This window comes from Silene latifolia, chromosome 4, assembly GCF_048544455.1.
Source record: "Silene latifolia isolate original U9 population chromosome 4, ASM4854445v1, whole genome shotgun sequence".
NCBI lineage: Eukaryota > Viridiplantae > Streptophyta > Magnoliopsida > Caryophyllales > Caryophyllaceae > Silene > Silene latifolia.
In genome coordinates, this window is record NC_133529.1 from 4,177,280 (window position 1) to 4,465,637 (window position 288,358).

A 288,358-nucleotide genomic window follows, 5' to 3' on the forward strand; every position below is an offset into this window, starting at 1 on the left:
ATAACATTAAATACTATTTAAATCACAATAAATATTAGTATTTGTTTTTTATTTGTTAAGAAAAATTAAACTTTAATTTAAAGCCAATATATCTCATATTAAACACAAATATAATTCTCACCATAATCTTTCAAAATAGTGCTAACCATTCAATCTACCTTGAATTATTGTTCACAAATAAAAAATATAAAAAAATTATTTTGAATTTTTTTTAGGTTGAATTAATTACATAGCTAAATAAAATTGAAGACAATAACAATAATAACAATAATCGTGAGAAAACACTGATAAACGTAACAATATTCGTGGCAAAATATTAATAATCCACGGCAAACGTTTAGTAAATTGTAGAAAATATATATTGATAATATATTGACGATATATTATGTTAGTATAGGTATAGATTGATAAAAAAAATTCTTACGGGTCCTTTTTGTCAGTAGAGCTCAGTGCGACCGCAAATCCGGGATTGTATAACACCAGCAACGTGACAATACAGCTAACCCCGTGAATTTCACGGGTAATAGAACTAGTTATCAAGTAATATCTACCACCTTCTTTGAGAATTACTCTTTCTGTCTCGGTCATAAATTTACTTTTTTGTATTTATTTAATTGAAGGTGAGTAAAGTCCATACCGTTCATTCGTGTCCCGAGGCACACACTTAACCTTGAAGATCGACTCGACAAACTCGTTTATGATTTTCGTCATTCCTCCAATCCCCTCTTGTATAACTCTTGGTTAATTTCGTCTGGATTAACACCCGGACGGATTGGTCGGTCTTTCTCAAATTGTAAGACAATAATAAAACAATATTATAAAATTGATAAGGAAATTATAAGCTAAGTGAGTGGATTTATTTATTGTAAAACAAAAGGGTTAATCATAAGGAATTACCCTTGTCATTGTTAATTCTGTGTCATTAGTTTCCCTCTTGGTATTAACGTGAGCTCTTCACTAGCATCATCACCATAATCAGAAGTTCCGATTTCGTCAACCACAACCATGAGATCTTTACCACTATAATTGAAAGCTATTTTTTGACCTTGATATCTTTTTTTAATCTAATAATTAGGAATAATATCACAATTATTGGCCGTTTGTTCAAACAGAATTATTCAACAATACTCTCGTATCAACAACTCTAATAAACTATCTAGGAGTGGACTACTCAAGCTGACTCTGTTGACTTAGTAGCCTTAATTTCTTCAATCACGTTTGCAAAGTCTTCCATACTGACTTTAGGCAAGCTACCCTCTTCTTCCAAACGTGAAATTTCCTCGAAAGTAACACACTCAAGCACCTTTACCAGAGCTCCTGAAACCACGACTTCCAAATCTGCACCTGAAAATTCTTCCGTCAAATCAGCCAGCTTACCAACATCTACATCTTCGTCGATCAGGTTCTCTCTTGAATAAGGTTCGATTTTCAACTTGAGAATGTCAGCCCGTTCTTCCTCTGTAGGATATTTGACGTAAACTTTCTTCTCGATACGACCAGGCCTTTATAGAAAAACAAAACAGATTATGAATAAACTTAGAAAGCAAATTAAATTAAATTGTATGAGGCCGAGAAAGAGCATTTGATCTGTTTTCTATTGGGCCGCATTTTGCTAGTCATCTTGGCCGTTTCTATGCACAATTGGACTACTAGCTTAAAAACAAGACTTGGACAAATTGGGCTAAGATATTTAGTTGGTTTTTTCAAGGCTGAGGGTGAAAAAAGGCGCAGCTCCTTAGATTTTGGGGGGTGTTCGTTTTCGGAGCAGAGAAATGAAAACAGGAGCAGTAGAATAGTTTAGGACGGTTTTAATTTTGTTTTTCCAAAATATCAAACATTTACATTTTCTTGATTGTTTCTTAGTCTAGATTTAGATTATCGTCTTAATTCACAACATTTGAAGATCTACCTTTTTAATTCCTTTTTAATTCAAGTTGGTTTTATTTTCTCTCCTTTCTTGTCTTATTATTATTTAATTATTGTTATGTTTTTAATAAGTTAATTACTTTAATTAGTTAAAGTTTTAGTCTCTATTACTCTTGGTATGTTTAGTGTTAATTTATTTATGTTTAATTCTTAAATTAGTTAAAGTTTCAATCTTTATCACTTTATTTTGTTTAATACCATGTCTAGAGCAATTAATTATGTGTCTTTTGTTAGATTGGTATGATTAGTGAGTAGTATTTTTACTAAGATTTAATTAATCCCCGACATGTATAATTTACTTGATTAAAACCCTATTTAATTAGTTGTTAAGGGGTTAGTTAGGGTTAGTCAAAGGATTTGACTTGTTTAATGTTCTAATTGGGATTCTTGTTGGTTTTTGACCCTTGACCATCAATGAGAATTGATTAGGTTGGGAATCGACTACCCTATTTAGATTATTTGTCGACTTGAGTTGAAGCCGGGAGGCAGAACTCAAGGAGGGTACCTTTGATCAACGGTTTGAACTCTACCTTTGGGAAAAGGATTGAGATGACCGGGAAGTTATCGTGGGCTTAATAACCTTGACCAATACTTGGGTACCTCGGGAATGACGCGCGTTTTCGGGTATTAGGGTGTTGTATTAGGGAGTCCGACTTACGAACCCGGGAGGGAGGCAGGTCGTGGTGATCTATGTTGCTCAGAATCGTTTAGAAAGATCTGGCACGGGTGCGTGAAAAAGTGTTGGACTCGGCTATTTTTATGAAAAATATGCATATTTTGGTTTAAAACGAGGTGTCGAAGTGTCATAACCTTGTCCGAGTGTCGAGTGTCGGACACGGGTACGTGAGAGAATTAGAAGAGTCGGAGTAACATAGGGGGTGACTAGTATCCTATTCTGACCCCGGAAGGGAGTTAGTAGGCGAATTAGAGGCGTTTCCCCTTAACGCATCTCTTTGACAACTAATTGACGTATTATGATAGTAAATGAACATGTCGGTGGACAAAATCGGATCCTAGGCCTTTCTTTATTGCTTAAAGCACTATTTACAATATTTGTTTACTTAGTTACATCCTCTTAGTTTAATTTAATTATTAAGTTTCTTAGTTTAAAATTAATCAACTTCTTGATTCGCGTAACTAATTTATAATCTTAGACTGGAGTAAAACTACTAGGGACTCGAATTTGGACAAATAAAACTTGAAAACAGAATTTGAATTGGACGGAATTAGACTCAACAAATGGACTGATTTGGACTCTAACAAAGACTAACTAAATGGTTTAAGGATTAAGAAGATAAAAGACTCAAGTTTGCACGATTTAAGACTCAACTAAACTATATAAGGACAGATTTAGAAGCTAATAAACGATTCAACCAAAGCAAGGCACGAAACAACCTGTTTTGGAAGAATATAAGATCCTAATTAACTTGATCAACTTGAATGAAAGCAATGGAATTAAGATTGTAATTTAAATGCTTATGAACTAAACATTCAAATAAAAATTTCCACAATGACTTAAGGCAACAAAACAGAAACTTTGGGACTGTTTTGACACGAAAACAAGAACAAGTAACCGAGATATGACTTAAACTAGATCACGAAGCAGGTTTAAGCCTTAGAATTAAGCTCAATATCACGAAGCAAGAGCTAATTCCGCCTCAAACACTAAGTAATGAGGGATTTTCTGCACTAAGCAAGAAGAAAATTGATTGAAAACTTCAGTTTCAAACTCATATTTTAATTCACTCAAATCTGAAGTTCTCATGTGCCTAGCTTGGTTTATATAGACCAAGGCTTACAATCTTGACCCTTGATTACAAGTTACATCTAAGGGCTACAAAATGAGCATCAAAAGGACATAAAAAACGGCAGCCAAGGTACTTACACAATGCTGAAACAGAAAATGACATAAAGCAAAGAAAAGCTAAAGTAAACTAATAGTCCAATCTTCCTGGTTTGTTAGCTCAACTTCTTATTTATGATTATATGGACTGATTCGAGGCCTTGGAGAACCATGTATGGCTCTTTTGCAGCACCTAAAAGTCTCTTGAGCTTTGTTGGATCAAAAGAGGAAAGATTGATAGCGACATTTTGCTCATTGTTCAAAACCGGGTCCCCTTGTACCTTTGCTTTAATTCTTCAAATAATTTCTGAATGGTAACCCTTGGAGATAAAAGATCCTACACAAAAACTTCCTAAACTCACCAAACATGTGAAATAGGGCGGTTGGAGACATTACTTCTTAGACGGATTTCATGGTAGACCTCGATTTTGGAGAAGGACCAAAACCGGGTTGGAGAACAACTCAGGAATTTAGACACATCTTTTAGAAGCTATATCTCTTCGCTCAAGAAGAATATCAGGGCCCATGATAGCTCATTTGAAATCTAAGGGATTTAGGTTTCACCTCCAAAAAGAATCAACCTTAGACGTTGAGTAAATCTCGGGTTATTGAACTTTTAGTGCACGTAGGTCATAGGCTGTCTAGTAATGCGCAGTCTGTTCGCATCAGCCATATCTCAAGCGGTAGACCTGATATGGACGTGATTCAAAATCCATGGTTTGACTAAGATCCCAAGCTTTCCAATTTTATAAGAATCATCACATTTGCATAAGTAAAACTTGAGATATAGAGCTTGGAAGTTAGGCTTGCTGTAATGACACTTCAAAAAGCGATGAAATGCATTCAATTGTGAACCGTTCCTTGGACTGTTTCTTTTGGCTTAAAAATGAATCACAATGCAACAAATTTTGTTGCATAGACAAAACTAGTAATCAATTTTTGACCTCGACTACCCTACTACATTAGTTTAGTTGAGTTAAATTAGTTTGATTGGGGGAATGCGACAAACCCCCTTATCAATTCTCTTCTTCTCATTTCCCTTATCAAATCACATTGTTGTTTGAGTTATTAGCTTCATGGTTTGTGCAAAAAACGACTTGCAATATTGCCGTTTACTCATAATTTTGGTTTCGTTCCATGGTTTATTATACTTTGGAACATGATAATACGGAATATATTGATGATTAGCAGGAAAAACGAGTTCATACGACAAAATAGTTGAGGTATTAGATTTGCAATAACTGCAAATATTGCATACGATACATTAACATCATAACATAACGCAAGTAGCTAGTTCTTCTATTTTTGTATATTATTCTCATATTCACGATTTCATATACACGATCGGACAAAACAAGGACATGAATTGCCCAACTCTTAGTAACCATTTCGATGACGTTGGCCAATGAACTCGTAAGTATATACCAATATTAGGGTCGGCTGATTAGCTTCGTAAACCCGGCCCATATTATGTATAAATATGTTAAGCGTCTAATGAAATGATAACACAAAACCATTTACACAAATAATACTTCTTGACATGGTATCAGGATCAGGAAAACCCTATTCCTTTCACCCTATCTTTGCCGTCTAACACCACTCTCTGTTCTTCTCTCTTTGGACGACCATGGCGGGCACTGACGCCTCTTCATCTCCCCCTGTCACCAATAAACTCGATCCCCTATCACCTTTTTCTCTTGCTAGCCAAGAGGGGCCGGGGCAATCCATCTCTCACGTCACACTCCGAAGCGACAATTATGACGAATGGAGTCGTTCAATGCGCCGATCTCTGAAATCAAGACGCAAATTCGGTTTTTATGACGGGACGATTCCTACACCTACCGATGAATTTCTGCTTGGGCAGTGGGAAGTCGTTCACTGTACCGTTGTTCAGTGGATTCTTAATTCAATTGACCCTTCGATTCATGATAGTGTGTCGGATACGGAGGATGCTTATCAATTGTGGTCCGAATTGGCTGATCAATATGCTGTTGTGGATGGTGCGCGCATTCACAACCTCAAAACTCAGTTAAATGAGTGTCGACAAACGAAAGGTATGTCGGTTACTACTTATTTTGGTAATTTGAAAGTTTTATGGGATGCCCTAAATGCACACGAACCTCCTTTCTCTTGCAATACGGTGGGTTGTGATTGTGGGGTTACTAAGGCTGCTCTTGCTCGACAAGACTCGGAACGGCATCATCGTTTTCTTATGGGCTTAGATAAGTCTCTCTATGGACCTATCCGTAATCACCAATTGTCACTCGACCCTCTGCCGTCTCTCAGCCGTGTCTATCACGCGGCATTACAGGAGGAACGTCTTTTGGCTGGTCCCACTGAGCCACCTGAGGTCAGTGAAGTTATGGCTTTCGCCGTTCGTGGTTCTAGTGCGGCTGATGCCTCCTCGGGTTCGGCTAATTATTGGCGTGCTTTACGCGATGCTGAGCGCCAGGAACGTCAAAAATTGAAATGTAGTTTCTGTTCTTCTTCGGGTCATTTAGTCAGCCATTGTTTTATTAAAACTCAGAAATTTCCGGAATGGTGGGGTGATCGTCCCCGTACTCTCGAAGAACTAAAGGCGAAACGGGACCGTGCTGCTTCTCGGTCAGGTGCTCGAGTCAATTTTCTTGGTGGCTCGTATTCTATTCCGTCTTCCTCTCAGGATCGTCTTAGCGGTATGTCTCCTCATTGGATTATTGATACAAGGGCTTCTCATCATGTAACCGGTGATGATACTTGGCTAACCGACCCGCATACTATTCCTCCTTATCCGGTCACTTTACCTAATGGGCATAGTGTGTCGGCTACTTTGGCCGGGACGGTTCGCTTAAATGAATTTCTTGTTTTACACAATGTTCTATATATTCCTAGCCTTACTTGCAATTTATTATCTGTATCTCAATTGGTTGCTGCGACGGATTGCGTTATTAGTTTTACTAATTCTTCTTGTCACATTCAGGACCGCTCTTTGAGGACGAGGATTGGAGTCAGTGAGCAACGGGACGGACTATATCTGCTGCGCGCGGTGGTTAAACCAACAATACATCGGGTTAGCGTTGATTCTTTTGATTTGTGGCATCGGCGGCTTGGTCATCCCTCCAATAAAGTAGTTCAATTTTTGCCTTGTGTTAGTAGTTTGCGTTCCAATTCCGACATTATTTGTGATGTTTGCCATGAAGCCAAACATAGTCGTAGTAGCTTTGAATTGAACACTAATAAGGCTTCACAAATTTTTGAATTAATACATTGTGATTTATGGGGTCCCTATCGATCTCCGTCTTCATGTGGTGCCAAATATTTTTTGACGATTGTGGATGATTATTCTAGAACGGTTTGGGTTTATTTGCTCATTAATAAAACTGAGGTCACGGATATGTTTTTAAATTTTTTTGCTATGGTTAAAACTCAGTTTTCGGCCGTAGTAAAGCATGTGCAATCGGATAATGGAACGGAATTTTTTCACATGGCTGATTTTTTCCAAAAAAATGGGATTTTGTTTCGTACTTCGTGTATTGATACTCCCCAACATAATGGGCGGGTCGAAAGAAAACACCGTCACATTTTGAATGTTGCTAGAGCTCTAATGTTTTAAGCTTATTTACCGGTCTCTTTTTGGGGTGAATGTATTTTAACTGCGGCCTATTTAATTAATCGTGCTCCCTCCGCCTTGTTAAAAAATAAAACCCCATACGAGCTACTCTTTGGTTCAGTTCCGATTTATACCCACATTCGGACCTTTGGTTGTTTGTGTTTTGCTTATAATTTGCGTACAAAAGGTGATAAGTTTGCTAAGCGGAGTCGAAAATGCTTATTTCTTGGGTATCCTCACAATAAGAAGGGTTGGAAAGTTCTTGATTTAGCAACTCGAGAAATTTTTGTGAGTCGGGATGTGTATTTTTATGAGCAGAGCTTTCCTTATTTTCCGGATGCAACTTCTCCTTCGATTTCTAGCCCCGTCACTGAACCCATGGACCCCGTTTCTTCTCCTCCACCTGATGATAACACGGGCCCTATGCCTGATGAATTGGGTCTGGTCTCTCCTCCGGTTCATGGGCCTGATTCGGCCACTGTGGCCACTGGGCCTGTCGCGGACCAGGGTGCTGCTTCGGCCTCTGCTATGGGCGACCCACCTGACTCCGGGTCTCACTCGGCTTCGTCTGATCAGTCAGGGTCTGATCTGGGCCATGGCAAACGGACTAAGTTTCTCTCCTCTCGCCTTCAAGGTTATGTTGTTGGTACCACCGCTGATACGTCCTCTGATTCCGACTCTTCTTCCGACTCGCCTCGTTCCTCAGATACGCCTTATGCTCTAGCCAATTACTTATCCTCTCAGAAATTTTCTTTGCGCCACCGAGCTTTTATTGCAGCTATTACTTCGGGCATTGAGCCACCTAATTTTCGTGCTGCTCTCGCTAGTCCGGATTGGTGTAAAGCTATGCAAGATGAAATTACTGCTCTCGAAAATAATGCTACTTGGGAAATTTCTGATCTTCCGACTGGCAAAAAGGCTCTTGGCTGTCGTTGGGTTTACAAAATAAAATATAACTCGGATGGTAGCATCTAAAGATATAAAGCTCGCTTGGTCATATTTGGTAATCATCAGGTCGAAGGTATTGATTATGGTGAACCTTTCGCTCCTGTAATTAAAATGGTTACAGTGCGTTCTCTTTTAGCAGTTGCAGCTATAAAAAAATGGCAACTTCATCAAATGGACGTCCACAATGGTTTCTTACATGGTGACCTTGCCGAGGAAGTATACATGAAGCTACCTCCGGGCTTTGGGCAGGACCCTGAGGGTAAGGTGTGTCGTCTTAAAAAATCTCTCTATGGGCTTAAGCAGGCCCCTCGATGTTGGTTTGCAAAATTGGCCGCAGCTTTGCGCAAATATGGCTTCACTCAATCTTATTCCGATTACTCTCTTTTTAGCTATTCCCGTGATGAGGTATGTATTCATGTTTTGGTCTATGTCGATGATCTAGTCATTACGGGTAATAACTCACTTGCTATCTCACGATTTAAAAAATATCTTGGGGAATGCTTTCACATGAAAGATTTGGGCATATTGAAGTATTTCCTTGGCATTGAGGTGGCGCGTAGCTCTGAGGGTATTTTCTTAACTTAGCGGAAATACGCTCTTGACATTATTTCTGAGACTGGCTTATTGGGAGCTAAACCGGCACTCACTCCTCTTGAACAGAATCATTCTCTTGGAGATGCTAAATGGGATTTTTTGGTTGATGTTGAATCCTATCGCCGGCTTGTCGGGCGTTTGGTATATCTCACTGTTACACGTCCGGATCTTTCGTATTCTGTTCATGTTTTGTCGCGTTTCTTGAGCAAACCTCGCAAGGAACACTTGGATGCCGCTCTTCGTGTTGTCCGGTATTTAAAAGGTAGTCCGGGTCAAGGAATTTTGTTACGGGCTGATAGCAAGTTTGAAGTAACTGGTTAGTGCGACTCAGATTGGGGTGGCTGCTTGACCACAAGGAAATCCGTGTCCGGATGGGTTATTTTTCTTGGTCATACGCCTATTTCTTGGAAGACAAAGCAGCAACACACGGTCTCCCTCTCTTCCGCTGAAGCCGAATATCGTGCCATGGCTACTATCTTATGTGAATTGAAGTGGCTCCGTGGGTTATTCAAAAGTTTTGGCTTTGATCTTCCTGGACCTATTCCCGTTCACTCCGATAGTCAATCTGCCATCCAACTTGCTCGAACCGGTTTTTCATGAACGGACAAAGCACATCGAAATCGATTGTCATTTCATTCGCGACGCCATCATCGCCGGCCTTGTTATGCCCATTCATGTTTCCACTGACCATCAATTAGCTGACATTTTCACCAAAGCTTTAGCTTCTTCTCAATTTATGTTTCTCCTTCGCAAACTGGGCATTCTTGATCTTCATGCTCCAGTTTGAGGGGGGGGGGGGGGGGAGGGTATTAGGGCCGACTGATTAACTTCGTAAACCCGGCCCATATTATGTATAAATATGTTAAGCGTCTAATGAAATGATAACACAAAACCATTTACACAAATAATACTTCTTGACAACCAACAATCATCAATAATACTAATGCCATCAGATGAGTTGTTCTTTCAACACACGCCTTAGTTTCACACATTATTAGAAAAGGAGTATGATCTTTCAAAGTTAACCATAATTATAAATGAGAGATTTCGAGTTCAACATTATCAACATTTTTTATTTTGAATTAAGGTGAGTAAGCAAAGGTAATTACCTCAGAAGAGCTGGATCAATCGCATCCAGCCTATTCGTTGTGGCCAATACCAAAATGTTTGGCATTTCAGCAACTCCATCAAGCTGCAATTAAACGTTTGAATGAGAGGTAAAGAAAAATAAATAACATAATAAGTGGAAGATGAGGTAATTTATATCTATCTATATATATAATTATAACAGAAGAACCACTAAACATATCTAATACACGTGTCACTACCTCATTAATTTTTTTCTTGCTCAACATAACACATCCTGTAAAACCTATTATTCCTACCTTATTCATGGCTTTAATTCACAACCACTGTGCAAAAGAAATCTTCTATTATTCTCCTCCAAAATCCAAATCGTTAATTCATCTCGCTACCTCAGTAGATCAGGTTAGCCTATTTACATACTCTTTTTAATTACACGTCCATATTTTGTGAAAATCTTGATTGTTTGAATTTTATTGGGGACAAATTTTTTATGTTTTGTTATTGGGCTTAACATTACAAAATGGTGATGACTTGAGTACAATATTTGTAGGATTCCTCAAATTTTGTTCACTGTTTTAGATGAATTTCACGAAATTATACATTAATTTTAACCATTGTTATCTATTTATCGTTTTCTTTGCAAGTTCATATGTTATTTGTATTTTAGTAAATTTTCTACGCATTGGATTTGTTATTCAATTGCTTTCATATATATGCATGACAATTGTAAAATACTTTTTTTTGTTCCGACAAGTATTGAGATGAAACTTTATCAGTTACTAATGATGGTGTACTGGTTTTATTTATTGATTAGTGGAGCACTTGACTGCCCTTGGTTTCTTATTTTTCACTTTTAAAGAGTTTTTTTGTGATGGGTAAATTATATCCTACTCCCATGAGTATGGAGTATGATACTCTCATCATTTAGTTATTGGAAAATCATAAATTCAAAACTTAAAACCTTTAAAATTTAAATTTGATACATTTGAAAAATATAAAAATTTGTACCACAATTTATAATTTTCGTTCCTCTATAAATAGAGACCACTTTTGATATATTTTGGTGTTTATTTTGATTTTACTCACATATTCACATTACATAATTGACATATTCATAACAATGTGATATATTCACATCACGTAATTAACATACTCATCAGATATTCATATTACATAACTAGCATATTCACATAGATTAAAAATTATATTCACAAAGTAAAACTCACATACTCACACAACTAATATAGATATTCAAACAATATAACAGACATGTTCACAAATTACTTGTTCATAAGAACAACAAACATTTTATTGAGTTATTCACAGATATTCATTTAACAAAATATACATATTCACACAATTTAACATGTGAATATGTCACTTAAATTTTGTGAATATATATTTAATTATTATAAACGAGTTTCAAAATATAGCCAATATGATTTTTTTTATTGAGTAAAAAATATTATCAACATTAGTGATTTTTTGTTTTTAAAATTGGTTGTTAGATTAAAAATTAAGTCATTTTAAAATATATATGCGCCTTTTAATAACTACCCACTAACATTACAACAAAAAAAAATTGATTGGAGTACCATGCACCATACTCTTGGGTGCATGGTATAAGAATTGATCAGACCAAAATCCAGTCAGTGGGAGACACAAGTCAAGTATCATCAATTGTTTTATAGGTGAAAGCCGTAAGAAGGAAACAACCTATGATTTTATTTAGGAGCAAAACTAATCAGAGAACTCAAAGATTCAACAAAAGATCTTATATGATCCCAATTTCAATCCAAGCCAAGATGCAACTATCCTTATTATAAGCCACAAATTCTTATTTCAGACCGACGGACTGATTATAAGCTATAGTTTCATTTTGAACTATGACATCATATGAGTTGCGAAGGTCTATTTGTATCTGACAGCTTCGAGTATGATGTATGATACTTTATATTGTTCTTTATTTTGTATAGGTGCATGACATTAATTTTGGGTAGTGTCAATTTGTAACCCTTGTCCACCAACGAGAGTTGGTTAGGTTGTAAATTTGATACCTGGAAATTGGTCTTATCACTAACCTAGGTTGAGACCGAAAGAGAGAACCAAGGGAGGGTACCTCTAGGCTAGTGTTTGAAATCGACCTCCGAAAGGAGGAGTGGGATGACCCGGGATACGATGAGTGCTTAGTGACCTTGACCAATTACTTGACCACCTTGGGAAAATGCATGTTTTTGGGGTAGTTGGGTGTTGAGTTAGGAATTCCGACCTTCGAACCCGAGAGGGGGGTTGGTGAGTAGAGCTAGTGTCCTATTATGAGCCCGAGAGGAAGTTAGTAGGCGAATTAGAGCCATCTACCCCTTACCTTTCTACCCCTTAAGATTAGCCTAAGGAATTGCTATGTGGAATTACGAATAGTCGTGGGAGAACCGAGTTCTAACCTTTCCTATCATTTGATTAACTCTTAATCTCTTTTAGCTTTATTTTACTTGTCTTGTTTAATTGCCTCTTTATTTGATAGTTTAGTGTTAGATTACTACCATTACCCTATTATCGTTTGACTTAGTTAAACTAGGGAATTAGAACGATTAATAGTCTACCAACTCTTTGTGGGATCGACCCTCAAAAGTGTACAACGACAAATCGGTTTAATTTGATAACCATAAAAAAAAACTTATACTCCCTCCCCATTCGGTCATTTATTATCTTTTTCTATTCTGGGGTGTCTCAGTCATTTATTGTTCTTTCTATTTAAAGAATGAATTTGATGAGTAATTTAATCCTTCACTCTCAATTTAATCCACTTGTCATTAAGTAATTGGCCCCCTCGCTTTTCCTTGATCTTTGTGCCAAAACGAAAGGACAACAAATGACCGGGACGGAGGGAGTATTTTGTTGAAAACTACCCCCTCCATGACTTCATCACGTCAATTATTTAACATTTTATTTTGCAGTGTTTCAATTAATTATTTACATTTCTATTTTAGAAATAACTTAACAACTTTGAATATAATCCAACTGATTACTGTACCTGAACACAACCCCTTTTTTTCTTCACGAAACCTGAGATACCCCATGAACAACAAGTCAAAATCCGACCTCTTGGCTCAAGACAAACTACTCGTATAAGATACGCTATTGACCTTCAAAATTCTGAGATAAAAAAAACTTGCAATATATAAAAGTGATCGACCTACACAATTTTGAGATAAAAAAACTTATATTTTGTTGAAAAATACTCCATCCGTTCCAGTCACTTGTTTAACTGTTTCATTTAGTCAATTGTTTACATAACTTTGATGGATAACTTGATTCTCAACATTCAATTTGTTACACTTGTCATCCAATAATTGATCAACTTATATTTCCTTGGTTTTTATGCCAAAATCGAAGATAAATAAATGACTGAGATGGGGACTACAATTTTATCACATGAATTCTCAAATGGTTACCCTATAAATTTATTCACTAATTGTCATATGTGTAAGTACTACTGATCGAAAGTTTGTTTATGGACGCAATATTAAATATGTTAAATAAAACACATTTTTTAAAAGTCATAAATTGATTTGTACTTAATTGATAAAAGGTGTGTTTTATGACTTTATCGCATTAGGTTGACGTTAAATTATTCAATCCATACCCTTCTTCAATTTATTTGTAAATCGACTATTTCACTCCTACATATGTTACCTAAAAACTTCACCTTGGCTGTGTACTTGTGTATCGTGTCCAGCACGCAATGACAATTCAAGACTTCATTTTAGTAAAACAAACATTAAATTTCTCGGGAATTAACTAATAAAAAAACTCATATAATTTGGATGGTTAACTAAGATTTTAATCAAATACTGATATACGGAGTATTTCCTCCATTCCAAATTCCAATCATTTATTTACGTTTTTTTTTTACGTGTCTTATTCTTTATGAAGGGTATTTTAGTCAAATGATTTGGGACAAAGGGAGTAATGAGAGAAAAAGAATTATACATCGGATGTACTACATCATATTTAATGACTTTTTGAGTTTTTGTGTATTTTTTTCGAGTATTATAGAGTTTATAAATTACATTTTAATTTTCTGATGTCAAAAATCAAATCTTTTTGAGCTTACATGTAATTTTTTTGAGTTATAATGTAACTTTTTGAAATTAAAGTTTAAGTAAATAAACTCAAAAACTTTAATATAAAACTCAAAATTTTTAGATTAAAACTCAAAAACTTTATATTAATGCTCAAAAACTATAACATCTGATGTACTACATCAGATTTATAATCCACTTACTGGAGTAATGAGCAGACAATAGTATCAGAAAATGAAAGAAAAATAACATCTCTTCCTGCTTTAATGTTTTGTCTTATCTTACACCAAACTTGCCATGTTACAGTACATAACATTTTATCAACATATTTTGTTTTTTTGTTTTTTTGTTTTTTTGAACATATACAAGTGTTTTATCCAACAAATGCTAACATGACCAAATTTCTGGGTCTACATTTGAAATTGGAAAAAAGAAAAACAGACACAAATGCATAATCCAGTAAAATCAATGGTTTATTTTCGGCAATTCGATTTAACAGAAGCCTAAATAGATAAATCAACATGACATAAACTCTCCTGTTAATTTATTAAACGAATACGATTTTTATTCATTACCCTTTCTTTTCATTACCCAATAATTATCCTTCGGCCGAGATTTTACCCGAGGTCAGAACTACATTTTACACTTTTACAGAAATAATTTGCCTTGGCAAAACATGAGTTGCAATATGAGGATTTTTTTTTTTTTTTTTTTTTTTTTTTTTTTTTTTTGACAACAAGCGATGAATAACTTACATTATGAGGGGTTATCATATCGACCTTTACCTACATTCACAGTGCGCTCTATCGATCATGCAGTGATGCAATCGTTGGCGGTCAAACAGGAACCGGGTTTAAGCCAAAGGAAGGCTGCAAACTAGCGGCATAATCCCGGGCCCAAAGATCATAATGCACGATTTCTTCAAGGGTGGGTGATTTCACCAACTCGTTCCGATGTTTATCACAGGTTAATTCCACTATTTTGAAGATTTCTAGGTAGCTTATCCTGTCAATGCAACCATAAACTGAGTTATACTGAAATATTCGACAGAGGAGACGAGATGACAGACTGAATCTGAAATTAACTTACTTTTCGTCTATGAACATCTCGACTGCTTTCTCATTAGCTGCACTAAGAACGCCGGTCATAGTACCTCCGGCTCTCCCTGCGGCATAGGCTAGGTTCATAGATGGGTACTTCTCATTGTCTGGAGCTTTAAATGTCAATGACCCGAGCCTGCATTGCACTTCCAATATTTTAGTATAGTTTTCTTTGAAAAACAAAAAACAAAAAAACAAATGGAAAACTCTTCTGTTATCAGTAAACCTTGATAAAATCGTCACAGGAAATTGATATACTTTAATAAGCTATACAGTTCAGGCATTATCAAGAAGAGACGGGATCTTTACTTGCAGAGATCAAGGCGTGGCCAAGTTGTCTCGGAGCAGTATATTCTTTCAGGCCATGACATAGTGTATAATATAGGCAATCGCATATCAGGCCACCCCAATTGTGCAAGAACAGATGAGTCCTACCAAACCAAGGGTGAAATAAATCAAAGATATACGAACACGCTCCAATTACCATCTTCTCGAGATAAAATGCAAACATACATGTTCTATGTACAACCCTGCTGTACATGTATTACTGCTAGTCTTCATATTACCTTGTGACGGATATTACTTCTAACCAAAGTCTGAGAAACATTAAAACCCAGTTCTTGATTTTCACTTTTCAGCTTAAAAGTCTCTTTAATAGTTAATCACAGGCCTTGTTTACGCGGTTTGAAATTTAGGGTCATCTGAATACCATTAACAGTCCGAGCATGCACTACCTCAAAACACGCCTAATATGGAGTACATCATTTACACATATATTTCCACTTAATTCACTACTAGAGGGAAATAGGAAAATCATCATTTTCACTTTGTACGGTACTTTTCATGGAAATAAGGTTAGTCAGAACTCAGAACTCCCTTCGTTCATAGCCAGTCTTCAGCGGATAAAGGCAAACTGGTTGATGAAAAGGTATGGTACTAATGAGATAAGCGCGATAAAGATCATAACATACCTGTGTTTCAATCATTGAATGGATAATAGATTGTGGATGAATTACAATCTCAATGTCATCGTACTCGGCCCCAAATAAGTAATGAGCTTCAATAACTTCCAGACCCTGACAACATTATAACAAATAGAAACAGTGAACTATTAATAAAAATGTAGCCTCTTTCTTTCTATTTTTATATTTTTTCTGTATTTTGCAAAAGTCAAATAGAAAAAGCCAATGTACAAATGAAATCAAGTCCGACCTTGTTGAACAAGGTAGCCGAATCCACTGTAATTTTCTTCCCCATGTTCCAGTTGGGATGTTTTAACGCATCCGCTACTTTGACTTCTTGAAGTTTCTCAACTGGCAAATCCCTTTCAAAACATAGACGAAAAAAAGTAAAGCGAGAGTAAGTAACTTCCTGTGAGTTGCCCGAATGTCTCACGTTGGCCACGACATTCTGAAACTCAAAATCTTTTTTAAGAGCGCGAAATACAAGATGAAACTCAATCTGCGAATTTGTTACACTCGAACACTGCAAAAGTGGAAATTAAAAGAGAAGATACGAGAATGTTCTACTGGTGCGCAAATTCTCACAGGAGACGGGCTCATGATAAGCTCAGGATACACAATAGCAGATACAAACCTGAATGCACCTCCCGAGGCAGTCAAAATGATGCGTCTAAGAGCACCCTCCGGCAATCCTTGAATACACTGACAGGCAAAATTCATTAAATAAATGTCAACATTTGAATTAAAGCGATTTTTAGAAGCCATTCAAGATTACAACATAAACCAGACAGTAACACCGTATAACACATCCAAAACGGCTACCTACAACAATAAGGTAAGGGGGGTCTGATACTCTGATGTACGCTGAGCCAATCCCGTGTTAACAACATGGAAAGGCTGTTTTCGTATCATCCATTAAAAAGGGATCGGGTTATTTTGATGATTGTTACTTAACAATAAAAACAAGTGCAGCCAATTTCATGAAAATTTTTGCTTTATTATTTCATAATCCACAAATTAAAAGAAACTAACCTGGAATATAGCTGAATGTTCAGAATCAGCTGGAAGAATCTTAACATTATGCTTGTGTGCTAGGGGAAGGACGAAAGGGCCACCAGCGATGAGGGTCTCCTTATTGGCTAGTGCAATGTCTTTTCCAGCTTCAATGGCTGCCACTGTTGGCTAAGTAAACAGGAGAGAAAATTTCCGGATTCGTAAAAGCTGTATACCTCATTCAAAGAAAAGCATCCAGAAATATGATACTCCCTCCGTCCCGGTCAATTGTTGTCCTTTGGTTTTGACACAAAGACCAAGGAAAGAGGAGAGAGCCAATAACCAAATGACAAGTGGAACAAAGTGAATGAGAATGATCAAATTACTCATCAAATTCATTCCTAAAATAGAAAGGACAACAAATGACGGAGACACCCCAAAATGGAAAAGGACAACAAATGACCGGGACAAAGGGAGTAATAAACTTTTTTACATACCTTCAGCCCAGCACACCCGACTATTCCTGTAACTACACTAACGGCATCTGGATGGCGTGCAACCTGAAATTTTCACAGAAAAGGTCACAGTCAAAAAGGTTATTACAACACATTCACAAGCAGAGTAAATTACTCAATTATTACCTCGACAACACCTTCCTCTCCTGGAATAATTTCCACTTTGTGCTCATAATCAGCTAAAGCTTCTCTGAGCTCACCAAGTAAGGACTCGTTTCTGACAGCGACTAGTTCAGGTTTAAATCTCTTGACCTGAGCATAAAAAAGAACACCCAACATAATTTAATCGGATATCATCAACATGGGAATTTCAAGCTAAGGGAGTAATGGTAAAAGTTTGCAGATCACCTGATCTGCAAGAAGTGTCACATTGGAACCAGCAGCCAGAGCAACAACTCTAAACTTATCGGGATTCTCCTCAACAATATCTAGTGTCTGCAAAGCACCTGTTCTTGATTAGGAACAACCAACCAAGCGCAAACAAATCATACACTATGTTACTCAGACTCGATCAGATGCATCCGATACTGGTGCATGTGAAAGTCAGGGTAAGATAGAACATACACCCTAAACAAGGCTGATATAACGATAGTAAAGACTTCAGAACTTCGTCAAGTATTTGAATATAATAATTTGAAGAGGCAGAATTATATCAACTAATGCCACTACGAAAACATAACGTCACCTGAGTACCAATACTACCAGTAGATCCAACTATTGATATAGGCTTTGGACCAATCCAAGTCTTCCGACCAGACTCCTCAACTGCTCGTCCAGGCCAAGCTGGAGGTGGTGGCTGAGCTGAACAACAAATCCTTCCACTAAATGTCTGTATACTGTCCTTCCTCTTCCAAGAGAATCCCCCTAAGGTACATAGTGGTACATGAAAACCTCAATAACCCATATAAGAATGTCCGTAAAACACCTATATGACATCAACTGACAGCGTAATTATCTTTCGATGCTATAAAAAAAATTTTTTTGATGCTATAAAAAAAACACCAACTCCGCAGTAATCATGCGAATCACGATATATACCTTCCTTCTTCAACCTCAATTCAGTAAACTGATCATACAATAGCCTAAAGCAGCTAAATACAGGAACAAGGCTACTATGTACGGCAAACGAGGAAAGAGGGATTTTAATGCTTCTAGTCTAGTCCATTGTAATCCACAGTTGGTTCATTGAATATGCTTTCAGCCAGTACTAAAAATATGTTCGAATAAAGAATATCATGTGAACATCCCAGAATCATTTACAATTCCAAAGTAAAGATACACATTCCCACATCACATCAAAGAAGATATCCAAAATAAACAAAATGATCTCATGACTCTCATCTAATCCACAATAGTTGGTCTTGCTTCAGACGGGCCATTTTGGTCAGAAGTAATAAGATGAGATTTTGTAACCATTTTACAGTCAAATGTGACCACTATTGAAAAACAACTTACCATAAGCTGTAACACTAGCTGTACCATTGTAGTTACATTTAACCATAAAATGGTCACATATGGCCGTCTGAAATAAGAATTTGCGAATCCACAAATAAGGCGCTCTAACATGTTAACTCTTCTAGGGTCGAACCAATTTTTTTTAGGACCGGGTCAACCACCTTTATTACGAGGAAGCTCAGAATGCATAATCACATGTCATAAATAACCCCCCAAGACCCCAAGGGATTGCTCTTGGATGGGCTCGAAAGTGAGACCCTTGAAAATTTCACCCGAATTTTAACCGCTAGACTCCACCCTTTTTCGTTTTCTTTCCTGTGATAATTTTCTAAATATTCTTTAAGATCAAACATCTGATCTCCCCATTGAAAGAAAAAGGTCATTAACCAAGCATCTACTACAAGTCCAAAACACATTAAAGATTTCAAGATACAATTTGATCCTTCCAGAATATAATTCTTAGTATAAACATACTCACTAGTCTCTATAAGCCTATAGCTATCATTAAATATTTAAATGAACCAAAAAATACAAAAAGATGTCGTCTCAAACTTAAAACGGTCTTAAACAAGATTTTGTAGGGACTATAAAAGGTAATAGTGCTCATACCCACAACCCCCATCATGAATTTTAACATCGAAAAGAAGTCAATCACTTAATTGCTCTATTTCTCAAACACCACCACCATCATAACAACAACAATCACCAGTGTCGGAGACAGGATTTGAACTTAGCAGGTGCAAAATACCCGTATAAGTTAAACTTGAAAAAAGTTCAAAAAATCAACAATCATCCAAAAAAAGGGGGAAAAAAGGTGATACCTTTGAATTTAGGAAGGTTAATAGAATTAGAAGAATCCAAAAAGGAGAGAGCTTTAAACTCAGCTGTAGAAAGCAAGTTAACAGCCATGGTGATATTGAATTAAAAAAAAAAAAACAAAAAAAAAAAATTGTTTTTGTAAGGAAATTGTTTGGTAAGAAGGAAAAAAGATGAAAGTAAAAGAGGGGGTTGAGGGAGATTAATATAAGGAGGTGACATTTTGGACAAACATGGGAAGAAATCGTTAGAGAGTAGAGTTGGAGGAAGGATAAGACGAGTAACAAACTTGACTCTGTGGCCCCCGCACTGTGTAAACGAAATCACAAAAAATGAGACTAGTCTCCCTCGAGAGTCGATACGGAGGTAACCGTCTTAAATATTACACAAATTCTCATTGAAGACATGACATATCCGTCACAAGCTTGTGACGGATACCATTTTACCTCACAATATATCCACTTTTTCTCTCTCTGCAACACTATTCATGTGGTCCCCTTTCTCCACTAACCCATTTTGTTACCATTTTATCTCACAAAATATCCGCCACAAATGGTAACCCGTCACAAGGGAGACCAATTGTAAATATTAAGACAATATTAAATATCATCTCAATTGACTAAAATGAGTTTCTAGCTCTCCACTAAAATAAATAGAGCAAACTTTACCATTCTATTTCATTTGTTCTGATTTATGTTTGAGACGGATATGCTCACTTGAATAAGAATGTGAGATTTTGAAATTAAATTTTGTATTTAATTTATTTGGAGAGTAAGTAGAGTGTGATCAAACAGATTAACAGCAACTCTTCAATTTATCTCAATTTTATTGTTGGAAATATGGTGAAGTATAACTCTGCCTGTGAATCAAAGAGTGATATTATGGGTAAGTTACGAGTAATTATTTAAGCACAAAATTAGATGGTCAAATTTTTTTCTTACTGAATTTAAACGGGCACAATAATTTTGGGATAAATTTTGGTAAGAAAAAACAATAAATTTGGGAATGAAGACATAGCGATGGTACAAAATTATAGTACAAGAAACCACTCATAAATAGACCAACGAGACAGCCATTTACGGTCCTCTTTGAAACAAGGTGCATCCATTTCATCATAATTCAGCAGAGCATATAATCTCATTATTAAGTGCACCTTAAACTTGAGAATCAGGCAATACAGAAATGATCTTCAAGGAAATATTCTTTCGATTAAAAAATTGTACACCTGAGATAAAAATGTAGGCAATAAATGGACGTTCTTTAGAATAGTGGCTTGGTTTAGAAAGTCAAGACTCAAAGCAGCATAATGCCCACTCCTCGCGTAGAGGGATTACAAGCTAATGCAAAGCGCAACTTCAACTCACTGGGACCTCATTGTCCGCCAAGGTGATACGACATGACACAAGATTACAATGTACGGAACAAGGGAAGGGAACTAAGGATGCAATATTAAGCAAAAGGCATTCCACCAACAAATAGGAATCTCTAGGATGAGATAATGGGATGGGGGAAGGTTTGCAAACCTATCCGCTGGGGACTGCCATTATGCGCCTCTCTCCAGAATAAGCGGTACTATTATCAAAAGACGGGTTCTGCTACAGTCTGTTGAGTGAACTTGTTAAAGAGCAAAAACAAATTAAACTGCGCCATTCTCAGCTAATGATCATCTTGTTCAAGAATTCTGCTTCCTCTGGGAAAATCTCCAATACCTCGTCCTTGGTCAGCCAAACGTAATCATCACACCCAGCAATGTCGAAGTTGTTACATGCAACGACTTGGGATTTAAAGAAAAATCTCTGTTCAGAAAATAAGGCAAGAAAAGGGGCGTAAGAGAACATGTTAAGCCATGTCAACAATTTGTAACTTGTATGCTGGAATAAAATATCAGTCGGGCTGGCATCGTTTAAGCGACAATATAAAAGAGATGGAAGGAGTATATATAATTTGAGAAAAACACCTTCATCGGGTTTAAATCTGCCTTTTCTGAAGTGACAGGCATATGGCCCATGGGGGCATTTCCAACGAAGTATGTGTGTGTAAGATCACCTATTACAGATGTTAGAGCAGATTCTGCACACTGCAAACAAGCAAAATACTGTGAGAAATAAATTTACACAACAGTTTAGACAGAAGATCATTTTTTCTAAGATCACCTTTCGCAGTGTCTCTTCATCCTCATAACGCTTTTCAGGGAAATGCCAGACAGGCTTCTCACCATCAGACCCATAAGCAGGTCCATGAAGAAGGAGATATAGCCTTCGATCAAGTGCCCTGTTCAATGACCTTGCAGAGACGAAGGAAATGACTATGGTTATGATCTAAATGATCTAAATCAACTAAGGGAAGAAAAAAAAATTAAGCTATAATTTAAAGAAGCACATGCAGGACACCAACTTCATGCCAACAAAACATCAATGGAACACTCGTGTCTGGTCGTAGATTAGGGAGCAAAATATAGAGGACCAAGAGGTAAACCACTAACCTCCTGAATGAAAATTTGGAATATCTACCACTATGGAGTCAAGACTCGGAAGGGGGGGGGGAGGGGGGGGGGCGCGGGAGGGGGGGGCGTCAAGAGCTAGTCTATGTACTGAAACAAACTTGGACCAGCAAAGTCAGCAGGCATCGCTGCGCCGGTCCACTACCCATTACAATGAATATCCGTCATTGCTTGGGTCAAGATAGCGTAGTAGTTGGAACTTGGTGACTAATTAACGTGTTAAAAAGTGAGATCATGCTCATATAAAACAGTAGAGTTCCTTATAGTAAGCATATAAGCATCTTCACAACCAAACTCCTCAACGTCCTCCAGCATCTCTGTAAGGATCCAAAAGAAAACCTTTCCCCTAAACTACATAGCCAAGCCACCAATTTAAAATAATTTTCCTATATTTACCAAGTCAACACAAAATGGCATTAACACCACAATTAAAATTCCTCCACCTAGTTACAATTCTCAATTCCGCTTGATAATAAGCCACTGCATATGCCTACAGTAAGCATTTCTTATTTACATTTGTTAGTAATAACATTGCTTTGTTGGGACAGGTGGTAATAGCAATAAGAAAATTGAAGGAAATCCCGTGACAATCAGTTACCTCCATTCCTATTGGGACACGTCATACCAAATCAATTTTCATTCCCTTAATATCTTACCATGTACCAAACACACTGTAAGTATATAATTCATTGGCCAAGGTTTTGACCTTTTGAGTAGAATTTTTATTCATTTTATGTCTTCTATTTAAATCTATTTCTCACCAATGGGTCTATATTTTCAACTTTTTTCTGAGAGCTAAAGTAAACCACAACTTGAAGTTGTGGCTTTACCCCTTTAATTTTTGAGCAGAAGACTAGTGTCATGGAAGGAAAAATAGTGTAAGACCTGTAGGGTCCTTAATTTGTAATTTGTTGAAAGGGGCAAAGGCCGCTACTTCAAATAGCGCCTTTTCCTCGGCTTTAAAAATGAAAAGTTGATGAAGTGGACCATTGGCGAGAAATTGTTTGAAATGGACACTAATTTGATAAATACTTGACTAAAAACATTAAAATGAAAAAAAGTTCTGAGTATGTCTCAAACGTGTTACTTCTACATTCTTTGCTAGTTGGCCAGATATATAAGTAATGTAAAACTGCAGCATCCAGAAACAGATAAATACTACAACAGCAGGCCTCTTTCATTTCATGACCAAACCTCATCACTTCTTTTCAGTTAAAGCAGGAGATTACTGATGAAAGGCCAATTTTAGAACTGAGAAATGAATCAAACATTCTGGGCAAATGAATGTATATTGCTATAACTTAAAAGATAGCATGTGATGAACAAAGTATCAAATACCTTCTATCATTTGATTTGTCAGCTTCAGTGATCCGGGGAGCTGGTTCATAGTCAATCTGGTAGTCTCCCTTTCCCCTAGACACAAAACCATATTACACAGCTCCATAAGTCCATGGTTACCATGACAGATAAAATTCACAATGATAGGGGACGTTGATAATTGAGTTACAACATCATGGAACCGTAATAATTAAACCATACAAAACATAGTTGACATGGATTCGTAACATTAACTATCTACATGTTCTCCTCAAATATTGGTCGAACTTTTTTTATATTTGTATAAAATATAAGTGAAACAAATTTCCCCTCTCCATTTTCACTTGTTATGGCCCGCTTAGAATGACAGTTAGTTCTACTTTGCTCTTCCCCAAGAGCACATTTAGAGTTCCACACTTCCACCCCATTTATTTGGATGGAGACCACATAAAGATCAAAGGAGAACATCCTATTGCGAGGAAGAGAACACTTATCTTTCCTCTCAAACACTAAGGACCACCTAGGAGTGCGTAGCTCCGATTGTACATGCTTTAAAGAACTGAAGTAGTCAGGGAGATGTAAGCTACTATTTTTTGTTTATCTGGTTAAGATCAAAGATCCACATCGTTCCAATATTTTGCATCTCTAGGAGTAGAATGGGTGGGAGATAAACCTATAAGCATCTTCACTGGTAAACATCTTTTAAATATTGTTACTACAGTTCCCCTTTAGGCCTTTAGTCGTCTCATAGCAAGGAAGACCCTACCCTTCTAAAGCTCCTTATTAACAGTAATTCCAATATAACATAACAAAGGTTGACAAAAATTACAACAATTTCATGTTTTGCAAGATAAGATCAAGTAAGTACCTCGCCTCGTATTTTTTATAGAATTCCTCAGGATATTCTCGTCGATATAGCTGATTCCAGCGAAACCTACAAATGGTCAGAATATGTGAGAGAGAAACATAGGTAATCTCACAAACTTAACAGAACAAAGAACTGTCAGTTGGACAAAGTGATTACGACAAGAGTGGAGCCCAAAGATGCATAAAATTGACAGATGAAAAAGGAAGAACCACAAGAGGCCACCAGTCTAAAGGAAGCTCAAAATCATGTCAGGGAAAGGTTCAAATTTTAGAAGCTGATCGCCTGACGCAGAACAATAAAGATTTCAACCCCATTACAGTCGCTCTCGGGCCCTCGGCGCAAATATAACATTACAACAGGAAAAAGCAAGCATTCATATGGTCTGTCTATCAACATTCATCAGCTAAGGCAGCATAATCATCAGTTTGCAAGTCAAACAAAGTGACGTCAAGCACGGTAAAATTTAAAACCTTTTTGTTTACAGGATCTCTTAAAGAAGGAAAATTGAACATCTTACAAAAGGTCAGGCATAACACTCTATGATCTTCTGACAACATACAGAGCATGATACAAAAAGAGGGAATGACTTTTGATTTCAACATAGGTGTATGAAATGAGACAAAAGGAGTTGACATCTTGGAAGAAAAGCAAGAAAAAGAGGCATGATTTTGATTGTCACATAACTTGAGTACAACAATTTACTTGCCTACACCGATGAAAATTGCATATAACTCACCCGGTCACCCCCCTGTGACTTGGTCTAGTGAAGAACAAAACCTAATAATCTTGTTAGACACTCAAAGCGAGAACAAACTCAAAAACAACATCCTAAAAGTTTCTCAAAGGTCTCTTTTATTTGTTGAATACCTGAATCTTGTCCATTGGAAATGATTACTGCATTTCATTTCAAGTCTCACAAAGGCCTCATTCTTTTGTCAACTTAAATAACAACTAACAACTAAGTGTACACAGTGAATTTATATACATCTGCCTCCGCGCACTACTAATCAAAAGCAATTCCGCACCGATACAAACACCAGCAATTTCTCTAGATGCAAGTACAACCTTACAACGAGGAAAAAGCAACCAGTCATATGGTCAATCAAAGTTCAACAGCTCACGCAACATAATGGTCAGTTTTCAAGTCAAACAAAGGGAGGGAATGAATTCGGATCTCAACATAGGTCTATGACATGAGTCAAAGGGAGTCGACATCTTGGAAGAAGGCATGATGTTGTTTGTCACATAACTCGTGTCCAACTATTTATGTGCCTCCACTGATGAAATTTGCATATAACTCGCCCTTACTGGCATTATCTAGTGAATACCAAACCCTAAAAATCACGCCAGAGGCTGAAAGAGAACAAACATAAACCAACAAACACCGTGAATGTCTGAAAAGTCTCTTTTCTTTGTTGATACTTGAATTCGTCCATTGGAAACGATTACTCCATAACATTCCAAATCTCACAAACGCCTCATTCTCTTGTCCACTCAGGTAACAGCCAACAACAAAGTGTATACTCCCTCAGTCCCGGTCATTGGGGTGTCTCAATCATTTGTTGTTCTTTCTATTTTAAGAATAAATTTGATGAACAATTTAATCATTCACACACAATTTGATCCACTTGTCATTTATTAATTGGCCCCCTCCTCTTTCCTTGGTCTTTGTGCCAAAACCAAAGGACAACAATTGACGGGACGGAGGGAGTACATCGAATGCATATACACCTGCCTCAACGCAATACTAATCAAAGCATATCGACACCGATACAAACACCAGCAACTAAGCAGAAAATCACAATGACACAATACACCAGGAGAAAGCATCAAAAATACATAAATTCATAACCGCATCAAAACACGAACATTACTAGGAGCGATACTAAATTACATCATCACTTTCACCCTAAAGCATCAGATTTTCTTCTTATTAACAACAAGAAGCACATCATCAATCGTGTTCCAGTGAATTTAAACCCTAATTAATCCACAATTCATCAATTTCATCCACACGCAATCACATTTTCTCCATATAAACAACATTAAGCACCTCCTCAATCCCTAATTAATCCGTAATAGCGAAAAATCGAGCAATTGGATCGTAAAAACATCAATCAAATCCCTAATTTACGAACAAAAAATAACAATTCGATGAATCTAAAATAAAATAGAATTAAAAAAAAAAAAAAAAAAACATACGAGAATTCTTGGAAAGCGTAAACATTAGGATCGATTTTAGGGAGGACGACTGGAAGCCTTTCGAAGAGTACGGAAGCGATAATCTTGTCAGTTGTAGTTGGTGTTATTGTTATTGTTGTTGTTGTTGTTGAAGATTTGCTGCTGAAGTATCGCAGCGATTGATTAAACGGCGTCGTACGGAGTCGCTGCATTTTGTGACGGCGGAGATGACTGAATGTTCGATAGAGAACTACGGAGTAGTTACTAACAGTGTGAGGTTTAACCGTGTAAGTGAGGTTTTAGCCTTGTGGCTTGTGCTACTAGTTTGCGGCTAATCTCTCGAAATGTTTGCAACTTCAAGTAGCCAATACGATTCGACCCGAATTGTGAGCCCTAAAAGTCAAACTCGTGTGAACGAGTAATGATCTTCTCAGTTTTCTCAAAAAAAAAAAAATAGAGGTAAATGAATGAAAATGAGATATATATAATATAATATAATATGCGTGTGTTAGAGAGAAAATGGAGAGAAAGAAATAGAGATGACTCAAATTGCGTATGAACCGAGTAGTCCCTCGATCCATTTATATATTTATCTTTTTTTTTATTATTACTTGTGTTTTTTCTGGTGAAATTTTTTATTATAATATGTAAAAAATGTTTTTATTGTTTTAGTTGTTGGCACCACGATTGTACACAATAATTACTACAGTTAGTCTTGCTGAAGACGGGTCGGAGCAAGTGACGGGTAATGCCACTCACAAAACGGATAGGGGGGACAAGGTGGGGCCTGGGGGCACCCCCATGTGCTTCCATGTCTCCTCTATTTGGGTCATTTATGAGAGGAAATGGTATCCGTCACTCCAAAGTGATACGTACCGTCTTCAATGAGATTTTGTGTAATTACTATATGAAGTTAGGGGTAACGGGTTAAGGTTTTCAATGGCGACTTGTCATTAATAAGTTGTCTCATAATATGGGACAACCTCACAACCTTAGTTCATTGCTATTGAATGAATTTGTAATATTAATTTAGTATTGTAGTGACTATTAGTACTTTATCTATTCCATTTATATTGTGTTGCTTTTTTATTTTGGATAGATTTAAGAAAAGATGATAGAAAATGAAATTGATGAGTAATTTATTGTGTAAATACTAATCACACTTTTAGAAAAAGAACAATTAATTTAGAATAAACATTAAAAAGAAAAGAGGACAGTAAAAGTGCAATAGAAAAAAGTATAGTGCTTAGGTTGGATTTAATTGGGATTATTGATAGGATGGAGTGATTATTGCAAACCACCAATAAGATGGATTATTGTTATATATTTTTAAATTATTTTCCTTTTAAAACATGTTATCTATTTATCTTAGTAGGGATAATGCATTACTTGTTAATACTTGAAATTCATAGTAATATGAAATTGTCTTAATCTACTAATTTTAGATATGAATGCATCTAATTGAGGTAGATTCATTTTATTAAAAGGAGTATTTTTTAGGTGATGGAGCATCATCATAAATAAGTGTTCAAAAATTGCATATATACACCAACCTAGTGAAGTACTCCACTATTTAATTTCTTCATACACTGATCAAACCAACGTCACTCTCATATATCTTACATATAACTACATGGATTCCATTTCGAAGCCTGTTTCCGTCATCATCATTGGAGCGGGTATCTCAGGTAATAATAATTTTCATACGTTTGATTAAAATATAACTCACATATAACGTATTAAATTCATTTGAATTGAGTGAGTAAATAAACTGATTTATACTATACTGCGCATATTTATAATTATAGGTATTTCGGCGGCAAAAACACTTAATGATAATGGAATTAGAGATATATTAATTTTAGAAGGCACATCAAGAATTGGTGGTAGAATGAAGAAAGTTAATTTTGGTGGACAAGTAGTTGAATTGGGAGCAAATTGGCTACATGCTGGTGAAGGTTCCCATTGCAGTAGTCCTCTCCTTGAAGCTGCAAACAAAATTAAATTGAATACCATTTTATCAGATTACTCTCATCTTGCTTCACATGTTTATAAACAAGAGTACATAATCATATCCCATTTTAACATTTTTAATTCCCTTTAATTCCCTTTAATTACTTATTACTAGTATTCATCATATTTGTGAACATATATAAGTCGAGTAATTTCATTTTACATGCAAGTTAGAGTTTAGTGATTAAAACTTAGGTCGTCACATGTAGAGTGAGGCAAAAAACGTAGCCTCAGATTTAATTTTCATCAAGAGTAATCTTGTTAGGTTATATGACTTCAGACTATATATATTTCTAGAGTTTGAGCTTGTATTCATCATATTTGTGAACAAAGTCTCGTCATTTCATTTTGCTTACAGGGGTTACGCTAGAGTTTAGTGATTAAAATTTAATTAGGTCACGTGGTCTTAGCCTCAGGTTTAATTTTCATCAAAAGTAATCTTGTTGGGTTATATGACTTCAGGCTTTATTGTGGTTTACAAGTTATCACGTATATTTTGGAATTGTGCACCAAAAATAGCGTTGCGAGTTCCCTCATCATTCAAAAAAGAAAGTTGAGTTATTTTACTAAATTACGTTCTATCTTGTGTTGTTGTTGTCGTCGTGGTGATAATAATGCCATGTTTGGCTTAAATGAGATATGTATGTTAATTTTATGTTATTCCATATATGACCATATTGATTGATCGGTATGTACAAGATGTGAAGAGCATTCCATGTTACGCACCCAAAAAAAATAGAGCATTTCATGTCGACACCAATAAATAGTACGTAGTACGTATAACTAGGACCATAATAAAATAATGGGACTTCAATTGGTTGTCTGGCCTTTTAATTTGTTGAACTAGTACTCGCTCAGTCCCGGTCATTTGTTGATTTTTGATTAAAATATCCCTAAAAAGGAATAAAAAAAAGACAAATAAATGACTGAAACAGAGGGAGTAATATCGTTAAAATGTAAAAATAATATTATTAACATGATTATAACCGTAAATAGTTCATTAATGATTAACTAGGGGTGGATTATACGAGGAAAATGAAGTAGAGATGGCAATGGACAAGGCGTTAACAATACAAGAATTCGGTGCGAAGTTATCAGAAACCAACCAGGAAACTAATCAAGAGGATATGTCAATTCTTGATATGCAACGTTTGTATAATTGGTACTCTCTATTGTATTTATATTGTCTTCATTTGACTAAACCTCGTTTTACGTTTAATATTTTTGTTAAATGAAATTATGTAAATCTTGTAGGATGCCCACAAATCCATTGGAAAAGTTGATTGATTACTACTATTATGACTATGAGGATGGGGAGCCTCCTGAAGCTACTAGCTTGAAGCACACGTTACCTCGACGCGAGTTCAATGATTTTGGAGATGCTCAAAACTTTATTGTTGATCCTAGAGGTTTTGAGAGTTTAGTTCATCTTCTTGGAAAACAATTCTTGACTTATACTAATGAAGTTGTTAATGACAACAGAGTTAAACTTAATCAGGTAATAAATCTTAATAAATATCTGCTAATAAATTTATCAACAGATAGTCTCTTAGAAAACTTGCTCACGTGAATATATGTTTTCAGGTAGTCAGCGAAATATATTACACAGACAATGGGGTGACAATTAAGACAGAAGATGAATTAATATACGAGGCAAAAGTTTGTATAGTTTCGGTTAGCCTAGGCGTATTACAAAACAACTTAATTAAATTCAACCCTGAATTACCGGTAAATTTCAAATTTAATCTTAAGTTTACAAATTGTTTTATTAAACTCTAATTATCAAATTAATATCACCATAAACTTATTTGAATTATATGTGTGTGAAATAGGGATGGAAAAGGCGAGCAATATGCGAATTTAGCATCGCATCGTTTACCAAGATATTCCTCAAATTTCCTTACGCATTTTGGCCTACCGGTCCTGGTACCGAGTTTTTTCTTTACGCTCATGAAAGACGCGGATATTATCCTATTTGGAAGGTATTAATAAATATTTTACTCGCTACAGTACATTTTTTTAAAATTACGGATTATAGTATATATGTTTACGTTTCTTATTTGTATGGACGAATTGGCAGCATTACGAGAACGAGATGCCCGAATCAAACATTTTGATGGTGATGACATCGGGTGAAGAATCAATGAGAATAGAGCAACAATCCGACGAGGAAACGAAAATCGAAGCCATGGAGGTTCTTAGAAAAATATATGGCGACGGTGTACCAGAAGCAGAGGACATTTTTGTTTCAAGATGGAATTCTAACAAGTTTTACAAGGGTGCATTCTCTAATTGGCCTCCTAACTATACTACACAACAACATGCACAACTTCAAGTAAGTTGTACAACGCCTAACATGATAAACTACTCTCATTGTCTTTAACTCGATTTCATTAGGCTTAAACCGGTGAAAATTCACATCCTTACTTTCAAATATCGGTTTTTCTAACAATATTTTTCATGATTGAATTTTAAAAATATTTCTTTAAATGGTTTCTTATTGTGTGTCAGTAGGGCACACGTTAAAAAAACTGAATATAATATATAAGTATGGAGTGTATGATACTCCGTATATGATACTTCTATGATGGTGAACGTTTTCAGGCACCAATTGGTCCAGTCTACTTTACTGGGGAGCACACAAGTCTTGAGCATTTTGGTTGTGTAGAGGGTGCTTATTATGCAGGTATGTTAGCTCGATTACTCTCCGTGTTCCATTAAATAATTTACATTTATTTAATTTTGTGAGGGAGAAATAAAACAAATGTAAACTATTAACGGGACGAAGAGAGTATATTTTATCTACATAAATGCATTATATATGAGTAAAATTATTTCCTTTATTTAATTAAATTCATTTTATTTTATTAAATCGTCACATTCGAAATATATTGTCCATCCAAATTAATAAAGTGAGCATCATGTATTTTTGAATTCATGATGAAATGGTTTGTTTAGGTTATGGTAATATACTCATTTTTCAAAAATACAATTTTAAGTGGCGATTGTAGTGAACTTTGGGAAAGATTTAGGTGAATGTTAAAGTTTTATTTTATTTTACATAATTGCTGAAAATAAAAGGGATATATTTATCAAGGTTGTAAGAAATTGAGCAACATCTTTACTTTATTTCGTTACTTGTTAATTATTTCAATTTTCAATATTATAATTGTTGTTGGCAGGTTGCACCACAGGGAAAGAAGTAATCAAGTATCTACAACAAGGTGTATGAATTATGTATGATAATAGGGTTATTATCTCGGGACTTCATATTTATAATTTTATATGCATTATACAAAAGAGTACTTTGTATCTTTATCAATCTATCATCATAACTATCTATTATTGTATACTTTTTTTCAAACTACATTTATACTTTCATGCAATATATTTTGTACTAACCATGTCTTTTTATCCTATAACTTTGAATTCAATTTCACATGATTAGTTGGTGTTTGTATTTTCTGCTCAATATCTATTTCATTACTAAACCAGAATGCTTAATCGAAACTAGTAAATTAATGGAACCTAATACAATAAAGTCCGACACAATAAAGATAAACCACCGCGTATTTGTATCGATTTTGGTTTACTCGTTGCCACAAGTCAAGCGACTAATTTAATAGGTACAACTAGTTTTGAAACCCGTGAAAAATCACGGGTCCTATACAAATTTCCCTTTTCTGTTAATACTACTTGTATAAAACAGATTTTGATTTGGAAACATTGTATGCGATAAAATAGGATGGAAATTATGAGATTGAACATAATAACACGGTAATATAAACAACAACAACAACAACAACAACAACAACAACAACAACAACAACAACAACCACAACAACAACAACAACAACAATAATAATAATAATAATAATAATCTAGGCCCTGTCCGGCTTGCTCTCGGGTTTTTGCTGAGGATGTTTTTGGGGACCACGTTGTTTCTTGTCTTTGTCATTGTGGGCGTTAAACATCGGCATAACCTTGTCCGGGACACTCTTTTCGACGTCTGCTATAGATCTGGTATTACTGCGGGGAAGGAGGTTGATATCGGTTTGGTTGATGGACATGGTGGCTCTCTTCGTCCCGCGGATTTATTGCTTTATTCTTGGGACAGGGGGCGTGATGTGTGCGTCGACCTGACAGGTTTTTCACCCTTGACTCGGACTGGTTTGGCAGATTTTGGGTAGGGGCCGGGTTGTCACCGATCTTTGCTTTCGGCGAAAGTGTGCTAAGTATGGGGATTTGTGTGCGGTAGCGGGTTATGGTTTCTTACCCTTCTCTTTCTCTTCACTTGGGGAGCTGGGTTCGAATGCTGTTGCCTTGCTCAAGCGGATCCAGAAATTCTCGGTATCTCAGGATGCGGGAGCTCGGGTGGCCGCTTACATTTTTACTAGACTTAGCTTTGCTATTGCTAAGGGTGTGGGAGCTCAGATTGTATCTCGGCTCCCCACCAATTTCATGTAAATTTTTATTTTTATTTTAATGAAAGCTGCGCGCACCTCCCTATAAAATAATAATAATAATAATAATAATAATAATAAGAGATTAGTGGGGAATAGCCGAATAGAGGCATTGTATTTGTCGTTAAAATGTGGGTCTTTGTAAGAGATACAAAAAAAAAATCTAATCATGAATAACTCTTGTTCTCCCCTATTAACAACCTAGTAAATTAATGGGATTTAAGAATTTAATAGAGAGTTTTTTTGAATGTATATGGTGAACGGATGATGTTGCTCATTGCTCTGATGATTCATGATTTATGCTGACTCGTAAATTCAGTAATGATTTGTATTCTCAATTCAACATACTCAAACTAAATAGTCTAATTATATGTATATAGATATCATTTGTTTATATAGAAATCAATGATTAATACTTATACATGGGTTATGTATTATGTAACTTCAAGATATTGGTGCTCAGAAGATTGATGAGTTTCTTAACCGCCAATTTACCAAAGACGGTCAAGTTTTTCTCCTTCAATAGGTAAGAGAAAAATAGGCTAACAAAGTGAATGAGGTAAGACTAATATAGTAATTGAATACATTGAATACGTGTCTCTCCATTTCAAATTTAATTATCATTTGATGGTTTTGTTTTTCTTGTAAGATTTATCCATCAATGTTGTGTCGAAATTATTACTACAACTAAAAGGCCGAGAATAACTAATAGGCTAAAAATTTTAGCATAATTATTGGAACAAAAATAGATAGGCTAATTAAAATGATCAACGACATAAAAATACATCCTCAATATGGTGATTACTCCATTCAAGAGCTTCAGATTTGATCATCCATATGAACACATCCTCCAACATCAAATATCGTGATTTATCCATCAATGTTGTGTCGAAATTATTACTACAACTAAAAGGCCAAGAATAACTAATAGGCTAAAAACCTTAGCATAATTATTGAAACAAAAATACATAGGCTAATATCAATTAAAATGATCAACGACATAAAAATACATCCTCAATATTGTGATTACTCCATTCAAGGGCTTCAGATTTGATCATCCATATGAACACATCCTCCAACATCAAATATCGTGTTAAGCGATATTGAACTAATATCCGAAATAAAAAAATTGATAATTCTTAAATTGTGTTGTGTACTCACCGATTGTCATGTATTAATAATTAAAATAGGAAAATCTCCAAAAAAAAGAATTTCCAAGAAAAAATGAGAAACATCATGCTACCTCTTACAAAATCCACATACTTATCGATTGTTATTTGCACTTATTGATCTCCAAGTATGTCATGCTCCTGAAAAATTCAATCAATTGTACACGAAATGCAAAATTCCATAAGATATACCGAGTATATGTAAAATATTATCAAATGAGTTTTGTATTAATAATTAAAATAGAAAAATCTCCAAAAAAAAAAAAATTCAAGAAAAAAATGAGAAACATCATGCTACCTCTTAAAAAATCCACATACTTGTCGATTGTCATTTGCACGTATTGATCTCCAAGTATGTTATGCTCCTGAAAATTCAATCAATTGTACAAATTAGTATTATGCCAAAATTAATTGTACATGAACTACAATATTGCATAAGATATACCGAGTATATTTAAAATATTATCAAATGAGTTTGACCAATATAGTAAAATCTTATATTAGAGAACATGAGAAGAACGAATGAGTTGTAGGCTAATAAAAAATTATAATAAAAATGCATGCCTATTATTGTGCTCATGGAATAGACATTATCATCTCAAGAAAAAAAAGTAGTAATTAAGAAGTCATAATATCATCAAACGTTTCAAAGTAAATTTCTAAAAAAAAAAAATCAAGGTAAATTAAAAATATGAATCATTATAAAAGAACTTGAGATATGAGTTAGGAAGAAAGAAGATGAAAAGTATAGTTAAATGCTTGTGGTGAATTGAATAAAGTATTAAAGTGGAAGAAGATAAAAAGTTTATTGTCTTCTTTGATTTTTTCTAATATTGTAATTGTAAGAATAAATATTAGGGAACATAAAAGAAAATAATTATGATATGATGAGACTTGTAATATGGCTTCTTGAAATCATGTGGTTATATCATATGTCATTTAAAAATACACTCAATGTTAACCTTTTTATAATATTATGATTATATGGATTTTAAAGAAATAAATAAATGTATACTTTAATTTTATGATTTTGTGTTAATATGAATAAATTTAACCAATTCACTAACATATATGTTCTCTTCCAAAATTTCAATTAAAATGTGAAATATAATTGTAAATTATGAAACTTTAATGTTAATTTTGGTAAGTTACATATTTTTCTGGTTTTTTTAGCTCATCAAATCTTGAATATATACATTTTATTTAAGAATACTAATTATTAATTTTGATTTTCTTTATTTGTATGTTACACAATATGTAATGACATTTTTGTATGGACTTTTAGTAATCATTCATTTTAAAAAAAAAAATATATCAAATAATCAATAATCTAATAATAATTAATAAATAATTAAATAATCAATAAAAATTAATAGAAATTAATGGGGTATAAAATATTAAATGTTGATGCCATGTGAAATTAAATTAAATTATATAAATAACTTGTTAACTATATAGTATAGATAGATGTCTGCGTGGAGAATGATGGGGGTAGACGTGTGTCAATTTTAACCAACGTGGCAATGTGAATGTCTATGTGGCTTTTCCACATCCCATGTGGCTTTGTCTAGTTGGCCTTTTTAGGATGCCTTTTAATAGTATTTATAGATATCACTACGTAGAGCGAGAGCGTAAATTACAAATGTATTGATTAAACCAATGACCTATTTTCAGTCTTGAGAGGATCATTCAATTACTTTTTAGGGTTTTCTTGGAATGAGATTAATTATTAAGGGAGTAATGAGTAAAAGTGCTCATTGGGCTGGTGCTGGCCAAGGGCGGGTCGGGCTGAGGTAGAGCAGCACTAGCACGACACTATCATAGGACCGGACTGGGCTGGGCTGCTTTTGGACAGGCCCGGGCACAACACTATAGTGCCAGGCCGGGCCGGGCTGGTTACTTTCTTTTTTTTTAAAAAAAAAACGGGCTGAAAACCGAGCTGGGCTGAAAAAATCCAACACTAGCACAGCCCGTAATGCTGACCGGGCTGGGTCGAGCCATGTGCTGACTGGGCTGTTGAAATCTGACCCATGAGACCGGACTGGGCCGAGTTGTGCTGGGCTGGCCCGCCATGTTGTCCACCTCTAGAATTGAGAGCTAAAATAAGAAGAAATGAGAGGAGATTGGTGGTTAATGGTGTTTGTGGAGGGTGAAAACTGAAAAGAGAAGGTGAGGGAAGAATTATTACCTCGGAGGTAATGCATTACTTGAGGGGGGAGGGGGAGTAACAATTACTCCATTAATGGAGGGACTATTACACTATCCCCATTTTTATCCATTTTCATCTCCAACCTCTATCCCTTCCTTCCATTTTTTAGTTCATTTTAACTTTATTACTCCCTTAATTAAACTTGCTAAACACTCCCTTCATTCATCCAATTTTTATACATTTCTTTCGTGTAAACAGGGAAAATAGTAACTCCTTCGCTATAGCAGTATAACATATCAATGCTCTAAAAGAACAAAGCGTCGTGCTTGTGACAGACACTATCCGTCACAAGCTTGTGACAGATATTGACCCTCTCACAATAAGGCAAGTGGGAGGGCAAGTGAGGGGAAAATTGATCATCTCATGGATAGTGGCACTTGCATATTGTGAGAGGGGCACTATCTGTCTTCCGCTTGTGACGAATAATGTCCATCTTCAATGAGAATTTGTGCTAAAAGAAACAGAACAACGAACAAACAAGTTTCCTTGATCACGCTAAGAAAGATGGAATTTTTACAAAATTAACCATGTTCAAAGGACCCGACCCGAATAATCTTGATGAGACCCGAATTTAGGATCCAAGCATAACTTGTAAACCGAATTGACCCAAATCGATATAACCTGACCCGAATAATCCTGACACCCGAATTGAGGACCAGAGCATGACTTGTAACTGAATTGACCAGAACCAATACCTGACCCGAATAATCCTGACACTCGAATTGAGGATCTGAGCATGACTTATAAACCGAATTGACCTGAACCAATATGATCCGATTTGAATGTGTTATTGCTGTAAAATGACCATTATCCATAAAAAAATTGATAATAATAAACCTAAAAATGACCTGACTAGATGCGATTTGACCCAAATTCTTAACCTGAACAAGACCTGAGCTGAACTCAACACAATTGGTCCATAATTAGATGTGGATAGCTGACACACTACTCCTATGACCTATGAGTAATTGAGTAAGCTTGGTAAACAGGTCAATTGAGTTAGGTTCGACCGGAGTCAAATTTCGGATTTGCAGAGTTCGGGTCCGATTGGGTTGGATTATTTCGGGTTCAATCATTTTCAGGTTAATGATAAGTAGGATTTCAGTCGCGTTTTTGCCCCTCATTTATACCTTATTCCAACTCGTTTTTGCATTCTTAATCGATTAAATAGTTCATTTAATTACTAATTTATAATAATTAGTCGTGTTAGCTAGAATTAATAATTAGTCGAATTCTTATTTAACATTGGTATTAATATTACTTTATTATAATAATATGTAGGTACGAAGAAGATAAGAAGCGGGTTAAATAAAGTGAGTCAAGACGACGGATCAAGTTTGACCGTAATCAAATGAATAAGGGTCCAAAGCAAAAGTAATGAATTGGAGTTGACTTTTGTTTATTCCAAATTCCAAATCCCTTTTGTTGCTCGTCTTTCGTTGGAGTTCATCATCTTCAAACACCAATTTTCAATTCAACAACATAGCCCACCTGCTACATCACAAATTCCACCCCATCACCTCCTTCATCCCCGTCCCCTGCATCTTCATCATCAACCTCGCATCACCATTCTTTATCCTCCACCTTTCACATTCAAGCACAGCTCACCTCCGTCACCAATTAAACCAAATACTACTCACCACCATTACCGTCCCATCTCATTCCATTGCTACCATCTCCTTCAATCATAATGACCCTTCAATATTCACTCACCATCAAATCACCATGGATTCGCTATGGCTTGAGCAACGACTCCGTTTCCGCCTTGTGTTCACCATCACCACTACAATCAAGCCACCATATCAACCACCAACCCGTGCTCCTCTTCCCTGCATTAACCCAGAACCGATCTCAATTTAATTGAGCAGCCCAGAAATGATCCCAGATCGAGTCGCCATGACTCGATTGCGGCATCGAAACCCAAGTTGAATTGCAAGTCGATGCTTTAAGGAAGAAGGAAGAAGAAATCAAGTTGGGGATTTAATTGATTCTACCGGGTGAATCGTGCGGCCGAAGGAGTTAATTATACCCGGTCGGGTGAAGGTGATGCCCGGTCGGGTGTAATGTTACCCGGTCGGGTACAATCTTGGAGGAAGCTTTTTGCAGAAGAAGACAAAGAGAATTGAAAAGCTGGGGGTTACTTTGGGGGATTGTCGTGTGTCTTGGTTAAATGGTTAGGTGGAGAGTGATTATTATTATTATTATTATTATTATTATTAGTTTAGTAATTAGAAGACTATAAAAAATAACACATTACCTTACCTTAGAAAGGAGACTACCAATTAGATTAGAAATTTACTATCTTACTCTCTCAATATTTGTAACCCTAAATATTTTCTTTCAATATTTCTTCAATAAAATTTGTAATCATTACTTAATTAGTTTAATCAATCTCTTGTTTATAAAGCTTCTTCATTCCATCAATTCAAAGTTTATGTTATTGGTATAATTCTTTACTCTTATTTCTCTCTTTAATTTCATTTGTTTACATTTTGCTTTTCTCTTAATTCTTGTTTAATTGTTCATGTTAGACTTTTTTGTTTAATTGATGCTATTCTCTTTCTTGTTCATCTTTTCTTTGTTTTCCATTGTTGTTGCTCTCAAAGATTGAATCTTTGAATTTCTCATGTTAAAGATTGAGTCTTTGAGTTGCTTGTGTTAAAGATTGAGTCTTTGTGTTTATTGAGTTAAAGTTTGTGCCTTTAGTTTAATCTTCATTGTTTCTTGAATTAAATTGTCTTTCCTTATAATTTAAGTTGGATTGTTGCATGATTAGTAATAGAATTTGTACTTCCATCATGATTATGCATAAAGTTTCCATCTTTGTTGTTTCTCTTGCAATTAGGAACATGATTAGTGAGTAGTCTTCCACTAGGACTCGGTTTGACCCAATATGAGTAATTTCACTAATTGAATCTCATAAAGGCTAATTATTTGGGGAAATTGGTGAGGGTAGTTTAGAGGAATGACTTGACTTATGGACCGATTTTTGGGTAGAGTCGATTTATGACCCTTGTCCACCAACGAGAGTTGGTTAGGTTGTGATTTGGATACCCGGAATTCGACCCTATTGCTAACCTAGGTTGAGACCGAAAGGAGAACCAAGGGTAGGGCACCTCTAAATTAGCGTTTGAAATCGACCCTTGAGAGAGGGAGTGGGATGACCCGGAAAACGATGGGTACTTAATGACCTTGACCGATTTCTTGACCTCCTCGGAATTGTGCATGATTTTGGGGTTGTTGGGTGTTGAGTTAGGGATTCCTACCTTCGAACCCGAGAGGGGGGTTGGTGGGTAGTGCTAGTGTCCTACTTCGAACCCGAGAGGGGGGTCTTAGGCGAATTAGAGCCATCTCCTCCTTACTTGTCTACCCGAGTGATTAGCCTAGGGAATTAGTATGTGGAATTACGAATTGTTGTGGGAGAACCGAGTTCTAGGCCTTTTATTCATTTGATTTACAATTTTAATCCTCTCTTACTCATTTATCATCTTTTGTTAATTTGCATTTTATTTTATTTTATTTAGTTTAGTTGTTTAGTTTTAAACTCATCCAAATATTTCCGACTTAGCTAAGCATAAGAATATAGACAATTAGTAATCACCCATGCTCCCTGTGGATTCGACCTCGACTACCCTACTACATTAGTTGAGTTATTTGTTTGATCGGGGGAGTGCGACAAAACCTCGCTATCAAAATGGCGCCGTTGCCGGGGAGCATTGGCATGATATTAGTTGTCTTGTTCTAGTTTAGACTAAGTCTTAGTTGTTTTTGCACACCTTGGTGTGCCGTTTGTCTTGCTAACTCTCTCCTTCAAGTGTATAAGCTTTTTGCATTAGAAGATTGAGTTTGAAATCAACAAGTCCATGAAGTTTCCCTCTATGAGTGACTCTTGTTATAGAGCGGATGTGTTGGATGTTGATATGAAAGAAGATTTGAATGAAGATGATTTGAGGGAAAGTGAGTTTGAACCTCAAATTATGAAGGAAATTGAATTGTATTTGAACTCCCCAAAATCATTACTTGATGTTGGGTTTTGGTTAGATGACTCTTCAAATGATTCTTGGGAGGCTCAAATTGATGCCTTAGAGGTGGCTCTTAATGGAGGTGGAATGGAGTATACCAAGAGTTGTGAGGAAGATAAACATGGCCCTCCCATATGGGACACTTATGAAGACTCCTTGCACAATGATAAGTTTGGGGAGGGAAGTTATGAAGAGTTTGGTGCCCCTATTTGGGATGTTTATGATAATGAGGAAGACTCCCCATTACCACCTCCTACCGAAATCTTTGAAGAGGAAGTGATTGTCAATGACAAGTGTGGGGAAGAAGGAAAAAGTTGGGAAATGGAGGTTGATGAATTCGAACTTGCCATCTTGGGAGAGTTGAGGAGCCATGAGAAAAACTACGACCCTTGTAGTTTTGAGTCTAGCTTGGAAGAAATTGAAGCTCTCATCTTTGGTAGTGATTCGGTTCAATTGAAGAGTCAAGAGAATTTGGATAAAAATGATGATATTATGAACCTCAATGTTGAGATGTTGACTCCTCCACCTCTTATTCTTCACCACTCTCCTTGTCTTGATGACCATGAGGATGCTTCCTCATTCTATGAGGTCTATGAGATTCCGTCTCTCTCTCCTTCTAGCCACTACATTGAAATTGAGGATCCTATACACCAAGAGGATCCTAGAAACAATACCGAGAGGAGCAAGAGGAAGAATGGGAGGAAGCGTTGGAAGAGAGGTCGGGTGCGGTTTTCTATAGCTTGGCATTCCTTGTTTCTAGTTGAAGGTTTTGATAGAGCATTTGACCGTCTTCTCCGTGCCTTGAGTGACATGGATCATACTGAGTGGAGATTCAAGCAAGACAATTTTGCATGAGAGGTTTGGTGGAGTCCCTCAATAACCACTAAATTGTATTTATTCTCTTCCCTTACTTATACTTTACTTGCATTTTAATTTTATTATATAAAAACCATAAAAATTTGAAAAATTTGAAAAATTTGAAAAATCTCAAAAACATGTTATTTATTTTATTGTACCTTTCTTTCAAAAAATTCAAAAATTCAAAAAAATGAATATTTCAAAAATACAAAAACATGTTCTTAATTTGAAAAATTTGAAAAACACAAAATATGTTCTTTAATTTTCCATTCTCTCCCTATACTTTGTTCCATTGAGGACAATGTAAATTTCAAGTGTGGGGAGGGAAATATCCACTTTGTGCATATTGTTTATATTTGTATATATATTTGCTTGTTAATTTGATAAAATCACAAAAATGCCTAAAAATTGAAAAATTTTCAAAAATTTCAAAAATTCAAAAATATTGCATTGTTTATATTATATATATTGCATTTGTTCTAACCAATTTGATTGACAACACATGCAAGCATCAGAGAAGACGTTTGGTAAAATTCTTCCAATCCTTTCCCTTTTATCCTTCCTTTTCCTTTTGTATAAATAAGCATGGAGGAGGACGGGATATGTGATGTGGGTGTTCCCTTTGGGAATCGTTTTGGATATGATTGTGTTGTTGATGTGTTGTTAGGACTAGAACTTGTATGCATTTAGATTAGACATGTATATATGTGTTCACTCTTGCATTCACATAGCTTGTTCATATGTGTAGTTTGCATCCATACATGTTGCATTTCGTTTGTAAAAATTTGCTTTTAGGGAGTCTTAATGTGGAGGGCATATGTTGCCAATGATGATAATTTGTTTTGCCCGTGTCATTTCCCTCTTGATAGCTCGTGCCTTTTGATGATACATGTTAGGGTTTTTGTTTGCAAAAACCCGGAAGTCTAGCTTAACAACCAAGTTGCGACCACCTTGTGAGACCGTATTAGGCCCGAGACTTGACCTAGGTCCGATATAGCTACTAAAATGTGAGGATAGAGCCTCCTTATGGCCGGTCCATCAAACCGGTCCCGTTTAGGTCATGAGAGTAGTTCTCCTTACGTGGTATGTCATGTCAAAACGCATAAGTATGGTGCTCATTCCTTACCGTAGAAGTGTAGATGTGTATATTGAGACAATTTTGTTCAATAAAGTAACCTCACAATAGCCAAATAAGCTTTTGTTATGCCCTTGAGTCAATTATTTCCTTTTGTTAACCCATTTTGTGCCTAAGCCTTGTCATTTCAATTGCCAATAAAATAACTACATTCCATAAACATCTCACCTTGTTGAGTAGTTCGTCTTTGTAGTTGTTGGAGGAGTATATAATTGGGTAGGAAATTTGATTTTTATTGAGGTGAACGGTCCTAAATATCACAAAAGTGAAATGAAGCTTGATGGTTGGCCAATTTTTCAATTGTTGAGGAGGTTACAAGTGAAGGAAAAGAAAAAAAATGAAGAAGAAAAACAAATAGCAAAAGAGAAAAATGAAATGAAAAAGCAAAAAGAAAAGAATGTATATTATTGTCTCAAATAAAGGGGTGGTAATTTGCAAATTGAGTTTGTTTTGAAGAGGATTGAATAATTTTTGGAAATGACAATCTTGTCATATTTTGTGAAGGAATTCATTTGCATTATTGGTTGAGTTTAGTGAATTAGTTAGATGTGGCGACTACTCGATCTTTAGCCCCACATTTCCTAAAAACGGTGCTTGCACCAACCTCTTTTCACCGAACCCAAGCCCCATTACAACCCGGTTGTCTCTCTTGTATGTGCATCATTTGGCATTTCTCTTGCGGATATTGGATAGAGTACCATATTAGATTGCGGGCATGCTTCGCAAGTCGAGTTAGGAGAGTGATTTTGGCTACTTTTTGTCACAAAAATCACCCCGTTCTTTCATTTGAGTGACTAGTGAAACCCGTGAGAGTCGGGCTTTGGTCTCCTTTTGGTCAAAGGTTTGATATGGAGTCGAATCTTGCATGCGTGTGTCGTGTCATTCTTGGGAGTATAGCGAAGTACTTCCCCTTTCCCGCCTAGAATTTGTTTCTTAGGCACCCTGTGTTGTCAATTTTGGCTACTTGAGCTAGAATTAGGGAGTTGACACCTTGGTAAGACCCGGAGATGACATCCTCCACTAATGACTCTCTTTATTTAATTTTTGAAATCAAAACGACCGCTTAGATGAGGAAAGCGGTTTGACTTTTTGTTGATGCATCCATTGTGCTTAATGTTGGATGTGTCGTAATTTTCCGCAAGCCCCCACTTGCCTTGCAAGGGAGCACATACCTCATTGTGTTTCGTTGTGAGTTGAAGGGACGGAGAAGGCCCGTTAATTGCCTCTCATCGGATATTAGTAGTTTAGTTAGTCCTTTTATATTCAGGATCTTAGTTTATTTAATGAGCTTACTCGAGGACGAGTAAGGTTTAAGTGTGGGGAGATTTGATAAGTAGGATTTCAGTCGCGTTTTTGCCCCTCATTTATACCTTATTCCAACTCGTTTTTGCATTCTTAATCGATTAAATAGTTCATTTAATTACTAATTTATAATAATTAGTCGTGTTAGCTAGAATTAATAATTAGTCGAATTCTTATTTAACATTGGTATTAATATTACTTTATTATAATAATATGTAGGTACGAAGAAGATAAGAAGCGGGTTAAATAAAGTGAGTCAAGACGACGGATCAAGTTTGACCGTAATCAAATGAATAAGGGTCCAAAGCAAAAGTAATGAATTGGAGTTGACTTTTGTTTATTCCAAATTCCAAATCCCTTTTGTTGCTCGTCTTTCGTTGGAGTTCATCATCTTCAAACACCAATTTTCAATTCAACAACATAGCCCACCTGCTACATCACAAATTCCACCCCATCACCTCCTTCATCCCCGTCCCCTGCATCTTCATCATCAACCTCGCATCACCATTCTTTATCCTCCACCTTTCACATTCAAGCACAGCTCACCTCCGTCACCAATTAAACCAAATACTACTCACCACCATTACCGTCCCATCTCATTCCATTGCTACCATCTCCTTCAATCATAATGACCCTTCAATATTCACTCACCATCAAATCACCATGGATTCGCTATGGCTTGAGCAACGACTCCGTTTCCGCCTTGTGTTCACCATCACCACTACAATCAAGCCACCATATCAACCACCAACCCGTGCTCCTCTTCCCTGCATTAACCCAGAACCGATCTCAATTTAATTGAGCAGCCCAGAAATGATCCCAGATCGAGTCGCCATGACTCGATTGCGGCATCGAAACCCAAGTTGAATTGCAAGTCGATGCTTTAAGGAAGAAGGAAGAAGAAATCAAGTTGGGGATTTAATTGATTCTACCGGGTGAATCGTGCGGCCGAAGGAGTTAATTATACCCGGTCGGGTGAAGGTGATGCCCGGTCGGGTGTAATGTTACCCGGTCGGGTACAATCTTGGAGGAAGCTTTTTGCAGAAGAAGACAAAGAGAATTGAAAAGCTGGGGGTTACTTTGGGGGATTGTCGTGTGTCTTGGTTAAATGGTTAGGTGGAGAGTGATTATTATTATTATTATTATTATTATTATTAGTTTAGTAATTAGAAGACTATATAAATTAACACATTACCTTACCTTAGAAAGGAGACTACCAATTAGATTAGAAATTAGTCTATCTTACTCTCTCAATATTTGTAGAACCCTAAATATTTCTCTTTCAATATTTCTTCAATAAAATTTGTAATCATTACTTAATTAGTTTAATCAATCTCTTGTTTATCGAAGTTCTTCATTCCATCAATTCAAAGTTCCCATGTTATTGGTATAATTCTTTACTCTTATTTCTCTCTTTAATTTCATTTGTTTACATTTTGCTTTTCTCTTAATTCTTGTTTAATTGTTCATGTTAGACTTCTTGTTGTTTAATTGATGCTATTCTCTTTCTTGTTCATCTTTTCTTTGTTTTCCATTGTTGTTGCTCTCAAAGATTGAATCTTTGAATTTCTCATGTTAAAGATTGAGTCTTTGAGTTGCTTGTGTTAAAGATTGAGTCTTTGTGTTTATTGAGTTAAAGTTTGTGCCTTTAGTTTAATCTTCATTGTTTCTTGAATTAAATTGTCTTTCCTTATAATTTAAGTTGGATTGTTGCATGATTAGTAATAGAATTTGTACTTCCATCATGATTATGCATAAAGTTTCCATCTTTGTTGTTTCTCTTGCAATTAGGAACATGATTAGTGAGTAGTCTTCCACTAGGACTCGGTTTGACCCAATATGAGTAATTTCACTAATTGAATCTCATAAAGGCTAATTATTTGGGGAAATTGGTGAGGGTAGTTTAGAGGAATGACTTGACTTATGGACCGATTTTTGGGTAGAGTCGATTTATGACCCTTGTCCACCAACGAGAGTTGGTTAGGTTGTGATTTGGATACCCGGAATTCGACCCTATTGCTAACCTAGGTTGAGACCGAAAGGGAGAACCGGGTAGGGCACCTCTAAATTAGCGTTTGAAATCGACCCTTGAGAGAGGGAGTGGGATGACCCGGAAAACGATGGGTACTTAATGACCTTGACCGATTTCTTGACCTCCTCGGAATTGTGCATGATTTTGGGGTTGTTGGGTGTTGAGTTAGGGATTCCTACCTTCGAACCCGAGAGGGGGGTTGGTGGGTAGTGCTAGTGTCCTACTTCGAACCCGAGAGGGGGGTCTTAGGCGAATTAGAGCCATCTCCTCCTTACTTGTCTACCCGAGTGATTAGCCTAGGGAATTAGTATGTGGAATTACGAATTGTTGTGGGAGAACCGAGTTCTAGGCCTTTTATTCATTTGATTTACAATTTTAATCCTCTCTTACTCATTTATCATCTTTTGTTAATTTGCATTTTATTTTATTTTATTTAGTTTAGTTGTTTAGTTTTAAACTCATCCAAATATTTCCGACTTAGCTAAGCATAAGAATATAGACAATTAGTAATCACCCATGCTCCCTGTGGATTCGACCTCGACTACCCTACTACATTAGTTGAGTTATTTGTTTGATCGGGGGAGTGCGACAAAACCTCGCTATCAGTTAACTATTATTAAGTTATTTATGGATAATAATTAGGGTGCTGTGTGCAACAATAAAGCTGGGTCGGGTTATTATTAGATTCGTCAATTCGAATTCAAGTCAAGCTCAGATTTTGAGTGCGGGTCTCAAATCAGAACATTCGAGCAGAGTCGATTTTGTCATGTCTATAATTGAGTATACACATCATAACATAAATCTCAAGTCTCATATGTCAAACCATGACCACGATCCTTCATAAACTAGACATGACTCACACAATGACAAGTCACAAGAGCTTACAAATCACGCAATTGAAACAAGCAACATTACATCACACAACATGACTGATGTTTGACCTCTTCATTCTTTCCTCACTTCAACAAGTAAACCACAACCACCACCTCCAACTCACAAAACACATATTAATCCACATAAATAAACACACCATTAATAATTCCTTAAATCCTTAATTACTCAACTTTCCCAAAATTCCATCTTTTCTTTATTTCCCTTTTTAATTCAATCCCATTCCAAAAATTGCTTCCAACTCATTTTATATCCACTTAAACCGTATCAGATATTCAATTTTACTCACCCGATAAACAACCACCACCTTCCCCTCACAAAATACTACCCATTGATATTTGATCACATATCAAATCCTTAATTATACACAAATTCTCAACTTTCCCAAAAATTCCATCTTTTCTTGACTTCACTTTTCAACCCATCTCCTGCAAAAAAAAAAACAGGCCAAAATCTTACAGATTTTCTGACTCAGTTTATACCAACACCACACTCAACCAACCTACCTACTGTTACTACTCACACACACCCTTTTTTTATTATTATTCCTTTCAAATGTTCTACATTTCTCTCAATTTCTATATATTCTAGGGTTTTATACACTTTCCCCCAATTCTTGCTTTCATGGCTATCAGAGGGGTTGATTTCAAATGGTAATTTTTGATTTCACCCTTTTCTTTGATTATAAATTCTTGTTTAAACGGACATATTCGTTTTAAACTTAAACGGGTCAAATAAGATAGATAAGACAAAAGCAAAATGTATTATTCTTTGATTATTGAGTTGATTACCTTGATGGGTTTCTAATAATTTTGATGTTTTCTTTGTTTTTTGTAGGTATGATGGGTTCTTCTTGTCAATGCTTGCCACAAGTGTGTATCCTTTTATTTTGCTACATTTTTTTTTAATCTTTTGTGATTATTTTCTGTCCAATTTTTATCCTTTTTGGTGAAATTTGTGTGTTTTGTGTTGTGGGTTTGAGTCAAAATTTAGTCTTTGTTCATGATCTTTATGAAGAATTTCACCAATTTTTGTTTTGTTTTGAAATTAGGTTAGAATTTTGTTTAATCTTGTCATCTTTTTGGTTAAAAAATCGTTGAGTGTATTTAGGCTGAATTTTGTGTTGTGAAATTGGTCAAAAGGTATCATCTTGTGATGAAATTAATGTTGAATTCTGTTTGAATATTTGGATCCATGTCAGAAAGGTGTAAACTTGTAGTGTTGGTCAATGCTTCATTGAATTAGTGTTCCTTGACAAGAATGATATCAGAATTATAGTGGCGGTTAACTGGAAGCGGTATCATCTTTGCACATATCCTTTGCACATATGGATAGTGGTGGGTTTCCGACTCGTCGTTGTTTGATTTCAACTGGGTTGCTTCTGTATTAGTAATGTGATTAACCTAGTTTCATTGTACAGGCTGATTACACAGCGGTTTTCTTGTTTCGGCTTCTGATGTTTGTGGATAATGGACTAGCTGCTGGAATGGGATTGTAAGCACTTTTTTTTTGCTGTTTGTTAGCACGTTTCTGTTGAGAATATGTCAATATGGCAGATTGTTCTATGTTCTGTCTGTAAGTGAGCACTGATTGGTACACATGCACCCTATCATCGCAACTCTGCCCTAAGTTTTAGCCTGATATGCACCCTATCATCGCAACTCTGCCCTAAGTCTGGATCATTTGATGGACCAACCCCATTTCCCGGACAACTAGATAATTTGAAGGGATATTGCAAACAAGCTGAATGGTTTACCTTTCAACAATAAGTTCATTTGTCGTCACTAGAATTGACATTTTCCTTTCCGGACTTATTATAGGATAGTTGTATTTATGATGCTTGATATGTTGAAGTTGCCATGTTGGAATTTCTTTTTGAATAAATATGCTAAACTTTGTTTTAAAAGGGGCACGAGTTGCATAGAGGCGCAAAGATGCGCCTCTTATAGGCACAACTTGTAAACACGTATATGTTCTTAATATGTCAATATAGAGGGTAGTTGTATTTTTGATAGTTGATAGGTAGAAGTTGCCATGTTGGAATTTTTTTTAATTAAATATGGTAAACTTAGTTTTAAAAGGGGCATTAGTTGCATAGAATCGAGGAGTGCCCTAGGCAAAGACGGGCCTCTTATAGACCCAATATTGCAGTTCTTTTTGTGTTGCGTGTTTTAAGGGATTACTGAGTAATACACACACTATCATGGGAACTTTGCGTTAAATTCTAGCCTGATACGCGGAGATGTTTCCACTTATCTTCTGTAGTCCGATAGAAATCTAGAACACTTGACGGATTAAGCCCCTTTTCCCGACAATTTGATAAAATAAAGGGATACTGAAACAAGATGAATGGTTTACCATTTATCATTAAGTTTATTTGTCATAATTGGACTCAAAATTATCCTTTTGGACGTATTATAGGATGGTTGTCTCATTGGAATCGACATTATCCGCTTATATTTATGTAAGATTTCATGATCTCGAGTATTATGTCACTTGTTGAACCGACTTATGTCAAAAATGTAGTTTCAATCTGTTCAATTTGGCACCTTTTTCTCCTCAAGTCTTATGTTAAACTAGGCAACAGCAATACTTCCCTAATGCCTCAAATCCCCTTGCGTATGGCAGTGAAATCGGGTTAAATCTGTGCAACCTTATCTTATGATGAATACAATCAAATCGCTCCAGGATGACTCATAATTTTTTTTCTGAGATTCATGTAACTTTATTGTAAATGCATAGTACAAGAAGCACATACATTTAAATGAGCGATTGTGGTTCATTTTATCAAATTTTAAACAAAAAATTCTGAATCTTTGGCTCCATTAGAAATAGAAGTTCTCAATGACTAAGGAAGCCTGCCGCTTGGATAGTCAAGATGGGGCTATTTTGGATAGTAACTTTATTAGATTCATAACACGTAGAATGAGACGCTGAAGAATTCTCATGGACTGCTGATTGTAGGTGTGCTGAAAATGGGTACATAACCTGCAATGTTTGCATCTGTAAATATATGCATCCATGCATGAAATCTAAGGTTAATTTTAGCTCCCAAGAATATTTGTTTGGTTCTGAAATTTCGTTAATGCACTCCTCGAATTCATCAAATGGTGTTGAAAAAGGCATGCCCATTTTACTTAGTCACGTGCTTATTTATGGAACTTTCCCCTTTTGTCCTCTCTTCAATCTCGCCTACGATTCCCTTTTGTCACGTGCTTATTTATGGAACTTTCCCCTTTTGTCCTCTCTTCAATCTCGCCTACGATTGCCTTTTGTCTGATATTGCAGTTGGCTCAATCTGTCAGCAATTACATGGTTCAATCTGTCAGCAATTACATGGTGATTTTAGCGGATTTACCTCTTTATCCCCTGCCTGAAGTTCTTGTAATGTTTTGTTTCCCATTTTGTACGTTTCAGGGACTTTGGCAGGCAGCAGAGGTATGCTCGTTTTTGTGGTAGAGTAGCCGTGCTCTCAATCCTCTCTCTATTTCTCTATCCTTTTCTGTGGGGATGGACCGTCATTGGAACCCTGTGGTTCACCAGAGCTAAGGACTGCGTGAGTCACTTCATCTATTTGTTTGTATTACCCTTATATCGTCTGAATGTGTGTGATCAAGTAATGTGTTTGAAAATGTATTTTTTTTGGTGCAGTTACCTGAAGAAGGTCAGAAGTGGGGTTTCCTTATCTGGTTGCTCTTTAGTTATTCTGGACTTGGCTGCATTGCTTTCTTTTGTTTCGGGAAGGTCTGTCTCCAACCTTGGTGTCATTTATTTAGTCCATAGACGACATATTCTCAACATCTGAAATTGGTAAATAAGAAATGTACAGAATCGCGTAATATTTCCATATAAGAAACACGTAAAGAATTAGGTGAGAAGGCCGGAGTTTATCCTACTGTTTACAGTCGCGTAGTAGGAAAGATTCTTAATTCTAGTTTCTATTATAGTTTGTTTCATACTCATTCGGTCATTCGATTTTTATGTGGTCAGTGGCTGGCAAGAAGAAAAGCTCACATGGTACGAGTTCAGCAGGGAATTCCTATTTCGGAGTTTGGGGTAATCACTCTTCCTGTGCACTATTCTATGTCAAGTAGTTATCCTACGAATACGTTTTTTTTTGTCTACTGTCCTTGATATACAGTACTTACTGGGGTAAAGAGGCGATACCGTAGTTTGACATCTTTTGTAAATGATTCGGCATATATTAATCAATGTTTGGTTAAATGGGCGGTTTTCCCACCCGATATTTCTTCCTCCTTTATGCTTTGGTCTTTATGCGTTTCTTTTCCCCCCATATTCTGCTTCTTGTAGGAGAAGTTACTAATAATACGGTATTTTCAGGTTTTAGTCGACATGATTAGGGTACCTGATTGGGCTTTTGAAGCTGCTGGGCAGGAGATGAGAGGAATGGGCCAGGATGCTGCTGCATACCAACCTGGACTTTACTTGACTACAGCTCAGGTGCCCCCTTTTCTTCCCCTCTCGTCTTATTTCCTTTCCGATTTTTCTTTCAAGTTTTTAGAATCCTGAATAAGCATGTTTGTTTTGGTAATGCGAGCACCTGAGATTCTAAGAACATATTTTTTTCTGACAAGAATTTAAACCAACATTTTTTATTTATTAGTAGCGGTTTTTGTGATAGTCAAAGTTCGTTATTCTTTACATGCAGCGAGAAGCAGTGGAGGCTCTCATTCAAGAACTTCCAAAGTTTATGCTTAAGGCTGTTCCAACTGACTGCAGTGAATGTCCTATTTGCCTCGAGGAATTTCATGTCGGGAATGAGGTATTAATGTTGTTCATTAGTAGCTGATTTCCAATCAGACAGATGTAGAGACGTTTCCTAATGTTTCATTAAATTAGCTCGCTTACTATTGTTTGTTGTAAATTATAATTACCTGTTTTATGGGTTGACAGGTTCGAGGCCTGCCATGTGCTCACAACTTCCATGTAGAATGCATTGATCAGTGGCTCCGGTTAAACGTGAAATGTCCCCGGTGTCGGTGTTCCGTCTTCCCAAATCTGGACCTCAGCGCCTTATCCAACCTCCGACCTGACTCAGAAAGGGAACGACCCTCATCGACCGTGGTGACTGCAACCCAATCAGTCAGAGGCCAAACCCCGAGCCAAAGATATCGATTAAGGCTACAGGGTTTCTTGCAGCCTGTACGATCCGTGAATGGCCGATCTGAAGGTGCCCTTCAAGTTCCTGAGAATCCGGGACCTGAGCATATTGTTGATGTTCCCTCTTCAACCTCTCATTAGGGAAATTCGGGTTCGTGATATTTTTTGACAATACTAAACCTAAATTGCATATGAGAAGGAAAGATTAGAAATTTGCAGGGAGTCTGAAATTGACTTTTGTAGATGAAAAGGAACAAACATTCTAAATTCGAGCAATTAGCTGAAATATCGAACCGACTCTTAATCAAATTAAAATGTACATAGGATATCCTGGTTATGTTTTCGGGATTACAAAACCTTGTATGGAATTGTCGGTATACAGTCAAGCAATTTAATGCTGGTTTATGATCGTGAATTCGTGATCTAATGCTGGTTTTGTTAAACCATTGATTGGTTTATGTTTCTTATTTTGGCTGGCGCTATCTCATTTTCCCAAGTCCTTGTCAATACTGGAAATTTGATTTATTTTTTCCGCCTCTATAATATTGACTTTGATAGTATACACCAAAAAAAAGTTTTCGTAAATAAATTGTTCTGTAGGAGATCGCAAACTGGTAAAAATTTCAGGTGACTTCCGAAGAAAACCTATCTATTTCCGTTTTTTAACCTTGGAACAGGAGTCGGCCATGGGCTTGATATGAATGGCTCGACCGACTGCATATATGTACGCTTGTCGAAGTTACTTTGTTGATAAAAATGTTGGAAGGATTTATTTTCGACATCTAAGAGAATGATTGTTGCAGGGTAATCTAAGAAGTAAGCCTTATCTTTTGCAGCACCGTCGGCCCCGACAAAGGACTTAAACACCAGAAAGCGGTCTTGATCACCATAATAGCCAACATCGACATTTTTAACCCACACCTTATTGCCATAATCCACAAGATCCCACGCCACGAGTCTTTCGTATGTAATTGATTTCACTAATCTCAGACTCCCTTCAAATTCTTTCAACGTGAAGTAACCAGTGAGATGAATCTCGAGCGAATTCATTGCTGGGAACGGAATGAGATCACACTGCAGAGGTTTGCAGAAAGGGTCATATGCCGCAATGCAGTTTTCTCCAGACCAGTGAAACTTTCCGTTGGCAAACACGACCGTATCTGAATACGGTACACTAGTCCAACCAGGAGGAAAACTATATAATATTTACATTGAAGTCCCTTGTTCAGGTCCATTACACAGTGTTATAATTAAAACTATATAGTATAATTAATTTGTATAAATTTATTTAATTGCATTGAAGTCCCTTGGTTTCTGGGATTAATATATAGTATTGATTGATTGATAATAATTTCTCGGTATCTTATCAAATAAAAACCGGTTTTCAAATTGGCCTTGTAGTAAGACCAAGCCGCCGTAGGTGCCAACCAAGTGGATGCTCATCAAGAACCTGTCTGTGACTGTCTTCGGGTTAAGGGGTGGGATGAAATCAAAGGAGGAGGGTAAAGACGAAAGGTCGACGAGATAATCATGGAGGAGGGGAATGGCATAAACTTGCCCTATATTGGGTAAACATGGCATGCGATATTCAAGTTTGAAGAGTAGCATCTTGGTAGTTGGAATATCGGAAAGACGTATAAAGGAGCGGGCGAAAGACGAGGAAGAAATAAGAGAGAGCCAACGCTTTGAGACGGACTTGCAACGATGAAGAATTTTGACAGGAAGGTTAAGAAAGATCTCAATTAAGAGATCGTCTGTAAGATCATCAAAGCGTTTCGGTATCGAATCGTAGTACGGTTTTTTAGTTATACAAGCATGAATACTCTCGCTTGTACAATTACTTAATTTCTTCCTTTTTGCTGCTCTACATAATTTCTCCATTATCAATTTTTTTTTTTGTTATTAAGAAAAGGTTTGTAGATTTATATTTTTTTTGTATCGACAGTTAGGGCAATCTCCTTCGGGTACGGAAGACAATTGAATGAGTTGACCCCTACCTTTTTCATTCGCAAGAGTCAGGAATCGAACCCTGACCACTTATATTTATATACATAGTTTGTTATTCCTATTCTAAGTTGCTTACTAAACCTATTCCAAATCTATATTAATACTACTCGGTATATAGTATTAGGAAAGTAATTAGAAACGATAATTAAAATCTTTGAAAACTTGGAAAAAAAAGGAAAATTTACGTGACTTTCCGTGATTAAAAACGAAGATATAATTGTGATGTTAATATGATTTTTTTTTTTATTTGCGGGAATTTGTCAGAGGCCTTACTTTTTCACATACGGATTTTACTCTTTTACATACATTTTTTCATTAACTTTCCATATGATACCCTTTCTTCCAAAACCTAATCAAATTAGCTCTTATATACCCTTTCTTCCAAAACCTAATCAAATTAGCTCTTATATGTACCTTTTTTTCCCTAAAATCGAATCCAAATGCTCTAAAAACTTGACAATGGATCATAACTCTCCAATTAGTGAAGCAATTTATTTAATTATTAATTATTAATATGTTTTGTTGAAATTATTAGGATATCAATTAGAGAAATTAATATATTTAATTGTGTACCAATTGTTAACAATTAGGGTTGGTGAGATGTGAAAAGATAATTACAATGACCCAGAACTCCAGAAGGAAGACATTTTACTTGGAGCAGCAATTCACTACGACGGACTAACAAATGAGTCACAACTCACAACATTACTCATAGGAACTTTTATCTTCGTAAAATACTGTATAAAAACCTTAGCCCAATCTTATTCATCAGTCTTTATTGATTTATCAGAGGCTTTAAATATAATTCAAAACTAAGTACGCCAATCTTATACTCCTAATTAATGCATTGTTACGTTAATGCATTCGAGTTCGAGTAAGTCAGAATTGTAAAAGGGTGGTCTTCCTCCTAATTTGTTACTGCAACCAACCATAAATGCCGAAGAAATTCATGCATTGTTACGTGAATATCTACATATTTGAAATGTTTTCTTTGAGTATCTTGGGGACAGGGGATGCCAGAATAGGATAGCCGGAGAAGGAGATGGTGGTCGCGCCGGATGGTTTGCAGAGGGTGAGTTGCAGGAGGTGAAGGAAGGGAGTTCAAAAATAATCAGCAAAATGACAAGGGTAAATTCGTAAAAGACTTATGTGAAAGAGTAAAATGCGTATGTGAAAAAGTACATCCCGTTGGTTTATTTATTAGAAAATGAACATGTAAACTACTCCGTATTATGGAGTACATCATAAATAGGAAAGTATAAACCGGGACATAGAAAGTAAGCATTTATTCTTGGGGTTGTTTTTGTTGAACATTCTCACCATGATTGTGAACACAATGAAACATCCTCAATATACTAAAAAAATAATACAACTCTAAATTTTCCCGCTCAAATTTCCCGTCTATGTATTCACCTTCTAATAAATGGCCACCACTCTAAATAATTGATCTCACTCTAATCCTCTCTTTATTCATTTACTTACTATATATAAAAAACTTATTTAAATTCTATTTTTACTAATAAATGATCATATATATTAAATTACAAACTAAATTGTAAATAATTCTAATAATCATAAATTTTATGATTAAATTACAAACGAAGTAAGTAAATAATCGTTATAAACTCTAATATTTTTATATAACAAAACCGTGCATAAATGCACGGGAACTACAAACATTTCCATTAACTAATTAATTCATTTATTTACCTTTTTTTATTATTTATGAGAAATATTTTAATTTGAGATTAACAAATGAAGTTATTAAGAAGGGTGAATAAAACTCATAGACACGTATATTTCCTCTACATTCCTCCTAACATTCTATTTAAGAGACACATACAAGTAGACTTGTACTCGGGCCGGGCCAGGCTCTCCTGGTCAAACCCGGGCCAGGCCAGGGGGAAGGGACGGGCTTGGTCGGGCCGGGCCGGGCCGGGATGGAATATGCTTGACCCGGGCCAGGACCCGAGGCGGGCTAAGGGCGGGCCGGGCTGACGGGCCTTACCATTTTATTTTTTTATTTTTTATTTTTGCTAAAATGGCGGGCCAAGGCCGGGTTGGCTCAGGCCAGGTTGTATAAAATAACGGGTCAAGGCGGGCCGGGTCGGGCCATTCCGGGTCAGTCCGTGCTGATGGCCAGCTCTACATACAAGGCTAAACGGGTACTTTCTCCATGTCATTTATATATGCTCCCGTTTGAATATTGTGTTTAATAATATTGACTTTAATCAATATTTTCTCATAATTACAGTAGTTACAAGTTACACCATTTTTGAAATAATACAACTTTGAAACTATTTTCTCATAATTAAGATGTAACAATATTTATGGTGCATATTTTAATCATAAAGCCTTTATTTCTTGTCACTTTTGTTAAAAATTCTACTTTATTTACCAAAGTGAAAGTCTAACGAAATATGGCATTTGTGCACTACATGTGTGGTGTTTTTTTTTTCCATGAAAACGATATTGCTACGTTATTATGTATGATGATGGTCGTTTGGGATTCTTTTGACTCGCCAATTATCAAATTTTTCTAGAAAAGTTATTCCTTCACAAATGTATCTTGGTTATATCCTTTTCTTAAAAAAAAGAATGTCATTGTTACATCATTACATTCTCATGCGGAGATAACTTTAAATCGATAAGTACAAAACATTACTTGACACAGTGGAACATGATAAAAGAAATATCTAAAATCGATCTTGGAACTTCAATCATCAGTTTGAATAACTTTTGGTTGAGAATTTGAGATTGTTTCTTCACACGCACTCCAACCAATCATCTGATACCATGCTAATTAATTATCTCAACCAAAAGTTTAAGGTAATAATTGGAATCCCACAATCGGTTTTATATACTAACAAAAACGGATGACAATTATATTAAATCGACCTCACGCTCTAACATTTTGGCTCGGCCATAGCCCATAGGGTAGGGCAACAATATAGACGAATGATTGATGTTAAAAGCACCATGCAAAAGTGAATGTTGATGAAAAGTAGGAAGCCATATTTGTGATAAGGTTAGTAAGTGGAAAGCATCAAAGCAAACTCAAACTCAAATAGGTATTGGATTCTTTATGTAATTCGAGACCCCAAAGGTGATTTCTTCCTTTCTTTCCTATCATATCCTAATTATTATTCCTCCTCATCCATAAATCCAGGGCCAAAAGGTTACTGCTTTTTTTTAGACTATTCACGTCAGAGTGGGAGTCTTTGATATTATTCTTAATCTATAAGATAAAATATAGTCATGTGAGATCTTGTTTGATTTATCGTCATGAATGTTGTAAGAATATCAAATTTTTATAATTTTTAATAATGTGTAACTAAAGATATGCACGTTACAAAACGTCATAAACGAAAGTGTGATAAAGAATCAGAATCCTTTAGTGCGGATGGGAGGGAGTAGGATGTTAAACCTTTGAATTGTCATTTGAAGGCAAATTAAAAGGAGAGGAATGAATAAAATCATGGTCGGGCCGTCAAATGCATTTGAGATGTTCGGTTTTGAAAGTCTGTTTGATCGAGGTTCGAAAAAAAGGAAAACAAAATTTATGTACAAGATGGTACTCGAACATGGGCATTCAGCTCGCAAATGAAAACAAATAAATAAATGGTGTGTCCCATTACTATGACAAGAGCAATGTTATGCCTTTTTACCACATCCAATTTTTATTAACTTGTTAAATTGATTACTACGCTCGCGAAAATTTTGAACTTCAGTTAAGAACTTTTTGAACTTGCTATTAGACGGCCCTGAATAGTGAGATGTGTATAGTTAGTAGGATGACAAGAGCAATGTCTCCTCAAATAATGAAAAATTTGAGAATTTTAATTAAATTTTTTGAGTATGTTTTTAAATTTAACTCATGCAGTACTAATTTGTTCCTTGTGAAAATTGTCACCCTAACTATGATGCTTTTCTTTGTTGATCCTTTTGGTATATGCTCAAGTCACTTTTGAATGGTAATATTTGGTTAATCTAAACTCATTAAAAGGCAAAGAACCATTGTATATGTGTATTTTGTATATAACCTAATCGTCTTGATTTATGAATGTAAAATGGTTTATATAAATCACTCCATAGACTCTAGGAAAGTAACATCAATTAATAATATTTGAAATATTATTGGGACTCTCTCCAAATTCAATTATTTTTATTTTACTTTTTTTAAGAGATTTTATAGAATAATTCAAAATTGAACAAGAAAGTATTTTTTGGTGAATTTTATTGGACATCGTTATCATGATGATAACGGTAATTAAACTTGATATATGGGTAATTTAGATTAGACTCGGTCTAACCATTTCGAGTCGGATCGTTTTAGAGTTCACATGGGTCCTTTTTTGGTTTGGTCAAACCTGGTTTTGATCATTTATGGGTAGGGTCAATTGAGTTGTTTTGGTTAATCTGAGATTTTAATTATAATAAAGGTTTTGTTTTAAATTAGTCTTTTTGAGTAAATTGTGGTCGTTTATTGTAAATACTATAAGGTTATTTTTGCTAAATACCATGTTACATCGTTTACTACATTCAATTGGTGGTAATAATATTATTTTAATAACGATAAAATTGTTATGTTTACCCTATTTAACGCAATCATCAAATGAAACTGTTAAGCACAAACCAAATAACGTAATCATAATTCATAAACATCGTTATAATAATGTTTTCACAAATAACCATATATATAAAAAACAAAATTGGAACACATATTGAGTGATATTTTTACTAATAATATTTTAAAAAATGAGTAAAAAATACTACATTTTCAAAAGCTAAAAAATCCAATTCCATAACCTATTATTCAGTTCATAGACTATACAACTGGATGTACAATGCTATTGTACATCTAGGGTTATTTTAGTCTTTTTCTAATACAATTATTAAATCCTAAAATAATAAACCTAAAACAAATCAAACGTAATCCCTCCTCTCCATAATTGCTTCCCTATTCTAACTACTGATCTCCATCTTCTTCCCTTATACTTAATTATCTTCCCCCTCTAAATTATTCAATCAACTATCACAACTCTCATTCTTCAATCAAAATCATTAAGAAATTAATCAATTTTTACCATCAATGGTGGACGGAGCTTTATTGGTTGATTGCCGATGGCTCGAATTCTTTATATATCCATCTTTTTTCCATTATGCCTTACATAATCATCCTCTCCCTCTAATTTATTTAATCTATTATAACTCTCTTTCTTCAATCGAAATCAATTTTTACTATCAATGATTGACGATGGATGGCTCGAATTCTTCATATTTAAGCTCGAGTTCTATTGTCAATAACGCATCTAGTATGTGTAATAGCTCAACTTCTTAGATAACTTGGAAAAGCCTTGGGAAATTCAATTGGCAAGTCACGCATCAAGTGGAGCTTTAATGGCTAATGACTGATGGCTCGAATTTTTTTTATATAAGCTCGAGTTCTAAGTTCAATAACACATGTATTATGGGTAATAGCTCGACTTCTTAGATGACTTGTAAAAGCCTTGGGAAATATAATTGAGAAGTCATGTTCGGTTATATCATACTGTTCAGCAAGAGATCAATAAGGATATAAAAGTAACTTAAAAATAGTTTGTATATAAAATTTCAACAAAAAACTCTACATTACAATTAGAACTAAAAGACTAGATATAGACTCAAAATCTCATGTAAATAATATTTTGTTGAACTATTAGTAGATGTAATGCCAAGAACTCGAAACATATACTAAAAATATGAAGAATTGTTGAAATGGGTAAACATAACCTCAAAATATATAGCTCGAGTTCTTTATAATATTAGCTCGAATTCCTCAAAATATATAGCTCGAGTTCTTTATATATTAGCTCGAATTCTAGCCAGATGTATAATGAGCATTATACAACTGGATGTAGGATCCTATTTGTGTATTATTCCACCTTACAATTTCATATTAGATCCACACCACATATAATATTTCGTACACAATAAAACCATTTCACCTTATAAAACTGTTTTTTTAGTTTGTTTTGTCTTTTTTTTGTTTTATTGTTGTTTTACAAAAACAAGCCTTAAACACTTATTTATTACCATCAATAAAACAATTGAACGATTTTATAAAATAATTCAACAATTCTCTTACACGGCGATCTATTCCGTATTATTCATAGAGTAATTTGATATCTTATACCTTGAATAAGTCATTTTTTTCAAATCTTATACCTAAGATAATTTTCCTTAAAATCTTATACCTAAAATAACAATTTCTTTCAAGCTTGATACCAAATCTTAAAAAAATCCCTAAATTAACAATTTTACCCTTACTAGTTTGATGGTTTTTAGCGGTGGAAATCGTGGATGTGTGTGTTAAAGATGAAGCTAATGATGACAATGTTTAATTAGTAAGGGTAAGATTGTCAATTCAATGCTTTTTTTCAGATTTGGTATCAAGTTTGAAAGAAAATGTTATTTTAAGTATAAGATTTTAAAGAAAGTTATCTTAGATATAAAATTTAAAAAAGTGACTTATTCAAGGTATAAATTATCAAATTACCCTTCATAATATTCTTTACTCATTGAGTAAGCGTGGACTCAATGTAGAAAACGACTATAGTTGACTCATTATAATCTCACTAATAACACGGAGTCACGGAGTAATAATCCTCCAAAAACATCCAATCACATTCTTTCTTCCTCTTTCTCTCACTTCAACGCACACTTCCTTCAAACAAAACAAAATGCAGAAAAACAACCCCAATAACCACCACAAACCACCGCATCCACCACCCTTATCCATCTCCCTCCCTACCCCAACCCGACCCGAACCGAACCCCGAACCTGAACTCGACTCATTTCCCAACTCCCCTCTCCAATCCTCCTCCTCCCACCGATCCGACGACCCCGAACCTGAACCAATCTCCAAAAACGACACCGCATTAGTCGTCGTGGAGAATTACTACTCCCCACTAACATCACCATTTCCACTAACCCCACCCAACACCACCACCCCCACCTCCGCCGCCGCCGCCGATGAAATTCCACTGTCTCCGACGCCGCAGACGATGCTCCAATTCAGCCGACGGGAAGAAGCGCCGCCGCAGTCCGGCGTTTTGCACGGCGTCGTAGAAGGAGGAGGAGGAGGAGAGAGAAAGGGGAGAAAGGTGAGGTGGCGGAAGAAAGAGGTTGGCGTTGGCGTTGGTCGCGGTGGTGGTGTTGTGGAGAGAGTAGGATTGGGAATTAGGGTTTTGGAGATTGTGTTTTGTTTGATTTCGTTCTCTGTTATGGCTTCTGATAAAACTCAGGGTTGGTCTGGTGATTCTTTCGACCGATATAAAGAATACAGGTTTGTAATTCGTTTCGATGCAATTCTCGACGCAATTTTCATTTTGAGCCGAGTCTTCTTGGTAAGAACCGGTTTATTTTCGAGTTACTTGGTAACTCCTTTAGGACATTTTTAGTCCTGGTGTAATTCTCGATGCAATTTTTATTTTTGAGTCGGTTTGGAAATTGGAAACAATTGGTTTAAGGCCGTAAATTTATTTTTAAGTCCCTGCTATTTGTGTGAGCCCTTAAATGATATTGTTGTTAGCTAGCATAGTCGATAAAATCAGCTTCAAATTGGCCTTATGGGTTAATTTTCGATGAGAGAGCTTATTTCAGGTGATAGTCGTGTAAATGGAGGGGGAGAATTTTGGAAAATGGGATGAACACGAAGAAATGGAGGAATTTTTATATTCAAGAATTTAGATGGTAGGAGGAAGCTTTGGCTCTCTTCGACATATATTTCAGGTGATAAGGTGTGTAAATATAGGCTTTCTAGGTTGAATATTGTGGTAAAATGAAATAAGATTGACTCTGTATTTGATTATAAGAGCTCTTCATTCTGTGCTTTATGGAATTTGGGGTTCATTAGGTTGTTAGATGCGTGTGTGGTTATTTTGGAGTTTCACGATCTTGAGCAGGAGGTGGACGTAGTTTGAAAAACCATACAGCCACGAGTAGACTTTGCCTCTGGGTCTTCTTGTGATTCAGACTGATAGTTCCTAGATTTTTTGATGTTTACATACAGAGTATTTCATAGGTTTTCGGTGGCATAAAAGAGCCTTGGTGGATGAACATCACCATTTTTTTGTCATATTCTTTCCCTCCATTTTAATCCGTTTTTTCATTAATAAGATTCCACTTGGGCTTGAAGGATAAAGCTTTTAGGGTTAGTAACTTTGATGTGAAACATGCTCTTAAGAAGTTGGCTTTTCCACAGTTTATTGTCTTGTATGAAAGGAAGGCTTTGAAGTGGTTTTTGGGTGCTACATGAGAGTTAGCAGTTGCAGTTGCAGTTGCAGTTGCTTATCATAGTGTGCTTTACCATCCATTTACCGAGTATTTAAGTTTTATTGTTTACCTACATACCTTTTAAGAGTTTTAATTTTCACTATATCGGTTATCTTCTGATTTCCTACTGTAATCACCATTCGCCACTAGCTGATTAGATCCCTGTCTCCAATGGGACAATGCCATGTTGTTGGAAAGATTTTAGTTTTGGGAAATCGCTTCTTATTGCTGATGAACTAGAACGGGACATCTGAACTGGATAGCTATTCCCCTTTCCCTATTTGAACCAGAGTTTGAGTAATTTTTGGCGTTGACTGTCAGTGATGTGTATTGTTAAGTGCTTGGTTTGAACATGCTTATAATAAGTCGGAGATTAACTGCTGTGTTGTCGAGTTATTGAATTATAGCCATGATGGCATTTCGGAGTTGATGTGGAGTTCTTGGAACATGGAACACCAATAGATACCACTTGTAAGTATACGTCAATAACGTAGCCTCAGCGTCTGAAAAGTTACGTGATTCCGTCTATGGTTGGGGTAAAAGGGAGTAGAATGTCTGCAACCTTAGCACCTTACTTGTGTCAGCACAGTGAAGCTGTTTTCAGAAGGCCTATATGAAAGCTGCCACTAGAATGGTATCGTATACTCGTATGACTGTTACTAAACTATGAAATAAGTGCAAACAATTTAGTGAACCATTTCATTTTATTCCGTCATATTATAGAGCCAAATCATGGTTTGCCTCCATAGGAAATGAAAATTGTTGGTGAATTTTCTAAACCTCTTATAGAAAAATAGATTTTCTAATCCGTTCTCATCCGACTTTGTCTCAAACATCTTCTTCAAATGTAGGACAGTGAATTTTCTGATCCTCTTCACTTCTGCACATATTATGGGACTTCTTGAGAGTTTCGTGTACCTGATCCTCCCTGCTTAGAGTAACAATATGCATATGATTGCATGTTCTCTTTATTTGAATGAATTATCAGCTTAGAGTTGCTCAAAATTTGACGTTTCTGTCATTTGTTCACAGGTTCTGTTTGACAATGGCTATATTTGGATTTGTATACTCGGCTTTCCAGGCATATGATCTCGGCAGTTATCTGGCCACAGGAAAACATGTCATCAAACACCGCCTTCGCTATCAGTTTGATTTTATTATGGATCAGGCATGTAAAATAAAATAAAATAATTTCTACATTTTAAAATCTGTCAGACCCCGTCCATTAATATTGCCCCAACCCTGCCTACCTGGTTGTGGGTGGGCCGTAAAATCGATGTTCTAGTTAGAGCACATCTAATACAGAGTATTACAGCATTGCAACGTAATCCTCTGCAATTTTGCTTGCGGTAATGTGGTATAGGGATTAAGCATCATTCTGTTTCCGAATTTTCAGATACTGGCATACCTATTGATATCAGCCTCCTCAGCAGCAGCCTCAAGGGTCGATGACTGGCAAGCGAACTGGGGGAAAGACGAATTTACAGCCAAGGCTAGTGGTTCCATCAGTATGGCGTTTCTCGCTTTCATTTGCTTTGCCGTGAGCTCTATTATTTCCGGTTACAACCTTTGCAACCCTGATAACTGATATATACTGATTCATTACACCTTGTAGAGCTGTACAGAAGAATACTCCGTACTCCGTATATGCTAGGAAAGTCATTTGATGAATGTAAACAACATTTAAGTTTTGACTACTCTCCACAGTTTACAGTAATAAATGCAGTAACTGACAGTCTTAACAGTTCTGCGTCAGATATTTGCTCATATCTGTGCATGAAAATACGTGCATGCGCCTGTTGGATTTAAGTAGGACGGATTCAAGGAAGATGATTCGAAGGAGTTCTTGCCAGACCTGCCTTTAGTTTGTGGCCGTTTGCTGGGTACTTGATTCGTTACTTGTAACAACTTGGCCAAGATTTTTACAGCGGAAAACAAGAAAAAATATTACAATATTACGGCGAAAAACATGAATAATCAGCAAACAAGCTGTGTCTGACTTTCACAGTCGTAGTCGTCTCATCAGCATTCTTGTGCAGCTGATGACATCCTTTGCTGTATCAGCACCTACACTGCTGTACACATGAACACCATTAAAATTACATCAGCAGACGATCTTGATCCCATGTTACCATGAAATGTTTTTCGCTTGAAATTTAATTATATAGTTTCGTAACTGTGAAGCACCTCTAAAGTAAGCCCCGTCAGCATGTCCGAAGAGTTGTGGATGAGTGTGCTCTCTTGTAAAGTACATACTGGCAATTGGGGTCTGAATACTTGTCTCCTTAGGCGGTTGATGACATCCTTTGCGGTATCTGCACCTGCAAAGTAAGCCCCATCAACATATCCGAAGAGTTGTGGATGTGTGTGCTCTCCTGTAAAGTACAGACCGCCAATCGGAGCCTGCAGGCAGATGTTACAAAATTTGATTATGAAGATCCTGTTTGGTATTTAGCAGATTATTATTAGCGGGAGTAGATTACGTACCCTCAAATGTTCATGTTTCTCGTCAGTATAGCCAGCAGGCCAGTTAGAGAAGGTACCCTTGTAAAACCTGTCAGAATTCCATCTCGGAATCATAATATCAGTTGCATCAGGAATGTCCTTTCCAAATATTTTACGAAGAACTTCCATGGCTTCCGCTTTTGTCTCCTCATCTGGTTGTTGCTCTATTCTTATTGATTCTTGGTCTGCCGCTGTCACGAACATTATGTTGGAACCTGGGTACTCCTTCTCTAGTTGCTTCATTTACAACAAACAATTCAATTAGTGCCGGAGCAAGGAATATTAGAGTATGATCATATTTCATTGACGTACCTGCCAAATTGCATAGTAACCGCGCCTTTCATTGACATAGAAGAAAAACTCTGTTCCGGGTCCTGTAGGCCAGAATGTCTTAGGAAACTTGAGGAAAATCTTAGTGTATGTACCCAGACTAAATTCATCAATGGCTCGTCTTTTCCATAGCTGTTTTCAAAGTGAAACCCGATAAAATTAATCAATGAATCGAAAAAATTGAGTAATTATTTGATTTAGGTGTGCTTACAGGTAATTGAGGTTTAAATGTGATTAGATCGCTTTGAAGAACACCAACACTGGGTGAGAGAATTGCAGTTTTGGCGTGGAATACGCTTCCGTCTTCTGTTTTTACGGTCACTCCAGTCTCTGAGTACTCGATTTCTGTCACAACCTGTAGCATTTTATTCACGACGTGAAATATTTAGAATAGAATTCCGTATCTTTCTAAATTGACTTATAAACAAACTGACAGACTTGAATAACCCGTTTACCAAATCTACGCTTAGCAGTAGTACCTTATTGTAATAGAGCCTAGCGTCAATAACCCTGCCATCTTTGTAAGCGAGGCGAGTTTTGACGATTTCATGAACAATACCTTCGAAACCTCTTTCATCAGCAACAAAGTATTCACCTTCTCCATACAAAGTGAACTCTGGCCTTGGTAATATATGCTTTAAGCTTGTTACCCTTGGTGCTTCTGCTTGTTCCCCATCAAATGAATAGAAGTCGATCATTCTCTCTAGTGGAGTTTTAGGCTCCCTGTCAGTTAAAATTTACGACAAATACCGTTAGTCTCGTATAAAACTGTAGAATATTAACACATATTATTATTCAGTAGCTCTTATGAGAGACTGCCTCCCACTAAATTAGTGGAAAACATAATAGGAAAAAAAAAATCAGTGGATCCCTCACCGCTATTGAGAGACCGTCTCTCTAAAGTTTTTGTGTTATTATTAGGCCGTCATTAAATGAATGCTTAATAAATACTCGCTCCATTTCACACTAATATTCTCATTTGATTTACGAAGTAAATAAATCAGTGAGTAGATTATACAACCAGTTGTATTTGTTGTATAAAAAAGAATTTGAACTTTATAATGAATTATTTGAACTTAGACTTATAAATGATGAGCTTTATTTGAAAGCATCCGAGCTCCATTATAAATATATTGATTTTAAAAAATTATAATGAAATTTAAGAATAGTATATATAAATTCAATTAGATTTTAATTTTGACATTAATTTTTTTTAAATATAAATAAAAAACTATAAAAACTCGAAAAAAATACACATAACTCGGTAAATTGTACAATGCTTTTATACACCAGGTTGTAAATAATACGGTGTAGAGATTTGTTGGTAAGAATTACATGTGATTTAAACGTTCAACGGCCAAGAGGGACATATCATCATCCACAAGTTTGTTATCAGTTAGCGTCTTGGCAAATTCTGTGCCAAATTTTTCATTGCTCTCGGCCTTGCTTAATGCTGTTTCAACCTCTTCTTTCGGATATAATCCGCCCCTAATACATAAACGACAAGACAATAATTAGTCGCGATAAGGTATAAGATTCGTCATTTGTCTTGATACATAAACGACAAGACAATAATTAGTCGCGATAATGTGCCAAATTTTTCAACGCTTGAGCTAACTCTTGTTCTTATATCTGGGTAGGGGAGGACCCACCAGTAGCAAGAGGTGGCGGCCGCTACCCCAAACATTAAAAAAAATGATTTAGAAGACGGATTTTTGCTACCCAATTATTGCTGATTATTAGATAAGTAAACATTATTCCATTAAATATACAATAAACAGCTTGTGAACTTGTGGTTCAATGGTAAAGGCTTTGACTTTTCACCAAATAACCAGTTTTTTATTTGCTGGTTAAGTATTTAAGTCATTAAGAATAAAATCAGGTACGATTAGTTAAGGTTAAAGGTTAGATTATACGATAACTAACTCTTGTTTGTAGGTGTTTAAGGAAACATTGCTAAAGTCGGAGTAGTAGTTCTTGAGTTTGATTGTCTTTGCAATTTCGAACATGGGATTTTTTTCGAGACCTCCGACACCATGAAGCCAATTTGCGCCTTTCTCAATTGCGTGACCTCCAAATTGTGTCTTGTGAATACGACCACCAATTCTGTTTGTTGCCTCCAAAATTAAGAAGTCGTGAATCCCTGCGTCTTGAAGCTGCTTTGCTGCAGAAATCCCTATATATTTGTGACTCAGAGTCTGTATATTTACAATAGTAATTTTGCATTAAACAATGTAAGGAGAAAATAGTTTCTCACCAGACATGCCAGCTCCAACGATAATAACACTGACAGGCGTTACACCAGTAACCAAAGTTACAGAAAGTAATAACAAAACTAATATCATCATATTTTCGACCTACATTGTTATTTTCTTACTCCGTACTATATATAGTAGGTTATAGAATAATGTTGTCAACTTTATTTATCATTTCTAAATAAAAAAAGGACTTTTGGGTAGTCTCATTTTTATAACTCTTTAATTATTATGTGCGTGCGATCCCTCAATTGAAGGATTAATTCTTTAATACTCGGTCTCGAACATCGATCAAATTGGCAATTTGCCCTCTATCAAATATAAGACAATGGATTTTCCAATACTCGGTCTCAAACATCGGCTTCAAATATAGTACAACGGATGTTTTAATACTCAATATTAAAATGGCGAATGGGGAATTTGGACTTAAATAGAAGGAGTAATATAAACAAATTAACGGAGTTTGTTTTTTCCGATACAAAGTTTACATGAAAGAAAAAGCCTTACTTTAATTTGTTAATAATCCCTCATTTTCAAAGACTTTGCTTAGCAATTCTTCACAAATTATATTACTTCCACATATAATATTACTTCTTCACTTGAAAGAAAAAGCCTTGCTTCAATTTGTCAACCTGGCATGCCCCAGCACGACCCAACACAACACAGCACGCCATGGGCTCAAGTTTTAGAAAGAAGATTGTGGGTCATGGGTCAACCCAGCATTCTCAAATCTCATAGAACTCGGTCTTCAATTTGTCAACCAGACATTCTCAAATTACTCCCGTTTACCTACCATTTTTATAAAATAACTCTCTTTTATAATATTTTTTTTAAAAATTACTCCCTTAAAATATATTTTTATCAAAAATTGCTTCAAACTCCAACTTAAGTCACTTATTTTGTCTCTTTAAGAACTTACCACGTTTGTGACTTAGCCAATTTATACTTTAAAAGGAATAACAATGGTTAATAAGTTCAAAAACGGACGGAAAAAGTAACCTGCTAGTTTAGAGCTTTGAAGCAATTTTTGATAAAAATGCATCTCAAGGGAGTAATTTTAAAAAAAAAAAATTATAAAAGAGAATTATTTTAGAAAACTAGTATGTAAAAGGGAGTAATTGTTAATTAACTCTTTTATTTATGACTTAGCATTTTACTTTCGGAATGTGATCCTTTCATTTCCTAAAAGAGAATGTTCTTTATATACTTCATTATTGGAGTACTACATTGGAACCTTATTTCTACGCATAAATATAGACCCGTTAAACTGCACCAGAATATGATCTTGATCGTTGAGAGGAAATTAACCCTCCATTTCTATTGGAAATGTAGAGGATTTACCATTAGCCTGTCCACTCATAAATTGAATATTGTAAATAAATAACACTCGACCTAAAATTGTGTCACATATAAAGTTTCACTCATTACGGATTAATTGATTTTGAGATGAAACCTCATACAATATATTTTATGAAGTGAAGTAGTGGACGGTCTCTCCTCCTTGGATGAGTGCGGCCCAAACCTATGTATGAATTTAATAAATACTATAATTTGTGATATAAATTACTCCGTATAAATAACAATTGTAAGTTCAATAGTACAAATTTAGCGCTAATAGAATTAGTAAAGGGTATACGATAGTATATCTAAGATAGACTTATGATACGGACAATATTCTCCTATAACTAGAATTGATACGAACGAAGATATACAAATAATACAAACGATAATCTTTCCACGACCTCCGATTCTAATAGGTTAAAGTATCGCCTGGAAGATCACCCAAAGAGCAAGTGTTATATATCTTAGATAGTATTCATGTTGACTTTGCCCTTGCATACTTGCCTCCTTAGGCATCTGATGACATCCTTTGCTGTATCAGCACCTGCAAAGTAAGCTCCATCAGCATATCCAAAGAGTTGTGGATGTGTGTGCTCCCCTGTAAAGTACAGACCGCCAATCGGAGCCTGCATGCAGACGTTACAAAATTTGATTATGTAGATTCTGTTTGGTATTTAGCAGATTATTATTAGCGTGAATAAATTACATACCCTCAAATGATCATGTTTCTCTAGAGTATAACCAGCAGGCCAGTTAGAGAAAGTACCCTTGTAAAACCGGTCTGAGTTCCATCTCGGAATCATAATATCAGTTGCATCTGGAATGTCTTTTCCAAATATTTTACGAAGGACTTCCATGGCTTCCGCTTTAGTCTCCTCGTCTGGTTGTTGTTCAATTCTTATCGATTCTTGGTCTGCTACTGTCACGAACATTATGTTCGAACCTGGGTACTCGTTCTCTAGTTGCTACACTTGCATCAAATACTTCAATTAGTGGCGGAGCTAGAAAACTGACAAAGTGATAGTTGAGGCCCAACTATTATATTTATTCTTATTACGCCCCGTGAGTTATTGGAGGCTATCAGGATTTGAACCCGTGTCCTGGCTCTGATACCATGATAGATGAACCATCTCAACCAAAATCTTAAGGTGATGATTGAGGTTCAACTATTATATTTATTCCTATTATAATTGAACATAATTCATTGATATACCTGCCAAATTGCATAGTAACCGCGCCTTTCATGGACATACAAGAAGAATTCTGTTCCGGGTCCTCCTGTAGGCCAGAATTTGGTAGGGAACTTGAGGAAGATCTTAGTGTATATACCAAGACTAAATTCATCAATGGCTCTTCTTTTCCATATCTGTTTTCAAAGTCAAACCCATTAAAATTAACGTTTGTCTACACATTTAACGTAAGCTAGTATCAAAAGACTGAGTTAGGTGAGCTTACCGGTAATTGAGGTTTAAATTTGATTAGATCGCTTTGAAGAACACCAACACTCGGTGAGATAATTGCAGTTTTGGCTCGGTATACTTTGCCATCTTCTGTTTTTATGGTCACTCCGGTCATTGTGTACTCAATTTCCGTCACAACCTGTACCATTTATTTTGGTCACGACATGATATAATTCAGTCTCTTTCAAAATTTCAAAAGTTTGATCAAACTCGAGCAGAGTTTTGAAAAACTGTTGTACATGGTTTGTTTAACGGGTTTTGCTCATTTACAACCTTAGCTAGACCTGTCAAAACTGATCCGAGTCTAACCATCTACTTCAAACATAAACTTGGATGGTTCGATAACAATTTATTTAAACTTTTAAAGTAAGAGACTTACATAAATCACATTGACATATAATCGAACTGATTGAATTGAATAACCCGTTTACCAGGTCTACGCTCAGTTAATGTATTATAGAACTGGTTGTATATACAACTTATTTAATGTAGTTGAGCTTTATTATAAAGTTGTCGAGTTCTATTAACAAAATTATAAAGCTATGGTACAAAGTTATTGAGTTTAACAGAATAATTATTAAACTCAATAACTTAGTAAAATAACTCAATAACTTGTAAAATAACTCAACAATTTTGTGTAAGAGCACAACAAATTTGAGGCGGTTGTACAATACTAATATACAACTGGTTGTAGGATAGTATTTGTGGTCTACGCTTAACAATACCTTATTGTAGTAGAGCCTAGCGTCAATAACCCTGCCATTTTTGTAAGCGAGGCAAGTTTTGGCGATTTCATGAACAATACCCTCGAAGCCTCTTTCATCAGCAACAAAGTATGCATCTTCTCCATACAAAGCATACTCTGGCCTTGGTAATATATGTTTCAAGCTTGTTACCCTTGGCGCTTCTGCCTGTTCTCCATCGAAGTAAAAGAAGTCGATCATTTTCTCCAATGGTGTTTTGGGCTCCCTGTCACGTAAAATTTAAATACCACTACTCACGAGTTTACCAACTAAGCTAGTTGATATTTGCATGTGTGGAGATTTAATTTAATTTGTTAGTAGACTTTGTTGGAAATAGGGGCTACTATTTGCATAGTCTTTTTTCCATTTTGTCCCACATTGGTGAGGAATAGTGTTTGTGTTGTGTTTATATATGACCACACTCCTTACCATATCACTAGTGGGTCATGGGAGGCTTTTGTGGAAGCTTTGCGAGGTGCTTAATTCGGCTCGCGACATGCATAAGCGCAGCGTGCCGTGCTCGAGCCCGAGCCCGGCCGGATCGGAGTTCGGGATTCGGGATTCGGATTTTGCAATCGCTGCGGCGGGGCTTTGCCTATCTTTTTGGGCGAACCGTTTGTTTTGGACTGGAGTTTGTTGTCGATGGTGGGAGCCTATATGTCTGATAGTGCAGTTGGTGGAATACTATAGTGCTGCTTTATTTCATTCCACTACTGTGTAAATGCTCCACTAATGCACTACGCTCCTGCTTTTTGGCTCCAGCTTTCGGCTCCTTTACTGATCTATTTTCTATAAATAGATCATCAATCTTCACTCCAAAACACACAGAACAAACATACTCTCTTCTTCTTCCTCTTCTCTGTTCATTATTTCTGGGTAAAGCAATTTACGTCGTTCCAAGTCTCACGAGTTCGGAGTGGGCGAATCGAGTGGAGCGTAGTGTTATCCTTCGGGAACTACCGGCACTAGCTGATCGCCACCACGGTCGTACCGGAATATAGTTTTCAAGGCAGTGGCCATCATACCACGTCACTACTAATTCGGTTATCTCTATTCTTTCTCATTGTTACTGCAGTTTACGACTAACAATTTGAAAACTATATTATTGTTGCTGTAACAATGTCGATTATGTCTAAGAATGCTCCTGATTTGTCTAAAGTCGAACCCTTAAATGGTCAGAATTATAAACGTTGGGCTCAAAAATTACTGATGTTTTTTGAACAGTATGAAATTGATTACGTTCTTTTTTCTGACCCGCCTGCGCCTGTAAACGAAATTACTGATGATGTGCTGCTTACACCTCCTGGAATTTCTGTAGTAAAGTCAAATGCAGAGGCTATTATAAAGCATGAAAAGGATAATAAAACAGTTAGGTTTCACCTCCTTAATCTTATGCATAATACCCTATTTGACTTATTTATGGTTTACAAATCTGCTAAAACCATGTGGGAATTACTAGAGAAAAAATATGGGTGATGATGATCTTTGGTAAAAAGAAGTATGTCGTTGGGAAATGGCTGGGGTTCCAGATGGTAGATGACAAACCTATAATGGATCAAGTACATGTCTATGAGAATTTATGTGCTGACGTAGTGAATGAAGGGATGAAGCTAGATGAGATTTTTCTAGCAAATGTGTTATTGGAAAAATTCCCCCTTCCGGTCCGACTATAGAAACCATCTTAAGCATAAGAAAAAAGACTTGTCTCTCCAAGAACTAGTAGGACACATGAGGACCGAAGAGGCAAATCGCCTTAAAGACAAACCTGTTAGTCAATCTGTTAAATCTTCTAATGCTAATGTTGATGCTAATTTGGTTGAGTCTGGTGGTCCGTCCTATACTGAGAAGTTCAAGGGTAAGGGTAAGGCTAAATTTGGTCGGGGTAAGAACCAGGGTCGGGCCAAGAAGAATGGTCCAGGGAAGCACTCCAAACCGGTTCCTAAGATTCGTAAACCTGCTAAGGGTCCTTTTTGTCTGCTATGTTTGCGGAAAACCTGGGCACAAAGCCTACCAATGCTCCGAAAAAGAAAATGATGAAGCCAATGTCAGAATCGATGACATCATTGCTTCTTTGTGGTTGTGGAAGCTAATATGGTGGGTAATGTTCTTGAATGGGTCTTGGACACCGGCGCTTCCCGACACCTCGTGCGATAAAGGGTTATTTCTCGAGTTCGAGGAAGTAGTGATGGGGGTTGCGTTTTTATGGGTAACTCTTCATCCGCACCGATCAAAGGCAAAGGCAAGATCTTTCTCAAACTCACCTCAGGGAAAACACTTGCTTTAAATAATGTTTTGTATGTTCCCTCGTTACGTCGAAACCTTGTGTCTGGTGCCTTATTAAACAAAGCTGGGTTGAAGCTTGTGTTTGAGGCTGACAAGGTGGTAATGTCGCGTAATGGGGAATTTGTGGGCAAGGGTTATCTGTCTGGGGGGTCTTTTTGTGTTGAACTCGATTGAGTTTTTAATAATATTGCATCTATACGCTTATATATTGAGTCTATTGATGTTTGGCATGGTAGATTAGGTCATGTGAATGTTGACTATATTAAAAAACTTAGAACTATGAGTTTAATTCCAAGTTTGACGAGTCAAGAATTCTCTAAATGTGTTAGCTGTGTTGAAGCTAAATTCACAAAGAAACCTAGTAAACCTGTCACAACTAGAAATACGAGTCTTCTTGAGTTAATTCACTCCGACCTGGCTGACTTCAAAAATATTGCAAGCAGAGGTGGGAAGAATTATTATGTCACCTTTATAGACGACTGTTCAAGGTACACCCGTGTCTATCTGCTTAAGACTAAAGATGAAGCAGAACAATCGTTTATAAACTTTAAAAATGAAGTCGAAAATCAACTCGACAGGAAAATTAAAAGGGTAAGGTCTGATAGAGGTGGTGAGTATAAATCTACTTATCTAGCCGACTTTTGTGCTGCTAATGGTTTAATACATGAGACTAGTCCACCTTACTTACCTCAGTCTAACGGTGTAGCTGAACGGAAAAATAGAACCTTAAAAGAGATGATGAATGCTATGCTTTTAAGTTCTGGCCTATCTGACGACATGTGGGGGGAAGCTATACTTTCTGCTTGTCACATTCTTAACCGTGTACCTCATAAGAAAATTGACAAGACACCCTATGAGATGTGGAAGGGCTATCCTCCTAACCTAAGTTACCTTAGAGTGTGGGGGTGTTTGGCTAAAGTGGGTTTACCTGATTTTAGGAAACCTACTGTTGGACCAAAGACCTATGATTGTGTTTTTATAGGTTATGCTCAAAATAGTTCTGCTTATAGATTCATGTCTTTAAGTGATCGTTCTATATCTGAAGCAAGAGATGCTGTGTTTTTTGAGCATGTTTTTCCATTCTGAAGAATGTTGATTCATCTCCTAGTTTGCCTGTTACATCTATTGATATCTCTTCACTTGCTAGTAGTAGCACTTCTACTAATCATGATGCTGAACCTAGAAGGAGTAAGAGACCTAGATGTCCAAAGAACTTTGGAGCTGATTTTGTTTCAACTTTTTGTGCCCGAACATGGATACACTTTGTTTGTGCTAGTGATGAATTTGTCTCACCTTTTTAATAGAAGATGACCCAAAAACGTATAGTGAGGCAATGAAATCCATTGATGCTAATTTTTGGAAAGATGCTATTAAAAATGAACTTGACTCTATTATGTCAAATCAAACTTGGAAGTTGAGTGACTTACCTAAAGGTAGTAAACCCATTACAAGTAAATGGATCTTTAAAAGGAAAATGAGACTGTGGTACAATAGAGAGGTTCAAAGCTAGACTTGTAGTTAGAGGCTTTACACAAAAGAAGGGTATTGATTATTTTGATACTTACTCTCCTGTGACCAAAATCTCGACTATTAGGACTCTTGTCGCCTTAGCTGCTATTCATAACCTTATTATACATCAGATGGATGTTAAAAGCGCTTTTTGAATGGTGAACTAAGGAAGAGATCTATATGTCTCAACCTGAAGGTTTTTTTGATTGAGGTCAAGAGAGTAAAGTGTGTAAACCGAACAAGTCTCTTTATGGACTGAAACAAGCACCTAAACAGTGGTATGAGAAATTTAACAACACTTTAATAAGTAATGGCTATGAGGTTAATCATTCTGATTCATGTGTTTATTCAAAGGTAATAGAATCTGATTGTGTGCTCATATGCCTTTATGTTGATGACATGTTAATACTTGGTAATAATTTAGAGGTAATAATTAGAACCAAAGATTTTTTGTCATCACAGTTTGAGATGAAGGACTTAGGAGAAGCTGATGTTATCCTAGGAGTTAAGGTCATCCGAAACTCCAATGGAATCTGTCTAAGTCAATCTCATTATGTTGAAAAAGTGTTGAGAAAGTTTAACTGCTTTGATGATGTGCCTGCCAGAACACCATATGATCCTAGTGTAGCATTGTGTAAAAACTTGGGCAAGAGTGTTTCCCAAGAAGAGTATGCTAAAATCCTAGGTAGTGTGATGTTTTTGATGAACTGTACTCGACCAGATATTGCTTATGCAGTTAGTAGACTGAGTCGTTATACACATAACCCTAGCAATGAACACTGGAATGCTCTTCGTCGTTTACTAAAATACCTGAAAGGAACAATTGACTTATGTTTGCATTATAGTAAAAATCCTGCTGTGTTAGAGGGATACTGTGATGCTAACTGGGTTGCAGGTAACGATGAGATCTGTTCTACTAGTGGTTATGTCTTTACCATGGGTGGAGGTGCTATATCGTGGAAGTCTTCTAAACAGACTTGCATTGCACGCTCTACCATGGAATCTGAGTTCATAGCTCTTGAGTTGGCAGGGCAAGAGGCTGAATGGTTGAAAAACCTTTTAGCTGATATACCGGTGTGAAGGGACGGCTAACACGGTCTCCCGCTTTGTGACTCGCTGGCAAAGAATCGGTGTTGCAAAGAGCAAGTGTCTACAATTCGAAAAAGAGACATATTCGAATAAGACACGCTGCAGTTAAACAACTCCAAAACAATGGAGTGATTGCTTTGGACTATGTGAAGTCCGAAAACAATCTTGCTGATCCCTTTACTAAAGGGCTGACTAGGAGACTAGTCGTTGATACGTCGAGGGGAATGGGGCTTAAGTCCTTAGGTCAAGAGTGAGACTTGACTAAGTCTAAAGCTTCTATTCCTATGACATTGTATGATTCATAGCCTTAATGGTAATGCTTTTGAGACGCACTTGATGAATCATACACCAGGTTGGACTTAGATCCTTAATGACTCATGTGAGAAGTGCTATTGAGGAGCACTTGAGTCACCTACGTAGGTGTAACGATCATTAGACTATGAGAAGTCTTCTGAACACATCTATCAGTACCGAGGTAAACGCATAACTCTAAAAGAGCGCGTTGCACTTTCGCGGAACGACCTTAATCTGAAGGTATGATATGTGTTGTGGGGGGTATCGACCGAATCTCAGCTAGGAATTCAAATCGTAAGATATTCTCTCATTTGTAAGTAAGTTGTTTCCTCATTTCACTAAAGTGTCAATTCAAATCGAAAGATATTGATACCTAAGTATCTAATCCTTCCTTTACCCAGGAATTCTTCTTCTTTCTCTCGGCGCCCTAGTGGGGGATTGTTGGAAATAGGGGCTACTATTTGCATAGTCTTTTTTCCATTTTGTCCCACATTGGTGAGGAATAGTGTTTGTGTTGTGTTTATATATGACCACACTCCTTACCATATCACTAGTGGGTCATGGGAGGCTTTTGTGGAAGCTTTGCGAGGTGCTTAATTCAGCTCGCACACGCGTGCCGAGCCGAGCCCGAGCCCGGATCCGGATTCGTGATTCGGGATTTGGGATTTGGGATTTGGGAATCGCTGCGCGGGCTTTGCCTATCTTTTTGGGCCGAACCGTTTGTTTTGGGTGGAGTTTGTTGTCAGTGGTGGGAGCCTATATGTCTGATAGTGCAGTTGGTGGAATACTATAGTGCTGCTTTATTTCATTCCACTACTGTGTAAATGCTCCACTAATGCACTACGCTCCTGCTTTTTGGCTCCAGCTTTCGGCTCCTTTACTGATCTATTTTCTATAAATAGATCATCAATCTTCACTCCAAAACACACAGAACAAACATACTCTCTTCTTCTTCCTCTTCTCTGTTCATTATTTCTGGGTAAAGCAATTTCGTCGTTCAAGTCTCACGAGTTCGAGTGGGCGAATCGAGTGGAGGCGTAGTGTTATCCTTCGGGAACTACCGGCACTAGCTGATCGCCACCACGGTCGTACCGGAATATAGTTTTCAAGGCAGTGGCCATCATACCACGTCACTACTAATTCGGTTATCTCTATTCTTTCTCATTGTTACTGCAGTTTACGACTAACAGACTTACATGTTATTTAAACGTTCAACGGCCAAAATGGACATATCATCGTCGAAACCTTTGTTATCACTTAGCGTCTTGGCAAATTCCGTGCCAAATTCTTCATTACTCTCTGCCTTGATTAATGCTGCTTCAACCTCCTCTCTCGGGTATAATCCGCCCCTAATATATACATACACGATAAGACAATAATTAGTCGCGGTTCTAACTTCTAATCTAACTAGTTTTTAAAATTATTAGAGGACTAACTCTTGTTTGTAGGTGTTTAAAGAAACATTGCTAAAATCGGAGTAGTATTTCTTAAGTTTGATACTCTTAGCAATTTCGAACATGGGATTTTTCTTTGGACCTCCAACACCATGAAGCCAATTTGCACCCTTCTCAACTGTGTGACTTCCGAATTGTGTCTTGTGAATACGACCACCAATTCTGTCTGTCGCCTCCAAAATTAAGAAGTCGTGAATCCCTCTGTCGTGAAGTTGCTTTGCTGCAGAAATCCCTATAGATTTATATATATAGTCGGATTATTATCTCGTATATACCTGAACTTTTATATACATCTATAAATATGCATTTGATTAAATTTGAGCTAACATCATCATATTTCAACATTACTATTTTTTGCATTAAACAAGGAAGAAATAATTTCTCACCAGACATTCCAGCTCCAACAATAATAACACTGACAGGCGTCGCACCAGTAACCAAAGCTACAGAAAGTAATAACAAAACTAACATCATCATATTTTCAACCTACATTACTAGAAGTAATTTGTTACTTTATATAGAAGGTTACATAACAATGTCGTCAAGTTTATTTGTTATGTCTTAAAAAAGACTTGTGACTAGTCAGTCTCATTTTATATCTCTTTATTACGTGCGTGGGATCCCTCTAAATAGAAGGATGGACTTTCTAATACTCGGTCTCGAACATCTCCTTCAAAGATAAGACGATGAATTTTCGGATACTTGGTCTCAAACGTCTCGTTATATATCATGCTTACAAGTTACAATTTAGATCGATAATATCTTTGATTATACGCTATAAAAAATTATATAAAAGTTTGATATTTTTATTATACGTATATATTTATGAAGATAATTCAAAGAAGATTGTATGAATATTATTTTTCTTTTTTTCTTCACTAATAAATAATGTTAGAAAGACAAATGGGAAATTCGGACTTAAATATGAGGGAGTAGTATAAACAAATTGGCGAAATTTGCCTGGTTCCGTTTTCTTGATACAAAGTTATATGGAAAAAAAAAAGCCTTTTTTTTTTTGATTTGTTAATCTGTCATTTTCAAGAATTTGCTTTGATATATATTGTTTATATATTATAGCACTTGTTCACAAATTATATTACTTCCACATATAAATATTACTTCTTCACATGAAAGAAAAAGCCTTGCTTCAATTTGTCAACCCGACTAGCAAAGATGGGTGTTTTCCTATGGCCAGCGCTACTCGTCCATTAAAGCTTGTTGTGTATGTTGAGTTTGAAGTTCATGTTCAGACATCCGTCGTACGCCATCAACACGTTATAGATAGCCGATGCAATTGCCTTGTTGTATTAGTTTATGTTATTAGTAGTAAAAAAATAAAAGCCCATGGTCTTGCATGTAAGGCTATGGATAATTAGGTGTACCTCTTTTTACAGCTGCCAAAAAAAAAAAAAAAAAAAAATTGTCAACCCGACATTCTCAAATCTCAAACAACCAATATCTGAGTTGGCATGCCCCAGCACAACCCATGGCCCATTTTAGCACGACACTGGATTGACACACCCAAAATACAAAGAAATAAGGCGTAATCCACGAAACGTCATGACACGTTATGGGTTGTGGACCGTGCCTGGGCCACCATTTCCATTTCACCGGTACGGCATGACACGAAACCAACCTTTCCGTGTCTGGACCATGCCATTTTCTCCTTTAGGCACTGTGGGTCGATACTAGGTTGTGACCGTTTTGAAGACTTGTACGTGCAAATTGTTTTCATATCTTAAGCTATTATCCTGTTTTGATCAGAAATTATCTGGATGCTTACTATTCCCTCCGTCCCAGTCAATAGTTTACATTTGCGTTATTTCCCCCTCACAAAATAAAGCAAATGCAAACAATTCACTAGGATAGAGAGAATAGTTTTCAAGTACAGGGAAATTATGTAATCTACTCATATTAAGAGAATTATGTAACAACTTGAATTTTATTCTTCAACGATGGAACAAACAACAACATTATCCTTACAAGAACAAGGATGAAAATTCCGAAACAAGTTAAACAACATCAGGAGTTAAACAGACAACAAATTGAAGGAAAAAAAAAGAGTAGAATTATCTTTGAAACATGAAATCTCTTGTATTTTCAAATGCATATCTTAAATATTCTTGCTCCCTTGTCTTCTTATTACGCGGTTGATGACATCCTTTGCAGTATCAATACCTGCAAAGTAAGCTCCGTCAACATATCCAAAGAGTTGTGGATGAGTGTGCTCTCCCGTAAAGTACAGACTCCCAATTGAGGCCTGCAATCGCGTATTACAAAATATGTTTTAAGTTTACCCGATACTAATCAATGTGGTATAATCGTATAGAGTTATAGACCATATCTCGTGTTTAGTAGATTATTACGTACGTACCCTCAAATGTTCATGTTTCTCGTCAGTATAGCCAGCAGGCCAGTTAGAGAAGGTACCCCTGTAAAACCGATCTGAGTTCCATCTAGGAATCATAATATCGGTTGCATCAGGAATGTCTTTTCCAAACATTTTTCGAAGAACTTCCATGATTTCCGCTTTAGTCTCCTCATCTGGTTGTTGCTCAATTCTTATCGATTCTTGGTCTGCCACTGTCACGAACATTATGTTCGAACCTGGGTACTCATTATCTAGTTGCTGCATTTACATCAAACACTTCAATGAAAATTTCAAGAATAATTTTATGTTTTAACCAACTAGATCAAGATTTTTTTTCTTAAACAGCGTTGTAAACCAAAATATTTACAAAAACAGGGCTCATTTCAAATTAGTTACACGGGAATGGGTCCACATCACAGATGTAGTAACTTCTCGCCAATTCAATCAGCGAGTATTATTATTATTATTTTTTATATATTTCAACAGCTTCTCGCTATTTCATTCACCGAGAACTAAATAAAATAGCGAGAAGTTGTTGAAAAAAAATATTACTCGCTGACTGAATTGGCGAGAAATTACTGCATCTGACGTTGACCCACTCCGTGAAATATTTTGGAATGAGTCCCATTTTTGTAAATATTTTGGTTTAGAACGCATATATGGACGTACCTGCCAAATTGCATAGTAACCGCGCCTTTCATGGACATAGAAGAAGAACTCTGTTCCGGGACCAGTAGGCCAGAATTTCTTAGGAAACTTGAGGAAAATCTTAGTGTATGTACCCAGACTAAATTCATCAATGGCTCTTCTTTTCCATAGCTGTTTTCAATGTGAAACCCGTTAAAATTAATCTCTGTCGTCGAAAAATTGAGTAATTGTTTGATTTAGGTGTGCTTACAGGTAATTGAGGTTTAAATGTGATTAGGTCACTTTGAAGAACACCAACACTGGGTGACAGAATTGCAGTTTCGGCATGGAATACGCTGCCATCTTCTGTTTTTATAGTTGCTCCAGTCTCTGAGTACTCGATTTCTGTCACAGCCTGTAACATTTTATTCACAACATGAAATTAAATATTTAGGCATATTTAATTCCGCATCTTTCAAAATCCCCTATTTACTAAATGAATAGGCGAAACTCCAATTTTTCCGCCTAAAACATATTTCCTAGAATAGTGCTTGATATTTTTAGCATATACTATAGATGCGGACATGATAAGTTATAAATGGATATAATCTTTTGTATTTAAATATTTATAACATTTAATATTTCACATTTTGCACAAATTTATCTCCGATCTTTTATTCTTTTTTTTTTAAAGAACTTATTGATAAATTTATTGACTTTTTATGATAAGAAGTTGCGGCCAAAAAAATATGGTATTAGTAAATATTTGTTAAAATTCTTTGACTTTTTATGATAAAAATTTGCAGCTAAAAAATATGTTATTAGTAAATATTTGTAAATTAAATCATAATTTCTCGGTCAAAAAAACAAAAATAAAATAAAAAAATACTCATTTTATTATTTCTTACGATTTAAATTTTTATTTATTTCTCTAATAAAAATACATTAAGGAGAAATATAAAAAATAAGCGAATTATCAATTTAATACTAAAAATCATACACAAAAAAAAGTAAAACTCTATAAATACGCGCATTCATTGCGCGGGATCTAAACTAGTTTCGTCCTATTTACTTCAAAAAAAAAAAAATACCTTGTTGTAGTAGAGCCTAGAGTCAATAACCCTGTCATCTTTGTAAGCGAGGCAAGTTTTAGCGATTTCGTGAACAATACCCTCGAAACCTCGTTGATCAGCAACAAAGTATGCACCTTCCCCATACAAAACGCATTCTGGCCTTGGTAATATATGTTTTAAGCTTGTTACGGTTGGTGATTCTGCTTGTTCTCCATCGAATGAATAGAAGTCGATCATTTTCTCTAGTGGAGTTTTCGGCTCCCTGTCACGTTAATTTTACTACGTAAATAAATGTTTTCGATTTTAATTGCCTACACTACCCCTACTACAATTAGTCTCGTATAAAACTGTCTGTCAAGTACTAATACATATTATTGTACATGAATGCTTAATATAAACTAGTTTAGATCCCGTGCAATATATGCATAGTATTTATAAAAGTTTTACTTTTTAATGTACTCCGTATTATTTATGGATTTGAAATTGACAATTCACTTATTTTTAATGTTTCTCATCAATTTATTTTGATTTGAGCAATAAAAATTGAAATTGTAAAAAGTCATGAAATGAGTATTTTAATGATGTTATTTTTAGAATATTTTTACTATTAACATTTTTTGTGTAACTTCTATAAAGTTGAATTTTCATCGTACAATTATTTTTTAAAAAAAAAGTATACATTTTTTTAACATATAATTAATTTTTTGTAATTTTTTTTTAAAAAAATATACATTTTTTTTATCATATAATAATGGAGATAAATTTATGCAAAATGTGAAATAATATAGAATGTTTTAAATATTAAATTTATTAAAAGATTGTGCCATTAATCACCTACCATACCTCTATAATATATGCTAAAAATACTACGCTTTATTTTAGGATATATAGTTTAGGCGGGAAAAAAGATTCGCCTATTCTTTTAGTAAATAGGGAATGAACAATTTTTTCACAAAAATGGACCGTCCCATAGTATATTAGTACGTACATGTGATTCAAACGTTCAAGTGCCAAGAGGGACATATCATCATCGACAACATGGTTATCACTTAGCGTCTTGGCAAGTTCTGTGCCAAATTCTTCATTACTCTTTGCCTTGGTTAATGCCGCTTCAACCTCCTCTTTCGGATATAATCCGCCCCTAATACATAAACGATAAGACAATAATTAGTCGCGAAAAAAGGGATAAATTAAGGTTAAAGTCAGATTAATTACTAACTCTTGTTTGTAGGTGTGTAAGGAAACTTGGCTAAAGTCGGAATAGTAGTTCTTGAGATTTATCGCCTTGGCGATTTCAAACATCGGATTTTTTTCAAGACCTCCGACACCATGAAGCCAATTTGCACCCTGCTCGACCGTGTGACCTCCGAATTCTACCTTGTGAATACGGCCACCAATTCTGTCTGTTGCCTCCAATATTACGAAGTCATTAATCCCTGCATCTTGAAGTTGCTTTGCTGCAGAAATTCCTGAATTATATGCATATAAAGTTAGATTATTAGTGTTGGAGTAAAAAAAAACCGATTGAGATGGTTTTGACATAGAATTAAAGGCAGTATAATTAAAAGGTCACAGATTCAAATCTCACCAACCCACCCCTATATTTTCTAAAGTGGAAAATTTAGTTCGAACAATAATAACGCTAGCAGGTTTCGCACCCTAGAACAAGTTAATTTTCACATCGGGGTTAAGTTGGAACTAATTTACAAAAATGGGTTCATCTAAGATTTGATTATTCTCGTTTATTATTTTGAAGCACATGCACGACTTCACGTAGAAGTTTTCTTCCTGGACAAGAAATAAAAAATGTAATTTTTTTTTTTGGTACAGTTGGCCCCCACATAGTTGTTTTTACACCTAGTCCCTACTTCATCCAAGAAGAGCTCGTCATCAGCACGGACTGATCGGGCCCATCTCGGCCCGCTCTTGAGCCGTTATTTTAGGCAATTAGGCCGGGCCTGGACCGGGCCCTAAATTTTCAACTTGGCCCGCCATTTTAGCAAAAAAATTGGTAAGACCTGCCTAAAACAGAACACGAGCCTGGAACGAGTTATATATCTCCCACAGCCCGACCAACATGGCCCGGCCCGAGAACAACTCTATATCCAAGAACTCGTTCTATTGTATTGCCGAAGTTATTCTAAAGAAACTCACGTACTCAAATATTTAGATAGGAGTACTTGATTTCATATAACTATAATAATACATTTTTACATTGGAATTCTTCCATTGAATGACTGCAAAATAATTTCTTACCTGACATTCCAGCTCCAACAATAATAACGCTCGCAGGTTTCGCACTAGAAGCCATAGCTATCTATGTAAAGTAATAAGTAATAACACAACAATGTTAAGTTTATTTTTCTTGTTTACAAACAACTGGTGGGTACTCACCCTTTTATAACCTTTCCAATATGCTTGGGATTCTTTAAAATTCCTTTTTTTGTTATAATGTTTATATTTAAAGATATTAGTGTTGCAACACATGCATTAAAATATATGCCCAAATGGGTTACTTGACCTTAGATAAAAGGAATAGTATAAACAAATCGGCCAAGTTTTGATTCGTTCAATTTTTTGATTTCTCATAAAAAAAGAAGTCATGCTTTAATTTGTTAATTAACCCGTCATTCTCAAAGAGCCGGCTTTGATATCAAGTAGTATCATACTCCGTAGTACTTTTGCACATATTATATTATATTATATTATATTATTATATTATATTACTTCATTTTTGGCAAGAAAGAAAAAGCCCTACTCAATTTGGTAAACCGTCGTTTTCAAAGAACTAGCTTTGATGATCCTGTTTAGATGTACAGGGAAAATACAATACGATCTTGGTAAATTGTAACAATAATCCACGATATTATTTCACAAGATCATATATTATACAGAATATTATGTAATTTTAGCTTACATGCATGGTATGATTTCATATATTATACTATTAACATACGTTGAATATCGTAAATAAATAAGTAAATAAGACCGCATTACATGTAAAAGTTCACCTTTGTATCAACATAAAAGGATGATCTACATTATACATAAAACAAATTAGCTAATCTACACATTATTATTTGAGTTTGGCATAAAACATCATTTGATTTATGAGGTGTACAAATTTAATAAACCATTTTGTAGTTATCACCACACTTTCCTTTTTCATCCGTCTTTTAATTATAACCCAACTTCTTTCCTTCCTATTTTAGGACGTACTTTTTACAAATCCTTATGACGGATAACTTCTCTAAAATTATAGATTTAAGGGGTATGATAGTCAATCTATCTTAGATTATGCTCTACTTGCCAATTTTTTCATTTATTTTGTTATTTATTGCCATTATTCACTTGAATTGATTAATTAAGATAATCAAGTGAATTATGAGGGATTTTAAAGAACTGCTACTAACAGTTCATTTTGCATGTGACATAACTGTCAACGGAATTTCTATGCGAGTGCGTAAGACATGGACAAATAACAGTTGACTTTAGAGAAAACCCAACAACTTGAACTTGTCTTAAGTTCAATGTAAATATGTAATCATACTTTTAATCCAAAAATATGTAATGGGAGTCGAAAAATACTACTATTTCTCATTTAAAACCGTTGTATAAAGCTTTACTACTTATACAAATATATAGAAACTTATCCGAATTCTTAAATATTACAAGAATGATCCATGTACGTTAAAACTATAACGAACAATACAACAGTCTTGAGCAAGACGCATTAAGAAGAGTACGTACAAATGTATGAAAACTCTGAAAATAGTAACATGAATCACATACGCAAAAATAACACAACAGCAATTAAATGCTGGCAAAAACATGGAATATGGACTTCCAATTGCATCACTGGCAAAAACATAATCTCATTTAATCCCGGGATGTAACAAATTATTCCCATAAGTTTCAAAAAATGTACAATTCGTCATAATACATTCTTATCAAACTAGTAAAGTACGTGTTTGCTCCGTGAACATTCAGAGGTCAACCTAGTAAAACTGACCCGATCTAAATAAGCCTTGGATAAGGTGGGGTTTATTTTGTGACGAAACTAACCCAAAATCTGAACTGGCCCATTCAACAACACCTCATAAAAGTTCTGTTGGTTACAAAATTAACCCAACCCGAATAACCTTTAACGGTCCAATTCTAAATCATATTTGCTTAATCCATGTCTAATTATCTATTAATATTCCCTGTAATGTACAGTCAGAATGATCATGATTGGCAATGTCAACACATAATTATATTTTCTCTTATATATTGCAAAATCCAACTTCATAGGTATGAAAAGAGTAGTCTTTGATTTGAGAAAGAATAAGGTAATCGTTTTGATTGTAAAAGCATCTACTATATATAAAACCAAGTTATTTATTGATAATTTTGAATATCCTCAATTCAATCTCAAACACACAAGTTTACTTTTTGCATGGAAGCCAATGTAGAAATTGAGTATAAATATTTTCATTTTCCATTATGAAAAAAGTATAAATGTTTGATATTTTGTTGTACTCACAAATGCGAATGAAATAAGATTTCACATAATTATATTTTCTCTTATATATTGCAAAATAATTCTGAAGAGAACAATATACTTTGAGGTAAACTTAAAGCACCAAAAAATGGAAAGAAATTTTTAAAATACGATTTAACATAATTATATTTTCTCTTATATATTGTAAAATAATTTTGAAGAGAACAATATACTTTATTTGAGGTAAACTTAAAGCACCAAAAAATGGAAAGAAATTTTTAAAATACGATTTAACATAATTATATTTTCTCTTATATATTGTAAAATAATTCTGAAGAGAACAATATACTTTATTTGAGGTAAACTTAAAGCACCAAAAAATGGAAAGAAATTTTTAAAATACGATTTAACATAATTATATTTTCTCTTATATATTGCAAAATAATTCTGAAGAGAACAATATACTTTAAGGTAAACTTAAAGCACCAAAAAAATGGAAAGAAATTTATTTAAAAACGGAAAAATAATTGAAGGACAAATTGGAAAGAACGATTTTTTGTTATTTTAGTTTCCAAAAGGTGGGAGTAAGATCTTAGGGTTAATGCATATTTCCAATAAAATTTAAATGCAATCTAATTTACCATACTACTATAAATTTCCTTTTATTTACTTTCTCTATATGGAAGGTATGCAATCTTCTAAAATATATCGTCATCGTCATATATATATAAACTACCTTTATGACATTAAAGTTTAACCTAAATTTTTTTTGACAAAAACTCCTAAGCAAAAAAACATAGGCATGGCGACTAGTAGATTTGTAGGCATCTTTGTGTGCCTATTCCTTGTTCTGTCCCTCCTAACCATTGTTAATGGTGAGTTTTCTATCTTTTAAGATTGTTTTCTTTTTCGTACATCTATTCAAGTTCGTCTTTTACCTTACACAAATTCTTACTTAACACCGTCTTAACTTAATACAACATTCACAATCAATTTAGATAATTTTAAAAATAAAAGAACTTTGTGAAAGGTTTTAACTTAAGACCGTTTTAAGAAGACCTCCTATTTACCAATTACCCTACATATTGATGGTTTTAAGTTGATGATTTACGTTGATTGACTTAAATAATGTTTTGTGATTTTGACATATGCATATAGTGAGTTTCCGAATTTTTTTTGTGATTTTGACATATACATTTTTACTTATATATTTTCGTTTTTTATTTGATATAAATTACTTACGCATTCTGTGTTATTGTAAAGTAAACGTATAAAAAACTTCTCCGTATTATCATTATTACATAGACTACATATTATTTTTACCGTATTATTATTCTTACGGGACAATAAGTTTGACACTTATTTTACGTATTTTCTCCGATGGTGTTACTTGCAGGTGAACGCAATCCTATGTGCAATCCTCATAATGTGGTGGAAAGTACAAATCATACAAATCATAAATCAGGAAGCAGAAAATTGATAAATTTAAATAATTGCCTGGCACGTATATGTGGCGATGGGAGTCATTGTTGGTGTTGCATGCAATGGCCAGGCAGTTTAGCTCAATGTTTTCGAACCCTAGATTTATGTCAGTTTTGTTGTGTCCCCCCCTAAATTGTTAGTCCGTAGTCGGTACTACCACTTTAGGATTTATATAAAAGCTTAAGCATTATTTAAAGAATAATTCGTATTCGATCTTACTCTATTTCGTTAGTATTTATGATGGTTATTTTGCCTTAAAGCATGTTCTGGACTTATGAACGTCTATGAAATAGAGACGAAAATAAATTGAAACCTGTATTGATTCCGTTTTTCGAAGACTATTCCTTATTGTTTAGAAGATTATCTTTTTTACTCGTCGTCGTTGAATTCATTTTCTAAATCATACTTGCTTAATCCATTTCTAATTATCTATTAATATTCCCTGTACTGTACAATTAGGTGTGAATGCAATTAAAATTACTCGTAATAGATTAACTCGTTAGCTGATTGATTAATGATACTCCCTCCATTTTTTTATATATGACGTTTTGCATTTACGAGGTAAACCTTTGACTTTAATATTTACAAAAATATATTTGTTCAAAAAATATAAAAATGGTACCATTAAATTCCTTGTGAAAAACTCTTTCATATGAGTATACATATCATAATATTTAGTCTTATATTTTAAGAGATATTGAAGAGAGAAGGGAGTGTCTCAAAATGTGAGAAAGTCATATATAAAAAAATAGAGGGAGTAATTAATAATTAATGATGCATGTGCAAGGTAATTAATGAATTATGAGGGATTGAAGAGCTGCTGCTGCTGACAGTTCATTTTCATGTGACATGGAGTAACTGTTAATGGAATTTATATCCGAGTGGGTAAAATATGAACGAATAACAGTTGACTTATTATAAAACCGACCCGATCTAAATAAGCCTAGTCCAGAAATACTACAGTTTCTCGTATAAAACCGTTGTATATAGCATTACAATTATTCTGAAATAAATCCAACTTCATAGATATCAAAAGAGTAATCTATATGTACGGTTCACAATAATAAACCATACAACGGTTTTCGGCAGGGACGTCTTAAAATAAATTTATGAAAATTTGTGGAAACAATTTAACAGAAATAAAATACAGAAATACGGAGTAGCAATTAGTTGGCAGAAATGCTGGAATAACGGAAGATGGACTTACAATTGCATGATTGGCGAAAACATAATGCTACATCTTCCGGTTGATCAAATTTTATTATCATCGTGCACACGTACATTCTTGTAGGCGCCTTCAAACGAGTATGAATCATCTCTATTTCTCTTTCTCTCCATTTCCTTCCATTTATTCTATAGAATAATATTTAATCATTATCTATTCTCAACCTCATTACTCGGTTGACCGACAATTAAATCGTCTCGAAAAAGAATCTTGCCCGCCGAGAGAAAATGAAAACAAAAGGAGAAATAGCTGACCCAATCGAAAATGAGCCTTTGATAAGGAAGAGAATTGAGACCCCAAACGCCCAAACTAACCCAGAGATATGAGTCCACACACAAGGGCCCAATTTTTCCAAGTCCACACACACGAGCCCAATATTTTCAAGTCGCGCCTACCCGGGCTGGGATAGGGCCAAATATTTCCAACCCAACCCACCCTGGTCCAATAAAAAATTATACTCCGTAATAAATATGTTTGGGGTGGGCTCGGTACACTAACTGGCAGCCCACCCCATCCCAACCGAACCAACACTGGTCCAACCCAGTGTTTTTAGTTTGTTGCTTTTCAATATGTTGTTATTAGTAACATAATTCGAATACACAAATTATTCTATAGGACCATTTTATGAATAAGATTAGCCCATTTACAAAAGGCCCAACTAAAATAATTAATATATTTGTATAAAAATATTTTATTTTAATAACCTAATATTATATTTTGATAACTTGCACATTTAAATATATCCGAGTTCATCCTAAGATGTTGAGTTATCAAAATAAAATTAAAATGCAAATATAATTAACTATTAAGTGTAGGCTATTCTCTTATTGGGTCAGTCTTGTGAAGCTTGGGAACGTTTTAGAGATCTCCTCTCATCTTGTCCACACTCCACACCATGGTATCCCAAAATGGATGACCACCCAAACCTTTTTCAAAACTCTTGAACAAAGATTTCGGGACATGATCATGGCGGCATCCGGTGGTAATTTTGACAACATGAACCATGCTCAAATCACGGAAATGATCCAAAACATTTCGGAGATGGAGAGTAGTTATGCTAGAGATGTGGACTACAAGAGTGATGGGCCTTCTAAAATAGAGGTTTAGTACAAGGCTAAGTTGGCTGACTTGACGCTATAAAACGGTCCTATCACTACTACAAATTCAGGCAACTACAACGCCCCTTTAACAACGATTATTCACGAAAATCACAATAGACGTTGTAGAATGTATGGCGCGAATTTTACTAAAATGAATTACAACGGGTATGGTTTTATAAACCGTTGTTATAAGTTTTAACAACGGTTTACACATGCACAACCGTTGTTAATAATTTGGGGCCAAATTGACGCAAAGTTAGTGAAAAGTATTGACAACGGTTGTTGATTTACAACCGTTGTTAAAACTTATTTGACAACGGTTGTTGATTTACAACCGTTGTTAAAACTTATTTGACAACGGTTGTTCTTTAATAACCGTTGTCAATACCTTCCATGCTATAAACCACACAAACACAAGTCTGCTACAGTCACAAAACACAAACCTTAATACACAAACACAAACCCAGCAGACAAACACAAACACAAAACACACTTTCTCATCGTCTCTTTCTCTCTTTCTCATCGTCTCTTTCTCTCTTTCTCATCGTCTCTTTATCTTCTCGCCATCCTTTGTTGATTTCATCGTCTAATTATCAGGTAAATCTCGCCGTCACTGTTGGTTTCATCGTCTTTCATCGTCATTATTTTCTTTTTCTAATTATTTCATTTGCATGTGTATGTGTTAGTTTTTATTGACCATTATGTTATTTCTTTAAGTATTATTCGCTTAATTAGCTAGTAAAACAAATTAAATAAATTAAAACAAAGAAGAAGCAAGATGATAGAGAGGAATGCATGATAAACATAATTAATATATATATATATATAATAAATACATAAATTTTTAAAAAAAATTACATTAATAAAAATGCAATTCTTATATTTTCATAGAGGGTCTTATTCTCCTCTATGATATCCGTCCTCTCCTCCTTGGCTATTTGAAGGTTCCGTTCAGCAGTTGTTATATCGTCATATAGCTGCAACTGCTGATGCTCCGTCAAGCCATCTTCTTTGGCGTCCTTCAGAATGGATCGAGCATCCGCAAGGTAGCTCCTGAAACTTTCCTCAATGTGCGAACCGGCGGATGAAACTGTTGTTGTTCTCGATCATAGTAAGAGTCTTAAGGATGATATCATTCATTTTGTTGGAGTTTTGAGTTTGTTTTGAAAGATTAAGTAGGGTTAATTTATTTGGAGTTTGTTTTAGCAGTTAGGGTTTGGAGATGTATATAGATAATGGAATGTTAGTTGAGATAATGCATGTATTTATACTAAGCAATGTGTGGTTTGAGTTGTTTTTTAATTAATATATATGTTAGGAAGTTGTGCCATAACCATCATCATATCTCTCAATGCTGCTTCAAATCTTATTACTAACCCTTCTCATTCCATATTGTCCGTTCATATGCACAGTGATGGCAGTAATAATGCATGCATCGGAATTATAACGGACCGTAATTATGCATGCATATAGTAATATTTAATTTAATTTTTTTTTATTTTTTAAGAACAAACAACAACGGTTATTTATTAAAAAACCGTTGTCTTTAGTTATAACAACGGTTTTGTATATTACAACCGTTGTTATAACTTTCCCCCAAAAATTGAGTCACACTTTCCACAACGGGTTTTTATCTTTAAAACCGTTGTTAATAGTTTTAACAACGGGTTCCTTAAGAAAACCAACCGTTGTTAAAACCTTTTACAACGGACGCTTTAACAACGTCCACTTTTTTATATAACAACGGTTTTTAACCGTTGTTATAGCCTGTATCTGTAGTAGTGTATAGGAGAGTTGTTGATTCGAATAATTCACTAATATATGATTTTAGTTTTTAAGTCATAAAATATACTACTTCTCAAATACATTTTTTAAATCTGCTAATAAAATGTGATGGTCAATCCTACTATTAAGATATTCTAATCAATAAGCTAATGTTATCTGTTATTTAAATCTGCTTCTGTTAATTGTTTAACGATATAAATATTACGGAAAATTCACGTGGTACCCTCGAACTTTGTCATTTTGCACGTGATACCCAACTTTTTAAGTTTGTGCACATGATACCCTCCATGTTTGATTTTCATGTACAACATGCCATTTTTGTGGTTATAAAAAAACTCAATTGCGCATAACTCCTAGACCGGAATTCAGAATCGGACAATTTTTTTTTCCTAAAATGATTATTTCCTCATAATATACGATTTGAGAAAAAAAAAATTTGTCGACGGACATTTTATAGAGTTTTTTTAAAACGAAAATCTCAAATCAACCATATTTTCAATCTTAAATTTCCGAATGACCATTTTCGTTTCATCAATCTATAGATCGCGAAGAGATAATCAATTTGAAAAAAAAAAATTAGTCAATTACGATTCCTGGTCTATGATTTATGCTTAATTGAAAATTTTAAAAACGATAAAAAGGATACGTTGTGCTTCAAAATCAAATCTCAAGGATAACATGTGCACAAACTTAAAAAGTTGGATATCACGTGCAAAATGACAAAGTTTGAGAGTATCACGTGAATTTTCCGATAACTTTATTATTAAGAAAAATAGAAATTAAAATTAAATGACCTCTTAGTCAGGTAGACGGTCATCCGAGTCTATTTTAAGAAGAGGATACTTAAAGTTAGTTTTATTTTGAGTTAAAATGTAGTTTGGAGTATTACGAGAAGACCACCTATAGTTTGGAGTATTTATGTTAAATAACCCTTTTTTATTTGGTTTATTAATGTGTGCTCTAAGGACACACATTAGAAAAACTCATATAATATACAGAGTATAAAAGATCCATTTGTTATTTATTTGTACTCATAAACATAATTGAACACATTCTGTTTTCTATTTATAATAAACTTTTCAAAATCCTCATTATAACTTTAAGTCGGTATTGGTCATAGAGCTGTTTAAATGCGGGCTTGAGCCGGATTGGGCCGGACTGTGAAGGAAAAAATTGCCCTTTAAGACCTTAGTGGGCGGACAGGGCCTTAACTATGGGCCAATTATCCTTGCCCTTGCCCGCCCTTTAGTCAAAAGTCGGACGGACCATGGGCTAATGGGCCTTAACACAAAACTTCAATTTAGATGTTTTATTAATTAAAATATATAAGGGTACCCAATATATAAATATTTTCGTTATATTTTAACCTTTATAGTTTACGTCTTATTTTAGTGTTCCACATCATATAAAATTGATACAATTTTCTTTGAAAATGTTTTTTTTAAGAGTAAAAGTAAAAGATTTGAATAGTAAACGGGCCTAATGGGCAGGCCCATGGGATTTTCTTGTTGTCCATACCCGCCAATTAACTTGGCGGGTTGGGCTTGGCCCACCCTCTTAATTTTTCGGGTAAAAAATACTTGTCCAAGCTAAAGTAATAAGCGGGCTGGACGGGCGGGTCTAATGAGCGGGATGATCCATGAACAACTATAGTATTGGATATAAATTATAGATTTTTCCACACTAAAATCAGGCTATATGTACATCAAAAACTGCTAAGATTAGGGGTGCGGATATATATATCCCCACTCTCGAGTTCAAACGCATGCATGGGAAGGGGTCGAACTCCTGATCTCATATATGATTAAAGGATGAAGTGAGTAATCAGCACACTAAATCCATTTAGTTATAAGACATCGTTTTATGGGCTTTAGTTAGTTCCATGGCGAGTTGGGAGTTTATCTTTCAAGTACGGAGTATCATTTTCCTTACAAGAGTATGGTGGCGTACACTATAAGGCATTGATTTATGGGACCGTCCATGGCGAATATAAAATTATCTAAACGTCAAATAATAATAATAATAATAATAATAATAATAAATGTCCATCAAGCAATTTTGTTATGATTGCAACTGATTCACCGGTAGCACTGTTAATTTAGATGTACATATACATGTACATATATTTGATTTAATCTAACACGCATTTTTATACTTGTTTTGCATGGACCAACGAGAAAATAATTTCTCACCGGACATTCCAGCTCCAACAATAATGACCCTTGGAGTTGATAAACCAGAAACTAGAGCTACAAAGAGTGTTATTAAGCATAATAAAATTCCTAATATCTTCATATTTTCAACCCTCATAATTATATTATTCTCACTTATTAAATCTACAAAATAATACTCCCTCCTATTCATTCATTTTGTCCCTTTTTCCTTATCGAAGCTAGTCGGATTTTTGTCCCTCTTATCTTTTTTGGTAACTTTTGTATAGTCCAAATTTAATTACATGTGGGGTAGAGTGGAATAAAGTGTTTTGTGTGATCTAAAATCATTTTCTTAATTCTTGTGCAAAATAAAAAAGGGACAAAATGAATGAATAGGAGGGAGTATTATATTATTTCTACTTTGTTATTTGTCATGTCCAAAGATTATAGTGATAACTTCCTTTTATAGGCTGTTTGAGGGGGTGTGGGACCTGAATATTGAATACTAGATCTATGCTAGGGTTTGTGTTGCAAAAATATGAAAACGTGCATAAATGAATGGAAATCTAATCCTTTACTCTCAAATTCATTTAACACCAGACATTCATCATCCGATGGGCTAGCCCCCTTATCGTATCATTCATATTAATTTTCAGCTGAAAGAGTTGACTTGAACTAAAGTAAACTTAATGAAGCTAACTGAACTAAATTGAATGAAGCTAAACTGAACTCAATTGAATAAAACTGAACGGAACTGAAATTAAGTCTAATTAGAAGAACATGGCCTTATAATTATCCTTAAACATAATAGTGTTAAACTGGTTTGATTGTTGTCGGGGGAAGTGGTGATTGACCCCCATAACTTTGTGCAATTGTGAAATTAACCCCCACAACTTTCAATTGGAGTAATTTGGCCCCATAACTTACATAATAAGTGAAATTAAACCCCTTTATCAAAATCTCACGAGAAATTCACTTTATCATATCAAAAAAAGTAAAAATGGTTATGTTTTTATGAAAAATACAAAATAAAAGTTTACAAAAACGAAATAAAAAAAATAGCATAAATTAGATAGAAAAAATTAAAAATACTTTACAAAAATCAAACAATTTATTATTTTTATATAAAGTACATATTTTTCAACAATGTTTTACAATTTTTGTAAAAAAATTTCAATTGCAAAATATTTTTTCAACTTTTTTTTACATACGTATGTAATTCGGTATGATTTTTGTTAAAAAAAAAAATAATTAACAATTTTATGTGAATTTTTTTGAAATGTTGAAAAATAGAAAAATCTGAATATTTTTTTGTCCTTTTATTATATTTTTTGTCATGAAAATATTTTATTCCGACTTCTGATTTTGACACATCTACCTAACAAAATAGTTTGCAATTGAATTTTTTTTACAAAAATTGTAAAAAAAAGTTGAAAAACCTGTACTTTATATAAAAATAATAAATTGTTTGATTTTTGTAAAGTATTTTAATTTTTTTTATCTAATTATGCTTTTTTTAAGAGAAAATTGTTGATTACAGCCTTTTATAAACCTCATTTTGAAAATTACAGCCTTATATAATTTTTTTTTGAAAATTACATCCAAAATATTACTTTTCTTCTAAAATTGCACCAACTTGAGGTTTTTGGTGATTTTTGATGATGTTTTTTTATGATGTACCCTTTATTATTTGAGAGCCTACTTACCCAAATTTCTTACCTCTCCTTAACACAAACCAATTAATCACCCCAAACATCATAAAAATTCACCGGAAAACTCAAGTTGGTGCAATTTTAGAAGAAAAGTAATATTTTGGATGTAATTTTCAAAAAAAATTATATAAGGCTGTAATTTTCAAAATGAGGTTTATAAAAGGCTGTAATCAACAATTTTCTCTTTTTTTAATTTATTTTTGTAAACTTTTATTTTGTATTTTTCATAAAAACATTAACTATTTTCACTTTTTTGATATGATAAATTGAATTTCTCGTGAGATTTTGATAAAGGGGTTTAATTTCACTTATTATGTAAGTTATGAGGCCAAATCACTCTAATTGAAAGTTATGGGGATTAATTTCACAATTGCTCAAAGTTATGGGGGTCAATTGGTTTATACCATAGTTTTGACAAAAAAAAAAAAAAAAATTTAACAGGTTCATTTTTTAGAGGATAGTGTTAGGGCGTCACTGGGTGATCAAGTATTTTGCAACTAAGTGATTAGGAAAGATTTTAATTGCAAAATCATATCATAAATTTCCTAAATAATCTGTGGAATTGGTAGAGGTGGCAATAATTGACACGACCCGAAAACACGACACGAACCAGACACGAAGTTAGCGGGTTAGGGTTAAGATGTTGTGACCCATTTAAGTAATTTGGTTGACACGGACACGATACGAAACTTAAATGGGTCGGGTTAGGGTTGAACACTTTCGACACGAACCCGACACGCGAATAACCATTTACTTAAAAGTGTCATAATATATTTGGGTTGAATCAATAACCCAACCAAACAACTTAAAAATAAGCATTTTCATTCATCTTTTTTGGGATAATATGGCTATAAAACTTAGTTTATTTTATTATTTTATTGGGTTAAACGGGTTAAGTGGGTTAAAAATGACCTGCTAAAAGATAAATGGGTTAAACAGATCGGGTTGGGTTATAGAAAAATTAAATGTGTTGGGTTACGGTTGAGACAAATGACCCGTTTATGTAATTGGGTCGGGTTAGGGTTGGAGTAGTTGTGACCCGTTTAAAGTTGACATGAACACGACACGACCCGATCTGTTTGCCAGGTCTAGGAATTTATTACCCCCTTGTCTTCCTCCTCGTTTTGATTGTCATCTTTTCCAAATTCCAATAGTCTGTTATCTGTAATATGATTAGCAATTTAGCGTAACCGATTTTCCTTCTTGGATAGTGATAGGGCGCCACTTCTTACATTTTCCTTCTTACATACTCGTGTATCTTACATACTCCGTAAACACGAGTATGTATGCTTATATTGAATTTCTTTTGGTCGAATATGATTATTTAGCGTATTGCATGTTGGGAATGAACTATTATCGATTATATAGACATTTCAAGGTATTAGTAAGTTTACACTCGGGCCCAAGTAACTCGTGAATACCATAAGTTATACTATAAGACTATTTATGGTACGATCTTGTTATATTTGCAAAACTATATTATTAGTAAGTTTTATTTGTCGTGCGGTCGTGCCCATAGACACTATTGTGGTACTCTCCTTTTATAGCGTAACTCGTAAATACCATAAGTTATACTATAAGACTATTTATGGTACGATCTTGTTATATTTTCAAAACTATATTATTAGTAATTTTTATTTGTCGTGCGGTCGTGCCCATAGACACTATTGTATTTGTGGTACTCTCCTTTTATAGCGTTTTTTAGTGAGTGTGGGATCCAGGGGGCATCTAAGGCCACGGGCGGCGGAACCGAGCCTCCGGTTTTGGCCACCGAATTTACAAGCTTTATTGATGAAATTTAATATAAATCTCAGCATATATTACACTCATACATTTATATTTGGGAGCCTCATTTTTTTGTGATGCACCGAGCCTCCATTTATTTTAAGACACCTCTAAAAGGGCCTGAATACCAACCCAACCTTAAACCTTAGGGCTTGAAAAAATTGAAAACGTACATGAATTATAAACAAACAAAACCTCACACATACGAGATCATTTAACACCAGAAATTCATTATCCTGTGATCTGGTTTTCGACGTATCACACATCAACACCTCACGTACTCCTGTTACAATAATTGCCCTAATAATGTACAAATGCAGGAGTGTCCGACACTCGGGCCCAAGTAACTCGTGAATATCGTAAATTACACTATAAAATCGTTGTATAATGCAATAATTTTAAAAATAACTATTTTATACTCCGTAGTTTTGATCATTTTATTTATATTCAACCTATAAAATAGTCACTCATTATTGTAAAATGATCATTTTTCATCCATCGCACCATAAAATGATCTCACCCAGTAACTATCAAATTATCAATGATTGTCCCCCTCTTTTTATTCGCATTTTGAGGCGTGCGTTCACCCCGTGGGCCGATTCGAAAGGATGACGATCGCCACCACCCCAAATCATTTTGGGATTAAGACTCTGATGTTGTTTGTTTGTTTGATTGTCCCACAATTACCTTGGATTCATTTTATATCAAGGACATGTCACATTGAATGTATAGGAGATTTTTGCAATTTTAATTATTAGATGGTTTGCGCATAGTTTGTATGTGATAGGATACAGACATCTCCAATAACGAGTCCAAATTTTATTCATAAACGAAGGAACAAACGATAGAAACTACAACACACATTATCCTTGCAAGAACATCATTAGGATCAAACATACTTCAATTCGAAACACGACATCACTAATTTTCGAATGCATGTTCTGTAATATTCATGTTGATATTGCCCTTGCATACTTTTCTCTTTAGGCAGCTGATCACATCGTTTGCAGTCTCAGCACCTACATTATTGTACACATCGACCACGTACACCAGTTAAAATTACGTTAACAGCCGATCTCAAACTTGTCGTAAATGATTATATAATTGACATAATAAAATAATTGTAGAGAGTTAAACCTGCAAAGTATGCTCCATCCGCATATCCAAAGAGTTGTGCATGAGTGTGCTCCCCTGTAAAGTACAGACTCCCAATCGGGGCCTGCGCGAGTTAAAATTTGATTATGTAGATCCTCAGGGCCGTCTCGGTATTTTGGGGGGCCCCTGTGCAAACTCTAGATATGGGGCCCACATAAATGCGGCTACTAAGTCTTGAACCTGAGATCTCTTGTCTAGAAACCTAATTACTATTCACCAAGACACTATTTTTAATTGGGGGCCCTGTGCAGTCGCTCGGCCCGCACGGGCCCAAAGACGGCCTTGTAGATCCTGTTTGGTATTTAGTAGATTATTATTAGCAGAAGCAAATTACGTACCCTTAAATGGTTATGCTTCTCTTCAGTATAACCAGCAGGCCAGTTAGAGAAGGTACCCTTGTAAAACCTGTCTGAGTTCCATCTAGGAATCATAATATCAGTTGCATCTGGAATGTTTTTTCCAAATATTTTACGAAGAACTTCCATGGCTTCAGCTTTAGTCTTTGAATCTGGTTGTTGCTCAATTCTTATTGATTCTTGGTCCGCCACTGTCACAAACATTATGTTGGATCCTGGGTACTCGTTATCTAATTGCTGCATTTACATCATAATTCATAAACATTTTAATAAGTCACCATTTTACGAAGTATGAAATCTTTTTCGACATATTTATGGACGTGACACGTTATGTTTCATGAATTAAAAGTGGGTCCATGTTACCTTTGAAGTGGATGAGAGGGAATATTATTATTACTGTACCTGCCAAATAGCATAGTAACCGCGCCTTTGATGGACATAGAAGAAAAACTCTGTTCCGGGTCCTGTAGGCCAGAATCTCCTTGGGAACTTGAGGAAAATCTTAGTGTATATACCCAGACTAAATTCATCAATGGCCCTTCTTTTCCATAGCTGTTTTTAGAGTGAACCCCGTTAAAATTAATACTCCGTATATGTCTACACATTTAACAGAAGTTGATGTCGAAAGATTAAGTAATAATGTTTACTTACCGGTAATTCAGGTTTAAATTTGATGAGATTGCTTTGAAGAACACCAACACTGGGTGAGATAATTGCAGTTTTGGCTTGGAATACTCTGCCATCTTCTGTTTTTAATGTCACTCCGGTATCAGAATATTCAATTTCCGTCACAACCTGTAGCGTTTTGTTCACAACATGTAATATTTAGAATATTATTTTATATCAACTTGACCATATACTCAAGCGGAGTTTTGAAAAACTGGTCTAAATGGCCAAAATGATATAATGCATGGAGCTCGTCTCCAGGCATTATGCCTGGAAACAGTCTCCAAGGCATTATATCAATTTGGCCAAATACCCAAATGAGCTGTTATGGCAAATAATTTGGTACCTTATTGTAGTAGAGCCTAGCGTCAATAACGCCGCCATTTTTATAAGCAAGGGCAATTTTGGCATATTCATGAACAATACTCTCGAAACCTCTTTCATCCGCAACAAAGTATTCACCTTCTCCATATAAAGTGTACTCTGGCCTTGGTAATACATGTTTTAAGCTTGTTATTCTTGGTGATTCTGCTTGTTCCCCATCGAATGAATAGAAATCGATCATTCTCTCTAGTGCTGTTTTCGGCTCCCTGTCAGTTAACATTTACTACTTAGGTTTTGTATTACATGGTCCTACTACCAGACATACAGTTAGAGGTGGCAATCGGGTCAGTCGGGTCGGGTTTGGGTCGGGTCACATCGGGTTGGGTCATATCGGGTCAGCATACCCTTTTGGGTCGAGTCGGGTTCGGGTTGTTATCGGGTCGGGTCATTTCGGGTCAAATGATGTGTCGGGTCGGGTTTGGGTCGGGTCCGATAACTTAATCGCATTACTATAATTTTTTACCATTAAATTTAGTTTTTAACCTATTAATCTATTATTTGGTTTAATTAATCCATTACTAAGTCAAACATATCAATGTAAACACAAAATCACTTTCATTTTTATCAAAATTAAGCTTAATAATTGTCGGGTCATCAATTTAATCGGGTCAATATCGGGTCGGGTCTGGGTCTGGGTCGGGTCAATGATAATCGGGTCGTGTCAGGTTACGGGTCGTCATCGGGTCACAATATTTTCGGGTTCGGATCGGGTCGGGTTTGCTCGGGTTCGGGTCGGGTCAGACTTGCCAGCTTTACATACAGTTGGTTAGAGACTTACATATTATTTAAACGTTCAGCTGCCAAGAGGGACATATCGTCGTCAACATCTTTGTTAGCGCTAAGCTTCTCGGCAAATTCAGTGCCGAATTCTTCATTACTCTCTGTCTTGTTTAATGCTGCTTCAACTTCCTCTTTTGAGTATTTTCCACCCCTAATTCATGAACGATATACACGATAATAAAATTAGTCACGATTCTAATCTAATTAGTTGATGAAATTACTAGTTTAGACCCGTGTAATAAATGCACGGTATATAGAGTGTTTTATTTTCCTTTTTAATAAATTAAAATTTACAATTAATTAAGAGAATTGAGTAAAATGTTGAAATATATTTCAAACAAAATATTTTTTATACTATAAAGCTAATGATTTCAATTTTTATTTTCTCTTAATTTTTTTGTCACGAAAGTAATAATAGCGATTTACAGTTTTGTTTTATATCTAATATTAGTCAAATCATTTTCAAATAATAGCATTAATTAATAAAATATTTAGCAAATAATAGTTTTATATAAAATAAATTATATTTATATTTTAATTAAGTGATTATAGTTTAGAGTTTAATTTAGTGAAATAATATAATTTGATAAAAAGATTATTTTTTTTAAAAAAAAGAATAATTTAATGATATAAAATATAACTAGTAGTTTCCTTATTTAGTGAATGTAATAAATTTTAATTTGTTTCCTTATTTAATAAGATTTTTTTTCGGAGGGAAAAATTGAGAATACACCTATTCATTTAGTAAATTTGAGATGTTTTCAGTATGAACATGACAAATAGTTTTAGGAGGGTGTATTTGTTAAGCAAAAAAACCTATAAGGTTCGAGTTAGATTACTAATTCCTAGTTTGATCGTTGTTGTTTTTGTCATTGTTGTTAAGTTATTAACAGTGGCGGACCCAGGGTTCTTACGATGGGGGTGCACTTTTCAAATGAGTCGATAAAATTGAAGCGACCACAACGAGGGCCGATCCCCGTATGCTGGAGGGACGACCAGAAAGTATGATGTACCGGTCTCACGAGAGACCGTCTCCCACTAATTTAGTGGGAGACATAATAGGGAAAAAAGAAATTTAGTGGATCCCTCACCCCATCATATGAGAGGTCTCTCAATAATGCTATTGAGATACCGTCTCTCCGAAGTTTTTGTGAAGTATAATATATACAACGAAAATGATTTGAATCATAAAATGTAAAATTCAAAGTGACATGAAAATAAACTGACCCAAGAAATGAGTCGATAAAATTGAAGCGACCACAACGAGGGCCGATCCCCGTATGCTGGAGGGACGACCAGAAAGTATGATGTACCGGTCTCATGAGAGACCGTCTCCCACTAATTTAGTGGGAGACATAATAGGGAAAAAAGAAATTTAGTGGATCCCTCACCCCATCATGTGAGATGTCTCTCAATAACGCTATTGAGATACCGTCTCTCCGAAGTTTTTGTGAAGTAGAATATATACAACGAAAATGATTTGAATCATAAAATGTAAAATTCAAAGTGACATGAAAATAAACTGACCCAAGTTCACTTTAAGAACAAATTTTTCAATAAAAAAACTAGCACGAAATTATTATAATAGATCAAATTTCACTTGCAATATACCACTGAATTTAAAAATGAGGATCTAAAAATGGGTCAATAATCACAAATACATTAACTGTTCGCCAGCGCAACTCTTGGGAGATTGGGAGCATGATTAAAAAAGGGTACGGGGAAAGGGTAGCCCTGGGGTTTGATCCCACAACATTCAGTTCACAAGTACTTGTTTTACCCACTGTGCCACAGATAGAGTAGTGAAATATAAAGCGCGCAACTTCTATACATACTGTTCTTACTGATTTTTTTTTTTAAAAAAAATTAAAAGCCGAGGGTGCGCACGTGGGGTGCTGTGCGCACACCCCGGTCCGCCCCTGGTTATTAAGCATAAAAAAAACGGACTAGTAAGTTAGTTCACGTTTAGAAACTTTTTTTGTGAAGGAGTTATGTCTACTATCCTCGTTTAAAAGTTGTTCAAAACCCTAAGCATTGGAAATGTTGAACTATTACTCTAGGGTAAAATTTTCGGTACTCAAAACTATGGATTATTTAAAGGTTAGGGTTAGATTAGATAACGACTAACTCTTGTTTGTAGGTGTTTAAGGAAATATTGCTAAAGTCGGAGTAGTAGTTCTTGAGATTGATTCTCTTGGCAATTTCAAACATCGGATTTTTTTCGGGACCTCCGACACCATGAAGCCAATTTGCACCCTTCTCGACGGTGTGACCTCCGAATTGTGTCTTATGAATACGACCACCAATTCTATCTGTTGCCTCTAGAATTAAGTAGTCATATATCCCTGCTTCTTGAAGTTGCTTTGCTGCAGAAATTCCTGAATTTTTATGCATAAGTCAAATTATTAATAGGTGATTAGTGTATATCAATTGATAAGTATGACTGAGGGAGTCACACTAGTAGTACGTAGTATATCAAATGATATGATATTAGATTATTAGGGCAACCATGCAAGTACTATTTGAGGCAGGCCAGGCCGGGCTAGGCTGGGCTGTGGGAGATATAACTCGGGCCGAGCCCGTGTTCTGTTTTACGCGGACCAAGGGCGGGACGCACTGACAGGCCTTACCAATTTATTTATTTTATTAAAATGGTGGGCCAATGGTGGGCCAGGCTGCAAATTTAGAACCCAGGGCAGGGGCAGGGCGGGCCAAATTGCCTCAAATAACGGGCCAATGGCGGGGCAGGTCGAGTCAGCCCATGCTAATGGCCAGCTCTACTTGTGAGTTGTGACATCCTAGTGTTTTGCCTGTCTGTAATCTCAAGTATACAATAAAAATAATGAATGCCCGTCAAGCATTTTTGTTACTATTGCAACCTAATTTTCCATTAGTATTACTAATTTAGATATTTATATATGGAGTGTATGTAAATATACTTGATTTAATCTAACACACATTATACCGAATTATACTGAGCTAGCTTTACATTAACTATGAGAAAAGAATTTCTCACCGGACATTCCAGCTCCAACAATAATGACACTGGCCGGAGTTGCACTAGAAACTAAAGCTACAAACAGTGTTATGCATAATAAAACTAACAATATCTTCATATTTTGACCTTAATAAAATTTCTCACTTGTTAAATCTACAAAATAGATTACTACTTTAATTGTTATGCCTAAAGACTAGAGTGATACTTTCCATTTATAGTCCATTTCATGAAGTGTGGGACCCGAATAGTGAATACCAGATTTTTGCTAGGGTTTGCAAAAATTTAAAGAGTTAGTCGCTCTTAAGACACTAAAATATTCGTCTTAACACTAAAACAGATTAAATGTCACCACACGTTAGCATAAAAGACAAATATGTTGTTTTTTTCCTATATATTTTTCTTTTATCTTATCCCTATTACTATATCGTCTTAAATTTAAGACAATACACCTCAATAAGAATTTGTGAAATTTAAAACGGATACACACATCTTAAATAAGAAACCATGAAGTTTAATGTTAGAGTGCAAATCCATATCTCACGTCGATAATGTATTATGGACAGTAAACACCAGTACACCAGACGACCCAATAATAAATGGGTTTTGATATATACAACCCATTGGGTTGTATTTAAGGAACTAAATATGGAAAGAATTTGTAAAAATATGCATTAATTACATTGGATTGTGCATAATTTGGTCTTGAATTCCTAACTTAATACCAAATATAGAAGAAATTAAATGCTTAAATACAACCCATTTGGGTTGTATATACCGCACAACGGTTAAAAACGTGCCGCATTATTGGAAATCTAAGCCTTTACTCTTTCTTCAAGTCATTTAACACCAAACATTTATTATTGGTTCGACTAGTTTGCCGTGTATCTCATCTTCTGAATAATTGAAAATTGAAGACATGTCAAATATCCAAATGTAGGACCCGAAAAGTAATGAATACTCGATCAGATTTTAAGTTGTAGGATTGTAAGGTTTTTCTATAAACTTGTCAATAATGATCGCACCACAGTTATATTAGATTGTTCATTTAGTTTCCCACGAGGACGAGTTTGATTGAGTGGAGTGACATTTATTGGAAATTATCCTATATTTTAATGGTGTGTTTGGGAACAAAGATTGTATTCTCAAATTAAGATTTGGATTAATTTGCATGTTTGGCAAACCTATTAGATTTGGATTTCCAAATCCCTACCAAATCCAAGTAAGGCTAATATAAACTCATTTGAAATCCACACTCTAATCCCCTCATTTCAAATCTTTATTTCACTTTGCTAAATTTAAAATGATTTATTTCAAATTAAATTCTTGTTGCCAAACACTCCCTAAAAGGAATTGAAATTAAGTTAAAGAAAAATACAACAAATTCTCCATTTAACAAAAAAATTAAGAGAAAATTCCAACTTATACCAATAGTTTTGTGAATCTTTGTTAAAAAGATTTATCGATTTGGATTGGAATCAATACTAATTGTCAAAATAGCGTTATGTATGTGTCATGTGTGTCTCACATTAATAACAGAAGAGAGTTTACCATGAGCTAAGGGGCTACTAGTCCATTTATGACCAATTGGTATTAAAGTGGGACCTTCTTGAACTTATAAAAAAAATTCTTTCACCTTCATTTGGATACGGCTCAAACCCGTTTACATGATTCATTAACAATGTAAAGTTGAGAAAGCAAAATCTATCAAGAACCCCTCCCTAATACCACAACACCATCCACCACTCTAGAGTCCAGTCATCACCGGAGTTCTTCTCCATTTCGCCTCCTTATGCACCACCTTACCCACCCCCACATTCTAACACTTCTCCACCACCACCCTCACATCCTTAACGCCTCAACCATCACCGCCTTCATCACCCCAGGCATTCCTCTCCCAAACACTGGTCCAACTCAATATATAGGATGGACGCGTCGTTGCCATGCTTTAAACCCGTTGTCTGGCGAAATTTACGCTATTATAGATGGAATTGAGTATGCGGTTAAGTCCAAGAGTACTTTTGTTATCAGCTCTGATTGTCAAGTTGCCGTTAATCTTATTTGTTCCACTACCATCCCATTGTGCCCTCTTGCTAACATTATCATGGAGTGCAGGGAACAATTAAGAGCCTCCGATCCCCATTTTTGAAGATCCAATTCGGAGGAAGATTAACCAACTTAGTTGCTGATTCACTCGCCCGCTTCTCGCTTCATGATCAATCATCAAACAATGAAAACTTCCGATGGACTACTGCACCAAGCTTTGTTGATTCATTTTGTAAAATTGACTCCACTATTGTAGCATTATCCCCTAATGACCATAATACATGTCAAAAAAAAAAAATGACTGAAACAGAAGAAAATAGTTAATTATCACTAATGACCATAATACATGTAATTAATTTCCATCAAATGTTAAATTTTATGAATATCTCTCCCTCAATCTAATTTATCCTTGATATTAATGTTGTTTCCAATGTACAAATAAATTAGATCATGTTCTTTTCGGCTTAATTTCAACTCTCGTTCAACCCACTTTAACCTTTTCTTTTTAGTTCAGTTCTCAGCAAATTTTAATTCAGCTCCATTCAGCCTAAAAGAAAAGATATTTAGTAATTATTCAATCAAATTGCAACGTGAACATTTAATATCACAAAGTGATAGAAGTTAAGTTTCACCTAAATTAGTTGTATACTTGTATACATGGTCACCTAAATGTTAGGACCACGATAATTTATGAATATTGAGACTACTTGCGCGCTAATAAAGGAAAACTACACAATGCCATACGATAAGATCATGTAAGATCGTAAGCCATATTATGTCGTGCCTTATGAATTACGGGCGTCCACAATTATATTTATTTGATTCATTTAATATCAATGATAAATCTAGTTGAGTGTCGGGATATTTAGGGGTCGTACCAGCGATGGTGAGGCTCGTTGCACTAGCGAAGGTGGTAGGGCGGAGGTCCGACTGCATGAGAATGGTGGCAAAAGAGGGTTGGCTATAATAGCCTATAGGTTAGATTTCATTTCAACGCTCGATATTGTTAACGGGTGGTTAGGACTTAGGAATTAGGATACATGTGTTTTTTCAAGTACATGAAATTCATCCTAGGTAAGAAATTATAATGTTGCTACTTTTCTGGCATCATTATTTTTTCAAAATAAAGTTTTAAATTTTATATTAAATAAAATTTTAAATTTTATATTAAATGGATAAATATAATCGAAATTAACGTTGTTAAGAGGGACTTATTTATTTATAAATGTCATATAATAAATTATCGTTATTTCGCCGGTTTTGAATCTGGTTTAAATCGGTTCGAGTTTATTCTGGTTGATCCTAAATAACTAGATATTTGATACTCCATCATATCCACACCAAACTACTCATTCACTTTTTAAAGTAAAACTTGTTAAATATTGACCTTGATTATATATGGTCAGTTTTAAAATTTTGTATATAAATTGGCATATTTACGTGTGTTATAAAAAGAGGTTTCGTAAAATTACATTCAACAAAAAAAAGTATATATTAAAACGTGGTCAAAGTATCATCTTGTAGATCGTGAAAAGTCAAATGGATACGTAATTTGGTATGGATAAAAGGGAGTAATATAATACTTCTTATTTTAGCCATAGATAAAAATTTATTTTACATTAATATTAGGTTGAAAGCCCGTGTGTTGCAACGATTTAATTAACTTAGTTATAATTATAATGAAAAAAAGGTTATAAGATTTTAATGTTTACATCTTATATCTAATCATTTGTTTACATATAATTAAAATTTATCTTTCAAAGAAAATAAAAGATAAATAAATACGTGGATGAATATGGTAGAAAACACTTTGTTGATGCTTAACATTGAATGAGTTTAGTTATACTTAATAGAAAGGGATATAGTCCAGTATTTTATAAACTGACTATATCTAGAGATGGCAATGCGGGCCGGGCTAAGGCGGGCGGCACGGGCACGGCACGAGTCCGGCACGGGCACGACACGGCACGGATGAATAATACTGATGGCACGGGCACGGCACGAACGGGTTTGAGGAGGGCCGCGGCTGCATTTTTTGGAAATTCCCGTGTCTAGGCACGGCACGGCCCAAGCACAGAGGATCCGGCACGAACCAGGCACGGCGGGCCTGGCACGGCACGGCCCGAGATTTAGCCCGTTTCTTAATTATTTAATTAAATTCCATTTTTTAATATCGTTTTTTAATTATTTAATTAAATCTATTACATTAAAAATACAAGTAATCAACTAATCAACACATCAAGTACGTTAATATTTAATAAAATATATATTTAAATCGTTAATATTCATTATTTATATAAATAAAAGAGTATTTAGAAAAAAATACTAAGATTATTGGGCGGCCGTCTAGGCACGATTAGCCCATAAGCCGGGCCAGCCAAGACTAAACAGGCGTCGTGCTAGGAGCGGGCCGCGGCGGGGATTTGGGTGAGTGGGCCAGGCACAACACGGCACGACCAGCCCAATATCCGTGCCTAGGCTGGGCCATTTTTTGGGAAAGGCACGATGGGCCGGCACGCGGGCCAGCCATGCACGTCCCAATGCCAACTCTAACTATATCCACGTATAGTCAGTTTATAAGGCCCAGCCATTAGTTATACGTTAATTAATGGGGCACAATAATAAGGCCCAGCCATTAAGCCCAAAATCAAAGACAAGGTTTGCGGGATCACTCTCGTGGCCCAAGCCAAGAGTAAAGCTCATAAGGTCTCCTCAAAGCCCAAAGATCTCAAGGCGAGATGTCCAAACGGCTAAGGCCGACTCAATCTCATGAAGGCCGAGGCTGAAGTTCCCGTCGAGGAAACTTAATTTCAGCAACTCTCCTATAGGACCGTTCTATAGTATAGGATTGACCCAAAAAGAGTATAGCCCAAAATTAAAATTTTATTTTATTTATATTCTAACTTTATTTTGATAATCCGACATCTTATAATGAATACCGACGCATTTAGATATGCTAGTTATCAATATAAAATATTAGTTTATCAAAATAAAATATTTTAATATATATTTATCAATTAATTTTATTGGACTTTCTCATATTGGGTTACTCTTATATAGAAAATGGTCTTACACAACAATTTGTGTTTTAATTTATTATGTGACCATCCTAAATTTTTATTTTTTGATATTATATACTCCATCCATACCAGACCAATGATAACATGGTAAAAAATAGAGTTTTTAAGAAAATAAGGTAAAAGCAGGGATAAAAAGAGAAAAAAAATGGGTGAGGTATGTAATGACATTTTGTGTAAATATCGAATGGATATAATTATAATTTGATAATGTTGTGGACCAAATAAGTAATATTACCATTAGTGTGGTACGACCGTATTAGGTAAGTGTTAACATTTGTCTGGTATGGAGGGAGTATAATAAATACATATAGGAGTCGTTTGGTTGCATGTAGAAATTTGTATTGCCTAGGAAGTTATAAAACACGTGATTTTAGAATTCACGTGAATTAGAAAATATTGTTTGGTTGTCATGTAGGAAGTGCAATTAATGGAGGCATTCCCATTTATCTAGGGAGACGTAGGTAAGCCATTTCCCCCCATTATGGAGGAATTAGAATTCATGGGAACTCTCAATTCATGTGAACTCGTATACTTCAGTCATTAGGATCTTCAGTTCTATATGATCTGCAATTATTCGGGTTTTTTTGCAGTTTGTGCCAAAATCAAAGTTAAACAAATAAATAACCGGGACGATAAAAACTCGACTTATTCTTCACAACCACAAAAAAACGACTCCGATCCTTACAAAAGAAGGAGTAAACTTCTAAATTAAAATCTAAATTTTTTTAAAAAAAAAAAAAAAAACTTCAGGAATTAAATAGAGGACAAATTGAAAGTAAAAAAAAAAAAAAAAAGATAAATTCTTAAATATTCATGTTGACTTTGCCCTTGCATACTTGTCTCTTTATGCAGTTGATGACATCCTTTGCTGTATCAGCACCTACATTGTTGTACATAACGAAATAACGAATACATTAAAATTACATCAATCCCCAATCTCATTCTCTCAAGTATGAAACAGTTTTCATTACTAATTTAATGAGATAATTTCGTAATTGTTACGAACCTGCAAAGTAAGCTCCATCAGCATATCCGAAGAGTTCTCGGTGTGTGTGCTCCCCTGTGAAGTACAGACTGCCAATTGGAGCCTGCAAAGCGCACATTACAAATTATGGTAAGACCATGTTTTGTATCTAACGGATTATTATTAGCGGAAGCAGATTACATACCCTTAAATGGTCATGCTTCTCGTCAGTATAACCAGCAGGCCAATTCGAAAAGGTACCCTTGTATAACCTGTCAGAGTTCCATCTAGGAATCATAATATCTGTTGCATCAGGAATGTGTTTTCCAAATATTTTACGAAGAACTTCCATGATTTCCGCTTTAGTTTCCTCATCTGGTTGTTGTTCTATTCTTATCGATTCTTGGTCTGCCACTGTCACAAACATTATGTTGGAACCAGGGTACTCATTCTCTAGTTGCTGCATTTACATCACAGACAATTCAATTAGTGTCGGAGCGAGGAATGTTAGAGTATTATCATATTTCATTGACGTACCTGCCAAATTGCATAGTAACCGCGTCTTTCATGGACATAGAAGAAAAACTCTGTTCCGGGTCCTGTAGGCCAGAATTTCCTTGGGAACTTGAGGAAAATCTTAGTGTATATACCCAGACTAAATTCATCAATGGCTCTTCTTTTCCATAGCTGTTTTCAAAGTGAAACGCGTTAAAGTTACAATTAATGTATTATAGAACTGGTTGTACATACAACTTATTTAATGTAGTTGAGCTTTGTTATAAAGTTATTGAGCGGCTCTCTACTAACAAAATTATCGAGTTATGATACAAAGTTATTGAGCTTAACAGAATAATTATTAAGCTCAATAACTTGTAAAATAGCTCAACAACTTTGTGTAAGAGCTCAACAACTTTGAGACGGTTGTACAATGCTACTATACAACTGGTTGTAAGATAGTATTTGTGGAATCTATTTAACATAAGCTGATGTCGAAAGATTAAGTATTTAAGTTTGCTTACTGGTAATTCAGGTTTAAATTTGATAAGATTGCTTTGAAGAACACCAACACTGGGTGAGATTATCGCGGTTCTTGCATGAAATACTTTGCCATCTTCTGTTTTTATGGTCACTCCAGTTACAGAATACTCAATTTCTGTCACAACCTGTAACATTTTATTCACAACACGAAATATTTAGCATAGAATTTCGTATCTTTCAAAATTTCGTACTAAGTTCAATCTCCATCTGAATTGGCTCCAGCCTCTAGGCTCAATATCAGTTTGACCAATCTCGAGCAGATCGAATTTTGAAAAACTGTCCTATATGGCTTGTTGAACGGGTCAAACCAAATACGACCTAAGTCAGCATAAATATTAATAACCCGACAAAATGTAAATATACCCAAATTGACCTAAAATTGAACTGATGACAAACTTGAATAACCCGTTTACCAGATCTACGCTTAACAATACCTTATTGTAGTAGAGCCTAGCGTCAATAACCCTGCCATCTTTGTAAGCAAGGCAAGTTTTAGCGATTTCATGAACAATACCCTCGAAACCTCTTTCATCCGCAACAAAGTATTCACCTTCTCCATACAAACTGTACTCTGGCCTTGGTAATACATGCTTTAAGCTTGTTACTCTTGGCGCTTCTGCTTGTTCCCCATCGAATGAATAGAAGTCAACCATTCTTTCTAATGGAGTTTTGGGCTCCCTGTCACGTTAAATTTACTACGTAAATGTTTTGTTTTTTTTTTTTTTAATTATTGTGTGTTAAGTTAAACGAGGTGCAAGACCGGTATAATATATGGAGTAGGCCTTCGGGAGATTTGAACCGTGACTTACATATTATTTAAACGTTCAGCTGCCAAGAGGGACATATCGTCATCCACGTCTTTGTTAGCGCTAAGCTTCTCGGCAAATTCAGTGCCGAATTCTTCATTACTCTCTGTCTTGCTTAATGCTGCCTCAACTTCCTCTTTCGGATATTTTCCACCTCTATTACATGAACGAAGACGATAAAATTAGTCACGATTCTAGTCTAATTAGTTTTCAAAATCATATTCTCGTATGTTTTAAGAATTAGATTAGATTACTAACTCTTGTTTGTAGGTGTTTAAGGAAACATTGCTAAAATCGGAATAGTAATTCTTGAGTTTGATCGTCTTAGCGATTTCAAACATGGGATTTTTTTCGGGACCTCCGACACCATGAAGCCAATTTGCACCCTTCTCAACGGTGTGACCTCCAAATTGTGTCTTGTGAATACGTCCAGCAATTCTATTTGTTGCCTCCAAAATTAAGAAGTCGTGAATCCCTGATTCTTGAAGTTTCTTTGCTGCAGAAATTCCTGAATTTGTATGCATAAAGTCCAAATTTTTAGTACGTAGGTAGTAGGGGTGATCATCAGTGCGGGTCCGGGCCGGGTCAAGGTTTGGGGGACTTGAAACCGACCCGGGCAAGAGGCAGATCGGGTCGGACCGGGTCAAAAATGACCCGTAAGGCGGGTCTAGGGCGGGTTGAGCCGGGTTTATGGGCGGGTCCGGGTTTGGACGGGTCGGGTCGGGTTTGACATTTGGGGAATCGGAACCGGCCCACATATAGGGTTGGTCGAGCCGGGTCAGGCGGGTCGGATTCATCCACGGGTCACTGGCGGGTTGTGTCCGGGTTAGCAAGGCCGACCCGCATTATTGACCAACCCTAGTAAGTTGTATATATATATATTTATATATACATATATACCTCAATTGTATATGTAGATACATAAAAAGCGATTTAAGTTACAACAAGGAACGGTACCATGAGTCCATGACCGTGTGAGCTCGTAATAATACTTTCATGTGACAAGGAGTTATACTAGCGGGCTGTGTCCGGGTTAGCAAGGCCGACCCGCATTATTGACCAACCCTAGTAAGTTGTATATATATATTTATATATACATATATACCTCAATTGTATATGTAGATACATAAAAAGCGATTTAAGTTACAACAAGGAACGGTACCATGAGTCCATGACCATGTGAGCTCGTAATAATACTTTCATGTGACAAGGAGTTATTAAAGGTCGAATGTGTGTGGAGAAATGTTAGAAGATCCTCTTAATCAAAAGTTTAAACTTATAAGGGAACTTACGGATCTGATTCGTGACAAGTTGACTAAGAAGTTGCAGGGATGGAAGGGTTCGTTACTCAGTAAAGCGGGTAAGGAGGTGCTTATAAAGGCTGTGGCCCAAGCTATACCAACTTATGCGATGAGTGTTTTCCGAATTCCGTCTAATTTCTGTGATGAGTTAAGGTCCCTTGTTTCGAGATTTTGGTGGGGTACGGAGAATGGGAGGAGGAAGATACCTTGGATCGCTTGGCGGAAGCTTTGTTTACCTAAATGCCGTGGGGGACTTGGGTTTCGCGACTTTGTGAAGTTTAATAGTTCTTTGCTGGGTAAGCAGGCATGGAGGCTACTTACTGATGAGGATAGCTTAATGACACGGTTATTAAAAGGTAAATATTTTCCATCTACTTCTTTTCTGGAGGCAGGTCTGGGAACCAATCCGAGTTATTCTTGGAGGAGTATTTGGGAAGCACGGTCTGTGCTGCTGATGGGGTTACGGCGTAGGGTGGGGGATGGGCTTTCCACGGCGGTGTGGCGGGACCCGTGGGTTGGGGGAACTGGTTCGGGGATGGTTATTTCGCCTAGGGGGGAGTCTGATCCGGGGCTGCGTGTGGCGGACCTTATGGTGGAAGGAGGAAGGGGATGGAATAAGGAGTTAGTTGAATCTTTGTTTCTCCCGTTCGAGAGTGAGAGGATATTCAGATTGCGTGTTGGTGATCAGCTGGTTCGGGATGAGTGGTTTTGGAATGGGGAAAGAGATGGGGTATATACTGTACGGTTGGCTTATAGACTTTTGGTTAAGCAAGATGGGGAAGTGGTGGGACCTTCGAGTTTTCTTTCAGATAGCTGGTTGTGGAATAAAATTTGGAAAGTACCTGTGTTACCGAGGATAAAAGTGTTTATGTGGCAGCTGTGTAATGAGGCCATTGCTACTAGAGGCAATATTTCAGCGAGGATGGGTTCGTTTGGAGGCGAGTGTGTTCGATGTGGGGATTGCTTGGAATCTTGTTTACATGTGGTTCGCGGATGTGGGTGGGTTGGTGGCGTTTGGGAGGGGTTGGAGGTGGAGGTGCCGTCTTGTTTAGGATTTGCTAAGGTAAGGGACTGGGTGGAGGTAGCTTTGAAGGATCTGGAGGTTCGAGAACAGGTGGTTTTCATGACTGGGTGTTGGGCTATTTGGGAGAGGAGGAATAAAGCAATTTTTGAAGATGGAGATTGGAGGGCGGAATTAGTGGTAAAACGGGTTCGGGATTTGGTAGATGAGATGGAGGGAAAGGGAAGTTTGGAGGTGGCGGTGGAGGTCCGGGGAGAGGCGGTTGGTGTTGGCGGGTGGACAAGGCCGGATGATGGGGTGGTGAAGGTGAATGTGGATGCAGCTATTGTGGAGGGTGTTGGGATAGGGTTGGGTGTTGTATGTCGAAACGATAGGGGGGAGGTTGAGTGGTGTAGTGTGGAACAGGGTTCGGTGGCAATGGATCCAGAAGAAGTGGAAGCAGCTGCTATCTTGTATGGACTCAAGGAGGCTCGAAGGAGGAATAATCGAAAGGTTATTGTGGAAGGTGACTGCTCGAATGTTATTCATGATCTACAGCTGAAGCGGAAGGGACGCAGTAGTATTTTTTTGATTTATATTGACATTTATGCTTTATGTAATTCTTTTGACTTTGTTTCGTTTAAATGGTCGCGTAGATGTTTTAATAAGGCCGCTCATGAGCTAGCTCATCTGAGGCCATGGACTCTAGGTTCTCGTAGATGGGAGGCGTCTTTTCCGTTGGACATTTCTGATGTAGTTCGTGCTGATTCTGATATTATATCTAATTAAACCCGTGTGGGTTTATTTCAAAAAAAAAAAAAAGTTTAAACTTATAATTCGTTGAGGCTTAATAAATTTTTCTGAACCTCAATACAACCCCTCACTCGTATCGATACCCTTTGGATGGATAATGCACGACACACCCATAGTTTAAAAATCCACTTGTGAGATTATAGCTAGGGTTGGCTCTTAGGATTAATTCGAATTTGTGACCTGAGGTTCACAAGGCTTTAATACCATGTGAAAAGATCATCTCAATTGTTAGTTTAAACTTTTGGTTAAGGTGGTCTCACAAAAATGATCTATCTCCATTTTCAGGAAATCTCAAGCACTATGTTATTTTTTTTTTGATTGAAATACAAATAGCTAGATTGTCTTGAATAAAATATAGATCGCTATAAGAAATGGACCTATTCGTTTCTCTTTGGAGACGGAAAGGAATCATGTGAGTTTTTAATAAGAGTAGAGAATGTCCATAAATGGTGGTGAGCTGAACTAAAATGAGAAGAAATTAAACCAAAAAGAACAGAGTTAAGTGCCTTAGTTATATTTCATTTCAAGTAAATTTACAAATAATGAATGAGTCGTTTTTGAAGAATTTTAATTTATTATGTGACCTCCTAAATTTTTATTACTAATTTTGATATTGAATGAATATGTATGTATACAAATTTATAATAGTGCATGTTTTTGCATTGAACAAACAAGAAAACAACTTCTCACCAGACATTCCAGCTCCAACAATAATAACACTTGCTGGTGACGTCCCAGACACTAGAGCTACAAAAAGTGTCATAAACATTAAAAATAATATCTTCATATTTTCAACCTTGATAAGTATTTTCTCACTAATTATTAAAATTAAAAAACAATATTATTATTACTAAACTTTATTTATTTAATTTGTCATGTCCAAAAATAGAACTAGTACTACACTCTTTTTATAACCTTTTTTAGATAGTGTGGGACCCGAATACTAGATCTTTGTTAGGGTTTGTAAAAATTTGAAAACGTGAATACATTATGGGAAATCTTAGCGTTATACTCCCAAAATCATTTAACACCAAACATTCATTATCCGATGGAATAGTTTGCTATGTTATCTAATCTTCTAAATAATTGCAAAGACATGTCCAAATGATGTAGGACCCGTATTAAATTATAAAGGTGTATTAGGGTGGACTGTCAGGATATAATTTATCACTTTGTGAATTCTGATTGGCCCATTGTTATATTGGACTATTCCTTTCATAGTTTCATTTCACTAGAGGTAAGTTTGATTGAGTGGAGGGATATTAATATATTTCACTGTCATTGAAAACGGACACTATTCATCAGAAGTTAAAAACGGATAGTGTTTTTTTATAATATCATAAGTGGGAGGGCAAGTGAAGTGGTCTATTTAATTCCCACTTAATTTGCCACTTGCATATTGTGGGAGAGGCATTATTCGTCTTCAGTTTGTGAAATATATTATTGGAGCAAAAGGTCTAGCACCTTAGAGCATCTCCAATGGTTCATGTTTGGGGACTTGCTTGCAATATTTACAAAATTATAAGCATGTAGCTTACCATTGGAGTAGGAAAATTCAAGTAGCTTGCAAGCATGTAGCTTTATCAAGCTACGTGGCTTGGTTTTTAAAGAAAAAAACTAAATTATTTTATTGGATGAAAATAAGAATGTGGACTCATGCAGTTTTACAAGATGTTGAAGTCGTCGTTGGAGCGCAGACGTGAAAAGCAGTGTAGCTTGAAAAATCGATTTGACAAATCAAGCTACATCATATTATATCACTCAAAATGCAAATGAAATAGGCATACAATACAATTAGCAGAACATTCCTAATGAGCACTTGAAAGTTGATACATATTACTACACAAATTAAGCAATCCAAACTCTAATTAATCAAATAAACTTTCACTAATAAATGTAATTATTATTTCTCTGCATGGAAGTTGCCTTAACACGTTTTCTTCTTAAGACAGTTGATTACAGTCCTAGCCGTGTCACCTCCTGCAACATGCGACATTATTGTTAGATAACGCATAACACAAATTTGTTACATTAAATTTGTTACAAATTTGTTTCAAAACACGTGACGAATTTATTTATTTTTGAAAAAATGAGACAATTAATTGAATTAAAAAAGTCGAAAAAGGTAACCTGCATAAAATGCACCATCCGCATAACCAAAAAGTCTAGGGTGGGTGTGTTCTCCTGTAAAGTAGACTCTTCCAAAGGGAGCCTGCACAAATGAGATACACATTTCCGAATATTTTATTTTTATTTTTAAATAATTAAGTTCATTAACCTGTCTAGTTCGGAACATACCCTCAAGTGGTCATGGCGTTCCTGAGTGTAACCAACGGGCCAGTTAGTAAAACAACCGCGGTAAAACCGATCAGATTTCCATCTAGGAATCATAATATTAGTTGCATCAGGAATGCGGTTTCCAAACATTTTTCTTAACACTTCCATCGCTTCGGCTTTTGTTTCCTCGTCCGATTGTTGCTCCACTCTTATAGCCTCGTCGTCTGCCACGGTCACAAACATGATGTTGGACCCTGGGTACTCGTTCTCCAAATGCTGCATTTTGAAATATTCCAATAATCGATGTTATTTCACGGGACCATTTTGACACCCATACTATTACCATACTTAAAAAGTAAAATTGAATGAATAATGGGCACATTGTATCATGATAGAATATATACTGTACAAAAATTATGTCTGTCGTCAGACCGGTAGACCCGGTTTGTCTACCTTAAAACTATCCGTAAGTTATTTCCGAGGAAAAATGACTATCTCCTTTATTTACCTCCAAAAAACATCAGCTAAATAAGGTAATAACTAAAACATTTTTTCATTACATTATTATTATCTTTTCAATAAATATACTCATATAATTAAACTCTAATCTTTTAATTCAATTCATAACTATGATTTTTTCATTAAAATAAAATAAAATTGATATTAAACTATAAATTATAAGTTGTTAAATTTTTCAGTAATGCGATAATTATTAATGTAAAGAATAGCTTGAGCGATACTCTTACCACTTTAAAAAAAAAAAAAAAAAAATCTCATATAATGTGATTATTATTTGATAAAATATGGTTGCTTACTATCATTTTAGTTGTTGTACATTTAATCATAAAATAGTTATAATTTACGTAAAAAAATAATTAGGAGTACTTCGTATTAAATGTTTGGGTGTGTATACCTGCCAGATAGCGTAATAACCTCGCCTTTCATGAATATACATGAAAAATTCAGTGCCGTTGTTAGAAGGCCAGAATTTTTTAGGAAACTTTAAAAATATTTTGGTGTAGATTCCAATGCTAAACTCTGAGATTGCACGCCTTTTCCACATCTGTTTTTGTTTAATTCCAAATAAACCATCATTAATTAGTACAAAGACAAAATTATGGGGTTCTTAAAACTTTGATTAATCTCGCAAATTCTTGTTTAAGAAGGTACGTCTTTCGTAAATACAAAACCCAACAAACTGATAGATGAGATAAAAAAAAATATACTCCGTTTTAAATTTAACTCGGATATAACCGTTTTAAAAAAAAACCAACTAAAAAATGATTACGATGAACGGAGTAGAAAACATGCAAGGACTTACAGGAAGTTTTGGTGTAAAACTGATAAGGTCACTTTGTAAGACACCAAGGCTTGGAGACAAAATGACAGTTTTAGCTTGGTATTGCTTCCCATCTTCTGTTTTTACCGTTACCCCACTTTTTGACTGCTTAATCTCTCTAACAACCTGCATCATTAACAAATTACAGACAGTGATCGCTTATAGTAAAAAAACGATCATTTTATGTTAAATAGTGATAATTTTACGTTAAATAGTACTGTAATCACAAATGATAGTCCAATGTGAGTCTGTCATCTGGTGAAGCTATCTCATTTTCCGAAAATTTAATGTGGGACGGAATCGGTTGCATTGTAGTTTTATACCTGGTTAAACTTGACCCTAGGGTCGTTGATAGAACCCCTACGGTAGGAAAGGAATTGCTTGGCAAGAAGATGAACTAAGCTCTCAAAACCTCTTGAATCAGCTACAAAGTATGAATTTTCACCATAATCATGTGATTCCGCCATTGGAACGACATGTCGTAAACTTGTTACTCTTGGTGCTTCTGCTTGTTCTCCATCAAATGTGAAGAAATCCACCATTCTTTCTAAGTTTGTTTTTGGGTCCCTGCCATTAATTAAATTAATGTCATTTTTCTAGGTCATACATATATCAGCGGTTTTATATGAGTTTTTATTATACTCCGTATTAAATTTTACAAGGATTATTACAGATGACGTCTTAAACGAGTATTTAACTCGATCAAATAATATATTGACATGTAGTATACTTGTAAATCTATCATATATGGACAATACAATTTATGAAATTTTAGATAGGCCGAGCTTGGACCGCTATCTAACATGTCCAAACTCCTTTTACGTGTTAGGTTCGACACATAGCTATTCCAAACCCGTATTTAATCATCTTTAATGAAAGAGTCACACTAGCTAAAAACAAGTTCAATCAATTACTATCTGACATTATTGAATATGAAACATATACTCCCTCCTATTCTCCATTTTGTTCCCCTATTCCTAAAACGGATTATTCAGGTTTTGTTCCCCTTTCCTTTTTTGGAAACTTTTAATCTTATTTTATTCATTCCTCTCTCCTATCACCAAACCCCACCCAACTCACAATTTCTTATTTAATTCCTAATTATTCATTTCTCTCTCCTATCACCAAACCCCACCCAACTCACAATTCCTTATTTTATTCATTCCTCTCTCCTATAACCAAACCCCACCCAACTCACAATTAATATTTTATTTCCCTCCTTAATTCTTGTGCCCCCAACAAAGGGGAACAATATGGAGAATAGGAGGGAGTATCATTTTTATCAATCCAACACAATTGTACTAACCTTAGCTAGTCTTTTTATTTCTACATACACTACATGTCTACATGCAATTTATTAGTGGGGCCAATCTGCCCAAGAAAGAAAAAAAACAAATGGTTGTTTAAGACGGATATATATCCGTCTTAAGCTTAAAACGGGTCAGCTGGTATAAATAAGACAAAAGTAAAATGCATAGATACAAACAATAAAATTATCTTAAATGTTCGAGTGGGATAGTGGTGGAGCTAGGGGGTTAGCAGGGATCCTCGCCCCGCTGGCAGTCGGAAATGAAATTTTTAGTTAAAATTTTCTATATTTTTTTCGAGTTTCCCTTAAACTATTAACCATTTGGCCCCACTGAGATCTTTCGTCCCCGCTGAATTTAATTCCTGGCTCCGTCATTAGTCAATGGGATAACATTTGACTCATTATAGTGTTAAAGACTGAGGTATCCATCAACTAAAAAACATAATTTGTGAAGGGACGTACGTTTTGTGGAGACGCTCCAAGTCGAGAATAGACATATCATCCTGATTTGCTTTGTTTGCATTTAACATCTTTGAAAATTTGGCACCAAAACTTTCTGTTTCTTCAACTTTGGTAAAAGCTGCATCCACTTCTTCTGCACTATACTTTCCACCCCTATGAAATAACACATCATACAAATTATTACAATATTGTACGTGAAATATAGATCACGTGCATTCGGAATAATGGTCATTAGTTAATTGTCATAATATCCGATCATATTGGGTTTCAGTATACTTTATGAGTGTATAAAGTATCGTATATATTATTATACTCTGTATGTGAATATGCAAATACTAAATTTACCGGTGTTCATTTGACTTTACGTTGTCTCCAGCGTTCATGATGACACTTTGACCACGTCTATTTGCAGATATATAAATTAATTATTATTTTGTTGAAATTATAATTTTATATTTTATCGTACATGTAAATATTTAGTGCGAGTATAGATAACAGGTTTTTAATTTTTAAAATATTTTTGGTTAAAATTTTACGAGCTTGCCCTTGAAAAATCAAATAGGAAGTTTACATTGAATAAAAGAAAGTAAGTTAAAAATTTTGATAATTACTTTACTTTTTCTCTTTATAGGGCATCATAATCTCCTCATTCAAAATTCGTGTTATGCAATATTAGTGTAACTTGGATAAGACGGTCTCACATACTCGCATTGTGAGACAATCTTATTATATAAAAAAGACAACTAATTTATCAAGTCATAAATGACTTTTTTTTTAACATAACCCAAAAATATATTCCTAATAAAAATGCATGGAAAATAGCTTACTCTTGTTTGTAGGCATTGAGAGAAACATTACTAAAGTCAGAAAAATACTTCTTGAGATGGATTTTCTTAGACATTTCATAGAGAGGGTTTTTCAAAGGACCTCCTTCTCCATGGAGCCAATTTGCACCCATCTCAACCGTGTGGCCGGCAAATTCCGTCTTTTTAATTCGCCCTCCGATTCTGTTCGTTGCCTCTAGTATCACGAAATCTCTAACCCCGGCATCATGCAGCGTTTTGGCAGCCGAAATGCCTAGACAAGAATATCATTGTAAATAAATTTACAGATGTATAATGCATAATTTATTTGTGGTCCATTTTGATTTAAGATTAATATTAATTGGGAAAATGCACGCGGTGCCGTTGAAGTTTCGAATTTTGCCCGAAATACCCAATTTTTTGTTCCGGAAAACTTTAAGCGGCTATAGCTCGTGTCTACGAATTCAGAAAGTGATAATTTTTTTTTCAAATCGATCATCTTTCCGAGAACTACGATTTGAAAAAAAAAATGTCGTATTTGGATCCCGTGGCTAGGAGTTTTTGTACGTCAAAGTTTTTTTTACCGTACAAACTTTGAGTGACCATATCTCTTGCTCACGAATTCCAAACACGACAATTTTTTTTTTCAAGTCGTAGGTCTTGAAAAGATAATCAATTTGAAAAAAAAAATCGTTACTTTCTGAGCTTGTAAACACGAGTTATAGCCTCTTAAAGATTTCCGGATCAAAAAATTGGTTATTTCAGGCAAAACATCAAAGTTCAAGGGCACCGCGTGCATTTTCCGATATTAATTTGTTCATCTAAAGTGCGAAATTTATCAAATCTATGATCACACATTCTCATTTATGACGTGTCACAATACAAGCTTGTAACATCTCACAATCAGTCAAAATAGGTAAGGCGATTATCAGATGTCACAAGTCACTTTTCGTCATAATCAAGAATAGCGGATCTTTGATATTCGCTTGACAAAAATGTCGCTTCAAGTCAACTTTGTTTGACCATTTAATATCAAATGAAGATAATAAATTTACTTCATCTGTTCCAGTGAATAGTTTACATTTGCTTTATTTTATTAGAGGAAAATAAATAAAGCAAATATAAACTGTTGAACGGAATAAAGGGTGTAATTTAAAATACAGGTAGTATTAAATCAAGAAAAATTCTTGTGTCTTTCGGGAACACCGTCCTCCTTACACCTAAAACTAATCCAGCAAATAAAATATTATAAAAAGTTCACAAATTCTCCCTTATGACGGAGGGTATCCGTCACAAACTTGTGACGGGTACCATATTGTCTCACACAAAACCCATGGGGGTGAGAGAAGGAGCACATGGGGTGGGTGTCCACCTTGTCCCCTCTACCCATTTCCACTCACAAAATACCCGTCGCAATATCCGACCCGTCACAAGGGAGACCTACTATAAAAAGTTAGGTATAAAAAGTACGGTCCTCCGAATGACACAAGAATTTTTCTAAATCAAATGTATGTAGAAGAAGAGGTGAAAGTTCCTAGGTAGGTCTTTGTTTAATTAATACTAAAGTGTATAGTTTACGTATTTATGTGCATGTTAAATTAACAAGTGTACAAATTAGATCCTACGGAATATTAGGTACGTTGTCTACATTGGACTAACTTAAAGAATTTGGGTACAATAACACGGCTATCACGGCCGGGGCCGGGGGAGAGCACGGCACAAGCCGCCAAGTCAATGATACAAAGGTGTGTAATAAAAGACAACGTTGTATTCTACTCCTTCTATCCCGGTTATTTGTTATTCTTTGGTTTTGGCACAAAGAGCAAGGAAAGGGGAGAGGACCAATTACTAAATGACAAGTGGAATAAACTGAGTGTAAATGATCAAATTACTCATTAAATTCATTCTTAAAATAGAAAGGACAACAAATGACTGAGACACCCCAAAATAAAAAAGGACAACAAATAACCGGGACATAGAGAGTAACATATATAGCACGGAGTATAGCTAACTAATACTCCGTAACTTCGAGAGTTAAATGTCCGATCAACTGTGTGTCATGGGTAGGGATCGATAAACAATTCAAAGTTTAAGATACGAGTTCAACATGCCGCTAGCTAGCTAGATTCTAACAAAATTTAGCAAAGATCCTACATTTAGAAGGTAGCTTATCTATCGGACTTGTCTGATTATTTTTATTTTTTTCTTTTGAGCAAGAGTTTAAGCAAAGATAAACAAATAAACGTGACAATAAAAGTATATATATATACTTATATAACTCGAGAGTGCAATACTACCTGACATTCCGGCTCCAACGATGATAACAGAGGGGGTAGCGGCCGAAGATGAAGTATAAGCAATACTTAACAAGATGAATGAGAGAAATGACAAGATCTCCATACTTGCAATCTTCATCCTTGAACTACTAGTTTAATTATCTTAAGGATGAAATATGAATATATTTGCAAGTTGTAAGTTTAAGGTTACAAGTACGTCTTTAAATAGACATCTTGAGTGCTTATAGACGTGGAAATTGAAAAAGTATATGTCGTTTTATTATTATAATTATTATTTGTTCACATAATAATTACTTTATTAGTGCAATAGTGCGTTTACAGCAACTCTTTAAGAATTTCACGTGGTGAAAACAAAAATAGATGTTTTAAATATTATTCTACCAACCTTCATCACACTGCCCTAGCAATATAATATGAATATAATATAAATTCTTTATATTATACTAGTAATATTTTGACTCATGAATGGGATTATGGGGAGTAGAAGAATAGACAAGAAGTTCAATAACTTTAAGTTTAACTTGTTTCTGGTAATCTCAATAATACAGCGTCAGATAAATAACATTTTTAATTTTCAATTTGTCGTTAGCTATAGTTTATTGAGTAAGAATATGTCTCTCTTAAGACGGATATTAAAACGGTTCAAATATTATCTCATGTGTACATATAATAATATAAGATAAATATACTGCTTTTTCCCATGTATTTTTCTTTTGCTTTATTTCAACGATTTTACTTCTCTTAAGCTTAAAACAGATATACCCGTTTTAAATGAAAGTTTGTGATGGATTATACGAGGAATGTAACGTGTGACACACTTTTGGATCTTGCCCTAATGTTTCGGTATAGTACGTATTAGTACTCGATTGTTAACATGATCAAGATTATGGTTAATGTTCTTCTGTTAGATCCATCTAAAACGAAACTTGATCATGATTATCGTCGGTAGAAACTCACTTTCCTCTATAATTTTAAATTAGGTTTTTATAAAAAGTTTGAAACTCGTAATATAGAGATAGTCATTCAAAGTTTCTCAAAACCTACAAAAATTTTTAGTCACGGGTTTAAAATGCAACTATTACTATTTTTTTTCAAACTGTTATTCTCGTAAAAATAGTCTAGGTAAGAAAACAATCGTTATTTTTTAAACTCGTAAACACGAGTTATGACCCTTCAGTATACGGAGTATCATTCAAACTTTAATTTAGTCTCCACTCTTCTGAGTTCTGACCCGAACTGACAATTGTATATGAGCATCAAACTAGCCCATCAAGTATGGGACAAATGAATGGAGTACTGCAAATAGTGCATGCGTCTCGTGCTCTACATGTCAATTCGAAGTGTACAATAATTTCGTCCCATTAAATTCCCTACTTTTGCACCTTGTATAGTATTCTACATTTTATTTACCAGTATTATTATCCTTCAGCTAATTTTAATTAAGACGGTATTATTTCTCTTAAAATTAAAACGAGTTAAATATTACCCTATAATCCTATATAATACAGAGGTATACCGGATAAATCTTTTATCTTTTTTAATGCTTTCTGCTTTTATCTTATTTATCCTACATATGTATATTTAATTACCTGTCTTAAATTCATCCTACATATGTATATTTAATTACCCGTCTTAAATTTAAGATGAATAGTATCCGCTCAAGTTTTAGACAAATGACCAGGAGTATATAAGTATATTTAATTTTGTATTAGCATGAAAATAATTGAACCACTAATATTTTGTTTTTGTAAATTAAGATCCATTCTAGGGCTTATATCATACTTTATTATCATAATACTAGAAATTAATAAATAATAAAGTTTTATGTCTCTCGTGTTATGCGGATTTGTGGTCGCAAAGACTCTCAACAACCGTAGCGCGTCTTGTCTATATTTATTCCATAAAATGACCAACTTGTTTTGTCAATGGTTGAAAGTTTTAAGAATGTTAGGAGGATTAATATTTATTAGTTTTAGTATTAGTACTATCTTAAGTTTTTGGTTATACTTTTTTATTAACGTTATGATTAAGGCACTTCATCTAAGAAAAGCACGCTTAACTCCCCAATATTAAAACTCTCCGACATCCGCTTTTCACTAACTTTATTATTTTTTTATTTTTTAGACTTTTCTTAGACTTACCTCATACCTTATCCATTAGATTATGAGACAAGCTTTTTAATAGTCTTTAGGTATTTTGTTTTTTCGTTTAAAATTTGAAACGAATATATTCATCTAAATCAATAATTTGTGAAGAGTATAAACTCTGCTAATACATTTATCTTTTTTTTTTTTCTAGTTCATTTTTTATAGACTAAATTATCTTACCACATTTAAATTGTTAACGTATGCTTTTAGGGCACAAGTTACAAAAACTGTTTTTCGAAAACTAAATTTGTGTGCCCTTAGGTTAATCATATGTATAAAATAGTCTTTATACAATAATTTGTGTTTTTTTCTTTGCGCTAATCTTGCTTAAGACGAGTCAAATATCATACTACATGGATATATAGGACAAATGTTTTGCTTTTCTCTATACAGTTTGATTTTATTCTATTCATCCCACAGATTATATTTGACTCGTATTAAATATAAGACGTATATACCCGTCTTATATGAGATTTTGCCCCTCTTGTAATTTTCTACTCATTTGTTAAAATATTTTGTTCAAGGAACTCGTCGGTAAATCGGTGATCACGTTGTATGAGTGGGTACGGGACCTACGGTTTAGTGCCAGGCCCAACTGTGGACTTTGGGTGACCAAAAATTATTTTGGGCCGACGGTAAAGGCTCTTTTATTTCTTGGATACATTTTCTGATCAAATGCCGTTTTATTTGCTTTTTGTTCTTCTCGTATAAGATCATCCGAAAGGGCGAAAACCAACAATTCTTATATAAAATCGTTATACATAAAAATTATTGTAAAACTAAGTGATAATTTACCTAAATTTTCCCTATTATTGTAAACCTTTTTTACAGGAGACTTACTCATCCAAAAATAATGAATGTATTTGTTGTCAGTATTTACAGTAACATTTTTTTACATACGTGTATAAATAATCATCGTGTATATAAAAGATTAAAATCTATTTTCACATATTTTGCCAAGTCTTTGTTTGATTTTTGATATGTGCTTAATTTACCCATATTTTATAACTATGGTTTATCCTCATGATTAATGTTATTTCTCGGTATTTTTAGTACGTCTTATATTATATTTCCCTTCTTTCCAGACTTCGGAACATTAATTAAAAAAAAAGCCTCTAAAGTCCAATAAAATTAAATATGTGGGTGGATGAGGATTTGGGCCCAACAAAATTACTATCTGCTGTGGACTTCTTCTCAATTATGGACCAAGAAATTTGTACATGGGGGCTTTGCTAAATGGAAGATGGAATTTAGAAAAAAAAGTTGACTTTTCGTGTTCTATGTTAAAAGAGGACTTACGTAAATTACAAACAAAAATTCTCATTTAAAATGAACATATATTTTCGTTTTAAACTTTGTAAGTCTGCCCTGTTCTTTTGGACTTAAAGTCACTTAATATAAGTTCACTTCAGATCCTATAAGTTGATTCGATTCGATTGATTCTATAAGTTCGATTCGGATTCTATAAGTTCGATTCGATTCGAGATCTTATAAGTTCGATTCGAGATCCTATAAGTTCGATTCGATTCGGCTCGAGATCCTATAAGTTGATTCGAGATCCTATACCTCACTTAATTTAAGTTCACTCGAGATCCTATAAGTTCGATTCGATTGATTGATTGAGATCCTATACCTCACTTAATTTAAGTTCGATTCGAGACCACTATAAGTTCGATTCGATTCGATTCGGATCCTATAAGTTCGATTCGAGATCCTATAAGTTCGATTCGATTCAGATCCTATAAGTTCGATTGATTCGAGATCCTATAAGTTCAATTCAGTTCAGATCCAATAAGTTCAGTTCAAATCCTATAAGTTAAGTTCAGTTCAGTTCAGATCCTATAAGTTCAGTTCAATTCAGATCAGATAAGTTTCAGTCCAAAAGAACAGGGCCTAAGATGGACATATTCTCATTAAGTTAGGAATTAGCTTAGATTTGTCGGCATGTATTTTCTAGTTCTTTTGAACGACATTACAAGCGTGGTCTCTTGGTTTTCCCGGATTATTTCATTTTTTTTTATAATATAATTTAAATTTAAGATAGACATATTCTCAATGAATTAGGAGTTAGCTTAGGTTTTTTGGGACGTATTTTCTGGTTTTTCTAAACGACAATGCAAGCGTGTGCTCTTGACTTCCCGGATTATTTCCTTTTTTTTTATATATTAATTTAAGACTGGTTAAATATCATCACATCATATCAATTCTATTACCCCCTCTGTTTTTTTTATATTTGTGATATTTCAGTTCAGATCCTATAAGTTCAGTTCAATTCAGATCAGATAAGTTCAATCCAAAAGAACAGGGCCTAAGATGGACATATTCTCATTAAGTTAGGAATTAGCTTAGATTTGTCGGCATGTATTTTCTAGTTCTTTTGAACGACATTACAAGCGTGGTCTCTTGGTTTTCCCGGATTATTTCATTTTTTTTTTATAATATAATTTAAATTTAAGATAGACATATTCTCAATGAATTAGGAGTTAGCTTAGGTTTTTTGGGACGTATTTTCTGGTTTTTCTAAACGACAATGCAAGCGTGTGCTCTTGACTTCCCAGATTATTTCCTTTTTTTTTTTTATATTAATTTAAGACTGGTTAAATATCACATCATATCAATTCTATTACCCCCTCTGTTTTTTTTTATATTTGTGACATTTTTGTTTTTCCACTTTATATATACTATCAACTTTTTTCTTTTACAAAATATATTTGTTTTAAAATTAGAAAGAACTAGTGTTCAAGCCCGGGCGTTGCCCGGGTCGTTTCGCTACATAGGCTTTTGATAATTAACATGACGTATTTGTTAAACACTCTAATATTGTTTACAAATACTTGTATAAGGCGACGTCTTGTATTTAAATCCAAAAAAAGAGGAGAAACTTATAGAATTCAAAAGATCTTTGCCTAATACCCATTTACCTCAATGAAGGTAAATAATAGACATAAAACTAATACTAATAAGAAAAATTAAAGGTTTCTTACCGTGTGCATTGGTCAATGGGTGTGCTTGGTATTACAAATCTAAATAAGTAAATTTCCAAGGTTCTTGTCTATATATCCGTCTATGGTAAACTACTAAAGATTGAGTCATTAGTCGCAAGTTCGCAACAATAATTAGTTTCATAATTTTAAATTAAGATTTTAAATTATAATAATTGAGATTGCTTATAATTGTGAAATCTCTAATATACAGAGTAGCTCAAAATAGTTTACAACAATTGTTGTAATCTCTAATATAGTTTGAAGTAGTTTACAATTGTTGGAGTTTCTATATCTCGCAAAATTGTGTACAATTGACTTGGTGAACACTCATGGCTAAGATGTGTAATCAGCAATCCAAATCATCATATAATTGTCTAACTAAAATATATAACCAAATAATGTATAAAAGAGTTTATTATGTGTTTTTGAATAAACCATTAGGCTTTGATACGTCTAATTTGTTTACATATATACACACATACACATGTTGTAGAGTTTGATATGACATAGTTTTATAAACTTTTAATAATAGTAATTAATATTTAAATAATACTATCCTTTATTTAGACTTTATATTTTAAAATTAATTTACACTTCTCACCATTTGTTAAAATAATAATTTATGTTTCTTATTTTCTATTTGATAAGATTATAGGGGGAGGGGGGGAATTGCATAAGAGGGGAATTGTATTTAAATAATTGTATTATAGAGGGGAATTGATAAATCTTATGATAAGAAATAAGAATACATGTATTTATAGTACCAAAACTCGAACCCTAATATTCTAAATCCTAGACGATATAGTCGGCGGCCCTAGCTAATGGGCCTAATATCCTAATACTATTCGATTTCTTTTAAGTAGTTTACAATATTTAATATCTTATATATTACTCTATCTCTTATTTCACTTATTAATTAATTTATTAAAATAACTTCTGTAATTATCATCATTAAGATAAAGATTGAAGACGTCTCGCAGAAGACCTGTATAATAACTCCAAATAAATTTAAAAATTGTATTTAGTACACTTCCTGATTAATGAAGTTTTGCTTTGAATATCAACGTGTAGAAGCCAATTAGCTAGAATTCATAGTACATCAGTACTCCGTACAATCTAAGCATCCATATTTTTCTTCCTCAGTAAGTTTTCCAATATGACTACAATTTCATGCAAATAACAAATAAATGACGGAGTATGTATGACAGTAGGATTTATGGCTTTGATGAATCTCTTAACCCTTGCATGCTTTGCGTAAAAAAGGTAGTAGCTAATGATATATGTTTACATGCCAAATTCCTTATAAGTCCTAACAATCAATAAGAGACAATTTTTCCCCAGAAATTGTAAACTAATACTCCCTCCATTTTTCTGTTTTCTTCCCATATCTCTAATATAGAACCATTTTATCTCAAATAAATAATACAACTCACATTAACATGCTTAAAAAACATTACATAAAAAATATGATACAAAGTAATAATATAATATACTCGCGTACATACATTCATCGTTTTCATCCTTGGAATAATTACTTAACATGTATAGTCTCATTGCCTTGCTATACTGTATTTAGATTCTTTCATAACCTATCCCAAATCACATGTTATAAAACTAAGCTAACATTGTCATTCCTCTAAAATTCAAACCAAAAGGTAATAAACAAAAGTGAAACCAAAATCAAGATATATAATTTGTTTCATGCATCTAAGTTGATGTACACATACTATACAAAGCTTGTTCTACACCAAAATTTATACTACAAATTATAAACTGTACGATCATATTATATGCTAAGCACATCTTTTATTTCCATGCATCTCTAAATGAGGTGCTTAACATACTAATACGGAGATTGGCTCTTCAATTTGAATATTTTGTAATGGGAAGTGAATCATCGTAGAGTGAGTGTCCTCTTGCTTTCTTTTCGGCCCTGTACCCCTGAAACAGATCAGCCTTCACTAATCAAACAATACGTAATCACCAAAATATATACAATCAAATAATATCCTAGAAAATAAAGTAAATTTCATCCAACATACATCAAGAAATAGGAAATAAAAACAAAACTAAGAAAGAAATAAGATGCAAGTAATCGAAGTTTGACTTCCATAGTTTGTACGTAGTATATGAAGCTTTTTATATACTCAATACTTCATAAGGGTAAATACTTGTTTGAATTTGTGTAAAACTCTTTTTGCAATCTGATAAGCGGGCTTTGTCGCACTCCCCCGATCAAACAAATAACTCAACTAATGTAGTAGGGTAGTCGAGGTCGAATCCACAGGGAGCATGGGTGATTACTAATTGTCTATATTCTTATGCTTAGCTAAGTCGGAAATATTTGGATGAGGTTTAAAACTAAACAACTAAACTAAATAAAATGAAATGCAAATTAACTAAAGATGATAAATGAGTAAGAAAGGAATAAAGTTATAGGTCAAATGATTAAAAAGGCCTAGAACTCGGTTCTCCCACAACAATTCGTAATTCCACATATTAATTCCCTAGGCTAATCACTCGGGTAGACAAGCAAGGAGGAGATGGCTCTAATTCGCCTAAGACCCCCCTCTCGGGTTCGAAGTAGGACACTAGCACTACCCACCAACCCCCCTCTCGGGTTCGAAGGTAAGAATCCCTAACTCAACACTCAACTACCCCAAAATCATGCACAATTCCAAGGAGGTCAAGAACTTGGTCAAGGTCATTAAGCCCCCATCGTATTCCTGGTCATCCCACTCCCTCTCTCGAGGGTCGATTTCAAACGCTAATTTAGAGGTGCCCTACCCGGTTCTCCCTTTCGGTCTCAACCAAGGTTAGCAATAGGGTCGAATTCCGGGTATCCAAATCACAACCTAACCAACTCTCGTTGGTGGACAAGGGTCATAAATCGACACTACCCAAAAATCAATCCATAAACCCAAATCAATCCTCTAAACTACCCTCACCAATTTCCCCAAATAATTAGCCTTTATGAGATTCAATTAGTGAAATTACTCATATTGGGTCAAACCGAGTCCTAGTGGAAGACTACTCACTAATCATGTTCCTAATTGCAAGAGAAACAACAAAGATGGAAACTTTATGCATAATCATGATGGAAGTACAAATTCTATTACTAATCATGCAACAATCCAACTTAAATTATAAGGAAAGACAATTTAATTCAAGAAACAATGAAGATTAAACTAAAGACACAAACTTTAACTCAATAAACACAAAGACTCAATCTTTAACATGAGAAATCAAAGATTCAATCTTGTAAACAACAATGGTGAGAAGAGAAAAGATGAACAAGAGAGAGAATAACAACAATCTAACATAAACAATTAAGATTAAACTTGAAAGAAAAATAAATGTAAACAAATGAAATTAGGAAGAGAAATTATACCAACTCAATAGCAAAGAAAGGAACTTGGATTGAAATATGGAAGGATTCTTCAATTCCCCAAATACAACCCAAAATTACTAATTGTAAACTAATGAAAAGAGAAGAACTTGAATGAACAAAAGAAGAATTAAACTAATAATTAAAGAAAGATAACAACTTTTTATTGAATGAAAATAAGAGAGGAAATATGAGGGTTTTACAATATTGAGAGAGAATAAGATGAACTAGTCTAATTTAATTCTAAGGTAAAGTAATGAGTAGTTGCTCATAATGTGGTAGCTAATGTAAGTAAAGGGGTAGTCTTTTTATACTAATTACTACTAATAATTATGACACTAATAATAATAATAATAATAATAATAATAATAATAATAATGACTCTAATCCTAACTACCAAACTCATCGACACAAATTACATCCCAGACAAATCAATTCAAAAACAAAAGAAAAAGGAAAAAGGGGAAGGGAAACACGAGTAAAACGCAGCAGAGGTGCTTTGCCGGTCCACCGGCGGCCGGGCTTGATGCCGGCAGCGAGGCCATTGAAGAAAGAGCAGAAAAGGGATGGGTGTGCGTTATGCCGGCCTGTCGGCAGCCGGGGCACCGGCATAGAGCACAAAATTGATGCGAGATTGTTGATTGTGGTGCGTTTTGCCGGCTAGACGGCTGCCGGTCCCTATACCGGTAGCGAGGCCATCACAAAAAGGAGGAAAAATGGGTGTGTTATGCCGGTAGGGGATGTCGACTGCCGGGGCACCGGCATGGAGCACAAAGCTTCATAAAAGCTCGGTTTCGATTCCGAGTTCGAATCTGATTATGCATTGGAGATGGTGGGGTTGGAATTGGGCTGTTCCATGGTGATGGAGGCGATGTCGGGTTTGGTCGTGGGAGATGAATGGTGATGAAGGGATGGAGGTTGAAGGTGGTTATTAATGGTGATGTAAATGGTTAATGGTGGAATGATGGTGAGCTGAAATGGCGATGTTGGTGACGGGTTTGAAGGCGAAGGACGCATGGGACAACAATGGTGATATTCGAAAATGGCGGTGGTGATGTCGAGCTTCTGGACTGGTGGTGCAGGGGATGGTTAAATGATGGAGTCGCAGTGGTAAATTGCAGCTGGTTGTGGTTTGAGTAATGGTGTTGGTGTGAGACGAGTTGAATTGAGAGGAGATTTGAATGAATGGAGGTTGAAGATGATATGCAGGTTTGGTGCAGCAAGGAGGTGTAGGCAGAGGTGAATGGTGGTGTATGCGAGACGGAGCAGGTGACGGGTCTGAGGTGAGCTCACGGTGGATTTCTGGGTTGATAATTAAGCAGGGGAGGATGAATGGGTGGCCGGAGATGTTGTTGTTGGTTTAATGGAGTTGTTGAGTTTAATGATGGTGGATGTTGCGTGTTGTTGATGATGAAGCAAAGTGTTGGAGTTGACTTTGTCAAATGGTCAGCTTTGACCATTTCTTTTGTTTTCATTTGATTTACACGCTTTGCTCCATGACCCGTCTCACTCCTCGATTTCCGTTCCCTTTAATTCTTACTCGAATCTCCACTTTATTACATCGCCTCGCCTACAAATTATAATGAAACGATATTAATGTTAATTATTAAATAAAAATCCAACTAATTAATAAATATAACCAATACGATTAATTATTATAAATTAGTAATTAAATGAGCTTATTAGACAATTAAACACACAAAATCGAGTCGGAATTAGGTATAAATGCAGGGTAAAATACGACTAAAATGCTACTTATCACAATCCTAAAGTTCAATAGCTACAGAAACATATTTAATTTTTTTTATATCTTATATTCGTATCTATGATTATTTAAATTTTAAAAACATCTAAGTAGTTTGCAAAACTTGAACACTCTATAATCTCTATATTCTTTTTATATCTTATTTCAATATTTTATAATTTAAATAAGGCTGATTAAATAATTCATATTTCACTGTTTTATAACTTAGATAATGCACAAAACTTGAACCAATGAAATCGCTTAAAAAGTTCCTCTTTTAAGTATATATATTGATTATGTAAAATGCTCTTTTTTATGATAATAATTAATGCACAAGGTTATTATAAAAAAAGTGATACTATACCTTAAATTAATGCACTAAAATAATTTCCACCGACTACCACTTTTTTACGATAAGAACCTTAAAATCTTTATAAATCTGTTTATATGAGGCCCTGTTTGGTAAAATTAGCTGAAAGCTGGAAAAAAAAAAATTTGGGTGACGAGGGAACCCGTAGCCGCTACCTTGTTGCGCACTGGATAAATTCTCGGGTGTATGTTATATCCTGCAAAACCACGTATACCAGGTAACCCACCCGAGGGTGACATGCTCGAAGTCTATTAGGCATGGACTCAAACCAAGAATGCTCCACAAAATTTTGCTCTTGGAGATGCTTGAATCTGGGTAAAAAATGTTTGACAAACTAACTGAAAAAGTAACTGATTTTTGGTAAAATGACGTAAAAGAATACAAAAATTATTTAATACGGAGTAATTATAATAAATTGTAGGGATAAAAATGGAAGATAAAATCAATTTAGGTAACTAATTTCTATAACTAGTGTAGTTCCCGTGCTATAGCACGATACTTTTTAGATTTATTTTATAAAGAGATATTATTAATTAAATTATTTGTATAAATGAAGTATACTTTTAATTTAATGTTATAATTTACTAAATATAATATTAATAAGAGGTTGAAAAAAAAGTTTACTACCATAAGAAGACATTTTAAGTTAAGTTATTTTTTTACTATTAAAAATAACACAGTAATTTTATACCGTTACATGCAACTAATTTATGACATTAATAGTACAATTATTAAGTTAGTTATATAATTTTATTAAAACGCGTATTGACCTTAAAACGAAAAGCAGTAAAAACTATTCCTCGCGAGGAAAGAGACGATTTACGAATTATTAAAATAATGTTTTCACTTTTTTATTTCTAGTAGAAAATACATAAGTGTTTTTACATCCTTCAGAAAATAGTTCATATTACTAAGACAAAATTTACATAATAAATAACCGATGATTTCTTACAAAAGAGGCAACATATAAATATAATATAAATTTAAATTTATACGAAATCAAGTTCACTCATCTAGCTTATAATATGACATGTAGAGTCCAAAATTATAGGCTATTAATAACTTTTACTTTGATAGATGAGATAGAAAAAGTGGGCTACGTATAAGGTCCACAATTTACAATCCATCAAATCATGTTGTGTTAATAGTATCCAGAAAAATAGGCCCAATTAAGAAGAAGTCTCTTTAGGCGGGAAAACTAAGAGAATTTTTATTCTCTTGTAGTAGGGGATGCTACCTATAACATTTCATTTCCAATAACTTATTTGGTCAATTAAGTTACTTGTCAAAAAATCACCAAACAGGGCCTTACTCATTATCGAAATAGAAAAACCGTATGCATAACATTTGGATTGATTAATTAAATCAGTCAAATTCTTAATCCTCAATCACATAAAATAACATAAATCATGGATCATATAACCTTGTTGCCAAAAGATTGCCTAGTACTAATATTATCCCGCACATCTCCAAAGGATGTCATCCGATCATCTGCCGTGTGCAAGAACTTGTTTTTTGTTTCGCAAGACGACGCCGTTTGGGAGAATTTCCTGCCTTCTGATTACCATGAAATAATCTCTCAATCATGTTCACCATTGCCGCAATTTACTTCCAAGAAAAACTTGTTCCTCCATCTTTGCCACAATCCGATTTTCTTAATTAATTACACCCAGGTATTTAATTTAATTACTTGTATTTCTTAATTTTTGTTTTTGTTTAAATACAGTACATTATTAATTTATTAAGAGTAGATTTAATTTCATGTTTGACTTCGCTTGGAAATTGGGTTATTCGGATTGGTTATGTTTGGATTTGTAGGGTTTGTTTGAGTCAGGCTTATCATTTGATTCGATTCGAGTTTGGTTTTGGTCATTAGTCATTAAGTTGTGTTTGGATTGAGGGATTTGGAGGGAAAAGAAAGGGAGGCAGAGTAGGGACTTAAAATACCTTGTTTGGATAGCGAATGAGGCTTGTTTGGATAGCGAATGAGGGTGAAAGGAAATGGAGGGGAGATATTTGACGGGATCCAATTTCCCTTCTCCAAGCCTAATCAAAATCTATCCACAATAGGCAAGATTTGGAGGGAATTTGTATCCAAACACCCACACTCTATTCCCCCTCCCCTTCCCTTCTCTCCCTTTCCCTTCCCTCCTTCCCCCTCCCCTCTCTTTCCCCCCACTTTTGCTATCCAAACACACCCTAACTAATCAAGTCAGTAGTTGGATTAGTACTTTATTGGCGACTGAAAAGGGACATTGGAGACTGATGTTAGTCACCAATCTACTTGTATGGCGATTGAAACGGTCGCCCATTTGGAAAAAAAAGCGATCAAACAGTGCCAATTTCTCCTAAACGGTCGCCCATTTGGAAATAAAAAAGCGATCACCTTGTAGGTCGCCAATTTCTCTTTGGCAACTGATTTCAGTCACCATTTGTAGTCACCCGTGTCCTTACTTCTTGTAGTGTTTTTTGTAGGTTAACTTTTGGGATTGTTATTGTAATTTCCTTGAAATTCTTTCTAGTAAACTTCTTTCGGAACTTTCATCTCAATCATTGTTTACCTTGATTAAAAGACCCCGACAAAGAGTAGAAAATGTAAACAAATGAATGAGACGAAGGGAGTAGAAAACAACTCTAGCCTAAACAAAAATCAAAACTTTTGAGAAAACGGCTCTAAAAAACCGTTTACTCAAACTCTTGTGTAACTGTGACCCTTGATTTAGATGGACAAGTTTTTTTAGTGAGACGGTCTTTTGTGAATTTGGTATTATACCTTTCCATTTAACTAGGAAATCAGCTATTTATCGTAGTAAGAGTAGTGTTTAGACTTGACAAAACCAAGCCGACTCTAATGACCTGTTTGCCAGCCAGTTGGATCAGCTCAAAATGAATTTTATGTGTTGGTCTTTTAGGGTGTGTTTGGATTGAGGGGTTTGGAGGAAAAAGAAAGGGAGGGAGAGTAAGGGATATAAAATTCCTTGTTTGGATAGCAAATAAGGGTGGAGGGAAATGAAGGGGGAGAGATTTGGAGAGATCCATTTTCCCTCCTCCAAGACAAATCAAAATCTCTCCATAATAGTCAAGATTTGGAAGGAAATTGTATCCAAACACTCACTCCCCATTCGCCCTCCCCTTACCTCCCTTTCTCTTCCCTCGTTCCCCCTCCCCTCCCTTCCCCTCCACTTTTGCTATCCAAACACACCCTTAGGGTGTGTTTGGATACCATTTTAGGAGGGAAAGGGAGGGGAGGGGGAGTGAGGGGAAGGAAAGGTAGGGGAGGGGAGGGGAGGGGAGGGGAGGGAAAATAAATTATGGTTGTTTGGATAACAAAAATGATGAGAGGGTGATGGAAGGGGAGGAAGAGGGAGATGGTAGAGTGGATGGAGAATGATGATGAAATGAGAGTAAAAAAAAAGTGTTCCTTCCAAATCTTGCCAATGATGGAAAGATTTTAGTTTGGTCTAAAGGAGAGAAATTAAATCCTCTCATTCCCCTCCCCTTCCATTTCTCTCCTTCCATATATTGTAACCAAACAAAGGAAATTAAACCCCTCCTTTTCCTTCCCCTCCCTTTCCCTCTAATTCTCTCAATCCAAACACACCCTTAGGGTGTTTTTGGATTGAGTGATTTGGAGGGAAAAGAAAGGAAGGGAGAGCATGGATAGCAAATGAAGGTTGAGGGAAATGGAGGGGAAGAGATTTGGAGAGATCAAATTTCCCTCCTCCAAGTCTAATCAAAATCTCTCCACAATAGGCAAGATTGAAGGGAAATTGTATCCAAACAATCACACTCCATTCCCCCTCCCCTTCCCTTCTCTCCTTTTCCCTTCCCTCCTTCCCCCTCCCCTCCCTTTCCCTCCACTTTTGCTATCCAAACACACCCTTAGGGTGTATTTGGATTGAGGGATATGGAGGGAGAGGGAGGGAATTGGAAGGATGAAAAATTCATTGGTTGGTTAGCAAAATTAAGGTAAACGGATTTGGAGGGGAGGGAAAATGGATCCCTCCATTTCCCTCCTACAAGGCAAATTATTTTCCCACCAACGTATAGGTAAGATTTGGAGGGAAAATCAACTCCTCCATTCTCCCTCCCCTCCTCTTCCTTTCCCTTCCCTCCTTCCCCCTCCCCTCCCTTTCCCTCTTTCTTTTCCTATCCAAACACACCCTTAGTAATCTTAACATTAGGTTGTCTCTATGAAAATTTTTATTACTTGATAAAAATACTAGTAGTGTACTGTTTCAGTAATCTCACAACAATGCATACCTCAAATTTCTTTGCGGTTTTACCACGGTCTAGACCTGGCCACGGGTCAGGTAATTGAGGCCAAGCCGAACTCTTCTGGCCAGGCATTGAACTGCCCTTCTGATGGGACGGGTTGCAGGGTCGGGGAGGGCTGTCCCAGGCGTGGCCCTATCTTTTTTTTATTTTTATTTTTTTTACGGGCAGACCCAACTTTCAGGTCCCTGTCTCACCGGTCGAGCTGCAAAAGCATGGACCCGATCGCACGAGTTGACCAGCCGCTGGCTTGTGCAGTTGACCATATCTACCACAATCACTGGTTGGCTTAGTTGTGGCCCTATTGCGGCCCGTCATACCTAATGTTACTCCGTATATGTTTAATTTGTGTTGCATAATGTAGATCTTCGCTTTGGATAAATGGGGAGGGAAGAAATGCTTCACACTTGGAGCAAGAGCGCTAGAAATTGCATGGGGTAAAGGAGACACACCTTTTCACTGGGACTTCGAATCAATGCCTGAATCTAGGTACTTCTCTACGGTTTTCTAACGTTTGCCCTTAAATAACTTATTAAAATGGTTGCATTTTCCTATATTCTGAGGTGGCAGTCATTTGAACAATTTTCAACGCCTTCTAGTACACGAAAAAGCCGTAATAAAAATCTTAGAAACGACCTCTTTATATTTTACTGTTAATGTTTTCTTTATCTTGTCATTAGCGAGAACCTAAGAAACAATTGCTAATGTTATTGTCGATGTATATGTTATATTGGTAGGTTCGCTCAGGTTGCCGTGCTCTATCAAGTGTGTTGGTTAGAAGTAAAGGGAAAATTGCATGCCAAGATGCTCTCTCCGCACACAACCTATGGCGCATATTTTGTGTTCAAGGTGCCACCTAACAACAATTATGGCTTAGAAATCCCAGTGAACACAGCGGTGTTGGAGGTGGATGAAGACGATGAAGGACCGCCTAGAAATATGAGTCACGACATGACTGTTAAGTGCTACTATCTGGATCCAACAACATCAACAGCGCGTTTTGAAAGAGAAAAAGGAGCCCTTGAAAAGATGCCATTAGACAGGGGAGACGGATGGATGGAGGTGGACATGGGAAGATATCGTGTTGGTGACATTGACGGTATTAGTGAAAGGGCTGTGATTGAGATGACTTTGTGGGAGGTTAAAGACGGTAATATAAAGGAAGGTCTAATTGTTCATAGCATTGATCTTCGTCCTCTTGATTAGTTTACTCAACTATTTTGCCATGCTTTTGTCTCTAGACGTCCCTTCAGGGATATCGGAGGAACATCTGATATAATAGGAACGGTAGTTGGGGTCAGATATATTCTTGTACTGTTTCTTTGAGATAGTTATGAATCGTTTGATGCAATTCCAAGCCAGGTATTTATCCATACGAAGTATTTGTTTGTTAAATAACTAATTTTCATTTTTGATGGCACTATTCCGTCACAAGCTTGTGACCTCTTACAAAGAGCAAGTAGGAGCGCAAGTGGGAGGACAGGTAGGAGGAGGGATGTGAGAGGTCACAAGCCTCTGACCGTTACAATCGAGACTGTCCCTTGTTAAATTTAGGAGGGTAATTATTCCCTCCCTCATGGTCAGATAAAATCTTAATTAAGGAATTGAACTTCAAGAGTGTGTCCTGCTCTTTATGTTTGGTAAAGGCTACTCATACTCATAGTACGACTCCCTACATTTCGTTAGATCATTAGACTCGGGTGTGGTGCATTCATGTCGATAACGATTGCCGATATTGTATCTACCGACATTGTATAGTATGGACTCACTACATTTCGTTAGATTAACAGGTTAAATAGATGGATGAAACAAAAAGCAGAATATCTAGGGAATGACAAACTCTTATGATCTTATCGTATTCACCCATGTAAAAGTAGTATATGTCTCATTCTACACTCAAGACTGATATGATTGTCTGACACGGTAAATCTCATTTGATTTCAACCCAACTACATTCCGCATGACTATACTTAAATTAATTTTACTTCAACTTCATCAATTCAATTCACCTCCATCCAACCGAAAAGAAAGAATATCTTTACCGAGCTAATAAAAACCTTTCCAAGAGTATTTCCTAGTTCCTACTTTCTACGTTGCGTAGACTTCATAACTTAATCAACCCCTCAGTTGTAAACGTGGCAAAAGCAACCCGACCCGAAAAAGCTGCCCGAGACCCGAAGTAACCCGAACTACATCACCCGAATGTGACCCGAAAACCCGAAATGATCCAACCCGATCCGAACATGACCCAAGCTTTCTTGACCCGAACTGGCCCGACCCGAAAATGACCCGATCCGAAACCACCAAACCCAAAAATACCTGAAAAAATATAACTCTAATTGAACCGAAAAGACTTGAAATGACTAATTCTTTATTATTCATTGACCTGAAAATGATCTGACCCGAAACAACCCGACCCACTTGACCTGAAATTCACCCGACCAACAAACCCGAAATGACCCGTCCTGACTCGAGTTAACCCAAAATCAATGAGAAACCAGAACTGAGCCGGCCCAAACCCGACCCGTTTACAGGTCTCAGTCGTTTCTAAAATATTTCTCAAAACCCACAAAAAACCATCCAACAAGTCAACCACAATCACACATTCCCCCTCCCCCTTTCTGCCGGCCGATCTTGATCATTCCTTCATCCAACGGTCCTTCTCTTTTTCTTCTAAAAAAACTTTTTTTTTTTTTATTGTAAACCGGGGATATCCACTATTGACAACTTGGTATATAACTATACAAGTAAACACCAGAATTTGTGTTTTCTTAGAGGGTACTAACGTAATTTTTTTCGTCAACACGTATCTTCCTCGTATTCCGTGTCCAGAAAAAGTGTTGATGGGGCATATTCTGCACCGCTGACCAAGTCAACATATTGAGCAAGGTCAAAGACGACCACAGCAAGTCAACGACTTAGACAGCCTAGCCGATGCAACCCATCGGCCTGTCAGCCTGGGTCGCGGCATGGCAACCTGCCAGCCGGGACACATACCCGCGTACTCATATCCAAGAACCCTCGGCGGTGAGTCAACAGGGCCCGCCGGCCTGCCATAGGTCCCTCGGCCGAGGGGTAGATCAGTCTTTCCACCTGCTAGCCACTTGGCCACTTGGCCACTACGTGACAAAAGGTGAAAGTCTATAAATACTCCTCAACCTTCATTGAGGAAAGGATCCACAATTTAACCTAAGAATCACTATTCATCTGATATTATCTTCCTTATATCTCTACAATATACATTTAGTCAAGTAACAACAACTTATCCCATAAGCTTACTGACTTGAGCGTCGGAGTGAGTTCGCTCGGCCCCAAGCCGAGCCCTCAGTTTGTTCATCGTTTCAGGAGACCGAAAGGAGGATTCAAGCAAAGACGTCATTCTACGAGCTACGAGTGGTAACAAATATCTGCTCTGGAATTACACCCGGAACAATTGGCGCCGTCTGTGGGAAACGCTACTAGAAGCTAGTCACATTCATTCCCAAACAAAAAAAAATAAAAATAAAAACCCACCCAAAAAGCTAAGAGGATGTCGAAACAACAAGACGCCGTCGTGACCGACGAAACCGCACTCTACCAAGATGATACCTTCAACAATTCTGGAGTCGTGCAGCCCTCCACCGGCGGAGTAATCCAACCGGAGTTCGGGATGCCAATAATACCAGACACGCCGTTGCCCGCCAACCAGGTCACCATCATGGGACATGTGGTTGACGTAGCAAAACTGAAAATGCTCCTAGACCTAATTGGTAATACGCCTGCTCACACTGTCACGCCAACAAGAGCGGCGGAAACCGTCCAGGAGACCAGGGCCCCATTTCGGGCCCTAACACTGATGTATGTCTCGGACCGGGGGGAAGCGCATAAGCTCGTCTCCAAGGACGAGAAGGACGAAGTGGTCAACGTCCAGATAGCTGCCAGAGGATGCAACATGCAATCCCTCAAAGTGGCAAAGAAATCAGAGAAAGGGAAAAGTCCATCCTTACAACAGGAGGGCGACCTCATGGATGCGATTGGTGGCTGACTGGGAAGGTGTGCCTTTGATGAGCCATTAGGACGCTGCTGATCTCATGGAAAACTTTATGTAGCGGCGGAGGTGTCCAAAACAGCTGTGGGCACCCCGACGCATGTTTTTATCTAATGAAAAATCGTCCAAGTCTTCCATCAAAATGTTCATTTTCCCCATAGTCACTAGAAAGCAGCAGACGCCGGCTCACGCTGTCATACCGACAAGGGCGGCAGTCTCTATCAGTAAATAGGCGCCGTCGCAGTCACCCCAAGTAGTAGACGCCACGGCAGTCACCCCAAGAGGTTTGACGCCGTCGCAGTCACTCCAAGTGGTAGACGCCACGGCAGTCTCCATCAAGAAGTAGGCGCCGTCGCAGTCACCCCAAGTAGTAGACGCCACGGCAGTCACCCCAAGAGGTTTGACGCCGTCGCAGTCACTCCAAGTGGTAGACGCCACGGCAGTCTCCATCAAGAAGTAGGCGCCGTCGCAGTCACCCCAAGTAGTAGACGCCACGGCAGTCACCCCAAGAGGTTTGACGTCGTCGCAGTCACTCCAAGTGGTAGACGCCACGACAGTCACCCCAAGAGGTTTGACGCCGTCGCAGTCACTCCAAGTGGTAGACGCCACGGCAGTCGCTGACAAGAAATAGACACCGCGACGGTCACGACCAGCGCAGTTGACACTCGCTGAAGCGATCAAAACGCCTCGGAAGCGTTAAACACAATTGAGATACGCACTCTAGACTGCCTCGGCCAAGCCGAGGCGGAAACAAAAAGACGCTCAATTAATAACGTAAGAAGACAACCCCGACGAAGACGAAAAAAAAAAAAAAAAAAAAAAAAAAAAAAAAAAACCTCGGCCAAGCCAGAGGCAAAGTAAAAACGCTAAAGTACAGTTGGGACGCTCAAATACTAGCGCAAGAAAAAGAAGTGAGGTAAAAACCTCGGCCAAGCCGGAGGAAGAAGAAACGAACTCTTATTAAGAGTAATAATAACAGTTACAAGCAAGGAGAATGCGACGACGGCCGTCCCCCGTTGGGATAAGCCTAAACACAACCTACCAAGAGTTTTACAACAAAACAAGGGAAAGAAAAACAAAAAGTTACAAGTATGTCTCCCTATGTCTCATATCGCTTGCCATCGTAGCGGTAGCAAAGATCTTCTTCGATGGGCAACCCAAATAGTTTTCCTAGCGACCTCAGCTTTAGCAGCCTCAGCCTTAGCCTCGGCAGCCTCAGCTTCCCTCATTCTCTTGGCTTCCTCATTGGCCGTCTTAGCCTTCTCAGCAAGGGCTGCTTCCTCCGCGGCCGCCTCTTTCTCTATCTTCACCCTCACCGCCTCCTTGGCCTTCTCCGCCACGGCCTCCTCCTTAGTTTCGAGCTTGTCGTCAAAAAGCTCGTTAAATTTGCTCCACGGAAAGGAACCATCAAGAGGGAAGAGCTCCCCAATCACTTCCCCGGCGGCTTCTTCGCCGGATCCCGATTCGGCGCACATGCTAGGGAGCATGACGGTTTGGAGCATCTCAATGTCATCCTCCTTTTGTCTGATGATGGCCTCCTTGCTCCGAATCACCTTCCCCTGGATCTGAAACCGGTCCCTGAATTCATTCCTCTGCTGGAAATAAAGGTCGGCGTGCCTCTGAACAAGGTCACACTTCGCCAGCAGCTTTGCAACTTCGGCCGCAGCAGCCTCGGCCTTGGCTCTCTCAAAGAAGGACCTCCTTCTCGGCGTCCTCCCCGAGTTTTCTCTCGCCCAAGAGCGCTTTCTCAAAGCATCCCCCTAAGCCTCTCGCTCATTGAGGAGATCCAACTTCGCCTTCACGGCCACCTTCTTAGTGGCATTAAGCTCAAAAGCGGATTGAGCCACGGCCTTCTCCTGCTCTATAATACGAGCACCGGCCGCCTCGTTCCACCTCGCCGACCTCTCGATCAACCTCGCGCTTTCCGCTACAAGTCGGGAAGGGAACCCTTCTCGGGATGAAGAGTCGGTGGTGACGTTTGGTCACCGACTTGCGATCGGGGGGGAAGCCTTCGGGATGAAGAGTCAAGGGCGACGTTATGATCACTTGCCGCGCGGGATTCTCCTCCACTTGTCGCTCAATAAGAGTGACGGCCGACAATGCCGGCCGATCTACAAAATTTAACGAAAGCATCAGTATCAGTATGCATAGGCATGCCGTAGAGCCTCTGTCATCGCTAGCGCTAATGAACGGCAGCGCCTAGTCCGAGCATCAGATAGACCGATACCATGCTTAGCCTCTTGGCGGCGGACGCATTTCCTCGCCAACAGCCCGGAAGCAACGGCAGCGGTAAAGGCGTCTCCTTTCTCTTACGAACAAGGGGAGACCCCTCCTCATCGGAGGCCTCCCCATTGGTGATATCAACGATCTCCACCGTCTCCTTCCGAACAGGGGGGATGGGAGGTGGAACCGAGGTCGACGCCATCGCCGCCGAAGGCTTTGTTTTTCGCGTATGGCGCGGCATGTTGCTAACAACCTTCGCCACGGGCCTCCACCGCATTCAAGCTTTTCTTGCCGATCCATGAGATCATTCGGCGACGTCCGGCGGTCATGGGTTAGAGCCTTGGGATGCAAGTTAGAAACGGTTTTATCTTTGTGCAGCCCCATTCTCCGGAGGATATCCTCAGACAAATCCGGTCCAAAGTGGTCTGCGAAGGAAACAAAGCAAGAGTTAAGTAGAAGAAATAAATCGAAGTTCGAAAAACAGGAACATTGAGAACGGTGATGGGCCTCACACCGACCCCACTCACCCTGTGCTAGGGCCGGTATGAGGCCGACATGACAGAGCGGCTCATCCTGAAGAATTATCTGCGTTGGGGGAATCCATCTTTTCGGCACCCCACTCTTGTCCGCCTCAAAAAGCCTCATCGCCAGCTTCTCATCCTCTTTAAGAAGGACCTTTCTTTGGCATCCATCTTGAGCTTTTTCCGGTGACCCATCCGTCATGCTCCGCTTTAGTCTCACACCGCAAGTTAACTTGGTCTTTGAAAGCACGGGGCAAGCGGATAGTCATCCAAGCACCTTAACGTACACCCACCGATCTCTCCGGTCCTTGCAAGAAGTAAGTTTGTCAACAGAGACATAACCCTTCTCCATGTGCACACTGTACCATCCGACGCGCCGCAGATGTGTTGGTGGAGATGATGAAGCCGGCGGAATAAATTCACCGTTGGGGCCTCCCCCTTGAAGAGACAAAGCGGACAAAGCCGACTATGGTCCTCATAGCCAACGGGTGCGATTGGGCAACGGCAACGTTCATGGCCCTAATGATGGCCATAACGTACTCATTCAGCGGAAACCGGAGCCCGTACTCCAAGTGTCGCATGTATACGCCGGTGTAGCCCGGTGGAGGGCAACAGACGGCCTGACCCTCCTCAGGGATAACAATTTTGTATTCCCTGCCAAAGAAGAAATGGCCCTCGAAAAATGTCTCACGGAACAATCGGCTAACTTATGGGTCCAAGCACGGTCAACGCGCGTACCTTACGGGCGTCACCATGATCCATAACGCATCGCTCCCCTCTTTAGGACGAGCCTTTTCAAAGCATCATCACCAAAATCGTCGCGTCATCATCGACATCATCGTCATCCTCCCATTCCTCCAAAATTTGAGGATCAACTTCAGGAGAAGGAGACCTAGGGCCCCCAGGCCTTATCAGGAGGGCGTCCAGCTTCTCCTCCTCATCAAGACGCGACAGGGAACCCCCCGGCGCCGGTTTGCTAGTCCCGGCATCAGCAGAAGACATGTTCACAGTAAAAACTTACAAAGTTAAAAAAATTGGAAAGTTTGTTTGTTTACCTTGAAGAAAACACCCGCCGGAGTAACAACTCTGAAAATTAGAAGACAATGAAACCCTTGAAAGTTTAGAGAAGAAAATTTTGGAGAATGAAATTGGTGGCCAATTTCACGGAATAACTGCCCTATTTATAGGGAAAAGCCCATGAAGAAGGACCAATCGAGAATGACCCATGAAGCGTCAACCAATCAACGTGCGTGCAGACACGTGTCGGACATGCAACCACGGGATGTAAATCGTTGCAACAGTTGAACGTCAATCAATGCAACAGTGACCAAGCGTCTTCGACACGCCCATTCACATCTCTCCGCCTATTTGCCTTCCTCAACAAATTCCCAGGCATCTGTTCTCTGTCGGCCACATGATCAACCAAGCTAGGTAGCGCCGGCCGGGGGCAATCAAAAACAACCGGCACTCTCAACTCTGGTCTCGGCCAGCGTCACTTTCTTTTCCACATCAGATGCCCTTTACACATCCATGTGGAGGGGGGATATGGTACGGCCTAAGAAAGACCAGGCCGAGGTAGAAGAAGCCGACGCAGTAGAAGAAGCCGATGTAGAAATTTTTTTACAAATTACTTACGCAGAATATACGCTCAAACACATATCGGAGCCCATACCACGGCATAGACTACGCTGGGGGCAAATTGATGGGGCATATTCTGCACCGCTGACCAAGTCAACATATTGAGCAAGGTCAAAGACGACCACAGCAAGTCAACGACTTAGACAGCCTAGCCGATGCAACCCATCTACTGTTGTCACCTCGGGTCGCGCATGGCAACCCGCTAGGGACACATACCCGCGTACTCATATCCAAGAACCCGGCGGTGAGTCAACAGGCCCGCCGCCGCCATAGGTCCCCGCCGAGGGGTAGATCGATCTTTCCACCCGCTAGCCACTTGGCCACTTGGCCACTACGTGACAAAAGGTGAAAGTCTATAAATACTCCTCAACCTTCATTGAGGAAAGGATCCACAATTTAACCTAAGAATCACTATTCATCTGGTATTATCTTCCTTATCTCTCTACAATATACATTTAGTCAAGTAACAACAACTTATCCCATAAGCTTACTGACTTGAGCGTCGGAGTGAGTTCGCTCGGCCCCAAGCCGAGCCCTCAGTTTGTTCATCGTTTCAAGAGACCGAAAGGAGGATTCAAGCAAAGACGTCATTCTACGAGCTACGAGTGGTAACAAATATCTGCTCTGGAATTACACCCGGAACAAGTGTACTCCCTCTATTCAACTCCACTTTGCAACTTTGGTTTTTACACGGATATTAAGGAGCAGATTAAAAAAAGTATTAAAAATACATGGGGAAAGAGAAAGGAGAGGTTAAAAATATTAAAAAAACATAAAGGTGGGGTTTTATGGTGGATTAGTGTGGGGTTTGGTGGCATTTTTTGTAAATAAAGATTTTCAATAAGGATATAATTATCATTTTTTTTAGCCAAATAAGGAAACCTGTAAAGTGGAGTTGAATGAACGAAAATGGAATACATGTAAAGTGGAGTTGAATGGAGGGAGTATATACATACTCTATATCATGTTGATTGAGTAATTAAGTTGGTCAAAACATAAAATCACTAAAATCATGGATATAACCTCGTTACCAAAAGATTGCCTTGTAGTAATATTATCCCGCACATCTCCAAAAGATGTCATCCGATCATCGGCCGTATGTAAGAACTTATTTTGTGTATCGCAAGACGACGCCGTTTGGGAGAATTTCCTGCCATCTGATTACCATGAAATAATCTCTCAATCAAGTTCACCATGGCCGGAATTTACTTCCAAGAAAAACTTGTTCCTCCATTTTTGCCACACTCCTGTTTTCTTACGGAATAACACCCAGGTCTTTAATTCTTCTCTACATTATTATTATCAGCAGATTTAATTTCATGTTTTCATTAAGGTTGACAATCGGGTTATTCGGATCGGTTATGTTTGGGTTTGTAGTCGACTAGGGTCTGTTTGACTCACAGGGACGAAGTTTGGTTCAAATTCTTCATAGACCCGAAACATCAATCTTATCTATATTTCGAATCATAGTTTTTTTTTTTTTTTTTTTTTTAAAAAAAAAATAGCAAGTATTATATTTTTTATAAAATACTCCATCGGGTCAGAGCCTGATCAACATGTGCTTTGCTTCATCTTTAACTTGAGTCAACCTTAGCCTTCGATTCGAGTAGAGTCATTTTGGCTAGACTCTAGGGTCATTGCCTGATCAAGTTAATAGTTGGATTAGTACTTGAAATAGCTACCGACTTTCTCTTATCTACCTTCTCCTTTCGCAAATTAATACTCCCTCCATCCCAATCATTTTCCATTATTGAGTGTCTTATCCATGTGTTTATCTTTGTATATTGGGGAGGCTTTTGGCTATTGATGGGTAATTTGACATCTAATTACATTATTGTCAACTTGTCATTCACTAACGGAACTACAAATGGTTTTTTGCCTCTACTTAGTCTTTGTGCTAGAAGAAAAGGTAAATAAATTATTTGGACGGAGTAAACAATTATTGATTTGTACACTTATTGATTCATTTATAAAGTTGTCTTTAATCACTGACCCGACCTGATTCGAAGTGACATGACCCAATCCGATGCTTTCAAATATACCACATTAAGGTTATAACTGGAACTAACATATCCTGAGATTATAGCTCAAGCTTATGGTTGGAACTAGTATAACTTTGAGTTTCGTGTCAAGTTTATGGTTGAGGTAAGTATAACCTCAAGTTATAGGCGAGGTTGGTATAACCTCACATCCAGAGTTGATGTTATGACTAAGGTTACTATAACCTTGGTTGTTTGCAGGGGTGAACCCAGAAATAAAATGTTGGGGTAGCGAATTTTTCTGATGTTGTTTTACACTTATGTTAAGGTGCATATTTAAAAAAATTAGGGTAACAAAAGTCGATAATTTTAACTATTTTCTAGGAATTTGGGGTAGCGAGTGCTACCTTTTGCTACTATGTAGGTTCCCCCCTGGTTGTTTGTACTTGAATCATATGTTGTATTGTATGCAATGTGTTATATCCTTGTGGTTTCATCTTGTTGATTGGTTACTCTTGTTCATATGTTGGTAGGACAGTCAACTAAACTGTTTAAACTGTTCTAGTGTGTTGAGTCGTGAATCGTGATGTTATTCACGCATGAGTTGTGTAGTCATTAAACTCTCATTTGCAAGAGTTGGATCGTGATGTGGTTCACGCATGTTGTGTGCAGGCAGTTAAACTAAAACTAAACTGTGCATTTGTTTGTTGACTAGTCGAATAGATGACGGTAGTATCATGTGTCGGTCTCTTAGTAATCTTAGCAAGAATCACAAACTCTCAACAGTGAGTATGTATATTGATTAATTTGTGTTGCGTATTGTAGATGTTCGCTTTGGATAGATGGAGCGGGAAGAAATGCTACACACTTGGAGCAAGAGCGATAGGTATTGCATGGGGTAACGGAGAAACACCTTGGTACTGGGACTTCGGATCAATGCCTGAATCTAGGTACTGTTATTGTCGACGTAAATGTTATCTTGTCATTTGCGAGAACCTAAGAAACTATGGTAATGTTATTGTCGATGTAAATGTTATATTGGTAGGTTCCCTGAGGTTGCCGTGCTAAATCACGTGTTTTGGTTAGAAGTAAGGGGAAAACTGCATGCCAAGAAGCTCTCTCCACACACAACCTATGGAGCATATTTTGTGTTCAAGGTGCGATCTGAGATCAACAATACTGGCTTAGGAATCCCAGTGAACACAACGGTGTTGGAGGTGGATGAAGACGATGAAGGACCACCTAGAAATATGAGTCACGACATGACTGTTAAGAGCTACTATCTGGACCCAATGTCATTAAGAGAGCGTACTGAAACAGAAAATGGAGGCCTCGAAAAGATGCCAGTAGACAGGGGAGATGGATGGATGGAGGTGGACATGGGCAGATATCGTGTTGGTGATGTTGACGGTATTAGTGAAAGGGCCGTGATTGAGATGATTTTGTGGGAAGTTAATGTTGGTACTATCAAGAGAGGTCTTCTTGTTCATAGCATTGATCTTCGTCCTCTTGATTAGATGCCCCTTCGAGGACATCGGAGAGACATCTGATAAAATAGGAACGATACTTCGGATCAGATATTTGTACTACTGTTTCTTTGAGAGAGTTTTGAATCGTTTGATGTAATATTGTAACCCAAGCCAGGGACTTATTCATATACTTGTCAAATTTAGGAGGGTACTTGCACGTAGTTACACCCTCGGCCTCATACGTCATATTTATTTGTTTACCTTTTACAATATATTATTTGTGAGAAAGATTTTAATCAGAGTTAACAAATATCTATGGTGAATTTTATCTTTCTGAGTAGCTGTTGATGCTAGATTGTTGTACACTAGGTCTTATAGGTCAATTAATTACCTAGTCATCTTCGGTTCAAATCATTTTTGGTCGGGATCAATCCCGGCTGAGTCAGGATTTTGCCTTATATAACTCATTTTGAGTATGTCCGATTACTTTGCGATTTGGGCCATTTTGAGATTGATCAGTTTGGATATGATCTGGTCACATTTTAAGCTAGGTTAGTTTCGGCCTATCAAGCAAAGTTTGAGTCACACTTTTCAAGTCATATTTAGATCTCGAATCTATTTTATCAACTCAGGTCACCTTTACCAGATTTGATGGTATTTATCCACTTTTAGTCTTTTTTTTTTTGTAGGTTGATCAGGAGTCGCCCTCCCAACAGTTAGGACAATCTCAATCGCAGTATTGATAGTTAGACCCCTCTCAAATTTAATTTTTCCAATCGCAAGATTCAGTAATCGAACCTCTAAACACTAGTTTAAGTGCCATTTTTAGTCTTTTACCCGACAATAAAAATGTTTCCTAAACAAAGGGCACAAATTCTCATTTCTGATGGGTAATATCCGTCACAAGCTTGTGACGTGTCAAATAAAACACATTTGGGTAGATTAAGACAAGACATGTGTGATTTCCTAGACACTTCTACTTTTGTCTTATCTACCCATGTGAGTAATATTTAGGCTTTGTTTGGTAAAGGTGTAAAATTAGCTGAAAAGGTACCTGAAAACTGAAAAGGTACATGAAAACTGAAAAGCTAACTAAAACCTGAAAAGGTAGCTGATAAGGAATCGAAAATTAGGAATTTGAAAAAGGAATCGATTATATAAAAAGTGTTTGACAAACTAACTGAAAAGGTAGCTGATTTATGATAAAATGACGTAAAATAATTATTTAATATTATAGATTGAAGGGTAAACATGGAAAATAACGTATTTCAGGTACCTAAAATCTCAAATGCTCCTCTAGGTAGCATTTCATTTCAGATAGAAATAAGTTAATTGTCAAACACTTGCACAAAAGCGGGTGAATTTGAAATTTTTGGTCAAATAAATTTACTTTGATCAAATAAACTACCCAAGTGATCACGTTAAAATGTAACCTTCACCCGTCATAAAATTGTTACGGATATACCCGTCACCAGAAATACTTGCTAAAAAAACGGAGGGACCTAACTTCCTAGTTCCTAGTACCTAACACTGTCTAGACTTCATAAGTTGATCATCCCTCAGTCGTCTCTAAAATATTCCCCAAAACCCACAAAAACCATCAAACAAGTCAACAACGACCACATATCCACATTTTCCCCCTTCCCTTTTAACAAAACCCAAAAAACACAACTAAAAACATCACAAAATCACAATTCATGGAGATTTCAGAAAAAAGCAACAAAAAAGGGTTAAACATATTAGATTTACCAGAAGGATGTTTATCACATATACTTTCACTAACTTCACCACTGTATATTCTTCGATGTTCTCTTGTTTGTAAACTTTTTTACTCTTTATCTAAATCCAATTTAGTTTGGGATCAATTTTTACCGTCCGATCTTGATCAAAACTTCATCCGACGCTCCTTCTCCTTTTCTGATAAAAAACATCTTGTTCTTTATCTTTGCCGTTCTTTTATTCTCTTACAGGAGGGTACTAAGGTAATTTTCTTCTTCAATTTTTGATCTTTCTTTTCTGGGGTTTCTTGTTTTTTGATTTTCTATAATGGGTTGGTGATTGATTGTTAAATTATGTTACTTTTTGGTGATTTTTTTATGTTCTTGATTAGGGTTTAATTTGATTCAAAGGGTTATATTCTTCATCAAAATTTGATTTTTCTTTTTTGGGGTTTCTTGTTTTTTGATTCTCTATAATGGGTTTTTGATTGATTGTTGAATTATGTTCTTGATTAAGGTTTAATTCGATTCAAAGGGTAGAATTGGAATTGTATTAGTGTTTAATGGGGTTTATTGTTCTTCGATTGATGGGTTAATCTTGTGTAAGACGGTTTTATACAAAATTAGCTTAAAATGAATCCAAACATAACCATATTAGTGGGGAAAGGTATTAAAAGAACCCGGTTTACAATAAACTTGTGCTGTGCAAGGCCGCGTTATACAAGTTTTTGTGTTGATGGTTTGATTATTGATTTCTTAATGAAGGTTTAATTTGATCTGAAGTAGAAATTAGAATTGTACTAGGGTTTAATGGGTTGATTTAGCTTTGATTGTATGTGAAATTCTGTTTAATTGTTTGCATTACTGTTAAGCTTAGATCTTTGACTAATGACTACTAGAGTACTAGATAATCTCAGGTTGACATGAAGGTCTCGAGTCTTGACAATTATATGCTCCATCCGTTCGGTCCAATTCACTACATTTGGCTAAATATTTGAGGGGAAATTTGAAAAAGATAGTGAATTGGACTGAATGGAGGTAGTATTTCTTGAAGCCAGCTGATTTTCGAGGAAAAAGAATGAAAGATATTGATAGGGAGTTGTATTAGTTAATTTTAGACTGGCAATGGAATGTTGATCAAATATATAGTAAGAATTGAGGGATATGGTGCACAAGAGTACAAGCATAATTTCATCTTGTGTTAGAAGGCTGGAAAGTTTTTTTTTTTTTTTGGTAACGAGGGAACCCGCAGCCGCTACCTGCGGTGCGCACTGGGTAAACCCGCGGGTGTACGTGATAGCCTGCAAACCACGTATACCAGGTAAACCACCAAGGGTGACAGGCTCGAAGTCTATTAGGCATGGACTCAGGCCAAGAATGCTCCACAGGATTTTGCTCTTGGGGAGGCTTGAGCTTGGGTCTCCTGGGAATTTCACCAAGTTTTAACCACTGACTCCACCCTTGCGGGCAGAAGGCCGGAAAGTTAGGTAGAGTTATTTTGACTAGCAAGACTAGTGATTTTTCAGTGTGGTTCAAGCCGTGGCGGAGCTAGAAAAGAAGATTTGAGGCCGTTAGTAGAATTTGAGTTTGATGAGTTGAATATGCAATTACAAATATTAATAATATACAAGAGAAAATTGAACTATTATTATTCAAGTTAGTCGTAAGTTATATTTATTCAAATTCGATGGTGGCTGCGCGTACTATCGCCCTTACTCCACCCCTGGATTCAAGTACTTCAGCTTAACTCCATTAATTTCAGTTCGAGTTAAAATTGTTGTAACTTTTGAATACGACAAACACCGCTACATTTTTTAAGCTAACTACTTGCTCCGTACTATATACTCCTTATTCCTCTTTAACTCTTTGCAGTTTGATTGTATGAATGTCTAATTGGAATTCTCTATACGTATTATGAATTCGGAATGATTTATTTAGTTCCCACAGTACATCATCTTTTGGATTTATAATACTGTGGTTGGACCAAAAATTTCATTGTAGAGTGTTTCGTTAGACAAATGGACTGGGAAGAAATGCTACATGCTTGGTGCCCGCGAACTTGCAATTTATGGCAGTGATTATCCTAATTGTTGGAAATGGAATCGCTTAACTGACGCTAGGTTCGTCTTACTCCCTCACCATTCCTTTGTAATGTTGCAATTGTCAGTTAGTCTCGTGTAAGACTGTTTTATGCATACATTGAGTCATTATTCATATTTTGAACTGAGGAATATATCAGGAAACTGGTCGTTGTATGCATACAATGGTCTTGCAGTTTCCGTCTCCAATTGTATGCTGTTTCCATAAAAAAGGCTGTTTTTAGTTAATTATTCTGTACATTATCTGTTGCATGTATAGGTTCCCGGAGGTAGCAGAACTCTTAGGTGTGTCCCACCTTCAAATAACAGGGAAAATACGCACTCAATTGCTTTCTCCGAACACAACCTACCACGCGTATTTTTGTTTCAAGCTCAGGTCATGGTCTCGTGGTTTTGATGTTTGCCCGGTCAAGGTTTCAGTCTCGATGATTGATCCTAAAGGTGCTTACCTCGCTGGTAGCTCTTCTAATATCACCAGGACTTTCTATCTCAAGGCACAAGAGTTCGATACTTCAAGGTTAGATATCCTAGACGATGAAGAAACATTCGTGAGTGGAAGGGACAATGACGAGAGATGGGTAAAGATAGACATGGGTAAATACTTCAACAGTTCAGACAACAATGTTGCTTTGTTGGAGATGATGTTAACGGGCCCCGACCTGGGATTTATCAAGTCTGGCCTCATTGTCCATGGTATTGAACTCCTGCCCTTATGTTAAAATTGAGATTCCGTGCCATATGTTTGATGTCGTTAGCCATAACTCTTAACTAGGGGTGCTTTAGCGGACTTTGTCGCTAGGGAGTAGGGATGGAGATGATATTTCGCCATTTTGGGGTATTCGTTCTGATTCTATGGAGACAAATTCCGAAATGTGGTCATGACTCATGACCTTGACACAAAACTAATCAGTTGAGCTAGTCGACATTCGCTAGAAAGCATTATCCAGAAGATTGAAAATATATTTGTTACCTCATGATGGTAAAGTTCACCTTCGATTGTCAGAAGCTATCGGTCTACATTTGGAGCGATGGATAAAATTGCTGCCTTCTTTATTTTCTCAAGGGATAGATAATTTACATTTGGTTCATAGGGACATATGTATCGTCAGTTTGATTTTTTTTTTTTTTTTTTTTTTCATTTTTGTAGAGTTACAAGAGTTGTTTAAATGTTCTCGATTTCAAACCCGCAACTCATGAATACTGCCCTTCAATGGCTTTGACGTCAAAACTAGCTAAGGTGTGTTGTTTCGTCAAATTGTAGTTGTTTGCATGATATTGTACATGGTATTCATGTTTTATGGATAATTCACACATTGATTTTTTTTTTATCGAAAATTTGTTTTTAAGGTTGATTACTTGATTTGTATCAATATTAAACTGACCGTTCGCAAATAGAAATTATACAATATTCAATGTCTCAAACTAATACAATCTATATATATATATAAAAGAGAGTTTTTTCGAGCGATCTGAGAGCGTCCACATCATCAAAAATCAATTTAGGAAAGTATAATTTTTGATGTAAAAAATAAAGTGGAGAATCTTTTAATTATTATAATATGTATATTTCCTAAATTATATTCAAGTGATATTTCCAATTTTTATATCAAACTTTTACATTTCATTTGGCAAAAAAATATCGTTAAAAAAATTATGAAAATAATATAATTAGCTTTGTGGTAAAAAATGCTATCATTAGAGTATAGATTTCATATTATTTGCACATATTAAAGATGGTGTACTTCTTAATATGTAAAATTGTGTAGAATTGTCCCACATCGAAAGATTAACACAAGGTGGGTGATCCTATGATTATAAATAGGAGTCATCATTGAAACCTATATACTAACCAAAAACCTTTTGAGTCTCTTAAGTATTGTTTTGGAGAGCTCTTAAGAGTTTATATCATTATATTCACAGTATGATATATATATTTTCTATATTATGTATTATATTCAAGTGATATTTATAATCTTTATATAAAAACTTATACATCTCATTTCCCATAAAGGTATTATAAAAAAAAATTATAAAAATTATATTATGGTAAAAGAAATGCTAGCATTAGAATATAGTATCATATTATTTGCATATATTTTTAATTATGATAAAAAAATAAAAACAAACGTACGAATATTAATAAATAGTACTCCCTCTATTCAAGACGAAATACAACAATTTACACACTGGCCAAGACACAAATTACAACGTAAATATGTTTAAGTTTACATTATAAAAAATTTAAAAATTTGATATTCTTATTGTACTTTATAGGTGAACCAAATAAGATTCCACATGACCATATTTTGTCTTACATATTGTAGGGAATCGTAAAGATTCTATTCGTTCTTGAATAGTGTAAAAAAAGGAATGTTGTATTTGGTCTTGAATCGAGGGAGTATAGTATTTGCTCATTATTATTAACCCGGGTTAGATGTCGAATTATGTGCGAAAAAGATGGTGTATTTCTAAGTATGTTATTTGTCTCATATTAAAAAATATGTTGGTGTGGTGAATATATTACGTATAAATAATATAATTGTCCCACATCGAAAGTTTAGCATAAGGTGGGTGATCATATGATTATAAATAGGAGGCATCTTTAACACCTAAATACCAACCCAAAACCTTCTGAGTCTCTTAAGCATTGTCTTGGAAAACTCTTAAGAGTTTATATCATTATCTCCATGGTATGATGTATATATTTTTTATATTATGTCCAAGTGATGTTTATAATTTTTATATAAAAATTTATACATCTCATTTAGCAATAAAGTAACATAATTTTTTTTTAAAATTATATAATTAAATTCGTGATAAATAAATGCTAGCATTAGAATATAGCATTAGATGTCGAATTAGGTGCGAAAAGGATGATGTATTTCTAAGTATATTGTTTGTCCCACATTGAAAAATAATGTAGGTGTGGTAAACATACTACATATAATGATATAAATAGTTGAATTGTCCCACATCAGATTATCATGAGGTGGGGTATCACATGATTATAAATAGGAGTCATATTTGAAACTTAGCGGTATCAACCCAAAATCTTTTGAATCGCTTAAATATTATCTTAAAGAGTTCTTATAAGTGTTTGTATTAATGACAAACCTTAGTTACAACAATACCATACTAAATATTAATCACGTAGATATTTATAAAAGCGATTATATATTACTATATTAGTGATATTATAATGTTTATTTTAAGACAATCGATAGTATAATAACTTTATTTAATAAAAAATCATAATTAAAAAATAAAATGGGTGCTAAATATACATAAATTGATTATTATTAATGTGTTATATATAATGATAATCTCTGCACTAAAATAGAAAATTTATGAATTATAATACAATCAAGTGTTGCATAAAAAGATCTTGAATCTACAAACAAATCAATAATGAGCTTTTTTACTTTGATTAATAGTAGAATTAAATCTTTTTAACTTTCAAATATAGGTAATTATTATACCTCATTACATTTCAGTAACTAAAACACATTATATTTTTAACCATTAATCAAAATCGCACCAGAAAGAGAAAATATTTTGCATTTGTTTATACATTTTATTGCTCCTTCAATTACATCTTAAAAGTCGTGTTAGTAAAAACAATGTAATTTAAATCATATCATTTGTACATATTTTAATTATGACAAAAATGGAAAAAAAACGTACGAATATAAATAGATAGTATAATATTTTCTCATTATTAAATCGGGTTGGATATCGAAATAGGTGTAAAAAAGATGGTGTACTTTTTCGTGTGTTATTTGTCCCACATTGAAAAATAATGTAGGTGTGGTAAATATACTACATATAAATAGTTGAATTGTCCCACATCAGAAAATTATCATAAGGTGGGGCGATCTTAAAAATTAATTTAGGAAAGTATCATAAATAATATTTTTTGATGTAAAAAAATAAAGTGGAGAATCATTTAATTATTATAATATTTATTTCCTATATTATATTCAAGTGATGTTTCTAATTTTTATATAAAAATTTTTACATTTCATTTGGCAAAAAAATATCGTTAGGAAAATTATGAAAATTACATAATTTGATTCGTGTTAAAAATGCTATCATTAGCGTATAGATTTCATATAATTTGTACATATATAAAATTGTGTACTTCTTAGTATGTTATATGTCTCACATCGAAAAATAATGTAGGATTATATAAAAATAATAGAATTGTCCCACATCGAAAGATTAACATAAGATGTGGTGGTCTTATGATTATAAATATGAGGCACCCTTGGAACTTAGGTATTAACCCAACATCTTCTGCGTCTCTTAAATAAGATGTTTTGATTTGATTTTTGAGACATAAGATGTAAATATTAAGACCTTATAACCATTTTTTTGTTAATAAGTTAATTAACCCGTTGCAACGCACGGGCATCCAAACTAGTCATCCTAATAAAGTCTATATCATGTGTCGTATGTCCACTTGACTAGACTTCGACTATCGGTGGTTTGGCCCGTGTTCCGCTCATCACCAAGTCCACACTTGTAATCCATTGCACCCCATATAATCGGAAATGTCATATGGATCATCAAAGGTCACCACAATTAAAGAAGGTGACAATTTTCACAGAACCAACACAGGTCAGTTTCAATAATACAATTAATCACGAGATGGTATGAACGCAATGCAATACAATGAATGAGATACACATGAAAAACAAGTCTCCTCCAAATACAACTCACATCCACCTCAATCCGGTGACGGCATCATAACACCGCCGCCAACAGCCGGACTGTAGTCCAAAAGGTTACCCATAACCCACACGGAGTACCGAGCCCGGGCGCTAACCACAGCCCTGCCAGAGACGCTACACGAATCACCCACCTCAAGTTATAAACATGCACGTCCTCCTTGGATTGGGAAACTCTAAGGAGCGACCCGGGCGTAAGACGATCTCACGAACCACCTCACGTCTCCTTAACACCACAAGACAAGCACACCTCCAACAATGATCCACCAACCACCAAATGTATGCATCACAATATGCCAAGTATGCTACTTTCACATTAAACATGAATCTCCAATATGTCATGAATACATGTTCTCACAATCACTCCAAGTCTTTAAGACACAATTTCTCATCATCATGTTATAGTGCAATTCCAACAGCAAAATGAGGCTAACAACAATCACCCATTATCATGTTATAACGCAATTCCTCAATAATATGAGACTAACAACAATTACCCATTATCATGTTATAATGCAATTCCCACAATCATAACATATGTAAACATCCATATCATTCAAACTAAGTAGGGAAAACGCTACCTTTTAACAACTCCGTAAGCAACACGAGACAAACCGGGGAAGTGGCAAATAAGCCCCATACGTTTGACTCTATGTACATATTACCCCCATAAGTTTCAACATGTGCAAATTAACCCCATAACTTTACGTTATGGTGCAATTTAGTTCTACTTTTTAATTTTGTAATTTTAAAATATGAAAATTAAATTAATAAATTAATCAAATTTATAAATATAATTACTAATCTTTTAAAAGTCACTTTTACCCTTCTTATCACCGCTCCCCCACATGCCTCCCACCGACCACCATCTTTACCGGCCACCTACCTCCAAACCTCAGCTCACACCTGAGATTAGTACAACAAAATCACCATAAACCACCAAGATATTTGCCACACTATTCATTTGTCGACCATCTTTACCGCCTCATTCTCAACAAAATCGACCCCAAACACACAACCATCATCCCGTAATGCGGGTAGAGTAATTAGGTTGTGGGTGTCGGTAAAGCTATGTGGTTTTAGTGGGCTGTGGAGGGTGGCGTTATAGGCGGTGGTGAAAGTGCAGGTGGTGTGGCCTATGGGGTCGTAGGATATCCGACGAACTGGATTTAGATTTTAAGGATCAACGGAGTGAAGTAGGGGTAGGGTTGTCCATAGACAACAATTATTAAAAATTGTGGAGAAAATAAATTGGGGAAAAAGGGTAATATATTAAAATATAGTCAAATAAATTAAATGGTGGTGAATTGCAACATAACGTAAAGTTATGGGGTTAATTTGCACATGTTGAAACTTATGGGGGTAATATGCACATAGAGTCAAACGTATGGGGCTTATTTGTCATTTCCCCGCGAGACGAAACAAGAATTCGTCTTCCACACATCACATCCTACATCATCATAACAATTACTATTACAATAAGGTCTTAATCCCTTTTAATCACCCATAATTACCTCACTAACGAAACCCACAAAACCCTTCAAGTACTAGGGTTTGAAATAAGAATCGAATAGGAAAGGTGAAACTTTTACTTACAAAAAGAGATCGGCGAAAGGTGGTGAGAAAGGGTGCATCATCATCAAATCCATGCTCAATCTCCATGGAACGTCTCTAGGGAAGGTTTAGAGAGATATTAGGATTTTAGGGAGATAACAGGAAATGAATTGTTTGCTGAATTTGAATCCCGACTTCTCTTTGATAACGCCTGCTGGAGCGCTTTACTCGGTCATGTGTTGCGTACACTCGCCGAGTGTCACTGACTCGGTCGAGTACCACCAATACTCGGCTGAGTGCCCTCTACTCGGTCTAGAAAACTCACACTCGGTCTAGTACTCACCTCTTTCTCACAAGTAAGACTCTCATTAAGCCCAAGGGTCCTCTTACCATTCTCAAAGGGTCCTTTTAGAAGTCCCAAAAGTGGTATCCGAACATTTTTGTTCCGGTACCCTGAAATCCCGAAAACCGTGTATTATACGCTCCAATTTTAGTTGTTCGGGAGTTCGTACCCCATCATGTTTTTTTTCCAGGTTTTTTTACCACGAATCCGGGGCCGTATAAGGAGTTACCCTAATCGATTTCATCCCAAATAAAAAGTTTTAATTCATTTTTCAGTACAATCACTAGTACCTAATTTCCACCCTAGATAGATTTATTGCATACCGACATCCACAAATGACCCCTGTTGTTTCACAAAATTTGTGTGGCTGCTCCACATGACCCGAATAACCCTCTGTGTGATTTACGGATACTTTTGTTCCGGTACCTTGAAATCCCGAAAAACATGAACTATAAGCTTCAATTTGCGCTGTTTTGAAAGTCGTACCGACCATGATTCTTTTTCACCAGTTTTTCTACCACTTGTCCGGAGTTGCTTCATAACTTACTCTATTCGATTTAAGCCTCAAAAAACAATTCCCAATCAATTTTTAACGAGAATCCGATTTTTCCCGGAGAGTGATTTATCAAATACGGGCTCCCTTGAATGTACTCTGAATTTCTCAAAACTTTTGTGGCTGATTTATCTAGCCCGTGGAACTATCCGTCTGATTTACAAATATTTTTGTTCCGTAACCCTGAAATTCCGAAAAACGTGTATTAAGCTTAAATTTAAGCCGTTTGCGAGGTCGTACTAGGTCATTTTTCTTGTTCTCAAGGTTTTTCTAGCACATGTCCAGGGTCGCATAAGGAGTTACTCGATTCGATTTCGCCCCCCAAATAACAAATCTTAATCCATACCGGCTCCCACAAATGACCTTTTTTGCTACTCAAATTTTGTGGGTGCCGGTCTGCGATAAATCGATCTCTGGTGAAGATTAGATACTATTGAAAAATGAATTAAAAGTTGTTATTTGCGCTGAAATCGCACAAGGAATTATGTGATTTTAAGCTCAGAATGAATTATCGCATACCGGCTCCCTCAAATGACCTCTTTTGCTACTCAAACTTTGTGTACGCTCTTTATCCGAACCGAGTGACCGTCCGTGTAATCTACGGAGATTTTTGTTTCGGTACCTTACCATCTCGAAAACCGTGTATTATGCGCTCCAATTTAACCATTCGGGAGTTCTTAGCGGAGAATGTTTCTTTATTTTTTTCAGGTTTTTTTTACCACGTATCTGGGGTCGTATAAAGAATTACTCTATTTGATTTCAGCGCAAATAACAACATTTAATTCATTTTTCAATAGTATCTAATTTTCACCCGAGATCGATTTATCGCACACCGGCACCCACAAATGACCTCTGTCGCTTTACAAAAATTGTGTGGCCGCTCCATCTGACTCGACGAACCGTCCGTGTGATTTACAAACATTTTTGTTGCGGAACCCTCAAATCCTGAAAAACGTGTATTATAAGCTTCAATTTGAGCCATTTTGAAAGTCGTTCCGGGACATGCTTCTTTTTCTCCCATTTTTTCTACCACTTGTCCGGATTTGCTTCATAACTTACTCTACTCGATTTCAGCCTCAAAAAATAATTCTTAATCCATTTTTAATGAGTATCAGTTTTCACCCGAGAGTGATTTATGAAATACGAGCACCTTCAAATGTTTTCTATTGTTTCTTAAAAAATTTGTGGTTGCTTTATCTAGCCCGTGGACCATTCGTGTGAATTATGGACATTTTTGTTCTAGGATCCTGAAATCCCGAAAACTGTGTATTATATACTTCAATTTGAGCCGTTTGCGAGGTCGTAGTAGGTCATGTTTCTTGTTCTCAAGGTTTTTCTACCACATGTCCCGGGTCGCATAAGGAGTTACCGATTCGATTTCAGCCCCCAAATAACAAATCTTAATCCATTTTTAAGGATTATCTGATTTTAACCCCAGAATGAATTATGGCATACAGGCTAGGGCAGAGTACGGATCGGGTATTTAATCCAAAGTGCTATTTCGGATCGGATATCCATATTAAAAATCCTGAAATCAGATATCCAATATCCAAACCAAATGTTTCGGATATCCAATGTTCGGGTATCCAAAATAATCGGATCGGATGCGGATATCCATCGGATATCCATACTTTTGAATTTACTTTAAAATTAAGTTTGAAACACGATTATATTCATAGTCTTACATGATGATTTTCTTAAGTATTCTTATTCCAATGTTCTCGACATAAAATTTAAGTACCACCTAGATATTTCTCTAATATTTTAAACATTAATTAAGTTGTTATATCAAATAAAATTTTATTTTCTCGAAATTATACTAGAAAACTATAGTTTCGGATCAGATCGGATATCCAAATGTTTTAATTCTAATATCCATATCCAAACCAAAGCCAAAGATTTCGGATTAGATATCCAAACCAAACTTAACTTTCGGATCGGATACGGATCGGATATCAGACCAGTTTGGATAATCGGATTTTTTGCTCTGCCCTAATACAGGCTCTCTCAAATGACTTCTGTTGCTATTCAAATTTTGTGTACACACTTTATCTGACCCGAGTAACCGTCCGTGTGATTTGCGAAGATTTTTGTTCCATGACCTTAATTTCTCAAAAATCGTGTATTATACGCTTCAATTTGAGCCGTTCGGGAGGTCATACTGGGTCATGTTTCTTTTTCACCCGGTTTCTATACCACGTGTCCGAGATCACTTAATGAGTTAGCCTATTCGATTTCAGCCTCGAATAACAAGTCTTAATTCGATTTAACAAGTACGCGATTTTCACCAAATAATTAATTATCGCACACCGGCACCCTCAAATCACCTATTTTGCTTCTTAAAATTTGTTTGGCCGTGTTATTAAACCTGAGGAACTGACCGTATGATATCCGGACATTTTTGTTCCGGCATCCTGGAATCTCTAAAACAGTGTATTATACGCTTCAACTTTAGGAGTTCGATAATTTGTACCCAAAACCGTGTATTATACGCGCTCCGTCTGATACGAGGAACCGACCGTATGATATCCAGACAAAAATGAGATTCCTCAGTCCACAAACTTCACTATTCAAGAAATACACCATTAAATCATAATCTCGAATCAAATCACGTAATTAATAATTGATCGCCTTCTAGAAGTCATTAAAAAAGAAATTAAAATGTACTAATGACCGAATTAGTCCTACTTGCTATTCCAAATTTCCAATCTATTCCTATATTTTAATCTTTAATCGACCAACTTTAGTTTTCCTACACACAAACACTAGTCACACTAATCAAACTTTGTCTTTTGTCTTTAACATAATCACTACTTAGATTCTCCCTTCACTCATCTCTCTAATATCCTTCATCAAAATTCTGCTTATTTCATCCTCAACAAAATTCCTTAATATACACCCTACATCACTAGTTCTCGAATTGCGAAAACGACTTTTCGACTTATAAGCAAGCTGTCTAAACAATGTTTTCGCGGTTTTTACGAGGATTATTAGAGGTTTAAGTTAATCAAGCAGATCAGTGGCAGAGCCAGGATTTTAGCAAGATAAACCTGAAAAAAATTTCGAAATTTTATCGTCCAGCAGGGCAAGCACCCATGCTAGCCCTCCCTCAGCTTCACCACTGAAACGGATAATGGTGATGGAACTTGTAGTATCTTTGATATTACTTTTTGTGGGTATTGCAGTTTTGGTCACAATTCATATGTGCATAGTAGGAAGGGCATTTAGCAGGGGATTTGGAAGTGATGGGTTCTTACAAAGGGGAAGTATCCCAATTACAAAGGGCATAGGAATGAACCTACAAGACTTGAAAAAACTACGTTGTTTCGAGTACGAAGACAGTGGTGAGAAAGGGGATGGTCCTAAAGATTGTGCTGTTTGTTTAGACAATTTTAAGGTAGGTGATAAATGCAGAGTTTTGCCCAACTGTGATCACTGTTTTCATGTTCAGTGTGTTGATATGTGGCTTATGAAAGCGCCTTTCTGCCCTTTGTGTCGCGCCAACGCAAAATCGTCGTCTAAAATTCGTGAACCTGTTAAGGACGAACAAGGGAGTACTCCATCCGTTGTGGTCGATGATTTGTTATGAAATACTCGATGGAGTATAAATAATGTACATACCATTTCTATCAGATTTATTTGTTCATTGTTAATTAATTTACCCCCGTTTCCATCGCGTACAATGCTACAAACTCCTGTTTGCTAAATGCTTTTATCCAAAATAGTAACAGCATGATATATTCTCGGCCATGAAGCAAGTATTGGAACTAAACGCAGTCCCAGTACACAACAGAGACTCGCCATTATTATCATGTTTCGGTCTAGTTTGGGAAGGGAGTCAATAATAGCAGATAGCAGGTAGCAGGTTAGTATTAAAACGACTGAAAGCAGGTAGAACACGAAAATGCAGCAGATAATTTTCTACGGGCCAAGTCAGTTTCATTTCAGCATCAAGCTAAAACGCCATCCCTAGTTCACCTGTACCTAAGCATTCCGCAAAAGGTAGACTATTTGACACGTTTCTGCAGTGAGAAGGGTTATTGAAGGTGCAGGATGAAGGAAATGATGCAGAAATTCCAATCTGTTGTGCGATTAACCATAAATCCATTTACGCAGATCCAAATAGATTTCTCCAACCGTTTAAAACATACTCCGTACACATTAGTAGACCAACGACTCCATTTGTCGAAGCAAAATTCAGAGACTGGAAGATAAGTAATGAGATGAAAATATAGCAAAGAAATGGGTTCAACAAGGGTGGTTCATAGATGTCTACATGCAAGTATTCCTACTGTTACGGATCCTCACTATAAGAGTGATAGACTCAACACAAATGCATATAACCATCAACCCTGACCCGCTCACTTCTTTTCAGCAGTATTGTTCTCGAGTTCCTTGCGCAGCTGTAGTGAGAAATCATCATTGACATCATCATCATCCCAATCGTCTTCCCATTGCTGCGTAATCTCCTTACCCTCTTCCTTGCTTTCCCACTCTGCAGAAGATCACGCACGCACAAAAATGTGAGAAATTAATATTTTAATACTGCAAACACCTAGCAAATAACGAGGATTTCACGAAACTGATCATGTTTATATTCTAACATCTTTAACGGCTGCATGCTCCATTGCAACTTGTAAGACCACATATTCTAAGATAACTAAACCAAGGTCAATGATTAAATAACTCGTCATATTACCTATCGTACTCGTTTCCGACTTTCGCGATGAGTGTATGACACTTGGGCATATCACATTTCACCCAAAAAAACATGGTAATTTTCACAAAAAAGCAAGTCAGACACTTTGACAAGCACCTGTATCAGGAATTCAGGATACTTCTAAGTTCTAACCAAGCAGTTCACAAAGGAGAATGTGAAATTATTCATTAACGTTCAATTGAAAATAGAGAACACTACCACTAACTCTTATCTTAGTTCCTCCCCGGAGAACCATTAATGTGCCCTCCCAAGCCAATAGGAAGCTTCATCTCAATTTAAAAGCTATAAATATAAAGGCAAGTGTAAGGAAAATAGTAGAAATGAAGCTTCCTATTGGCTAGGGAGGACACACAAATGGTCCTCTTGGAGGACCTAAGTATTTTTCCTTGTAAATAATGTTATCTTTCTCAATTTATATCGCCGTCCAGAGCTGAGACTTTCAAACACTTCCACATTCAAGCCAATTTTCCTACTTAACCTACCGATATCAATAAACATGCCCATATTTAGACTCGCCACTAACATATGGTGCATTCTTTTGAGGGAGTGTATTCTTAAAAGGCTACAATTTTTCAAGTAATAGCATCACTGTACCTGGTAAAACAAGACAGAATACCTATAATCCTATGCCATCAATAATAATGGAAGACAAATTACTCAACCTAAATTTCAATTTTCAAGGTCAATCAGGTCCGTCATTATAGATTCATTCCCATCATTCATGATAGTGAGTACTATTTCTTGCTCAATACAATGAGAGCACTATTTTTTGCTCACCAGCAATGACCAGCATCTCAGAGGGGTCCTCGTACAAGAAAATCTATACAGTTCTACATTTACCGGTACACACAGGTGCACCTAGAATTTTTCTCTACAAGTCTGTCAAGTCCACAAACTTTCACTATACCAACAACCCAAGAGCCCTATATCAGAGACTAAGGAACACAAGCAATGAAACAGGGTCTCCTCGATAACAGGCCGCTCCCCAACCCAAATTAAAGCCCAATCGCCCCAATGTAATCAACCATACACTTGACATTGCAAACAAAACAAGATACCTATTAATAAGAGCAACTAAGTAACTACTCCATGCATTAGAAGGCGAATTAAACTAGTTGAGCCAACAATAGGCACACGAAACTATTACTCTCTATAAAACTATCATTTGTTTACCTTTGTTATTCTTTGTAAAGAGTATTAATCAAAGGTACACGAATGACTGGGAAGGTATCCCAACAAACCATCAGTAATTTATAATAGAACATGAATCACTGAACCTAAATTTCAAGCTCAAACATTTGTCCATCCTATGTAAGATGCAACCTTAGTAAGTATCGTGTACCAATCATCATAGACACATTCCCAATGTCAACAACAGAGAGCTCTATTTTTTGTTCTCCCACAACTACAAGCAATATTCTTCACTCCTATCATACACTCTAAGGTACAACAAAACCTATAGAAGTTTCTACCATTTATAGGTACACACAGTTGCGCCTACAATTTTTTCTCTACTTGTCCATAAACTTTCACGAAACCAGTAACTCGAGCATTATATCAGCGACAAATGGAACACCAGCAACAGACACAGGGTATATTCGATAACAGTCCGCTCCCCAACCCAAATCCAATGCCAGTGTAATCAACCATGCACTTGACATTGCCACCTAAATAAGGAACCTATAAATAAGGCTAATCAACTAACTAACTAACTAATCTGCGTATTCGAAGGCAAATTAAACAAGATCAGACAACAATTGGCAGACGAAACTAACTACATCAATCTAAAAGATCCTAAATATTCAGAACCGGAAGCATGAATCATGTTACGAGGGATAACTAAACCCTAAAATTCAACTACACAATTATAACTAACTCTTGTAAAATCATAATCATACGCAATCGAAAGTGAATTACTCCGGAACGTACTCAAACAAAAAGAAATATCGAAAAACGAAGTAATGAAATTGAATTGAAGAAAACGAAACCCTGGAAATCAATCGTACCGAGATCGATTTCAAACTCTTCAAATTCATCATCGTCTTCAAACAAATCCATCTTTACTTCTTCAGAAGCAGCTTTAGCCTCACTCATCGCCATTATTCCTGTTAAAATTAAAGTTCAATCAACTAAAACCCTAGAAATTGGGGGAAAAGGTAAATTAAAAACAGAATTTAAATTACATGAACAAGATATTAAATCATAACCATAATTAAAACATATAAGTAGAAAGATTTAATTACCAGAAAAGAAGAATTAATTAGTTTAGTGTTGAAGATTTCTGAAGATCGGAAATTATCGTTTTGTGTTGTTTGAAGAAATTTATAGAGCTCTGTGCTTTTCTTGAAGAAATAGGAAGGGATCTTTGGAATATTGGGCTTATTTGTTTGTCGGTTTAATTGAGTAGAATCGGCCCAAGAGAATAACAGATGATAGCAAACCTGAAATTGATCCGACCCAACCCGTTTTGGACACGATATCTAATACAACCTGATAATCAGTGACCTAAACTCGACGACTCGTTCGATATGAACCGGATTCGATATTGACCAAATAAGATTTACAATAAATGAATTCATTTTACATTCATCTACACATAATAACACTTACTATAAATTTACAAAAAAAAAATATGCGCTTTATTTTACATTTAATAAAAATTATAATCGGTCAATTTTTTTGTAAAATAAAAGGATATAACGTACAAAATTCGATAATTGAAGGGTACATGCATGAGATATACGGCCTTGCGGGATGATCTCGTACTAGTGGTGGTCAACCATACAGCAGACGCGCTTGACCCATCGGGTCGTTTTTAACCCTCTCGCGTGACCCGTATCCACCAACTCGTCAAAAACTAGGGTTGGGCTCGGGACGAGCAAATTCTTCAAGTATCGCCCTACCCCGAACAGATTCATGGTCCACCTCCACCAGGCCCGGTTCGACCTGTGTTGACCCGCCCCCTACTTCGACTGGTTTCAGGACTCAGGTCCACCTAACCAAGCCCGACCCAGCCCGCCTTGGAGTCAGATCGACCCGAATGTTTGACCACCCCAATCTCGTACTACTGTACTACATGATACAACAAATTGTGATTATGTATTATTATGAGTGACTTATCAATTTATCATTAGACCATCCCCAAGCAAGGTCAATTGGTAGGTCATGAGCTTGCTTGGTCACACTAATCATCAATTAACAAAAAAATTATGGTGACCTTTGGAGAGAAGAGGTCAATTTGTGACCTTTGGTGGAGCAAATTGACCCAACTCATGACCTATATGTGGCGATATGTGATTGGTTGACAATATTATAATAATTAATAAAAAAATATATATAAAAAAAAAAGTGATATAATGTGGAGAGATGTAATTGGTTGGAAAGTGAAAAATGATTGGATTGATGACCTAGGTCGTGACCTTCTGCTTGGGAGGGTGAAATTAGGTCAAGATAAATAAAGTAGGATTAAGTGTAAAACATGCTCGTAACCTAATTAACGCGACCTTTGCTTGGAAATGGTCTTATGATTTGTGTATAGTCGACAGTTTGATGAGGCTTTCACTTCACCGTTGGAACCAACTGTGTATGGATAATGGCCTAATGGGTGATAGATTCGAACTATCCTTTTCTTATAGTTTGTACACTTGCAGTATTGGTTATTATTGACTTCTAATATGTTCACATCCATATTTCAATAATGTTATTCAAAACTAAAAAGTACATATAATTAAATTCAATGGAGAAAATTTATAATAAGAAAATTCATTGTCGAGAGTATTCTCATTACTCATTCTGTGACAATATAAAGAAGTCAAGATTAGCTTAGTTGACTAAGTTAGTTAGATGCATTGCAACTGATATAAATAGAATTGTAATAACCAATATAATGTACTTCTGATATTACATTTCATCTCTCTATAACAAACTACTTCTCTCTCTATAACTAATTCTTCTTTTACTCTAAGCTTCTATACACATCAACAATGGTGAAGGTCTATGTTATTCACATGGTATCATCGTGCAAGTGACGATCTTGAGCTTTCAATCGCTTCCGCATTTCTCTCACTGTAGCGCGTTTCTCTTCCTGTAGACCTCTCTGTTTTTGGTGTGGATTCTTCTATTTCTCTTTCTTCTTCTCTCGTTTCTTGTAGAATCTCGATTGTTTCTACCTTCATCGTGCTTTCTTTGTTGTTCTTTACATACTGTGATCATGCCTGAACCTATATCTTCTGCTTCTGTTAATCCTGCAAGTTATGATGTTTTTGATGATCCGCTGTATATCTCTACTTCGGATCAACCTGGTTTACATTTAACTGAAGTCAAGTTTAATGGTGAACACTTCTTGCAATGGAAGCGAGAGGTTTATCAAGCTTTGTTAGCCAAAAATAAGGAAGGATTTATTGATGGTTCAATTAGAATCACTGATAAAAAGGATAAGAAGTATCATCAGTGGAATAGGTGTGATCTGCTTGTTAGGCGATGGATTGCTAATTCTATGGAACCTAGCATTGCTGAAACAGTTAAGTATGCTAGTAGTGCTAAAGAACTATGGAGTGAGATTCTTGAGCGATATGGACAAACTAATGGATTGGAAATTTATCAATTGAAAAAGGATTTAGGACAAATTTCGCAGGATAATGCAAGTCTTGTTGAGTATTACAGCAAATTAAAGAATGCTTGGGAAGATTTAGATGCGATTGATCCTATACCTTATTGTTCTTGTGGTGCTCTTGATGAGTGTTCATGTCAGTTGCTTAAAAGAATTGTTGACAGGGAGTCAAACTCAAAGCTTATTCATTTCTTAATGGGGTTAAATAAGGCTTTTGACAGTGTTAGGACCACTGTTTTGTCCATGGAACCTTTGCCTCCATTAAACAAAGCTTTGGGGCTTCTGCAGAAAATTGAAAAGCATAGACAAATTTCTGAAGTTGCTAGTGCTCATCTTTGAGGAGGTGCCTACGTTCTTTCGCTAGAATCGCTCTTTTTGTGACTCGGGGAGACTGGAAGAGACAATGAGTAGATGGTCTTCATTCTTTGAGAAAGAACAAAAGTTCTGTACTCATTGTAAGAGAGGAGGTCATAATTTGGCCACCTGCTTTGATTTAATCCTTGTGAACATTGTGGAAAGAAAGGACATCCCTGCAAGTTGTTTCGGAAAACAAAAAACAACAATACTGGCTACTCAAGGGGTAGAGGAAGGAATTATAACTCTGGTGGACGAGGCAATGTGTACCACAGGAATGCCAATGCTAATAATGTTGATTCTGTACATTTCTCTGACAATCCCCTTGAGATTAATGTTGCAGATCAGAGTCACAACATTCCTGCAACTGTTGCAGATTCTCAAGTGCCAGGAGTTAATTCTGCTATGATGGATGGGATTATGCAGAACGTTATGCAGCAGGTGTATAAAGCTCTTTCAGAGAAGGCAAATTCTGCAGGAGCTTCTTCCTCTGTTAACTTTGCAGGTACAGATCTGTACTCTCAGGCATGTACTGTAGCAAAAACTTATGGACAATTATCTTGGATTGTGGATACAGGAGCTTCTGACCACATGACATCTTATGAAGACATGTTATATGATATAAGATTATTGAGCAAACCTATTATGATAGGCTTACCAGATGGAACCATAAAATTGGTACACAAGATTGGGAACATTGATTTGACTGAGAAAATTAAATTGAAGGATGTCTTAGTTGTTCCTGATTTCAAGCAAAATCTACTATCTGTTAGTAGACTGATACAGCATTCTCCTATGCTTGTCTTGTTCACTAATAAATATTGTGCTTTCCAGGACCTTTCCAGTAAGGTTCCTTTGGCTTTAGCTGAGAAAAAGAGAGGATTATACTGGTTTGAACCACACTTGGAGAATAAAGAGCAGGGATTCCAAGCTCAATCAAATACTATGTTACAACATGTATCTTCTTCAAATGGTTGTAATAAGGAATGTAATCTAGATCTATTGCATTCTAGACTTGGACATAGTTCCTTTGACAAACTCAAGCATGTAATGAATGTTGCTGGTTCTCAGAAATTTAATTGTGAGACATGTATAATGTCTAAGTTTCATGTTCAACCATTTCAGAGAAGTGATTCTCATGCTGCAAATTTATTTGAATTAGTTCATTTGGATCTTTGGGGTCCATATAGAACAGCTAGCAGGACAGGAGCCAAGTATTTTTTAACTATCTTGGATGATCATTCAAGAGTAACTTGGGTATATTTGTTTTGAACAAGTTCCAAGTGCCCGAGTTATTGAAAAATTTTATATTGTTTGTTGATACTCGGTTTGCCAAGAAAATTAAGACATTGAAGTGACAATGGTATGAGAATTCTTTCAAGAATTTTGTCTTCAATTATTTCAAGAAGTATGGTATATTGCATCAAAGAAGTATTGTGGGGAGACCACAACAAAATGGGCGAGTAGAGAGGAAGCACAGGCACTGATTGAGACAAAGAAGAGCTTTAAGGATACATGCTAATCTACCTATCAAATTTTGGGGAGATAGTGTTCTCAAACAACATATTTAATTAATAAGATGCCCTGACCATTCGAAATGGAAAACACCCTTTGAAGTTTTGTTTAAAGGAAGCCAATTTATGATGAATCGAGAGTTTTGGGTGTCTTTGTTATGCACGATTCAAAAACCAATCTTTGGAAAGGATAAGTTTGCCTGTAAAGCTAGGAAATGTGTTTTTATTGGTTATCCTTATGGACAAAAAGGGTATACTTTGTATGACATGCAGCATCATACTACTTTTACAGCTAGGGATGTCATATTTCATGAAGATAATTTTCCATATCAACAGCAGAAGGAGTTTTTTGGTCAGTCTGGTGGATTAGTGGATTTATTCCATGATACAGATGAAAGCATACCAGTCAATATGCCTAGTCCTTCTGCTGACAATGACTTGACTAATACTGTGGGGACAAATCCTGCTAGATCTATTAGCAATGAACAAGTCACACAAAATATTGACACAGGATTTACTGCAAGTCCTGCTACTACTGAAGCAAATGTCAACATTCATGAGCATGTGCAAGATGTCAGCCAGTCACATGTTAGTCAATCACAGCAATCCAATGTCAGACAATCCGCAAGACCAAGACAAATATCCAGCAGGTTAACTGGTTACCAGTTAACTCATAAGCTACCTGTTCACACATCTCAGGTTAGGCATAGATCTAATGCAGTCTGTGCAGCTGTCTTTAATGATCTGGTTGATTTTTCACCAGAATATGTTCAATCTCTTGCTAATGTAATTAGTGAGACAGAACCTGTTACTTTTTCTCAAGCTAGTCAAGATAGCAGATGGGTGGATGCAATGAATAAAGAGTTAAAAGCTCTTGATGAAAACCAAACCTGGGAGTTAACCAGTTTACCCACTGGACATAAACCCATTGGATCAAGATGGGTGTACAAAATAAAGCATAAAGCAGATGGGACCATAGAAAGGTTTAAAGCAAGGCTAGTAGCTAAAGGGTATAATCAAGTCAAGTACAAAGACTATACCCATACTTTTTCTCCAGTAGCCAAATTTGCAACTGTAAGAGTTTTATTGGCTTTAGCAGCTTCTAAAAATTGGCCAATTTTTCAATTAGACATCAACAATGCTTTTTTGCATGGCTTTATTGATGAGGAAGTTTATATGACTCCACCAGAGGGTTATACCCAAGCAAAACCTGGACAAGTTTGCAAGTTAAAAAGATCTTTGTATGGTTTGAAGCAAGCTTCAAGGCAATGGAACATTGAGCTTACTAGATTTCTACAGAAACACAATTTCATTCAATCAAAACAAGATTACTCTTTGTTTACAAGACAAGATACAGTCACCAAGAAGTTTACTGTAGCCTTGGTGTACGTAGATGATGTGCTGCTTACAGGGGAGTCTGTACAAGAAATTAAACAACTGAAGAAAGCATTACATGACACCTTTACAATTAAAGACCTAGGGCAGGTGAGATACTTCCTTGGGTTAGAAATAGCCAGAAATGAGACTGGGTTGCTGATAAACCAGAGGAAGTTCATTCTTGATATCCTAAAGGATATGAGTATGGAAGATTGTACAGCAGCTGAATTTCCATTATCCAAAGGACTGAAGTTATCCACTGACTCAGGGGATCTTCTTGAGAACCCAGAACAATATAGAAGGTTGATTGGCAGGCTGCTTTACTTGAGTATGACAAGGCCAGATATATCTTACTCAACCCAACACCTTAGTCAATTTCTTCAACAGCCTAGGGTACCCCACATGCAAGCAGCAACACATGTTGTGAGGTATTTGAAGAATACTGTGAATACTGGACTCTTTTATCCAGCAGAAAATTCTTTGAGTGTCACAGCCTACAGTGACTCAGACTGGGCAAAGTGTGCTTTCTCAGGACGTTCATTGAGTGGTTACTGCATCTTTCTTGGGGATTCATTAATCTCCTGGAAAACTAAAAAACAAAAAACGGTTAGTAAAAGTTCTGCTGAAGCAGAATACCGTAGCATGTCATTCACCACTTCTGAAATGGTCTGGGTTAACAATCTGCTGAAAGATTTACGAGTTGAAGTACCTAAACCCATTCCCTTGATCTGTGACAGCCAAGCAGCAGAGCATATTGCACATAATCCAGTCTTTCATGAAAGGACAAAACATCTGGAGGTGGACTGTCACTATGTGAGGGATAAACTGCAAGAGGGCTTTCTAAGTACTCAGCATATCAGAACAAGTTTGCAGTTGGCAGACTTAATGACAAAGGCTTTAGGGTCCCAACAACATCACTTTCTCACGTCCAAGCTTGGACTCAGATACAATAGATTGAGTCCAGCTTGAGGGGGGAGTGTGACAATATAAAGAAGTCAAGATTAGCTTAGTTGACTAAGTTAGTTAGATGCATTGCAACTGATATAAATAGAATTGTAATAACCAATATAATGTACTTCTGATATTACATTTCATCTCTCTATAACAAACTACTTCTCTCTCTATAACTAATTCTTCTTTTACTCTAAGCTTCTATACACATCAACAATGGTGAAGGTCTATGTTATTCACACATTCCTTTGCCACAAGTCCAATATCTATATTTTCCAATGGAAGACTAATTTTTCATGTTAAAATTAACCTAACCGAAATGAATGACCTCGAAAATACTCATTATTTCTACCTCTCTTAAACACGGATTTTAGAGTAAATGGTAAGAGGAGCCGAGGTTTGAACTACTCAATATTAACTTCGTCAACAGGGGACGGATGATAATTTTACACTGAAAAAAAAAGAAAAATCGGAGGCTCCTCCCGACATAACTAAGGTCCTCCCCTTCAATTAAACTTCATATAGCACACAATACTCCCATGATTCTCGCCATTTGTGCTGCTGCTCACAACTAACTGAACGTGCAAAATAATGTACAAATACATCACACAGTCACACTTATACCTGTGTATCATTAACATTTAGGTCCAATTTTTGCGCTGACAAAACACAGTCCAAAACTACATTACAATTTACAACAAAACAATCATGTATTTATTTATTCAAAAGTATATATCATATTACAAAATATCATAATTATATACATCAAAATTTCATCCCATTTCCTAAAACCTATGATAAAGAATACCAACGGTAGAAAAAAAAAATTACGGAGTATTACAGTATACATGCCTCGCAATTTCCCTACAGTATTGTATAATCAGCTGTTAATTAAAAACCCGAGCTAATCCTACATATTTACATACAATAAGGCTTGATTATTATTTATTATTTTTATCGTCTTAAGCGAAATTAACAAACCTTTCTTTTCTAACAGCTAGACCGCCTGCTAATCTTGATGAACTCGATTCCTGAAATTCCTGCAGCACGCTAATCAACGCACGCGCCTTCTTACTACCATGACAACTTCCATCGGCGACAACTGAGTAAATGTAGGGCATGATAGCGGCTTCCTTGGCTAAAGCCGATACTACTTCATTTCCGACATTTTTACATAATGACAATAAAATCGACACACAACATTCTTTCCCAGCTCGAGAAATCGAGGATTTAAGTAGGCCTATGATCAAATTCAAGGCCGAGGATTTTAAAATCACGATAGACCCTTCAGTTTTATCGGCTAAGGAAGCGAGGATAGCCAATGCATCGGATAAAAGCTCCGATCTTTGAATAGACGATATTAAACCGATTAACTCAGAAACAATCCCTGCTTCAAGAGCAATCTTATGGTTTCCATGATACAATAATAAACCGAATATCGCAGCCATAGCGTTTTTCTTACCGGTTATTGTACCGTCTTTAATTAATTCAATTAAACCCGGGATTGCTTCTCTTGTTGAACCAATCAATTTACGATACTTCTCAACCGACGAGAGGTAAAATAGCGTTGCTGCTGCAATTTGTTTCGATTCGGTTTTAAGCCCTTGTCGAAGGACTAAAATAACAAGCATTAATCCGCCTTCTTCAATAACCGCCTTTTGACCTTTAGTATGCTTCGCCAGCTTCAAAAGCGCAGCAATCGCATTTTCTTGTGTATTTTCATCACTTGACGTAAGAAGGTCAAGAAGCGGAGCCACATTACCGACTTCAATCAACACTGTTCGATTAAACACGCTCGACTTCGTTAACAACCGAATCTCATATGCAGCCTTATTTTTATCCTTGTTCGTGCCATAAGTTAACCTCCCAGCAAGAAACTGAGCCAAGAATCTTATGGCTTCTTTATAAGCTAAGCCAGGTGGCAAAACCGTCTTCGTCGAATCCTTACCCTTCTTCCCCGGTGTTAAAATCGACACACCGTTTTCCGAACAGAATTCATGGATTAGCTTCTTGAGAGTGGAATTTGGTACTAGTTCAGTACTGGTTAATTTTTCCCCTGTTTTGGGGCAGAGCATATGCCCTGCCCCGAACCATTTCCGGATCGAAACCCGGTCGTAGGTCTGACCGGTCGATATCGTGACCGGATCGGTCATTAACTCGAGCGAGATCGGACACCGGAAATCTTCGGGATTTAGAGACTGCAAAAACCTTCTTTCCGACATTTCTCCGATTTGGTTTATTATTTGTTCATCTTCTGAATCCAATGAATTAAATAAAACCGCTCTACAATAACACATAAACCCTAATAAATTACTAATAAAACAATTTTCGCGTTCGTCATCTTCGATATTATTTAATTGATCTTCCAAGAAGACGACATCTTTATTACAATCAACCCAATTCTGAATCCCTAAATAATCCAAGATCCATTTAATCGAAACCTTCGCAGGTTCGAGCTGGTTCTCGAATTGATTCAACATGAATTTGACCCTTTCCATGGCCCATTCATCATTCGGGTCGGTTTCGACTTTCGATTTTCGAGCTTGGTTTGCTAGTAATTCAACTGATTCCTTCACTTCACAGCTGATTTTCAGTGAATTTAGCTGAACTATATCGAATGAAGCCGCAACCGATTTTATTAATAACTTAAATTGAGAAGTAATACACTGTGATTTCATCAAAATATAGAGTCTTGAACCTTCTCGAGTGAAATCTTGTAGTAAAAATTGAATTTTTTGTAGAAAAAAATGGAGCTCAGATAAGCATAAAATTAGTGAATTGGTGTAATTCGGACAATTTTCTCGGATTTCTTCGAAGAATATATGAAGAATTCCTACTTGTCGAAATGTTTCACGGGTAATTTTCTTTTGTGTTGGAAATGTTTTTGATTGGAAATTGGAAATGTTATGACAAAGTGAAATCAAAGAGGTTAGTAATATTGTTGGAGATATCGATTCACAAGGCCGAACTGCCGGAAATTTCAGTATCCGGCGCTCGTTTGGGTCGATTTTTCGGATCATTTTGGGAGCGGGCGAGGGAAAACAGAGAATGCTCTGTTTTATATTTTTGTTTTTTTGTAGAGAGTAGAAAATGAGAAGAAAAAATCTCACAAGTTGAAATGAGAGAATCTTGTTGCAAAGGTTAGTTAGCAGTATTTATTATTCTCCCCTTCCTTCTTTGAGTGAGACATGTTCGTTTTAAATAACACGGTAAGTCTCCTTTAAAACGATATTATCCTTCCTAAACTTAAACAGATCAAGTATATATATATATCACTTGTATATGTATATATAAAAATAAAATATTTGTCTTATATACACAAGTATTTGATACTTAACCCGTTTTAGACTTAAAATGAATAGTGCACTCGAAATTTCAGATGTGCAACATAAAAAAATACTCCCTCATATTCACTATAATATTCCACATTGCTTTTTGAGTAGTTTTTGAAAGAAATGGGATTTGTAGTGGAAAATAGATGAAATAGAAAGTAAGAGAGAAAATGTGGGGTCACAAGTCCTAAGAACCACAAATTATTAACTAATAAGGAAAGTGGAAAATCTGAGTGAATTTGTCAGTTTTAGAAAATGTGGAAGATGCTAGAGAATAGAAGGGAGGAGTTAAATAGATATTATGCCATCTACATTCTATAGGAAAAAAGCATAATATTTAGGGAAAGATATGTATAATTTCATTTATTTATTTATTTATTTATTTGTTTGTGCGTAAAGAGAGTCACGAGGGCGATTTTATTGTTAACGAGATTTAATTTCAGGTCATGAGTGTCATGTCTCTCGACTTTATCAACCAAGTTAATTGACATCATCTAACATATCCGATACAAAGTACGTGAATTTTGCTCGTTTTATAGTTAAGATGGATATGAAATCTTAAAAAAGATCCAACTTACTTACTATTATTTCCTAATATTAAAAAAATTAAAGAAGGATAGGATCTATGAAAATACAGGTGGCAGCCGACTAAGCAAGTTTAACGCTGAAATAAGTTCAGACACGTGGGGAGGTGAGGTTGGTTAAGGTATTTATGAGTTCTGAATCTTGGATCACGTAAACGATGTCGTTTAGAAGAGGTTTATAGTACGGACAAGATTATAGTGATGTGGGAAAAGGGCCCACATAACCGACCCAACACGTGGGACAGTTAAAAACTGACATGTGGCACGTTGAACCAGGGGTATTTTGGGTAGGTTCGAGTAAACTTCACCGAAAGGGACAGTGGTGTAGAAACCAGAAAGCAAAGATATGCAATGAGACTACGTTAGTGAATAGTGATTGTGGGAAGCTTGGGGGAAATGCTAATGATGTTGATTATTATCGCGTAATCTTAAATTATGGGAACAATTCATTGGTTAGTTGAATATGACTAGTTGCGAGTTTCAAACTTTCAACCATTAAAATATTCTGCGTTATTCTTAGCTTATTAACTATGATATCTAAATCAGAATAGATATTGTTTATACTTCTATGTATTCATGTTTTTGAAGTTCGGAAAGTATAATGTTGAGTTAATTTCATCTGCTGTAAACTTTATAAGTATACGATTGGGTCGTTTTGTGTAAATGTATACGGTTATATGTTGATTTAGTTTAAAATGGAAATGTTGACTACGTTGTATCCTTTTGTTACACGTAATTTTCAAAAATATGATGTTTTTGTACTAATAACAAAACAATTATAAAAAGAAAAAAAATTGAACCTTTAAGAAAAATATGGTAAGTAAAAGATATAAAACCGTCAAATAGTGAAACTGAAAGATAGATATTTCAAAACCAAAAAGAGTCGTATATATATTTATGTTTGACTTAGTCATTTTTATTTGTAGACAACATCAGTTAGTCAATGCCCTAACCCGGGCATATGTTGTGTATTATTATTACTAGCTTGTATATAGGATCTGATGTAATTTGTTATTCAATGTTGACCATAATTTGTATATAAACAAAGCTGAAGATGACTAGATGAGAAAGAAATACTAAGGTCAATATTCTTATAATAAATGCAATCAGGTATTTTCTTCATCCCGGAAAACTTGTTTACCTAATTATGCTATTTTGAGATGTCTTATTTATTTGTTTTTATAGGTAATTTGTTCATCAGCATAAAATTGCTTTGATCATCATCAACAAAAATAACATGATATAACTACAAACAACTTGATATCAAACTTTGCGTAAAAGTTATAATCCAAGACCGATGTATTTGTCATGTATATAACCGTTTTTTCATAGAATTTGTATATTTTAATTGATTGATATCCCTAAATGAAATGTACTTCGTAATTGATATAGTACAACAATTGTACAATAACATTATATACGCTGGATTAATGCAAAATTTACAGACTTACAATTAGACAACCGTCTGCCATTGGAATTTTAATTTATCCTTTACGAATTATATGTGATGGTATTTCAACTAATCCTGCGTAAGACGACGACAACAATATTCGCTTTTGTGGTAAACCAGATCAAATAAAATACTACCCCTTAATTAACGAGAAGACAAACTTGTTGCTATTACCTCGACAACTACTCTTGAGATCCGCTTTAGCATTAAAATAACGGATTTTCTAATACGTGCCTTAGGACACATGATAATAATCTAATTAGGGAAATATTGTTGAGAATATTTCATGATAAATTAATTTTTAAACTCATATTTACCATAATTCGTGTAATAATCTTGAAAATCTTTCCCTATTTAGCTTATTATCATGTGCCCTTAGGGCACATGTTAGAAAAATCCAAATACAATAAATATCGACTTCTTAAACAAGAATTTGTGATGGTAATTTTCAATTGGTATGCGTTAATTTTACTATACCGAATTACCGACATAAAAAGAACCAATCCAAAAATTGGTACTATTGACAAGTACGTAGATTGGTTGAATACAATAATGTGAAAGTTTAAACATCACTCGTGATTCATATACTATATGCAAGGTTGGGGTTCATTGGATGCTTGAAATCTCAGAAATCTAATGAGGTTAACAATTCCATGCAACTTGAAACGCAAACATGTTCCTTAACAGTACATGCTGTCCAAATACGACAACATTAAGCTTTGTCATTAATCCAACAGTACCCTTTGTTTTGGTACATAACCTCTGACCTATTTGTCTATTACTCCGTATTGATCTAATTAGTTTTAGCCTAATTGTTTAATTATGGTGATGAATGCTATTGCAGTTTTAAGACAACTTTTAAAGCTTGCGTATGTATGTTAGTTTTCCAATTCAATTTTTATTCGGCTTTATATATACGAGTAGATAGTGTAGTAACAATGTAAGACGGTTTTTCATAAGATTATCGTAAATCAAAACATCCCTAAGTCACTAATGCCGATCAATCGATCAGGATGCTCTATAAGAAGTGTTGCATGGAACTAACATAAACTATAACAAAATTACACTATGATCTATATGCAGATGGCAGTTAACATAGCTTGTAAAATCAAATCATGAATGGTGATATTCATGACCAGAGTTCAATTCTCGTCAACAACATAGTTGCTCAGCTGTCCTGGTGGCTCCCGTTACACACAAGAAGAAATATGAGTAACAAGATTAGATACTTTGCATATTTTCTATTTTCTAATTTATCACTAATTTTTATAAGAGACTGTTTTATGATTTTGCCGAAGATAATTTAATTGATTACTCTCTTCGTCTCGGTCATTTATTATCCTATTTCATTTTGAGTGTTTCAGCCAATTGTTATCCTTTCTATATTAGGATTTGATGAGCAATTTGATCTTTCAGACTCAATTTAGTCCACTTGTCATCTTTTAATTAGCCCATTTCTTTTTCCTTAGTTTTTATGCTAAAACCAATGAACAACAATTGACCGCGATAGAGGGAGACGGGAGTACTTTTTAATTGGCTATTAACAATTAGTACAAAATATCATTAACCGACCCTATAACCATATAGTAAAACGTGGATAGTCAGCAATGGTTGATTAATAATCTCGTGTTGACGCCTAACAAATTAAGATTAGGAAGAAGATGTAGTCTCGGTGTTCCAATAATTCGTCGACTAATATAACGCGCAAGGCTTAATCTCCATCTACGTCACTTTGTTAGTTTTCGCACTAGTGATTATTATTTGCATGCATGATCCATGACGTTGGTTAGTCTATTTGATCAATCACGTACTCCTTAAGTATAATTAACATTGTTGACGCTTGACCGTCAAATCTATTGTCGCATTTTTTAACATTAAGGCCCATAAACTAAGTTCAGTTCAGCTGTAATAATTTAGTTCAGTTCAATTTAATTCAAAACTTTTTAGACAAAAAGAACAAACCCTTAGTCTTTCTAGAAAAATGTTAATATAACATGAAACATAATATATAGCCGAATTTTTTGGTTTATTGGTGTTATTTAGCAAAATAATTAGGGAAGTAGTGTTCGTTTGATAGTATTTGGACTTATGTTGTCCACGTCATCACTTGTATTTTTTTTTTGTTTTAGGTAAAGCGCCGTTAACCAATAGCGGCTTTTACAAAATGTCATCGTCCAAATATTTGTATCTGTTTAAAAAAAAAAAATCTAGGAAAGCCGCTAAGGTCCTTAGCGTTTTCCACAAATTTTCACAAATTTCCAACAATTTTACATGGGTACACTACAATATGACAGTAGGTAAGCCGCTAAGATTCTTAGCGGTTTTGCCTTTTATATAAAAAAAAATCTTAAGTGAAACCGCTAAGATTCCTAGCGGTTTCATATAAAAATTGGAAAAAAATAAAAAGTGATAACGTGGACACCATAAGCCCAAATACTTTCAAACGAACACTACTTCCCTAATTATTTTGCTAATCAACACCAATAAACCAAAAAAATTCTATATAGCCTTCAATCCCAACCTAATTCATTCTATTTATTTGACCATTTGACTTTTTTATGGTTTTCAAAACAACACTTCATCTCTATTTTTCTCCATTTATATTATATTTTTGGTGCTGAAAATATACTTTTATAAAAGATATTTTTATTTTAATTCTTCTTAATTTTCTAAATAAAAAATGAAGATCATAATTTGACAAAGTTGACTTCAAATAGCAACTGAATAAATTGGATTGTAGAACGTGTAATACACTAGAGTTAGAATAAGGGGGGAAGATGAAATGAAAAAAAATTACTCATTATATATAGAAGTGTTTTTGATAAACTTATCGCGAAACCATCTTTTATAAGAACTAGTTACTGTTAGATTGATATTAGCCATGTTTGGTACTCAGTAGATTAATATTAACAGAAACAAATTAGTTAAGCAGATTATAAATGACAACTTGGATTGACATGTTTGACTAGGATATTTCAATTAGTAGATGTAATAGAAGTGTTAGGTAATTAGCGGGTTTAAGTTAAATAGTTTGTATCCATGTGTAAATGGTTCACATATTCATTTTTCATAGTCTTCTAATGTGAATATGCTAGGGGAGCAGCATATTGAAAAATCCAGTGTTTCAAATTCAATATGTCATTTATCACACTCCAATTAGCAGATTGGTGAGTCAAGTATGTTAAAAGTCTTGAATATGCTGAAAATTTAACAATCCGCCAATTACCATACCCCCAATAATAAAACTTAGAATTATTAGAGTATAAGAAAATGTGAAGAAATTGTAGAAAAATGATAACCTTTCTCTTACAAAAATCAGTTGTAATTTATAAGTTATCACGTATATCCGAGGTTCACCCAATAAGCACCAAGATAACGGTTGGGAGTTCTCTGCTCAAAAAAAAAATATTTGTAATTTTATAATTAAAATGTCTTAGTTGTGGGGTACACGCGCAATTGGGCAAATGGCGTTGCCACAAAGAAAGTGAGGCCCAACTATAATTGGCCCACCATTTGGCCCACTAAATCAACTAATGCAAGTACGTACGTAATGTTAGAGAGAAATGAAGAGGAAACTCGACCAAGGCAACTAAGCAACGCATTAGGTGAATCGAGACTTTATTTGTTTACACACAATTATATGAATCAACCATTTTGTCCTTAATTACGTTTGTTTTCTTGTAATTTAAAAGCGCGGTATAAAATAGAGGTCCATGGACCATGGTCGACGTGCACATCAAGATGACCAATGTATTGAGATTTTTCGAGTTTAGGTGATGATATTTTCGATGTGAGAAGTGTATTCGTAATATAGTTAATTTGTTTGATTGAACGATTAGTAGAATTGATGGATAACTAATATACTCTACAAATCTACAATACATACAAAAATATCTAAATTAATAAAGTTTTTTTTTTACCTAACATTTATCCTGCTACCTCACAAAGAATTACCTAATTAAAGTACTATTTATCAAAGTTTCTCTACGAATAAAAACAAATTTCCATTAAAAAAATCGAACACATGTCATTGACTGAATGACATACTCCCTCCCATTCACAATAAACCTCCCTATTTCCTTTTTCGGTTATTTACAATAACCTCCCTATTTCCTTTTTTGACAAGTGTTTGTGTGGTCCAAATTTAATTGTATGGTGGGGTAGTGTATTTGTGTGATCCAAATTTAATTATATGGTGGGGTAGTGTGTTTCCTTAATTTTTGTGCCAAAATGAAATGGGAGGTTTATTGTGAATTGGAGGGAGTATATGACATTGACGTGTCTCCTTTTTGTTCATCTTTTCTACTCTTAAATTTCTTTGTAGCTCCTAAGTCCTAACTTCTAATTATAAATTTATTCATTGTCATCATACTTAAAGTTGTGCATTGGGCTAGGGCGGGCCGGGCTAAGTGCCACGGCCAGGACACGACACCAAATGTGGGGGGTTGAGCGGGCCAAGGCAAGTCTTGGTGGTTTGGAGTCTTGAGCCTAGTCCACTTAGTAGCGGATCAGGTTGGATCACCTTTGTTTTTTTTAAAAAATTTTAGGGTTGGGATCGATTCGGGCCGAGATAAATATGGCAATTAGCCTGGCCCGAGGTGGTGCCCGGGCCGTGCGAGGCTGGTCGGGCCGTTGTAACTCGTCCAACGAGATTGGGTGGGTCGGATTGACTAGCAACGACGATGCAAAGTTCTAAATCTCTAATCATACTCTTTTTTATCCGACAATCAATGGAGTAGAGGTTCTTCACCTTAACTATTGTTATGTCATTTCAAGCACAATAGCACTTATCATGGTATAACACTCAACTATTCGGTTTTAACCATCAATTTAAAGAATATCGTAGAACTTAAAAATAAAAACAAAAATTGAATTGGGTGTTAGGGCACACTTAAAAGATCATCAAAACGGGAAAATAATTCATCTCATATCAACCAACCGCGTATAAAAAAGATCGTGGACTGTTAATATAATAAAGTCAACTTGAAAAAAAATCAGAAATTTCAACTAGAAACTTATTTTATAAGTGTGGCAACAAATTTGTTTGGTAACAAAATGGGTTTGTTTTAGTAGGGAGGAATGTTTTTGTCTATGAATATGAGACCGACATCGTTAAGATTGGTGACAGTTAAAAATCTAACAAAAATTAGAAGGATACGCACTAAATATGGAGGATGTAAGCTGTAGTTTGGCTACTGTTGTATGTGTAGCTATTAGCTAATGCTCCTTGGAAATGGGGTCTCAACGACTATTACGTTTATACAATAATGATCGTTTTGTCTTGGCGTCTAACCGCGTATGGTCCTATCAATATCGTCGTCAAAATTATGTTATCAAGCTTATAACTTGAGAAATTCAACTTGAATTATTGTAGTAGCTTTATAATATTGAGTCGAACTTTAACCCAAATTGCAACACTAGTCCAATGTCCGAATGACCCAATTCGTACCCATCTCGAAACTTGAACTGCGGAACCGAGCTTGACCCGTAACTCGAATAGACCTAAATCAATATGACCCAACATGGATGTTTATTGTTACAAACTAATCATGCATTATCTCTAAATAACTTGATAATAACAGACCCGGAAATGAAATGAACCGATCCCTAAATGATCCAACCTAGCCTGATCTAACCAAACATTTGCGAACTCAAAATGACCTAACTTGAACTGATTAGATTTGATCCCGATTCGGTTGACCTGTTTATCAGGTCTAATTAAAGGTAGGCTTTTGTAGGCTTATAACTAGTAAAGCTAAGGGACGCAGAAACAACACGATTCTGGTCGATTTTGGTAGTGCTACAAGCCTACAACTAATTTTGCGGCAAAAATGTACTACGAGTCTACGACATAAGGTATATGTTAGAATTTGGAGAAATAAGGGTATAAAAAACATGTTTTTAAATGTTTTATGTTCCCATGCTAGCCTAAGGAAAAGATCGTCATCGTCAAATATATTTCCTTTGTTCCAGTTATTTGTTGTTCTATTTTATTTTGGGGTATCTCAGTCAGTTATTGTCCTTTCTATTTTAAGAATGAACTTGATGAGCAATTAACCAACTAAATCATTCACACACAATTTGGCCCACTTGTCATTTAGTAATTTGTCCCCTCCTTTTTTCTTAGTCTTTGTTCCAAAATCAAAGAACAACAATTAATTGGGACTGAGGGAGTACATAATTGGTTATGTATCTCTAAGATCACCAGATGATGCACAAAAGGCAAAAAATCTCATTAATGAGGATTGAGGAAATTCAATGCAAAATTTAATTTGATTCACCCCCACCTACACCCCAATAGCAATAGAGAGACCTTTTTTTAAGAAAAAAAATACAAAAATATAGATCTTCAGATGATGCAAAAAAGCAAAAAAACATCTCCAAGTGTATTATCATTTGATGGTAGATTTTATCTCTTTATTATACGAAAGTCAAGATTTTCGCCTTAAGAATAAATGGATGATGTGTCAGACAGTAAAGTAATGAGACCTAAAATGAAACACGAAAACATATAATCTGAATTCGTCTGATTAGCAATCTCATCGTACTCTCCAAAACCATTCCGCAACCATAGATCCCTTCACGAGGGTGTACGACATACCACTTTTTGAACTGTCATAGTAGTGATACGAGATATTGATCTTATTTAATTTTAACAATTTGTATTTTGTTAATATCGATGTTCTTTGTAGATGACTTATAATATTTAATAAACACCTCGTAAATTGATTTACTTGTTAAAAATAAATGGTAAAAGAAAAATACGTAAGGATTGAGTTGATCGCACCTATAAGATTGTTTGTACTTTATTAATCTCTCCTATGACGTTTTTGTTTTTCGAGGTGAGCCTTTAACTTTCATTTTTACAAAAATATACTAGTGTAAAAATTATAAATATTATACCATTAAATTTCTTATGAAAAGACATTTTAAATGAGTACACATTTCATTATGTTTATTCTTATATTTTAAGAGATATTGAAGAGAGAAGACAATTTCTCAAAAAGTGAGAATGACATATAAAAATAAACACAGGGAGTAAAAGATAAAAAAAACATTTGCTTCTTTTCATTTTAGACAAACCAATTCTTTACATTTGATTAAAATATTTTTACGAACAAATAAAAGCATTATTTAGTCGAATGGAATAGAGTTTTGATATTTCTAGCCATGTGTTCAATTTCTGAATATATATATATATATGAACCATGAAATAATTTACTCATATCACATTTTCTCATTCGGCGAAATTAAACCTTAAAAATGGAGAATGGTCAGAACAATCTTAGTGATGCTACCCAAAATTCCCTAGAAATGTTGCAAGATATGAGCAAAATTAATATAAATAAAGATTCATCTAATGATGATCTTAGGGAAAATAGTGAACTAATTAAAAGTGATCAATGCATTTTACTTAAGTCACCTCCTGGATGGTACGCTGATTATTCAGCGTTATGGCCTGGTACGCGGTACTCTATAAGAAATACTCGTAATTAAATCTTAAACTTTTAGTTGAAATGTTTTTAATTTTTTTTTCGTTCATTATTTTACATGTAAAAAATCCAAGTGAAAATATGATGCTATCAATTGAGACACTTTTTTTTAATTAGTTTATATCTCGAATTAATATAATCAAAATCAAAATTCTCCAATGCAATATGTGGAACAGCGGAAGCCATTTATCTCTCACAGTTAGCGATGAAAATAGATCGAGTTGGATCGGATTTTACAAATTCAAACCCGATCCACTAACACTCATCCATATTCAAATCCGATCCATATCCAAAATTTCAAAATCCAAATCCAATCCATTATATTTTTTCCGAATCCATACGTGATCCACCATATAATCCAAAACCCGATCCAAAACTTGATTTCACTATATAAAAAATTCATTTCATATGACAAAATTGAAATTTTAAGTACAATAAAGCCTAAATTTTCAAAAATATTTGATTGGATCGCGTTCGGGTACGAATGGATCGGGTTTGAATTTGGTTCAGGTTTTCCAATAGTGGGTTTGGATATAGGTTTTAAATAGTGGATCCGGTATGGGTTATTACGAGTTGGGTTTTGATCGAATTTTTTCCTTCAAATCGGTTCGATTTCGGTTCGGTTCGGGCCATAATTGTCAGAATATTGAATATTATTAGATGATAAAACCGATCTTGTGACTTCAACCATCTGCTTAACCTTTTGGTTGAGATGGTTTCGTGGCATGGTATCAGAGCCCGTGTGGCCAAAAGGTAACGGGCTCAAATTCCTCAATTCTAAAGTAAAATATTAGCACCACGAGGTATGAGGGGACGTGTTAGAATATAAAACCGATCTACCATCGGCTTTACCGCTTATGTAGTACTCCGTACTATTTATGAGTACTTATGCTACTTTTCAACATAAATAATTTTATGAGTACTATTTATGCATTACTTTTGAACCAAAAATTGTTGGCACATTAACGTACGTGTACAGGTGAGGCACACCACTACAAAATTGACAAAATATTATTCCAAGGGAAGTCTGAGTATCAAGATTTTCTCATCTTTGAGGTATTGTCATTACTCATTTCTTAAGTTGTTGAATACCCCATCCTGATTATTTGTTTACCATTGAAACATTATACGTATTTTCTAAATGCTAGACAAGTTCAACATATGGGAAAATAGTAGTTCTAAATGGTTCACTTCAACTAAGTGAGAAGGATGAATGTGCTTACCAAGAGATGATGACACACCTTCCTCTTTGCTCCATCCCTCATCCCGAAAAGGTTCCCTTCTTTACCCTCCAACCCTTCATTGAGAAAAAGGAATATATAACAGATATAGTATCTCATATTTTAATTTTTTTGAGCATTTGTGTATTTTTTTGAGCTTATTACCTCAAACTTTATTTGTTTTTGAGCATATGTATATTTTTTATGAGCTTATTAAAATTTGTAAGTAAATTTTAATTTTTTTCCCGTCAAAACTCAAATTTAACTAAGCTTAAATGTAATGTTTTTGAGTTTTATTGTAATTTTTTGTGATTAATGTTTAAATGAATGAACTCAGAAACTTTGTAATAAAACTCGTAATTTTTAAAACAAAACTCAAAAAATTTATTATAATGCTCAAAAACTCCATAATTGGTGGTAGTACATCAGATGTATGATATATTTACTGCCCTTCATTTTTCTCGGTCACTGGCAGTGACGGACGCAGAAATTTATCATAAGGGGTACAAAAACAAAATTCGATACATTATCTTTCTTTTTAAACTACAATTTTCTCTTTTGGATTTTTTCCCTCCGAAAAATAGAAAAATAATTAATTTTAATAAATTTTTATTTTAAAAATTAATATTTTATTTAGGATTTTCTTCTAAAATATTTTAATTTTTAAAAAAATGGAATAATAAATCTCGACTTCTCTTTGAATTACAGTTGCTTGTTATTGGAGGAGGAGACGGAGGGATTTTGCGCGAAGCATCTCGTCATCCATCCTTAGTTCAGATTGACATATGTGAACTTGACAAAATGTTAATAGACGTAAGGTTCCTTGTTTATCGTAAGTCGTAACCATACATAAGAATGCGAAAACTGGTGCTGTAATTTATTAACAATGTTGTTCTGTTCTTTCAGATTTACGAGAAGTTCTTTCCTGACATAGCAGTTGGGTATAAGGATCCTCGAGTCAGGTTACATTTAGGCGATGGTAATTCCGATATCCTTTCTAGACCCTCTTGCTGATAGCGGATTGATGTGTCTCATGTTTTCTTCCGTTTTGAAACAGGAATTGCTTTCTTGAAATCCACTTCTCCAGGGACATATGATGCTATTATAGTCGACGCGTTTCATATGATGGGTAAGACTAAACACCTCTCTAATGCAAACTATTATTATTATCGCGAAAATAAGTTCACAAATGAATGATTCTATTTTATGGTGTAGGACCGGCTGCAGAAGAACTGGCTGACGAAGACTTGCTGGAAGCAATAGCGACAGCACTTCGCCCTGGTGGTGTCTTATGTGCACCAGCAGAAAGCTTCTGGATGAAGAATCTCGCACTTGATAATGTAATCGCTAAATGCACCAAGTTTTTCAAAGGATCTGTTGATTATGCTTGGACCAGTGTCCCTACTTACCAAAGGTAAAGCATCCATGCTAAATTTATCGGATTTTAATGTTATCCTTCATTCCTAATCAAAGCATACCGGTGATTTTTCAGTGGCGTAATTGGTTACATGCTTTGTTCCACTGAAGGGCCACCAGTCGACTTCAAGAACCCGATAAACCCTTTAGATGAAAATGAATGCTCTGGTGTTGGTAACTCACCTTTGAAGTTCTATAACTCGGAGGTGCGTCTTTATATTATCTATTATCATTTCCCCTTCGATTTTGTTTGTCAAAGTTCCGATCTTTTTCTCACTGTCTTCAATTTTTTTCGACAGATGCACACTGCAGCATTCAGGTTACCTGCATTTGTCAAGAAGTCATTGAACTCACCAAGCAAGAACACCTGAAACAGCTGCATTGTTTTACAAATCGATGAAATGTCATCTTTTTATTATTAAAACTATCTTTGAATTAAATAAATGTTTTTCGGTTTACAAATGAGAATAAAATTGGACTCAAAGACATACAGTAACGTAGCTACAGCTTTTCTTCGGTCAGAGATGAACCCGAGAAAGTTTAGAAAGGCAGTTGATCTCCTGATTCATGATATTCCTTAGGATTCATTGATTTGATGCACAGGTAATGAGGGAGGGCGAAATATACAGATAAAAACACGAGGACCCCGAGATCAGCCTCCTCACCAACAGCACGGCGACGAGGTTTCACTAGGTATATCTGGGTAGCACACCATATACAGTACAGAGATGCTATGATCATTATCAGCTTGACAGATTGATTAATTTGCATATTTATAGATTTTGATGGCCTCGGCCTGCGCAAAATGAAACATAAATTTATCAAAAAATTAGCTGACTGAAATCCGAGGCCTCTCGCAGCCTGAAAAAAGAGTCTGGTTCTATTTTTTTTGCATAAGTGTACCTGTTGATGTAAATGAATGCAATAATTAAGCAAGTGCACAATAGTCCAACTACTACCACTGCATCGGGATTGATAGGGGCGCGATTAATCCACCAACCAGTGCTTAATATCCAAATGTATGTGGAAGAATGTCCATTTTCCTGCATCACATTCAAGCATTTTATGAGAGTTGCGACTTGCGATAGGTTTAAATACAACAATGACCCTGCACATGCCTGCACACTAGACTATTCATAAAGTCGTGAGGTTTCATCTTAAAATCAATTAGCAAAAAGCATAGCTAACCCAATAAACTAATAAACTAGTATTTTCTCTCATAAACTAGTTCATAATTTCCTACATGTTGCACATGGAAAACTTCTTGAATACAAGGTTATGTAATTAATTTTACAACAATAGTCAACAAGTCAGGATGGCCGAGTGGTCTAAGGCGCCAGACTCAAGTTCTGGTCTTCGAAAGAGGGCGTGGGTTCAAATCCCACTTCTGACATTTTTTTTAATTATTTTACTCTGTAAACAAATTTAGGACAATATGGTTGGGAAACATTACCTCAAATAAATGGTCAAGAAAGAAGTGAGACAAAGAGCCTGCTGCTATCAACAAAAAACATTGCGTCCTCGAGAGATATGACTGTCACACGATATTCAAAATGAGATTTAACATAATGCGTCAGTTTAATATATGAAATGGTTTCACGAATATATATAGTTGATGTTCACCATAAATAACAAATCACAAGGTTCATCAAACTATCCATGCTTTGTGTTTGTACCTAAATTGGTGGTCGAGGCCAATGGTTTAATACTATAATGCGCCCTCTAACGCGAATGCCTATCCTTGTTGATATACACATCAGGGAAAAACTCTCCCGTTATTTGAACTTGTAATCGAAAGTCATAATAAAGGCTATGCCCAAAATCTCCATGATTCTTGTAACAAGAAATTTGTTTACAACACCGATTTCTCGTTTAAAGTCAATTGTACAAGACTACAAGTTACTTTTGTAAACAATCAAACTAGCTAAGATAAATAATAAAATTATCTCAATCCTGTTCACAAAAATGATAAATTTAACCGTTTTAAGTAAGACTAGTTATCTATAGTCTATAGAGATATTACGAGTATTAACTCTATTTCTCTTTTATTTATTTATTTTGAAATTATAGGAAAACTCAACTGAAGCATCTGACAGCAATACTTGATAAATCAGAACAAAAAACACCTGAGATTAAATTATTGCTAATTATAAACAAATCACAAATCCCAACAGAATCTTCAGTTACTCATAAACAAACTCAACCTTAAAACACTCAAAACATCACTATTAATATCAACAAAATTATATAGAAAATCCAAACGCCCTGTAGGTAGATCAATAATTATTGTGTAAGACTGTCTTATACTATGAGGCAGAACTTTTATTTATATCAAATATTAAATCAATATTTAACAGATAATAAAATCGTCTCACCTTATAAGACGATCTTATTTTATAAATTGTACGATAAATACAAAACTCACCCCACTAAGAGAATCAAGCATACCCTTACTAAGAGCAACTCGAGAAGCCCAAGAGTAAAGTAGTGATAATGGAAATCCAAGAATTATGACGTAATAAATAGGATGGTGGATGAGGTCAGCAAAGGTTGATCCAACTATGCTAGTTAACCCAAGGGTGGAGCTTAGCCACTCAAAGAACGACCCGATATCAGGCCCGAAAAACGCGTTGATCGCATAGCATAGGCAGTGGTGTGGACTGAACCGTCCGTTTGAGGCCTTCATTAGACCAAGACCTGACCCGAATGCGTACATCATGTGTGGGCCGGGTCCTGGCATGGGTTTGGGTTTGGAATCGGATTCGGGTTTGAACTTGGAATGTAGCTTAGTTTAGCTTAGAAGAAGGGTGTTGGACTGTTGGTGTTGTGTTGACAAGTCATGGGAATTATGTTGAGGAGGGTAGGTAACAACCTAAGTAGTTTGGTGGCAAATATAACGCAGCTACATCTAGAAGGAGTACATTATAGACTAATCGACAATTCTTTATATTGTCGATATTTGATAGCAGATATCAGCTAACATAGTTGATAATGTTATAAGAGTTGGTGTTTGTGATTTGGATTCCCACCACAATTAAAATCGCATATTGTGCCTCCCCTAACAAGTTACACCAAAAAAAAAAAAATATTGTCGATATTTGACTTAGGCTATGTTTGGTAAGGCATTTTAGGTACCTGATTTGACCAAACAACCTGATTTGACTAATATTTCAGGTAGTTGTCTTACCTAGTGCTGTTTTGTAAAGTCAAATTCAGTACCTGAAATGACTTTTCAGGTACCTGAAATGAAAAGCTACTCCAGGTAGTTTTTTAAAGTTTCAGATAGATGAAATGTTCTACTTTACATATTTACCCTTTATTTAAATTAATTTATTATAATTATTAATGTCCTTTTATGTCATTTTACAAAAAAGCAGTTACCTTTTCAGTTAGTTTTACCAAATACTTTAAATTTCCAATTTTCAGCTAGCTTTTTAGGTACCTTTTTAATTTCAGTCACCTTATCAGGTTTCAGGTACCTTTTCAGTCAGTTTTACCAAACAAAGCCTTAGATGGTTAAACAATGTTGCATTTAATCACATTTTTTTCGTAAATTATTTTGATGATATTACATTCTTTGTAAACCACTAAACAATGAGAAATAATACATTTGAAACTGAGGCATTGGAATATAAATTCTTGTATAAAACTGTCACGTAAAAATGAGTTTCTTTGGTGATTAATTCATATCGAAATTGAAATATATTGGTCTTATACTCTTATGTGAAAAATTTGACTGAGAATACAACTATTGGTGAAATGGAAGCTTAAAATGGGTTGCATAAAGCCGAGTAGCAACGTACTTTTTTAGATTGAATTGAACTAAATTAAACTGCACTAAAATTGAGAGTTGAATTGTACTAAGAAAAGTAATACAAAGACCTCCTTGTAAAAGAGACCACTCTACTAAAAGGACCAACTTTAAGGCTTTGGTCTTTTGGACTTAATTTCAGCTCATTTCAGTTAAATCCAGTTCAGTTTTATTCATTTCAGTTTAGCTTTTCTTTTCACAAATTTAACTCTTATTTTGATTCGCCCATTTAGTTCGATTCGTCAATTTGCATTAAATTTAGTTTAATTTAGACGATTGAAAAAAAGAAAGGGCAGGATAAGTATAACCCAAAACCTTGTTCCATACAAAATTCTAGGAGTGTCTTTTGTGGGCCGAAAATCTAAGCCCAACAAAAAGCTTTCGAATGGGACAATGATTCTCAAATTCAAGCCCAAAAGGCTATTCTAGACCAAAAATCAACAAATAAAAAAGAGATTTATTATGCTCAAAATTATTTTATACGAATTGTAAATAAGACGGTTTTATAAAACATTTATTTACTACCATCAATAGATGTTTTTATCTTTATGTATGAAAGTAACATCTCAAGCAGTAAGACGCATCCTCTGGATTTTCGTTATTTGGGTGCATTATCCTTCCTTACGTTTTCAATAGAAGATTTTTCTTCTCACGTGCATGTTGCCTTTTCTTTTTACTTTTTTTTGTATTTATAAAACAGTGGTCTCTCAATCGTTGATCTTTGTGCTAAAATCAAACTTAATGAAATTAGCGAAACATAAGAGGAAATAACTATATACTACTCGTAATGTAACATAAATTATAAAACAAATGTGTTACAAAGTTGATCAAAAGCCCCACGCCCAATAGCCTAGCCCGGCCTGACCCAATATTTCCTTGTACTTGGGCCAGATATTTGACCCAAAAAGCCCATGGCCCAGCCAAAAAAGCCCAACTTAATTATAGGGCCGGATATAGACAAAACTCATGGCCCAATTTTTGCCCGACCCGACCCAAAAACAGCATTGTTTTTTTTTTTGCTACACACATGTTCAGTATACAAGTTACGTTCTATATCTACTTTCAAGTTTTAGTGATCTTCATTTTTCATGTAATAGCCTAACATCTAACCAATGGCGGATGCAGGATTTGACTAAAGGAGGGGCACACCCAAAAAAAAAAAAATTACGAACAACTTTTATACATTAAAATTTTTTCATCGTCAATACATAATAATATAATCGTAAAGAAAAAATATATCATCAAACCCTAAACGGCTAAACCAAATACCAACAAGCCCAAGTGCATTATTTTAGAGGGAATATCCATTTTCGGCGGTAGAATTGGGGGTCCTGTGTAAAAAAAAATTCGAGAGACCCCTTCAATTTCATATATTATCGTCATGAAAATAGTAAAAAAATTAACTAAAGAGTACCATAATCTTGATTTATAAGACAGTGGGAAATTTTACATGGAACTACTTCTAAAAGTGTATAATTCTATAGATATAAAAATATATATGCTTAACAAACAATATTAGTATGCAATTGGTGTGTTGGACAATCATTTAATATACTAGCCTAACGTCCCAGGTTCGAACCCTTGTAGCATCATTTGGAAATTCAATTAATTAAATCTAACTTTGAACATACAAAAAAAATAAGCCAAACCTAACCATAGTGAGATTCGAACACGAGACCATCAGGGAAGTTTATAAGCCTCTTACCACCAGACCAAGAGCATCATCATACTAAAAATAGGCGCTCTAAATATGTAAACATAGATTTTCAGTTTTTTTTTCTTTTTTTTTCCGTCACGTGAGGGCACGTGCTCTCACCCCCCCAATCCGCCGCTGCATCTAACGTCTTTAATTTCTCATATATGGTCTCTAACACTGCCACATTTGTTCAGTGATAAAGTCATCAATATCTGTCTTTAATCTTAGCGTTGTACAAGTACTAATAGTTTCAGTTACGAAGCATTAGATAGCTATTTTGGGTGGATTTTGCGCAGACTTAAACCTACCAGGGTTGATTTAAAGGGTTAACTAGTTCTACCGAAGACATGCAAGAATAATGCTAGTAAAAATGCAGGTAAAAGTACAACAAGACAAAGGAATTTTGTACGTGGAAAACCCTTAAATGGGAAAAAACCACGGGTACCAAGCCAGAAAAGAGTTTCACTATGATTTTATGAGATTATCAATATAATGATCACAATGTTGTATTTTGTTTTAAGTATTGTAATAATGTAGCTTGCAATATGCGTCTGGATGAGTGTGTCTTCAAATGATATTCTCTTGTTCTTATATAGGCTGCTTCAATGGTTGTATTATCTTTGTTCCGGGTGTAATTCCGGAGCAGGATTTGATGAGTGGTACGCCGGTGACCCCTGTCACGACGACAGGGGCGGCAACGTCTCCACAGGTGACCAGGGCCGATAAAGTGACTCCGAACAACTTGACCGGAGTATTACAAGGAGCTGGGCATGCTAGGACGCCGGCGGAGCCCGTGGTGTCAGTGGCAGACCAAAGTCCTTCCCCACTCGCGGGAGGACAGCGTCGTCGCGGCAACAACGAGGCCCGCCCCGAAGAAATGAAAGAAGTCCGACTCTCTAAAGTCGGACAACAAGAAGCCCTTCCCACAGACGACGCCAATTGTTCCGGGTGTAATTCCGGAGCAGGATTTGTGACCACGTAAGCTTGATGAATGACGTCTTTTTGCTTGTCTTTTCCTTTCGGTCTCTCTTGTAAAGATGAACAAACTGAGGGCTCGGCTTGGTACCGAGCGTACTCACTCCGACGCTCAAGTCAGTAAACTTAAAGAGATTAAGTTGTGTGTTAACTTGGCCAAGTATATTGTAGAGAGATAAGGGAGTTTATACCAGATTTTCGGTTGGTTTTGGGATCCTTTTCTCAATGAGAGAAGTGGAGTATTTATAGACTTTCACCTTTTGTTACGTAGTGGCCAAGTGGCCAAGTGGCTAGCAGGCGGAAAGACTGTCTTACCCTCGGCCGAGGGACCCATGGCAGGCCGGCAGGCCTGGTTGACTACATATTGAGAAAGGTCAAAGCCACACGAAGCCAATAATAGTCCTAATAGCCAACGGATGCAGTTGTGCCACGGCGACGTTCATGGCCTTGATTATGGCGGCGACGTGTTCATTAAGAGGAAATCGGAGCCCATACTCGAGATGTCTGATGTACACGCCGATACAGCCTTCGGGAGGGCAACAGACTGCCCGATCACCCTCAGGGACAACAATTCTATACCCCCTGCCGAAGGAGTAAAGGTCTTCAAAAAGATCACGACCGGAACAACTAGCGAACTTATTCGTCCAAACACGATGAGGATTGATCGAGCAGGCGTCGCCGTGCCACGAATAACGCGGCCTCTCTTCGTCATCATCATCATCAATACCCTTCAAAAATCTCTCATCAATTTCAGGAGAAGGAGACTTGGGGCCCCCGAACCCTATCGGGGTGACAACCAGTGACTCCTGCTCATCAGGATGCGACGAATCGCCCCCCGGCGCAGAGGTACTAGGCATAGCATCAGCAGAAAGCATGGTGACAACAATTATTTAAACAAAGTGAAAAGTTGGGAAAAAATTTGTTTGTTTACCTTGGAAGAAGGTGTTACGCAGAGTAACGCTTTGAAGACTAGAGAGAAATTTCTTCGAAAAAGCTAAGAGAGAGGAAATTTTTTGAGAAAATGAGGTTTGATGGCCAAAATGAGGGGATAACTGCTCTATTTATAGAGCAAAACCCATTCAGTGGACCAATCAGAGCAAAGCCCATGAAGCGTCCACCAATCAGCACCAAGCCACGTGTCAAGCATGCAGCCACGGAATGTCAATCGACTTACAGTAACAAATCTTCTTCGACACGCTCCTTGGTATCTACTTGCTAACGGCGAGCTGATCAACCAAGCTTGGCAGCACCGGTCGGGGGCAATCAAAAGCACACGGCACTCTCAACCTTGGTCTCGGCCAGCGCCATTTTTTCTTTTCCACATTGGATGTCCATTGATGACCTCTCCTGTCTTGTGGGAATCTTGAATGCCCTGCTGAGCCTAGCCTGTTCGTCGCTTTAGGGTTGAAGGCAATCATGCTGGTAGTGAAAATACGAGGCCCAACAATAGCTAATAATGAGGATCGAGTAAACTAAAAAAAAAAAACATTTGTTGTTATTGTTAAATTTCTTACGAATTAAAAAACCCATTTGAGCCCTAACCGTCGGGCTCGAAATTAAGGCCCGACCCATATGCACGGGCCATTTTTAGTGTCAACCCGACCAAACCCAGCCCATGATTAGGTCTATTTACAAAGTAAGACGATCTTTTGTTTGGTTGGGAGGTTTGGAATGGAATGGAATGGATTTTAGTAATTCTAGTGTTTGGTTGGGGTGTTTTGGAATGGAGTTAGAATCCTAATGGATTCTCATTCCACCCCAACCCCTTGGAATCCCATACCCACCTCCTTTTCATGGATTCAAACTCCATTCCTTCATGTTTATTTTTCTAATGAACCAAACATGTTTTGGAAGGTATGGAATTGGAACCCCATACTCATATGGTTTCTCATTCCAATCCATTCCATTTCTAAGTAGTGAACCAAATGACCCCAGTGAGTTAAACTTTACGAACATACTCCCTCCTATTAACTATAATTTTCCCTATTTCTTAAAACGGATTATTCAAGTAATTTTTCCCTTTCTATTTTTGGTAACTTTTACTCTTATTTTATTCATCCCTCTCTCCTATCATCAAACTCCACACAACTCTTTTACTCTTATTTTATTATTTTCCCTAATGTTTTGGCCCCACAACTCCTTATTTAACTCCTAATAATCCATCCCTCTCTCCTATCACCAACCCACCAATGTCCTTTATTCATTTTTAATAGTATTCCTTAAGTATCGTGTCAAAGATAAAGAGAAGATCACAGTGCATAGGAGGGAGTATAAAACAATCGTTGTTTTACGATATTGATAATCTTAGAGAATACACAAAAGATTAACGGTCTTACTCTATGAAACGGTATGGAATAATTTAATGAAGTTGGGAGGCCCATTAAATCTAATTGTTAAGTCATTGAAGGCCCACATAGTAACATGAGCATGTGACAAATGTCAAGGTGTCAGAAATAAGAAAAGTTAGGAGAAATGGATAAGCTTGAGAAGCCAGCAACATTCTATTTCTCTTAACGTCGTCATCATACTCGTCTTTTGTCCGTCCCCACTCCCGCTGTTTTATCTCCCGACGCTTCTATACATCTTTTTTTTCCACACATTCTCGTAAACGCGTCAAATATTTATAACGTCTCATATCCGATTAAAAATAATGTTTAAAGGAATTGGTTGTGACTGGTTACAAGTTATTTTTCATCACAATTAAAATAACAATAGGTCTTGGTATAGACGTGTAGGGCGAACAGACGGGTAAAGACATCTAATAAAATGGGTAAGGGGGATAAGGTGGGGTACCCCCATATGCTTCCCACTTTATGGCAAATTGGTATTTTGTGAGGGAAAATGGTATCCATATATACGTATAGACGGATAGTGTCCGTCTATAATGAGAATTTGTGTTAAAATAACGGGTTTTTACCATAGCTTTTGAGAGATTTTGGAAATTAAATAAGCATTCTTTGAGCAACTAATATAAATTTATGGTGAGTATCCTATATCGAAAAAAGTTGAAATAGTAGTTGCTTAAGACGTAAATACGACCGATAATTGGTAAATGACCATAGTATTTTTTTATCATCATGATAATTGGTAATTGGTAATTGGTAAATGACCAAATTTCTTATGAATTGTAATCTATTTTAATTAGGAATCGAATAAATTAGAATTGCCATACGAAATAGCATCATTTCATATTCTTGGTATCGATAGACCTGGCAATGGGACATGCCCTAACCAAGCATGTCTCTTGGCCGAGTCGGTCATGGATGACTTGACCTTAACCTAATTTGAGTTTTTTTTTTCAGGCTTAGGCAGTGGACAGTGGTGGAGTTAGGGGGTTAGCAGGGACGCCCGCTCTCCGAAAGAATAAATTTTAAAATTTTCAAATATTATTACCACTTTACCCCCTAACTTGATTCCCGACTTAGGCACTAGCCAAAGGCAAGTTATATTTGACACCCGGACCTGACCGGCTGACCCGCTAGTGAACACCTCCTAAGTTCTAACGTAGACATGCATGATGCATGTAACTTGTAAGTTGCAATCCACCCACCACGAGTATGGATAAGGGGCAAGGACCATAAGGTACCTCACATCGTTACTGAAATTAAATAACATAATCCATCAACGAATAAATAATAATAATAATAATAATAATAATAATAATAATAATAAAACAAAAAGAGATAAGGACTTTAGATAGAGGAATTTTCTCTATCTTGCTTTTAAAGGATAAGGACAGCAGAAAAAGCAACACACATCCCCTACATTTCTTCTCTCTCCCTTTTCTTCCATTTCTTTTTAACGATCCATCATATTTTAGAACGATCTAATCGTGCAAATAATTGATGAGATAAATGAGAAATAATAATATAATATATGAATGTGAGAGAAAATTGACAAGAAATGGAGAGAAGAAAATAGAGAGAATCCTTGCTCTAAGACTGATCGTTTTTTAAAAAAATAAGGAAAGTGGGACCAAATACTAGGAAGTCGGCTACACATCCTTCACACGCCAATTATACGCAAAACATTTTTTCTGGTATGAAAACATTCAACTTACGGGCCCTTGTTTTATCATTTATTTACTCCTTTCTCTTTGCAACAAATGTTGCAAGTTTATTCGACGTCAAAACTAAAAATAATTGAGTACTTTCCCGTTTCGGTCAATTGTTGTCATTTGGTTTGATACAAAGACCGAAAAGAGATGCAAATTATAAAATGATAGGTGGACCAAATTGAGTGTGAAAGATAAAATTGCTTCGTCAGATACATTCCTAAAATATAAAAAAACAATTGATTCGAGAGATCATAAAAAATGAAATAGACAATAAACGATAGGAATGGAGGGAGTATTATTTATGAAGAAAAATAAAAATATGGAGAGAATGTGAAGTCATGAGATTATGTTCGTTCTCACTTAATTTCAGCTTATTTTAGTTTAGCTCGGCTCAGCTCCATTTAGTTTAATTTAGTTAAGTTTATCTCTTCACAAATTAACTACTACTTCAGTTCCCTTTGAGTTAGGTGATTAAGAAATGGATCATTTTAGATCGGGTCATTTACTAGTCCGCCAAGTACGAGTCAGGTACGGGTTAAGTAATGTGGATTTTGGGTCTCATTCGAATTCAATAATTCGTATTACTTCAATTTTTGGGTAAGCTTTTTCGAATCAAGTTGATTTTGCTAGTTCTACACTAACCTGATACATGCACCTCTCATAGTAAAGGTTGTGTGTTGGGTTTCCTAACCCACTTTCGTTAAAGTAACCCACTTTCATTTTTAACGTTAAAACTCCGTGCAAAATGTACCTAAACAATTATCAAGATAATAAAATAATGAGTTAATTATATTAAAAAGAGATGGAAACTCTCACTCAAAAACGAACATATTAGGGAAAATTATGAATTAGTAATCTCCACATCATCGTATTTGTAACACTTTGTAAGCAATATCGTTCAGAAAAAAACTTAAATTCACAAATTTGTCAACTTATTTGAATTGTGGCAATCAAACAACGTACAAGTACATTACGTAGTCTCGTTTTCATAAAATATACGAACTTAACTAACAATAATTTGAATTTAGAGATTCTACCGTTATTGTTGACCCATCTTGGATGTTTCTTGCCCTGCAGCATTAGTGGCGGAATTAAGTCCATTAAACACGAACAATCCCCCATTGTTGGCACAAATTCTCATTATAGACGGACACTATCCGTCTATACGTATAGACGGATACCATTTTCCCTCACAAAATACCTATTTGCCATAAAGTGGGAAGCACATGGAGAGTGCCCCACTTTGTCCCCCCTACCCATTTTATTAGAGGTCTTTACCCGTCTGTTCGCTCTACCCGTCTATACCAAAACCTATTGCATTGTTGGAAGGTCACATTGTGTCTGTCGGCATTTGACTTTATGATGTCTACATTTTACCATAACACAAATTCTCATTCAAGACGGACACTATCCATCACAAGCTGAAGACGGATAGTGTCCCTCTTACAAAATACAAATGGATAGTGCAAGTGGGGGGAAATGGATACATCCACTTGTCCATCCACTTACATTTTATGAGAGGACCACTATCCGTCTTCATCATATACGGATAGTGGTCGTCTTTAATGAGACGGACTGTTACCATAAACATTTTAACTTTTACAAATTCTCATTTAAGTGAGTCATTATTCATTTTAAGGTTAAGACGGGTCAAGTAATATTATTTAGAAATATATGATAAATATATTGTTTTTCCTGTGCATTTTTATATACAAATAGCAAGTGGTATGTGCTTCATCCGTTTTAAACTTGAAACGAATATATTATCTTAAAAATGACTTACTCCCTCCATTCCGGTCAATTGTTATCCTTTTATTTTGGCACAAAGACCAAGGAAAGAGGAAATGACTAATAACTAAATGATAAGTGGAACAAATTGAATGAGAATGATCAAATTACTCATCAAGTTCATTCTTAAAATAGAAAAAGACGATAAATAAATGATCGGTAGACACTCAAAATGGAAAAAATGACAAAAAAACGAATAGTAGAGAAGATCATTTAACTTTATTAGACCCTAAATAATGAAGATGATTATGCTAAGCGTACGTATTTATCAGTTTTCACAAAATCCATTTTTATTTTATTGCATAAAATATAAAATTGCTTTCTATAAGTTACTCAAAAATCAAGCATTACTTACTTACTTTACATAAATATTTTCATGAGACAAACTTCCATCAACTAGAAAATGATAATATTGTTGTTATTATTTAAAACCATTTTATAAGACACTAACTCGTCTGTTTTTGTATTGTGATTTTTACTTCTCTAAGAAATAAACAAAGCTTTTCTTGTATTCTATATAGAAAATATGAAGTTAGGAACAACGTACCGACATCTCGCTAAATTATTGAGAGAACACTATGACATTTATTTTATCGTATGTGGCTCAAAGCTTTCCAAAATTGTCTCTTACGAACTTATACTTTATAATTGTATTGTCATTGTAATTTAAATGAATTCCACACGTTTATTTACTTTTCTTGTATTTTATATAGAAAATATTTTTATTGAAAATAAATACTCGTAAATAATTAAGATAAAGCTAATACATTTTATTTTCTTTAATTTTTTAAACAGACCTCAATTATATTTATTGATTTTGTTTAGGTTTAAAGGAGCACTATATCAATTCAAAGCGTCTTGCTTGCATGGATATCTATCCGTCATGGTTCAAGACGAATAGTGTCCCGATCACAATAAGGCAAAAGGAGCACTATATCAATTCAAAGCGTCTTGCTTGTGACAGATACTATCCGCCACAAGCTGAAGACGAATAGTGTCCCTCTCACAATAAGGCAAGTGGGAGGGTAAGGCTTTGTTTGGTAAAACTGACTGAAAAGGTATCTGAAACCTGAAAAGGTACTTGAAACCTGATAAGGTGACTGAAATTAAAAAGGTACCTGAAAAGCTACCTGAAAATTAGAAAGTGATAAGGTAGCTGATTAATTGTAAAGTGTTTGGTAAAACTAACTGAAAAGGTAACTGATTTTTTGTAAAATGACATAAAAGAACGTTAATAATTATAATAAATTAATTTAAATAAAAGGTAAATATGTAAAGTAGAACATTTCAGCTACCTGAAACTTTAAAAAGCTACGCGGAGTAGCTTTTTATTTCAGGTACCTGAAAAGTCATTTCAGGTACGTGAAAACCTGAAATGACTTTACCAAACACCATTAGGTAAAACAACTACCTGAAATATTAGTCAAATCAGATTGTTTGGTCAAATCAGGTAACTGAAATGTCTTGCCAAACATAGCCTAAGTGGGGAAATATGGAGCATCCCATAAATAGTGTCACTTACATAATATAAAAGAGATACTATCCATCTTCAACTTGTGACGAATAGTATTCGTCTTGAATGAAAATTTGTGATATCAATTATCACATATAAAAACCCCGCTCCTCTTGTTAGCTCGATATTTACAACATGGGATTGTAGAATTACTTTTGGACAAATTTGCATGTTTTGGTCGGGTCATATAACACCAAATATTGGTTGACAAAGAAATGAGATAAGGTAGACTGTATGCATATTCCCCACATCTTTGACTATATCACTTACGTTCTTATATCTCTACCACACCTTGCAAATCTAGTCTGATTTCCATGGGGTGCCACTACTAATATTTTATTTTTGCTATTCATAAGCATGCACTACAGATAGTTTTCAAAGTTTTCCATGCATGTATATATATATATATAAATTAAATACTTGAATCCCGACCTTTTTTGTTATCCGGTTGTAATCCATGCCATGATATTCTTATTTTTTTTTAGGTCGGCTTAGCTCTCTAGTTGGTGTATAGAAGACTTTATATATTAGGTGTAACCGTATCATCTTTGACTAAATCACTAATGATCTTGAATCTTGATAAGATTATAGAGGGGCAGATTGCATAAAAGAATTGTATTATTGAATTGTGGTTGTGTTACATCGATATGATGAGGTATTTATAATATCTCCCAACTTAACCCTAACTCTAAGAGCAAGTACAATGGTTGAGCAATTATCTACTAGCCTAACATTGTCACACTAGATTTTAAGCTACAATAATTTTAAGATACAAATTACTCAAATGGTTTAGCCAATGTACTAATAGCTTAGATGAAAACCACATATTATATTTTCTTTTTTATTTAAATCAACACTATTTTCTTATTGGTTGTTTTATTCTGGTAATTTAATTTTTAAAAATTTCCAGGTTTCTTACCCCCAAATTAAGCTAGTCTAAATGGAAGCCTCCAATGGTTGGGCTACTAGCTTGTAATTTTCTGAAATTGCAAGCAAGTCCTCAAACCAAACCATTGGACTTGCTCTAATATGGCCAACCCTAACGATAGCTGGGCCTAATATAGTCCAATTTCTATGAGGTGCCACAAATATTTTATTTTTAAAGTACATTAGCATGCACTACAATCTATAGTTTTGCATGCATATAAAAATTGAATACCTGAATCTCGGCCTTTTTTTGTTATTCGGTTGTGATCCATGCCATGATATTATTTTTATTTTTCTATGTCATCTCAACTTTCAATTCAAGTTGGTGTATAAAAGATTCTATACAGTAGGTATAGCCGTATATCTTTAACTAAATCACTAACGTTCTTATCTCTAGCAACCACACTCAACAAATTTAGTCCGATTTTCATAGGGTGCCACAAATATTTTATTTTATTTTAGTTCATAAGCATGCATTATAAATAGTTTTGCATGCATATATAAATTGAATTACTTGAATCACGACCTTTTTTGTTATTCAGTTGTGATCCATGCCATGAGTTACGATGTCTTTATTTTTCAGTACTGTCTCACGTTGGTTCGATAATGTCACTATGGACCTACATTATGATTTTGGATCAATTGAATTCTCATGAACTTTTATAAATTATTAGTGTACTATATAACGTACTGATGATAAGTTTTAGTAAATAGTCAACGTTTAAGATTAAGAAGTTACAATTCTACGGGGTAGTTTATTTCAAAAGTTGACTTTATGTAAGTGTTAGGGATTTTAATTTTTAATAAGTGGCAAGGCTAGCAAATGAAAACAAGCAAAAAAAATAACAAAGAAAGAAGAAAATACAGTTAACCCCTGTTCTTTTGGACTGAAACGGATCTGATTTGAACTGAACTGAACTTATAGGATCTGAACTAAACTTATAGGATCTCGAATCGAATCGAACTTATAGGATCGAATCGAATCGAACTTATAGGATCGAATCGAATCGAACTTATAGAATCTCAATTGAACTTATAGAATCCGATTTTAAATTAACTTAAATTAATTTAACTTTATTATTAATATTATTATTATTATTATTATTATTATTATTATTATTATTATTATTATTATTATTATTATTATTATTATTATTGCTATTGTTCTTGTTCTTGTTGTTATTTTTATTATTATTTTTTTTATAAACCGCAACTTTTGATTATTATTATTATTATTATCATCATAAAAAAACGCAAACTTTTAGTGAGATTAAACAAAAAATTTACATGAAATTAGTGGGCAGCTAAGAGAGAACACTGATAAGAAAATATAATCTAAAACGCAAGATAAAATAATAACATTTTTCCGCTTTATATACATTGGTTTGTTCATACATTATACCATGGTTACATTACGATAAAAAAATAATGAGAAGAGTGATAATTTTGTTTTGAAAATAATAATGTATATATGTATCGAATAATTAATAACGTCAAATGTTTTTGCGTCGGTTTTTAAAAATAATACTCCGTATATTACTTTTCTAAACTGAACTTATAGGATCTGAACTGAACTTATAGGATCGAATCGAATCGAATCGAACTTATAGGATCTCGAATCGAACTTATAGGATCGATCTCAATCGAATCGAACTTATAGGATCTGAAGTGAACTTAAGTTAAGTGACTTTAAGTCCAAAAGAACAGGGCCTTAGTCTACTAATTAACTAGCCACTCGTATGCTGTAGAAAGTTTTCTAGTTGTCGATAAAGGATGCTCGAAAATCAAAAGAAAAAAAATTTGTCGATATATTTAAAAAAAAATTACATATACCTCTGTAACTGCACATAAAATTTGATTGTCATATATTTAATTACTACAAGTGTTTTACAAATATTATAAATTATAATTTTTTTGTATTTATTTAAAAGATCTTTAAATTGATAAATAATACAACATACAAAGTTATCATTGATCTGCTATGGAGGGAGTATATCATAGGCATGCATGATTGCACGTGGTGTACTTTATTTGATTCGGGTGCTATTTTTACTTATTTGTCCTCGCAAAAAGTTTTCGCTCCCTAGTTATAAATTATGGATTTATCACTACTTATAAAAATAGGAAACTCCCAATATTGAAGCTAATCGTGACACCCTAATATTGCCAAAAACTTGTCTTATCTTATAATTTGATTTGATAATTATAATGAATCAAAACATTAGTACATTCTAATAGTGCCTAAGAGCATCCGCAACAATGGGGTTCCCCATATTTTATCTCTCTTTTTCTTATTCGTCCACCTGATTTTCCACTAATTTTCCATCTACCCTCCCAATTTATAACTACATTTATGCAATAATGAGGTTCCACATTTATATATAAAATTTTGGGAACTCCCAAAGGGAACACAATTTACCCTTACTTTTAGTTGGGAAGCTCCTCTAAAAATCGTGGAGCCTCAAATTATGGGAAGGTTAGTGCATTAGTGAGGTTACCCATATGAGAAGAGAGGGTGCATATAGGGAGCTATTTTTCCACCTTTGCGGATGCTCTAATTACCCAACTTTAGATATATATGGAGTAGAATTTTAAGAGATTTGGAGGGTTGAATTCAATTGCGGATTTAGGGAGTTAGCAAGAGATGCTCACCCTTACTAGTCAAGGAAAAATTCGAAAGATTTAGTAAATTTTTTCTATTTTTTCAAATTTATATTATGGTGCTATTTGTTTGTCCCGTTAAAATTTTTTGGCCCTCCTAACTATAAATCATGGCTCCACCATAGACCAGTCCACAACAATGCTTCAATGCATTTTATCCATCAATAGGTCTTGGTATAGACGGGTGGGGCGAATAGACGGGTAAAGACCTCTAATAAAATGGGTAGGGGGACAAGGTAGGGCACCCTCCATGTGCTTCCCACTTTATGACAAATGAGTATTTTGTGAGAGGAAATGGTATCCGTCTATAATGAGAATTTGTGTTTATCCATATACTTGTATATAGAATAAGCCATAAAACATACTGTTCCGGGTGTAATTCCAGAGCAAGTATAGTTACCACCCGTGGCTTGTTGAATGATGTCTTGAGTTGAATTCTCCCTTGGTCTTAATCGTTCCTCTCGGCCTCTCCTGCAACAATGAACGAACTGAGGGCTTGGCTTTGAGCCAAGCGTACCCACTCCGACGCCCAAGTCAGTAAACTTAGATGTATAAGTTGTATGCTAATTGGCTAGGAATATATTGTAGAGAGATAAGGAAGATTATACCAGATGAATAGTGTATTTAGGTCAAGTTGTGTATTTCTGGATTGGATCCTTTCCTCAATGAAGGTTGAGGAGTATTTATAGACTTCACCTTTTGTCACGTAGTGGCCAAGTGGCCAAGTGGCTAGCAGGTGGAAAGACTGATCTACCCCTCGGCCGAGGGACCTATGGGCGGCGGCGGGTGGTGACCGCCGCCGAGGGGTCTTGGATATGAGTACGCGGATATGTGTCCTTGGCGGGTTGTCATGCCGGACCCAGGTTGGCAGCGATCGATGGGCCGATCGGCTAGGCTATCTAAGTCGTTGACTTCTTTGTGGACATCTTTGACCTTGCTCAATATGTTGACTTGGTCAGCGGTGCAGAATATGCCCCATCAATTTGCCCCCAGCGTAGTCTATGCCGTGGTATGGGCTTCGATGTACGTCTGAGCGTATATTCTGCGCAAGTAGTTTGTAGAAAATTTTCTACATCGGCTTCTTCTGCGGCGGCTTCTTTTGCCTCTGCCTGGTCTTTCTTAGGCCGTACCATATCCCCCCTCCACATGGATGTGTATTGGGCATCCGATGTGGATAAGAAAGGGACGCTGGCCGAGACCGGGGTTGAGATCCGGTTATTTTTGATTGCCCCGGACGGCGGTGTAACGGCTTGGTCGATCATGTGGCGGCGGAGAGCAGATGCTTGGGAGTTTGTTGAGGAAGGTGAATAGGCGGAGAGATTTGAATAGGCGTGTTGAAGACGTTTGGTCACTGTTGCATTGATTGACACAACTGTTGCAACGATTGACATCCCGTGGTTGCATGTCCGACACGTGTCCGCATGCTGATTGGTTGACGCTTCATGGGTCAGTTTTCTCGATTGGTCCCCGCTTCATGGGCTTTTCCTATAAATAGGGCGAGTTGCTCCGTGAAATTGGTCACCAATTTCATTCTCCAAAATTTTTCTTCTCTAAACTTTCAAGGGCTTCTGTCTTCTAACATTCGAGTTGTTATTAAGCGAGTGTTTTTCTTCAAGGTAAACAAACAAACTTCTTCTTTTTATTTTGTTAAATAATTGTTGCTATATGTATGTCCGCTATCGGCGCGGGACTAGTACTCTCGCGCCGGAGGATTCCCCGTTGCGTCTTGATGGGGAGGAGATACTAGACGTCATTCCGATAAGGTTTGGGGGCCCTAGGTCTCCTTCTCCCGTAGTCGATCCACCACCGGAGGGACGGGAGGACGAGGGTGAGGATGTTGATGAGGATGAGGGGACCCCTTCCGATGGTGGGAGGTGTCTGTCCCGGATCATGGCGAGCCCCGTACGTGGTCTTGAACGTGGTTGGTTCCATAAGTTCGGCGGTTGTTCCGGCGAGACATTTTTCGGAGGCCATTTCTCGTTCGGTGAGGGGTATAAGATCGTTATTCCTAAAGAGGGTCAGGGGGTCTGTTGCCCTCCACCGGGTCACACCGGCGTGTACATCGGCATCCGGAGTATGGGTGCGGTTTCCTCACGAATAGATACGTCGTTGCCATTATCGTAGCTATGAACGTCGCGGTGGCCCAACTACATCCGCTGGCCATGAGGACGATAGTTGGCTTTGTGTGGCTTTGTCTCTTTAGGGGGAAATCCCGACAGTCAACTTATTCCGCCGACTTCATAGTCTTCGACCGTCAATTCTTTGGTAAGGTGGGGTGGTACAGCGTACAGACGGAGCCAGGCTATGTCTCCGTGAACAAGCTTACTTCCTGCAAAGACTGGCAACGGCGGTGGGTTTATGTCCAAGTGCCGGAGGATTACCCATTGCCCCGGTCTTTCCAGAGCCCTGTTTACTTGCGGTGTGAGAACCGGGAAGAGTATGAGGAGTGTACCTCCCGGGGTAAGGTGAAAATGGACGCTTCGAAGGTTCCTCTTATTGAGGATGAGGAGCGGAGCGGGCGTCATTGCTCGATCCGAGAAGGGATGGCTGCCCCGACTCAGATTATTCTTCAAGATGAGCCTTTCTGTCACGTCGGCCTCATACCGGCCCTCGGCCCGGGGTGAGTGGGGTCGGTGTGAGGCCTATTTTTGCCTCGTTATGCTCCTGTTTTTTAGAGCTATGTTCTATTCTGTCGTGTAATTCTTGTTTGGTTTTCTTTTTGCAGACCGGTTTGGCCAGGATCTGTCCGAGAGTACCTTGAAGCGGTTAGGCCTTGATAAGGACGGGAAGGTAGTTGTGCGGCATCCTACGGCTGAATTGCGCGATCGCAGACCGTCTCCCAACGAGCTCATGGATAAGCAGTTAAAAGGGGTGGATCCGGTGGCGGCCCAGGCAAGGGTTCTCGGAGGCGTGCCAAAGAGAACGAAGAAGGCTGCGACCAGGGCGACGGCGGCGTCTGTGCCTGCTCCCTCTTCGACCCGGTGGTTCGGAGGGAACTGTGGAGGTCGTTGATATTACCGGGGGGTCGGTGACCATTGCTAAGGAGCCGCCGCTTGCTTCTACCGTTGTTGGGGAGAAGAGGAAAGAGCCACCGTCTCCTTCCGTTGTTGCCGGGGAGAAAACCGATCCATCCGGCCCTCGAACAAAAAGGGCCCAAACTGGTACGGATCTAACTTGTGGTTCGGATTTAGCTGGTTCGCTGGACATCCCAGACGACCGGCTTTCTGATGTGTCAATGCAAGGTGACATGGATGCTTTGTGCAAATTTTTTGCAGATCCTTCCTCGGCGACCGTCGTTCTTATTGAACGGCAATCAGGGAAGCAGCCCGAGAGGGCTATCGAGATGGCGGGTGACGGAAATGTCATTGTTGACTCCTCCGCTCAGAAGATCTCTGCCTCCGAGCTTGTGGCGGAGGGTGTGAAAATGTATAAGAGGCTGGCGAAGTGGACCCAACAAGCCGGCTCCTATATCGCGGAGCAGGAGAAAACCATGGGCCAAGCTGCGCCGCTGATGGCGAAGCTTAGACTTGACCTCTCTGCCGCAAAGGGGAGGCCGTGAAGTTTAAATGGATTTCTTTTCGCCAAGAAGCGCGCGGAGGAGGTTGAGAAGCCGGGGGCCGAGAGGGCCAAAGTTGAGGAAGCGATGGCGCTACGCCAAGATGATGGAGGGGAGCGGGATAGGTACAAGGACGCTCATAACGCCGCGGTTGCCGAGGGGGAAAAGTGGAAGAATCGGTTCCACAACCAGGCGGAGGCGCTTAGGACGCGCAGTGTCATTGCTCAAAAGGAGAAGGATATTGCCATGCTCCAAGATGAACTTCTCCCAAAAATGTGTGCCCAATTCCGGGACCAGGCCGAGGAGGCGACCAGGGAGGCAATAAGGAAGCTCGTCCCCGAGGGCTCTTTCCCGTGGGATAAATTTGAGAAGCTTTTGGACGAGATGGCTGAGGCTGCGGACGAAGCGGCGGCGGGGAAGACGGAGGCCGTCTGTGATGCAGAGGTGAGGGAGGGTGACGTGCTAAAGGCACTTGAAAATGTAGAGCCCTCTTCCGAGCCGGCCACCGGAGAGAGCCGCTGCTGGCGATGGAGGACAAGAAGCAGCATAGGGAGACGGGCGGTCGTCACCGGACTCACCCGCGTCTCGGATAGCTTTAGCTGTTCGGGGGCCAACTATTGAGCCTTCTCTCCCTGCCATCTTTTGGCGCTTCAAATCCTAAGTCTGTAACCTTTTGTTTTCCTTTGTTTCCTTGCTTTTTGTAAAGCTTTGGTAGGTAGAGTTTAAGCTATCCTCATGGGGACGGCCGTCGTCTGTACTCTCCTTGCAATCATTTTTAACAATTTTATCTTTTGGTCCTTGGCTTTGGCCGGGACTTTGATCATCATCCTTCATTTGTCTCTTTGCGTTTTTCAATTGAGTGCCTTTGTTTTTACCGTCGGCATGGCCGAGGCAGTTAGTACGCGTATCACAACTGTGTTAACGTCTTTAGCATTTACTCTAGCGTACCGGTCATTGTGTCCCCGTCGCTCTCGGCTAGGGCCGAGGTAATCGGGGTTATGGCTCGATAGCATTCGTGAATCGTAGGCATATTGACCGCCGACTCGCGTCTCAATCGCACCGAGTATACGTTTCTTCTAGCATATCGGTCGTTGTGTCCCCGTCGCTCTCGGCTTTGGCCGAGGTAATCGGGGTTACGGCTCGATAGCGCTTATCGGTCATTGTGTCCCCGTCGCTCTCGGCTAGGGCCGAGGTAATCGGGGTTATGGCTCGATAGCATTCGTGAATCGTAGGCATATTGACCGCCCAGACTTGCGTCTCAACTGCACTGAGTATACGTTTCTTCTAGCATATCGGTCGTTGTGTCCCCGTCGCTCTCGGCTTTGGCCGAGGTAATCGGGGTTACGGCTCGATAGCGCTTATCGGTCATTGTGTCCCCGTCGCTCTCGGCTAGGGCCGAGGTAATCGGGGTTATGGCTCGATAGCGATTCTTCTAGTGTACCGGTCATTGTGTCCCCGTCGCTCTACCGAGGCCGAGGTAATCGGGGTTAATGGCTCGGTAGCGATTCTTCTCTTTGAGTGACAAACACTTCGACGGAAAAGGTGGGTGTTTCATTCGTTTGCTATGATCATGCGTTGGGGTGTCCACAATGGGTTTGGACACCTCCGCCGCTATACAAAGTATTTCCTCAAGTTGTCGGTGTTCCAATGGCTCATCAAAGGCACACCTCCCATGTCCCACCCGGTATGTGCCCGGTCTCATCTCTTCAATCACCTTGTAGGGACCCTCCCAGTTGGCCGTCAGTTTACCATGAATATTTCCTTTGTTGGTGGCAGCCGACTTCCTTAGGACTAGGTCTCCCACTTTTAAATCCCTCTTGTGGACTCTTCTGTTGTAGGCTCTTTTCATCCGGCTTTGATATACTGCCAAGTTGAGGCGTCTTTGTATCTCGGCTTTCTTCGACCAGGTCTAAGGAAGCTTTCAGGCCATCCTCGTTTTCAATCGGGTCAAGGTAGCCGTTCTGAATGTTGGCACCGTTGCTTCAATCGGTAGGACTGCTTCGGAACCGTAGACTAGGTGGAAAGGGGTGTACCCCGTTGCTTCTTTCTCCGTGGTTCGAAGGGACCATAGGACGCCGGGTAGTTCATCGGCCCACCTTCCCTTAAGGTCTTTCCTCTTCTTCAAACCGTTGAGGATCGTTTTGTTGGCCGCCTCCTCCCGTCCGTTGCTCGTGGGTGGGAGACGGAGGAGTATGCAAACTTGATACCAAGCTCTTCTAACCAATTCATAATCGTGTCACTCCGAACTCTCGGCCGTGGTCAAATACTATAACTTGGGGTAATCCGAAATGAGTTATAACATTTTCCCGCATTACCTTTCTGGCGGCCGCTGTGGTCTTCGCCGCAGATCGCTTCGCCTTCAACCCATTTGGTGAAGTAATCAACAGCGACGATCAAGAACTTCCTTCCTCCGGAGGCTGTTGGGAATGGTCCTAGCATGTCCATCCCCCATCGTGCGAAGGAAGAGGGCCGAGCACCGGTTGTAGGTCCCCGGAGGGAGCGTGTACACGGGCATGCATCCGACGATTCGTGCACTTCTTGGTCTTTGTTCGGAATCTTGAAGCATGGTGGGCAGAAGTAGCGGCTCGCAGAGCTTTGTGGGCTAAGCGTTCTTGCCCCATGTGGTGTCCTGATGCCTTCGTGAATCTCTGTCAAGTATTAGCTCTGCGTTACTGGACCGACACACTTCAAAAGTGGTCTTATTACGGACCTTCTGTACAGTTCTCCTTCGAACACTAAGTACCTGGCGGCGATCCGTTTCATTTTGGCCGAGGGATTGCGGCCCTCCTGTAATTCACCCGTAAGTTTGTATTTTATTATCGGAGTCATCCACGTTGTCTCGGCCTCTACGTTGCCCACCATGCCGTCGGTCTCGGTGATGCTCTTCGCATTCCGGATATCTACCAAAGACGGTTGGACTGACGTTCTTGATGGTTGAGCCTGGCAAGTTTGGAGAGAGCGTCCCGGTTGTTCTCGGATCTGGGAACGCATTGGATTCGGAAAGACTTCAATTTCGCTATGTCGGCCTTTACCCTTTCTAGGTACCTTACCATTCCGTCGTCCCGAGCCTCAAACTCCCCTCTGATTTGGTTAGTAACCAACAGTGAGTCTGTCTTCAACACAATGTGCTCTGCTCCGGCAGCCCTAGCTAGCTCGACCCCGGTTATCACCGCCTCGTATTCGGATTCGTTGTTCGAGGCCGAGAAGGTGAATTTCAAGGCGTACTCGAACTCGTCCCCGTTTGGGCTGATGATGAGGATGCCGGCTCGAGCCGTTCGTCGTGGAGGAGCGTCGGTGTAGACCTCCCATACGCCTGGGTTTGGCTCTTCTTGATACGTGCATTCGGCCAGGAAATCTGCAAGTGCTTGCCCCTTTATCGAAGGTCTTGGTTTGTACTGAATGCCGAAGCCAGAGAGTTCCACTGCCCACTTGATGAGCCTGCCGGATTGCTCGAATTTTTCCAAAGCTTTCTCTAACTACCGATCGGTTAGGACCGTCACGGGGTGCGCGTCGAAGTAGGGTTTTAACTTCCTCGTGGCAACGACGACGGCGAAGGCTGCTTTTTCGATTAGTGGGTAATTTCTCTCGGCGGGCAACAGTGTATGGCTGACAAAGTAGATTGGGTGTTGCTGTTTGTCTTCTTCCTTGATGATCACCGACCGACCGTGGCCGAGGTAATCTGCTATGTATAGGTATAGCGTCTCCCAAAGATCGGCCCGGACAGAGTTGGGAGAGTCTCGAAGATGAGCTTTCAACTGCTTGAAGGTCGTGCTCGCTCCTCCCCCAGTGAAGTCTTTATTCCTTTCAAAACTTTGAAGAATGGGGTGCTCTTGGCTTACCGACCGAGAGATGAAACGGGCGAGAGCCGCCATTCTTCCCGGCCAAAGATCATAACCTCTTTTCGATTCCTTGGCTCCGGTAGGTCTAAGATTGCTTGGACTTTGTCTGGATTTGCATCGATGCCTCGGGCATCGACAAGTACACCGAGAAATTTACCTGCGCCGGACACCGAAGTTGCATTTCATTGGGTTGAGCTTCATCTTGTACTTCCTTAGTGAACAAAATGTTTCGTGTAAATCGGCCAGTGCTCGCCTGTCGGACTTGCTTTTTACAATAGCATCGTCGACGTAGGCCTCAATGTTTCGCCCTTTTTGATTTTGGAACACTTTGTCCACCAGCCTTGTATACGTTGCGCCGGCGTTTTTTAAACCGAACGGCATCATTTTGTACATGTATGTGCCGTTAGCGGTGATGAATGCGCATTTGGGCATGTCTTCCTCAGCCATGAAAACCTGGTGATATCCCGAGAAGGCGTCTAGCGAGGCTCGGATGGTGTAGCCTGCCGTGGCATCGATTAAGTCGTCTATCCGTGGCGGAGGGTAATGATCTTTGGGGCATGCTTTATTAAGTTGGGTAAAGTCTACACACATTCTCCATGCCCCTGATGACTTCTTTACCATCACAACATTGGCTAACCACTCCGGGTAGGTGCAAGGCATAATAAAGCCCGCCGTAAGTAGTTTGTCTACCTCGGCTTTGATGGCCTCGTCTTTTCTACCGAGGAGTTCCTCATTCTTTGCTTGACGGGCGAGCGGTGGGGAGTACGTTCAGCTTGTGAATAATCACCTCCCGGCTCACACCCGGCATCTCGGCCGCTGAGTAGGCGAAGACGTCTTTGTTTTCCCTTAGCAGGTCCAGGAGTTTGGCTCTGAATTTTGGCTCCAGGTTGGTACCGACGGTTACGGTGCGGCCTGGGTCAATCTCCACCTCTTCGGTCTCTGCTCCTTCGACCATGCTAATGGTTCGGTCGTGCTCGGGCCCGGGTGTGTCTTTGTATCGGAAGGATTTTAATTTTGAAGCGCCGGCTCTCACCCTCTCTAGATACCTCGTCGTCTTATAGTCCCGAGCCTTGTATTCTCCTTTGATCTGGTTGGTCAATGAGAGCGAATCTGTTTTTACCACGACGTGTTACGCCCGGCGGTTAGCTAGCCTCGACTCGGTTATCATTGCCTCGTACTTGCATTCGTTGTCTGAGGTCGAGGAGGTGAGCTCCAAGGCGTGCTCAAACACATCTCCGTTCGGGCTAATGATAACGACGCTGGCTTTCGAGCTATCCGTCGTGGAAGGGCCGTTAGTGTGTATCTCCCATACGCCGGGATCCTTCTCGTTCTTCGAGGTGAGTTTATGAGCCTCCCCCCGGTCCGAGACGTATATTAATGTCAAGGCCCGGACGGATATTACGGCTTGGGTTTCACTCAAAGTGACCCGGCCTATGAGAACGTCGTGGGCGCGATATGCCGTTGATGACTATAAAATCGACATAACGTTCGGTCAGTTCCCTCGCCGAACCCACGGCATCGACCGACCCCGCAGAAGTCATGTACAGCGGGTTGGTGCAGGGTTCAAATCTTCGACTCTCAAACCGAGGCTGAGAAAGCATTCTCTGTACATAATGTTCGTGTAGGCGCCTGTGTCGATTAGGCACCTCTTCACCAAATGGTTGGCTATGTCCAGGTGGACTGCGAGTGGGTCGCTGTGAGGAGCAATGACTCCCTCGTAGTCCGCCTGTCCGATAGTCATATCGGGGATTTTGGGAGCGGGGGTGGCTGTGTTGGGCACAAAGTTGACGGCCTGACATGGCTCATTCAGTTGCCGTTTGTGTCCATGAGCGGACCCATCGTTCCCGTTGCCTCTGACGACAACATGGATTACTCCTATCCGTTCAAAGACGGATTTGCTGTTTGACCCGCCGGCATTCGGTTTCTGGCCTTTGGCGACATACTTGCCGAGGCTCCCCTTCCGGATCAGCTCTTCAATGGCGTCCTTCGGATGTCGGCGATCGTTGGTTAAGTGTCGGTGTGGCCGTGGTACTCACAAGTATTGGCTCGTGTCACCGTCACTCCTCGGCCTAGGGGGCCTTTCCCACTTCCGGCCTTCGCTCTTGCTCGCAGCGAATACCTCGGCGGCCGACACGACTAGGGGTGTGATCGCTGCACCGTTTTTGTAGTACGCTCCCGAACTCCCCGCGCCCGTCGAGTCCTGTCTCCTGGCGGATTTGTCAGACCGTGACCTATTATTGTCACGGCGTCTTTCATCGGGGTTGCCCTCCCGGCGGCTCTTCTTTTCTGAGTGCTCGGCCTCGTTGGGGCCTAACCACGTCTTGTGATAGTCTTCTACTTTGATGGCCTGGTCGGCCATTTTCCTGGCGGCATCCAAGCCCAGGCCTCCGCACTTGATGAGCTCATTTTTCAAATCTCCCCTTGGGAGGCCCTTCATCAGCGCGAAGGCCGCCAGTTCGGGATTAATCTCTCGAATCTGTTGGACCTTTCCGTCGAACCTCTTCATGTAGCTTCGTAGAGACTCGCCCCCCTCCTGTTTGATAGTTAGGAGGTCCGATGTCTCCACGGCCCTTCTCTTGTTGCAAGAGTCTTGGGCTAAAAGGCGTCCCTTAGGTCGGCGTAGTAGTACACCGAGCCGTCGGGAAGCCCTTTGTACCAACTTTGAGCCATCCCATGCAACGTTGTTGGGAAAACTCGGCACCACACTTCATCGGGCTGCTCCCATACCGACATGTGAGACTCGAAAGCCTCAGCGTGGTCGGCTGGATCGCCTTCCCCTTTGTATGATATGGGCGGCAACTTGAGCTTAGTTGGCACCTGGACTTCTAGGACGTAGGCGCCGAGGGGTCGTCTCGATCACATGCCGGATGGCACGTGCCGATCGGCTCCTCGCATTCCTAACCCGGCTCCTCTCCTCGTAGCGGGAGGGGCTCCTTCTTCGACTTGGACTTCTTCTCCAACTCTGCTGAGTCGGACTCCTCTGGCTCCTTTGGGGTATGCCTCGTTCGTGTTGCGGGGACGCTGTCCTCCCACGAGTACGGGAAGGACTTAGGTCTACCACGCCCACTTTGGGCTCCCCCGGCGACTTTGCTGGGTCAGCCTCTCCTAGTGCTCCGCTCAAATTTCTCGGAATCACATTTTGGGCCCTGGTCTCCTGGACAGTTTCCGCCGCTCTTGTCGGCGTGACAGTGTGAGCAGACGTATTACTAATTAGGTCCAGGACCATTTTCAGCTTTGCTATGTCAACCACATGCCCCATGATGGTGACTGGTTGGTTGGGTGGCGCGTGCTCGGTATTATCGGCATCCCGAACTCCGGTTGGATTACCCCGCCCGTGGAGGGCCGCACGACTGCATTGTTGAAGGTATCATCTTGGTGGAACGCGGTTTCGTCGGCCACGACTGCGTCTTGTTGTTTCGACATCTTCTCAGCTTTTTGGGTGGGTTTTTGTTTTGTGTTTTTAAGGGATTTTATTAGCTTTTAGTATGCTTCCCCACAGACGGCGCCAATTGTTCCGGGTGTAATTCCAGAGCAAGTATAGTTACCACCCGTGGCTTGTTGAATGATGTCTTGAGTTGAATTCTCCCTTGGTCTTAATCGTTCCTCTCGGCCTCTCCTGCAACAATGAACGGCGGGGCTTGGCTTTGAGCCAAGCGCACCCACTCCGACGCCCAAGTCAGTAAACTTAGATGTATAAGTTGTATGCTAATTGGCTAGGAATATATTGTAGAGAGATAAGGAAGATTATACAAGATGAATAGTGTATTTAGGTCAAGTTGTGTATTTCCTCGGATTGGATCCTTTCTCAATGAAGGTTGAGGAAAGATTTATAACTTCACCTTTTGTCACGTGAGCCAAGTGGCCAAGTGGCAAGCGCAGTGGAAAGATCGATCTACCCCTCGCCGAGGGACCTATGGTCGGGCGGCGGGCGCGTGACCCGCCGCCGAGGGGTCTTGGATATGAGTACGCGGATATGTGTCCCTACTGGCGGGTTGTCATGTCGGACCAGTGTTGGCAGTCGATGGGCCGCATCGGCTAGGCTATCTAAGTCGTTGACTTGCTGTGGACATCTTTGACCTTGCTCAATATGTTGACTTGGTCAGCGGTGCAGAATATGCCCTATCACATACAAACCTTTAAATTTTCACAAATTCTTATTATAGACGGACACTATCCGTCTATACGTATAGACGGATACCACTTTCCCTCACAAAATACCCATTTGTCATAAAGTGGGAAGCACATGGGGGTGCCCCACCTTGTCCCCCCAACCCATTTTATTAGAGGTCTTTACCCGTCTGTTCGCCCCACCCGTCTATATCAAGACCTATTGTTAATTTTTTTGGCTGCCCAAAAAGTCGCGGGAGAGATCTACTGGGACACAAAAGTTTCATGCATCTTGATAAATTTACCCCCTACCCATCTCACTGATGACTTACAAATCAAGGCTAATAATGTCAATCCTGGAACAAATTCCGTGGCTCAGTATATTCTGCCCGTAAATATATGTCAACCCTATCTTAATGTTAATATGTGTCAAATATATTAACTTGTTTTAATGTTAAAATGGATATTTCAATTTTAAAAAGATTAATTGGATAAAAATGTAATAAAATAAAGATGACGTGGTGGGATATCATCCTACGTGGTAATAGTAGGTCGCCTTTAGGTTGCACGACCTATTATTAATTTATTAGATTATTAGATGCCGTACGATGACATGTATAATTAAGTGTAATTTTTAAAATAAATTTTATAAAAAAAAAAGTAGTAAAGGCCAATGGATAAGGATGTCATAGACTCATAATATCATATGTGGTCAGTGGATGCGGAGAATAGACCAAGACATATGACTATATTAGTGTATAAGTGTATGATTATGAGAGAGAATTAAATAAATGCTACTATATGAATTCCCAATTATGGCCGAAAGGGAGGCTTTATCCACTTTCTCCGCACTCATTTAATTTATTTATCTTTCATCACAAATTCTCATTGAAGATGGGCACTATCCGTCACAAGCTGGAAACGGATAGTGCCCCTCTCACAAAAATCAAGTGGCATTATTAATGGGTGCTCCATTTCCTAACCACTTGCCCTCTCACTTACTTTATTGTGAGAGGAGAAAGATCCGTCTTCAGCTTGTGACGGATATAGTACGTCACAAGCAAGATGCTTTGATCTTTCATTCAGTCTTTAAAAAAAGTTTAATGGTGTAATTTAAGAATTTACTTGCAATTTCTTAAAATTTCAAACTAGTTGCAATTTAACAAGTAAAAAAGTTAACCAATAGACAACTAGCTTAATTGGAGATGGTCATGTGAAATGGCATGGTTTAAGCAAGTAGGAATTAGCTTAATGAAACTAGTTGCTTGAATGAGCCGGCCACTATCACAAATTAATCAATACGAGTAGAAAATTAGCTAAATAAATTTAGGTTTGATTTATTCTTAATTTTTTATTTATTAAACAAAAACAAAGCTAGAAACGTATATCTTACCATTGGAATGGTTTAAGGGTTATAGTTTAAAATATGATGTGGAATTACCAAGCTAGAAATTTATAGCTCACCATTGGACTTGCTTTAACTAGCATCCTAAAATGGAGGTATCCTACTCAAACATTTAAACAAATTAAATAAAGTTTGAATTATATGACAAATTGCCTAAAAAATACCAATTTTTTGTTCTTTTTAACACCTAGACCTAGGCAACAATGCGGATTAGCCCACCCACACTAACTCAGCCCGAAAAACCTGTGAACTCCATCGGGTTAGGCTCGGGTTGTGAATGACGTAGTCCAATCCGAATTGCCCACCAACCCCCCATGTCTAGCCGCCGAGCCTGACTCGCTCCAGCCGATAGTGTGGGCTCGAGCTTGCTTCGATCCCCATCAATTGGCCTTGTCCCTAGCCCGACCAGGCCAGCCAGCCAAACCCTATGTCCACATGTATTAATACCATGTGGTAATATTTAAATTCGTTTTAAAGATAATACGGATATTCCATTTCAAAACAAAGTTAATGTAAACAAATTGAATGACACAAATTCTTATTTCAGACCACCATATTCGTCTGAAATGGTCAGACGGATACCATTTCCTCTCACAAAAAACTCATTTAGGATGTGAGTGGGAAAGCACATGGGGTGGTCCACCACCCATGTGCTTCTCAATTGTGAGAGGTCTTATTGTGATCTGAAATTAGGCGGTCTTGAGTAAGACGGACTGATTAAATGAAGGGAGGCTTAGCCAAGGAGCAAGATTTTTTGCCAAATAAAGGAGGGTAGGAAAGGCATTGGAGAAGGATAAATAAGGGGAGACATAAATGCAGCTTATCCGTTTTTATCACTTTTCATTTTACACAACTACCCATATTATTTGCACTTGCTGATTGCGTGGTCGAGCTGCCGCATGCTACTTTTATTACTCTATTCTCGGAATTACCCTTCCACCGAATAATATCATGCATTGTCACTTTCAACTTTTCTTTAACCTTCTTCCCTTACTAAATACCCCTCCCATTCAAATTAAATGTTACATTTGACTTTATTACGCTTGATAAAGCGCGTTTTGCAACGTAAATATATTTAGTTACATATTATTACCAATTATAAAAACTTATATTCTTACTCCCTCCATTCAACTCCACTTCGCATGTTTGCTTTTTGCACGGGTATTAAGGAGCGGATTAAAAAAACTATAAAAAGTACATAGGGAAAGAGAATGGTGGGATTAAAATGTTAAAAAAATATAAAGGTGGGGTTTTATGCTGGATTAGTGTGGGTATAGATGATATTTTTTGTAAATATGGAGTGTGAATAAGGATAGTGTTCCGGGTGTAATTCCAGAGCAGTATTGTTTACCACGTAAGCTTGATGAATGAATGTCCTTCCTTGCTTTGACTCTTCCTTTCGGTCTCTCCTGAAACGATGAACAAACTGAGGGCTCGGCTTTGCACCGAGCGTACTCACTCCGACGCTCAAGTCAGTGAACTTAAAGGGATTAAGTTGTGTGTTACTTGACAAAGTATATTGTAGAGAGATAAGAGAGTTTATACCAGATGAATAGTGAGTTTTAGGTTAGATTGTGGATCCCCTTCTCAATGAGAGAAGTGGAGTATTTATAGACTTTCACCTTTTGTCACGTAGTGGCCAAGTGGCTAGCAGGTGGAAAGACTGTTCTACCCTCGGCCGAGGGGCCCATGGCAGGCCGGCTGACTCCATGCCGAGGGGTCTTGGATATGAGTACGCGGATATGTCTCCCGGCCGGCTTATAGCTCAGCCGGGACCCAAGTGACCGGCCGACAGGCTACGTCGGTTAGGCGGTCTAACATGTTGACTTGCTGTCTCTTGATCCTTGACCTTGCTCAATATGTTGACTCGGTCAGGGGGTGCTGAATATGCCCCATCAATTTGCCCCCAGCGTAGTCTATGCCGTGGTATGGACCTTCGATGAGTGTTTGAGCGTATTCTGCGCAAGTTGAAAATTCTTCACCGGCTTCCTCTTCCTCGGACATCATTGCTCGGGCCGTACCATATCCCCCTCCACATGGATGTGTAATGGACATCAAATGTGGAAAAGAAGATGTCGCTGGCCGGCGGGTCCAAGGTTAAGAGTGCGGATCGTTGATTGCCCCGTACGTCCGCCAAGCTTGGTTGATCAGCTGGCCGTTTGGCAAGTAGATAACAAGGAGCGTGTTGAAGAAGATACGTCGATTGGCATTCTGCCAAGTAGCGTGTCAAAGAAGATTGGTAACTATTGTGACGATTGACATTCCGTGGCTGCATGCTTGACATGTGTCTCGTTGTAAATTGGTTGACGCTTCATGGGCTTTGCCCTGATTGGTCGGATTGAGTGGGCTTTGCCCTATAAATAGGAGAGTTAGCCCCTGAATTTGGCCTTCCAAATTCATTCTCTCAAAAATTTTATTCTTTTCACTTAGTTTTCTTTGACGAAACCTCTCTCTAGTCTTCGAAGCGTTACTCGGCGTAACACTCTTCCCAAGGTAAACAAACAAATTTTCCAACTTTTTACTTGTCAAGTTTTTGTTGTGAACATGTCTTCTGCTGATGCCGGTCCTAGTAATCCTGCGCCGGGGTGTTTCTCGTCGCGCCTTGATGAGGAGGAGGCACTGGCCGCCATCCCGATAAGGTCTGGGGACCCTAGGTCTCCTTCTCCTGAGGTTGATGATCGGTATTTGGATGGTTTCTCGGATGATGACGGTGGTGATGATGACGGTGATGATGAGGAAAGGACTCATCCTGATGAGGAGAGGCCGCAAATCCTGGACCACGACGACGCCTGTAAGATCGGCCCTGATCGTGCTTGGACCCATAAGTTCGCCAGTTGTTCTGGTCCTGACTTTTTCGAACATCATTTCTCCTTCGGCAGGGAGTATAAGATTGTTATTCCTAGAGAGGGTCAGGCCGTCTGTTGCCCTCCCCCGGGTTGTATCGGCGTATACATGAGACACCTGGAGTATGGACTCCGATTTCCTCTCAATACATACGTTGCTGCTATAATCAAGGCGATGAACGTCGCTGTGGCACAGTTGCATCCGTTGGCCATTCGGACGATCGTTGGCTTTGTGTGGCTATGCCAGTTTAAGGGGGAGGCCCCAACGGTGAACTTATTCTGCCGGCTTCATCACCTTCGATCGAATGTTCAAGGTGGCGGGGGTGGTATAGCGCAGTGCATCGAGACAGTTATATCACCGTCCCCAAGCTTACTTCCTGCAAGGACTGGAAGTCACGGTGGGTATATGTTGAGGTTCCAAGGGATTATCCACTGCCTCGGTCCTTCCCGCACCGCGTCAATTTGCGGTGCGAGAGCAAAGGGGAGCGTGAGAAATATGTCTCCCGGCATAAGCTTAAGATGGACGCCTTGAAGGTCCCTCTTAATGCGGACGAACGGCGGGCAATGAAGCTGTTTGAGACTGAGAAGGATGGGTCGCCGAAGGGATGGATGCCCCGACGCAGATCATTCTTCAAGATGAGTGCTCTCACGTCGGCCTCATACCGGCCCTAGCACAGGTGAGTGGGGTCGGTGTGAGGCCCATCTCTCGCTTTTAATGTTTCATTTTTTTGAACTTTGATTTATTTCTTTTATTTAACTCTTGCTTCGTTTCTTTTACTGGCCGTTTTGGCCGGATCCTCGAGGAAATCCTCAAGAAGATGGGACTTGACAAGGACAAGAACGTTGTTGAGATGCATCCGAAGGCCGATGCACGTGATCGCAGACCGGCGCCAAATGACCTTATGGACCAGCAGTTGAAGGGCCTAGATACGACGGCGGCTCAGGCGAAGGTTGACGGTAACATACCGCGCCGAAAGCAAAAAACAATGTCTTCGGCGGCGACGGCGTCAACTTCAGTTCCATCTCCAATCCCTTCAGTCCAAAAGCAGACGGTGGAGATCGTCGATATTACCGAGGAGGAGGTCACATTGGCAGAGAAATCTCCTCTCTTACGCAAGAGAAAAGAGACTGCTGCTGCCGCTGCTGCCACCGAGGCCGGCAAAGAAATGGGTCCTCCGCCAAGAAGGCCAAGCCCCGGTACAGATCTAACTCGTGGCTCGACTTAGCCGGTTCATTAGGCGTTCCCGATGACGGGCTCTCACGGTATGTCCATGAATGTTGATATGGATGCTTTGATTGAATTTTTTGTAGATCAACCGCCGTCTCACCGGACACACCGTTGAACGGCGCATCGAGAAGCGACTGCGCAGACGGGTGGTAAAGATGCCACCGTCGTCTCCTCCTTCCCGAAGCCTACCCCGCCCGCATTAGGTCGGAGGGCCTAAGTTTGTCCAGGATCTTTGGCGAAGTGGGCTGATGTGGCGGTGCTCATATTATGGAGCAAGAAAAGGTCATGGTGAAGTTGCCCTACTGCTTGATCGGCTCAGCTTGAGCTCGGCCGCGCGAAGAAGGAAGCCGAGAGGGCCAAGGCCGAGGCGAAAAGGCGCTCCTTGCCGAGCGAAAACTTAGGGAGGACGCGAAAAGGCGGTCCTTCCGAGAGAGCTAAGGTTGAGGCTGCGGGGGCAAGCCGCTAAGTCGCTGGAGGAGCGTGAGAAGCTTCAGTCGTCGTCGACTTCACCGGGAAGAGGGACGAATGGAAGTCCATGTTTAAGGCCCGGGGAAGGCGCTTCGAATATGAAGGCTATCATCGCCCAGAGGGAGTTGGACATTGAGACGCTCCAAAGCGTCATTCTTCCTAACATGTGCGCCCAATACCGGGACCTGGCCGAAGAAGCCGTCAGAGAAGTGATCGGGGAGCTCTTTCCTGAAGGCTCCTTCCCGTGGAAGAGATTTGACGAGCTGCTTGATGACAAGCTTGATGCTAAGGAGAAGGCCGCGGAGGCGAAGGCCGCTGAGGAGGCAAAGGTGAAGAAGGAGGAGGAGGAGGCTGCGGAGAAGGCGGCCCGGGATGCCAAGGCGAAGGAGGCCAAAGAAGAGGCCGAGAAGGCAAGGGCACGCGAAGTCGCCGGATCTCCTTCTCGGGTCGCCTATCAAAGATTTTGCTTTGCCATTTGCCGGTGGTGAGCAAAGAACAGGCATAGGGAGACGGGCGGCCGTTACCAGACTCACCCGGCATCTCGGATAGCTTTAGCTGTTCGGGGGCCAACTATTAAGCCTTTCCTCCCTGCCATCTTTTGGCACTTCAAAGTTTTATGTCTGTACCCTTTTGCTGTTACTTATTTTTGTAAACTTTGGTAGGTAGTGTTTAGGCTATCCCTATGGGGACGGCCGTCGACTTCTTCCTTGTAACCTGTAAACATTTTTAATAAGAGTTTGTTTACTTTGCCTCTGGCTTGGCCGAGGTCTTTTTCTCATTCTTGTCTGAGTTGTCTTCTTACGTTATTAATTGAGCGCTTCTTTTCTGTTTCTACCTTCGGCTTTGCCGGGGCAATTTAGAATGCGTATCTCAACTGTACTTAACGTTTTTAAACATGTTGGCATGTCGGTCGCTTCCTCCACCGCCCGAGGCGGTCAGATTTGCGTGTCCCAACCGCCGCTGTGACATGTTAGCGTATCGGTCGTTGTGTCCCCGCTGCTTCCCGGCCTTGGCCGAGGGAATCGGGGTTACGGCGCGACAGCGTTCGTATCTATAGACGATTATTGATCGCGTCCTCGTCCACGCCCGGTCTTAATTTGCCGAGGTGTCAGATTTGCGTCTCAACGGTACTTATACGTTTTTAAGCTCGGTCTTAATTAGCCGAGGGCAAGAAGTGGTTCCCTCGTTTCTTCCCGGCTTTGGCCGGGGCAACTGAGTTAACGTTTTGACTGCTGTTGTATATATGTTAGCATTTTCGCTCGTTCCCCCGTCACTCCCGGTTAGCGGCCGAGGTGATCGAGGTTTTGGCGCTGTCTGCTGTGTACATACGTCTTTTGTAGGACTATGGGAGGGACACTCCATTTTGATGGAAAACTTGGAACACTCTTCATTAGAAATAATCACCCATTGGGGTGCCCACAACGGTCTCGGACACCTCCGCCGCTATATGAAGTATTTTCTGAGGTTGTCTGTGTTCCAGTGGCTCATTAGAGGCACTCCCTCCATGTCGGTTAGCCGGTATGTACCCGGCCTCATTTCCTCAACCACTTTGTAGGGTCCTTCCCAGTTGGCCGTCATTTTGCCATGGATGTTTCCTTTGTTGGTGGCGGCTGACTTTCTTAGGACTAGATCTCCTACTTTTAAGTCCCTTTTGTGGACCCTTCGGTTGTATGCTCTTCTCATTCTGTTTTGGTAAACGGCCAAGTTGAGCCGTGCCGTATCTCGACTTTCTTCAACCAGGTCTAGGGAGGCTTTCAGGCCTTCCTCATTTTGGACTGTGTCGAAGGTTTGCCTTCTAAATGTGGGCACCGTAGCTTCAACTGGCAGGACGGCCTCAGACCCATAGACAAGGTGGAATGGACTGTACCCCGTTGCTTCTTTCTCCGTGGTTCGTAGTGACCATAGGACGCCGGGTAGTTCATCAGCCCATCTTCCCTTTAGATCTTCAACCTTCTTTTTCAATCCGTTCAAAATTGTCTTGTTAGCTGCCTCCGCCTGCCCGTTACTCTGAGGGTGGCAGACGGAGGAGTATGCGAACTTGATACCGAGCTCTTCTAGCCAGTTCATCACCAAGTCACTCCAAATTTCGGCCATGGTCAAATACCATGACTTGGGGTAACCCAAAACGAGTTATGATGTTTTCCCAGATTACCTTTCTCACGGCCGCCGTGGTCTTGGCAGGTACTGCGACAGCTTCGACCCATTTGGTGAAGTAGTCGACGGCGACAATTAGGTACTTTCTTCCTCCGGAGGCCGTCGGAAATGGCCCCAGTAAATCCATAACCCATTGTGTAAATGGTAACGGACTGAGTACTGGTTGCAGGTCTCGGGAAGGTGCATGTATCACCGGAGCATGCATCTGACAGTTCTTGCACTTTTTGGTCTTAGTTCTGGAATCTTCCAGCATGGTAGGCCAGAAGTAGCCGGCTCGGAGAGCTTTGTGGGCTAGCGTTCATGCCCCCATGTGGTGTCCGCAGATGCCTTCGTGAATCTCTCGTCGAGAATGAGCTCCGCGTCTGGTGGCCGACACATTTCAAAAGTGGTCTTATCACAGACCTTCTGTATAGTTCTCCTTCGAACACCAGGTACCTTGCGGCGATCCTTTTTATCTTCTGGGAGAGACTGCGGTTCTCCGGCAACTCTTTTGTAAGTTTGTACTTCATTATCGGAGTCATCCACGTCGTCTCGGCTTTTATGTCGCCCACCATGCCAATGGTCTCGGTGATGCTTTTAGCATTCCTGATATCCACCAGCACGGTTCGACTGACATTCTTGATGGTTGAACTGGCGAGTTTTGAGAGAGCGTCGGCTCGGTTGTTCTCGGACCTGGGGATGCATTGGATTTGGAAAGATTTTAATTTTGTTGTGTCAGCTTTTACCTTTTCCATGTACCTTACCATCCCGTCGTCTCGAGCCTCAAACTCTCCTCTGACTTGGTTAGTAACCAATAGTGAGTCTGTGTTCAACACAATGTGTTCTGCCTCGGCTGTTCTAGCTAACTCGACTCCGGTTATCACCGCCTCGTATTCGGATTCGTTGTTTGAGGCCGAGAAGGTAAACTTCAAGGCGTACTTAAATTCGTCCCCGTTTGGGCTGATGATAAGGATGCCGGCTCCTGAGCTGTTCGTCGTGGAGGACCCGTCGGTGTATACCTCCCATACACCGGGGTATGATTCTTCTTGGTATGTGCACTCGGCAAGGAAGTCTGCAAGTGCTTGCGCTTTTATCGAGGGCCTCGGCCTGTATTGAATGCCGAAGCCGGATAGCTCTACTGCCCATTTGATGAGCCTGCCGGATTGTTCAAATTTTTCCAATGCTTTCTCCAATGGCTGGTCGGTTAAGACCGTTACGGGATGTGCGTCGAAGTAAGGTTTTAGTTTCCTTGCAAAGAACGACATTTACAAAGAAAGGCCGCTTTTTCAATCGGTGGGTAATTTCTTTCGGCGCGGGCAATGAGTGTATGGTGATGAAGTAGATTGGGTCTTCTTTGCTTGTTTTCTTCTCGACGATTACTAAGACCGATCGTGGGCGAGTTAATCGCTAAGTATAGATATAGAGTTTCCCAGCGTCGGCCTGGACAGGGTCGGGAGAGTTTGTAGATGAGCTTTCAGTTGCCTGAAAGCTGTGCTCTGTTCCTCCCCCCAGCAAAAGTCTTTACTCCCTTTCAACACTTTGAAGAATGGGGTGCTCTTGTCGGCTGATCGAGAGATAAAGCGGGCAAGAGCCGCCATCCTCCCGGTCAGCATCATAACCTCTTTGCGATTCCTCGGCTCCGGCAGGTCTAGAATTGCTTTGATTTTCTTTGGATTGGCATCAATTCCCCTGGCGCTGACAAGCACGCCGAGGAACTTGCCGGCCCGGACACCGAAGTTGCATTTCATTGGGTTAAGTTTCATCTTGTATTTCCTTAGTGAACAAAATGTTTCGCTCAAGTCGGCCAGGTGCTCGCCGTCAGACTTGCTTTTTACAATAGCATCGTCGACGTAAGCCTCGATGTTTCGCCCTTTTTGGTCTTGAAACACTTTGTCTACCAGCCTATTGTAAGTTGCGCCATCGTTTTTGTAGACACCTCGTTTCTGCACCCCTCGCAAACCACCCGGTGATGATTGGGCCGCATGTTTGATTCGCGGAACGATTAGTGACAGTTCGTAAGATTATCGTCAAGTGATTGCTCAAATATAAATGTCAACCTCTTAGTTGTCATCTACGTGCCGATACGGTCGTTTTGGCAGTAATTAGAGTACATTCGGGGTCCGGGTCAAAAACCGTCTCCATTTTTCGATAGTGTTAAAACCCGAGTCGGAATGTTCGGAATGTTCCGGATATTTCTATTCCATATTCATCAAATTTTATCTTTTGGCAAATAATATCCCGTAATATTCAAAAGATAATCAAATTAAATCCGTCCTACCATAACTAAAACGCGGAAATCTTTCTTAGCGGGAGGAAACCCCCCGGGAACAAAGCGCGGCACTGCTGCGCCTCTTCCAAGAGACGCAGTGGGCTGCGCTCTTCCCAGTGCCCTTCTTTGCATGATTTACGTCTCTTTTTTATATCTTTCCGAGATTCACTTCCAAAGAGTCTCCGAAACCCTATTCCTTCACGTGATTAGTATAAATAGGAGCTTTCGTTCCTCATATTTCTCACGCGAGTGTCCGCCCTTCTCTTCTCCCTTTGCATTCTAGACTTCGTTCTTACTAATTGGCGCCTACGTGCTTGGACTTCCGACCACGTAAGCTCGGATCTTTCCGGTACTGACCTCTCCGTTGCATGACCGACCAATTTGACCACTACACTCAATCAATTCTAAATTAATCAATCGTTTTCCTCTTACGAGGGCACTCTTTCCTTGCATTCGCGTCGAGCATCACTAATCGATCTTCTTAGTTCTTCTCGTTCCGTCAACATGTAAGTCTGAGGGTGTATTAATCTCCCTTTTGTTTATTGCATTTAATTATTGTATAACAATTGTAAGGTTTATGTCGAAAGTATCTCGTTAAAACCGATTTCTAAAAACCGTCTTTAAAACCTGTTTTTTGCGGATTTCCGAGAGGGCGTCGAGAAAAGACGCAGCAAGCTCGCTGCGCCTCTTCGAAGGAGCGCAGCACTGCTGCGCCTCTTCGTGAGGCTGCGCAGATTCTCGCTTCTTTTCTTCTTCTTCCTCCGTCCTCTGTAATTCGTACCAAAAATTGTTCCTTTCGTTTTGTTCTTTAATTCTTCATCACGGTAATTTATAATTCATATGTATAACGTATATAATTCATCATTCATGCTTAATTAGTCGTCAAGTCCGGCTTAAATCCCTTATAATTCATATTTGCGGGTTTTCGTCATTAATTCAAGTTTCGGGTTTTAGAAGTTCAATCTGTTCATATTGAGTTTCTGGAATTCGTTATTGATAAATTTGCATCTGTTTATTTATTGTTCATCACTAATTCGTCATCGTTCATCGTGTTTAATCTAATTCGTTTTGTTAGTTTAATCATTCATTTATTAACGTCGGCCCTTCACATAGTTAATCCGTCTTATTTCCGTCTCATTCATGTTTATTGTTTTCATAACCATCAATCATATGTAAATAACATGCTAATCACTTTCATCCGAGTAAATAATTGAATCGATTCATTAAATTCACCAATTAACGTTAACAATTGCAGTTTTGGCTTCACAGCCAGAGTTCGTCCTTGGAACAGACGCAGCAACTGCTGCGCCTCTTCCAAAGGGCGATGATGTCGCGCGCTGTTCCAGACGACTTCGTCCCGAACTCCTTTTTCGCCTTGACCTATATTAATTAGTTTACGTATCAATTAACTAATATTCGTAATATCGCTAATTCCTGTTCGTTGATTTGTTATTTTATTCTTTTATTCGTTTTATCAAATCATCCGTTTTATTGGTATTTTCGACATAAATCAATTAAATCCATTGTAATTATTGTAATTTTCATTATTGTAATTTATAATTATTGTATTTATTATTTGTATGCTTCCACATGTAAATCAACATTAAATCCCACTTCGACCCTAATTGTTTGCTAATTAATTGTTCACCGACTTAGCTAATTTCACATGTTAGGATTAATCTATGGATGTTGCATTGCATGCATATAGCCGACGATATATCAAGTACGAATAACTTCCCTAATCATTAGTAGAGGCCGCTATCGAGGCGGGCGGGATTAGGTGTTCGATCAAAAGAGCTTCCTAATACGTACCCTCACCCCTTACCCGGATCTCCGTGAGCACCCGTGTTCATTGGCATCCACGAGAGTCATTCTAGACATAGAATGCTAAGGGTAACGATTGCTTAGTGTTCATGTCACTACTTTGTGTCTTGACATGACACGAGGTATTCGAACGGTTCCAATTTCCCATAAAAATTGGTGGCGACTCCATACAAAATGCAAACGCTTGTTTTCGAGCCCCTTCACCCCAAGCGCCCCGTGGGCGGCCCGCTGTCCACGTTTGGCGACTACTGGGATTATACACTTACGTGTGGCTAGGGTGAAACTTGAACAAGGTTAGGGAATAGTTTGTACAAGACAATTGTCGGTTTTCATAACTCGGTCTTCCTAGACCGTTTATTCGGCCTTCCTAGGCCCAACCCAACCCATTCGACCAATCGTCCCGTCTAAACGGTCCTAATTCTTATTTGGGCCTAAGGATGGATAGCGATTGACGTCATCCATACCATGATGCTTACTCTTGTTTGTATCAAGGGCCTTCACTACTCGAGGAAATGGACTAGGAATCGGCCTTACTCTTGTTTGGCACGAGCCTCTCCACAGATTTCGGGTTTGATGGTTCGGTATGGCAACCCACCCTTTAAACCAAAACCCTTCTAAATGCACTCAACATCCCGTTATAATGCTTGTATAAAATATGCAAACCTTATGTGATCACCATTCTAAACAAAACCATGACGAACTTTCAAAAATCAAAACCCGTTTTCAATCAAGAATTTCGAAAATAGGGCCTTTAATTAGTACAAAATCCGGTCAAAACTCTGTCCGTTTTTTCGTGTCAAAATTCGGGCCACAAGCCCATTTCAAAACCTCACTTCGAGTCCACTCCTACAACTACACTACAGTTGGCTAGGACACACATTTTCAAAGACCTTGTCTTTCTTCAAAACTCACTCAACACAAGTGGCACACACCCACTTCATGAGTCAAGTCTTTTCCTCTTTTAGCAAGTGTGATAGAATGGTCGATCATGTTTTGATTCGCCGCCGATCTCTTGTCCAGTTTCCAAGATGCCTGGGTCAAGTGATGATACGAACCTCCAAAGAACTTCAAGAGAATAGTGATCGAATCCTAGCCGGGCTACTGCCCAAATGCAAGTTACCCAAAACCAAACCTATGACCGCCTCGAGCTCATCGAGGGCCGTATCTTTGACGTAGAGGGAAGGTTGCCTCCCATTAAAGGTGAAGTACTACAATTTTCCGATGACGAGTCTAAGGATGAAAGTCCTCCCATGGGGATGCGTGTGGTGAGAAAAGACTCCAATACCTAGAGGAGCAATTGATGTACCTTAAAGGAGATGACATTTACAGGGAGAACAATCGTAAGTATGAAGCCGTCAATTCCAAATTGCCCACTAACTTTAGCATGACGGATATCCCTAAGTTCAAAGGACACGAGAACCCTTTAAACCACATCCGAGCTTTCAAAGATTACATGTCTATCAAAGGCATCAAACCCGAGATGTTCTTAAGGATCTTTCCTTCATCTCTCGACACCATCCCGAAGCAATGGTTCTATACCCTAGATCACAAGAAGGTCGCTACTTGGGAGGACGCCGCGATCGAATTCTCAAAACAATACGCGGATAATGCCGAGATCCAAGTCAATATGCGCACTCTAGAGGTTCTTACCCAGAATGACAAAGAAGGATTCACCGACTTTCTAAGTAGGTGGAGGAAGACTAGTACTCAACTAGTAGAACGCCCGGATGAGGCTACTCTTGTGGAGAAATTCGTAGACAATCTCAAGCCCATATATGCCAACCATCTGAGATATCAAAACATCAAGACTTTCAAAGACTTAACCGTGTTAGGGACACGAATTGAAGATGACATCCGCAAAGGACTCTTGTCCAAAACGGTAGGTCGAGGATATCAAGGGTCCACGAGTCGTTCATACGGCTCTACTAGCAAGACCGACGAGGTTAACCTTCTCGAACCATCCAAGAAAACTAGCCCACCAAGGAAGTTCACAAACCTTGGAGATACATACTCCAATGCTCTAAAAAGGCTAGTGAAGCAAGGCAAACTCCAACCCATTGGACCTACTCCCGAGCCCGAAAGGAAGTCCAAATTCTGGGACGAAAATTCCTACTGTGAATACCATAGGGGCAAGGGGCACGACACCGAAAAATGCTACAAGTTAAAACACGTGCTTCAAGATATGATCGAAGATGGTCGACTTCCAATTCCACCAGGAGGTAAGCCTAATAACACTCAGAATCCTCTTGGAGTTCTAGTGATTACAAGTGATGAATCTACCTTAGAGTGCTCACATCTCATTTCTCCCGCCGAGGATGAAATTCAGGCAATTGAGAAAGAAAGACTCTACTCTACCATCTCCCCTACCATTTCCGACTTCATCGCCTGGGCAAGGAGTGTAGATAGACAAGTGTGGGAATTAGAAAGCATGGTAATGATCTTGCGCGATCCCAATGCAACACCTAAAGAACGTGCATCGTTGATCTTCTCTCAAAATGCTACTATGCAAGAAGTCATCACCGTGGTCGATAAACTAGTCGATCAAATCATACAACTAGAAAGTGACATCATGAGGATGAGGGAACTAGCCGCAATCAATGGGGTTTGGGCCGATGACGATAAAGATGAATATCTCATTGAAAACTCCTTAGTCAAAGAAATAGTCCAAAATGGTGAAGACCAAGATGTGGATCACCTAACTCGCTCGGGTCGTCCATACCAAAGCACTACTCAAAACGGTCCAACCAATGTCATCACACCAAATGACAACGAAGACGACCCCACTGATCATTTGCTCAAGCAATTACAAAAAACCAAGGCTGATCTTTCGGTCTGGCAACTAGTGGCGAGCTCATTTCCACACCGCCAAGCTTTACTGCAAGCCTTGGCCAAATTGAATGTGGCACATAACTCTACTCCTGAAGATGTAGTTAACTTGGTCTTCCAAGAATCCCCGAAACTAAGTAACCCTGTTACTTTCTCGGATGAAGACTTACCACCTTTTGGCGCCAGTCACAACCTTGCTCTATACATCACCGCTGCCTGTCTAAAGAAGAATGTGCCAATGACCTTGGTGGATGATGGCTCCGCGGTCAACGTCATACCCCTCAAAACGGCACACAAACTAGGCATGAGAGAGTCGGAATGGACTCCTACAAATCAAGGTGTACGTGCATATGACGGTACACGATTTAAAAGTGGTAGGACTTGCTAACCTAACCATAGCAACGGACCAATCGAACGAAAGGTTAACTTCCAAATAGTGGACATCGAAGCTTCATTCAACATACTTATGGGAAGGCCTTGGATTCATGCTTCTAAAGCAAAGAACATCCACCCTTCATCAAAAGATCAAGATCCCACTAAATGGCAAAGTTGTGACAATCACTTCGTCACCCATTAAGGCCATAATCGAGAAGCAATCGAATAATCAAGTCCTTGCGGATCCCATATACGAACTTGGGGGCTTCCAAAGTGTAAATGTCATAGAAAGTGAGTTGGCACCCTTATACTATAATCCCTACTCCAACTTGGTGGTCAACCACATTCTCAAAAACCAAGGATACTTCCCTGGAATGCCTTTGAACCCGATTCGGAAAAACACCTTCGCGCCATACAAGAAAGGCAACTCATCGAGAATACCACTTGGACTAGGGTACAAACCCACAAATGAAGAAGTTCTCGAAATGCTCGCCCAAGTCCAAAACCGCAAGTATGTAGGAGTCCAAATGAGGCCATATCTCCCTACCTTGAATGGATACTTCGTTCAAGAAGGAAGTTCGGAACTCTTTCATGGATTTTAACCTTGGCATTACCTCGAGAAGAAGTTAGGAATCGAGATCTTTCACGATTGCTACTTCATCCCTCCAGAAACGGTTCCTACCGTCAAAACCCGTCAAGCGCCTTGCTTAGACGAACAAGTCGTTAGCCTCCTGTTTGGAGAGGATCGATTTGTTAGGGCCGCGCAGGATGAGATCATTACTACGATACTTCAAGACGATCGCTTCAACCCCACCGCTTTGATCACAGAAATCGACACCAAGCAGCAGAAAGGGTGGAGAAAATCAATCAAATGGACCAACAGTCAAGGAAGACTCTTCAAGCTCACCACTGGAGAAGGAGAGATGTTCAAAGAAGAACCCGGAAGACGACGAATTCGAATCGAGTCGGAGTCGGAGTCGAGTCGAGTCAGAGGAGTCATTAGAGAGTCTACTCTGTCGTCATCCCCACTCCCCTCGTTTCTCCTAGCTTATTTTCGAGTAGTAGTTCGGGAAATGCCCCAATTACTGTCCCTTTGCCGCCACTATCCTTGGATCAGTTGGCTTCTTTGTTTCAACTTTACTTAAATCTTAATATGAATAAATCAGGTTCTGCTTACTCTTTGCGTTATCTTGAGTGCAATTCTGTTTATGATGATACTGAGGATGACCAAGACCCAGACTTGACCGAAATACCTCCCTACGTAGCCAAAGAAATACTACAGGAAGGGGAAGGGGGACCTGTAATTGAGGACACCGAACCCATCAATGTTGAACCGAACTAGAACCCAAAGAACTTAGGATAGGGACTACCTTGAGCTCAACCGAAAGAACCGATTTCATAGACCTCCTAAATGAATTCAAAGACGTTTTCGCTTGGTCCTACAAAGACATGCCGGGATCGACGGGGGATATCGCCGAACATAGAATTCGATTAAGCCTGGTTTCAAACTGTGAAATGAAGCTTGACGAATGAGAACAGAGTGGGCTCTAAAGATTAAGGAAGAAGTTGACAAACAATTCAAAGCCGGGTTCATCAAAGTTTCCGAGTATTTTGACTGGGTAGCTAACATAGTACCCGTGCCCAAAAAGGATGGGAGAATCCGAGTTTGTGTTGACTTTAGGGATTTGAACAAAGCAAGCCCAAAAGACGACTTCCCTCTACCTCACATCGACATATTGGTAGACAATACTGCAGACCATGCATTACTATCCTTCATGGATGGATATGCGGGTTACAACCAAATCAAAATGGCCATGGAAGACATGCATAAGACCGCGTTCGTCACCCAATGGGGAACCTATTGCTATACAGTAATGCCGTTCGGATTGATCAACGCCGGAGCTACATACCAACGCACCGCGACTACACTTCTACATGACATGATGCATAAGGAAGTCGAGGTATATGTAGACGACATGATTGTCAAATCCAAGGAAAGAGAGGGACATATTGCGAACCTTCGCAAGTTCTTCGCAAGGCTACGGAAGTACAATATGAGACTCAACCCTCAAAAATGCACATTCGGGGTGACATCTGGCAAACTCCTAGGGTACGTCGTTAGCCAACGAGGCATAGAAATAGATCCTTCCAAAATCAAAGCTCTGATCGAAATGCCACAACCTCAAAAGAAAAAAGAAGTCGAGGATTCCCGGGAAAAGTGCAATACATAAGTCGATTCATATCGAAACTTACGATGATTTGCGAGCCTATCTTCAAGAAGCTCAAGAAAACAGGCCACACCATGTGGGACGACGATTGTCAAAAGGCATTCGACCTAATCAAGGAGATATTGGCTAAACCACCAGTGCTCATGCCACCACAACGAGATCAACCTCTTGGTTTATATCTCACGAAGAATCGAAATCGCCATGGGTGCTATGCTAGCTCAAATGTAGGAAGTGAAGAAAGAGCTATTTACTATCTAAGTAAGAAGTTCTTGGAATACGAGTGCAAATATTCACAACTCGAAAAGACATGCCTCGCTCTTGTATGGGCAACAAAGAAGCTACGCCATTACATGCTTAGCTACTCTGTCAAGATATTCTCCAAAATGGATCCAGTCAAATACCTCTTCGAGAAACCCGTTCTCAACGGACGCCTGGCAAGATGGACCATGATGCTCTCCGAATTTGACCTCAAATACGTGCCACTGAAAGTAATAAAGGGTCGCGCCGTCGCCGAATTCTTCGCAGAAAATCCCATCAACGACGCACAAACCATAGATACTTGGTCATTTCCGACGAGGATATACTTGATCGATGTAGAATCTTGGGATCTATACTTTGATGGAGCATCAAACCTAAGAGGATTTGGGATAGGAGTGTTGCTCATTTCTCCTGAAGGTGAGCATACACCGATTGCTGTCAAACTCGACTTCGAGGTGACAAACAACGCTGCAGAGTATGAAGCTTGTCTCATTGGACTACAAGCGGCAGTAAGCTTAGGTATCAAAACCTACGAGTGCATGGGGATTCGTCACGATCATCAACCAAATCACGGGATCCTGGAAAATCCGAAGTGAAAGCCTTGCACCCTATCAGGCCAGGATAGACCAAGTGGCTCAATTCTTTGATCATGTAACCTACTTACACCTACCTCGAGAGGAAAATCAATTTGCAGACGCTCTTGCGAAACTTGCATCTTTGATAAACATGCCAGATTACATGATGGAAATGCCTTTGTGTATCGAACGACGGTCGGAACCAGCATATGTCCATCAAATTACCGATGAAGAAGAAATCGCACAAGAACCCTGGTTCCAAGCAATCCTAAACTTCAAGCTTAACGGCACTTATCCACCAGAAATGGACAAAAGGGGACAACGAGCTATACGCCTACTAGCTTCCCAATACATCCTGATGCAAGGAGAATTGTACAAAAGAACACCTCTTGGTGTAGTCCTACGTTGCCTTGATCATTCACAGGCACGGAAAGTAATGGAAGAAGTCCACGACGGAGAATGCGGTCCTCACATGAGCGGGCCTATGATGGCAAAGAAAATCACACGTCTAGGGTACTATTGGACCACAATGGAATCCGATTGCATCAAATATGTGAGGCATTGCCACAACTGTCAAATCTTCGGGAACGCATAACACGTCCCTCCTTCGTTGCTCTATACAATGACATCTCCTTGGCCATTCTCCGCATGGGGAATTGATATAATTGGGAAAATAACCCCAGCCGGAACAGGAGGTCACTGTTTCATCCTAGTAGCGATTGACTACTTCACCAAGTGGGTAGAAGCGGCTTCCTACACCGCTCTTACGGTGAAAATGTGGCAAAGTTCATACAAAACAACATCATCTGTCGATATGGTTGCCCGCATGAGATCATTAGCGATAATGGGTCCCACTTCCAAGCCGAAACCGAACAATTGCTAGCCAAGTACAAGATCAAGCATCATCACTCCTCGCCCTATCGACCACAGACTAACGGCGCGGTAGAGGCGGCTAACAAAAATGTCGTCACGATCCTCAAGAAGATGACTGACAATTATAGAGATTGGCCAAGCAAAATACCCTTCGCTTTGTGGGGGTATCGTACATCAGTCAGGACGCCCACTGGGGCTACTCCTTTCTATTTGACCTACGGCATGGAAGCCGTACAACCAGTTGAGCTAGAAATACCATCCTTGCGTATTCTACTAGAAAGTCAAATCCCGGAGGCCGATTGGAAAAGGGACAGATACGAAGAACTCATCCTCTTGGATGAACGTAGGCTACGTGCCTTACATAATGTCCAAACATATCAAGCACGTATCAAACGAGCTTTCAACAAGAGGGTTAGGCCAAGAAACATCAAAGAAGGAGATTTAGTTCTCAAATCGGTTAGAGCTCTTTTACCTGTCGACCCGAGAGGGAAATTCAAACCTAATTGGGCCGGACCATATCTAGTCAAATCCATACTCCCAGGGGGTGCGGTTAGAATCACAGACCTAGATGGGAATGAGTTTTCAAACCCCACAAATCTCGACCAACTGAAACGGTACTATGCCTAGGATAGAACAAAAACGCGCCTCGCGTAAGCCTAAGTGTCGCTCTTGTGGCACTAAATAAGCGGCCCCTGGCCCATTTGAATGTCACTATGCTTTTGCATCCTGGCAAACTTGTCATCCTCATATCATCAAACAAACTAAATTCGCACCTCCCGAGTAAGCAAAGCTCATGCTTATTTTCTATGTTCATTACAAGCTCTTGCTTCGAACAATTATTCTTTTACATTTACTCGAACTACGCGCAAGGGTTTGATTTCACTTTTTAAGTGAATACGTAGGCAATCCTTCACGGGATTCAACCCGCCATTATATATAAAATAAATGTAAATAGAAGGACATTTGCGTCGCATCTGAAATTCGACAAGAATAATTAAAGAAAATGCCAACGGTTTCATAACCATTTAACCTTTTATTTCATTCAATTTCTAATAATAATAGTACGACAAATAATAAAAATAGATAGGCTAGGATTCTAAAAATCCCCCTTTTTATTACAACAAATAATAATAATAATCTAATAATAATAATAAGACTTGGGCTATTCCTCCATCTTTCCCTTGCCCTTGTCGTTCTTGTCATATTTCTTGTCACGACCTCGAGCCGGGCGCTCTTGCGCCACTTCAGACCTAATCACCAACGGTCTTTCTCGAGGCCTGACTCTCCCGTTCTTGTCAACCACCATCTCCGCGGCAGGAGTAATCTTTGATTTCTTCGAAGGATGAATGACTTGAAAGCCGGCTTCTTCTTCTCCTTCGGTCAGATGCTTCTCTTTCTCTTTCTCTCCATCGCGCACCTTGTAATCAACGGGCTCGCGCTTCCTCAGTCTTTCGCGCTCTTCCGAAGTTGCAGCCTTCCTCCACCTCAGATAAGAGTCCGACACCCACAAGGCATTGGAGGAGAAGCTCAGGAACCACATGTTTCTCTGGGCCCATTTCATAGCCCACTCTCTTCGGCTCTCGGTAGTCAACGCCATGGCAGTCTGCGGGACGGTGTCAAGCCTAGGGATCATCTGCTTCAACCCAACTTGCCTCATCAACCTCTCAGGAAAGATGCACACCATAAACTCCAATCCAGGGATGCGCACGGACCTAGTAGGATCCAAAGAAGACACCCTAGTGACAGACTTGAGGTGCCACCACGGTACAACCCACCTGATCAAAGGGCGTCATCGTCTTGACTTGTTCTTCCAATAGTCACAGACCGGGTGAAGTCCACCATGTACAAACCGAGTGTCCTCATCGAAATCATACGGGCATGATAGGAAAGGGCATGAACTGGGGGCTCAAGCAATCGGAGCCGTTCCATGAGCCAAACCTACCAAGACAGGTATTAGACACCAAAAAAAAAAAAAAAAAAAAAAAAAAAAAAAAAAAAAAAAAAAAAAAAAAAAAAAAAAAAAAAGAGAAAAAGAAGATGTCTTTTACCTGTAGGATAACGGGACTTCCCAAGAACGGCAGATCGCGGTTGGATTTCCTATTATCCAAACCCAAAATGATCTCCCCTAAGCACAGACAAGCTGGGCTCCTGCGCAGCTCCATTTGCTCAATAAGGCTCAAAAGGCGAGGATCACCTCTCAAGTCCTCATCAACATGTCCCTGAAAGACATACACATGCAACAAACAGAAGCCAAATGCTCTCCTTCTAGCAACATACGAGACAGTAGGGTCGGCCCTGTTGATGAATCGGTCTATAAAATCCAACATCCGCACGCCTTTTGGGGTAACAAGACGATCTACCTCGAGTCTAGTCAGTCCAAGCAAATCTCTGAACTTACTCTTATACCCTTGAGCAGTAGAAGGAATGGCAGGTAAGTGTTCGGGGTCCCACCCGCCAATAGCAGCAATTTCCTCCGGAAAAGGACAAATATCACCTCCTGGAAAGGCGAATACATGATAATTTGGATCCCAATAATCAAGGCAAGCATCTAAGAACGGTTTCACCACCTTGATGAGTTTCAAACTCAATAAAGACCCAAGATTATAAGCACCCATGTCGTGCTTTTCCATGTTCGAAAACTCATTAGTCCATTCCTTCAAGCGAACCTCTAAAGTATTCATGATGATAATTTTCTCTTGAAAATTTATTTTAGGAGTTTTAGGAGAAGCGACGAAGAAAAGACGGAAGAATTATATGATTCAAAGCTTCGGCAGCGCTTCTATTTATACTAATTTGCTGTTTCCAAAATCCGTCAGAATAAACCCCTCTGGGAACAGGCGCGGCACCTGCTGCGCCTCTTCAAAGGGACGCAGCTGGTGCTGCGCCTCTTCCCCAGGCTCACTCCTGTGATTTCCGCGTTTGGATCTTTCCTAATTCTATAACACGCGTGATTTCCTATTCCTATGGGATTTTATTTTGGTAAACTACGGAAGTTTACCATGTTTTGGGATTTCCTAATTTCGCGGGCACGCATTTCGAGGCGACATTGACATTTTCGCCATTTTATCACATTTGTGTATTTAATTGTCCATTTAATTCTTTTTATTATTCAAACTTTCATATATTTATTTCATTTTCTTAATTTCTTTGGCTACATTTTCTAACTTATGAATTTCTATTTTTCTTTTTTTTTCGGGGGTAACCCTCCCTACCGTCCGGTCATTTGTCATTTCATTTCCGGCAAAATTTTTGCATTTTTGCGTTTCTTTTGAGTCTCATTGTGCGCTAATTAAAGGCCTTATATGTATATAAAATGTGTGAATCGCGTGATTTTCCATGTAAATTTCGGCAGCATAACGGCATAAACCGTTATCTACCAAACCTGTTCAAGAACTAACCTGCAGGTACAAACAAACAACCCAGCAGCAAAGGCACTCAGGCCATCATATATACAAGCAAACTGGGGGCTTGCGCCCCGAACAAGTCCAGATGTACAAGCAAACTGGGGGCTTGCGCCCCGACCAAATCAAATCCAAAAAAACTGGGGGCTTGCGCCCCAAACCAAGTCCAAAAATGTTTCAAAATCAAAATGTACAAATCTACAAAACTACACAAGCTACTGCTGGGCACCCTCCAACTCAAAGAACTCTCGCCATCGAGCGGCGATCTCGGCATCCCGAAACTCGAGCTCCTCGACAAGCGAGCCGTCTCCTCCCGAGCTCGGGCCAACTCTCGTCCCGACTCGCGGTCACCCCCGCAAACAAAGAACGAATTGGCTCACGTCAATCAACTCAATTGGAAAACCAAAACTCAAAAAAAAAAAAAAGAAGATCGAAAAATGGGCACAAAGGTTCATACCGACGACCTCGCCACCGACGAGTGCCTCAATGGCCGTAGCTCGTAGCCGGTTGGCCACCCTCCATAGTGCCACGAACCGAGATGGCGCGACCTGCATTTCAAAAGGAAACTCTCAGCAAATTAAACAAATTCAGTCAAACGTGTTCTTACACGAAAACTATGCAAAATGGGAACTCACCCTCCGAATCAGATGCTGCCAGTCATCCAGGCCAGCATCCGTCACAGCTACGTCAAAGTCACGTAACTCAGAGATCGTCGTCCTCCCTGTAGCGTCAGTGTACTCGAGGGTCTCGGGGTACTCTGGGGGCTCGATGCCCGCCGCCTCAACCTCCTACAAGGACAAAACAACTCTCGTTAATCGATGATCCTTCGTCGTAATTTTCAAAATCAAATCAACAAGAAAACAAAGGATACTCACCACTACCGGCCAATAGGCCAACCTCCCGTAAAGGAACGCCGAGTAATCCTCCTCAGGGAGAAGAAGGTCGTCGCCATCGGCACCGCCAGGTCCGCCTCCTCTCGGCCTCGAAGGCTCCCTAAACATCGTCCTAGGAGGATCGACGGGAACCGTCAACGCGCCCGAAGCACCGACGAGCTAACCGCCGCCGGATACCATACAGACCCATCGACGTCCACAACAGCAGCCGACTCGAACTCCTAGGACGAAGGGTCTCAGCAACAAAGGGAGGCGCTCCAGCGTACTCCGCCCAAGGTCTGGGCACCCACTGTGACAATATGAAGGCAAAGGTCATTCCTATGATCAATTGAAAACAAAATATGAGAAGATGTGAATGAATACAAATGGGATACTCACGCTGCTCAGCTGAAGGGCGTTCACATCCCGCCGGTAGACATTGTGAGAAGAACGCTTGCTCTTCGTCCGGCACATGACCCAATCCCTCACCACGGGATAGGCCCTCTCCAACGGCTCCGTCCTCTTGGGCGCGAGGTCCGGAAAGTAAGAGTACACCCACGCCTGTAAAACAGAATAGTCAATGACGATCTCTCGATCTTTGATAAAAGAAAGGAATTTACGTTGATCTAAAGGAAGGTTCATACCTCCAACAAAGAGCCCGGTCCGACAGCGCCGCCAGGAGAAGTCCCTTCTCCATCATCTCTGGGCGAACCATGGCCCTCATAAAGCGGATGAGGACCGCAAAACCAAAGTGAGTGACCAGTCCCAACGCCCTAAGGAACTCAGGTCAGAAAGAAAGGGGAGAAGCTTCGTCGACAGCCTCTCACCCTTGTCTCCGAGGTAAATCGAAGACAAGAACCACCAAAGCCACAGACGAGCCCTCTGCTCGGCTGTACAAGGAGGAGGAGCCGTCTCCCTCCCATCGATCACCACCGATCTGGGGTCTTCCCGCAAAGTAATCTCGAACATAGGTACGGGTACCAAACCCGCACGCAACAGCCTTCGGCGACAAGTTCCAGCCGATCAACCTCCTCGCCTCGGCCGAATCCGCCCTCATGCCAGCCTCCGGCCACACCATCTCCTCAGTCCCGCACGGCAGGCCAGAAATCATGCCGTAGTCCTCCAAGGTGACTCCCACCTCACCAAAAGGCAGGTGAAATGTGGAAGTCGTATCCCAGAATCGATCCAAGAAAGCGCGAACCAGGCTAAGGTTGGCCCGCAACTTCCTCTTCACGATATCCCTCCAAACCCGGACAGAGGACCAAATGCTCCGCGCTCGATCATGGCCCTCTCCTCCTCCGACAGCCGCTCGTAGTGCTCCATCGCCGTCGTATACCCCGAGAACGACCGGATGTTCCCGGCCTCCTATCATGATTTGAAACAAAGCTATCTTTAGTTTTGGAATAAATTTGAAAGAGATTTGAACAAAAACGGAAAAGGATAGGTAATGAGTTAGGGAATTCCTATTTACCAAGCTCTTCACCGTCCTGTAGGACAAGTGACCCTCGACAGCCCACACAAGGTGCCTACTTTCCTGTGTCTCGGCCCACGCAGGAGCGCCTCTCACCTGGCGACCCCCTCGTCCGAGGTGGGCCCGTCTCGGAATCTCCTCCTCGTCGCCACCTCCTCCTCGGGGACCTCCTCTGCAGCAGCCATCACCGCGGCGGTGAAGGCTTGCTCTAAAGCCTCCTCAACAACAGCGGCGTCTATATCCATGGGATCTCTCCCGAGAAGAGGAAGCATCGTCACCGCAACGATTAAAGCAAATCCGGGCCGCGTCACATGACGACAAGCCCTTGTTAAGTAGTTTTCGAGCCTTCAAGGCCCGGAAATCGCCCCTTTCCGGCCATCCTTGGCCATGTTTCCTAAACCCAATCACCCATGTGATGAATAGGGTCAAGTCAAGTCAAAGTCAAAGCCTAGTTCCGAGTTCGAGTCGAAAATTCGCGCAAACATTTCGCTATAATGGCGATTATGCCCTAAAAAGTGTCCTGCAAAAGTTGTCACAAACCAAACTTCCGAGATGACAGGAAGTTTACCCATCATCCAAGGGTCCCTACTATCAAATTTCATCACAAATGGGCAATCCTAAGGCCATTTTCGAAGCAACTTTCGATCTAGCTGTGAAACCGTCTCAAAATTCGCTCAAGGGCTCAAAACTTGATGAAAATTCGAAGTAAATACATGGTTATGTTCCTAACATTGCCTACTACTCGTTTCTAGTATCAATTTGGCATGACAAATCCATTTGGGGGAAAAGCCCCAAATTTTCGATCAATTGGGTCGAAAACCCTAATGCTCGCAGCTCAAAATTCGACAAAAATGAATGGTTAATGCAAGATTAAAGCACATACCTCGATTAGTCATATTTTAAGCAAGCTTTTGAATCCAACCTTGATAGAAATGGTGAAGATTTGAGAGAGAAATTGAAGGATTTGTGTTTCGAATGAAATGAAATAAAACCTTTTCGATTTCGCGTTTTTACGCGGAATTCTTTGAATTGGGGGAACAGACGGCAGCAGGCGCGCGCCTCTTCCAAGGGACGACTCTCTTGCTGCGCCTCTTCCTTTGTTTCCCTCCTGTTGGATTTTCAAAAATCCGTTATGAGTTCGTTACTCGTGGGCCCATCTTTGGTGCGCCTCTTCCTCGATGACATTTTATCACTTTGGTCCGTTTCGACGATTTCCTTTCGTTCCGGCCCGCATTTTATCCAGTGCGACAATATTTCGCAGATTGTCCGAATTCATTTTATCCGCACAGATGGCAGATTTCGTGAGATTGCTCAACCATTTTGTCTGGCGCAGTAGTATTTCGCAGTACTGCTCACTCGAGACTTTCTTCCATGACGATTAAGATGTTCCTAGTCGTCAAATCATTTTATCCAGCGCAGTGGTATTTTGCAGTACTGCTCACTCAAGACTTTCCCCGACGATCAAGATGTTCCTAGTCGTCGACATATTCCCCAACAAGAGTTCGCTTGAGACCGACGCAAGCAGATTCAACTTCCAAATTTCGCCAGAATTCGCTCGAGACCGACGCAAGCGGATCCCCAGCAGTTTCTACCAACGTCCTGCTGCTTTCAATATTTCTTGTTTCCCCGCGGAGTTCGACAGGGTGTCGTTCTCCAGAAGTTCCTATACCCAAACCTTAGTTACCTTTAGGTCAGAACTTACTTTTGGCCTCCTTCCCGTCGATGCTTTCCTTTAGGGCCCCATACCCTAGCACATTCATATATAACCTTTAGGTCTTAACCTTAGCTCCTATGCACCTCCGAAAGCATCTCGAGGAAGAAGTCTCAGGTATGACCTCTTCTTATGGCTGGCGAGCCTCCTTACGTAGTCTAATGGACTTTAAACGACCCTCCCCGATAGTCGACAGACTCTAAAATGTTCCCGACGATAGGTCCTTGGTTCAGACCCCTTGAGCCGCCTCGCGTCGCCATAGTCGTCAGGTTGTAATCTTCGATTGACCTGATGGCTATACTTTGACTTTCGCCTTGTCCAAGCCTCAGTCAAAGTGGGGGCTCTGTAGACACCTCGTTTCTGCACCCCTCGCAAACCACCCGGTGATGATTGGGCCGCATGTTTGATTCGCGGAACGATTAGTGACAGTTCGTAAGATTATCGTCAAGTGATTGCTCAAATATAAATGTCAACCTCTTAGTTGTCATCTACGTGCCGATACGGTCGTTTTGGCAGTAATTAGAGTACATTCGGGGTCCGGGTCAAAAACCGTCTCCATTTTCTGATAGCTGTTAAAACCCGAGTCGGAATGTTCTGGAATGTTCCGGATATTTCTATTCCATATTCATCAAATTTTATCTTTTGGCAAATAATATCCCGTAATATTCAAAAGATAATCAAATTAAATCCGTCCTACCATAACTAAAACGCGGAAATCTTTCTTAAGCAGGAGGAAACCCCCTGGGAACAGGCGCGGCACCTGCTGCGCCTCTTCCAAGAGACGCAGTGGCTGCTGCGCCTCTTCCCAGGCCCTTCTTTGCATGATTTACGTATCTTTTTTATATCTTTCCGAGATTCACTTCCAAAGAGTCTCCGAAACCCTATTCCTTCACGTGATTAGTATAAATAGGAGCTTTCGTTCCTCATATTTCTCACGCGAGTGTCCGCCCTTCTCTTCTCCCTTTGCATTCTAGACTTCGTTCTTACTAATTGGCGCCTACGTGCTTGGACTTCCGACCACGTAAGCTCGGATCTTTCCGGGTACCAGCCTCTCCGTTGCATGACCGACCAATTTGACCACTACACTCAATCAATTCTAAATTAATCAATCGTTTTCCTCTTACGAGGGCACTCTTTCCTTGCATTCGCGTCGAGCATCACTAATCGATCTTCTTAGTTCTTCTCGTTCCGTCAACATGTAAGTCTGAGGGTGTATTAATCTCCCTTTTGTTTATTGCATTTAATTATTGTATAACAATTGTAAGGTTTATGTCGAAAGTATCTCGTTAAAACCGATTTCTAAAAACCGTCTTTAAAACCTGTTTTTTGCGGATTTCCAGTAGACAGACGTCGAGAAAAGACGCAGCAATCGCTGCGCCTCTTGAAGGAGCGCAGCACTCGCCGCGCCTCTTCGTGAGGCCGCCGCAGATTCCGCTTCTTTTCTTCTTCTTCCTCCGTCCTCTCGTAATTCGTACTCAAAAATTGTTCCTTTCGTTTTGTTCTTTAATTCTTCATCACGGTAATTTATAATTCATATGTATAACGTATATAATTCATCATTCATGCTTAATTAGTCGTCAAGTCCGGCTTAAATCCCTTATAATTCATATTTGCGGGTTTTCGTCATTAATTCAAGTTTCGGGTTTTAGAAGTTCAATCTGTTCATATTGAGTTTCTGGAATTCGTTATTGATAAATTTGCATCTGTTTATTTATTGTTCATCACTAATTCGTCATCGTTCATCGTGTTTAATCTAATTCGTTTTGTTAGTTTAATCATTCATTTATTAACGTCGGCCCTTCACATAGTTAATCCGTCTTATTTCCGTCTCATTCATGTTTATTGTTTTCATAACCATCAATCATATGTAAATAACATGCTAATCACTTTCATCCGAGTAAATAATTGAATCGATTCATTAAATTCACCAATTAACGTTAACAATTGCGATTTTGGCTTCACAACAGAGTTCGTCCTGGGAGCAGACGCAAAGAATGCTGCGCCTCTTCCAAAGGGCGCAGATGTCTCTGCGCCTGTTCCAGGACGACTTCTGTCCCTGAACTCCTTTTCTGCCTTGACCTATATTAATTAGTTTACGTATCAATTAACTAATATTCGTAATATCGCTAATTCCTGTTCGTTGATTTGTTATTTTATTCTTTTATTCGTTTTATCAAATCATCCGTTTTATTGGTATTTTCGACATAAATCAATTAAATCCATTGTAATTATTGTAATTTTCATTATTGTAATTTATAATTATTGTATTTATTATTTGTATGCTTCCACATGTAAATCAACATTAAATCCCACTTCGACCCTAATTGTTTGCTAATTAATTGTTCACCGACTTAGCTAATTTCACATGTTAGGATTAATCTATGGATGTTGCATTGCATGCATATAGCCGACGATATATCAAGTACGAATAACTTCCCTAATCATTAGTAGAGGCCGCTATCGAGGCGGGCGGGATTAGGTGTTCGATCAAAAGAGCTTCCTAATACGTACCCTCACCCCTTACTCCAGATCTCCGTGAGCACCCGTGTTCATTGGCATCCACGAGAGTCATTCTAGACATAGAATGCTAAGGGTAACGATTGCTTAGTGTTCATGTCACTACTTTGTGTCTTGACATGACACGAGGTATTCGAACGGTTCCAATTTCCCATAAAAATTGGTGGCGACTCCATACAAAATGCAAACGCTTGTTTTCGAGCCCCTTCACCCCCAAGCGCCCCCGTGGGCGGCCCGCTGTCCACAGTTTTTCAAACCAAACGGCATCATTTTGTACATGTCTGTGCCGTGTATGGTGATAAATGCGCACTTAGGCATGTCTTCTTCGGCCATGAATACCTGATGGTACCCAGAAAAGGCGTCGAGCAGGCTCAGCATAGTGTAGCCTGCCGTTGCGTCTATTAAGCTATCTATTCGAGGCAAGGGATAGCAATCTTTAGGGCATACTTTATTATGATTTGTAAAATCAACACACATCCTACACCCCCCTGATGACTTCTTCACCATTACAACGTTAGCTAGCCACTCAGGGTAAGTATAAGGCATGATAAAGCCCGCCTCTAACAACTTATCTACCTCGGCCTTGATGGCATCGTCTTTCTCGGCCGAGGAGTTCCTCATCTTCTGCTTCACAGGGCGAGCACTGGGGAGTACGTTCAGCTTGTCAACGATAACCTCTCGGCTCACGCTTGGCATCTCGGCGGCTGAGTACGCGAAGACGTCTTTGTTCTTCCTCAGCAGGTCTAGGAGATTGGCTCTGAACTTTGGCTCCAAGCCGACACCGATAGTTACGGTGCGCCCTGGGTCAATCTCTATCTGCTCGGTCTCGGCTCCTTCGACCACGCCGACGTGGTTGGTGCTCATCGGATCACCCTCCTGTTGTAAGGATGGGCTCTTCCCTTTCTCTGACTTTTTCGCCACTTTGAAGGACTGCATGTTGCATCCTCTGGCAGATATCTGGACATTGACAACTTCGTCCCTCTCGTCCTTTGAGACGAGCTTTTGCACTTCCCCCCAGTCCGAGACATACATCAATGTCAGGGCCCGGATGGACATTACAGCATCGGCCTCGCTCAAGGTGACTCGGCCTATGAGGACGTTGTAGGCAGACGAACCGTCGATGACCACGAACTCATATAAAACATTTTTGGCCGCATCGGCTTGGCCAAACATCACCGGCAGTCTGATAGACCCCAGGGGTACCAGGCCGGCCCCGGAGAAGCTGTACAGTGGGTTGGTGCAGGGGCTCAGGTCCTCAATCTTCAGGCCGAGATTGAGAAAGCATTCCCTGAACATGATGTTGGTATAGGCGCCTGTATCAATTAGGCACCTCTTCACCAAGTGGTTGGCTATGCCTAGGTGGACCACCAGCGGGTCGCTGTGTGGGGCTACGACTCCTTCGTAGTCTTTTCTTCCGATGGTTATATCGGGGACGGTGTGAGCGGGGGTCGCTGTGGTGGGCACAAATTTGATGGCTTGGTAAAGCTCATTTAGGTGCCGTTTGTGCCCATTAGCGGACCCACCGTTCTCGTTCTCGCTGATGACAACGTTGATCACTCCCATCCTGTGGAATACTGATTTCCGCTTTTCCCCGCCAGAGCTGGATTCTGGGTTCCCAGCTACGTACTTGCTGAGGGCCCCCTTTTGTATCAGCTCCTCAATGGCGTTCTTCAGTTGCCGACAGTCGTCGGTCTTATGGCCGGTCTGGCCGTGATAATCGCAAAATTGGCTTGCGTCGCCTTCCCTCTTCATCTTGGGGGCTCTTGTCCACTTCTGCCCTTCGCTCTTGCTCAGGGCGAAGACCTCGGCCGGTGTTTTGACCAGAGGGGTGGGACCGCTGTACCGCTTATGGGTGTATGGTCCCGAACTCCCCCCGGCGTCCGCCGAGTTTTGCTTTCTGCTGGATCTTTCCGGCCGTGACCTATTGCTGTCACGGCGTCCTTCATCCTCGTTGTCTCGGCGGCTCCTCCTTCCTGAGTGCGCAGATTCACTGTGGCTGACCCAGGTCTTGTGGTAGTCCTCTACCTTTATGGCTTGGTCGGCCATCCTTCTGGCGGAGTCCAGGTTGAGATCCCCGCACTTGATCAGCTCATCTTTGAGCTCGCCTTTCGGGAGGCTCTTCATCAGTGCGAAGGCCGCTAGCTCGGCATTCAGCTCCCGGATCTGCTGAGCTTTCGCGTCGAACCTCTTTCCGTAGCTCCGGAGGGACTCGTCCTCCCCCTGTCGGATAGTGAGGAGATCGGATGTCTCCACGGCCCTTCTCTTGTTGCAAGAGTACTGGGCTATGAAGTTGTCTCTTAGGTCGGCGTAGTAATACACCGAGCCATTGGGTAGCCCCTTGTACCAACTTTGGGCCATCCCATGAAGGGTTATTGGGAAGATTCGGCACCAAACCTCATCAGGTTGCTCCCAAACCGACATGTAAGACTCGAAAGCCTCGGCGTGGTCGGTCGGTCGGGTCGCTGTCCCCTTTGTAGGATAGGGGTGGCAGCTTTAGTTTACTCGGCACCGGAACCTCGAGGACGCAGGTGCTGAGGGGCTGTCTGACCACGTGCCGAGTGGCACGTGGCGATCGGCTCCTCGCGGCCCTAGTCCGGCTTCTCTCCCCGTGGCGGGAAGGGCTTCTTGTTGTCCGACTTTGAAGAGTCGGACTTCTGTCTTCATTTCTTCGGGGGTGGCCTCTTTGATGCCGCGGCGACGCTGTCCTCCCTCGCGTGGGGGAAGGACTTTGGTCGGCCACTGACACCACGGGCACCGCCGGCGTCCTAGTATGCTCCACTCCTTGCATTGCCCCGGACAAGTTGTTCGGGGTCACTTTATGGGCCCTGGTCACCTGCGGTTGTGCTGCCGTCACCGGCGTTGCGGCGGGGGTGATCGGCGTATTACCCATTAGGTCCAGGAGTAGCTTCAGCTTTGCTGCATCGACCACATGTCCCATGATAGTGACATGGCCGGCGGGCAGCGGTGTTTCTGGTATTATTGGCATCCCGTACGCCGGCTGAATTACTCGGCCGGTGGGGGACCGCCAATCCGAAGTGTGGACCGTATCATCTGGCGAGATTCGGTTTCGTCAGTCACAACTATTTCTTGTTGCTTTGACATTTTCTTAGCTTGTTGGGTGGGTTTTGTGTTTTTTTTGTAAGGGATTTGACTAGCTTCTAGTATCTTTTTCCCCACAGACGGCGCCAATTGTTCCGGGTGTAATTCCAGAGCAGTATTGTTTACCACGTAAGCTTGATGAATGGATGTCCTTCCTTGCTTTGACTCTTCCTTTCGGTCTCTCCTGAAACGATGAACAAACTGAGGGCTCGACTTTGCACCGAGCGTACTCACTCCGACGCTCAAGTCAGTGAACTTAAAGGGATTAAGTTGTGTGTTACTTGACAATGTATATTGTAGAGAGATAAGGGAGTTTATACCAGATGAATAGTGAGTTTTAGGTTAGATTGTGGATCCCCTTCTCAATGAGAGAAGTGGAGTATTTATAGACTTTCACCTTTTGTCACGTAGTGGCCAAGTGGCTAGCAGGTGGAAAGACTGTTCTACCCTCGGCCGAGGGGCCCATGGCAGGCCGGCTGACTCCATGCCGAGGGGTCTTGGATATGAGTACGCGGATATGTCTCCCGGCCGGCTTATAGCTCAGCCGGGACCCAAGTGACCGGCCGACAGGCTACGTCGGTTAGGCGGTCTAACATGTTGACTTGCTGTCTCTTGATCCTTGACCTTGCTCAATATGTTGACTCGGTCAGGGGGTGCAGAATATGCCTCATCAGATAGAATGGTCATTTTATTCGCCTAAAAAGGAAACATGTAAAGTGGAGTTGAATGAACGAAAAAGGAATATATGTAAAGTGGAGTTGAATGGAGGGAGTATAACATTCATGACGATAAATCAAACAATATCATGAATAGTGTCAAAAAGTCAAATGTAACCTTTGGTTTGGATGGAAGGGAGTAATTAATCACCTTACAAACAAATAAATAGAGATCAGATACACATCTTAACATTCAAACGGATTAAGCATTATTCACTAAATATAAGATAAATCTTCTTTTTTTTCCATACATTCTATTTTTGTCTTGTTCTTATAACTTGGTCAGTCTTAAGTTTAAGAAAGATCGAAGAAATGATTACTTGTTTGCTTTGAAAAAATCAGAATAAAAATATCACGTGAATTAAAAATATGGACCTAGTTGAAAATTATATTATTAAATACAAATAATACTTCGTAATCTAGATATTTTTTTTAAGGAGGCACAAGTTAATTAAACGTTGTACAACTTTTATAATATATACTCGTATTAAAATTTAATAAGAATCTGCGGAGTACAAATAATAACAGTAATACAAAGTAATAGTTTCTCGTATCTCTTAGAAAAAACGAAGAATAGAAAACAAAAAATAGTGGTATTTGCTAGTGTTCCGGGTGTAATTCCAGAGCAGATGTTTGTTACCACTCGTAGCTAGTAGAACGATGTCCTTGCTTGAATCCTCCTTGCGGTCTCCTGACACGATGAACAAACTGAGGGCTCGGCTTTGGCCGAGCGTACTCACTCCGACGCTCAAGTCAGTGAACTTAGAGAGAAGTTGTTGTAACTTGGCTAAGAGTATATTGTAGAGAGATAAGGAAGATATTACCAGATGAATAGTGGTTATTAGGTCAATTTGTGGATCCTTTCCTCAATGAAGGTTGAGGAGTATTTATAGGCATTCACCTTTTGTCACGTAGTGGCCAAGTGGCCAAGTGGCTATCAGGTGAAAAGACCGTTGTACCCTCGGCCGATGGACTGTGGCCAGGCTCGCCGAGGGTCTTGGATATGAGTACGCGGATTTGTGTCCCGGCTGGCTAGTTGTCTGGCCGAGACCAGGTGACAGGCCGATGGGCTCCATCGGCTAGACTGTCTAAGTCGTTGACTTTCTTTGTGGATACCCTTGACTTTGCTCAATATGTTGACTTGTCGGCGGTGCGAATATGCCCCATCAATTTGCCCCCAGCGTAGTCTATGCCGTGGTATGGGCTCCGATGTATGTGAACGTATATTCTGCGTAAGTATTTTTGCAAAATTTTTGGTATCGGCTTCTTCTGAAGCATCGGCGTGGTTCTTGTTAGGCCGTACCATATATATCCCCCCTCCACATGGATGCGTAAGGGGCATCCGATGTGGAAAAGAAGGTGACGCTGGCCGAGACCAGGGCTGAGAGTGCCGGTTATTTTTGATTGCCCCCGGCCGGTGCTTCCTGGCTTGGTCGATCATGTGGCCGGCGGAGAGCAGGTGCCTAGGAATTTGTTGAGGGAGATGAACAGGCGAAGAGATGTGAATGGGCGTGTTGAATACGCTTGGTAACTGTAGCATTGATTGACATTCAACTGTTGCAACGATTGACATTCCGTGGTTGCATGTCTGACACGTGTCTCTGCTCTGATTGGTTGACGCTTCATGGGCCGTGTCCTGATTGGTCCTTCTTCATGGGCTTTTCCCTATAAATAGGGCAGTTATTCCGTGATTTTGGCCATTACTTTCATTTCCTCAAATTTTTCCAAAATTTTCTCCCAAAATCTTCCTCTCTTTAAACTTTCAAAGGCTTTCTTTTCTTCCAATCTTCGGTCTTCGATCCGGCGAGTGTTTTTCTTTGAGGTAAACAAACAAGTTTTCTTTTATTTCGTTAGTAATTGTTGCGAACATGTCCTCTCGTTGATGCCGGGCTAGTACTTCTTGGGGGGTTCCCCGTCGTGCTTTGACGAGGAGGGGATACTAGAAGCCGTCCCGTTAAGGTTTGGGGGCCCTAGGTCTCCCTCTCCCGTTGCTGATCTGCCCCTCCTGGAGGAGTTGGAGGATGAGGATGATGCTGATGCTGATGCTGAGGGGGCTCCCGTTGATGGTGGAAGGACGACTATCCCGGATCATGGTGAGGCCGGCACGACTGGCCTCGACCGTGTATTTACAAATAAATTCGCAAGCGATTCCGGGAGACTCTTTTCGAGATCATTTCTCCTTCGGTGAGGGGTATAAGATTGTTATCCCCGAGGAGGGTCGGCGGTCTGCTTGTCCTCCCCGGGTCATATCGGGCGTGCATATTAGGCATCCGGAGTATGGGCTCGGTTTCCTTTGAATGAGCACGTCATGGCCATTATCAAAGCTATGAACGTTGCCGTGGCCCAACTGCATCCGTTGGCCATGAGGACGATAGTCAGCTTTGTATGGATCTGTCTCTTTAGGGGGGAGGTCCCATCAGTTAACTTGTTTCGCCGCCTCCATAGTCTTCGGCCGTCAAAATCCGGCAAAGTGGGGTGGTACAGCGTACAGACGGAGCCGGGCTACGTCTCTGTGAACAAACTCACTTCTTGCAAAGACTGGCAAGGGCGATGGGTGTACGTCCAGGTGCCGGATGACTACCCATTGCCTCGGTCTTTCCAGAGCCCCGTTCACTTACGGTGTGAGACCCGGGAAGAGTATGAGAAACACATCTCCCGGGGTAGCAAGGTTAAGATGGACGCTTCGTTTGTCCCCCTTACTGCGGATGAGAAGCGGGCGATGTTTGTTTGATGCCGAGGAGGGATGGTCGCCCCCGACTCGCATTATTATCCAGATGATGAGCCGCTATATGCCGCGTCGGCCTCATACCGGCCCTCAACTGGGGTGAGTGGGGTCGGTGTGAGGCCCATCTTTGTTTGTTGTGTTCCTTTTTCAGAGCCTTGTTTTACTTCCTTTATGTAACTCTTGTTTGATTTCTTGCAGATCGGTTTGGGCGGGATCTGTCTGAGAAGGACTTGAAGAGGCTAGGGCTTGACAAGGACGGGAAGGTTGTCAATCGGCGTCCTACGGCTGAGTTGAAAGATCGCAGGCTATCCCCCAACGAAATCATGGAAAAGCAGACGAGGGGGTTGGATCAGGAGACGGCCCATGCACGGGTTCTTGTAGGCGTGCCGAAGAGATCGAAGAAGGCGGCGTCCAAGTCGGCGGCGGTTTCAACGCCAACTCACTCTTCGACCCCGGTGGTCCAAAAGGATCATGTGGAGGTGATCAACATTACTGAGGAGGAGGTGACCGCTGCTAAGGTCCCTTCTCCGAAGAAGAGGAAAGACCCACCGTCTGCCTCCACCGCTGCCGGGGAGAAACCTGCCTCTACCAGCCCTCCAAAAAAGAGGGTCCAAACTGGTACGGATCTAACCTGTGGTTCGGATTTAGCCGGTTCGTTGGACGTTCGATGTGAGACTTTCGATGTGTCAATGCACGGTGACATGGATGCCCTGTGTAAATTTTTTGTAGATCCATCATCGGCAGCCGGCGTTCTCACTGAACGGCAAGCAGGGAAGCAGCCTGAGCAGGCGTTTGAGAAGGCGGGTGACAGGAATGTCACCGTTGACTCCTCTCCCCAGAAGGCTACTCCTACCGAGCTCGTGGCGGAGGGTGAGAGAATATATAAGAGGTTGGGGAAATGGAGCCGTCTAGCCGCCTCCCTCATCATGGAGCAGGAAAAGGCCGCGGCCCAATCTGGGCCACTGATTGCAAAGCTCAAGCTTGATCTCTCTGCTGCGAGAGGGGAAGCCGGGAAGGCTAAGCTGGATCTTCGTGTTGCCGAGAAGCGTGCGGAGGAGGCTGAGAAGCTGCTGAAGGCCGAGAGGGCCAAAGTTGAGGAGGCTGACGGCGCCACGGCCAAGATGATGGATGAGCTGGAGAGGTATAAGGGTGCCTACGACGGCGTGGTTGCCAAGAGGGACGAGTGGGAGGATCTGTTCCAGAAGCAGGCGGAGGTGCTCAGGAACACACAGGCTATCCTGGCTCAAAAAGAGAAGGATATTGACATGCTTCAAGATGATCTCCTCCCTAAAATGTGCGTTCAATTCCGGGACCAGGCCGAGGAGGCGGCTAAGGAGGCAATCAGAAGGCTCGACCCCGACGGCACTTTCCCGTGGGATAAATATGACCAGCTCCTGGATGAGATGGCTGAAGCTGCGGAAGCAGCGGCTGCTGAGAAGGCGGAGGCGGCGAAAGCAGCTCAGATAGCGTTGGCCAAGGCGGCCTATGATGCAAAGGAGGCCGAAAAGGAGGCTGAGAGGCTAAAGGTGCCTGAAAATGTCGAGCCCTCTCTTGAGCCGGCCACCGTAGATGCTGCTGCCTCTGATGGAGGGAAGCAACAGGCATAGGGAGACGGGCGGTCGTCTCCAGACTCACCCGGCATCTCGGATAGCCTTAGCTGTTCGGGGGCCAACTATTGAGCCTTTCCTCCCTGCCATCTTTTGGCGCTTCAATTGATATGCTTGTAATCTTTTGCTTTTCTTTTCCCTGTTTGTAAAAAAAAACTTTCTTGGTAGGTTGTGTTTAGGCTTACCCCTATGGGGGGACCGTCGTCGTATTCCTCTTTTAATTCTTTTAACAAAGTTTGTCCTATTGGCCTTTGGCTAGGCCGAGGCATTGATCAACCACCTTTGTTTGTCCTTTTGCGTTATTAATTGAGTGCCTTCGTTTTTACCTTTGGTATGGCCGAGGCGGTTTGAATGCATATTTCAACTGCGTAACGTCTTTGATGTATTGACCGGTACGTCCCCGTTGCTCTCGGCAAGTTGCCGAGGTAATCGGGGTTAAGGCTCGATAGCAATTCTTCTAGCGTATCGGTCATTGTGTCCCCGTCGCTCTCAGCCAATTGCCAAGGTAACGGGGTTATGGCTCGATAGCAATTCTTCTAGCGTATCGGTCATTGCGTCCCCGTCGCTCTCGGCCAATTGCCAAGGTAACGGGGTTATGGCTCGATAGCAATTCTTCTAGCGTATCGGTCATTGCGTCCCCGTCGCTCTCGGCCAATTGCCAAGGTAACGGGGTTATGGCTCGATAGCAATTCTTCTAGCGTATCGGTCATTGCGTCCCCGTCGCTCTCGGCCAATTGCCAAGGTAACGGGGTTATGGCTCGATAGCAATTCTTCTAGCGTATCGGTCATTGCGTCCCCGTCGCTCTCGGCCAATTGCCAAGGTAACGGGGTTATGGCTCGATAGCAATTCTTCTAGCGTATCGGTCATTGTGTCCCCGTCGCTCTCGGCCAATTGCCAAGGTAACGGGGTTATGGCTCGATAGCAATTCTTCTAGCGTATCGGTCATTGCGTCCCCGTCGCTCTCGGCCAATTGCCAAGGTAACGGGGTTATGGCTCGATAGCAATTCTTCTCTTTGGGTGGCGATTATGGAGGACAGGCACTTGGATGGAAAACTTGGTTGTTTCTTCATTTAAGACCACGCGTTGGGGTGTCCACATTGTGTTTGGACACCTCCGCCGCTATACAAAGTACTTTCTTAAGTTGTCGGTGTTCCAATGGCTCATCAAAGGCACACCCTCCATGTCTGTCAGCCGGTATGTACCCGGCCTCATTTCTTCAACCACCTTATAGGGACCCTCCCAGTTGGCCGTTAGTTTACCGTGAATATTTCCTTTGTTGGTGGCGGCCGACTTTCTTAGGACTAGATCTCCTACTTTCACTACAAGAAAATCTGAAACAGGCGACCGAAATTTGGCGACTGAAATAAGTAGTCGCCAAATTGGCGACTGATTTTTAAATTGGCGACTGAAATTAGTCGCCAATATGGCGACTGACTTTTTCAAAAAAGGAATCAAACTTGGCGACTGAAACTTTCAATTTGGCGACTGAATTAGATATAGTCGCCAATTTGGCGACTGAAACTCAGTCGCCAAATTGACAATCAGTCGCTAAAATTTTTAGTACAAACCAGGCTGTCATTTTAAAAGGGAATCTTTTTGGCGATCGACTTATGGAATTTGGCGACTGAAAATAGGGTAGTCGCCAAATTTGGCGACTGATTTTCAGTCGCCAAATTCAAAAAGTCGGTCGCCAAATTTTTAATTACTTTCAGCCCCCTCTCTCCTACTTTACTCTTTGCGAAACAAAAAAAAAAAAAAAAAAGAGTCGAGCAGCGATTTGGCGAACGACGGACGACACCAACCAACAACACCACACAACCACCCTTCCACCGCCATTTCCACCGCCACATCCACCCTCTTTAATTAGGTTTGTTGTTTTTGTTTAATTTCAGTTTATTTAGTTTAATTTATTAGATTAATTTATAGTTAGTTTGATTAATTTGTGGTTAGTTTGTTAGATTTATTTGTAGTTAGTATGTTAGATTAATTTGTAGTTAGATTTAGTTTAATTTGTGTTTGAATTAAAAGGGAATGATTAAGGGGGTTTGTGTTTAGGTTTAGGGTTATGGGTGGGGGTTTGGTCGTCCGTGGGTGGTGGCGGTGGGGGAAGGGTGGCCGTGGGCCACGGTGGTGGCGGTGGGGGAAGGGTGGCCGTGGGTGGTGGCGGTGGGGGAAGGGAATTATTGTTATTATTATTAGTATTAGTATTATTATTAGTATTAGTATTATTATTATTATTATTATTATTATTATTATTATTATTATTATTATTATTATTATTATTATTATTATTATTATTATTATTATTATTATTATTACTAATTAAACCGCCTTATTATTATTAATGTTAAGCTAAGTGAAACCGTCCTTTGCATTAATGGAATTAGCTAAGTGGAACCGTCTTTTGGATTAAGAGAAATTATCTATTAGCTAAGTAGAACCTTCTTTAGGACTTGATTTTGATAAATTTAGTTTGATAATTCATGTTATTGATGAATTGAGGTAGAATAACCTTGTTATTTTTGTTTTTCTTTTCTCTTTTCGGGGTTGTCTGTGTTGCTAGGCACCACCGTCTGCGGTAGTTGTTGCTTCTTGTTTTCTTTTCATTTTTGCTTTTACTTGATTAGGTAACCTCCTCTTACCAGTTACTTTTTAAATTTACTAATTTTAGTTCAAATTATGTTACGGACTTTAGGATAGAAGCCTTTACTATGTGGTTGAATTGGGCTATTGATTGACTTAATTAATTTAGTACTTGATTGTGTTGTTGTTTGATTTGATGTTGACTTAGTACCCGTTCAAGAATTACTCATTAGGAGTAATTCTTGAATAGTCCCCATTTTGGGATTGTCTTTTATGCGTTTCAAGTCATTTAGGTAGTAAACACGTACTTGTGATTTATTAATGAGGAATGAGTTTGGTGGCGATCCCTTTAATGTTCTCCGAATACATGTATATGTGTATTTGGAGAATGAAGGGAATTCGCCGAATTTTTTCCTCATTAATAAATTACAAGTGTGTTTGCTAGTGACTTGAAACGTACATTGACGGGTTTAGGTTGGAGTGATAAGGACCCCATTCGAAGATGGATTACTTATTGACAATATTTATATATTGTTTTCATATGTTTATTGTATAATGTGGAGTATAATGTTTAAATTTTGTATTTAATATTATTGTTATTTTTTAAAAATGTTTAAATTTCTTTGGGGTCTTCTTTAGATTAAAATGAAGAGATTGGAACGTTCATGGATGTATGAAGGAAGATTAGACCATTCCAATAAGAAAAGACGTCCTACCGCTAGATTTATAAAGGGTGTTAGCGAGTTTATTGAATTTGCTAAACAACAAGATGAATATGACTTGGTAGACAAAAAACTTAGGTGCCCTTGTGCCAAATGCAAAAACCTGAAATACCGGCTTGACATTGTAGTAGAAGAACATCTCATTATAAACGGGTTTAAGCCAAATTATTACAATTGGATTTCACATGGAGAAGCATATTCTCCAATTCATGAACAAACTCACACCCAACAAATACAAAATGATGAGAACCCATATAGAGAGATGGTTGTTGATGCTATGGATTCCACTATTTTTAATAGTGATGACCATACAACTATTTCTGAAGAACAACCGCCACACCCACAAGCAAAAGCCTTTCTTGACATGTTAAAAGCCTCAGAAAAACCCTTGTATGAAGGAAGCAGAATGACATTGTTACAAGCCGTTTCTAGGCTAATTACCTTGAAATGTGAGTTCAATATGCCATTTGTTGCTGTTGATGGCATTGCCTCGTTCCTTGAGGAATCTTTCCCCGATGATAATATCATGACCCGAAGTTTCTATACTACCAAAAAAGTAGTTAAAGGTCTTGATTCGGCATGAAAAGATTGATGCATGTCCTGAAGGATGTATGCTATTTTGGAAAGATGATGCTTTGCTTGACAAATGTAAAGGTTGTGGGGCGGATAGATATGAGACAAGTGAAGGAGATACAGTTTTGGTGTTGAAAAAAGGCAACGGTAGTAAGAGGGCCAAAAAGAGTAAGAAACCAATAGCATGTAACCAATTGTTTTACTTTCCTCTCGCACCAAGACTTCAAAGAATCTATGCCACCAAAAACATTGCCGAACAAATGAGATGGCACAAAGAAAACCCACGTGCTCCGGGGAAGATGAGTCATCCTAGTGATGGGGAAGAATGGAAACGATTTGATCGGATGTATCCCTGATTTTGCCAAGGAACCCCGCAATGTACGACTTGGCTTGTGTACGGATGGATTTGATCCTTTCGGTAATTTTGGGAGGAAGTATTCTTGTTGGCCCGTTATGGTCACACCATACAACTTACCACCTTGGTTATGTATGAAAAGACCATTTATCTTCTTGTCACTTATTGTTCCCGGACCAAAAAGCCCGAAACGTAATTTGGATGTTTATTTACAACCATTGGTGGAGGAGTTGAAATATTTGTGGGAAGTTGGGGTGGAAACTTATGATGTGTCTAAAAAACAAAATTTTCAACTTAAAGCTTCCTTTTTGTGGACAATAAATGATTTTCCCGCCTATGGTATGCTATCTGGGTGGACTACACAAGGACAAAAAGCATGTCCTTGTTGCATGGAGGAAAGTAAAGCATTTTGGCTTCCCAATAGCAAGAAAATAAGCTGGTTTGATTGTCATAGATGCTTCTTACGAGAGGGAAATCCACATAGGAAGAACAAGAAAGCTTTCACAAAAGGTAAAGAGGTGCTTGATGCCCCTCCGAAACGAGTGCCTGGGGATGAGATATGGAAGACGGTATGTGATTTACCATCCCCTATTGATGGTACCGAGGAAGAATTTAAAGAATTGAAAAAGCAGAAAAACGGTTGGTTTAAAAGAAGCATTCTTTGGGACCTTCCTTATTGGAAGACAATGTTGATAAGACATAATTTGGATGTAATGCACATAGAAAAGAATTTCTTTGAGCAACTAATTGACATGATCATGGATGTAGAAGGTGAAAAATGTGATAGCATTGCTTCTAGAAAAGATTTGCAGAAATTTTGTCATCGTCCCAAATTACACATTCGCGGCGACGGGTCTAAGCCAACATCCATTTTCACTCTCGACAAAGCTAAGAGAAAAGTATTGTGTGAGTGGTTACAAAATTTGAAGTTTCCTGATGGGTATGCATCAGATTTTAGTCGATGTGTTGATCTTAAGAAGCTGAAGTTGCAAGGCTTGAAAAGTCATGATTGTCATGTATTCATGGAGCGATTATTACCCGTTGCTTTGAAACACCTCGTGCCGACAAACGTTTGGAATGCAATTGTTGAGATTAGTCAATTCTTCCGAGATTTATGTGCCTCTTCAATATGTGTTGATGACATGATTCGTCTGGAAGAGCAAATACCACAGATATTGTGTAAGCTTGAAATGATCTTTCCTCCTGCATTTTTTAACTCCATGGAGCATCTACCTGTTCATTTGCCATATGAAGCCAAAGTTGGGGGACCCGTCCAATATAGGTGGATGTATCCATTTGAAAGGTAATTAAGATAATCTAGCTACTTTTAAATTAAAATTAATAATAATAACTAATCTATTTATTATATGTTAACTTTATTATTAATAAAACTCATCATTAACTTTTATAGGTTTCTTAATCATTTGAAGAAAAAAATTGGTAATAAAGCTAGGGTGGAAGGTTCTATATGCAATGCTTATTTAACGGAAGAGATTGCAAACTTTTGTTCTCTTTACTTTGAAAAACATATAGAAACCAAAGCAAAAAACTTGAATGTTGAGAAACCGGATGAAGTAGACGGAAGTTTACCCGAATTTTTTCAAACTCAAGATGATGAAGGGTGTTCATCAAAGGGGCAAACACGATATTTGGATGATAAAGAGTATAATCGTGCCCACCTTTACGTGCTATCTAATTGTGACCTCTTGGAGCCATACGAAACACAGTTTGTTAATGATTTCATTCAGAGGAATCCTAATATAAGTAAGGATGATGTTTGGGACAAACATGAGGACCAATTTCCATCATGGTTTCAGAAACATGTAATTGAGTTGAATATTCAAGATGATTTGATAAGAAGTTTGGCTTTTGGTCCTTCAAAAATGGTAAGAACGTGGAATCGATACTCGGTTAATGGGTTTAATTTTCAAACATTCAACCACGGTAAAGCTAAGGCTAGGTGCAATTGGGGGGTTACTATTTCTTCTCTTGATGACAACGAATACTATGGTATAGTTGAAGATATCTTTGAAATTAGTTATAGTGGACGTGGCCGAGCTTATAAAACTGTCTTATTCAAGGTTGACTGGAAGGATAATTCTGTGGCTGGAATGAGAGTACATGAACAATACAAGCTTGTAGAAGTGAATCGTACTAGAACATACTCTAAGTATGATCCATTTATACTTGCACATCAGGCTCATCAAGTGTATTTTGCTACTTATCCAAGCACAACAAATGATAGAAATCAAAATGCGTGGTGTGCAATCTTTAAGACGAAGGCACGGTCACAAGTTGATACAACTTTTTTCAAGAAGAAAACGTTTCAAATGAAACGCTTTTGTCTCCACCCGATGAAATCAACTATGAGCATGAGAATAAAGATGGTGAAGACATGGAAGAGGAAGAATTTTATGATGTGGAAGAGAGACTGCCGGGGGAGGATGAGGCGGAGGAGGAGGAGGAGAGAAGGGAAGAAGAGGAGGAGAGGAGGGGGGAAGATGAGGTGAGGAGGAGAAGGGAGGAGGAGAAAAGGAGGAAGGACGAGGGGTTTGGAGATGAAGATGATTATGATGATGATGATGACGATGAAGAAGAGGATGAGGATGAGGACGAGGGGTTTGAAGATGAAGATGATTAAATTGGTATAATTTTGTATTGCTCAAGAGTAAATTATTAAAATTTAGAAGTCTGTATAATTTTCATTTATCATTATTTGTGTTAATTTTTATTTGTATTACAGCAGATGGCTGGAGCAGTCGAGGAGGTAGGAAGCGTGGAGGCGGCTCGGGAGGAGGACAGAGTACGCGTCCGGAGCAGGAGGAGGAGTTTGTGCAGGAGGATCCGATGCGCATGACAGACGGTGACGGTGACGGTGAGGAGACCGACGCTACCGACGAGCCACGGGTGCCGATACGGTACACTTCGGATCATAAGATGATTCTTGAGCCGGCGGGATTATGGTAAGTTTTATTCTTTATTAGTCTACTATTTTGTTTTTTTTGTATTTTTTTTTAAAATAATAATTGTTTGTAATTTTACATGTTCAAAATAAATGCAGGTTTATGGACGATTGCGTGATACGAGGTGTCACGAAAAGCACGAAGACTAATTTCGTGGGTCCAATTCCTACATCGTGGACACAAGCTTCTCAAGCACAAAGAGATGCGTGGTTCAATAACTTTCGGGTACATATTTTCTGTAATTCTTTGTTTTAATAACCAAGGTTATACTTTTATAAATACTAATATGAAATTTTGTCGCTTTTTTTTTTGTAGCAATCATATGCTTGGTCACCGTCTCAAGAACGGAATGTCCGTATCAGGTACGAGGAAGTCGGTACTCGACGATATCGGGACGTGATTTGGAAGGTAGTTAGGCGCCCAAAGGAACCAGAGCACATGAAAGGTATTTAATTAACTTGTTTTGTTATTTGTATTAATTAGTATATACTCTCTTATATTATAAATAATATCAGTAACTTATTAGTTATGATTTCATATGTGTAATTGCAGGTGACAAGTATGAAGGCTTAATAAAGCATACCAAAACTCCCGCTTTTCAGAAGAAGTCTAAGCAAGCATCCCTCAACAAAAGAGGAGGAAAGGAAGACGCCGTGAACGAGCCTACTCATTTCGCGGGTTCACGATCGTTCTGGAATCGTATGTTGGGGGTAAGTTTGTCTATTATAATCACACTTTTTTTTGTTTTCAATGCAACATGTTTATTTTATGTTACATTTTTTGTTGATTTTCTAACATGTATGTTTTTTTTTTTTCATTCAGAGAGGAAAGAAGAAGTCACAGCCGATTGCGTCGGTACCAGAACTGTTTCTTGGACACGCATTCCAGGGTTGACCACAAAGGGGTTAGAATTTGGACTAAGCCAAAAGACAAGCAATTATATGTAAGTTTCCGTAACACTTAATTTTTGTTAATTTACTCTCTTTTAAAATGTCGTATATAAGGTGGTTACCATATTAACTTACAACCATTTGTTTAATATTGTAGGAAGCATTTGAACAAGAAAAAGCCGCCAATCCGAAACTCCAGGATAATGACATATGGTATAAGTTGGTGGATGGCTTCAAGAAAGGGAATGTGTATGGTACAGGAAGTTCAACAGGCTTTCTATGAGAAAACGCGTAGGAGATCGACTTCAACAATTCCGAAGAACACGTATCAACCGGGAATTATTAGTCAACTTCAAAGTCAAATAAGAGAGCGTGATGAACGTGATGCCAAACGTGATGAAGAACTTGCCAAACGTGATGAAGAATTCCGGAAAATGAAGGAAAGAATGGAAATGTTTGAGGATTGGTGGCAAGGTTGTAACCCCGGACCTAGATCCAACTACGATCCAAATGATCCGCCTGGTCCACATGGGGGGAGTGGAGCCGGTGTTGGCTTCCAAGTAAGATGATTTTAGCATGTAAGCTTGTAAGACTTGAACATTTAGACTTGAACATTTAGAATAGTTTAGCTTGTAAAACTTTCATTTTCAATATATGAAATGAAGTTTGAGAAATTGGGAGGTGTTGGGTTGAAATGTATGGTGTTGTGTGTGTTGAAATGGGATGTATGGTGTTGTGGAACATCGGTTTGTATGCAGGTTGTAAATTTTTGGCTAGCAATGAAAACGAAAAAATCCACCAAAACTTACAAGTAGCTTTTGGCGATCGATTGCGATTTGGCGATCGTCAAGTCGATCGCCAATTTGGCGACTGATATTATGGTAGTCGCCAAATTGGCGACTGATTTATAGTCGCCAAATCTGTAATCAGTCGCCAAATTGCCTCAGTCAAATTGGCTACGTCACCCAAAAATGGCGACTGAATCAGCATTTGGCGACTGCATTTCAGTCGCCATTTTGGCGACTACCTTGGTATCAGTCGCCAAATTGGCGACTACCCTTTCAGTCACCATTTGTGGTATTTGGCGACTGATTTGTCAGTCGCTAAATTTGGCGACCGACTTTAGTCGCCAAAGCTAAAAAAGGCGACTAAGGTCGATCGGCGTTTGGCGACGATTTGATCGCCAAATTGATTTTGGCGATCGATTTCGATCGCCAAAATCGATCTTTGTTTTTAATTCTTTTTGTAGTGTTTTAAGTCCCTCTTGTGGACTCTTCGGTTGTAGGCTCTTCTCATCCGGTTTTGGTATCTTTGCCAAGTTGAGGCGTGCCGTATCTCGGCTTTCTTCGACTAGATCCAGGGAGGCTTTAAGGCCTTCCTCATTTTCGATTTGGATTAAAGGTAGCCGTTCGAATGTCGGCACCGTTGCTTCAATTGGTAGGATCGCTTCGGATCCGTAGACTAAATGGAAAGGAGTGTACCCCGTTGCTTCTTTCTCGGTGGTCCGTAGGGACCACGGGACGCCGGTAGTTCATCGGCCCATCTTCCTTTAAGGTCTTCCACCGTCTTCTTCAAACCGTTGAGGATTGTTTTATTGGTCGCCTCCTTTGTCCGTTGCTCGTGGGTGGCGGACGGAGGAGTACGCATACTTGATGCCAAGCTCTTCCAACCAGTTCATTATCAGGTCACTCCAAAATTCTCGGCCGTGGTCAAATACCATGACTTGGGGCAATCCAAAACGGGTTATAACATTCTCCCAGATTACCTTTCGGACGGCCATTTGTGGTCTTTGCCTGATCGCTACGGCTTCAACCCATTTGGTGAAGTAATCAACGGCGACGATCAAAAACTTCCTTCCTCCGGAGGCCGTTGGAAACGGTCCTAGCATGTCCATCCCCCACTGTGCGAAAGGAAGGGGGCTAAGCACCGGTTGTAGGTCTCGGGAAGGAGCATGTATCACCGGGGCATGCATCGACGGTTCGTGCACCTCTTGGTCTTCGTTCGAGTCTTGAAGCATGGTGGGCCGGCCAGAAGTAGCGGCTCGGAGAGCTTTGTGGGCTAGTGTTCTTGCCCCCATGTGGTGTCCGCATACGCCCTCGTGAATCTCTGTCGTCAAGATTAGTTAGGCGTCGGTCGGACCGACACATTTCAAGAGTGGTCTTATTACGGACCTTCTGTATAGTTCCCCTTCGAATACCAAGTACAGCGGCGATCCTTTTGAGTTTAGCCGAGAGATTGCGGTTATCAAGAACTCGCTTGTGAGTTTGTATTTCATTATCGGAGTCATCCACATCGTCTCGGTTTCCACGTCCCCCACCATGCCGATGGTCTCAGTGATGCTCTTCGCATTCCTGATGTCTACAAGCACGGTTCGGCTGACGTTTTTGACGGTTGAGCTGGCAAGTTTTGAGAGAGCGTCGGCTCGGTTGTTTTCGGACACTGGGACACATTGGATTTGGAAAGATTTCAATTTTGCTATGTCGACTTTTACCCTTTCCAAGTATCTTACCATCCCGTCATCCCGAGCCTCAAACTCTCCTCTTATTTGGTTAGTAACCAAAAGTGAGTCTGTCTTCAACACAATGTGTTCTGCTCCGGCGGCTCTGGCCATCTCGACTCCGGTTATCACCGCTTCGTATTCGGACTCGTTGTTCGAGGCCGAGAAGGTAAATTTCAAGGCGTACTCAAACTCGTCTCCGTTTGGGCTGATAATGAGGATGCCGGCTCCCGAGCTGTTCGTCGTGGAGGAGCCGTCGGTGTAAACTTCCCATACGCCTGGGTTTGGCTCTTCTTGATATGTGCATTCGGCCAGGAAATCTGCAAGTGCTTGCCCCTTTATCGAAGGCCTTGGTTTGTACTGAATGCCGAAGCCAGAGAGTTCTACCGCCCATTTGATAAGCCTACCGGATTGTTCGAATTTCTCCAAAGCTTTTTCCAAAGGCTGGTCGGTTAGGACCGTCACGGGATGAGCGTCGAAGTAGGGTTTTAACTTCCTTGCGGCAATGACGACGGCGAAAGCTGCTTTCTCAATTAGCGGGTAATTTCTCTCGGCGGGCAGCAGTGTATGGCTGACAAAGTAGATTGGGTGTTGCTGTTTGTCTTCTTCCCTGATGATCACGGCACTGACCGTGGCCGAGGTAACTGCTATGTAAAGGTATAGCGTCTCCCCAAAGAACGGCACTGGACAGAGTTGGGAGAGTCTGAAGATGAGCTTTTAGCTGCTTGAAAGCTGTGCTTTGTTCCTCCCCCCAGCTGAAGTCTTTATTCCCTTTCAACACTTTGAAGAATGGGGTACTTTTGTCGGCTGACCGAGAGATGAAACGGGCGAGAGCCGCCATTCTCCTTGGCCAACATCATAACCTCTTTTCGATTCCTTGGTTCCGTTGCAGATTTAGGATTGCTTGGACTTTGATCGGATTAGCATCAATGCCTCCGCACCGACGAGTACACCGAGGAATTTACCTGCCGGACACCGAAGTTGCACTTCATTGGGTTGAGCTTCATCTTGTATTTCCTTAGCGAACAAAACGTTTCCCGTAAATCGGCCAGTGCTCGGTTGTCGGACTTGCTTTTCACGATAGCGTCGTCGACGTAAGCCTCAATGTTTCGCCCTTTTTGACTTTGGAATACTTTGTCCACCGATCGGTGTACGTTGCACCGGCGTTTTTCAAACCAAACGGCATCATTTTGTACATGTATGTGCCGTTCGCGGTGATGAATGCGCATTTAGGCATGTCCTCCTCATCCATGAATACCTGGTGATATCCCGAGAAGGCGTCTAGCAGGCTCAGCATGGTGTAGCCTGTCGTGGCGTCGATTAAGCTATCTATCCGAGGCAAAGGGTAACAATCCTTGGGGCATGCTTTATTAAGGTTGGTAAAATCTACGCACATTCTCCATGCCCCCGATGATTTCTTCACCATTACGACGTTGGCTAACCACTCAGGATAAGTACAAGGCATAATAAAGCCAGCTGCTAGTAATTTATCTACCTCGGCTTTGATGGCGTCATCTTTCTCGGCCGAGGAGTTTCTCATCCTTTGCTTGACAGGGCGAGCGGTGGGGAGTACGTTTAGCTTGTGAATGATTACCTCCCGGCTCACGCCCGGCATCTCTCGGCCGAGTAGGCGAAGACGTCTTTGTTTTCCCTCGCAGATCTAGGAGAGCGGCTCGAACTTTGGTTCCAAGTCGACACCGATAGTCACGGTGCGGCCTGGGTCAATCTCTACCTCCTCGGTCTCCGCTCCCTCTACCATGCCGACGGTGGTATCCGTGTGTTTGCCATCCTGTCGTAAGGATGGGCTCTTCCCCTTTTCGATTTCTTCACGCTTTGAAGGATTGCAGGTTGCACCCTCTGGCGGATACTTGGATATTCACCACCTCATCGCTCTCGTTCTTCGAGACGAGTTTATGCGCTTCCCCCCGGTCCGAGACATACATCAATGTCAGAGCCCGGATGGACATCACCGCGTCAGCCTCACTCAGGGTGTCTCGGCCTATGAGGACGTTGTAGGCGGATGAACCGTCAATGACCACGAATTCCGACATAACATTCTTGGCTGCACCTCGCTCTCCGAACATTTCGCGGCTGATTGACCGGGGGTACCATGACGGCCCCGCAGAAACTGTACAACGGGCTGGTGCAGGGGGTCAAGTCTTCAACCTTCAGACCGAGGCTAAGGAAGCATTCTCCGTACATAATATTTGTGTAAGCGCCTGTGTCAATTAGGCACCTCTTCACCAAATGGTTGGCTATGTCCAGGTGGACTGTAAGTGGATCGCTGTGAGGAGCGACGACTCCTTCGTAGTCCTTCTTCCCGATGGTCATATCGGGGATGTCGGAAGCGGGGGTTGCTAAGTTGGGCACAAAGTTGATGGCCTGATATAGTTCATTCAGGTGCCGTTTGTACCCACGAGCGGACTCGCCGTTCTCATTGCCGCCGATGACGACATTGATTACTCCTCTCCGTTCTAAGACGGGTTTCTTATTTGATCCGTCGGCATCTGTTCTTCGGCCTCCGGCAATATATTTGCCTAGGCTCCCCTTCCGGATCAGTTCCTCAATGGCATTTTTCAGATGTCGGCAATCGTTTGTTAAGTGGCCGGTGTAGCCGTGGTACTCGTGAGATTGGCTTGTGTCACCGTCGCCCCTCGGCTTAGGGGGCCTTTCCCACTTCTGACCTTCGCTTTTGCTCAAGGCGAAGACTTCGGCGGCGGATACAACCAGGGGGTGTGATCATCGTACTGCTTTCGGTAGTAAGGTGCCGAACTCCCCCCGGCGCCCGCCGAGTTCTGTTTCCTGGCGGACTTATCGGACCGTGACCTATTGTCGCCACGGCGCCTTTCATCCGGGCTGTCCTCCCGGCGGCTCTTCTTTTCTGAGGGCTCAGTCTCGCTGGGGCCTACCCAGGTCTTGTGGTAGTCTTCTACTTTGATGGCCTGATCGGTCATCTTCCTGGCGGCGTCCAGGCCCAAACCTCCGTGCTTGATGAGCTCGTCTTTTAAGTTTCCCTTTGGGAGGCCCTTCATCAGTGCGAAAGCCGCCAGTTCGGGGTTGATTTCCCGAATCTGCTGAACCTTGCCGTCGAACCTCTTCATATAGCTTCGTAGAGACTCGCCCTCCTCCTGCTTGATAGTTAGGAGGTCCGACGTCTCCACGACCGTCCTTTTGTTGCAAGAGTCTTTGGGCTAAGAAGGCGTCCTTTAGGTCGGCGAAACAAGATATACCGAACCGTCGGGAAGCCCCTTGTACCGTTTTGAGCCATCCCATGCGAGTCGTTGGGAACACTCGGCACTGACCTCATCAGGCTGCTCCCATACCGACATGTAAGACTCGTAAGCCTCGGCGTGGTCGGTTGGGTCACTATCTCCTTTGTATGTGAACGCCGGCAACTTGGCTTGGTTGGCACGGCGGTGTCAGGACATAATCACTGAGGGGCTGTTTGACCACGTGTCGGATGACACGCGGCGACCGACTCCTCGCATTCCTAGTCCGGCTTCTCTCCTCGTAGCGGGAAGGACTTCTTCTCCGGCTCGGGCTTCTTCTCCGACTCTCCTGAGTCGGGCTTCGCTGGTTCTCCCGGGGTGTGTCTCGTCGGTGGTGCGGCGGCGATGTCCTCTCCCGAGTGCGAGAAGGACTTACGTTTACCACGACCACTCTGGGCTCCTCCGGCGTCTTGGTAGGGTCTGCTTCTCCCAGTGCTCCATTCAAGTTTCTTGGAGTCACGTTCTGGACCCTGGTCTCCTGGATGGCTTCCGCCGCTCGTGTCGGCGTGCCTATGTGAGCTGGTGTACTCCCAATTAGGTCCAGGAGTGTCTTCGATTTTTGCTACGTCAACCAATTGTCCCATGATGGTGACTGGTTGGCGGACGGCGGTGTGTCCGTGTTATCGGCATCCCGAATTCCGGTTGGACTACTCCAGGTGGAGGGTTGCATTACTCCAGAATGGTGAAATGTATCATCTTGGTGTAGCTCGGTTTCGTCGGTCACGACTACTTGTTGTTTTGACATCTTCTCAGCTTTTTGGGTGGGTTTTTTTTTTGTTTTTGTTTTTGTTGTTTGGGAATGAATGTGACTAGCTTCTAGTGTCTCTCTCCCCACGAGGCGGCGCCAATTGTTCCGGGTGTAATTCCGGAAGCGAGATGTTTGTTACCACTCGTAGCTAGTAGAACGATGTCCTTGCTTGAATCCTCCTTGCGGTCTCCTGACACGATGAACAAGGCGAGGGCTCGGCTTTGGCCGAGCGTACTCACTCCGACGCTCAAGTCGGTAAACTTAGAGAGAAGTTGTTGTAACTTGGCTAAGAGTATATTGTAGAGAGATAAGGAAGATATTACCAGATGAATAGTGGTTATTAGGTCAATTTGTGGATCCTTTCCTCAATGAAGGTTGAGGAGTATTTATAGGCATTCACCTTTTGTCACGTAGTGGCCAAGTGGCCAAGTGGCTATCAGGTGAAAAGACTGTTGTACCCTCGGCCGATGGACTGTGGCGAGCTCGCCGAGGGTCTTGGATATGAGTACGCGGATTTGTGTCCCGGTGGCTAGTTGTGCAGCCGAGACCAGGTGTGACAGCCGATGGGCTCCATCGGCTAGACTGTCTAAGTCGTTGACTTTGCTGTGGATACCCTTGACTTTGCTCAATATGTTGACTTGGTCAGCGGTGCAGAATATGCCCCATCAGCTAGTAACAACAAAATGGAGGCAGTCAGTAAAAATCAATATATATTGATCCGAAATCTAATTCAAATCCAATATAGCATCTATGGGTACATAAGAAATGTATTGAATCGATTCTTTTTAATGAATCGATCCGATCGCAACTTCAAATATGGAATTAAAAGGGGGTCAAATAAGAAACGATACTCTGAATCATAGAACTATAAGGAAATATACGATCAACCAACATTTATCAAATTTGAAAAAGAGCTAGAAGAAAAGGTTCGATCCACTTATTTTTCATTCTCGAACCGAGATATTCATGAATCAAAATCCTTATGCATATAAATATAAATGGTTCAATGGGAGCAAGAGTTTCCAGGAACATTTAGTTTCTCCGCAGATGAGCCGTTTTCAAGATCCACAATTTTCAGTATATTTTAAATCTATGAACACATTGTTGTCCGAATGTCTTTTGCTAATGTTACTATACATAATATTTACTTGTCACTAATATTTTATACTCATTGTTACTGCAATTATTATAAGTTATAACGAACGTGACAAAGATAAATAAAAAATAATAAAGAAAGTCCACAAATTTACGTTGTGTATGTTAGCTTCATTCATATGGCAGAAGGAAAAAGAGTTTTATTGACATTGAAGAGTACATATTTTTAAATTCAGATTCGAATAGTTACGATATGATATATAATTCTAAAACCTAATACATCTATAATAACCTAGAAAAGCCCAATACAAAAATCTCTGTTAAGTCATTCGAAGTAACGACTAACAGATTCAAAATACAACCAAACAACATTTTAACTGTTATTATTTGTACTATTTGAAAAGTTGAAATTAGATTATTTGTTTCTAAAATACGAGGGGCTTGAAGAAACAGCTGGTAGCCATAAGGATACAGCAAAAATATGACAGTTGGTGTTCATTGACATTGTCGGTTCATTTAATTTTGTTTTTTCATGTTTTTGACGAAATCTATCGCCATTCAAATCTTGTTTGACGATACCTCTTAGATTTTGACGAATGTTTTAGCACGACGTTTTTTTTTGTAACGATAAACTAATTGCATAGTTTGTCAACTTAAACTAATTGTATGCATTTTCAAGAACATTTAAACGAAAAATTGTTAATAAATAGTACTCCGTATGAAAATTTGGTGTAATTAATCACTCTAGGGCACATGTTAAAAAACGACGTAGGTGATTGATAGTAATATTAATATACTCCTTCAATAGACAATTATTTATCAAAGGTGACTATTATATTCTTTAGGAGAATTATTTTAATTAAATGGTTTGAAAAAGGTTTCACGATTCACGACAGATAAATAAGACTTTTATTAGCTAAATCGTAGAGTTTCATACTGAAAATTGAAAAGTGAAACAATTTTGCAGCTTATCATGTAAATATCATCAATTATCGGCGAGTGATAGGCTTGATAAAACCCCAAATAAGATTAATTAATGTTGATTAGGTTTTTTCGAGAAGAAAACGGAGAGGAGATATCTTTTATGACGTGTTTTCCAATTCTAGTGAGATACCGAGTACCTTTTAGTTTCATTTTTTACTGTTGATAATAGTTAATGCTTGGCTTCAAAATGTATATCCTTTTTCTTCCTTTTATAGCCGATAATTGCCAATTGGTTGGGACTTAATTGAGATAAACCTTTCATTAAATTTATTTATTAAGTGAATCTAGTCAGATCTCCTCTCCCTAAACCACCATTCTTCAACAACGAGCTATCTTATTGTTAATTGTTTTCTCTTTGAAAGAGTTTAATGCTCTATTGTTAGCTAATAGGGGCGTCTTAAAGTAATTGTAGGTCTGGTGCACCATAGAAAAATAAGACTCCAAATATAAATGTATAAGTGTACTACACGTCGAGGTTTGTATTAAATTTTATTAGTAAAACTTATAAATTCGGTGGCCAAACTAGAGTCTCCACTCTCCACCAATTTCTAAAACGTTCTATATCGTCAAAGCATGTGTAAAACCAGTGTTACGGAGGTTCCTAGTTCCTTGTAAGAGGTTATTTACAACCAATTTAAACATCATCAAAATAAAAGTTGACGATGCGATATTATAATTTTAAATCAACTTATAAGCAAGATCACCTACTAACTCTACAATAGAATCATATATCATATCATATATCATATATTATATTAAAGCAATAACCGCTTACCTCTTTGATCGCCACGTGTTACACCCCACTTTATTGCCACGTGTATTCAACGTATTTAAATGGCTGCAGAATATTTGACAATAAAAAAATGTGCAAAAAAGTCTAAGAGATATTCAAATATGCCGCAAATCATTTAAATTAGTAAATGAATGATTCAGTGTTTTTAGTTACATGAATCACGGCCCTACTTAGGAAATCTTTTAGAAAATATTTAATTATGGATTGTAACCCTAATTAGTTAGAAAGTATAAAAGATAATATATGATTCTGTATGCCGAATTTAGCCCCATCTCGCCCTACTCTGATACACCGGAAATCATTTTGATACAAATATTATAGGAAAAAGATTATATTTGTTACCCAATTTTAATTATGACTTGTAACCTTAATTAGTTAGAAAGTATAAAACTGATTGAAAGATAATATATGATTCCATATAATCACAAAAAAAATGCCGAATTTAACTCCAAAAATATCGCCCTACTCTGATATACCGGAAATCATTTTGATAGATAGATTATAGGAAAGGGATTATATTTGTTATCGTATTTTTAATTATGGATTGTAACCTTAATTAGTTAGAAAGTATAAAACTCATTGAAGGATAATATATGATTCCGTATAATCACAAACAAATGGGAACGTCCCGATTTATATAGCCAATAATTCTCCTTATTCGCAATAGATACAATATTAATGGATGATCAGTTTGTCATTTGTGCTTATTTACAAAATTAATATCGTACACGATAACGAAAAATAATGAATTGTTGTCATTCTATTATTTTCCAATCTTATGTACGTTATATTGATGGACCTGACACTTTTTTTCTTCTTGAAATTAAAGTCCAACGTCATCCAAGCTACCGTAAGGAAAGCACTGATTAGAAAGTTCCAGAAATTCTTCGCCATGTGTCATTAATTGAAACCAGTCAACCTAATTCTTCGCCACGTATTATTAGCCTTATAGTTTGCACTGACAACAACTGTAATTCTAAACATTAAAAATAAAAACGAATTAATTGGGTAGAATATTTGTTCAGTTACGATATTAGGATCATTTTAGAATATTTTTTAAAGAATATCATCTAATAGAATTCCATTTTTACACGTCTGCATTGCCACATTATAATGTCCATAGTAAGAAGATTCTCGAAACAGTAATACTACAAGGCTTCAAAATATAATTCACTGGTATAAATAGAAATACCTAAACTCACGGCCGATTTTATTTTCTAAACAAATGTCATTTTACTCCGTATGATATTAACCCCATTATTACGGCATTACTTATCCTAATTTATCTTGACTCCATTAGAAGATATTGCCGTATTTGATAGAGTAAAAGATTATTTTTCTTAGACTGTTATACTAATTTTCTTGATTGGCAAATAAATTTCAAATAAAATTTAAATGCTAGGCATTAAATCATTGAATATTCATTCCATCATAAACCGTATTAGGAAAGTTTTAGCCCATTATTATAACCGCGTACGTTAAGTTTTGTTGTCTTCGAGTCGTATGTTGCTATGCACATTTTCATTTTTTTTTTTTTTTTTTTTTTTTGATGACGAGGGGGTTGAGTCCCCCCGGGTCCATGCATTCCCGCACCACCACATGGACCATGAGATTTTATCCATGAGATTTTGCATTTATTTTCCCAACCTATGATTTATATTTCTATTTTAGTTTCTTTCTCGCCCACAACACCTCTTTTTGCTAAATATTTATTGGTTTTGATGGTTATGACAAAGAAAATATCTTTGATTACTTATACTGTTCTTTTTAACCTTTTGTTCTGCAGATCGTATATGGAGATTGCAATTGGAGGGAGAATCATGCATAGAGTAAGATCGTAGAAGGTATGGTGCAATTAATTTTCAACATTCATGGTATGATATATAATGGTATTTGGAAAGGAGTAGTAGCATACATACTTTCGTACTATAAATCTTTGTAGTTTTTAGAAAATATGGGAATATTTAGTCTTCCTTAAAACGAATTAAGACACCTAGCTACTTTTGTTTTATTCTTAACTATTTGACCAGTCTTAAATTTAAGATGGATACACCCGTATTAAATAAGAATATGTAAAACTGTACGTCTTAAATAATTTTTTTGTGAAACCATGAGATCTATTCTGTAGGAATACCATCGTACCATCCTTTTATCACGCAGTTAAAGCCAAGAGAAATCAAATTAACATTAACTATTCATAATGTTGTCTGTCAAGTGTCAAGCAAACTTGGGAAAACCCTAACTTTTAGTTAATTTAGATAAATACGGGGTAATGTGGTCTTGGCGACACACAGTATACAGTGTACAATTACTTCTGAAGATTATTATTATTATTTTCTGATAAGGTAAAAAAATTAGATTAATCGAAAATTAGCTTATATCATCCTTTCAGATGATGAGAACAGTAAAAGAAAATCTTATTTTAATACTTCTCAACATTATGAATTATTTTTGTAAGGTCTTGATAATTATTATTTTATTTCTTTTACAAGATTTGAAATAAGCTTAACAAAACTGAAATAGAAAAAGTATTTTAATACCTAATCTTCGCGTCTTATTTGTTCAATGAACAGATGTGGAGGTATTTTTAATACTGTTGTAATGGGTTATGACATACATGGGGTAATATGAATGTTAAATATTGCATGACACGACCTAACTGTAGATTAGAAATTACGTATCCCAACCAAACCTAAAACGTACGACCCCTGATTAACCCATTTTCACGAGTAACCTGCTCGAAGATTTTTAACCCATAAATTAACCCATTTTCACTATTGATGCCAACTTTCCGATTATTATTTTTATATCAAAAGAGACGTTGAGTGCAACATATATGGTAGACTAACAATTCAGTTGGCCTAGCATAAACAATACTATTAATACAAGTGTTGATTCATTTAACTATTTAAGAAATCCTCTTTTTAAGTTGTCTAACTCTTCACATTTTATCAAATTTGTTATTATTATTTTAACACACTATAAAAAATATTGGGAATACAACTAATGCGATAACATGAAATTGGTCGATGAATAAAATTAAGCATGTATATTGTTAATAAAAAAATATCAAATCTGTAACATGGGTTTGACATGTCGAGATAAACGGGTCTTTATGATTTGAGACAAATAAAAGCTAATTAGTCAAGCAGCCAGATGAATTTTGATGTATTGGAAAGCAATATATAGTTTGTTAAATACACTTAAGAAAGTTTTTTCGAGAGTAATGGGAGAAGGGTTTTAAACTTTTAAACACTCTACCTCCGTAATCAATGGTAGCTCAAGAATGGGTATTACATCGTATCCATATAATATTGGACTCAAGCATTAAACTTCAATAATTCCATTAACGTTGATAAGTGGAGGGAGGGGCGAGGGGGAGCGGAACACCATATCGATCCAAATAGCAAAACTAATATATAAAACACAACTCCTCGAATAAGATGGAATATGCCCATCCCAAGGACCTGATAGGTGGGGGAAGAGGAACACCATATCGAGTCGAAAAACAACACTACATAAACCACCAAGGTCGAAAAAGATGGGTTATGCGCATCACAAGGACCGTCGAAAACATAACATATAGGGTCGGGAGGGGTCGGGTATTAATAAATGAGTGATTTTTATATAATGCGATTGTCTTACAACATGAGATCGTCTAAAACATTAATTACAATTGGTTCATATAGGTGTGAGGCCATCAGTGTAACATTTAGCCAAACTCATTTATAAAATAAGATATTCATTTGAGAAGACAAATATAATAACACTAAGTCTGATCTCCCTTAAAACAGTAAATCTCCTTAAAACTCGCATAATTTAACAAAATGAAAAAAAAAAACACAAACTACGATAATAAAATTAGAAGATATAAAAGATACTCTCCCCGCCCAATCATTTGTTTATCTTTGATTTAAATATTTATATTTTTAATATAAAAGGTAAATAAATAATCAAAACGGAAAAAGTAAATATTTAAAATATACTTTGATTAACACTCTATATTGCCACCCGTGTAGTGCACGGGTTTAAAAACTAGTGTATGTTAAAACGGCACTGAATGTGATCAAAACCAAATTTTTAATCATAAAAGTGATCACTATTAATTCAAACAATTAGTCTCCCTTGTGACGGACTATATCCGTCACAAGGTGAAGACGGGCCAAATAACTACCGTATTGTGTAATATGGATAGTGGTGGACCATGTGTAGTTATTATTTTATTGTTAAGATTCTTGGAAAAGCAAAAAAAAAAATATACAATTGGGGTGCTCCCAATATTTCGTCTATGTCAGACAAATAATTGTACTACTTCTTCTTCTCTCTACAGTCTCACATCATAATTTTTATTGTTTTTTCACTCTCTCATCTAGCTTTTTCACTCTCTCATCTAGCTCCCTCTATCATCAACTGGGTTCGTCATTTTCCAATTATAATCGCCATTTTAGCAGTCTTTGAGCATCGAAAACTCCGTCTACAGCTGCATCTCTTCAAAATAACAACATTTCATTCATCTCTCGAAGACGATGGGCAAGAAACAAATGGCTAGGAGAACTCCCCCAAAGAAAAATATGGAAGGTATGATATTATTGCATTTGTTGAATGTTGTTTGTTGTTCAATGGTCTTTATTGTTCAATGTTGTGTAACAAAAAATGGTCTTTATTGTTCAATATTGTGTATTAACCATGCACGCATGAATAGATGTCGTCAAAGGAGTTGTTGTACATGTTGATTCTTATTTGCTAAAGAATGGTGAAATTAATGTAATTAAAAAGGTTAAACAAATTTGTTGTTTGATTGATATTAGCTTTGTTTCGTTTTTTTGCGTACTAGTAATAGCTTATGCTGGCAGGTGCGCTTGAAAAAGGTGTGAAAATGGCAGCTGCTATGGGTGGAAAAAATAAGAGCAAGGAACAGGCAAGCGTAGTAGATGGTAAGCTGAAAATGTCACCATTTCATCTGAAAAATGTTCATAGTTTAAGTTAAAAATGTTACTTTCTTATCAGCGGTTTTTTAACCTCTGTTTGCGTGGTTTGACATGAACTTAACAGGGTGACATCTAAGCTTAAAATGGTCACATATGTTGTGAAGTTTAATATGTCATTATGATATTCAGTTGACAGGGTGACATCTAAGCTTAAAATAGTCACATATGTTGTGATGTTTAATATGTCATTATGAAATTCAGTGGATGTACACATTTTAGGATGTGCCACGTTTATAGGTAACATCGTCTAAACATGGCAACCATAATGAGGAAGTATCATGACATTTGTTTGAGTGTCCATCTTTGTTGTTATATGTTGGTATGTTTAAGTGACATGTCTGATTCTAATATGGTGACATATATATTAGTGGTGAAGATGTGACCATCATAGTTGCTATATGTAGGTATTCTTATCAGATTTATGTTGGCAGATTAGTGTTAGTTGATGTAGTTGATTGAATATGAAATCATTTAAAAGGGTAACAATATGTGAGAAGAATGATGGCATATTGCCCAGTTCAAAAATGTGACCATCTAAGGTGTAAAATGTGACCTTTATAGTTGTGTCATAGATTCAGTAAAATATGGTGACATATATAATCTAAATGGGTGACAAGTTGTGAAGTCTAAAAATGTGACCATCTTAGTTGTTATATTAGGTATGTTTAAGTGACATGTATGCTTCTAATATGGTGACATATATATTAGTGGTGAAGATGTGACCATCTTAGTTGCTATATGTAGGTATTGTTAAGTGAGATGAACATTAAATTAGTGTTTTCAGATTAGTGTTAGCTGAGGTACCTATTTTAGGATGTAGTTTATTGAATATGAAATCATTTAAAAGGGTAACAATATGTGGGAAGAATGATAACATAATTTATAATTCAGAAATGTAACCATCTAAGGTGAAAAATGTGACCTTTATAGTAGTGTCATAGATTTATTTAAATATGGTGACATATATTATATAAATGGGTGACAAGTTTGTTAGTCTTAAAATGTGACCATCTTAGTAGTTATATGTAGGTATGTTTAAGTGACATGAATGCTTCTAATATGGTGACATCTTAGTCTTAAAATGTGACCCTCATAGTTGTTATATGTAGGTATTGTTAAGTGAGATGAACATTAAATTAGTGTTATGAGATTAGGTTACTCTGGTTACATCTATTCTCTTAAAGGGTGACATGTTAGTTAGTTTTAAAATGTGGCCATCTTTGGTAGCTAATGTACCTATTTGTTGCTATGGTTGAATTTATGTCAGAGCATTTAAAATGGTAACATTAAGTAAAAATAATGATGACATAGTTTTTAGGATCAAAATGTAATGACCATAGTTGTATTCTGTATAGGTGTTCAGTTCAGTTGAACCTTAGAGCAATGGTGACATCTATTCTCTTAAATGGTGACATTGTTTTAAAAGCATCTAAATTGGTATCATTATTGGAGTTAATGGTGACATTACTGACAAACATATTTGCAGATATTCATGTGCAAGCAGGGCCTTTGAAAGTGGACAAGAAAAAGACCATTGCTGAAGAATGCTCGAAGGAGTTGGAGCTTGGCCGAGGCTCAAAGAGAAAGACAGCCACAAGTGCAGAAATGGAGGCGGATCTTAGCGTGTCTGAAGCGGTGGCGCAAAAGAAGCAGGCAAATGCCGGAGCAGCGGGCGAATCGGAAGAGACATTCACGCAACAATTGGAAAACGACCTTGTATTCTATACTGCCTTCATTGCCATGCTTCATGAGGTGGACACTGCTTTGGAGAACGTGGTGCTCCCACCCTCATTTGACCTGGGCATAGATGACATTGGCGTTGGGGGAGAGCCACCAGCCCGCTCTTATGAGCTGAGGTACACCCATGCTAGAGACCGTCCACCATAGGGTCCGGTGTATAATGTTTCTAAGGATGTTGCCCCTTCCCCAACCCGTGCCCAGAAGCCTGGCAAGAAGAAATGAAGATGGGGCAAAGGTCGTTAATGTAACCGTCAATGTTGATTAATGATGTAATATTTTGGATCAGTAGTTGCTGGTTGGCTTAACAATGTAATATTTTGGGGCACACTTTTAAGACCTTCTAGGTGGTAGGGATTGTGCAACAATCCTTGTTTTGTATAAACCTTATGACATATTAATGTTGTCATATATGTAGACCAATATGATCACAGTTTAGCACTAATGTGGTGACATTTTGATGTTGTACAGCAGTGTGACCATTTTATGATGCAGAACTTATCATCCCTATGTTTCCCAACCTTATCTTTTTATAACGTTCAGCAAATACAGATACATTTCTCCCTTAAGGTGGTAACATATTCATGAATCACTTCTATGTGACCATTTTTAGAGTTTTATGTTCATTTAAAATGGTAACATGTCTACCCTGACATATGGGTGATCATGCTTGCAAAACAGTCACCATTTTTATCACCTTCCAAAAACAAGCACATTATCTAAGTTAAAATGGTAACATATCTCCCATACATTGATCACATTTTGCCAAAACTTGTCTTTATAACATTCAGCAAACATAGATACATTTCAGCTTAATGGGTTAACATATCCAACAACCACTTATATGTCACCATCTTGAGTGTATTATGTTTACATGTAAACAGAAATCCACCCTAACATATGGTAAGCTTCGTATTAAACCCAAAGAAACAACAATTTAAATAGCAAAAACATACAATCAAACATAGACACATTATTCAACTACTTTGGTCACATTATCAGCCTTTTCTATCTTATTGGTCATATCAGACGCGGGACAACGACGTACATGGCACTCTCCCCTGACCCAACCTCCGTCCCTTTCCTAGCCTTCTTTTTCGGCCTCATGTTCCTTTTTTTCGTTAACTGCTACCCTTTATCATACAACGTAGGGTCCAGAATAGGAGGCACGGTCACCTTTACGGTTGGTTGATCTTCCTCCATATTAAGGTTAGAAGTAACAATTGGACCTCCTCATTAGCCTTAACAACTGGACCTCCTCATTAGCCTTAATAAACAACCGTTGAGGCATTTAATTTGCTGAATAAGTTTTGGAACGGCCGATCACCCTTTAATTTCCCAAAGTGAGATATGGCGTTTTGTTGAATAATGTGCCATTAACATAGACGATGTATCGTTTCTGGATAAACCTGTCACCAATTTACCATTATTAGCATTAAAACATATGCTTTTATGCATGAATATAAATGGTGACATATACACTGTATGCCCTAAATGTTACCACCCTAAGTGAGTAAATGTAACCATAATATCAATGCTTAATTGGTCTTAATACAATATGGCACAATGTAACCATCTTAGCTTATGTTGCTACACACTAAGATGGTAACATTTATGAAGAATGTGGTGACATGAGAAAATATGACACAATGTAACCATGTTAGCTTATGTTGCTACACACTAAGATGGTAACGTTTATGTAAGAATGTGGTGACATGACAAAATATGACACAATGTAATCATGTTAACTTATGTTGCTACACACTAAGATGGTAACATTGATGTAGGAATGTGGTGACATAAGAAAATATGACACAATGTAACCATGCTAGCTTATGTTACAATACACTAAGATGGTAACATTGTGACACATTCTCCTTTAAACAAATATGTGACCATGTTTATGCAAATGTGTAATTATGGTGACAATTGTATAATCAGACTAAGACAGGTACATATGTATAATAAGGTGGTCACATTCACCATTTATGTTAACAAGTTAATAATATTGGTACCTTTGATAAGGTGATCACATTTTCAGCAGTCACATATAGTGTCCATGTTTAGTATATTATGTTTACATGTTAAGAATAATTTGTAACACCAAAAATCATAATATTATTTGTACATATCTTTGTTAAGGTGGTGACATTTTCAACAATCACTTACATGTCACCGTGTTAAGTATATTATGTCTACATGTTAAGAAAAATTTACAACATAATATTGGTACATTTGTCAGCTAAGGTGGTCACATTGTTAACAATCACTTATATGTTAAGAAATGATATCATCTTAGTCTGAAGTGTTCCCATTTTGTAGCTTTTATTCCAAGTAAACACCCTTAAAGATCAGTACCTATGACAAGAGCAACCAAATTTTAAGCTTTAGTTAAAATGGTAACACCGAACTCTAAAATGGTCACACTGTACGTTAAAATAGTAACATATTTGAAGATTAATATCTATGACAAGAGCAACCAAATTTTAAGCTTATGTTAAAATGGTAACACTGAACTCTAAAATGGTCACATTTTTAGCTAAAATGGTAAAATATATGAAAGATCAGTATCTATGGCAAGAGCAACCAAATTTTAAGTTTTGGTTAAAATGCCAACACTGAACTCTAAAATGGTCACACTGTTATTATCACCTTAGTCTAAAAACATATATGGATACAAATGGTGACATAAAGGTATGTGTAAAATGTTATTATCTTAGAGTACAATGTTACTATTGGATACAATTGCTCAAACATGCATAAATGTCGTAGTCACAAAAGTATACAAATGCATAAGCACTGCAAACTTGCATATCGTCTCACACCTCATTCTCTTGGACTTCAACTCAACACATTTTTGAAATCCGTAATCAAATCTAAGCTAACAATAAATCAGTAATCAAATCTATGCATAAATGCTATCATCACAAAAGTATACACATTTTTGAAATCAGTAATCAACTCAATCACATTTTTCTCTATTTTCCTGAAAATCAAACTTTAAACTCAAATCTAAGCTAACAATAAACAATCACAACGAATTAAGTTCAGAATCAAATCAAATCACAAGAACAAAAAATGTGTAATCAAATCGACAAAACTTTAAACTCAAATTGCAATAAATTTGAAATCAGTAATCAAATCGACAAAAATCAAATTGCAATAAAATAAATCAGATCACAACAACAAAAAATCAAGATTCGTAAAATCAATGTCTCCATTTTAAACCATATCTCCACTTTTTACAAATAAAATTAAGATTTTAACATTAACAACTTAAAAAAAAATACCCATATTTGACATTAAGATGAATATCGGCGAGATTAAGACCCATATCGGCGAGATGAAGAACGGCGAGATGAAGACCCATATCGGCGAGATGAAGATCAGCGAGATGAAGAGTAGTTAAATAAATTATTGAATAGGACGGAGCTAACAGATGAAGATGGTGTTTTTAGAGAGATGAATTTTGATAATTTTGAGAAGAGAGAGAGGAGTTAATGTTACAGGGAGAAGTGATGGGTATGATGAATAAACTTACAAATGACGTCTTGCATTGGGAAGCCCTCCTTTCCTTTTTTTTTTTTTTTTTTTATTAAACCCACTTGCACAAGACCCGCCCATTTCCTTGTGATATGGCACTATTCGCTCCGTCTCTCACTTGTGACGGATAGCGTCCGTCACAAATGAGAATTTGTGTAATTCAAAATGGTCATTTTTTTCTCGTCACATACGACAGTCTTACACTAGAATTTACACTAGGATTTGTGCTAATCTATTACTCAGTAGTCAAGCCATTGCAATAAGACAAACAAGGCTATGGGAATAGAATAGGTTAATAGTGCATTGTTTGAAGAGATAAACTTGTTTAAGGAGGAAAGACTTGTAAATATGTACAGAGTACATAGTCTATCAATAGGTCTTGGTATAGACGGGTGTGGCGAACAGACGGGTAAAGACCTCTAATAAAATAGGTAGGGGGACAAGGTGGGGCACCCCCCATGTGCTTTCCACTTTATGGGAAATGGGTATTTTGTGAGGGAAAATGATATCCGTCTATACGTATAGACGGATAGTGTCCGTCTATAATGAGAATTTGTGATAGTCTATAGAGGTCAATAGACCATAGTTGCGTTTAATTTGTATTTTACCACTAATATACTTTATAAAACTTGTCACCATTTTCATACAAATTTGGCATCTTGTCAAACTCATCCAAAGTTATTTTTCCATTAACGAGCTTAATTACAAGATTACAATCCCATTTTGAAACTTCACGCATTGCTTTTTCTTTTCACATATTTGGGATTTTCCCATTATATTATTCCTTGAGTAAACACTTGAACATCATATTTTCACACCTTTGCTATAACATTAATACAAAGTATTGTATGTCATTTAATAATAATAGTAATTATTTTGAATTAGTCATTCATCTTGTCTAACAAATAAAATTCAATTGTTTTGTACGAGTATAGACTAACATTTTTTCTTTCAAACAGTCTAATCTCACAAGGTCACAATAACACTAACTCAAACGAGTTATCAATACTCGATTACTCCCTTCAGTTTTCTGAAATTGTAACATTCCATTAAAATATTACTCACATATATTCAACTTGCAATTCCAATAAATAGGACTAAACATTCACATGTACCTATATAGGCCAATTTCACGTTTTAAAGAATTATCTCGCAATGAAATGACCATATTTAATAATGTATGATTAAGAGATTATGTTTATTTTTTAGTATTTTGGTAGTAAGATATGCATTTTGGATTAAATTATATACTAAAGTTTACCAATCAATATATAAGTTGAAGAACACGTACGGACAAAAAAATTACACTTCTTAAATGTCTTGTTTTACAAATATATGAGGAGGTATGTGTTTGAGGTCTTCTCAAAATTGAGCTAATGGCCTGTTTCGACTTAGGTTTGATTTTTATTAGAGGTTAGATCATACTCTATTAATGTAATTTTAAGTTGCTTAATAACGTTTTTTTTTTTTTTGCATATGTTAACTAATTTAGCTGGTAAATTTATGAACGGTAATATTCATGACCTAGGTTCGAATTCGGTTAACATTAAAAACGCCTTATGGCTCCCATTACAAAAAAAAATTAACACTTTTCTTATATGACTCTAACTAAAATCTCGTGCTTAAATAAAACTTGCAAATTGCTATTTAGTAACGCAATTAGTCTTGTTATAGACAGATCTATAGCTAAAAACGGGTCAAATAGCTTGAAAGTGGTCACATTTTTTGCCCCCACCACCTCACTTATTGTTTGTCCTATTAGGAATATGGTATTGTATTTGGCCCGTTTTTAGTTATAAACGGATATGTGCCATCTATAATGAGATTTTATGTTAGTAACAAGGAATGTGGATAATCAAAGAAGTTATTTTAGTAAATTGCTACTCAAATCGTTGTAGGTTGCACTACCAATTAATAATATAAAACACAAATTTTTATTTAAACGGATATATTTATTTTAAATTTGAAATAAATTAAGTAGTATGAATAAAATAAAAGTAGGATACATATATAAAATAAAACAACATATTTGTCTTATATACAAAAATAAAATAATACTTAACTGGTTTTAGGCCCTGATTTTTCTGGCTTAATTTCAGCTCGTTTCATTTCTGCTGAGCACTATTCAGTTCAGTTAAATTTAGTTTCATTCAGTTGAATTCAACTAATTTTTCACAAATTAACTCTTACTTCAACTCTATTCAATTTAGCTAAGTTCCATTCAATTTAGCTCACTTTAGCTTAGCTCTGTTAAGTGTAGTTCAACTCCTTCCAACCGTCAAACTCTATTCAATTTAAATACGGAGTAAGTACTAGTATGGATCCCGCGCATATATGCGCGGTATTCGTAGATATTTTACTTACTTTATAATGTATTATTTAAGATTTAAAATTAATGTATTATTAATTTTTCATATTTTAATATGAGGATAAAAAATTGAAATGAAAAATTAATTAAAAGAATTAAGTAAATCCATGAAATGTATATTTTAATGAAATTTTTCATAACAAAACTAATGATTTCAATTTATAAATTATCTCAAATAATTTTAAAGTTTTTTTTATCAAGAAATTAACAATATAAGAGCATAATTTTTTTTATACGAACTAAATACTTGTACTTGGTCAAAAAAAAAATGTGAAACTAATAATATCAAATTTTTCGGTTTTTCATATACGAATTTTAAATTTATACCAGTTTTGTTTTATTTTTAAATTAAAAGATTATAATTTAATTAAAAAAATTTATAATGATTAAAGATTACTCCGTATATCTTAACTAAAAGATAATAATTTAATAAAAATATAAAAATAGAGTTTTATTTCCTTATTTAGCCAACTTCTTTTTGGAGGGAAAACTATTGAAAATTTTTATTCTCTTAGTAGTAAAATAAAGGGGAATGCGAGTTGAAAAAAATATTATCCCCTTTTTAAATGTCATAGAATTATTTATTGTATGAAATAAATCAGTATGGCCTAGTCAAAGATACGATATAATGAAATCCAAAATCCAATATAGAACAACTCATTTAGGCGAAAAAACTTAAGAATCTCTTATTCTTTTAGTTTAGGTGGGATTAACACGAACATATCTGTGTACGGGAGACCTACCGAATATAAAAATCCTTAGGGACACCATCCAAGTGAAATGGGGCCTATGAGCCTATGTAACACACGCATTTCCCACTCTCTCCCTTGTGTTATATCCAAATTCTATCCAATCATCTCTTCGTACACAAATTCAAAGACAATTCAACCAACATTGTTGTATTGAAAAATCTTTGATTTTTGCTTATTTTTTTGACTTTCGTCACTTGTTTTGCTCTATCAACTCTTACCACATATTGTCTTGAATTTTATTCAGTACGGAGTATTTAGAATATTACAACACAAATCTTCCAAATCTACTTTTTTACAGATTTATTTGTCCACCGATAATTTAAAGCGTTTTTTTATATTTTGGTTTCAAAATTTACTCGAGAAAATAAGGCAAACAATTGAAAAGAGAGCAAAATGAATGATCAGGGTTATGTAGGTGCATCATAAACATAGTCGTCATAAGATTTTTAATTTTTTTTTAAAATTTTTGTTACACGAAGTGGGTTAATCCAAAAGAAGAATGAAAGTAACAAACATAAAAGTTAAGCAAGCATCAAAGAGGAACGATCCTAGGTCACGAGACGCCGCCAATATTTTGCTGCATCAAGTAAAATTAATTAGTCATATGTGTTACTTCAACTAAGATTATAATTAGAGACAAGAAATGTGCTAATTAGTGATTAGCACTAAAATTAATGGTAACAATTTTAATCTGTAACTAGGAGTATCATCTCTTATCTCGATTTTAAGATCAACAATAAATACAATAACGACACTCATATGGAAAAAAAAAAAAAACTTTCCTTAAACATTAAATCATCATTTAATGAAAACATTATACAAATTGATTTTAATATTTACTGTTATTTTATTGCTTTTGGCCTTGTTAGAATAGAATGGCAAAAGTGAATAAAAAAAATAAAAAAAAAAAAGTAAACAATGAGTTATTAGTTTTTTTTTTAGTCCAAATGAGCGCACCTATGTCGCGAATGAGAATCGAACCGCCAACTTTATGGTTGGAGTAAGATAACTCTTACCACTTAAACTATCTTTTGTTCTCGTGAATTATTAGGGTTAAACATGCATATTGCGGACATATTCGTATGTGTTGCTTTCATTAAGATTATAATAATTATTTA

The 288,358-nt window shown here is 38.1% G+C and overlaps 23 protein-coding genes, 1 long non-coding RNA gene and 1 other non-coding gene across 28 annotated transcripts; 13 read left to right on the forward strand and 12 right to left on the reverse strand.

The window, feature by feature from the left end:
- Positions 1-5,396: 5,396 nt before the first annotated feature.
- On the forward strand, positions 5,397-9,221 carry LOC141653928 (uncharacterized). Its single transcript, XM_074461794.1, has 4 exons — positions 5,397-6,759; positions 7,546-8,294; positions 8,373-8,711; positions 8,892-9,221. Exons 1-4 carry the CDS (start codon positions 5,397-5,399, stop codon positions 9,219-9,221), a joined length of 2,781 nt encoding a protein of 926 aa, XP_074317895.1.
- Positions 9,222-14,770: 5,549 nt separating this feature from the next.
- On the reverse strand, positions 14,771-20,079 carry LOC141652623 (1-deoxy-D-xylulose 5-phosphate reductoisomerase, chloroplastic-like). Its single transcript, XM_074460168.1, has 12 exons — positions 19,915-20,079; positions 18,324-18,502; positions 17,987-18,073; positions 17,765-17,890; positions 17,621-17,683; positions 17,163-17,312; positions 16,765-16,832; positions 16,381-16,492; positions 16,140-16,244; positions 15,478-15,599; positions 15,158-15,304; positions 14,771-15,073 (listed from the first exon to the last, which is right to left on the reverse strand). The coding sequence occupies exons 1-12, from the start codon at positions 20,000-20,002 to the stop codon at positions 14,905-14,907; spliced, it is 1,416 nt and encodes a 471-aa protein (XP_074316269.1). The 5' UTR covers positions 20,003-20,079; the 3' UTR covers positions 14,771-14,904.
- Positions 20,080-21,093: 1,014 nt separating this feature from the next.
- LOC141652624 (uncharacterized) lies at positions 21,094-27,092 on the reverse strand. The gene is made up of 6 exons (XM_074460169.1): positions 26,797-27,092; positions 24,595-24,660; positions 23,748-23,822; positions 22,063-22,192; positions 21,867-21,986; positions 21,094-21,705 (listed from the first exon to the last, which is right to left on the reverse strand). Exons 1-6 carry the CDS (start codon positions 26,985-26,987, stop codon positions 21,562-21,564), a joined length of 726 nt encoding a protein of 241 aa, XP_074316270.1. The 5' UTR covers positions 26,988-27,092; the 3' UTR covers positions 21,094-21,561.
- Positions 27,093-28,318: 1,226 nt separating this feature from the next.
- Positions 28,319-32,185, forward strand: LOC141651991 (polyamine oxidase 1-like). Of its 2 annotated transcripts, none has more exons than XM_074459668.1 (9): positions 28,319-28,463; positions 28,584-28,836; positions 29,804-29,950; positions 30,043-30,286; positions 30,373-30,516; positions 30,621-30,770; positions 30,869-31,123; positions 31,393-31,474; positions 31,971-32,185. In XM_074459668.1, exons 1-9 carry the CDS (start codon positions 28,409-28,411, stop codon positions 32,018-32,020), a joined length of 1,380 nt encoding a protein of 459 aa, XP_074315769.1. In that variant the 5' UTR covers positions 28,319-28,408; the 3' UTR covers positions 32,021-32,185. The 2 variants fall into 2 exon arrangements, with proteins under 2 accessions (XP_074315769.1, XP_074315768.1); XM_074459667.1 differs by having other exon boundaries at positions 28,360-28,463; positions 28,584-28,733.
- A 14,740-nt stretch (positions 32,186-46,925) lies between these two features.
- On the forward strand, positions 46,926-52,394 carry LOC141652625 (E3 ubiquitin-protein ligase SIS3). The gene is made up of 10 exons (XM_074460170.1): positions 46,926-47,522; positions 47,707-47,745; positions 48,140-48,206; positions 48,290-48,363; positions 50,287-50,425; positions 50,521-50,613; positions 50,860-50,925; positions 51,211-51,330; positions 51,539-51,652; positions 51,784-52,394. The coding sequence occupies exons 1-10, from the start codon at positions 47,494-47,496 to the stop codon at positions 52,129-52,131; spliced, it is 1,089 nt and encodes a 362-aa protein (XP_074316271.1). The 5' UTR covers positions 46,926-47,493; the 3' UTR covers positions 52,132-52,394.
- Positions 52,395-60,625: 8,231 nt separating this feature from the next.
- Positions 60,626-64,080, forward strand: LOC141652627 (CASP-like protein 4B2). Its single transcript, XM_074460171.1, has 3 exons — positions 60,626-61,324; positions 63,346-63,481; positions 63,710-64,080. Exons 1-3 carry the CDS (start codon positions 60,720-60,722, stop codon positions 63,899-63,901), a joined length of 933 nt encoding a protein of 310 aa, XP_074316272.1. The 5' UTR covers positions 60,626-60,719; the 3' UTR covers positions 63,902-64,080.
- Positions 64,081-64,243: 163 nt separating this feature from the next.
- On the reverse strand, positions 64,244-65,527 carry LOC141652631 (polyamine oxidase 1-like). 2 transcript variants are annotated; one of them, XM_074460176.1, is made up of 5 exons: positions 65,360-65,527; positions 65,131-65,280; positions 64,801-65,055; positions 64,501-64,716; positions 64,244-64,385 (listed from the first exon to the last, which is right to left on the reverse strand). In XM_074460176.1, the coding sequence occupies exons 1-5, from the start codon at positions 65,510-65,512 to the stop codon at positions 64,374-64,376; spliced, it is 786 nt and encodes a 261-aa protein (XP_074316277.1). In that variant the 5' UTR covers positions 65,513-65,527; the 3' UTR covers positions 64,244-64,373. The 2 variants fall into 2 exon arrangements, with proteins under 2 accessions (XP_074316277.1, XP_074316276.1); XM_074460175.1 differs by having other exon boundaries at positions 64,244-64,388.
- On the reverse strand, positions 65,514-67,496 carry LOC141653930 (polyamine oxidase 1-like). Its single transcript, XM_074461795.1, has 4 exons — positions 67,406-67,496; positions 67,075-67,324; positions 66,484-66,636; positions 65,514-65,871 (listed from the first exon to the last, which is right to left on the reverse strand). Exons 1-4 carry the CDS (start codon positions 67,494-67,496, stop codon positions 65,514-65,516), a joined length of 852 nt encoding a protein of 283 aa, XP_074317896.1.
- Positions 67,497-69,208: 1,712 nt separating this feature from the next.
- LOC141653931 (polyamine oxidase 1-like) lies at positions 69,209-78,053 on the reverse strand. Its single transcript, XM_074461796.1, has 8 exons — positions 77,963-78,053; positions 77,559-77,808; positions 77,319-77,471; positions 70,930-71,173; positions 70,200-70,343; positions 69,958-70,110; positions 69,455-69,709; positions 69,209-69,370 (listed from the first exon to the last, which is right to left on the reverse strand). Exons 1-8 carry the CDS (start codon positions 78,051-78,053, stop codon positions 69,209-69,211), a joined length of 1,452 nt encoding a protein of 483 aa, XP_074317897.1.
- A 1,636-nt stretch (positions 78,054-79,689) lies between these two features.
- Positions 79,690-83,958, reverse strand: LOC141653932 (polyamine oxidase 1-like). Its single transcript, XM_074461797.1, has 8 exons — positions 83,904-83,958; positions 82,867-83,116; positions 82,636-82,788; positions 81,666-81,909; positions 80,846-80,989; positions 80,617-80,766; positions 79,951-80,205; positions 79,690-79,836 (listed from the first exon to the last, which is right to left on the reverse strand). The coding sequence occupies exons 1-8, from the start codon at positions 83,956-83,958 to the stop codon at positions 79,690-79,692; spliced, it is 1,398 nt and encodes a 465-aa protein (XP_074317898.1).
- Positions 83,959-98,141: 14,183 nt separating this feature from the next.
- Positions 98,142-103,874, reverse strand: LOC141652628 (polyamine oxidase 1-like). Its single transcript, XM_074460172.1, has 9 exons — positions 103,730-103,874; positions 102,842-103,091; positions 100,712-100,864; positions 99,896-100,139; positions 99,535-99,678; positions 99,286-99,435; positions 98,866-99,120; positions 98,510-98,591; positions 98,142-98,391 (listed from the first exon to the last, which is right to left on the reverse strand). The coding sequence occupies exons 1-9, from the start codon at positions 103,827-103,829 to the stop codon at positions 98,294-98,296; spliced, it is 1,476 nt and encodes a 491-aa protein (XP_074316273.1). The 5' UTR covers positions 103,830-103,874; the 3' UTR covers positions 98,142-98,293.
- Positions 103,875-109,370: 5,496 nt separating this feature from the next.
- LOC141652629 (polyamine oxidase 1-like) lies at positions 109,371-115,653 on the reverse strand. Its single transcript, XM_074460173.1, has 9 exons — positions 115,447-115,653; positions 111,901-112,150; positions 111,646-111,798; positions 111,271-111,514; positions 110,818-110,961; positions 110,336-110,485; positions 110,004-110,258; positions 109,841-109,922; positions 109,371-109,714 (listed from the first exon to the last, which is right to left on the reverse strand). The coding sequence occupies exons 1-9, from the start codon at positions 115,541-115,543 to the stop codon at positions 109,638-109,640; spliced, it is 1,452 nt and encodes a 483-aa protein (XP_074316274.1). The 5' UTR covers positions 115,544-115,653; the 3' UTR covers positions 109,371-109,637.
- Positions 115,654-116,526: 873 nt separating this feature from the next.
- On the reverse strand, positions 116,527-123,435 carry LOC141652632 (polyamine oxidase 1-like). The gene is made up of 9 exons (XM_074460177.1): positions 123,244-123,435; positions 120,971-121,220; positions 120,144-120,296; positions 118,696-118,939; positions 118,355-118,498; positions 117,947-118,096; positions 117,055-117,309; positions 116,887-116,968; positions 116,527-116,736 (listed from the first exon to the last, which is right to left on the reverse strand). The coding sequence occupies exons 1-9, from the start codon at positions 123,359-123,361 to the stop codon at positions 116,684-116,686; spliced, it is 1,449 nt and encodes a 482-aa protein (XP_074316278.1). The 5' UTR covers positions 123,362-123,435; the 3' UTR covers positions 116,527-116,683.
- An 11,759-nt stretch (positions 123,436-135,194) lies between these two features.
- Positions 135,195-139,524, forward strand: LOC141652633 (putative F-box protein PP2-B12). Its single transcript, XM_074460178.1, has 3 exons — positions 135,195-135,549; positions 138,516-138,640; positions 138,889-139,524. Exons 1-3 carry the CDS (start codon positions 135,286-135,288, stop codon positions 139,355-139,357), a joined length of 858 nt encoding a protein of 285 aa, XP_074316279.1. The 5' UTR covers positions 135,195-135,285; the 3' UTR covers positions 139,358-139,524.
- Positions 139,525-147,517: 7,993 nt separating this feature from the next.
- Positions 147,518-150,233, forward strand: LOC141652634 (putative F-box protein PP2-B12). Its single transcript, XM_074460179.1, has 3 exons — positions 147,518-147,833; positions 149,365-149,489; positions 149,585-150,233. The coding sequence occupies exons 1-3, from the start codon at positions 147,573-147,575 to the stop codon at positions 150,054-150,056; spliced, it is 858 nt and encodes a 285-aa protein (XP_074316280.1). The 5' UTR covers positions 147,518-147,572; the 3' UTR covers positions 150,057-150,233.
- Positions 150,234-151,579: 1,346 nt separating this feature from the next.
- On the forward strand, positions 151,580-155,080 carry LOC141652635 (putative F-box protein PP2-B12). Its single transcript, XM_074460180.1, has 3 exons — positions 151,580-151,990; positions 153,728-153,846; positions 154,085-155,080. The coding sequence occupies exons 1-3, from the start codon at positions 151,706-151,708 to the stop codon at positions 154,542-154,544; spliced, it is 864 nt and encodes a 287-aa protein (XP_074316281.1). The 5' UTR covers positions 151,580-151,705; the 3' UTR covers positions 154,545-155,080.
- Positions 155,081-164,138: 9,058 nt separating this feature from the next.
- On the forward strand, positions 164,139-164,594 carry LOC141653933 (RING-H2 finger protein ATL52-like). Its single transcript, XM_074461798.1, has 2 exons — positions 164,139-164,402; positions 164,457-164,594. The coding sequence occupies exons 1-2, from the start codon at positions 164,139-164,141 to the stop codon at positions 164,592-164,594; spliced, it is 402 nt and encodes a 133-aa protein (XP_074317899.1).
- Positions 164,595-165,089: 495 nt separating this feature from the next.
- LOC141652636 (protein DELETION OF SUV3 SUPPRESSOR 1(I)-like) lies at positions 165,090-168,078 on the reverse strand. Its single transcript, XM_074460181.1, has 3 exons — positions 167,969-168,078; positions 167,732-167,830; positions 165,090-165,500 (listed from the first exon to the last, which is right to left on the reverse strand). Exons 2-3 carry the CDS (start codon positions 167,823-167,825, stop codon positions 165,367-165,369), a joined length of 228 nt encoding a protein of 75 aa, XP_074316282.1. The 5' UTR covers positions 167,826-167,830; positions 167,969-168,078; the 3' UTR covers positions 165,090-165,366.
- Positions 168,079-169,935: 1,857 nt separating this feature from the next.
- On the forward strand, positions 169,936-174,548 carry LOC141653934 (uncharacterized). The gene is made up of 3 exons (XM_074461799.1): positions 169,936-170,652; positions 170,854-171,945; positions 172,476-174,548. The coding sequence occupies exons 1-3, from the start codon at positions 169,936-169,938 to the stop codon at positions 174,546-174,548; spliced, it is 3,882 nt and encodes a 1,293-aa protein (XP_074317900.1).
- Positions 174,549-175,221: 673 nt separating this feature from the next.
- On the reverse strand, positions 175,222-177,691 carry LOC141652638 (U-box domain-containing protein 19-like). The gene has a single exon (XM_074460182.1). It carries the CDS (start codon positions 177,548-177,550, stop codon positions 175,493-175,495), a length of 2,058 nt encoding a protein of 685 aa, XP_074316283.1. The 5' UTR covers positions 177,551-177,691; the 3' UTR covers positions 175,222-175,492.
- Positions 177,692-187,159: 9,468 nt separating this feature from the next.
- On the forward strand, positions 187,160-190,520 carry LOC141653935 (spermidine synthase 1-like). Its single transcript, XM_074461800.1, has 9 exons — positions 187,160-187,358; positions 188,369-188,445; positions 188,538-188,663; positions 189,318-189,422; positions 189,516-189,588; positions 189,667-189,738; positions 189,825-190,023; positions 190,102-190,231; positions 190,325-190,520. The coding sequence occupies exons 1-9, from the start codon at positions 187,160-187,162 to the stop codon at positions 190,394-190,396; spliced, it is 1,053 nt and encodes a 350-aa protein (XP_074317901.1). The 3' UTR covers positions 190,397-190,520.
- LOC141652639 (uncharacterized) lies at positions 189,394-192,955 on the reverse strand. The gene is made up of 5 exons (XM_074460183.1): positions 192,451-192,955; positions 191,479-191,559; positions 190,929-191,068; positions 190,517-190,821; positions 189,394-190,349 (listed from the first exon to the last, which is right to left on the reverse strand). Exons 1-4 carry the CDS (start codon positions 192,763-192,765, stop codon positions 190,566-190,568), a joined length of 792 nt encoding a protein of 263 aa, XP_074316284.1. The 5' UTR covers positions 192,766-192,955; the 3' UTR covers positions 189,394-190,349; positions 190,517-190,565.
- Positions 191,335-191,418, forward strand: TRNAL-CAA (transfer RNA leucine (anticodon CAA)). Its single transcript has one exon. It is a non-coding gene; the product is annotated as a tRNA-Leu (tRNA).
- Positions 192,956-263,897: 70,942 nt separating the features above from the next.
- On the forward strand, positions 263,898-264,438 carry LOC141651992 (uncharacterized). Its single transcript, XR_012546927.1, has 3 exons — positions 263,898-264,021; positions 264,129-264,286; positions 264,399-264,438. It is a non-coding gene; the product is annotated as an uncharacterized LOC141651992 (long non-coding RNA).
- Positions 264,439-278,140: 13,702 nt separating this feature from the next.
- Positions 278,141-281,045, forward strand: LOC141651993 (uncharacterized). 2 transcript variants are annotated; one of them, XM_074459669.1, is made up of 3 exons: positions 278,141-278,430; positions 278,706-278,786; positions 280,327-281,045. In XM_074459669.1, exons 1-3 carry the CDS (start codon positions 278,379-278,381, stop codon positions 280,725-280,727), a joined length of 534 nt encoding a protein of 177 aa, XP_074315770.1. In that variant the 5' UTR covers positions 278,141-278,378; the 3' UTR covers positions 280,728-281,045. The 2 variants fall into 2 exon arrangements, with proteins under 2 accessions (XP_074315770.1, XP_074315771.1); XM_074459670.1 differs by having other exon boundaries at positions 278,277-278,430; positions 278,721-278,786.
- The last annotated feature ends 7,313 nt before the right edge of the window (positions 281,046-288,358 follow it).

Bases quoted from the DNA above. Each gene is read 5' to 3' on its own strand.
- LOC141653928 (XM_074461794.1), top strand. From the start codon at position 5,397: ATGGCGGGCACTGACGCCTCTTCATCTCCCCCTGTCACCAATAAACTC. The intron at 6,760-7,545 runs GTGAGCAACGGG...TGCGTACAAAAG, and splicing joins GAGGACGAGGATTGGAGTCA to GTGATAAGTTTGCTAAGCGG. The intron at 8,295-8,372 runs GTTTACAAAATA...GGTAATCATCAG, and splicing joins AGGCTCTTGGCTGTCGTTGG to GTCGAAGGTATTGATTATGG.
- LOC141652623 (XM_074460168.1), bottom strand. From the start codon at position 20,002: ATGGCTGTTAACTTGCTTTCTACAGCTGAGTTTAAAGCTCTCTCCTTT. The intron at 17,684-17,764 runs GTAATAATTGAG...TGAAAATTTCAG, and splicing joins GAGAGGAAGGTGTTGTCGAG to GTTGCACGCCATCCAGATGC. The intron at 16,833-17,162 runs GTTAGTTTCTTT...TTTGCCTGTCAG, and splicing joins AACATTCAGCTATATTCCAG to TGTATTCAAGGATTGCCGGA.
- LOC141652624 (XM_074460169.1), bottom strand. From the start codon at position 26,987: ATGCAGCGACTCCGTACGACGCCGTTTAATCAATCGCTGCGATACTTC. The intron at 24,661-26,796 runs GTATGTTTTTTT...GACCATTTGTAG, and splicing joins TACGCTTTCCAAGAATTCTC to GTTTCGCTGGAATCAGCTAT. The intron at 21,987-22,062 runs GTGATCTTAGAA...GCTTGTTTGCAG, and splicing joins ATGAAGAGACACTGCGAAAG to TGTGCAGAATCTGCTCTAAC.
- LOC141651991 (XM_074459668.1), top strand. From the start codon at position 28,409: ATGGATTCCATTTCGAAGCCTGTTTCCGTCATCATCATTGGAGCGGGT. The intron at 28,837-29,803 runs GTACATAATCAT...ATGATTAACTAG, and splicing joins TCACATGTTTATAAACAAGA to GGGTGGATTATACGAGGAAA. The intron at 31,475-31,970 runs GTATGTTAGCTC...TGTTGTTGGCAG, and splicing joins AGAGGGTGCTTATTATGCAG to GTTGCACCACAGGGAAAGAA.
- LOC141652625 (XM_074460170.1), top strand. From the start codon at position 47,494: ATGGCTATCAGAGGGGTTGATTTCAAATG. The intron at 47,523-47,706 runs GTAATTTTTGAT...TGTTTTTTGTAG, and splicing joins AGAGGGGTTGATTTCAAATG to GTATGATGGGTTCTTCTTGT. The intron at 48,207-48,289 runs GTGGGTTTCCGA...TTCATTGTACAG, and splicing joins CTTTGCACATATGGATAGTG to GCTGATTACACAGCGGTTTT.
- LOC141652627 (XM_074460171.1), top strand. From the start codon at position 60,720: ATGCAGAAAAACAACCCCAATAACCACCACAAACCACCGCATCCACCA. The intron at 61,325-63,345 runs GTTTGTAATTCG...ATTTGTTCACAG, and splicing joins GACCGATATAAAGAATACAG to GTTCTGTTTGACAATGGCTA. The intron at 63,482-63,709 runs GCATGTAAAATA...CCGAATTTTCAG, and splicing joins TTGATTTTATTATGGATCAG to ATACTGGCATACCTATTGAT.
- LOC141652631 (XM_074460175.1), bottom strand. From the start codon at position 65,512: ATGCTACAGGTTGTGACAGAAATCGAGTACTCAGAGACTGGAGTGACC. The intron at 65,281-65,359 runs GTAAGCACACCT...CTTTGAAAACAG, and splicing joins CATTTAAACCTCAATTACCT to CTATGGAAAAGACGAGCCAT. The intron at 64,717-64,800 runs GTACGTAATCTA...ATCTGCCTGCAG, and splicing joins AGAAACATGAACATTTGAGG to GCTCCGATTGGCGGTCTGTA.
- LOC141653930 (XM_074461795.1), bottom strand. From the start codon at position 67,496: ATGATGATATTAGTTTTGTTATTACTTTCTGTAACTTTGGTTACTGGT. The intron at 66,637-67,074 runs GTTAGTTATCGT...TTTATGTATTAG, and splicing joins TTAAACACCTACAAACAAGA to GGGCGGATTATATCCGAAAG. The intron at 65,872-66,483 runs GTAATTCTTACC...TTTAACTGACAG, and splicing joins GTTGAACGTTTAAATCACAT to GGAGCCTAAAACTCCACTAG.
- LOC141653931 (XM_074461796.1), bottom strand. From the start codon at position 78,053: ATGATGATGTTAGTTTTGTTATTACTTTCTGTAGCTTTGGTTACTGGT. The intron at 70,344-70,929 runs GTATTGTTAAGC...TAAATGGTACAG, and splicing joins CTAGGCTCTACTACAATAAG to GTTGTGACGGAAATTGAGTA. The intron at 69,710-69,957 runs GTATATCAATGA...ATGCAAGTGTAG, and splicing joins GTTACTATGCAATTTGGCAG to CAACTAGAGAACGAGTACCC.
- LOC141653932 (XM_074461797.1), bottom strand. From the start codon at position 83,958: ATGGCTTCTAGTGCGAAACCTGCGAGCGTTATTATTGTTGGAGCTGGA. The intron at 80,767-80,845 runs GTAAGCACACCT...CATTGAAAACAG, and splicing joins CATTTAAACCTCAATTACCT to CTATGGAAAAGAAGAGCCAT. The intron at 79,837-79,950 runs GTACGTACGTAA...ACGCGATTGCAG, and splicing joins AGAAACATGAACATTTGAGG to GCCTCAATTGGGAGTCTGTA.
- LOC141652628 (XM_074460172.1), bottom strand. From the start codon at position 103,829: ATGAAGATATTGTTAGTTTTATTATGCATAACACTGTTTGTAGCTTTA. The intron at 99,679-99,895 runs GTACCAAATTAT...AAAACGCTACAG, and splicing joins CTAGGCTCTACTACAATAAG to GTTGTGACGGAAATTGAATA. The intron at 99,436-99,534 runs GTAAGTAAACAT...CTCTAAAAACAG, and splicing joins AATTTAAACCTGAATTACCG to CTATGGAAAAGAAGGGCCAT.
- LOC141652629 (XM_074460173.1), bottom strand. From the start codon at position 115,543: ATGAAGATATTATTTTTAATGTTTATGACACTTTTTGTAGCTCTAGTG. The intron at 110,962-111,270 runs GTATTGTTAAGC...AAAATGTTACAG, and splicing joins CTAGGCTCTACTACAATAAG to GTTGTGACAGAAATTGAGTA. The intron at 110,486-110,817 runs GTAAGCAAACTT...CTTTGAAAACAG, and splicing joins AATTTAAACCTGAATTACCA to CTATGGAAAAGAAGAGCCAT.
- LOC141652632 (XM_074460177.1), bottom strand. From the start codon at position 123,361: ATGAAGATTGCAAGTATGGAGATCTTGTCATTTCTCTCATTCATCTTG. The intron at 121,221-123,243 runs GTAGTATTGCAC...ATTCTTGTCTAG, and splicing joins CGTTGGAGCCGGAATGTCAG to GCATTTCGGCTGCCAAAACG. The intron at 118,940-120,143 runs GTACGTCCCTTC...AATTAATGGCAG, and splicing joins TTGGAGCGTCTCCACAAAAC to GGACCCAAAAACAAACTTAG.
- LOC141652633 (XM_074460178.1), top strand. From the start codon at position 135,286: ATGGATCATATAACCTTGTTGCCAAAAGATTGCCTAGTACTAATATTA. The intron at 135,550-138,515 runs GTATTTAATTTA...TGCATAATGTAG, and splicing joins TCTTAATTAATTACACCCAG to ATCTTCGCTTTGGATAAATG. The intron at 138,641-138,888 runs GTACTTCTCTAC...TTATATTGGTAG, and splicing joins GAATCAATGCCTGAATCTAG to GTTCGCTCAGGTTGCCGTGC.
- LOC141652634 (XM_074460179.1), top strand. From the start codon at position 147,573: ATGGATATAACCTCGTTACCAAAAGATTGCCTTGTAGTAATATTATCC. The intron at 147,834-149,364 runs GTCTTTAATTCT...TGCGTATTGTAG, and splicing joins TCTTACGGAATAACACCCAG to ATGTTCGCTTTGGATAGATG. The intron at 149,490-149,584 runs GTACTGTTATTG...TTATATTGGTAG, and splicing joins GGATCAATGCCTGAATCTAG to GTTCCCTGAGGTTGCCGTGC.
- LOC141652635 (XM_074460180.1), top strand. From the start codon at position 151,706: ATGGAGATTTCAGAAAAAAGCAACAAAAAAGGGTTAAACATATTAGAT. The intron at 151,991-153,727 runs GTAATTTTCTTC...ATTTCATTGTAG, and splicing joins TCTTACAGGAGGGTACTAAG to AGTGTTTCGTTAGACAAATG. The intron at 153,847-154,084 runs GTTCGTCTTACT...TTGCATGTATAG, and splicing joins AATCGCTTAACTGACGCTAG to GTTCCCGGAGGTAGCAGAAC.
- LOC141653933 (XM_074461798.1), top strand. From the start codon at position 164,139: ATGGTGATGGAACTTGTAGTATCTTTGATATTACTTTTTGTGGGTATT. The intron at 164,403-164,456 runs GTAGGTGATAAA...TTTCATGTTCAG, and splicing joins TTTGTTTAGACAATTTTAAG to TGTGTTGATATGTGGCTTAT.
- LOC141652636 (XM_074460181.1), bottom strand. From the start codon at position 167,825: ATGGCGATGAGTGAGGCTAAAGCTGCTTCTGAAGAAGTAAAGATGGAT. The intron at 165,501-167,731 runs GTACGATTGATT...GATCTTCTGCAG, and splicing joins AGAGTTTGAAATCGATCTCG to AGTGGGAAAGCAAGGAAGAG.
- LOC141653934 (XM_074461799.1), top strand. From the start codon at position 169,936: ATGCCTGAACCTATATCTTCTGCTTCTGTTAATCCTGCAAGTTATGAT. The intron at 170,653-170,853 runs GTTGCTAGTGCT...CATTGTGGAAAG, and splicing joins AGCATAGACAAATTTCTGAA to AAAGGACATCCCTGCAAGTT. The intron at 171,946-172,475 runs GTATATTTGTTT...TATGACATGCAG, and splicing joins ATCATTCAAGAGTAACTTGG to CATCATACTACTTTTACAGC.
- LOC141652638 (XM_074460182.1), bottom strand. From the start codon at position 177,550: ATGATCCGAAAAATCGACCCAAACGAGCGCCGGATACTGAAATTTCCG.
- LOC141653935 (XM_074461800.1), top strand. From the start codon at position 187,160: ATGGAGAATGGTCAGAACAATCTTAGTGATGCTACCCAAAATTCCCTA. The intron at 188,446-188,537 runs GTATTGTCATTA...TCTAAATGCTAG, and splicing joins AAGATTTTCTCATCTTTGAG to ACAAGTTCAACATATGGGAA. The intron at 188,664-189,317 runs GTTCCCTTCTTT...TTTGAATTACAG, and splicing joins CCATCCCTCATCCCGAAAAG to TTGCTTGTTATTGGAGGAGG.
- LOC141652639 (XM_074460183.1), bottom strand. From the start codon at position 192,765: ATGCCAGGACCCGGCCCACACATGATGTACGCATTCGGGTCAGGTCTT. The intron at 191,069-191,478 runs GTAATGTTTCCC...AATGTGATGCAG, and splicing joins TTCTTGACCATTTATTTGAG to GAAAATGGACATTCTTCCAC. The intron at 190,822-190,928 runs GTACACTTATGC...CATTTTGCGCAG, and splicing joins GCATTCATTTACATCAACAG to GCCGAGGCCATCAAAATCTA.
- LOC141651993 (XM_074459669.1), top strand. From the start codon at position 278,379: ATGGGCAAGAAACAAATGGCTAGGAGAACTCCCCCAAAGAAAAATATG. The intron at 278,431-278,705 runs GTATGATATTAT...TTATGCTGGCAG, and splicing joins CCCAAAGAAAAATATGGAAG to GTGCGCTTGAAAAAGGTGTG. The intron at 278,787-280,326 runs GTAAGCTGAAAA...ACATATTTGCAG, and splicing joins ACAGGCAAGCGTAGTAGATG to ATATTCATGTGCAAGCAGGG.